The sequence below is a fragment of the Mustela lutreola genome, chromosome 14 (assembly GCF_030435805.1).
Source record: "Mustela lutreola isolate mMusLut2 chromosome 14, mMusLut2.pri, whole genome shotgun sequence".
NCBI classification, from domain to species: Eukaryota; Metazoa; Chordata; class Mammalia; order Carnivora; family Mustelidae; genus Mustela; species Mustela lutreola.
In genome coordinates, this window is record NC_081303.1 from 64,488,056 (window position 1) to 64,715,966 (window position 227,911).

At 44.2% G+C, this 227,911-nt stretch overlaps 3 protein-coding genes and 2 long non-coding RNA genes across 12 annotated transcripts; 4 read left to right on the plus strand and 1 right to left on the minus strand.

Moving 5' to 3' along the window:
* The first annotated feature begins 19,808 nt into the window (after window positions 1-19,808).
* Window positions 19,809-134,255, plus strand: MARK1 (microtubule affinity regulating kinase 1). Of its 5 annotated transcripts, none has more exons than XM_059145836.1 (18): window positions 19,867-20,483; window positions 65,407-65,610; window positions 66,776-66,829; window positions 85,275-85,323; window positions 86,399-86,464; window positions 90,229-90,299; window positions 95,026-95,082; window positions 99,141-99,377; window positions 99,465-99,584; window positions 108,566-108,665; window positions 109,724-109,836; window positions 112,584-112,737; window positions 113,042-113,235; window positions 119,750-119,850; window positions 121,132-121,296; window positions 122,206-122,457; window positions 128,615-128,650; window positions 132,135-134,255. In XM_059145836.1, the coding sequence occupies exons 1-18, from the start codon at window positions 20,433-20,435 to the stop codon at window positions 132,487-132,489; spliced, it is 2,379 nt and encodes a 792-aa protein (XP_059001819.1). In that variant the 5' UTR covers window positions 19,867-20,432; the 3' UTR covers window positions 132,490-134,255. The 5 variants fall into 5 exon arrangements, with proteins under 5 accessions (XP_059001823.1, XP_059001822.1, XP_059001819.1 ...); XM_059145835.1 differs by having other exon boundaries at window positions 19,878-20,483; window positions 128,606-128,650; XM_059145839.1 differs by lacking the exon at window positions 121,132-121,296 and having other exon boundaries at window positions 19,845-20,483; window positions 128,606-128,650.
* A 15,720-nt stretch (window positions 134,256-149,975) lies between these two features.
* LOC131814595 (uncharacterized) lies at window positions 149,976-154,274 on the minus strand. Its single transcript, XR_009347361.1, has 3 exons — window positions 153,803-154,274; window positions 152,896-153,016; window positions 149,976-150,431 (listed from the first exon to the last, which is right to left on the minus strand). It is a non-coding gene; the product is annotated as an uncharacterized LOC131814595 (long non-coding RNA).
* Window positions 154,275-154,332: 58 nt separating this feature from the next.
* C14H1orf115 (chromosome 14 C1orf115 homolog) lies at window positions 154,333-164,446 on the plus strand. Its single transcript, XM_059145638.1, has 2 exons — window positions 154,333-154,698; window positions 161,935-164,446. The coding sequence occupies exons 1-2, from the start codon at window positions 154,411-154,413 to the stop codon at window positions 162,052-162,054; spliced, it is 408 nt and encodes a 135-aa protein (XP_059001621.1). The 5' UTR covers window positions 154,333-154,410; the 3' UTR covers window positions 162,055-164,446.
* A 7,446-nt stretch (window positions 164,447-171,892) lies between these two features.
* On the plus strand, window positions 171,893-187,506 carry LOC131814596 (uncharacterized). 3 transcript variants are annotated; one of them, XR_009347364.1, is made up of 5 exons: window positions 171,893-176,607; window positions 179,921-180,129; window positions 181,222-181,336; window positions 181,962-182,091; window positions 186,430-187,506. It is a non-coding gene; the product is annotated as an uncharacterized LOC131814596 (long non-coding RNA). The 3 variants fall into 3 exon arrangements; XR_009347362.1 differs by having other exon boundaries at window positions 171,893-174,793; window positions 176,348-176,607; window positions 181,222-182,091; XR_009347363.1 differs by having other exon boundaries at window positions 181,222-182,091.
* Window positions 187,507-192,338: 4,832 nt separating this feature from the next.
* Window positions 192,339-225,107, plus strand: MTARC2 (mitochondrial amidoxime reducing component 2). Of its 2 annotated transcripts, XR_009347277.1 has the most exons (9): window positions 192,339-192,920; window positions 198,262-198,435; window positions 201,339-201,501; window positions 202,370-202,510; window positions 213,434-213,495; window positions 213,598-213,669; window positions 215,185-215,315; window positions 215,504-215,604; window positions 224,300-225,107. XR_009347277.1 is itself a non-coding variant. In XM_059145108.1 (8 exons), the coding sequence occupies exons 1-7, from the start codon at window positions 192,634-192,636 to the stop codon at window positions 215,309-215,311; spliced, it is 1,026 nt and encodes a 341-aa protein (XP_059001091.1). In that variant the 5' UTR covers window positions 192,347-192,633; the 3' UTR covers window positions 215,312-215,315; window positions 224,300-225,107. The 2 variants fall into 2 exon arrangements, 1 of the variants encoding a protein (XP_059001091.1); XM_059145108.1 differs by lacking the exon at window positions 215,504-215,604 and having other exon boundaries at window positions 192,347-192,920.
* The last annotated feature ends 2,804 nt before the right edge of the window (window positions 225,108-227,911 follow it).

The window sequence follows — 227,911 nt, forward strand, 5'->3', positions numbered from 1 at the left end:
AGCCTTATGCCAAGGGTATCCAGCATAGCAAGGCCATCTTCCTTTCTCAAACCTTCCTGATGTTGGACCCCTTCAGCAGGCAAAAGACGGGGAGAGCAACCGTTCGCCATGGTGTTTGTCAACAGCACTGGGCCCTAGGAATCTAGTGATGTTTGTTTTTGTATTTGAAGTGACAGGTGAGAACAAGTGCTCTCTGTTGTCTTCTGCCCTGAATATCATGAGGGTTTGCAAACCAGGGATTCCTCTGATTGCACTGGGCTTTTGCACAAGCCGGAAACATGTCAGCCTGCTTCAGCCATGAGCAAGATCAAGGTCCTCGTCTCAGACTTAAAGCCTCTATATTGTTATAGCTTATTTATTAATTTGTTGTTAATGTATCCTGTCAGCACCATACACGGCACTAGAAACATCTGTAGGGAGATGACAGGGTCACAGTCCCTAAGACCCATACATTTCACCAGAAGACTCTAGCAAGAAAACCAATGATGACAAGGACAGTGTCATAAATCCTCTGACAAAAGCATGCATCGAGTGGACATGGATGAGGCTGGCTGGATAGGAGAGGCCAGAAAGGAATTCCTGGGGAAGACCATCCCTGAGCAGAGATTTTGAAGGAGAAAAAAATTACGTGCATGAATACATGTGTTTGGGTGTTATGTGTGGGCAGAAGGGATATTGTTAAGAGTCTTCTGAACATACTGATTTTGCTCTGCCATTTCTTCAAATAATTTGAATATAGTTCTAACTACTTAGTACTTAAAATGTGATCCCAGGAGGATTATATTTATCTCTCTCTCAGTTTTAAAGTTAAATACCAATGAAGATCGGTTTCCTCATGTAGTAATTGTAGGATAATTTTACGGTTGGAGGGGATGCTAGAGAGTGTTGCCCAAGTTTCCTATACAACATCCTTGAGAAAGAACTTTCCAGGTATTCTGAATTATTTTACCAATAATAAAGTAAAAATGTAGAAACTTTGGTAGACTTGAACTTCATCTTTTTAAAAAATATTTTTATTTATTTATTTGACAAAGCGAGAGAGAGAGATCACAAGTAGGCAGAGAGGCAGGCAGAGAGAGAGGGGGAAGCTGGCTCCCTGCTGAGTACAGAGCCCGATGCGGGGCTCCATCCCAGGACCCTGAGATCATGACCGGAGCTGAAGGCAGAGGCTTAACTCACGGAGCCCCCCGGGCGCCCTGAACTTCATCTTGACATCCAAAAGAACATTAAGCATTAAGAGTTAAGAAGATGGACTCTAGAATCAGACTGTCTGGCTTCAAATGCTGACACTATGACTTCCTAGATGTGGACCTTGAGCAAATGGCTTAGCCTCTATTATTCCACTCATCACCTCTAAAACAGAGTAATAGCTTATCCACCACCTGGGGTAATCTCTGAAGTAGGTTTAACACAGTACCTGGTACAGAATAAATGCACAATAAAGTATACATACTTTATTGTATATATACAATATCTATCTATCATCTATCTATCTATCATCTATCTTACATAAACCCCACCCCTCACCCCATCTTAAATAGTAACAGGACCACCTACAGTTCCTCTCCTTATACTTAAATTCACATTTGCTCTCACTGAAGTCATGATGAAACCTCAGGACAGCATAAAAATAAGTTTCATTAAGAAGAAAATATGGCTACTTGCAGGTTTTCTTACCTGTTTGTGCTGTAGGAAGTGAATGCCTTTTGGGAGATACATTGTACAACTGGGAACCTGAACTCTACAAGGAAATTGCAGGATAGATGTCCATGTGGGGCTTTATTCTTCCCTTCTTGTGTCCTAGCCCATGTTCTTTCCAAGGACTAAGTGACCCGGGATATCCATGTCATTGACAAGCTGTAAGGCAGCAGTGAGATGTATGGGCTGGCTAATGAGTTCATAATCATCGTCTCGTCACTCCCTAGTGCCCACATAAAAACTTACTGACATTCTGGCTGACCTTTATCATGTCTGACTTTTCTTCTCTCCACTCCCAACACATATTTAAGGACAGATTAATATTTATGTCAACCAAACTGCAACTTGATTAGCACTGTACTAGGATCTGGAAGGGATACAAAAGTCTCAGATGAAATCATGTAATCCCAACACAAGCAAGTACATGATTCATTCCTATTGTGTTGACTTAACAGGAGCTATGGTCCTGGGGGAAAGAGAAATAGTAATGTGAGTGATAATGGCCAGAGAAGATTTCAGGAAGAAGTTGGGTATTTAAGATTAGCTGTTTGAGAGTCAGGAAAAAGGACTTAAAGTTGAACAGAGACAAAAAGGTAGACTTCCTCATTGAGTACTTGGTTGTACACAGTGTTGGTCACGTTGTTCCTGGTCAAGGTGGATTAAAATCTTTGAAAAATCCTGTCTTTAGATGTTGAGGGTTTCCACATTGACAATGATGTTTGATCTCTTATGACCACAGCGAATGACTGCAAGGGCATGAAGTCAAGGAGGAAATGGGGGGCGGTGGGGGGGACAGAAGTCTGTAAGCTCAGTATGGAGAACACAGCAAGAGAGCCTCTGAATGAAGCTCGATTAGTCTGGAGTGCAGTGTTTTCTACTGGGAGTCTGAGTGGTATTCACACATTGCATTTATAGGCTGGAGTCTCTTCAGAATGGAAAGGGGGTATCCCCCGGGTAAATGAGTTCTCTGGAGAACAATCACCATCCTATTCTCAGAATCTAACACAGGCTGGGGAAAGCTAGGGTGATACGGAGGAAGATGTTGTGAACTTAGTCCTGCTGAAGGGAAAGGTATCTCATAGAAGACCTATACCAGGTGGAGATGATGAATAATGGTCAAGAGAAAAGGCAAGGTGAGAGAGAGAGAAGGGCATGACAAAATGGGAAGGAAGAGGAGAAAGTGGGTGAGGAAGACAGACCGAGGCAAGAGATAGGAGAAAGAAGGAAGAGTGGATTGTTCATCTGCTGGCCTTTGCGCTTTCTGGGTAAATTGATCTAAAGGCTCAGGTCTGCAGATAATCGATTGGTATGTTTGTTCAATGATTCCCTTCATGTTTTCTTATGTTTGGAATATTTCATTTAATGAAAAGGTAAAATATTAGCTCAAGGAAACTGGTCTGTGGGTGTTCCAAACTCCTATATCTCCACTAATACAATTTAACAGATGTTAATATTTCCCAATCTTTGTTCAAGATCTTTTTTCTTTTTAAAGAAAGTATTCATTATACAATGTGTCTTGACTTCTCCCCTGACCTCCAGATTCATCTACAAATTGGATATCTCCAAGTGGACGTCTCATAGGTACCTCAAACTCACTGATTTCAACTGAACTTGTTACCTTTGTCCTAAAATCTGCTTCTCTTCCAGTATTCCCTTTACTCAAGAAGGAGGACATCACCAATTCTAGTGGTCCATCGGTTTGGTCCATATACTTTACCTACCCATGAATGCACAGGTTGGTGCATCCATCCTCCCCTTTGCCCTTTTGCCAGTGAGTCTTTGTAACTATAGAAAGGATTTTGGTATCCAGACTCAAGCAGATAATGGAGATGGGGATGCCAACTGGTGTTAGATAATCAGGGCATGTTGCAAGCACCTTCCTCCACCTTCTATCCCCAAGGAAAGGGAGGAGGGACTTTTTTTGATGCTGGCAGGACTTATGAAAAGAACACATCACGGTTCCTGCCCTCTGGGCACTGGAGTTCATGAGGGTCCATAGAGGAACACCCACACAACGATAATATAAACAATGTGCGTTAGGTGTAACAGGTATATGTAATGATAAACTACAGAAGAGTCCAAGGTCTTGGTGTGGGATACTAACACCAAATGGAAAGTCAGGAGGAAAAGAAGCAATCATGAAGAACAAAGATGCCACTTTGGGTTCTAAGCCCATTTGAAGTTAAGACATTTAAGTAGAAATGGAGAGAGATGAGCTAAGAGTGGCCTTGGTGGGGATGTCATTTGGTGAGTTGGAGGCAAAGAGGCACCAACAACCCAAACACGTGGCAAAGTCACCCCAAGGTTCTGAGTGCCTTTTCCTACATGTCATTATTTCATTGCTAAACCGATGTTAATAATACTTGATTTCCACTTCATATGAAGTTCTGAGAATTATTCTTAGATCTTGAAAGTGCTTTATTTATCTTAGACTGATTGATCAAAGGAATGGGCTTTCATCTGGCTGCTGAACAGTTCTGGGGCGCAGTGATAGAGGGGAGGGGTGCGAGGCGGCTTCCCCCCCCACACACACACTCAGGGGGCTGCGGCGAAAGTCGGGGGGACGAGGGGGGTGGAGGGGCGGGGGAGAGACACATCATGGAAACAGGGCACCGAGGACAGGCCGCGCCTGAAATGCTCCAGCAGCTGTGCTTACACAGTTGTTCTTTCAAATCACCCAACTGTAGAACAACGCACCCTGGAACCCAATTAAGAAAAGTTCGAATCAACTCATATCAGCATCATAACAGTTAGCTTAAGTGTCGCTAATGCCTTGGTCTATTTGGAGCGGAGTGCTTGGTTTAAAATGCTTTTATATAAAATGCCTCACATGAATACCTGCGTACTCTCCAGGTCGCTAACGCTGCCCTTTTGTGAGCGTCTTCTGGATCCTCAGCGCCCTATGAGATGCTGCGCACACACGGGAGGGCTTGGTAGGTGTGCAGCTGCCCAGGACCCCGGCCTCAGAAAGACCCCCCGCTTGCCTCAATGCTCTGAATACTTTCCGACCCAAAGGCCCTGCGTTTTCGGTTTGCTCTGGGCCCTGCATATTACATAATGGGTGAGGTACACCCCCCTCTCCCTGCGATCCTGACAGCTACCCCACGTGATAGGGTATCCGATGTCATTTCACAGATAAGGAAACGGGGGCTCACAGAGTCATTGGCCAGGATCCTCCATGCTCTCGCGCTGGTCTTTCCTCGCTGGGCTCTGTGACTCCCAAGCCTCACCTGAGGGTGCCGGGAGCCGGCCCCCGACGGAGTCAGTCACAGAGAGTGCGCATGTGCAGAACTCTCCTAAGCAGGGTCTGCGGATGGGGCCTGGGAATATGCATTTTAGTTCACTGCTCAGGTGATCCTCGTGTGTGCTCAAGCCTAAGGACAACATCTGTACATCAGTGGCTGTTAACTCCTTTCCACCCTGCCTGTGTAAGAAATACATTTCGTATCAAGACCCAGTGGAGGGGCGCCTGGGTGGCTCAGTGGGTTAAGCCGCTGCCTTTGGCTCAGGTCATGATCTCAGGGTCCTGGGATCGAGCCCCGCATCGGGCGCTCTGCTCAGCCGGGAGCCTGCTTCCTCTTCTCTCTCTGTCTGTCTCTCTGCCTACTTGGGATCTCTCTCTGTCAAATAAATAAATAAAATCTTAAAAAAAAAAAAAAAAGACCCAGTGGAGGTGTACATGGGTGGCTCAGTCGGTTAAGCATCTGCCTTGGGCTCAGGTTATGATCCCAGAGTCCTGGAAGCGAGTCCCACAACAGGATCCCTGGTCAGCAGGGAGTCTGCTGCTCTCTCTGTTTTTTTTCTTCTCTGCTCCTCCGCGACTTGTGTGCTCTCTCTCTCGCTCGCTCTCTCTCAAATAAATAAATAAAATTAAAAAATAAAAATAAAAGCCTCAAAGACCCAGTACACACACATGACAAAGCCATCACAGAATAGTATTTACCTTACTTCAGGTGAGGCCCTGGAGATTATTTCCTTGTTCTAATTTCTTTTTGAATGTCCTTTATGATTCATGGTACAGATCACAGCTTGTACTTTGGAAAACATACTCTCCAGATGAAGAGGAAATATTACCAAAGGCTTGAGTCTAACACTGTAAAAAACCAAAGTAGAGGGGCGCCTGGGTGGCTCAGTAGTTAAAGCCTCTGCCTTCCGCTCAGGTCATGATCCCAGGGTCCTGGGATCGAGCCTCACATTGGGCTCTCTGGCTCAGCAGGGAGCCTGCTTCCCCTTCTCTCTCTCTCTGCCTGCCTCTCTGCCTGCTTGTGATCTGTCTGTCAAATAAATAAAAATCTTTAAAAACAAAAAACAAAAAACAAAACCAAAGTAGAGAAAGATCTACTCTGCCATTTAGGATTGCTTGAATTAGAGGTTCGAAACTTCTTTTTGTACAACTTCTAAAAATCTGATTAAAATGAAGTCCTCATTTACAGAAAAATTCACATATATGCATTGCTTCACATAGCTTTTCCGGGAGTTTCTGGATGTCCCTCTTCCTCAGACTCCGGATAAACAATCCCTAATCTAATTGTAGCTGATGCAGAAGCAAGAGTGAAGGGAGGCCAGCCTCCTATCATTACGTCATTGGGACAGAGCTTGAAGTTCCAGCAATTTATTTCCTTTTAGTCTTAAAGTCATAAAGATTGATACCCATTGGCTGTTCTTTATTCTCTAGTTATCTGATATCATGGGAATGCAGTCATTAGAGAAAAATGTTTGCCAAGGAATAAGGATGGCTGACTGAAAGCAAAAAAAAAAAAAAAAAAATTTTTTTTCTTGAGGAGACAGCAGTCATTATCATGATGGCAGAGGTCACCAAAAGCAAAGGGTGGGAAGAAGAAAGGACTTCTATAGTCCTGACTCAGTCGGGCCCCTCTGGCTCTGGACCAAGAACTGGGACATGGAGGATCTAGCATTTTCCTTGGGTGTGTTAGACTCTGACTAAACACAGCCACGGCAAGTCACAGGACTCCGTGAGATAGCCCAGGAGCTGTGTGAGACTTTGGAACTGTTTGGAACTGTTTGGGCAAGCCTCAATATTCTGCTGTCTTTCCCAAAAGGCTATGCCTCTTCCCAGTGATTGAGGAACTACTCAGATCTCCCTTGGGACTTGAAGTGGAGAAAAAGGCTGGGGAGATGCTGTGTCTGAACCCCAACACTAACTACAGACCCCTCCATGCAGAGTTGTGCTGTCGACATTAATGAGGAAGTGTCTGGGTGGGCACAAGAAGGAATGGGGGAGCGTGAGGAAGGTGCTTTCGAGCAGTCACTCCACGCCCCAGTGCCGAACCCCGAGTTGTTCATCGTCCTTCGGCCATGAGCTAAGCACAGACAGTGTTCAGAAACATACAGAATTTGACAGAATAATTTTATGTGTATTGAATCTAATAATACCTTTAAACTTCTGTTTGTATGTCTGCATTTAAATTTTTTAATTTTTCTATAAACGTGTTTTTACTATATTTTATGAAAATGCCCATTTTGATAGATTCGAAATTTGTGGAAGGAAAAAACCCAGCCCTTCAGAATGATAGTTTGAGAAACACCAGTCTAGAGCCATACATACACATGTTCAGAAGCCTGGGAGAGTAATTCAAAGACCAGAGCTAAGGCCCCTCTCAGAACAGGGCCACATATGAAAGACTACAATTTTCAGTGGCATTTTGGTTGCTATGTGGGAAGGCTGAGGAGCATGCTTAACACTCTATTCTGGGGACTTTTCTTGTGACATCACAGAGGTTTTGTATTTTTATAGGAGGGTGAATTCTCACGTCTATATTTATATAAACATATTTATTTATATTTATATTTCACAAGGAGCTTGAGCACATTTTACAAGCATTTACTGGGAAGTGAAAATGACTATTTCCATTTACTAGGTAAAGAAACGGACGCATCGAGAACAAGGCATGCTGAAACCAGGAACCGGACCCAGATCTCCAACCATGCCCTCCAGCCGGTATGGCCAATGCCCACTTCCTCTGCAGAGGAGATTTTAGGGGGTAGGAGTTGTGTTCATTTGTTGGTTATTGTTTAAAGCGCTTGCTATCGCAAATAAATGGTCTAAAAAATAATGGCAGCAAAGCCAACATATTTCTTCAGTAATGCGTTAAAGTATCTCGCCAAAATGAGTTTCTACACGTTGAACTGCAAAATATTTCTTCAGTACAAATAGTTGTGGTATTATTTTGGGAAAGAATGTCAGAAAATATACAATAATACATCTCAACTATAACGTTGTATTCTGCACTCAGTGAAATAGAAAGTTTGGGAACTTTTCTTTTTTTCGGTCTGCAGACCCAAGGGAGTGAGTGCTGCTAGAATTCAGAGCAGACCAAAGTCAGGGAGAATTGAACAGTCCCATTGGGAGAAAACTATTAAGGAACTGGAAAAAGCAAGCCACGGTTCCCAGCATTACTTTAGAGCTGTCTCAGGAGAGGCTTGCGGTTGTATTCGGGGACAGACGACTTTCACATATAAGCACACAGAGTTGAGTCCTTAAATATTTTTGCACGTGAATGATTCTTTTGGTTTGCTTAAAACGTCGTTGCCATCAAGCAGATCTACTTGTCATCTCCGTCTACTGCATGTTCCTTCTCCTCCATGTGTCTGTCATTACATTCTCTTCAGAGAATGCCTGATTCACTCCACTTCGCTTACATTGGTCCTTTTGTCTTTTAAAATGCTGCTGGAACTCTGCTCTCGGCTCAGGTCATGATCCCAGAGTCCTGGGATCGAGCCCTGCATTGGGCTCTCTGCTCAGCGGGGAACCTGCTTCCCTTCCTCTTTCTGTCTGCCTCTCTGCATACTTGTGATCTCTCTCTGTCAAATAAATAAATAAAATCTTAAAAAAAAAAATGCTGCTGGAAGCTCTGCTCCCCCAGAAAGGCTTTTTTCGAATTAACCCCATGTAACTCTGACCCACTTAGTTGTTTCCTGGTGGTTCCAGGAGATGCATTCGCGACTATATTTCTAGGCAGTTATTTGTCTTTATAGGTGTCTTGGGCTTTGTGGTGTGTGTGTGTGTGTGTGTGTGTGTGTGTGTGTGTGTGTGTGTGTGTTTTCAGATCCTGCTGGGGAAGCGGTGAGACGTGGATGTGGTCGTGGTCTAAGTGATTCGATTGTAAACTCCTTGACGACAGGGACCAATCCCTCTCCTGGCATCAGGGTATGGTGGCCTCTGATGTATTCCATAACTGTGTGATTTGGGGCAACCTCTTTGGGATAGCTGTGGGGATTAAGCAAAATAATGACTAGGAATTGCAGGGTATTCAGTAGGTGTTAAATAATTGGAGCCTTCTGTTTTGCGCATGCGTGCGTGCCCGTGTGTGTATATGTGATTCTAGTACAAGGCTTAGTATGTGAGCTCTCACTTCCTGACTGCTGGTGGTGGTGGTTGTGGTGGCTTGATAGAAGTACCCACATTTACTCTTTAAAACCGGCCCTGGCGGTTAGGACACACCTGGTCTTTCACGAACCACTTACCCTCCCTGGGCAGGGGGTGGTGAGGTGCGAGAAGCTTGTATACACTGAGGTATTGTCTCCTTCCCCGGTATTTCTGGAGCACAGGCTCTAGTAAGAGGAAGGAGGAGGAGGAGGCCAGCGAAGATGAAGATGAAGATGACAAAGAAGGAATAGAAACAATAAATAACATTATCAGGAGACCATTTTGATGCTTAATACTGTTTTATGCATTTTAGGTGTATTAATTTACTTAATCCTCAGAACAACTTTGTGAGAGAGACTAATCAATGGTGGGCTCAGGGCAAGCCCCCTTGTTTAACAGTTATATAGGATTTCAGGATGGTGAAAGCAGAGCATTAAACCAAGCACAGGGCCCTTAGGAGCGTAGGGCTGCTGGGTGACTGCACAGGCCCTGAGCCCCCAAAGCCACCCCTGCTGACAGGAAAGGTACCGGGATTCGCATTTGGGGCAGTTTATTTCTTTTTGTCCATTGACTAAAAGGACTAAGTGTTTCCTAAGTCTTTTTCAGGTTGGCCCACCCTGTCTACCATTTCCTCCGTGTACCAACTCCAGCATTTTCTAAAACTTCCACACACTTGAACTGCTAAGCAACCCTCGGTACACTTCTGTGTGGTGTGGTATCTTTCTTTCAGTGTGCCCTGAATCGATAATGCATCGTTTTTTCTAGCATGATCGTTGCTTAAGCAATCTGACCGCCTCCCACTCAAAGAAAAACCCAGTGCCTCTGACAATATAATTTAGCCTGAAGCTTCTGGGCAGCTTCTCTCCATTTTGGCATACAGTGCCCTCCCGCATCACGGGCTCCCTCACGTACAAACACAGAGCCTCCTGGCTCTAAGTTCTATCTTTTCATTATTTCTTTCCTAATTCTAGTTTGCCCTGGGTTTTCATTCTAAACTGATTTCATCCATATAAAAACATCGAATAAGCTACATAATGTAGCTGGACCCTGCCTCTCGGGTCAGACCTGATTTTATTTCACATTTATTGCAAATCAAATCCCAACAGTGAATAACTGTTTGTCTTTATAGGTGTCTTGGGCTTTTTTCTGTCCTGTACCCTCACCTCCATGTCTCAGGTGGAGTGCTGCTAGAATTCAGAGCAGACCAAAGACATGTTCTCATGTTCTCATACTTGGAAGGCTGACAGTGGTGTTAAGGAAGGGGAAAACGGAACAGAGATGAGAGATGTGGGCATGGGAACGAACGGTCCTTATGCACATGTCCCCGTTGTGCGTGCAAGCAATACGGAGATGAATGACAGGGGGCTGGGGTTCAGGGCTGGAAGACCGGGTTTCCAGATCAGTTTGTCACAAAATATAAGCTACTAGACAATCATTTCACCTTTTGAGGCTTGGTTTCTTCTTTGGGGAATGAACTAAAAATATTTGTCTGCTTACCAGACTTTGTGCGTTACAAGAGAAAATGTAGATAAGAGGCTTTAGAAAATACGCATAAACATAATTTCCTTTTAATTTATCTTTGTTTTATTTTTGTTGAAGTATAATACAACATTCTGTTAGTTTCAGGTATACAGTGTAAATCTTTGTTTTTATATATATGGAGAAATGATCACCACAATAAGACTACTTAACATTCAGCATACATACTTACAATTTTTTCTCTTCTTGTGATGAGAACTTCTAAGATATACTCTCTAGCAACTTTCAAATATGCAACACAGTATTTTTAACTACAGTCACCATGCCGAACATTACAATCCCTCGACTTATTTAGTTTATAATGGGAAATTTGTACCTTTTGACTCTACCGACTTTACTCCCTGCCCCCCACACTCAGCACCTGGCAGCCACCAATCTGTTCTGCGTACTGCAAGCTTAGTTTTGGTAGTTTGGTTTTGGGTTTTAGTTTTGTTTGTTTTGTTGTGTTATGTTTTAGATTCTACATGTAAGGGAGATCATATGGTGTTTGTCTTTCTTGTCTGCTTAGTTCACTTAGCATAATGCCATCAAGTCTTATCCATGTTGTAAAAAAATGGCAGGATTTTTTCCTTTTTTTTTTTTTGTCTGAATAATATTCCTGTGCGTGTGTGTATGTGTGTGTCTGTTTTCCTTTATTCATTCCTCTGTTGGTGCACACTTAGGTTGTTTCAATATCTTGGCTGTTACAATTAGTGCTGCAATGAACAAAAGGGCTCCCTTGCCTCTGCGTCCTTGTGAACACTTGATATTTCTTACCTTGTTGGTAATAGCAATTCTAACAGGTGTGGGGTGATATCTCATTGTGCTTTTGATTTGGATTTCCCTGATGATTAGTGATGTTGAGCACTTTTTCCTGTACCTGTTGGCCATCTGTAAACTTTGGCTTTTAATGAAACTGATGATGACATGTACCAATGCTCTTCTACGAAGCTTCTTCCTCATCTTTGCACACTTAACAATTAACATAGTATTTTGCTCCTTAACTTCTCATGTCATTCTAGCAAGATGCATGTTACTTAACTGCATGAACACCGTAACTATGTGTGGAAGTGATTATAAAACAATGAAAACATCTGTTAAAACACTGACTTTTCAAGGTTATATGATTATTACAGAGAACCTGTCATCTTACAATGTCTTAAATTCTTCTTTAAAGTATGATCCAGCTTGATGAAGGCAAGAAAATATTCTTGCAACTATCACATTCCTAATTTTTGATCAAATGTGAGATTAATTTAATCATTTATACTCCTCATCAAAGTTGATTTAGAGTGAGTCTTTGTTAAAAATAAGTCCTCTCATAGACAAACATTTACTGCAACTGAGAATACACAAAAATTCTGCCACAGTCTCTGGAGACAACTACAACAGAGGAGCTCCAAAGGTATAACGTCACATCACTGTACACTTTCTTAGTGATCACTTGAAATGTACAGCTCAACTTCCGCTATTTAAGTTTTGCTGTATTTATGTAAAAATTAATCGCATCAGGTTAGTGCCAGACCTTGTGCGTAGCTCCTCTTAGAAGAGCACTAAGCACATAGTAGGTGCTCAAAAATATGCAGTTTATTTATTTGTGACTTAGTGTTAAGGTAGGATTAAAGTTTGATCTGACATAGTAGATAGCAAAAGAATATTTAAAAATATTACAAAGGAGGAATACCTGGGTGTCTACCTTGGCTCAGGTCATGATCACGGGGTTCTGGGATCGAGCCCCGTGTTGTGCTTCCTGCCCAATGGGGAGCCTGTTTCTCCTTCTCCTCCCTGCTTGTGCTCTTTCTCACTATCTCTGTCTGTCTCTCTCTCTTAAATAAATAAAATCTTTAAAAAGTATGACAAAAGAATACATTTTTTTTTCACATATAAGTAAACCTGGATTCTAGCCATGGTAATCTGAGATGTATAGTACATGATTTTAATACTTTTTAGAAGAAGCATTTATAACTTTAGGAATTGGGATACCTTAGAATGAGAAAAGGTATGAATGAGAATAAGAAGATAGTGGCAAGTAGTGGAAAAAGTTAATCTGGGAGCCTCGTCAATGGAGCAATACAGCAATGCAGGGCAAACGCCCAAGGGATGGGGATGGAGAGCCAGTTTGGAAAGATTAAGGGACACTTAAACCAGGTCCTTCACTATGAGTGGCAGTATACAAAGGTTGTCTGAAATTGGGGGTCTGAAAGCCTATATTCAAATTCAGAGAAATTATGAAATCTGTGATTCGTTCTTCAATTAATGTTAATTGAGTAATTCCATATTTTAGGCACTGTAGCAGGCTCTGGAGATACAGCACTGTAAAGACCACTCACAGGGCCTCCCTGGTGTTATTATTACGAGAGCTCTGAAGGCAAAGCGAAATACACCACCACAGTGAGTAACGGGGGGCTTACGTTTTATAGGACAGACACGGAAGAACTTTCCAAAATTGTTCTTTAAGCTGAAAAAAAAAAAAAGGTACAGCTAAAGTGGTTATAAATATAGTTTCCTCTTTATTATATAGATCTTGCTGAACTATCAAAATATTGACAGTTGATCTGGGGCTAATGGAAATAGGAAGAAAACTAGCAGTGACTGGACGTAGAGTAGTTCATAATGATATAAAGTCGGAGGTACGTTGGTGTCAGTACAATAAAGCTGGGATAGTATTACAGAACGTAGATCCAGTACAAGTCACCCGGTCAGGAAGGCATCTTTATTATGGTCTTAAAGTGCCCTACCCACTTGTGGAACCAGTTGAAGCTGTTTATATAAAAGCTTATTGGAGAAAAGCCAAAATATTAAGAGAGAAAGCGATTACCTGTGGATTGAAGAACAGATCAAGCTACTGCAATTCATTACTTTATAAAAAAATTAAATCTGGGTGCTTATGTGTGTTAAAAGAGAAAAATAACCAACACAGGACTTAAAATGTTATTTGTGTTATGGGGGCCTCTGGTTTTGAACTGTCTAGACACTGAAAGTGCTTATCAAAATGTAAACTTCATGTGGGTGGGGATTTTTGTCTATTTTGTCTACTGCTCTTTCTGAAGAGCTAAGAATAGTGCGGGTCTCAATATTTTTCAATGGATGAATGAGTGAAAAGCAAAGTAAAAATGGTGTCAGTGTTTCTGTAGGAAAGGAAGAAAATCATCAAAATGTATATCGTAGAGCACTTAACATAGAAAAAACCATTTGACGTGATCACATAAAGCTTGTGAAAAGAAATGATAAAACTGATATTTTTAGGCTACTGAAATAAGTACAAAAATATAAGAGGACAGTTCATTCAGTATGCTGTCCATGAAATCAGATCATCAAATTACAACGTTGTTTAAAAGGGTGTTGAATTACATTACGTTCAATTTGTAGATGCACATGCTAAGGGAAAGAACCCGACTCTTACTTTAGGGTGGTTTCCATAAGACTTTCAAAGGATTGTTTTGCTTCCCATGCGACATTACAAAACTATAGTTTGGAAGGTACCGTGATGTGGGTGTAGCTCCACCCATATGAGTTTATACGTAACCAATGTCCTTTTATTTGAACATGATACTATTAGTGCTGATTTTTATCTGCATTTTTTTCAATGTTGCCAAGGACCAAAGTGTAACTCACCACCGGTAATCACTTGCACGTGTCTTGTCCTTTGTTTGGCTGTCCCAGTTTGCGATGCCAGCTAATGGCGTGACACTCAGCCTGCTGAAAGGCTGTTGCTTAAGAGGAAGAGCCACCTGATTCCTGACGACGCCTCCTGGGGCTGATCCACAAGCATCCTGTTGTCGTATCATTCCACCTTGAATTTCTTCACCTACCTTTGAAGGGCTTTCTCCTGACCAAGTGAGTCCGTGCTATCACTGCACCTTGGCTTACGCAAACACTCATTTAGAAGACTGTTTTGTTGAAATAGCAGTGATCATCAGCTCCTGTGTATGGTTCATAATGAATGATTACAGGAAAATCACAGGGTAATAAAATTAGCAGTACTATGTGAAGCTATTACTCTACAGAAGACCGAACAGAGTCACTTTGCTACCCAGTCAATAACATTTATTGGAAAGATATTTTATATACTATGAGACCTCTTATCTACTCTGATAGCCTCTAGATACAAACTTTAGCGATTCTCCTATAATAAAATTTCAATTCCTATATGATGCTTCTTAGAATTCAAAAGAATGCGGAAATGCAAGAAAATGTCAAGCATGAAACAAGTCAATAAAAGTCATTTAGGAAATCGTGTATCTTCTAATTGCCATGCTCTGTGCTCGGCCCTGGGCAAAGAGAGTTAAGTAAACATATTCCCAAGTCATGGGAATAAAAGGCACAACTTAGGGAATATAGTCAATGATACAGTAAAGGGTTGTAGGTTGACAGATGGGAGCTACACTTGTGGCGAGCACAGCAAAATGTATAGAGAATTTGACTTGCTGTGTTGTATACCTGAAACTAATGTAACATTGTGTGCCAACTAGACTTAAATAAAATTTTTTTTAAAAGACCTATTCCCTTCCTTGACCCAGCTCACATTCAAGTGGGGGACCAGCCAGGTACAGGATGCAGGGGGAGTAACAGCGGGACAATGTTCAGGGTTTGGAGGCAGTGCCAAGTGATTAATTAACTCCGTAGGTGTGGGGAGGGGCAGGGAAGTCATGGAAGGCTTCCAAGAGAAGGTTCTTAAAGGCCAGTTCCGAGTCCATCAGGCAGGAAAGAGGGGAGGACATTCCCAGAAGAGAGAAGAGATGACACAGAGGTGCCGCGGAGTCGGACAGTATGGCGTGTTCTGGGAATTCCAAGCAGTGCGCTGCTGCCCGGCCTCAAATACTTGGGGGAATGGAAAGAGGTTAAATACTGTGTAGACAGAGATGACGTTTGTGACTTGTGGAGTCGCCCAACCTCAAATCCCCATGAGCTGACCCGGGTTGACACAGACAGCTGTGAAGGCAAGCATAGTGTGTTTGATCAGTCCTTCTTCCGACCTTCTATGACCATGGATACAATGCAAAAGTCAGCAGACGTACACAGATTTAAGATAAAATGCATCTTTTTCTCTTGAGGTCCATTTCCATTTCAGTGATTCTACATTTTACGTTTTGACTGTTGACACGCAATAAAAATTTACCTTGTTAACCACAGGAGAACGAGCACAAGCAGGAGCTTTTGTTTACTTATTTATTTATTTATATTTTTTAAAGGAACTGATTGTTCTTTTCCTGATGGACATTAACCATATTTCTCTTTAGCTGGGACAACTCTTTGTTACATTACTGAACTGCCCTTTCTGTAGTACTCTGTGGATTAAAGGAAAGGTCGTAGATAACCTTGTGTCTTACTGAAACGAAATGTGTTCTCAATAGTAAATAGCTGTTGACTGGCCAAGTCTATCAGATACTACGTTTAGGGAACATGATATAAGAAATGTACAGTTTTATGAGTTTATTATGAACTCTGCTAAATCTCTCACATTTGACAAATTCTTTGTTTACAAATGACTGTGATCTCTTAACACTCATTTGTATGAATTTACCATATTTTTCATTTAGCTCTGTAAAAAGAATGAGAACTGCTAGTGACTATTAGGGAGGAGTATTCTCTTTGAACAGTATAGTGCTTGGTATGTGGTAGAGTGGTACTAATTATGTTTGTTGAGTCAAAGAGGGAATTATTAATAGCTTCTAATCAAGGCTTTTGATTCTTCAGCAACTGGAGAAGTGTTGTCCAAAAGAGAGATGGTTTAAGTCACGTATGTAATATGTTTTATATTTTTGAGTCTTGACATTTATGAAAGTAAAAACAAACAGTTGAAATTAATTTTGATATATTTTGTTTAACCCAACATGTCAAAACATTAGCATTTCAACATGTAATCAATATAACACTTATTAAAGAGATCTCTTGCACTCTTTCTTTCCTAAGTCTGTAAAAATCTGGTATACATTTTGTACTTACTGCACATCTCAATTCAGGTGATGAATTTTCATCAGAAATACTTGAGCTACATTTAGATTTCAGAATATTTAGTTGAGGGGTACCTGGGTGGCTCAATCAATTAAATGTCTGCCTCTTGGTTTTCGCTGATGTAGTGAGACTAAGATCGAGCCCTGCATGGGGCTCTGTGCTTAGCACGGCTTTGGCTTGAAGATTTTCTCCTCCTGCCCCTCCCCACTCTCATGCATGCTCGCTCTCCCTCTCTCTGCCTCTTTCTAAAATAAATAAAATATTAAAAAAAAAATGTCCTTGAAAGGTTCGTGTATCCAAGTTTTTTTCTAACAATTTAAAATTCCCCAATCACCGAATCCAGTATCAGCTTTTAAAGTATTTAAAGTTAATTCAAAATAAAATGACATGTCAAGAGCTCAGTAGCCCCACGTGGCTGCTACCTACTGCATAGGGTTGTGCAGTTTTAGAAAACTGCACTCTGTAGCGCCACTGATGGACAATGTTCTTTTAACACATTTCAGGAGAGGTTTAGAATCTTGCGATCTTTATTTTTCTCTTGTTTTCTCAGTACTTTCAATGTTTTTCTGAAGCCTTTGGTACCCTAATACCTGAAGATAGAAACCTCTGAATTAAACATGCCACGTTTGGTTAATAATCCTAAAGAAAATTACTCAGAGCCTTAAAATACTTCTTTAGTCATGTCTTCACTGTCACAGGAACAAGGAGCTATACGGAGAGCACAAGGAAATGTTGCCCATGAGCATCCTCGTTGCTAAGAACTATAGCTAAATAAATTGTAATCCATTCACACCACTGCCTCCTGCCAAGTTAAGGGGAGGAGAATCGGTGCACACCTTCAATGACTCAATGACTTTTTTCTAACCTATGTCAAGTGAATTTTCATTGTATACCAAGCCTCAAGTTGTAGGCGCGAGTGAGGATTATTTGAATGCCGTTTGTGGGGGATGACATTGTTTCTTGACATTTTCGGTAGCCAGCATCTGGACTTGAGTTATCCACCCAATAAGACTCCTTTTGTATGTAGTGCCACTGTTTTAAAACTTTATGGGTTGATCTTGAAAATCAGTATCCCTTCCTATTACTACATGATTTTCAGCAAGTTTCAATATACGAGGCCAGTGGGGCAAACCCAGTGAAGGGATTGCCCATGACTTTTAACAGACACTTGAAAGCCTTGCAAGCCACTGTGCCAGAAATCCTGGGCTCTCCTTTGAGCTCTGTCTCTAATGACGATTACAGCTTACAGGTATAAAGAACCTCATGGATGTGGACCTGTGGGTGCGGTAACTGGTGCATGATTGAACAGTACCACTACCATGCATTCCAGTTATCTTCTTCTGCGCACCATCAATCCAGCGCGACTGTGATCCTGAATAAGTCAGGTGCATGGACTTTAACAGGGAAATATGTATCTGCCTGGGTTAATACAAGGATAAAGATGGGATCCTATGTGAATGGGCACCAAAAAGCAAAATCCAAGGTACTGGCTGAAGGAAAGATTCATACCCCAGTGGAGTTGAGCACTGCTTCAGGGATCCTTGTTTTTTCCGACGTTGACCCAGGATGTTTTAACACTGGATACTCCAGAGGATGCAACAGTCAGTGGTCCCGTTGACACCGCAGCAGCAGCAGCCCCTATAGGCGGCATTGGCTGTCTCTGAGCAAAGAAGGACAGGCTTCTGTCCTGGACACTTCAGTCCACCTTGGTGATTCAGGATCTCCGCAGAGGGACGGTGAGAGCTTGGCATTTCCAGCTGTACACTATAATTCAGGATGCAGTCTTGCAGTTCTAAAGTCTGCATTTTGTTTGAGGAGTGGGGGAAGAAAGCCCAAGGGATCTTGTGATTTTTATTTGCCTAGTGAAATTGAGAAGTGTTTACAAGATAAACTGCCAAAGAAACAAATACCTAGATGGTGTTCAAGAAGTGACTGTTTACGGGATGAGAATTCCCCCACCCCTCCCCAGAGTATCTTTGCATTTGCTCTTTTAGGACTTTCGGAACATGTTTTAAGGGTCAAGTGTTAAATTTTCAGAAACAACCTTTAATGAGTCAGGATAAAAACCATCTGGCACAGGGATTCTTCAAATGGATGATCTTCAGGAGAGAGGAGGACTTTCCCATCATCTTAAGATTCCCACTGGAGGCTTATGAAAGAAGCTCGAAAATTGGATCTACCTCCTTCTATCATTGCTCCTTTTATCTTCCTGCCCACCCGTGAAAGGAAGGGAAAAAGAAATACTGGAAAGAATAGAGAGATGATAAGGTTTTTGTCCTAGAGGCTGAACGTGCAAAACCTAAGCTCCCAGATAAGACAGAAAGAAGTAGCATTGCTTTTAAAAGGGCTATTGGGCCCTGACCGTGCCTTATACCCGGAGGTCTAAAGGATATTTAAGTGGCAGGTGGGCGGGCGGGCGAGGAAGCCACCTGGAGGAGGTAGGACTGGGCCGGAATCAAAGACGGCTCTCCACCCTCCCCGAACCAGCTCTCCTAAGTGACACTTCCTTGTGTCCCAGGAAGTGACGATCAGTCAGTGTAGACGTTGGGACTCCCGGTCTCAGCTGCTCCGGGGGTGCTGCGGTGGGCGCCGGGCGATCTCTTCTGCCGCCCCATTCCCAAGGAGGCGGCGCCTCGCGGGCACCTCGGCGAGCTGCCGCGCCCGAGCCCTCTGCACCCCGGCGGGGCTGCCGGCGCTTCCACGGGCTTTTGTGCCGTTTGCCCAACTATTAGGGCGACCCTGACCCCGCGGCTCCCTGGAGAAGGGGACTGAGAAGGGGCTCTGGGGAGGACAGGAATTGAGCAAGCCTGGGCACGGGGGCGGGGGAGCCGAATTTAAGCCTGGGAAACGTCCCGAGACGGGGACGGGCGGCGGGGGATCGCACCCATTCTTGCCGAGGAGACGGACAAAAGGGGGCCACTTAATTGCACCAGCGCCCTCTCCCCTCGCCCGGCAAAACCCAAACACGAATACAAATAAAAGGCACCCGAGGCTCTCAGACGCCCGTACTCCGCGGGTGGGGCGAGAAACAAAAATAAACAGCGGGGCGGGCGGGCGAGAGCGCGCGCGAGGAGGGGGAGGAGCGGCCCCGCATCCCTAATGAGGGAATGAATGGAGAGGCCCCCTCGGCTGGCGCCCGCCCACCCGGCGGCGGCCGCCAAGTGCCTCTGGGCGCTGCGTGCCGCGCCCGCCGCTCCGCGCGCTGCCGGCTCGGGCCGCTGCTCCGGCTGAGGCGCGGCGGCGGCGGCGGCGGCGAGCGCGCCGAGCAGCCGGGACGGGCGCGCCGGGAGCCGGGGCGCCGCCGCCGCTGGGCCCCGGGCGCGTGGCTGCGGCTCGGCCGGGCGGCACCGCACACCTGAGGCGGGGCGCGGGGCGCGGCGCGGACGGCGCTGTCAGGGCCGCGGCTCCCGGGCCCGAGCCGCGCTCGCCGGGACGAGCCGGGCAGTGATTTGCGGGGCGAGCTCACCTTCAGCCATGGCCCGGGCAGCCTAGCGGGGCCCGGCCGCCGCCGCCCCCCACACCCCGCCCCGGCTCCCCTTCCCCGCCTTCCCCCCCACCCCCACCCCTCCCCTCGGCGCCGCATCCCGCCGGCCTCGCCGCCCGGCCCGCGCCGGGCAACCGCCCTCGCCCGGAGCCCGCCCTCGCTCCTGCCCGCGTGCCCCGCCGGCGCCGCCGCGGGAAGCGGCTCCCCCTCCCCTTCCTCCGCGTCCTCCTCCCCCTCGCCCCGCCGGGGCCGCTTGTTGCACCGCCCCGCGGCCTGCGGGAGCCGCTCGGCCCGGCCCGGCCCCGCGCCCGCACCCCCTTCCGCTCGCCCCCGGGCCCGCACCCCAGCCCGGCCGGCGAGACCCCGGCCCGACCCCGCCGCCCGCACAAAATGTCGGCCCGGACGCCATTGCCGACGGTGAACGAGCGGGACACGGAGAACGTGAGTAACCCGAGCCTCCCGCGGGAGCGGCGGGGGCGAGACCCTGGGCCGACCCCCGCTTCGCCCTCCGCCGGGCCGCCGCCCCCCTCCCCTCGATCCCCCGAGCGGCCGCCGCGGCTCGGTCTCCACCTGGAGCCGGCGAGCCCCTCGCCCGCCGCTCAGCCCCCTTTTTCATTGCAGCCCCATTTCGCCGCTTTCCCCCGCAGGGCGAGGGCGGGGGCTGTACGGGGAGCCCTGTCCTCGGGGTGGTCCCCCCGGGGAGGGTGGGCGCACGGAGGGCAGGGAGGCAGCGGCCAGGGCAGAGTGGGCATCCCCGAGTGCTGTCTCTGGCCCTCGGCATGCCGTGTCCCCACCCGGGCGGCCGCGGGCGAGCCGGCGACTACCTCCGCTTCCCCCCTCGCTCCTCTGGCCCTTTCAGCCCTCTGCACCCCCACCCCCCTGCATGGCCCCATGACTTGGCTTTTTGTGACACCGCGTCCCATTTTGGGTCGTGGGCACCGCAGGGGGAAGGTGGGAATGGAGGGGGCAGTGGTAGTAGAGATGGATGTGTGTGTGTGTGTGTGTGTGTGTGTGTGCGCGTGTGTGTGTGTGTGTGCGCGTGTGTGGGGACGAGTTCCTGCCGCCCAGAGACTCCTCGGGAGGGATGAGCGCGAGAATTCCCCGGACGGCCTCGGTGGCCCTGGGGTTACGGCAAAACGTTGAAAAGCCGGAGGAAGCCGGCGGCTGTTCGTCCTCTGCCTGGAGTCAGTGGTGATCGTGCAGGGCAGGTTTTACTTTAAATCTCTCTCCTCCTTCTTGGAGTGTCACACGGTGCATTTCTTTGAAGGAAGGATTTTCTGTGTCTTTGATCAAATTGCCCTCAGGAGTTTTTATCTGGATGCGGATGTCCCTGGTGTTTAAACTCTTGAAAACCAAAAGGACCTGATCAATTTGTATTCCCACCTTCTGAAAGAGTACAATGTGTGTGTGTGTGTGTGTGTGTGTGTGTGTGTGTGTGAGCTTCTTTGTGGAAATGGGTTTTGTTTTGGGTTTTTTCCCCTCTTTTTGTTTGTTTGTTTGTTTGTTTTGATTTTGTGGGTTTTGTTTGTTTGTTTTTTGTTTTTGTTTTTAACCTTCATGGCTTGTAAATAGGGCCTTGGCTGGTTTTCTGTCTGGCTTTTAAGGGGCTGAGGGTACCAAGTTTAGTGGGCTGCCCAGATCTCTCTGGGCAGTTGTCTAGGTGTTTAGTGAACTCAGATTCCAGTCTTGGAGTCCCAAGCCCTCGGTCATAAGGATGGGAAAATAAAATATGAGCGCTTTGGTGTTCTTACACAAAAGGGATGAGGGAGAAGATAGGAGCTCACCTCTGAAGTGTTGGCGGCTGGAATAAACAGATTCTTTAATCTTGGGAGACCAGGGGAGCACAGAAACTTAATAGAATTACGTGAAAGGAGAAGAAATTCTAGTAAGAGACTATTGTTTGAAAAAGCTGAGAAGGTATTTCAGAGTGTGCTTTTGTCCTCCCTAGTATCGTGCACTGAAAATGGTAAACAGTGTGAGGCTGCTGCTGGCAGAAATGAGAGTAACTTCATTTTGCGTTGTAACCGGCGTTTTAAAAAAACAGAATTGATGCATGATTTAATTGGGAGATTAAAGGAAGTTCAGGGGAAACGATGAAAAATTTGGTTAAAGGCGATCCTAAAGTCAAGTTCTGAAACTGAATGCTTCTAGCAGGAACTCTAAAAAGATTCCTGTCATTCAGTGTGTCATTTCAGTGAATGAAAAGTAAGACAGACGATGACCTCTGTTTTTATTAGCCACACGCTGTGTGTTAACCTAGAGTGGGTGGAAAAATACATTGTTTTTATTTTATTTTGGATTTTGAATAGTATAGCTCTCTCCATACTTGCATGAATAAGGTACTTTTCAAGGATATGAGATCATTATAGGAACATGCATCAAGGAATAGTACAAAATACAGCATCACATATAAGACCCATCCACCCCCACCCCAGTGGATTTTTAAGCTAAGCAATAATCGTGTGATAAATGCTGTTGTACCTTCTGAAAATAATTATGCTGTATAAAGTCATTTGCTCTGGTCCCGAACATGTTATTTCAAAGTGACTTTTATGATCTTGTCCCCTGTCCTTGTGTTGAACTTGACTATTCCTCCATGTAGTCGACTTTATCCAATTCTAATTTTCTCCTAATTGCCTAACATCTCCCAATTTGTGGAAAATGTCTATTACACTGTGGCTGTTCATTTATCAGTAAATGTGCGTGCAGCTTTGGTTTTGAGCTGGTTGGGATACAGATGCATTATTTAAGATAAGGCCTCTCCCCTCAAGGAGCTTACAGGAAAAATGAATATAATCCCAAACAAATAGTGTACAGAAGAAAACTGTGTAAATAAGGCTAAATTGGTTTGTAAGTGCTGTAGGCGTTTATCAAAGGGACCACCAGAGACGGCTGTTAAATCATTGTTGGTGTTTCTCTCTATTCTCTGGTTAGTAGTAAATGTCATAATGCATTCTTATCTCCTATCAGTGAAATAAAGAACAAACCTGCTTGTTAGCTAATATATTGAAGCCAGTATGACAAGCAAAACGTACATTTGTTTGTAGTCGTTTTCAGTTAAAGTGACACATTTTTTTAAATAGCTGGGGAAATTTATATTCATATGACCATAAAGACTTCAAGTCCTTTGGAATATTAAGGAAATAACTAAAAACATTCTACCACTGCTAGAAATGTTTTAATTTAAACACATATGGCAATTTTAAAAACCATCCTTGTATTTTATTGTCATTTGCAGCTAATATGAAATTTTGTTTAGTCATATGTGAATGTATTTGGACTTTGTGTTCTTGGGAGTATGTAATATCTACCCTATATATGTGACTAGTGTGTGTTGAGGATAAATTAAGAAATTCAAAAGAGGAGTGTTAACAGCACTGATCTCCTATTACTATTATAGGTATATAGTAGAAAGAGAAGGAATTGCCTTTTTTTTTTTTTCCAGAACATTCTGTGTGCACTTTTTCAGGAGTTTTCTTAGATGAAGGATTTGTGCATTGATAGGCCTGAATTGGCCAAATACCCAGAACAACCAATGATGAACTTTTAATGCACTAAACACTTCATAGTGAAGTAGAGAGAGTAAAAAGGGGTGCCTGGGTGGCTCAGTCGGTTAAGCATCTGCCTGCAGCTCAGGTCATGACCCCAGGGTCCTGGGATCAAGTTTCACATCTGCTCCCTGCACAGGAGGGAGCCTGCTCCCCCTTCTTCTGCCTTCTCATGCACTCTTTCTCTGTCAAAACTAATAAAATCTTTTTTTTTTAAAGGGAAAGAAAAAGTAGGAAAGATATGTCACTGATCATTGAATTAATTTATGCAAAATGTGTTTGATTTTATGTTGTGTAGAGTCCAGAAAAAAAATGGGCATTTGAAATATTTTTTTTCTTCTCTTAAGTTACACTTGGAGAGTTCCAGCATGAATGTAGATAATATGGAACCATTACTCTTAGGTGCTTTGGAATGAAGCAAGAGAAATTGTTTTCCTGTGTTTTAGGAAAACTCTGATTATACTGATTTTTATGGATCCAAAATGCCCAGACTAGCCTTCTGTCGTGAATTTTAATTAGTATGAAGAAAAATGATTTGACTCCTTCTTGGGATGCTTTGGTTAAATTTATTTTGAATCTTTTAATAATAAAACTCTTGAAGGTGATTGTTTTGATAGATCCGAAACTCACTGTGATGACTATCCCAAGTGTTTAGTGTGTCTGCGATGACCATCAGTAGTCTGTCCTGTCGGAATCATTGTTAATGATGTGAAAAGGCAGGAGAGAAGCATGCCCTTGCTACGAGCTTTGGGTTGCTCACCCCCCAGTGCACGCCTCAGAGGTCACCGTACTTACCACACTGTGCTCTGATTGCTGACTTACTTTGGCCCCTTTATTCTGTATCCCCAGTACCCAGTACAGTGACTGGTAATCAGTCATAGGTAAGACATCATGGCTGGAACATTCCCCTTTTGAGTTTTTTCATTTATCATCAAAATATCTTAGTGATACTGGGAAGGATAAGTATTGCATACTACAACAGAGGCATACGCCTTCGGAAAGTTAAGGGACCTGCCCAAGGTCGTAAGCTCTGACATCTTCCACTGTTGCTGTACTCGTGCTATTGCTTCTTGGAGGTGTTGTTTTGGTTTGTTCTGTTTTTGTCTTAGAAATTTGAAAAGAATATATGAAATGATATAAAATACATTATTAGAGTAAGAACGGGCTATGCTGTGCTCATCTCTATTTTGAACCTTTGCTGTTTTCACTGAGTGCCCTGCTCTTTCCCCCTTATCCCTGACTCATAAATCCTTTATGGTATGGCTCATCTTTCTAAGAAAAATTCTGAATTGGTTATAGCAAGGATTGCTCTCCGCGGTAGCTGAACAGCTGTCAATGTATAGTGCGCACTACTGGTCTCCAAAGTGAGCGTGCAGGACAGTCCATTGTGAGAAAAACATCTCTACCTTCTATTCCTGGCCAAAATGCTATTATGAATTCTTCTGCTGCTGCTGTTTTAAGCCCAGGTTGTTTACAATTAGACACATTGTGGATGGTGGAGGAGTAGGGGGACTCTAAGCTTGCCTCCTCCCTCGAATAAAGCTAGAATCAGCCACATGGTTTTCAGATTATTATTTTTTAACCATTTCTTCTTCCTTCTCAGACTTTCCTTTGGGGGTCACTTTCCATTTACCCAATGAACACCTTTGAAGTTCTTTTAATAAAGGATTGTTAATGATAAACTTTCTTCTTTAAATCTGAAATATATTTTCCCCTTATTATTCAGTGATAGTTTTGCTTAGTCTTCAATTCAGAATCAACAGTTACTTTCATTCATTGCTCTGAAGATAGTATCCCATGATCTGCTGATTTCCATTGTTTCTGTTCAGAAGTCATCTGCCATTAAGTCGGTAATCTTTTCAGGATGCCTGGGTGGCTCAGTTGGTTATGCCTTTGCCTTCAGCTCTAGATCATGATTCCAGGGTCCTGGTATTGAGGCCCGTATTAGGCAAGGAGCTCAGTGAGGAGGCTGCTTCTTCCTCCGCCTGCAGCTCCCCTGGCTTGTGCTCTTTCACTCTCTCTGACAAATAAACCTTTAAATAAAAGTAGGTGATCTTTTCCATCTGTCTCTTCAAGATTGTCTGTTTTTCTTTTAAGTGTTAGACTGTCACTGCAGTGCATTTAGGTATGGATTTCTTTTTTTTTTTTTTCTTTTTCTGTCCCTTTCTTTCTTTCTTTTTTTAAGAGGAAAGGCAGGGGGAGGGAGAGAGAGAATCTTAAGCAGGCTCCAAACCCAGCACAGAGCCCAATGTGGGGCTCCATGCAGGGCTTGATCTCACAACCTTGAGATCATGACCTTAACTGAAATCAAAAGTTAGACTCTTAACCAACTGAGCTACCCAGGTACCCCTGTTGTTTTTTTTTTTTCCTTCCTGCTTCCTATGTTTGTGATTTCCTATCTTTCTTCAGTTCTAGATACTTACCAACTATTATCTTTTTGAAAATTGCCTTGTTTCTGCTTCCTTCAGAGGTTCATTAGGGGATTCTGATTTGATTATGTTAGACCATAGCCCTCCATGTGCTTTACTTTCTCATTCATTGTTTTCACAAGTTCATTTCCTCTCTATACTACAAGCTGCATGATTTGTTTGAATTTATCATCTGTGGATTTATATCTTTCATCAGTTCTACAATCAGTCATTCTCTCTTTAAATATTAATTTACCTCTGTTCTCTCTAGTGTTTCCAGTGCCCTGATTAGATATGTTAAGATTTCTCATTCTATCCTATATATATGTCTTGGACTCTCATTTCTTCCTCTATTTCATTGTTTCTCTGTACTGCAGTATATAGTATAATCTGCACTACAGTTTTGGTATGTAATGTTTAGATTTATCTTTTAGTTGGCTAAATCTCTTCAGCTGTATTTAAATCACTGTTAATCCTTCTGTTAAGTTTATTTATATTGTCATAAAAAACACATAACAGGAAATCTGCTCTCTTAACAAAAAGAATTCTAAGTGCATAGGACATTATTGTTAATTGTCATTGGCACAATGTTGTGTAGCAAATCTATAGAACTTTTTCATCTTGCGTGACTAAAACTTTATACTATTGAATAGCCACTTCCCATTTTCCTATTTCTCCAGTCCCTGGCAACCACAATTCTACTCTTGGCTTTTTTATAAGTTTGACTATGTTACATCTCTCATTTAAGTGGAATCATGCAGTATCAGCCTTTCTATGATGAGCTAATTTCACTTAATGTAATGTCCTCAAGGTTTACCCATAATAAAGCATGACAGAATTTCCCCCTTTTTATGGCAGAAAAATACTCCAATGAATGTATATAATATATTTCTTTATCCATTCACCCGTTGACAGAATTTGAGATGTTTTCTTAACTTGACTGTTGTGAAAAATGCTGCAATGAACATGGGATTGCAAAACTCTCTTTGAAGTTCTGATTTCAGTTCTTTTCAATAAATATCTGGAAGTGGATTGCCAGATTATATGTTCTATTTTCAATTTTTTGAGGGGCCATCATATTGTTTTCCATAATGGCTGCACCATTTTACATTCAAGCCAGCAGTGCACATAGGTTACAATCTCTCCACGTCCTTGTCAGCATTTATTATTGTCTGCTTTGCTTTTTGATAATAGCCATGCTAACTGGTGTGAAGTAATAATCTCATTGTGATTTTTGATTTGCCTTTCTCTGATAATTAGTGATGTTGAGCATCTTTTCATATGCCTGTAGACCATTTATGTGTCTTCTTTGGAGAAATGTCTATTCAAGTCCTTTGTCCATTAAAAATCAGGGTTGTAAGAATATTTTGGATATTAACCCCTTTTCAGATATATAGCGTGTAAGTATTTTCTTCCATTCTAGGGGTTCCCTTTTCACTGTGGGGATTGTTGTCTTTGCTGTGCAGAAGCTTTTTAGTTTCATGTAGTTCCACCTGTCTATTTCTTTTTTGCCTTGATTGCCTGTGTTTTTCATGGTATATTCAGGAAGTCATTGCCAAGATCAGTGTAATGAAGCTGTGCCCTATGTTTTCTTTAAAGAATTTTACAGTTTTAGGTGTTATATTGAAGTCTTCAATACATTTTGAATTCATTTTTGTATATGTTATAAGATAAAAGATCCAATTTCATTCTTCTGCATGTGAAGATCTGGTTTTCCCAACACCATTTATTGAAAAGACTACTCCCACTTGAGTGTTTTGGTACTCTTATCTAAGATCATTTCACCATATATACAAAGATGTATTTCTGGGCTCTCAATTCTATTCCATTAGTCTATATGCCTGTCTTTATAGCAGTGCCATACTGTTTTGATTATTATAACATCGTAATGTGCTTTGAAGTCATAAGTGTGAAGCCTTCATCTTTGTTCTTCTTTCTCAAGATTGTTTTGTTTATTCAGGGTCCTTGTGGTTCCATGTTAATTTTGAGATTTTTTTTTCTGTTTCTATTTTTTAAAAAATGATATTGGGGTGTTGATAGGTATTGTGTTGATCTGAAGATCTTTTTGGGTAGTATGGAGGGAGGGAGAGAAGCAGGCTCTTCACTGAGCAGGGAGCCTGACACAGGGCTCAATCCCAGGACCCTGGGACCATGACCTGAGCCAAAGGCAGATGCTTAATGGACTGAGCCACCCAGGTGCCCCTGTTGAGAGTTTTTTATGATGAAAGGGTATTGATGCATTATCTGCAGCAATGGAGATGATCATGTGATTTTCATCATTTGTTCTGTTAATTTGGTGTATTACATTGATTACCTATGTTGAACCATCCTTGTATCCTAGGGATAGATCCTGCTTGGTCATCATTTATGATCCTTTTAATGTGCTATTAAATTTGGTTTGCTAATACTTCATTTAGGATTTTTGCATATATTCATCAAGGTTATTGGCTGTGGTTTTCTTATAGTGTCTGTTTCTGGTTTTGGTATTTCAGTAATGCTGGCCTAAAATTAGTTTCCTTTCTCCAAGTTTTGGAAAAGTCTTAGAAGGATTGACCTGAAGACACTTAACCGGCTGCACCACCCAGGCACCCCATTCTTTAAATGTTTGGTAGAATATATCCAAAAGACATCTGGTCCTGGGCTTTTCTTTGTTGGAAGGTTTTTGATTACTGATTCAATCTCCTTGCTACATCTGTTCAGATTTCCTTTTTCTTCACTGTTCAGTCTTGGTAGGTAGTATGTTCATGGGAATTTCTCCATTTCTTCTAGGTGCCAATATGCCAGTTTGTTCACATATCATTACATAAGGTAGTCTCTTAACTATCCTTTCTAGTTCTAATGTTTCCTCTTTTATGTCTGATCTTAATTTGGTTCTTCTTTCTTTTTTAGTCTAGCTAGAGATTTTTTTCACTTGTTGATTTTTTTCAAAAACCAACTCTTTGTTGAATTTTTTCTATTTTTCTCTTCTCCATTTTTTACGACTGTAATCATTATTATAATTTCCTTCTGCTAATTTTAGGCTTAGGTTTTTCTTTTTTCTACTTCCTTAAGGAGGATTTTGGGAGAGGGTTTTTTTTTTTTTTTAATGTAAGTTTTTATTACTGTGAACTTCTCACTTAGTACTGCTTTTGCTGCATCCTGTAAGTTTTGATATATTTTCTTTTCTTTCTACCCTCCCCACCACAGTGTGTGTGTGTGTGTGTGCACGTGTGTTACTGATGCTGCTTCTCAGGGCTTAACTGGGTACTACCGCAGAGGGTATAGCCACTCCTTCCACTGCTGCCTCTTGGTCTCCAGGTTTTCATCTTTCTTGTTCAGCCAGAGGTACATGGCACATGTCTTTTTGGGCCACAGATCCAGGGGCTTGTACTTCTTACCCTTGTAAAATTTCCTGAGGTTCTCTTTCTGAGTCTGGTTGATAACAGAACATGGGCAGTGGATTTGTGAATAGCTCAAATCTCAGACAGCTTGGAAGCCATGCTGCCTTTTGCTTTGGTGACGCACAGATGCCATAGCTCCACCTTCAGGTCTTACAGCTGTTTAAGCAGCTCCTCTGTCTTCATGATGGAAAGGTGGCCTTAATTTTGGCCATGTCTGCACAATCTGCTGCCACTGCCGAAGGAAAGAGGACTGTATATTGTTTTCATTTGTCTCAAGATATTTTCTAATTTCTGTTTTGATTTCTTCCTGATGCAGTGGTTATTCGAGAATATGTTCCTTAATTTTCACATGTCTTCCAATTTTCTTCTGTTACTGATTTCTGGTTGCATACCATTAATTTGGATAAGATACTTCTTATGATCTCAGCATTATTAAATTTGTAAGATTTGTTTTATGACCTAACATGCACCCTATCCTGGAGAGTATCTATGTACCTTTGATAAAAATGTGTTCTATTGCTCTTCAGTGAAATGTTCTAAATATGTCTGTTAGGAACATTTAGTCTGTAGTGTTATTCAGGTCTTCAGTTTTCATCTTGCTAACTGTCTGGATGTTCTACCCACTATTGAAAATGGGGTGGTGAAATTTTCTACTGTAACTATGTTGATGTCTATTTCTCCCTTCCATTCTGTCATTGTTTGCTTTATATATTTTAAGTGCTCTGATTTGGGTCTTTAAATATTTTTAAATGTTATATTTTCCTGGTCAGTTGACCTTTTTATCATTATATAATGTTCCCCTTTTTTTCTGTCTTATAGTTCTTTTGTCTTTTTTTTTTTTTTTTGAAGATTTTATTTATTTATTTGACACAGAGAGGGAGAGAGACAGCAAGAGAGGAAACACAAGCAGGGGGAGTGGGAGAGGGAGAAGCAGGCTTCCCGCTGATCAGGGAGCCCGATGTGGGGCTTTATCCCAGGACCCAGAGATCATGACCTGAGCCGAAGGCAGACGCCTAACGACTGAGCCACCCTGGCGCCCCTCTTTTGTCTTTCTTAATATCTCTTGCTGTCTAAGTGTCTTGTTGATTTTTTTTTTTATAGTGACGTACTTTGATTTCTTTTTCATTTTCTTTTGTGTATCTTCTCCAGGTATTTTCTTTGTGGTTACTATGGGACTTATATAGAACATTCCACACTTACAACAACCTGTTTTAAGCTGATAGCATCTTAACTTTGATCTCATACAAAAATTCTGCTTTAACTTTTTCCTTCCCTACACATTATATTGTTGTTGTCACAGATTACATTTGAGTTGTATATCCGTTAACATTTTATAGTTATAGTTTTGTAAATATTTTTGTTTTTTAACTTATATGCCAGAATTAAAATGATTTGCACAGCATTGTTGCATTACTACAGTATCCCGTGTTTGTGCATGTATTTCCCATTACCAGTGAAATTTGTATTTTTGTGTGCTTGCCTGTGACTGTTTAGTGTCTTTTTGTTCAACTTGAATGATCCCTTAAGCATTTCTTATAAGGCAGGTTTAGTGGTGAAGAACTCTCTCAGCTTTTGTCTATCTGTAAAAGCTTTTATTCATTTTTGAAGGACAGTTTTGCTGGGTATAGTGTTCTTGACTGGCAAGTCTGTCCCCCAGCAGTTTGAATATTTGCATTCTTTCCTGGTCTACAGGTTCTCTGCTGAGAAATCTGCTAAAAAGTTTATGAGGGTTCATTTGTACATGACAAATTGTATATTTGCAGCTTTCAAAATTCTCTGTCTTTGACCTTTGACTATTTGAATATGTGTTTGGGTACAGACTTTTTTGAGTTCATCCTGTTTTGGATTCATCCTATTTAACTTCTCTTGGGTTTCTTGAATCTGGAAATCTGGATGTCCATTTCTTTCCTCATATTTGGGAACTTTTCATTTAAAAAACAAACAAACAAACTTTCTGCCCCTTTCTCTTTTTTTTCCCTGAGACTCCCATAATGCATATATTGGTTTTTTAGTGGTAACCTATAATACCCTTAGGCTTTCTTTACTCTTTTTCTTCTTTCTTTCTTTCTTAGGCTTTCTTCATTCTTTTTCTTTCTTTCTTTCTTTCTTTCTTTCTTTCTTTCTTTCTTTCTTTGTTGTTGTTGTTTTTGTTTTTCCTTTGACTGGATAGCTTTAAACAAATGTTAACCTTTGCTCATTCTTTCTTCTGTTTGATCAAGCCTTTCCTTGAAGCTCCCTAATGAATTACTGCCTTCTTAAATTGAACTCCAAACTTTCTGTTTGGTTGTTTTTTGTATTTTTGGTTTCTTTGCTGAAATCCTCATTTTGCTCATGTATCATTTCATGATGTCATTGAGCATCTTTATTTCAGTCATTTTGAATTCTTTGCCAGGTAATACAGATAACCTCTCTTTCTTTAGGGTTGGTTTTAGAGATGTATCGTCTTCCCTATATTGGCCATTTCCCCTGTTCCTTTGTATTCCTTATAACTCTTTGTTGGTATCCACACATTTAAAAAAAAAAAAAGGTTACCTCTCTCAGTCTTTCTAGGCTGTCTTCATACATGGAGAGATTGTGACCACTCAGTCCAGCTGGAGATTCTCAGGTCCTCAAACCTTTTTTGTGGGTGTGTCTTTTCTGGACATGCTCATGTAGATACTTGATTAGAGGGATTTCCTGTTTTGTTTTTCTTTCTTTCTTTCTTTTTCTTTTTTTAGGAGCTGTAATCTCTTGCTCCCTCTGGTGTCTGTCTGGTGTACTGTGGTTCCTCTGAAGGAGCAGCACACTTAGCTGGCTTTGTTCTCAGCATACCCCAGCACCTAGCGAATGCTGGTTCCCATCAAGCACCCTGTGTTGAGATGGACAGAAACTAGCAGTGTACTGGATGCATGCTACACTCTTCTCTTTTAACATTGTTGAATTTTTTCATTTCATTTTTTATTTCTAAAAGTTGTAAGTTCTTTCTCTCAAACCAGTCTGGCCTATTTTATAGTCTCTTGGTTTTTGTTTATTTTTGTGACTTCACCTTCATTTCCTTAAACATTTGACATATAGTTATTTACTTCCTATGTCTGGAAATTTCATTATATGAAGTCCCCGGGGCTTCAGCTTTAGTGTTTGTATCTGTTGATTCTCATCTATTGTGGCTTGTTTCTGTATTTGCTGTTCTTTGGGGATGAACTCATATTTGCCTGATTTTTATCTGTGTGAAACTTGGGGCTCTGAATTGAGGATGACTTCCTCTAGAGAGGCTTTGTTTTTGCTCCTACTGACCTGGGACTTTTTTTTAAAGACTTATTTTTAAGTAATTACTCCCCCTATGGAGCTCAAACTTACAACCCCAAGATCAAGAGTTGCATACTTTACTGACTGAGCTAGCCAGGATCCCCTGACATATGACATTCTAGTATCCTAAAGGAGTTCCAGGTCAATGAAGGAGTTTTACATTCTCCAACCTTGTAGTGAGTCCACAGGTTAATATTTGGACCCCAGGGCAGTGCTGGGTTTTGTAGTTGCTTTCAGCTGGAGTTTTTTTAATGTTTACTTATTTTTCCCTTGTATTTTCTCTTCAAGCCCAATAGTACACTTTAAAGTATGTTTTATCTTGGAAAATCCTTCATATTATCTTGCATACTAGTCAACAGAAAGATTGGAATAAACGCTTTGGAAATGGGTGTTCAGAAGTATCCATACTTATGTGATTTTACTACCCTAAATTACATGTCATTTCTCAGTTTCTCATCTGCACACTTAAAAATATGGACAACTTTCTAACTTGTTTATAAATTTTCTAGATCAAAAATCTTAGTAGATTTTGGAAACCATTTGTTAAAGTTATTAAGATGATGTTTTCAAAAATTGCAGATTGTCCTCAGGAAGGTACTCCCTAACATGATTTTCATAAAAAAACTTTTTGTATACATGGTGGATGGATGGACATATGAATACAGTCCTTGAAGTCAAGTGTCAACATAAGCTGAATTTGTCAGCCCTTCAGATCCCAGTATCACAAATTGTTAAGCTAAGATATTAAAAACCAAGAAATATATTAATATGGCACAATGTTTAATCACTGAAAAGTTTGTACCATTGAAATATATGTTTCCAAAAATTTTATCTTTTTGGTATCATGTGTTTTAATATAATACATGTATAATTTAAGTCAGTATTACTATAGTAACCCATACTTAAAACTTTCAGTGATAGGGTACTTGATCTAAAGTTTGGAGACTATTCTTTTTTTTTTTTTTTTTTTTAGGATTATTTATTTATTTATTTGACAGAGAGAGAGAGAGAGAGATATCACAAGTAGGCAGAGAGGCAGGCAGAGATGTGGGGGGAAGCAATCTTCCTGCTGAGCAGAAAGCCTGATGCGGGGCTTGATCCCAGGACCCTGGGATCATGACCTGAACCGAAGGCAGAGGCTTTAACCCACTGAGCCACCCAGGTGCCCCTGGAGACTATTCTATACAATAGAGTCTAGCATTGTTCTAGAATTCTCTGAGTCAAGTTTTTCTTCCTGACTAAATTGAAAATACTTTGAGGCCAGAGACTACCTCCAATATTATTTCTGTATATCTTGTATTTCCTCCCATAGTTTTTGGCATATTTTTGGCACTCAACAATTTAATAAATCAAGGTCCAGTTTATTCACTTATTCTCAAATGACTTTTTGAGCCAGCTTGAGAGATCACTTCACATTCATGCTCCCTAAGCCCTGCTCTGTTGCACTCTGTTCATACACAGTTTCTCTAGGGTGAGATCCAGAAATCTCTCTTCTTAAACCTCTCCATTATTCTGATGTTGGTATTTACTGACTAGACTTTGTAAAAAAAAAAAAAAAAACAAAACACTGATATGATGATCATGATTGCATTATAATAAATCTCATCTTTTAATTAAAATGAAAAAGGACATTACGGGTTGCCCGTTATGTTCTAGAACGTGGTGTGGGAGAAGTGACGAATCAGTCCTTTCGGTGAATGATGACAGCAGTAGAAAACAACAGGGAATTGTCTGTCTCGGGGGTTATAAGGCACAGTGTGTAGCATTTGTGGGTCTAAGGTTGAGGAACGATGTAGTGAGGAATTTCGCGTTCTTCCTTCTCCCAGCTTTATATGGTGAACCATACTGGGAAAGTGGTGGCAGCGGAGTTCACCATATGGTGCCCATTCTGAGAAAGTATTTTTAATACTGCTTTGACCACTGTATCCATTTAGTTCAGGTTGTCAGCAAATCAGAAGCTGAGCCACAGTCCACAGTTTGAATGAACTGTCTGTAAAGGATATGGTAATAGGTTTATTTGAAATCTTTAAGGCATGCCTACCTTTCCCTGGGGATCAACAGTGCTACGCTCACAGTTTCCAAAGAGGGTTTGCTTTTATTTCCTTTCCTATTTGTTTTCATCTCAACTGGAGACCAAAGGCATGCAAAGGCAAATGAAACCTGTTCCTGCTCTGGAGGGACTCAGAGCCTGACGGGAGATAGACGGAGACAGGCAAGTGCAGTAGAAAGTTACGGTTCTTGTCCTCCGAGTGAGCAGGACACTGGATAGAGAGGGCAGGGGGAGAGGGGAGGGGGCGCACAAGAAAGGTTCACGGCCTTTGAACGAAGGCCTGGAAGGCAAGTACTGCTTTGCCAGGTGGCTCTGTGGAAAGAAGAGACTACTGGGCTGAAGGAGCGTTGTGTGCAGGGGCCCTGAGCGTGGGGCCGGGAGGAGGAGCGGTCAGGGAGAGGGCCGGCCACGGACTGGAGACCGCGCAGGGCTTCGCGAGTCTCAGCAAGACCTGCTCCTGGGGCACCGGTAGCCCTTGGGTGACTTAAGTAAAGAGCCGGCATGATTAGATTTGTATTCTGTGTATGCTGAAGTGGTTTAGAAACATACTGGTTTTTCAATTTAGTGGCCTCGGGCACCTTGCTGGCTCAGTTGGTGGAATATGTGACTCTTGATCTTGAGATTGTGAGTTCAAGCCCTGCATTGGGTATGGAGATCACTTAAAATGAAAATCTTAAAAAAAAAGTTTTTTAAAAATAAATTTTGTGACCTGTATTCTCAAGATCCACACAAGAGCTTTGAATCTGGTGTTTGAAAACTTGTTTTGGTATACTGGAGAAGGGTTTACTGAGGGGGAGATGCCACTGCCAGTGCCAAAGAACTCTCTCCTTGAACCAGACTTCAGGTCAGCCCCTCTGAGCCTTGTTCTCAAGTAGGTTTGACTTTGGCCTTCGTCTCTGCCCTGTCCTTCCAGGGCCTGCACGGCTCCAGCTTAGCAAGGAATTCCGCTAAGTCAGTTAAGTGCGAATCCCCAGCAAGGCACCCTCTTAGGCCAGTTTAGCAGGAGTCCCCTGACCCTCAGGTCTCATCTTAGTAGTTTTCCATCCACTCACCTCAACTCTGAATCCCCAGCTGTCTTTACTGTATTCAGAGCTGATCTCTCTCCCCTATCACAATACCCTGATGCAATAATCTTGAATAAAGCCTTTCTTACCATTTAGAATAATGTCAGAATAATTATTTCTTTTTAGCACTCGTTAAGGAAAGATTCATGTTTCATCACGAAATCCCAAACACATTTTACTGTGAGAGTATGTACTGGGAGTGAGGTGAGAGAAGCCAACAGTAACCGTATTAGTAGACCAGAAAGCAGAACCTCTCAGACCTAGTGCAGAAGGATAGTGTGCCATAAAGTGACTAGGACAGGGATTTCTTAGCAGAGGCTGGGGTTGGTGATTCATCATTCTTTCATGGTGTCCTGTCTGTGATTTTGATAGACGGGAGGACCTGAGGGGGGACGATTATTCAGCTGGTTTATCTTGGTAAGTTGCTTAACCTCTCTGTTTCTTCTGATGCTTACTGGTACATTTCATTTTGGTGTCTATCTATAAACCGGTCATGCTGTTTTCTACAGAGATGATTTATTATCTGAACGCACTACTAAGTCATGCAACAGATTCTTCCGGCCACACTAAATTCTTTCTGATTTCTACTTAAGCAACAAAAACTAGAGGGAATTAAGTTATGTACCAGTGGCCACTTGTATAAACCTGGAGAAATAAGGAAGGATCTGTCCAGTAAATTCTGAAACATGAGCGCCCAAAGAACAGGCTAAGTAGGGAAGTCTTGAGGAGAGAAGGTTGATACCAGGGGGGTGGTTGATCACCTCTGCCTTTCTCTTTTCCTTTCCTCCCCAGCAAGGAGAGAAATCAAGCGGAGGGAAGAGTATGTTGGGAAGGAGACTGTGTTCTCTGTTCTGCCACAAGTGAATTATTTATCGTGTTTCTGGTTCTATCTCACATGTGCTTTGTGACAATACTTTCAAACCGTGCTGTGATTTCATTAAACCTGTCCCACACATCACGCTGCAAACTGCTTGAGACCAGGCACCTGGGTACTGATTCCCAGAGCCATTCAGCTGCAGCATCTGGCATAATTGACTTTCCGAAGTGTTCAGAACCGCTTGCTGGTGTTATGTAAAAAACAGCAAGAATATGTCAGTAAACTACTCCCTCTTAAAGTACTTTAGCATGGTGCTGTGCACATAGTAGCTGCCTGATAGGTGTTTAGTAAATATATACAATTCAGATTCACCCATTATCTGGAAAATTTTGAAGTACTTTAAGAATCTGAGGGGGGTGTTGTGTAGACACCGTATTTGCTTTTTACATTCTGGTCATTGTTGTATGAAGGTCTGAGGTGTTTTGCAAAGATATTTCCTTTCACCTGTGGCATTCATGCTCATAACTTAAAGTCATCAGTTAAATTTTTATTGTACTTTAAAAAAATTGGTGCAGAAGGTGTATTGACATTTAAGTTGATATGATTATTAGCTTATGTTAGGGAAAAATTACTGGATTTTGTTAGATTTACTAAATATATCAGAACCTGAGGGTCTCAGAATAAAGCTTTGACTACTAGAGTGTTAAATTAAATCTAATCTAATGATTTAAAGAACAAACATCCATTGTAATTTCTGGCGTGAGTTTACTGTTAGGTTTTTGTACTCGTGGGAGTGAAAGAACTAGGAAGTTTCTGAAAGAATTTAATACCGTATTTTTAGATATAATTTAAGCAGATGTTTTCTTTTTATCCCCTGGGGACTCAGTTGTGTTAGCTCATAATATCTTCTGGCAAGCAGTAGTGGAAGACCTCCTAGAGGGGGTTTTTTGCCTCGGGAATGGGGGTAGGGGGGTGGGGTAGGGGACTATCTCAGGAGGGAGTGGCTCTAGAAATAAAATAAGGCCTGTGGCTCCCTGTCTGCCTCCTGAAGGGGAGTGATTGTCCTCTGTATCTTCAATTCAGATGTAAAGGCAGGGGAACTTCTAGGTTATGTGTACGCACTCTGAAGTTAGACTATGTGGGTTCAAGTCGTAGCTCTGCCATTTATGAGCCCTGTGATCTTGGGAAGCCACTTATTTTCTTTATTCCTTGGGGTTTTTATCTGTAAAATGTAATAACAACAGTACCTACTTTTTGGGTTGTTGTGAGGTTTAAATGATTGAACACATCTAATGCCCTTAGACCAGTGCCTGGCACCTAGTAGAAGGTGAGGAAGAGCCAGCTGCTCCTGCTTTCATTGTTAGTAGCCATAGTAGTAGTAGTGGTGGTGGTACATTTAGGTAAAGGAAGTAAAACTTCATGCTACTGGAGTATATGTGATTTTAATTTTTTAAAATTTCTGTATTTTAAACCATAGATTTGTATTCCTTTTTATACCAAAAAATTATTAAAATCATAAATTTACAGTGTGTAGTATAACTTCCTAGTTTGCTGGAATGCTTGTATTCATGTAAGAAAGCCAAGTGGGAAGCCAGATTTTCTGCGGGTGACTCGGTGAACAAGGTCTCAGAGCAGGGCACAGAAGAGCATAGGTGTGTGCTGACATCAGTGTTCTCAGTGGGAACAGACAACCTCTAAGGTTGTGTAAGGTTTAAGAGTACCAGCTTGTAGACAGGACATCCCTGGGGTTGATTTTTTTCTCAGATTAGTCATTTATAAGGTATATGACATTAGGCACACCTCCTTACCTGTGAAATGAAAATACTCCATCCCTGGTTGGGTGGATTGTTGGTTTTCAGTTATCAGGTGTATATGACATCCTTTGCAATAGCCGGTGTTCGGTGATGGTACCAAGGAGACAAAGAATCAAAACCAGGGTGCTGAGGAAATTCACATTTGCTTCTGGGACCATGTTCTTTTTCCTACCTCATGATCTTAAAATGCGCAACCAAACTGACGTTCTTGGGGGTTCCCGTTTTCCCATGTTCACCATTTTCTTCATATCAATACATTCATTCTTCAGGCTGAGTACAGATATACTTGGATTGATTACTGCTGTAAACATGCTAGTGGAATCTCTCTCTTGAGACTGCTTTGAATTTACTGAACCCAAATATAAAGGCAAGTCTTAAATCAGGCATTTATGTGTTGGAGATAATTTTGATAATGCCACTGTGTATGCCAGAATATAGTGTCTTCTTTTGTCTTTTCTGAATCATCGTGCTTATATTTTTGCCCCTTAGAAGTTACAGAAAATAGCTTGATGAGCAAGATTTTGGTGGATTTATGAAGTTCTTCTAATTCTGTATTTGTCCTCCTTTTCCTTTAAGGAAATACATTTCTCTTCATCTTTCTGAAAATAATACTTGATAGATTTTTTTTTTTACTCAAGGGACTTAATTTCACCTTAGTCAAGTTTCCGTAACAGTCAAATTAGAAACACAGTCCCATGTTCATGTACTTTTTAAAAGAAAACATTGCAGTGTTACCTCTGTTATCACATCTGAGTTCAACTGGGGAAGCAGAATCGTGTGAGCCGTATAGATTAAGGCTTTAACCATGGGATTCAAGTTATACAGTGGTTTAGTATTCTGTATATGGTTGCTGCTTTGGAGTCTGATATTGAGAGGCTGAAATCCACAGCACCATCAGTCAGAAAGGACGATGAACACGAAGTGGGAGAGAACGGGACTCAGCGGAGCCCCGTGAGGACGAAGGGGAACTCGTTTCTCTCGCTCGCTGCTTTCCAAGCTCTGACATGGTGACCTGCAGGATGAGCGGATGCCCTTCATCACAGAGTTGCCCGAGCACCTGGACTAGGATACCCGGCAGCCCAGGCAGGTGCTCCAGCGGGAGCTGGAGAGCTGTGAAGCCTGACTTCTGCTCCATGCTCACGAGATGTGCCAACAGATCATCTCTACCAGTGGGAGCTGCAGCTGTGCCAGGCTCGGCACTGACCTTCAGAGCATATCAGTGGCCACAGTTTTAGTTCTGCCTTCCAGGTCTCTGGCATGTTTCTCTTGTGTCCAGTATTAACCCAGGACCTTAGAGGGAAGGGACTTTTGAGAAATATAATTCCAGCGTAGCTAAACTTACATATCGGAAGTCATCATAGACCACTCCATGTCACCTTGCCCTAAAAGAAGTCTAGGATTTGTCCACACTTCTTTTTTTTTTTTTTGAGGATTTTATTTATTTATTTGATGGAGAGAGAGATCACAAGTAGGCAGAGAGGCAGGCAGTGGGGTGGGGGAAGCAGGCTCCTTGCTGAGCAGAGTGATATGGGGCTCGATCCCAGGACCCTGAGACCATGACCTGAGCCGAAGGCAGAGGCTTATTAACCCACTGAGCCACCCAGGCACCCCGGCCACACTTCTTTTAACCACAGTTAACTTCCAAATGAAGATAAGAGCAAAACTATGCTTTTGCCTAATATGATGCAACCATCCTAGGTGTACCAAAAATATGCTGACCCTCTCCTCAAAAGAAAACAGGAAGTCCCTTTATCTTCTGAATCACACTCTTCTTTTTATACCTTGTAACCTCAGTATTGAAATACAAAGTTAGCTAATATGAATACTTTAATATTAGGTGACATGGAAGTGGGGAAAGAGCATTAAAAGAAAGAAAGAATTGGCTGATTTATGCACAAATATATTCATACCAAAATAAGAGATACTCCTAAATATTACAGTCCTTGTTTCTGCAACTTGTCATGTGGTTACAGATGGTATTTTTAATTACCTTCTTCTAATTCCATGTTCTCTTTTTTTTTTTTTTAAGATTTTATTTATTTATTTGACAGAGATCACAAGTAGGCAGAGAGGCAGGCAGAGAGAGAGAGGGGGAAGCAGGCTCCCTGCTGGATGTGGGGCTCAATCCTAGGACCCTGGGATCATGACCTGAGCCCAAAGCAGGGGCTTTAACCCACTGAACCATCCAGGTGCCCTAATTCCATGTTCTCTTTGCCCTCAACAGTCACCTGAGTGATTATAATTCCTTGCCTGACGAGATAACCCCAAACTTGATTCCTGAATAGTCTGGGACATCAGAAATCATGCCTCTTTTGGGTTATTGTAATTTTCCATGGACCTGTCTCAGGACAAGGGAGTAAGAAGAGGTGCGCCAGAGGATCTCCTGTGTTTAAACTTACTTCTTCTTAAGCCATTATGTAACAGCAACCCAATTTCCCTTGATCATCAGGATCATTCACCCTAGCCAGTATGATAACCCTCTTCTTTGACTACTGATTCACTGCCGTGAAGCAGCCTCAGCTTGCAATGCAATGGACCATTGCTGTGACACCTGGTGCAAACAGTCCCGTCGTAGGTACTAAGACTTCTATGCTAGCGGAATACAAAGTTGCAGAGACTAGAAAGAAAAAAAATTTTCTGATGGGTCACTAAGGGTGACAGGGAGAGGAGCTACTCCAATTTCTATCTCTTGACTCCTGGACCTGTGAATCCCGGCTGTGGGAGAAGTCGTCCTATGTATTATCACCCATCCAGAGTATGTACTGCATCCCAGAAAATGTTACCCCAGCTCTGCAAGCTTTTGTCACCCAGCTGGCATCACAACAGAATCTTTAAAAGGCCATTCCACTGGTCTCTCAAGCCAGCTGCTTCGGGGTGGCGGGGTTACAATAAGAACTGAATTCTTCGGGCATGAGCGCATTGCGTGCTTCATTTCCTACGAGAGTGGTTCCTTGCTTAGAAGCAGTGCGTGTGGAAGGTCATGATGGCGGAAGCCGATGCTCTAAGTCTACCCAGGGTGGTTTTGCCTTAAGTATTATGAATAGGGAAGGTGTGTTCATATCTGCAGCAAGTGTTTATTCCAGTGAGATCAAAAACGCGGCCCCGTCTGTGATGAAAGTAGTCTCATTTAATCAGCCTGCCACCAGGTAACTGGCTAACTTCGCCCCTCCTCCTGGCAATTGTGGTGTCGTTGGGGGAGTTCAGTGTTATTCTCTGCCGTTGGCAGATTGGCCGTGGTGAGTGTTAGTCCGTGTTGCTAGTCCGTGTTGCTAGGAAGATGGGTGGCTGGAGAAAGAGGCTGATGTCTTCAGCGTGAGTCATATCTGGTGAGGATTCACATGGGGCACAGCTGTCTCCGCATGCCATCCTCATTCGGGGAGACCTAGTCACATTCTTTTTCCTAGTCATTGATTTTCAGATCCTGTTCCTTCTCAGTCCTTGATCATTCAGCCAAGCCATTAGCACAGTCTGTGGATCTCTGTAGATCCCTACTTTACACTCTTTGCAAGACAGAATAAACAACCAGGTGCAGTGCTTCAAGTTCCGCCCCCTGAGCGATTTTCTCTTGGCCACTGTTCCTTCTGTGCTGCCCAGAGTGGGGCTGTGGTGCTGCCACGGTCGGCTCTTGCGCGCCGCCTGCGGATCGTGCGGAACGAGCTGGAAACTAGACTGCAAGTTTTTATGATGTTTACCAGTAGGTCTCCCCGAGAGTCCACAGATGTGGGTGTAGACAACATAAGCAACGTAGCAGGAGTGTGGGTCAAGGGGCAGCTCCGCCACTGGCACGTGCAGCTGGTCTTGTACCTTCAGGACTTGCTCAAGCCTCTCTGATATATGACGTCACTTCTTTTAGGTGGTGGAATGTTGCTGTGCCAGCCCAGGTTTCATTGACTTCATGAATCAGACGACACCCAGGTCTTAATGAGAAGCTCACGTTGAGTAATGTTGGCCTATGACAGTTGACCTGTGGTCAGCTGTTCAGTCTCTCCTGACTCCCCATGGCAAGCCAGAAGGTTCCCCCAGAGAGAATGGTTATCTACGGAGGGTGGCATAGTTTTGCTCCAAAATGTTGAAAGTTTGTCTTGTGATTCACATGGCGGGGGGGGGTCCACCAAAGACTCAGTACGTGATTTCTCTGTACCCCAATCCTCAAGCCACAGTGAGCTTTCTGGGTTCCAGTGGTAGAGTAGCTTGTTGACGGCCCTCGACCTGTTACACAGCCTATTTTTCTGGGCCCTATTAACAAACTGGCAAGCTGTCAGGTTATCCGTACTGGTAATAATTTATATTTTACTTCCAAAATTCATATCCATGGTGCCTCTTTTTCTAAGGGTTAGAGGGTCCAGGTGCCTCAATTTGTTCTTCACTCTGGAAGAGATACCGCAACAGCTCCCAGGCCATTAGATTCCCAGGAACTTCACTGAGGAGGCAGATCCCTGAATTTTTGTGGGGTTTATTGCCTACCCTTTGGCGTACATGTATCTTATCAAGGTGTCTTGAGTGGTTGTTAACTTCCTGGTTAGCTGATCCAGGCAGCATGATATTATCAACATAATGGACCAGTGTGACGTCCTGTGGAAGGAAAGGTGATGAAAGTCTCTGCACACTAGGTCAGTGGTTCTCAACTGGGGTCACTGTTGTGTCCCAGGGGACATTTGGCAAGGTATGGAGACATTTTTTGTATCATCGTTCAGGGGCAGGCATCTGGTGTGTAGAGGCGTGGGGGGCTGTTAAACACCCCATCATGCACAGAATGGCCTCCTGCAGCAAGAGCTTATCTGGCCCCAGATGTCTGTGGTGCTGAGATGAGAAACTCTGGATGATGCCGTGGGCTGCAAGTGTGAAGCACCCTGCCGCGGCGTAGAGTGAGGCCGTGAACTGCTTCAAATATTCTTTACTAACAAGTAGAGAGAAAAGTGGCTGAGTGCATACCAGGTGCCAGGGTTTCACTGATTTGACCCAGCAAAGAACCTGCATCTAGAGTAGCAGTTATAATTGGAATTACCAGCTGATTAAGTTTTGATAATTTACTGTCAGTTGCTGAGATTTGTCTGTCTTCTGCATAGGCCAGAGAGACAGTTGAATGGAAATGTGGAAATCGGCGTCACTGCGTCTTTATGGGGGCACTCATCTCTGCGGGCCCTTCATGATACATCATGACACGGGATTGCTTTTGGTTTACTGTTTTGCTAAGACCGTGTAGTTCTGATCTCTTTCACCCACTTGCCCTTTCCTGGGATTTTAGCCCTTACATTCATGAACAGGCTGGGGAACCAGAGTTTAGGTTCTCACAGGTGCTGAGTATTCCAATTGTGTATTCCAGAACTGAGGCTACAGTAACCGCAGGATGGATTTGGGGGACCCACTGGTTCCACTGTGAAATGGGCCCAGTCCAAAAGTTCATTGATTATCTGATTTCCTTAAGCTCCTTCTCTGACTAGTTTAACACGGTAAAGTTCTGGGTCTAGAATTATTGTTAGTTTGGAGACAGTATGGGTTTTCTTCCCACATCCTCCAATGCGTAGTCACTCTAGTAGATCACCGCAGTTCCCTCTGGGGGAGAGTTAGGAGGAGGATTTACCTATGCATTTTGGGGTAACTAAGATTGTCTTTTTTCAAAGACCTTTCATTCAAGGGTCTCTGGGCCTTTGAACTAACTCAAAGCTGGGAATTGTTTGAGGGACTGTGACTGTATTTTGGTTTAAGTCATAGTGGGAGCTCTAAAAGCACCTGACCTAGACCTGGTGGAGCCTAACATTTCTTCTTTCCAAATCTTGTACAAATTTCTCATGGCTAGTAACTCAGAACCGTATTGGGAAGAGAATTTGAGGAAAACGTTGCAGATCAGCTAAGCTGACAGTACCAAACCACCAGTTATGTGGATGGAGCACAGAGACGTTATTACTCATGTTGACCATGGGTAATTTGACTTTTCAAACTGATCTTTGTTGCTTATGTATACTCATGTCAATTACTGCCTCAGTTTATCACTCATTTGGAATAGCTGAGATCAGGGCCACTAAGTGTGTCTGTGTTCAAGTCCAAGAGCACCGTTCACATGAATTAGGATGCACAAGGTGCACCCCAGAGTTGTACAACACAACAGCTTTGCTAGGGTTAACGTGTGACTCAGTGTGTGACCAACACATGACAAGGATATTCCTGGCTTCTGATGATTTGAGCTCTTTTTGACCAGAATGTTAACTGGTGATGTGCGTTTAGAAGGTTGCAGCTTTTAATAACTACTCTTGCGCGGAAGTAATATTGTACAATTTGTTTGAATAGAACATTGGAGATTTTTTTCTCTACATTTTTGGACAGTGTTCAAAACAGTAACTTTAGCAAATGAAATGTTTCTGAATATAGTCTCCTCCCTCCTAAAAAATGACTAAAAGTCTTTAATTTTATTACATGGATATTTAGAACAATAGGATGTGTATATTCGTACTGATCATTGTGATGTGGTTATCATGTAACAGTCACATGAAAACCAGACTTCTAAGTTACAGTTAAGTAAAAGGTTGGGGGGTAATTGTTTCAGATTGAGGTAACATTTAGCTACAGAGAAACACGCACATTTTTTTAGTACAGTCCAGTGTGTTTTGATAAAAGTATATATCATCCCCAGTAGAGATAGAGTATTTACATTATTATCCCCGAAAATTCACTTCTGCCTTTTTCTTACCAGCACACTCCCGCAAATACTCAGCACTGCGTGTTTCTATTACTACAGATTAGGTTTGCCTGTTCCAGAACTTCCTTTAGATGAATCAAGTAGCACATCGTTCTTACTTCTTTAGTATATCTTGTCTCAAATTCATGCATGTCGTATATATATCAATAAATTCTTACTTTTTGTTGCAGAATAGTATTCTTTTTGTGGATATATCAAAATTTGTTCATCTACTTTCCCATTGACAGACATTTGGGTTGTTTCCAGTTTGGTGTTATTAGGGATAAAGCTATTATGAACATTCTTGTAAAAGTCTTATTAGATTTATATTTTTATTTGTTTGGGGGAAACAAGTAGGGGAGAATTGTTGGGTCATAGCAGAGGCATATTTTTAACTTTTTAGGAAGCTAAAGTATTTTCCAACGCAGCTGTAAAATTTTATACTCCCACCAGCAACGTATGAGAGTTCTGTTTTTCACCAACGTTTGGTGTTGTCAGTCTTTTTTATTTTAGGCATTCCAGTGGGTATATAGTGGTAGCTCATTCCGATTCGTGATTTCCTTTTCCCTACTGACTAATGATGTGCAGTTTTTAGTATGCTTATTTATTTATTATGAGATTTGTATATGATCTTTTGGGATTTGTATGTACATATCTTTGCCTATTTTTAGTTTGGGTTGGCTCTCTTTTTGCTCTCGGTTTGGAGAAGTTTATAAAGATAAATTCTGGATATAAGTTTTTTGTTAGAAAATATGTTTAAAACCCAAGGAAGTGTCCAAAAAAATAAAATCCCAGGAAAAGTGATAGTTGGAGATAAAAGTTCGGGAGTTATGATATAGCTAATATTGAAAGTCAGATGCCTGTTTAAATTCACTTAGGGGAAACGAGTAGCTAGAAATAGAGGGTGTACCAGTACTGCGGTGGACTGAATTGACATGTTTCTTCCCTTCTTGCTACAAACAAATACGGGTTTAAATATAATTTTTTAGAAGTTTATTAACTATGTAACTGAGCTTTAAAGGAGGCAAAAGTGAAGAGAAATCAAATCCACAATGGTGAGTATCCTCTCACAGCATGACTGTCCTCAGGGTTTTGCATCCATTGTGAGCATTGTGAAGTAAGGCTCCAGCATCCTCATGGGGACAAGAGATCTGGCACCAACACCACCCGTACTAGGTGAAATGGGCCTCCTACATGAAGCTCAAAGCCTAGATATCTATACCTCCATGCAAAGGAAACAGAAAAGCCGTTACTCCTGGTTGAGGGAGCTGCCATTTACCTAAGGCCTAAAGTTTTAAGGGGAAAAGATTACTTTAAAGAAATCAAGCAACTCTGCTGTTTGGGGACTGGAAACCCCAAACTGAGAAATTAACTTTAAAATAGTTTCATATCTTCGGTAGACTCTGGTAGAAACAAATGAAAAAGTGCTCAGTAGAATTACTTTCATAATCTGTAGCTCAGGGGTGCCTGGGTGGCTCAGTGGGTTAAGCCTCTGCCTTCTGCTCAGGTCATGATCTCAGCGTCCTGGGATCTAGCCCCACATCGGGCTCTCTGCTCAGCGGGGAGCCTGCTTTCCCCTCTTTCTCTGCTTACTTGTGATTTCTCTCTCTGTCAAATAAATAAATAAGTAAAATCTTTTTTAAAAAATCTGTAGCTCATAGGACTGTCACACACATAAAATTTTATAGACTACATGAGGAAACTAAGCATCTTCGTGGAGCATTAATGAAAGCAAAAAACAAAAAACAAATAAACAAAAAAACCCAGAGCACTAACACTCCAAGAAGTAGAAATAGAAATAATGGGGCAATTTGAATGTAAATTTGTTTAAGATAATTTTGAAAGCAGGAACAAAAATCATAATGAATAAATGCAAAGAAATAAGCTAATTAGGGAGTTATATAGAAACTCTAGAAATGAAATACATAGTCTTCAAAATTGAGAACTCAGTAGAATAGCTAAGCAGCAGGTTATACTTAAAAGCTGAAGATGGGCTCGGTGGAGTGGAATGTGGATCTGAGGCAATTACTTAGAATGAATCATAGGGAGAGAGACATTGAGAATATTAAAGAGCAATCAAAAAACATGGAGAATAGAATGAAAAGCACAACTTAGATTTAACAGGCATTCCAGAAAGAGGTTACAGCAGAAATCTTTCGAGAGGCAATCTTTGAAAAGGTGATAGCTGAGAATTCTGCAGAATTGGAGAGAGATGTATCTTCGGATCAATACGCACTGAATACCTACCAGAATTAATTTAAAAAAAAAAACAAACCCATTGGAACTGCAAATTCAAAATACAAAGATCTGAATAGCAGTCAAAAAGAAAATATGATCCCCAAAGTAACAATGGTTAGATGAACAGTAGAGGTCTCATCAGCAATAAGAACTATATTAAAGTGGCGCCTGGGTGGCTCAGTGGGTTAAGGCTCTGCCTTCAGCTGAGGTCATGGTCTCAGGGGTCCTGGGATCGAGACCCAGCATCAGGCTCTCTGCTTGGCCAGGAGCCTGCTTCCCCTCCTCTTTCTGCCTGCCTTTCTGCCTACTTGTGATTTCTTTCTCTGTGTCAAATAAAAAAAGATATATTAAAAATGGATTACAGTTTTACCCAATGTGACAAAAAATAACTCTCAGCCTCAAATTCTCTCCTTAACCAAGCAAACCTTTAAGAGTAAGGATCCCAAAAAGGTATTTTCAGACAAATAAAGACCAAGGATTTTCTACCTACATAGCCTTGCTTTTTAAACTACTAAAAAGTATAAGTGAGGAAGAAGGACATAGAAGAAAAGAGTTGGATGTAAGTGATTTGAACAAGCAAAGACATTTCAGGTTGTTAAATGTGAACACTGACTTAAGAACTAACAGAGCGATTGCTTGCATTTAGAATGTTGGGAGAAAAATGAACAGAAGTGTTAGATACGAATAATGTGGAAAATGGCAGGAGAAACATTGAAGTGGAAACTTTTGAGGTCTTGATTGCTCGGGAGGAGGATGAGAAATGGATTATATTTTAAATTTAAGGCATATTATACATTTTAAAATTTAAAAGAAATAGAGTGTATCCTAGCTTGGAGTGGGGAGGAAAATTAAAGTAGACTAAATCCAGTAGAAGAAAGAGAAGGGGAACAAAAGTTAGGTAAAATAATCATAAAATAAATAAAAGAGGATTACACTCTCCTGTTTAAAAGAAAGGGTTTCTCAGTTTGTGTAAAAACAAAGAAACACATCAACAACAATACAATAATAGTAGGGGACTTTAACACTCCCCTCACTGAAATGGACAGGTCATCCAAGCAAAAGATCAGCAAGGAAATAAAGGCCTTAAACGACACACTGGACCAGATGGACATCACAGATATATTCAGAATATTTCATCCCAAAGCAACAGAATACACATTCTTCTCTAGTGCACATGGAACATTCTCCAGAATAGATCACATCCTCGGTCCTAAATCAGGACTCAACCGGTATCAAAAGATTGGGATCATTCCCTGCATATTTTCAGACCACAATGCTCTAAAGCTAGAACTCAACCACAAAAGGAAGTTTGGAAAGAACCCAAATACATGGAGACTAAACAGTATCCTTCTAAAGAATGAATGGGTCAACCGGGAAATTAAAGAAGAATTGAAAAAAATCATGGAAACAAATGATAATGAAAATACAACGGTTCAAAATCTGTGGGACACAACAAAGGCAGTCCTGAGAGGAAAATATATAGCGGTACAAGCCTTTCTCAAGAAACAAGAAAGGTCTCAGGTACACAACCTAACCCTACACCTAAAGGAGCTGGAGAAAGAACAAGAAAGAAACTCTAAGCCCAGCAGGAGAAGAGAAATCATAAAGATCAGAGCAGAAATCAATGAAATAGAAACCAAAAAAACAATAGAACAAATCAACGAAACTAGGAGCTGGTTCTTTGAAAGAATTAATAAAATTGATAAACCCCTGGCCCGACTTATCAAAAAGAAAAGAGAAAGGACCCAAATAAATAAAATCATGAATGAAAGAGGAGAGATCACAACTAACACCAAAGAAATACAAACTATTATAAGAACATACTATGAGCAACTCTACGGCAATAAATTTGACAATCTGGAAGAAATGGATGCATTCCTAGAAACATATAAACTACCACAACTGAACCAGGAAGAAATAGAAAGCCTGAACAGACCCATAACCAGTAAGGAGATTGAAACAGTCATTAAAAATCTCCAAGCAAACAAAAGCCCAGGGCCAGACGGCTTCCCGGGGGAATTCTACCAAACATTTAAAGAAGAACTAATTCCTAGTCTCCTGAAACTGTTCCAAAAAATAGAAATGGAAGGAAAACTTCCAAACTCATTTTATGAAGCCAGCATCACCTTGATCCCAAAACCAGACAAGGATCCCACCAAAAAAGAGAGCTATAGACCGATATCCTTGATGAACACAGATGCGAAAATACTCAACAAAATACTAGCCAATAGGATTCAACAGTACATTAAAAAGATTATTCACCACGACCAAGTGGGATTTATTCCAGGGCTGCAAGGTTGGTTCAATATCCGCAAATCAGTCAATGTGATACAACACATCAATAAAAGAAAGAACAAGAACCATATGATACTCTCAATAGATGCTGAAAAAGCATTTGACAAAGTACAACATCCCTTCCTGATCAAAACTCTTCAAAGTGTAGGGATAGAGGGCACATACCTCAATATCATCAAAGCCATCTATGAAAAACCCACCGCAAATATCATTCTCAATGGAGAAAAACTGAAAGCTTTTCCGCTAAGGTCAGGAACACGGCAGGGATGTCCATTATCACCACTGCTATTCAACATCGTACTAGAGGTCCTAGCCTCAGCAATCAGACAACAAAAGGAAATTAAAGGCATCCAAATCGGCAAAGAAGAAGTCAAATTATCACTCTTCGCAGATGATATGATACTATATGTGGAAAACCCAAAAGACTCCACTCCAAAACTGCTAGAACTTATACAGGAATTCAGTAAAGTGTCAGGATATAAAATCAATGCACAGAAATCAGTTGCATTTCTCTACACCAACAGCAAGACAGAAGAAAGAGATATTAAGGAGTCAATCCCATTTACAATTGCATCCAAAACCATAAGATACCTAGGAATAAACCTAACCAAAGAGACACAGAATCTATACTCAGAAAACTATAAAGTACTCATGAAAGAAATTGAGGAAGACACAAAGAAATGGAAAAATGTTCCATGCTCCTGGATTGGAAGAATAAATATTGTGAAAATGTCTATGCTACCTAAAGCAATCTACACATTTAATGCAATTCCTATCAAAGTACCATCCATCTTTTTCAAAGAAATGGAACAAATAATGCTAAAATTTATATGGAACCAGAAAAGACCTCGAATAGCCAAAGGGATATTGAAAAAGAAAGCCAACGTTGGTGGCATCACAATTCCGGACTTCAAGCTCTATTACAAAGCTGTCATCATCAAGACAGCATGGTACTGGCACAAAAACAGACACATAGATCAATGGAACAGAATAGAGAGCCCAGAAATAGACCCTCAACTCTATGGTCAACTAATCTTCGACAAAGCAGGAAAGAATGTCCAATGGAAAAAAGACAGCCTTTTCAATAAATGGTGCTGGGAAAATTGGACAGCCACATGCAGAAAAATGAAATTGGACCATTTCCTTACACCACACACAAAAATAGACTCAAAATGGATGAAGGACCTCAATGTACGAAAGGAATCCATCAAAATCCTTGAGGAGAACACGGGCAGCAACCTCTTCGACCTCTGCCGCAGCAACATCTTCCTAGGAACAACGCAAAAGGCAAGGGAAGCAAGGGAAAAAATGAACTACTGGGATTTCATCAAGATCAAAAGCTTTTGCACAGCAAAGGAAACAGTTAACAAAATCAAAAGACAACTGACAGAATGGGAGAAGATATTTGCAAATGACATATCAGATAAAGGACTAGTGTCCAGAATCTATAAAGAACTTAGCAAACTCAACACCCAAAGAACAAATAATCCAATCAAGAAATGGGCAGAAGACATGAACAGACATTTCTGCAAAGAAGACATCCAGATGGCGAACAGACACATGAAAAAGTGCTCCATATCACTCGGCATCAGGGAAATACAAATCAAAACCACAATGAGATATCACCTCACACCAGTCAGAATGGCTAAAATCAACAAATAAGGAAATGACAGATGCTGGCGAGGATGCGGAGAAAGGGGAACCCTCCTACACTGTTGGTGGGAATGCAAGCTGGTGCAGCCACTCTGGAAAACAGCATGGAGGTTCCTCAAAATGTTGAAAATAGAACTGCCCTATGACCCAGCAATTGCACTATTGGGTATTTACCCTAAAGATACAAATGTAGTGATCCAAAGGGGCACATGCACCCGAATGTTTATAGCAGCAATGTCCACAATAGCCAAACTATGGAAAGAACCTAGATGTCCATCAACAGATGAATGGATCAAGAAGATGTGGTATATATACACAATGGAATACTATGCAGCCATCAAAAGAAATGAAATCTTGCCATTTGCAACAACATGGATGGAACTAGAGCGTATCATGCTTAGCGAAATAAGTCAAGCAGAGAAAGACAACTATCATATGATCTCCCTGATATGAGGAAGTGGTGATACAACATGGAGGCTTAAGTGGGTAGAAGAAGAATAAATGAAACAAGATGGGATTGGGAGGGAGACAAACCATAAGTGACTCTTAATCTCACGAAACAAACTGAGGGTTGCCGGGGGGAGGGGGTTTGGGAGAAGGGGGTGGGATTATGGACATTGGGGAGGGTATGTGATTTGGTGAGTGCTGTGAAGTGTGTAAACCTGGTGATTCACAGACCTGTACCCCTGGGGATAAAAATATATGTTTATAAAAAATAAAAAATAAAAATAAATAAAAATAAATAAAAAAAGTATAACTTTTTATAAAAAGTTAAAAAAAAAAAAACTAATAAAACCTCAGTACAACTATTTAAAAGTAACTAAAGCTTGATTACAATTAAAGGAAGAAAAAGGTGATGAAAACCTGTTACATTAATGTTACTATCAGAGCAATAAGATAAAGAACATTATTAGACATAAAGAAGGTAGGTGCCCTAAATCAGCAAAGATAATATTTATAAGGAGCAGTAGTCAATAATCTGTAAGTATATAATAACACGGCCCTCAAATAGAGAAAGCTTCCAAAAATGATATGTTAAAAAGTTGGTGAATAGATGTTTTTAAAAAACATGTATAATAATTTTAAAAATTAGAACAAACAAAAATGGGACAGAATAAACTTTATTCAGTGGACACGTATTGAATTTTATACTGCAGACAGAGTTAATATACTCCGCTCTCTGAACGTATATAGAATAATTTCAGCTAAAGTACAGTTAAGATGAAATTTATAATCCTGATTGCACATCTTAGAAAATGAAGGAGGTAAGAAGTAATTAGCAAGCTTTGGAAAGAAAACTAAATGGGTTCAGGTCAGTTTTGCAACTTAAAGAACAGCTTAAACAAAAGGAAAATAGAAGGAAAGACATAATGAAAATTAGAGCAGACATTAATGCATTAGAAAAACAGGAGACTGAGAGAAATCAGTAACCGACTCTTTGAAATGAATAAAAGGAAGGGGTGCTGGGGACAGGGCTCTGGTGCATGCCAACGTGGTGCTCTAGGAAAGAGGAGCAAAGGACACTGAAGTAACTTGGGAGGAAACTCTGGAGAGCGTTGTGTTGCAGACACTGCGAGCATAAAGGAAAGGGCCGGCTGTGTCACAGCCCGCGTGGATTTTTTTGACAGGAGGTAACTGGGAGCCTTGACAAGACCGGTCCCGGCAAGATGATGGAGACAAGTCTGGTTGGAATGGGTTGAAGCCAAGATGGACAAGTGGTGCAGCAACTTACAAACAACCTCAAGACCTTCTTGTGATAGCTTGTTCTGTGCAGGGGAGCAGAGAAACAGACTCGTAGCTGGAAGGGGGGGACCCATGGTCCTGAGAGAATCTTGTCTTTTATTTATTTATTTTTAAAGATTTTATTTATTTGACAGAGATCACAAGTAGACAGAGAGACAGGTAGAGAGAGGGGGAAGCAGGCTCCCCGCTGAGCAGAAAGACCCAGGCACCTGAGAATTTTCTCTTTTAAAAATGAGATCCAGGGGCACCTGGGTGGCTCAGTGGGTTAAAGCCTCTGCTTTCAGCTCAGGTCATAATCCCGGGTGCTGGGATTGCCCCCCGAGTTGGGCTCACAGCAGGGAGCCTGCTTCCCCCTCTTTCTCTGTCTGCCTCTCTGCCTACTTGTGATCTCTGTCTGTCAAGTGAATAAATAAAATCTTTAAAAAAAAATAAAATAAAATGAGATCCAAGGATAAAGCATCATATGAAGTTTTAGAGAAGGGTAAGGTGAGTGCACAGTATGGAGGGTTGTCAGAAAATTGAGTCCTCATTTGGGATTTGAGGCCAAAAACGTAAGTGAAGTCAAGTAGCCCCCTTGTGTGTGTGTGTGACAGTGTTGTGCTGTTCAGGGCGGGTGTGCCATGGGAGCACAACGGACTTGGGGAGGGTTGGAGGGTTCACTGAGCACATATGAAAGAGGGAGTGGAAAGCAGGGCAGGAAGGATGTTTGCAAGAAGTAGGGGAGTAGAGGGTCCCTGGATAAGGAACACCAAGGGGGGCTGGGGCCCAAGTGAGTGGTGGTGAGCTTGGGGGAGGCTCTTGGATCAGAGGTTTTAAGGTTATAGAAAGCTCTGAATATTCCAGAGCAAGGTACTTGGAGACTTGGGAACAAGAGTTAACTTCATCAAATAAATGCACTAAATGTTCTGAGCTTCTACTTGGGATATGTGAAAAGTTTAAAAAAAAAGTCACAAAGAACAAAGCTGTAAGCACAATTTGATTATAGTGTTTATTTCAGTGCATGACAAGATTTCAGCGTTTTCTGGAAAGTTCCGTACCATTCTTAAGCATACGGTCAGGAATTTTTTCTTAATATTGTCTGAGTAATAATTAAGATCTGCCAGGATAGTATAGACAAGTGGTTAATGAAAATTGGGCTTGGCTGAAGGAAGAGACAGCATGTTAATGAATAAAAGATCGAGTGCTCTGCATTTGGAGTTCGGCCAGGCAGCTGTTGTGTTCTTTTTACTTCTGGATGTTCTGGATTTCAGAATTTCACTGATAAAATTTGTATAAATAAATCAATCTAAAAACCTTTTGGAAATAGTTTAAGATTGCTAACTTTTTGTTTTTTGAGTAAGTGGGGAAAACTCACCATGAGCTATCAACATAATTATTTAAAGAAAAGGACAGCTGAACACCAAGTGAATACAAGGACATGACCTCAAAATAAAGGCTGGTTCTTTTAAGAGAGAACATGCGACAATCCTACACTAACGTGCATCACATACACACTCATATATGTTTTCCTTAGTTGCTCAGGACCTGTGTAAACCTCCACACATGTGGCTACATTTCAGAAACACCTAACTTGGGAGAAGTTAGGCCTGTGCCGTTTGGTGCTACTGTTTTCAACAGAAACAGTAGCTAAGGTAGAATCTTAGCCATAATGAGTAAAGGAATTTGAAGGACCACATAGAACCATGTGAGGATTTTCATTAAATGGCCAGGATCCAAACTCCCACCTTCCCCAACCCAGTTACATTCTGCACATCTCCATATCCCTCCTTGTAATGCTGTCTTTAAGTAGGTAGCTTGGCTAAGGGTAGGCCCTTGGCTAAGATACAAATCTCTTGGCTAATTTGGACCATCTTTCAAGCTGTATCTGTGGAATGCGGCTCATAGTGCCGTGCTCACTAAATGTCCGAGATGAACTTAAATGAAATAATCTCCGAAAGGCAACTGCTAACAGCTGAAGGAAGGAAGAAAAACTTTTTTCAAGCAGTTATGTACTTTTTTGATTTGGGTGAATAGTAAATAAAACCTGCAGACCCAGTGAGGAAAATTACTTAGAAGAGATAACACAAAAGCCTGAATTATTTACCTGCACTAATCACCTGGATGATAACAGCTCACACTTACGGAATGGTTGCAGAAGCCGTCACTGTTGTGTCTTACTCACCCCTGTACTCCACAAATACGTACTGAGTTCTTCGGTGGTTATTCTGGGCCCTGCTCCTAACTAGGCACAAGGGATGTAGAGGTAAGAAAGTCGGACACACTCCTGCTGTTACAGGGGAAGTCATAGGAAAACAATACTTTAAAAAAAAAAAAATCATCATTTTAGATAGTCAAGCCATATGAAGAAAGTAAAGTAAGGAGAGAACCCGCAGGAAGCTCTTTGAGAAACGGTGCTCAGAGAATGCCCCTCGTGCAACCGGGTGACCGTTGAACTAGCTCTTGGAAGGAGGTGCTATCATCTCTCTCTGTGTATGGTGACCCAGGAACACTTGTCCAAGGTCAACATCTTGTCCAAGGTCCCACAGCTGTGAAGTGGCAGGGCCAGGCTTGAAGCCAGGCAGCCGGACTCTGGAACCATTTCTCTGTATCACCATGCTGAAGGCTGTTGAAATGAATGAGCAAGTCTTGCTCTCAACGGAAATGTCTTATTTGAACCAGCCATGTCTTGCTTTAGAAAACTGGTAATCCGGGGCGTCTGGCAGCCTCCAGTGGAGCATGTGACTCTTGGCCAGAGGGTTGTGAGTTCAAGCCGCACACTGGGTGTAGAGATTACTTAAAAATGAAAGTCTTTAAAAAACAAAACATGGGACACCTACAATCCTGTTTCAGTAGACTGAGTGCTGTCCTTTATTGTGTGGTGTTCCTTTGGGCCATTCCCTGTCGGTCAACGGTTTTTTCAGATCACAGCTGCAGCAAAGAGAAGGGCTACCAAGTAAAATGGATTATGTGGGGTGCCTGGGTGGCTCAGGGGTTAAGCCTCTGCCTTTGGCTCAGGTCATGATCTCAGGGTCCTGGGATCAAGTTCTGCATTGGGCTCTCTGCCCAGTGGGGAGCCTGCTTCCTCCTCTCTCTTCTGCCTGCCACTCTGCCTACTTGTGATCTCTCTCTGTAAAATAAATAAATAAATTCTTAAAATAAATAAATAAAATGGATTATGTGCTTCTTTATTAAAAAACATTAGCTTGGGGAGGGACTGAGCAGAAACCATGGCGTTAAATGGCTTTTAAATAACCTTGGGATTTAATTTCTCTCTGTTCTCTATGATTTTCAGTTAATACAAATACCTTAGAGTTTTTTGTTTCATCATTTGAGTGGAGGGGTGGTGGTGTCCAGAAGTTCTTTTTGTGACTCAGACTGAAACTATATTTAACTAAAGATTGTGTGTAGTTGGAGGACTGTCAGAGACCAGATCGAGGGAGCCCAGATGTAGGCCTGTATATTTGTAGACATTCACTAGTTCGTTCCACACGAGAGCCTGTGGTAGGCCAGGTATTTTAGACAAAGTGCTTTGCTTGGGGTGAGACAAATCAGCACTTTCTCTGCCCTCGAGGGACGTACAATTAATTATTTAGTTATACTGATAATTGCTGGGAAGGTGAAAGTCCAGATGTATATGCAAATTGTTTCCTATATATATTCTCTAAATAGGTCCCATATGGTACAAGGTGGATAAAAGAAGATTTACTAATTACAGATCGGGTAGCCTGAGAATGGCTGTTTACTGTTGGAAGACAGCTCCAGCTGACAGAAAGGTAGCACCTGGTGTAGGATACCTATCTTACTGATCACCGAATCATAGCCAAACTGTGCTAGTTGTCCCACTAACCTTGACTATAGGGCCATTTCTTATAATTATGCTTATTTCTTCAGCAATTAATATTTATCAATTAAAAGGTTATTGGTCAGTATTTGTTAAATTAGGGCACCTGGGTGGATCAGTTGGTTAAGCATCTGCCTTTGGCCCAGATCGTGATCCCAGGGTCCTGGGATCGAGTCTCACAACGGGCTCCCTGCTTCTCCCTCTGCCTGCCGCTCCCCCTGCTTGTGCTCACACACCCCTGCTCTCTCTGTCATATAAGTAAATAAAATTTTTTTTTAAATACATTTGTTAAGTTAAATTTAATAATGTAATGTTGAAGCAAAGGAAACAGTTAACAAAATCAAAAGACAACTGACAGAATGGGAGAAGATATTTGCAAACAACATATCAGATAAAGGACTAGTGTCCAAAATCTATAAAGAACTTAGCAAACTTAACACCCAAAGAACAAATAATCCAATCAAGAAATGAGCAGAGGACATGAACAAACATTTCTGCAAAGAAGACATCCAGATGGCCAACAGACACATGAAAAAGTGCTCCATATCACTCGGCATCAGGGAAATACAAATCAAAACCACAATGAGATACCACCTCACACTAGGCAGAATGGCTAAAATCAACAAGTCAGGAAATGACAGATGCTGGCGAGGATGCAGAGAAAGGGGAACCCTCCTACACTGTTGGTGGGAATGCAAGCTGGTGCAACCACTCTGGAAAACAGCATGGAGGTTCCTCAAAATGTTGAAAATAGAACTGCCCTATGACCCAGCAATTGCACTACTGGGTATTTACCCTAAAGATACAAACATGTGCACCCAAATGTTTATAGCAGCAATGTCCACAATAGCCAAACTATGGAAAGAACCTAAATGTCCATCAACAGATGAATGGATAAAGAAGATGTGGTATATATACACAATGGAATACTATGCAGCCATCAAAAGAAATGAAATCTTGCCATTTGCGACAACATGGATGGAACTAGAGCGTATCATGCTTAGCAAAATAAGTCAAGCAGAGAAAGACAACTGTCATATGATCTCCCTGATATGACGAAGTGGTGATGCAACATGGGGGCTTAAGTGGGTAGGAGGGAATCAATGAAAGAAGATGGGATTGGGAGGGAGACAAACCATAAGTGACTCTTAATCTCACAAAACAAACTGAGGGTTGCTGGGGGGAGGAGGGTTGGGAGAAGGGGGGTGGGGTTATGGACATGGGAGAGGGTATGTGCTTTGGTGAGTGCTGTGAAGTGTGTAAACCTGGCGATTCACAGACCTGTACCCCTGGGGATAAAAATATATGTTTATAAAAAAAAATAATGTAATGTTGAAGTGTAGTGGTTTTGTCTTATTCCTGAGATAATAGTGTTTTTTTGTTTTTTTTTTTTCTCTGTAAGACCATTTACTCAAATACCAAAAGGGAAATTCTTAAAATACTTTCCTCTTTATTCTCATTCTCTTCCTTGTAAGATTGTGGGGTTTGGGGCTTTTTTTTTTTTTTTTTTTGGCTTTTTTATTTTTGTTTGTTTTTGAGGGAGGATAATTCTGCTTATATTATAATTTAGGTCAGTACAAAGCTATCTATTTTAGGCAAAAGGATATAAAATCCCAAGTGTGTACGATGCTGCTTTTACATTTCAGGTAGGTTATTGTTTGCAACAGCTCTTGCATCAAGAATGGAACAGTAGATGTGAAAAATGGTACAATTCAGGGGGCACATTATTACATTTTAATCAATCATAGATCCTTCCATTTCTTGCTCCTTTAAGCCATAGTGTGGATGATCAGTTTTCTTAGCAGTGACCATTACTTAGAACCTGTGAATGTCTTTGATCAGCTAACAACTGATTTCTGTTGATGCCACAACAGTGAGGTCATTTTATCAGCGCTCCGTTGGTAGTGTCTGAAGAATACAACCTTAATACCTGCTGTGGTGAACTGGTCCACAGTCTCTAGCTTATTGGTGTTGTCCTCAGTGTCCTGGAGGAATAGAAGGAAACACTAAAAGAGGAAAGAGTGCCTGTATTTGCTCTGTTCTGTGAGGTTTGGCTACTCGGTGAGCCCCTGGTCTTGGGTCTGAAGAGGGGTATTTGGAACAACAAAAGTATAATTGGGAGTGGCAGGAGGCGACAACCGGAAGTTCTAGTGGTAGACTCTGCCAGAGGAAAATGCCCACATCACAGTGAAAGAGACCAGTGGGGTTTTTCCTTGTGCATGTCCTTAAGATCCGTCATCAGATCTTTTGATCTCTTCCTCTCAGCATCTTGCTTTTGGCTCTCGGCAGAGCTAACCAACCACGTGCCTCTGGCATCAGCAGGGTCTGCCCTGTGAGTGAGCCAGTAAGGACACATGTCCTCTGTAAGCGCTCGGCTCCAAAAGGGTCCTCCCTCGGTGTGCTCCGGGCTCTAAGCAGAGAGTTACAGTGTTGCGACCTTGTGTATAGAGTTCAGCCTTGGAATGGGGAGTTTTATCTAGATTTTCTTTTTGCTCAGGAGTAGCGTGGGTGGATTCTCCTTGATTTACCTCTCCCTGTAGCGGAAACCAAACTTGAACTGACAGTCAGGTGTAAGTGTTCATAGGTTCCCAGTGTCGTCTCGGTTCTTCAGCAGCCCAAGAGAAGTGGTGAGTGGTAAGGGTATGAGATAGTGGTGAGGCTGGGGCAGAAGGGAACAGGTGACTTCAGAGAAGGTATATTTTTCTTAGAACAATTTTACTGAGTATTAAGGGTTTGGGTGTTACATCTAGCCCATTGGGGAATGCTCCTTGGATTTTGGTCTTTTAAGAATGAGGAGATTTACCATCCCTTTTACTATGGAGAATGTTCATGTGATCTTACCATGGGATTCTTTTTTCAGGCACCGAATAGTAGCCTTCTTGCCATTTCTCCTGTGGTCTGCCTGGGCATCTGGTTATCACCCCTCCTACGTAGGGATTATTAATAAGACCCCTCTGAAACTGGTCATTTACCATGTTTTATTTAGTTTGGAGTTTGGAGAATGGGGTGTGACTACATTAAATTATACTGTAACTTGTTTCTTTTCCGTTTTATTAATGGTGGGTTCTACAGATGGAGTTATGCTGTCATCCTATTTATCCTCAAAGCTGTACTTCAAATTTTCATTTTTAAAATACATCTCCATCTATGTTTATAGTAATAAACATCTGAGTTTGAATCCTAGTAATGCAACCAATTATTAGACTGAATTTTCAGTAAGTTATTCAACCAGTCTAACACTATGTATAGCCCATAGTGAACATTCACCAAATGCTGCTTCCCTCTTCCTTTGCCTATTTGCTTAGATAAAATGTTTTGGGACGCCTGGGTGGCTCAGTTGGTTAAGTGTCTGCCTTTGGCACAGGTCATGATCCCAGAGTCCTGGGGTCAGAGTCCTGCATTGGGCTCCTTTCTCAGCAGGGAGCCTGCTTCTCCCTCTCCCTCTGCCTGCCACTCCCCTTGCTTGTATTCTCTCTTTCTCTGACAAATAAATAAAATCTTGTAAAAAAAAAATTTTTTTTTAAGTTTTAAATTTCTTGTGTCATTATACTGAATAGTTAATACTTATGCATATAGATCAATACTCCAAAAACTAAAAAGTTACCTTAGGAAAAGACATGTTCCCGTTTACTCCCGTTTGCACATTCCCCCCAGTCCCCTAGTTCCCCTCCCTCGACAGAACTACTTACACTGTGTCACTTGTGTCCTCCTCTGGACGTAGTCTGTGCTTATGCCGACCGCAGTCCGTGAAGCTCGGATGCGGAAGCACAGGCACATTTCCAAAGAGCGCCCCGTACGCGCGGAACCAGGCCCCTGCGGATGGACATTTGTGCCCATTCTATCTTTGCTATTACAGAAAGTAGCATTTTTTTAAAGTTGTGAAATTGTAAAATTGCATTTCACCTAACCTCTGTTGTTTCTTAGGAAAAGCCAGCTGCCATTTGAACGGTCATTCCTTTGTATGTATTGAGTTGTTTTTCCCTGGATGCTTTTAAGGTTCCCCCTCCCTGCCCCAAAGACATGATTTCTAGCAGTTGTGGCGCATAAAGGTTAAACAGCTTGTCCAAGAATGCATAGCTTAGTGAGTAGAAAAATTCATTTCATTTCAGTTGGTATTGAAGGGAGGGGGAGCTCCATTATTATTCAGGAATTGGAGTGTGAGTCCATGGGATGCAGCTTTGAAGAGCTAATGAAACCATGACCTTTCATTACTTTGAATACGCTGCTGCACTCCGGGCAAGCTTTAAGGTCCTGTTGCCACTGCTGCAGGAAGAATGTCAGAGTTCAAGGTCTGCTGGCTTGAGCGGACAACGTGAAGAAGGAAATGCCAAGATCTTACCTTGTGTTTTCAGCTAAAGATGGGGACAAAAACTTGTAGGTAGTCTATAATTAAGCTAACATAATTTCTTATATCTGTTAGCCTGAGGGTTGAGATAGTTCTTAAATGCACTGTTTAATCCAGGCTGAGCTGAATTCATGTTCTCGCCAGGTTTTCTGTTTGAGAGTTAAGCTGTTGATCAGGAAGGAATGAGATCAGTTATTCCAAATTATTCTTCAGAGAGTTTCTTCAGGGAAAGAGTATGCTCCTGAGTGGTGCTGTGGCAATCCTAAGAAAAGATGGGGTTTGGGGGAAAATATTTTTGGGTGGGTGTTTTATAAACAGAATTATAGGATATAAAATATTTTCTAAATATTTTCTTTTAACTTTTAAGACTCAAATGCAATCTGAATAAGTTGGATGGCTCACAAAATGTTCACAAAATGTCGAAAGTTGAGATCTTAATTTTACAAAGAATTTTGGAGAATATATTACCTTTTGCAACTTAGGTGGTAGGATGAGAACGAACATTTTTAGATGAGCCCTCTGTCCTCTCCTTCGCTCTCCAGGTACCGACACAGCCATACCTGTGCTTCTCCTAGAATCTCCTATTCTGGTGGTGGAATCATCCAGAAACAGTTTAATCCTGATATGTTAAACTAGGGGTCATATGCTATCCAATGGGCCAAATTCAGCCTTTTGGTATTTTTTGTATGGCTCTGAACTAAAAAAGGGTCTTAAATTTTTTTTTTTTAAGATTTTATTTATTTATTTGACAGAGAGATTACAAGTAGGCAGAGAGAGAGAGGAGGAAGCAGGCTCCCTGCTGAGCAGAGAGTCCGATGCGGGACTCGATCCCAGGACCCTGAGATCATGACCTAAGCCAAGGCAGCAGCTTAACCCACTGAGCCACCCAGGCACCCGGGTCTTAAATTTTTAAGAAGCTGAGGGGAAAAATACAGATGTAGCAGAGAAAGTTACAGTCTATAAAGCCTAAAATATTTATTATCCAGCTTTTTACAGATAGTTTGCTGGCCCCTTTTTCACTGTACTTGCTAGGGATACCAAAAAAAATTAAGGATTCTCCCCATTTGTAGCTTATTTGACCAAGAGTTTCTCTTTAGGGAATTGATTATATAGTAACTCCTCATTTTTGTTTGTGGACTACCAGAATTTGAACATGTTTGACAAGAATCTCTTAATTGTTCACTATTCCCTTAAGTTTACCTTTGGATTTAAAAATAGTGATAGCTGTGTTTATCAGCTGACATTGGCTGCATCACAGACCGTCCCAACACCCGGCGGCTTAAACTAACAAGCATATATCATTTCTCATGAGCCAGTGGGTCCTCTGGGCAGCCAGCTGATTTAATATGGGCTCAGGGGGGAGTGGCTGTCCTCTATGGATTTCTCAGCTTCCTTCTTGTGTCAGCCTGAGCAGGTCCTTCTCAGGGTGATGGCATAAGTCTGAGAGCAAGCTGAAACACAGCAGTCTCTTGATGACTAACTTGGGAGCAACTCTATTGTCACTTCCAGCTCATTCTTTTGGCCAAAGCATATCACGTGACTGAACCCCCAAAGAGCGGGAACTAAGTCCTACTGTCAGTGGAAGGACACTGGAGAGTCACATGGCAAAGGACATGAAAATCTGAGGCAGCTTGTGCAGTCTGTCATAGTTTGGCTTAACGTCGGGATGTGCCTTGCCACCGGGATTGGGAGGGGGGCATTCAAAATCTGGACAGTGGGCAGTCATTCCTCAAAAGTCCTTCTTTCCGGGCAATTAAGAGTACAAGGGCCCTGGATTCCTTCAATTTAGCTTTTATTTTGAGTTATGGGGCTTATGGAACTTCAGGTCTAGCAGTGAAAACACACCGTGACCCATGCTTAGGAGATACTGTGATAGCTTCAGTAGTAGAGATTTGTACTGGATATAAAAATAGCAGCAGAAGAGAGAGGGAACCAACTCTGCTCTGTGGAAAGACACAGAAAGCTTTGTTGAGGAGGAGATAAAACTGAGTCTTGAAGCATGGACAGGTCCACATTCCCTGCAGAACAACAGTTTAGGTAGAGAAGTACTATTATTAATGCTTAGAAATTGCTTATATTTAACATCTCTTGTTTGTGCTCAGATAATAGAAAAGTCTCTAAGAGCCAGTGAATAACTTTATATTTAAGTCCTTCTTTCATTATTTATTGCAGTAGTTTTCAGACTTCAGCCTGCATCAGAATCACCCGGAGGACTTGTTAGAACACAGATTGCTGGGCCCACCCCCAGAGCGGCTTACTCAGTAGGTCTGGAACAGGGCCAGAGAATTTGCATTTCTAACAAGTTTCCAAATGATGCTGATGGTGCTAGTTCAGGGACAACACTTTGAGAAGTATTGATTTATTGAGCCTTTCCTCTGTGTCTGGCGCTCTGCAGTGTGGCGAGTACATAAAAATGAAAAGAAAACACCCCTGTCCTCAGATTGCTCATGGTCGGGAGGTAGAGACAGAGAAGTAAGTGTGTGATGATAGTAGAGTGGAGCCGATCATAAGCTATGTGAAAGCGGTTTGCTGTGTGATACACTAAGGGGACACTAGTTCACAACGAGGCCGGAGGCTGCAGGTGTGTGTAAGACCCAGCGACAACTCTTTAATTTGAGCCAAGTTTAAAAAAAAAAAAAATCTGAAAGTAGAGGCCTCAGATTTTATGGAGCCCTTTTACATACATAATTAAATTTGATATTCTCCTGTTTAAAAAAAAAAAAAACCCTCAAGTACTAACAAAGAGAAAAATGATCTTGAGTCATGCTTTACATGAACTTGGTAAATGGAGTCATCTTTAATATTGCCTTTAACAAATTTTCTGATCAAGGGGCACCTGGGTGGCTCAGTTGTTAAGCGTCTGCCTTTGGCTCAGGTCATGATCCTGAGGTCCTGGGATCGAGCCCTGCATCTGCCTCCCCGCTCAGTGGGAAACCTGCTTCTCCCTCTCCCACTCCCCCTGCTTGTGTTCCCTCTCTCGATGTGTCTCTCTCTGTCAAATAAATATATAAAATCTTTAAAAAAAAAAAAAAAAAAAAAAAGAAAGTTTCTGATCAGAATATTTCTGGACAAGTTTGTAGTCGTATAGGCAGGACAACACAGGCTGAATTAGTTACTTTGTCAATAAAAAATACTTTCTTTTGTTAATTTGTGCTGCTCACCTTCACTATTTCAAAGAAGTTAGTTGGAGAAAGAGGTTACATTTATTATGTGTGACTCTGTGTTCTCACAAAAGCTGCTGGAAACCTGCGCACGTCAGAATGCAGGCAAAACCGAACGAGAGCAGGAGCGTTGAGAGCTGGTGGACGGTTCGTCAGGCAGCGGCCCTGAGACTCGGGCGCTGAGCCTGCCCTTGAGTAGGATTCGTTACAGTTGTGGGCTCATGTGAGACGGTCAGATAGACCCACATCTTTGCCTCAAGAGTAGCGCTGGGGAGGAATGCAGTGGGCCTTCGCTCACCCACCCAGCGGGGCTGCGGCTCTTGGGTGAGCACAGTAAGCTGGGTGAGGGGCTTGGGCAGGGGCCATCAGGATAAGGAAGCAGGCAGCCGTGGGTCAACTGACTGAGCTGAATGCCAGCAAATTAGAGAGTGAGCATGACAAGTGGCGGGGCCAGTTTGGAGAAACAGAGCTGTACCCATGAACTTGTTTGCCTTGGCATAGAAGACATCCTGCCCTTTAAATGATACAATCTGGGACTGTGTTGTCATCTCAGCCTAAAGGGATCATACCCTTAGAGGAGTAATGGTCTGTGCGACTTCTATCCATCTATCTCCTTATTATTGTTTTTTAATCCAAAGCATATACCTAGGGGTGCCTGGATGGCTCAGTTGGTTAAGCATCCAACCCTTAAGGGACCTTAGCCCAGGTCATGATCTCAGGGTTGTGAGATCGAGCCCCTCATTGGGCTCCACACCGGGCATGGAGCCTGCTTGGGATCCTCTCTCCCCCTCCTGCTCTCCCTCTGTTTCACGCATCGCCCCTACTCATGCACAGGAGCACTCTCTCTCTGAAAAAATGAAAACATATGACTAAAGTTGTGCAGAACATTTTATTTTAAATAGTTATATTGCCTCTGGCAAAGCAAGCTAAAGTCAAGTAGAAATTATAAGTAGACATAGTGCAATGTATTTTCACTGAACTTGAATTGTGAATGAAAATTGTTTGTAGTTTTTCTGTCCTTCTTAAAATATAATTTCATTAACAATGAAATCTTGTAACCTTTTTCTTAGCATACATCCGTGGATGGATACACTGAACCGCATATCCCGCCTACCAAATCAAGTAGCAGACAGAACATCCCGCGGTGTAGAAACTCCATTACGTCAGCAACAGACGAACAGCCTCACATTGGAAATTATCGTTTACAAAAAACAATAGGGAAGGGAAATTTTGCCAAAGTGAAATTGGCAAGACATGTTCTAACTGGTAGAGAGGTAAGTTTTCATGATGCTTTTTGATATTTACTTGGACCTCTCCAGAGTCTTGTTACAAAGCCTTCCTGTAGCTGATGCTGGGAATAAGTGACATCTGACAGCTGGTAAACACTGAGATATGTGTGACTGGCACATCCAGGGACAGCTGTATTGTGGCACAAAAAGTTGGTGTTTGAAGGTTCAGAAAAGACTTATCCCTGTGTGTAGCGTCTCATAAATCAGGCACACTTCGATTGAGCCTTCCTCAGACTTCTGTCTTCTTCGTATGGTTTCTGGAAGCATTTCTGGCTGCCTTTGTTTCCTGACCCTAGGAACAGGGCCAGGGTTAAGTTCTCATTAATTACTGCTTAAAGTAAGGTAGGTATAAATGTGTATGAAGTCACCCACTAATTTTTATCTCTTTAGAGACCACATTGCACTTGTGGTTAGAAACAGATGTTTTTCTCAGGTAATAAGGGAACTGGATTTCTAAAATCCCATGTGTTTTAAGTTATGTGTGTGTAGCTAGCAAAAATTTATGTATTAAATATTTATTACTAATATTTAATAAATTGTATAGTAAAGACTAAGACAAGTTAATAGTACTTAATGTTTCCGGAATCCGGTAGGACATTATGAAGATCTCAGTCATAATTTGTTCTTAGTAAGTTTTTCTTTTGCTCTATACATAACATTATTATCACTTACGGTTCATTTTAGTCCTCTGCCCATTCTGGCTCCAGGAACTGCTGAGACACGGCCTCTGTTAGGCGGAGACTTAGACTTGATCCAATTGGTCAGTTTGCTGCTATAAGTGAACTTGGGTGTTTGATGTCTCTAATCACCTTGTTCACATGATACTGAACCTACTGAAAGCTTATAAGCCCCTCCCTTCTGATAACTGTAACTTACTAAGATCGTAAGTAAAAGATTAAGATACAAATAATTTTTACTTTAAAGGGGAGACTTGGAAGAAACATGAAAGATGTCATCTTATTGACTCAGAGTCCTATGTCCTAAAGACGTAAGTCGATGGAATGCACCAGAAGCCAGCTAGTGATGTGAGCACCAAATACAACCAGATTACATCTAGTTAGGAATGAGATGAAAGATTTTTGCTTTATAAGTTTTTAATCCATCAAAATACATATTCTCAAATATATAGTTTAATGATTCTCTTTTTCAGGTTGCTGTGAAAATAATAGACAAAACTCAGCTAAATCCTACCAGTCTACAAAAGGTATTTAATTATTTTAATAGTAAATAAGTAGAATATGGGTTTATTAATATATGATATTCTGTAAAGCCAATTATCCTAAATTTCCTATTAGGTAAAATACTACGTGTCATCAATATCTGAAGAAAAGACATGGTATAAAACATAATATTTATATTTAATGATATTTCAATTACATTTATTGGATAGTTGTTTGAGAAATGTCTATAACTCAAATGCATATACCATATGAAAGGAATTTATGTCTTTTAATTCAATAGAATAAAACTTCATAACAAATATTTTGAAACATTCAGGATTCTGTTTTGTTTAAAAATCTATTTATGGTTAATATTGCCCGTAGATGATTTCCTTTTATTGCTTCACTTTCATTTCATTTTATTTTATTTTATTTTATTCATTTATCTTTTTATTCTTTTTATTCACTTACTTTTTATTTTTTTTTCTATTTATTCCTTTTATTGCATCCTTTCTTTTCTTCCTTCTTCCACAGGAACTAGGCACTCTGCTAACTTAGAGTAAAAAATATGAACATTTCGTTAAAGTGCAAATAAAAAACAGCAAGGGGAGGAAAAGAAAGGAGTTAGGGTGGAGATTGCCCTGATGAAACCTAGGAAAGCTCTTTCAGGTTGCTCATTACTTATGTGGGAAAAGTTTCTCAAATACACATTTTAGTACATTAAGAATGAAGCAAATATTTTAACACTTATGCCATATGTGTTAAGTTTGTATATTGTGATTTTTTATTAGACTGTAATAGGATCATGGTCACCTGTGAAAATGTGATAAATAACTTTAAGTTCCTAAAACCAGTTGAATCTTAATGTAAGACCTTTTTAGTATGGTGTGTTTAACTATACCTGCAGTGATTTTAACATTAAATTAAAAAAATTGGCTCTGTAAGATCAAGGCTTTCCCACTTGACACAGTGCCAGATAACTCAGTTTATTTTATATACTTCTATTCAGAGATCTGTCTTTGTACTACTTACCGAGATTTCTTTTAAATTTAACTTTCAAAGCCTTGATAGTTCTGATCAGGGAGAAAGAAATGTTTGCTATACTCGTCTTTTCTCTGTGAGATGGTATACCTTATAGATGTCTTCTGGGAGAAATGTATAGCACCAGTCTATTAGCTAATTATGATGCAGTTGAATGAGTTACAAAAAGGCATCCTCTGTGGGCAGGTGAGTTACCCGAAGATGCTCTTTTCCTGGGCTGGAGTCACAGTGGGGCAGAATTTGCCACCCCTCTGCCAGGAATCTTTTAAAAAGGCAGAAAGTGCTTAAGTGTGCTCAGTGGCCCCGTCCATCCCCCATCTGGCTTCTCCACTCTTCCTGGATTGATCTGTGAGTTACTCTGGTAAACCCAGTGATTTTAAGTGACGTTAAGTGATTGAGGCCTGTTTTGCAAGTTGGATGCCCAGTAATATGACCCCCGCTCAGTCTTTCCCAGAGAGGCCCAGAGAAAACCGTAGAACCACAGTTGCACTAGTTGAAACATGCAAACGTGAAGTAGGATCTTGCTTTATTTATCCGATTAACTAAAAAATGTTCTTGATGACAAGTAATTTCTGTTGTAAATGGTGCTAATCTTGCTGATGAAGTGTCGCTTTTCCGAATAGGTATGTAAAGAATGATGGCAATTTTGTTTTCTTTAATGTGTGAAAATAAAATCCAAGGAAAGACAGACATTCGCTGAATGTAGCCTGTACACTGTGTATTTGTCATTATTTTTGAAATAAATTTCATTTATGCTCATAGATTTGCTGTCAGTTAAGAGTTTTGAAAACAAACAACAGACAAGGCTTGGTTAGTTCCCATGCATTGTAGAACATTCAACATTTGGCTAATAGGATCACCCAGTCTTTTTTATATATAAAAAAGAAATAATGGAATGAGAAGTAATCTGTTTGTTTACATTGACAGTGAAGTCCTATAGGTAAGAAATAGCAAAACATGTTGTCTGTGTCATAGGCCTGCTTATTAAAAGACAGATAATGGTAACACATACATTTGAAAAAAGGATTCATTTTCATCTCATTTCCAAAAGTGTTTAGTTAAATCTTACTCTGGACCCGATCTGAATTTAAGCTGATTCCCATCCTTTATGTTCTCTGCTGTGTGTAACATTTATAGGAAAGAGTACTTTCCTTTGCTAATTGCATCAGTGATAGACAAAGTAACCTAAATTTGATACTGCAACTGTTCAAAACTTCTAAATTGCAAAGCTCCCCAAAACAGTTTGGTCTTTGGAATTGTCAAGCATCTTTGGCTTCAACGTTTCTCACGTAGTGTGCCATATTATTTGTATACCGTACTTCGAGTGAGTAGGATCCGATTTAGTGAGTTTTCATCATTTAAACATTATTTGAGTTCGGTGCTATATTTACCCCTTCCTCTTTGGACCATGAGTCTCACCTGATATTTTAATTAGTGTTTTTTGGGGTAGGGTTTATGAACTATACTAACGATTCCTGGGGATCTTTTAAGTAGCCTAATAACGTTAGAAGAAAAACAAAACAATGAAGCAATTTTGTTGATAGTTCACATGCTCAAAATGTAAGATTAATTATCATTTTCTCGGAAAGTCCACTAAGTTTTTTACACTTGGACACGTTAGTTTATACGTGGCTGACAGAGCCTGTGTTAGCCTTTCTCAGCTCATAGCCACCGGGGTGCACTTTATTGATCTTCCTGTCTTGTTTATTAATTTGCATTTTCTGTTGTTTTACAATGTTGCATTATAGTCCCAACTCACAAAAAGACAGCTCAGTGTTTCTGAAGTGATTTGCTGAGTAGTAAACCCTGAAAGGAGAGTGGAGATACCACTGTCGTGACTCAGAATTATACCCTTAAATAATAAAGAGAGCTGCCGCATTACAAGGACATAGACTGTGGATCTCTGTAGGACAGTGGTTTTGTACAAGCAGGGAGCATACAATCAATTTTCAGTAACTGACATCTGAGAATTAGACGTATTAAGTGAAGAATCCGTTTACTCCTAGTGTCTGGTACATTATCTGTTGTGTAAAGTGTTGTCAAATGGTGACCTAAGCCATTTAAACTTCAGTGAGTTTTCAGGTAAAGCCCAGCAACCTCTCTGGTAAGCTAGTTAATTCTTCCAGAGCATCTGCAAAACAATTTTTACCATGGTCACTATAGTTAGAGAGGAGGACAGGACCATGGAAGCAATTATTCAGAATTAAATTTCTGTTAGCAAATTAAAACCAAACTTATAAAAGCAATCATAAAATTATTGATGCATATTTTTATCAAGGAGAAAGCAGAAGAGGCTCTTAGGCAGTGTTCCTTAGCAGATATCTCTGTTGGACATATGTTGAAATACCAGTTACTGTCACACGTGCATGCTTATAACGTATTTCACTTTATTGTTTTTTTCACATATATGGGCCATTTGAAGGAAAAGTCTTGACCAATTCTTTTGTGGGTTGGTGAAAATCCAAGTGGTAAGAGTTAGCATTTTTTTTTAAGATTTTATTTATTTATTTGACAGAGATCACAAGTAGGCAGAGAGAGAGAGGAAGGGAAGCAGGCTCCCCGGTGAGCAGAGAGCCTGATGCGGGGCTTGATCCTAGGACCCTGAGATCATGACCTGAGCTGAAGGCAGAGGCTTAATGAAGCAATTTTGTTGATAGTTCACATGCTCAAAATGTAAGATTAATTATCATTTTCTCGGAAAGTCCACTAAGTTTTTTACACTTGGACACGTTAGTTGATAGTTCACATGTCACTTGGACATGTTAGTTGATGTTCACTCCAGGTGCCCCAAGAGTTAGCATTTTATGAGCTGGGTTGTAGACTGCAAAAGTTGTCTTCAAATTAGTAATGATGAAACACGAGGAGGACCTTTTTTTTTTTTTTTTTGGAGAGTATATATGGGGGCAGAAATTCTACAAGGAATGATACTGCCCTGTGAATAAATAAGATTATACCTAATGCCCGGTCACTCAGTAATTCATTTGCCATGAAATTAGTGGTTAGCAACACACCTCTGATCTTGATTTGGCTTTGAAGGAAATATTGAAAACAGAATATTATGAAATCATGGCTATTAAAAGATGTCTCTTTAGTGTACGATGTGAAGAATTGGTGGGAAGTGTGTCTTTCAAACAGAAATATGATGGATTTTGAGGGAGAAGGTGTTCAAACAAGTTTCCTTTAAAAGGTGATACCAGTAATGTTAATGTCTAGCTAGAAATATGTTGAATGTAAAATAACCAGATTTTCTGAGAACAACAACAACAGCAACAAAATGGTTTCGAGTAAGTCCACTGACCAGAAATTTGACTTTTCTAACCCTTGTTGGCCCTCTTTAGTTATTGGACAGAGTCTCAATGACCTATCGTTGGGCATGTCTAACACACAAATGCTACATCCAAATATGAAAGATAACCTTCCAGAACAAGCATATCCAAACAGTATATTAAGAATCCTCTTGCTATCATCCTTCCCACACGAAACTTCTGGTCTTCCAACTTTTCAGTGTGATACGATTAGCAGCCTAGACTAGACCCTGTATGAGAGCTGTACGTCATCTTCAGGGAGAAATATCTTTGTAAAGTAATCAATCTGAATTCACTGACACATCGCCTGAAACGGATTCCTTTCTGCAATCTGCAGGATCATGACTTCAGATTTTTTTTAATTCAGTAGAAATAAAAAATTAAAAAAAAAAAAAGTGGAATGGAAACTCTTTTATGGTTCAAGCCAATTGAACCATTGTGCCATTGAGCCAGATACATGTGTTCATTAATTAATTCTTAATCTGAGAAGAATTTATTGAAAGAAAGCTTGTATTTCTCCATATATTTTCTTCTGGTTTTTTTTTTTTTTTTTTTTTTTTTGGTCCCTCCTTTTATGTTTCTTTTATGTAGAGTTGTTGCCTTTTTTGTTGGCCTTGATATTAGAATCCCACCAAGTTTGGTCCTCTTTTCTTTCTGTATTCTCTTCCTGGGCTATCTCAACGGTAGGCAAAGTCACAAATTTATACCTCAAACTAAGACCTCCCCTAAATCTGCTTCAGTTTCTCAAGGGTAGCCCAAACTTACCACGTCCAAAGCTGAGCTCCCGGTCTCTGCCGTGCGGACTCGGTTCCTCGCCCGCGGGAGCTCTTCCAGCATCCTCTGTCAGTGAGTGACAGTCGTCGAGTTGTGCGAGCCAGAAGTCCGGAACAATCCCTGACTCCTCACTCTTCCTTAGTCTTACCCTCTAGTCTGTCCTTGAATTGTGCCAATTTTGTCCTACATGTCTCTTGAGAACATCTGCTTTTATCTTTTCCCGTCGGGACCGCTGTAGACAAGGCTCCTGTCGTCTCTCCTGTGGGCTGCCCCAGTAGCCTTCCAGCTGGTCTTTCTGCATCCACTTTGCGACCCTCTGCACCCATCCATGCACACGCACACACCCACACGCAAAGTTAAAAAGTCATCAAGAATACAAAATACCTTCATTTACACTTCTAGATGGCATTCCATTGTTGGTCGTCTGGAAATCAAATTCATTAACAAGGTATTCAAGGCCCCACCTTCCTCTTCTGCCCCATGATGCACCAGCTCCCCACGGGCTCTGCCCCATGCACTGCTCTTCCAGCCTCAGTACTTTCAGCTGCTCCTAGCCCACTCTGCACCCCACCCTCTGCCTAAGGCACCCCGCACCCCTGGACTTAATTCATCCGTATTCTTTCATTTCTCACATTTCAGCCCTAGCATCATTTCTGCAGGGAAACCTTTGCTGTCTCCACAAGAATGTTAAATCTCTCTGCGCTCCTGAAAATTAAGCACTCATAACCAAGGATCATTCATGAAGAGTTGCTTTCGTTTTTATTTGTTTAACTCTTGGTAGTGATTTTGTTTCTTAACAGTTCTTGGTGTGTGTTTTCTGTCTCTGACTCTTAAGATTTCTATTCTAATTACTTGGCCTTTGTTAGCTATAAAAGCATATGTCTTGGGGTGCCTGGGTGGCTCAGTAGGTTAAAGCCTCTGTCTTCAGCTCAGGTCATGATCCCAGGATCCTGGGATCGAGCCCCGCATCGGGCTTTCTGCTCAGCAGGGAGCCTGCTTCCTCCCCACCCCCCCTCTGCCCACGTCTCTGCCTACTTGTGATCTCTGTCAGAAGAAAATAAAATAAAATCTTTAAAAAAAAAAAAAAAAGCATGTCTCTATATTCTCAAGAAACTACGTAAGATTTACTGACGTGTAAACATGGAAGGATTCTCTCTGGAAGCGGGGTTGCTAGAAATCTAAATCACCTTTGACTTTTAAACTAAACCATCTGGCTGTTTTATTTATTCATTTTTTAAAGATTGATTTATTTATGAGAGAGATTGTGAGCACTGCACGTGGAGCTTGATGTGAGGCTCGATCCCAGGACCCTGTGCACATGACCTGAGCCAAAACCCAAGAGTCAGCCGGTTAACCAGTTACACCATTCAGGCTATTTTAAAAGTTACACCTCTAGCTATTTTAAAAGTCATATTGTCATTTTGTTATTTGGAGAGTCATACTCTTATTTTTTTCTAATTTGGGCCATTTGTTGACATAGTAAACTGGGCTATTTATAATTTTTGGATGGGGACTTCAAAATGTCTTCCTCATTCTAAAAAAAGTTGCTTTCTTATGGTATTTGTTAGATTAAACTGTTTCGTTTCTTTTTCTTTTCTTTCTTTCTTTTTTTTTTTTTTTTTTGAAGAAATAAAATATTACAGATCCACCTGAAGCCTTAGGTGTTATTTTTAGGTTCTATTCATGTATTTTCCTACTTGGAAGTAACTACTATTCTGAATTTGATCTTTTTATTCTCATTCAAACTTAAAGCATTTTTCACATTGTGTGTTTCTATATGTAAAACACTACATATTATTTATTTTTAAACCTCTTATCTTTCTACAACACGCTTTTTTTAAGTAACATTGTCTTAAAGTTTTAGTCATGTTAGTCTGTATAGCCCAGTGCCTTTATATTCGCTACTGTTACCGCATACCACTGAGAGAGGATGCAACAGTTTACCCATTATCTTACTCATAGGCATGCTACAGTTCGGGGTTTTTTTTGGCTGGTGAATGTGTAGAGGGTTCCTGGTGTTCTTGTGTTTCACTTTTTTCTCCTTGTTAGTTAGCTTTCCATTTTCGCTGCAGAAGCAGTGCTGCACTGATCGTTATTGTGTATACCTTTTCTGTGAAGATATGTAAAAGGATGTATGTCTCCAAGCAGATGTGTTAGGGTGTATCTCTCTAAGCGGAATTGCTAGGTTGAAGGTCACACGTATCCTCAACTTTACTAATACTGTTATATTGCTCTTCAGAGTGGTTATAACGGTTTATACTTCTGCCAACACTGTGAGATTTACTGCTGCTCTGCGTTCTTGCCCACACCTTATGTTATCGGATTTCTTAGTTTTTGTCAACCTTGTGGGTGCATTATGGTATCCCATTTTAATTTCCATCCCTTACTAATTCAAACTGTTTTCACATCCGATCTATTTTATGTTTAATATATTTTGTCTGAAATTACTTGATTCGCTATCTCAAACAGTATGTTTATTTAGCACTAGCTTGAGCTCGGAATTGTCCAAGGCCTTGGGAAGGACTCGAGCAATATAAAATTGGTACTAGTTGATAAGAAATAAGAATCTTATAATCTTGTAATCCATCTAGATGAAACTTGGGAAAGTGGCCCAGCCTGTCACTTAAAAAGCATTACCTTCTCTTAATGTTGGAACAAATAGTTGACCTAAAGGTTGTCAAGGTTGGGAAGCAATACTGAACAACACTTTTATTTTTTTTAGTTAGAAATCATCTAATATATATTCATTTACTTGTATTCAGATCTCTTTTTTCAACTACCATTTCATGGAAAGAACTTAAGAAATTTGTCTGAAGTTGTTATGCGACTAGCAATAACTTTATAAAATATGTGGTGTGTCCACAAGATGTCTGAAGGCTGAAAAAAGAGTGAGGTGATGACCCTAGAAACTTAAAAGCCGAAAGTTTAATCTATAGGGTTCTGTTAACATCGGCATATCATATATAAATCATATATATATTAATCATATCAATCGGGAAATCATATATAAAATCTCTCTCTCTGAGAGAGTCTCAATGACGACCTAGCAGTCTCTAGGAGCTGAACATCACTTGCAGGCTGAAGCAGTGCCCACACCTCTCACTGACAGACCAGTAAATGGCTATGAAAGGTACAGATAGGATTTTTATAAAGATTACAGCGAAGGCAAAGGAGGGCTCCTGCCCCTCACCAAACCCAAATCAGGACAAAATATTTAAAAGGCCAAGAAGGCTGTGTCAAAAGGCACAAGAAGATCTGAATGTCACCCTCCTCTCCTATGAGCCCCAGTTCCCGTGACAGCCTGGAAGAGCTCCCCCAATGGGAACAAGCCTGACCACTCTGCCTTTGTCAAGGTCCCCGTGGCCGCAGTGTTCTTCTCCATCTGCCTCAAGACCAAAGGAGCAGTGAAGGGGTCCTGTGACCTTGATGAAGCCAAGGGCAACACGGTGAGCGGGTCTGGTGGAAGGAGGGTGTCCATTCGACTGGCCCCTGACTACGAAGCTTTGGGTGTAAACAGAACGAGGATTGTCTAAGCCATGTCCACGTGGCTGCTTCTAAATATAACAGATTTCCCCATCATCAAAAAAAGAGTAAGAAGCAAAAGGAATAGAAGCAATGGGAAGCAAGAGAACAGCCGAGGGGAGACACAGAAAATGCTCACAAATGAGGCAAATACTGATGAACACTAATGGAGTTTGACCCTGACCTTAAGCCCTAACTAGAAGGACTGAAATGAAAAGTAAATATCTCCCTTGTTGACTCACTTCAGTTCCCTGGAACAACGCCAAGAACCAAGGAGGAAACAGTTCAGGCCGCTGAACGGCCAAGTATTCCTACTTGGTCATGAAGCCCGAACAGGGAGGGCCCCCCCGCCTCGCCGACGGAGCAAGCCCGCCGCGGGCCTCCACGCAGAACTCGCTTCTCGGACTGAACACACGGGGCTCCAGCAGGCTCTGGCCTTGATTTCGGCCCACAGCAGGTCTGGAGAGTATTTGTGAATTCGGAGCATTCCTGCTAAGTTGAAGAATGCTGGAAGCATCATGATGTCACAGTTTGAAAACGAGCAAGAAAAAAATGAACTAAAAATTCGAATCAGAAACAAATAGTCGTGTGGGGCTCTTTAACGTATTCGCAAACCTTTGTTTTCCTGGCTTGTACGTGACGTAGGACGCGTACAGTAATTGATATTTTTAACAATAACTGCCCATCTCGAGCTATGCTTCTTAGCATGGTCTACATTTTCAGCTCTCCTTCTGCCCTCCACCGTCTCCACCTCTCCTGAGGAACAGCAAGCCCTGGGAACACGGGCGCCCTCGCTGAAGATGGTCTGCTCTGGGCTGAGAGATCACATCCATGTATGTGGCTCACCCTCTCTCTGGCTCTCTGCTTCCTTTGACTCGGGCTGCTGAAGTGGAGGCTCTGACAGTAATTAGCCCCGTCCCTTTCCTGTGTGCGGCCAGCTGGAATATTGTGGTTTTGGGAAGGGGTAAGGGGAGTTGTGAAGAGGAGGAGACATCTTAGACCTTTTACTAAGCCATGTGCTACTGTGTGGTTGGCCCCGATTCTCCGGATCTGTGGTGTGAAGGACCCAAATCTAGCTGACAGTTGAAGCGTTTCTTTGGGAAGAAGGGTGATAGGTGGGTCAGGCCACTGGCTTTCATGGTCCGAGGTCAGTGTGCCCCTTAAAACACACTAAAAACTTCTTCCAGCAGCAACCACTCTTCCTCTTTCCACAACTGCCTGTCATTTTTAGCCGACACACACCCAGCCCACACAGACCCATTCATGCTCTTACTGGTTACGGTTTTTTCCTCTCTGTCAGTGATTACTGAAGGAGAGGAAACTAAGGATAGAACAGCATATTGAAGACATCTTGAGATGGCTGTGTGTTATTCTTTTCACTGGAATAAAAAGTTACATTCTGATGAGAACTTGGGCCCTTCCTGTAACTGTTTCCCTGGCTTCATCTCCAGAGGGCAGTAGAGTGGCCTTCTCGCTACATTTTTGTAGGGACATTTTTGTTAGATGCTCCAATTTTCAGAAGATAACTTTTTTAAGGATTTTATTTATTTATTTGAGAGAGAGAGAGAGAACAAGAAAGAGCAGGAGCAGGGAGAAGTGGGAGGGGGAGAAGTAGACTTACTGCTGAGCAAGGAGCTTAGGCTCAGTCCCTAAGGCCCTGAGATCATGACCTGAGCCAAAGGCAGACGATTAACTGACTGAGCCACCCAGATATCCTCAGAAGATAATTTTAATCCTGTCTCCAGCTCATCTCTGTTCTTGGTAGAACAGAGTGGCTAAATTCTAGGTTCCTGTCAGGGACTGCATTCATGAAATCATTGGCACTCAAAACCTAGCTTATGAAGTAAAACAAAAACGAGCATCTCTGGAATGTCAAAGGATATGCATCTAATCCATTCCTTGAGATTACTGATTCTCAACCATGGAGCTGTCAGGAGACATCAGTATGTTTTCATTATACATTGTAAGATTTGTCTCCACAGTTTGCTTCCAAGAATAAACTACCAAATTTGCTAATAATAATTGCATAAAAATTAATGAGAATAAATTCAAGATTACCTATGTGACAATATGTCTCCACTTTTACAATCTGATGTGTTTTCTTGAGGCAGAAGAGGAGGAGGAGAAGCTAGAACTAGAGCTGGTGTGGCCTGTCCATGCTGCACTTCCTGGACCGCCTTCTAGAAGTGGCCGTGCCAGTGGGAAAGTAGGTAGAAGCCCTCTTCCACTGCAGTGAGGAGCTGTTAACTGAAGACATACGCTAATGGGAAGAAGTATGAAAAATGATATGGATATTTAACATTTAAATTGAATAAAATACATCACCATTGACCAGTCTTTTCACATAAGTCAAGGTTCCACCGTACACTCCTAGTTTGGGTCTATTGATTGGCATTCAGCTTCATTTTTCTTGCACAAATCTCACCCATAAACTCACATTTGCTGCTATTTCCAGTTTTGTTTTGTTTCTTTAATTAATAAAGGGAGAATTTAAAGACACCCAGAAATGATCTGAGAGCAGACCACTAGATTTTATTTTCATCCTTGACATTTAGCTTGCCCACACTTAAGTGGACAATAATTTCTGTAGTAGCTTTTATCTAGTATTCACAGATTATTCAGTTTGGCTTGTTTTGGTAAACAATAAACTTTAGTTCATTGGTTTATGTAACATTTAGTTGTATTGGACAGACTTTAAGGCAACCCCCAATGATCCCTGCTTCTGGTATTCACACCTTTATATAATCCCTTTTCCTTAGATGTGAGCAGGACCTCTGACTTGTTTCTAACCAATAGAATATAGAAAAGGTGATGGGCTTTCATTCCCATGATTACATTGTGTTATTTAGGCCTGTCTTGCTAGGCAGCCTGCCCTGGAGATTGTCCTTGCTGGCTCGATAAAGTAAATGGCCATGTTGGAGAAGGCCGCTTGGCAAGGACATGGAAGCGGTCTCCAAGACGTCAGGGTGGCCTCCACTCAGAAGCCAGCAGGAAGCCGGAGTCCTCAGTTCTGTAGTTGCAGCCTGGGTTAGCTTGGACATGGACTCTTCCCCATGGGACCCTGAAATGAGAGCAGCACCTTGATGGAAACGGGAGGACCCAAACAAAGAAGCCCTGCCCAGAAACCATGAGATGATACATGCGTATTGTTCCAAGTTGCCAGGGTGTGATAATTTCTTATTCAGCAATACAACACTCATATATGAATTACATTAGCTGTTTGCAGTAATGTCTATAGCTGACAGATATGTTTGGGGCCTAGATAACCTTTGGTAAACTTGCTGTTCAGCTTCGGGAGCTCAAGGGTACAGGGAGCCCCGCGGACCGTGAGCATGGAGGGCGCTCGAGCGTCGCACGGGCTTTGCCGAGGGCATACAGAGTAACGGTTGACAAAGCAGAACCCACTTACCAGCTTCTGTCCTGCAGTGCTTGTGAGTTGTGATTTTATAGTCAAATACAGCAACCTCACAGAGAAAGTCTTAATAAGAAAGCAAGACCAAATAAAGCAAACAGAGGTCATTTACTTATGTGTAAGTATGAGAGAGCCAGATTGGTTTCAGGGACTTTTCTACTAGAAATACACAATAACTATCATACTCGTGAATGCAAATGACAGTTACAGTAATGCTGCTCCTATTAATAACAGGTCTAGCCACTTTAAAATCTGTATAGTATAGCAAAACCGAAATGGGGACTATTTGTGTTTATTCTGAGTAATACATTCTTCAGCTGTAGGGTTCAGAGGGAAAAAACCAGTATTTAAAAAAAAAAAATCTTCATTATCTAAAAATATATTTATACCTGAGTTACAAATAACCCTTTTTCCTTATAAAATGATTTTTTTTTAATGTTTAGGTGGTTGATTTTATTACTCAGTGCTTGTAAAATGACTTCATGAAAGCCATGAGTTTAAAAGTAAGAGGCTGGCATAGTATTTGACTTGTTTTTCAGGGGAGAAGGGAACTCTGGTTAATAAAACCCAGAATCATCAGATTTGTGAGTTGTGATTTTATAGTTACATGTGAATTGTATAAAAAGGCTGAAAGCAGAAGTATAAGTTTTCTGAAAATCTAACCCACTTGTTGCCTCTGCTGTCAGCCAAAGGAATCCCTGAGCAAAGGTCGTCTGATGCTAGGCTCCCTTACTTCCTCTTTTTCTGGAGGTGCCAGTCTTACTTGGAGGACGGTTCATCCAATAAGCAGAGGAAGCCTAGGTGGGGTCAGAAGCTAAGACAAAAACCCTGTTCGGAGGGAACTGTGCCCCCAGAACACGGGAGATTTCACAGAGCCCCACCCCAGCATCAGCCTCCAAAGTCCTGGCGGGAGGGATAGTTACTTGGATTCCAGGACCCCCTGGGCACACTTCCCTCAGCTGACCTGAGGCCACCCCACCCAGACCAAGGCCTTTTACCTCCCTAAGACCCACAAGGGAAAAGTGAAGGGGATGTGACTTCTGACTTCCTCTGCCAGGGCCTCCAGGGCTACTTGTGTGAATGACCCATTCTCTGATGTTACAGAGTAGAATTGACAAGGTATTTGATGGACAACCCATGTTTGCTACTGTGCACAGGCTTCTGGTATTGTCGGAGATTGGAACGGGCTCAAAAATTGGCTTGAGGGCGCTTGGGTGGCTCTGTTGGTTGGACGACTGCCTTCGGCTCAGGTCATGATCCTGGAGTTCCAGGATCGAGTCCCGCATTGGGCTCCCAGCTTCATGGGGAGTCTGCTTCTCCCTCTGACCTTCTTCCCTCTCATGCTCTCTCTCTTTCTCTCACTCTCTCTTAAAAAAAAAAAAAAAATGGCTTGAAAAGACTGAAGCAAACAACTGATTAAAAACTGGTCAAATGATCTGAACAGACATCTCATCAAAGAAAATCTATACATGGCAAATAAGTCTATGAAAAGATGGTCAGTGCCATCTGTTACTAGGAGTTATGACTGAAACAATGAGATAATACCACTACACACCTATTAGAATGTGAAAATCCAAAACACTGACAGCACCAAACACTGCTAAAGGATTTGGAGCAGCATGGACTCTCATTGCTGGTGGGAATAAAAAATGGTATGCCCGCTTCGGAAGACAGTTTGGTAGTTTCTCAGAAAACCAACATACTTACCATATAATCCAGCAGTCATCCTCCTTGGTATTTACCCAAATGAGTTGAAAACTTAGGTCCACACAAAAACCTACGAAGAGTTCGTAGCATAGCTTTATTCGCAGTTGTCAAAACTTGGAAGTAATCAAGATGTCCTTCAGTAGGTTAGTGGATAAATTAACTGGTAATGTTGATATAATGAAATGTTATTCAGAGCTAAAAAGAAATACTCTATCAAGTCCAGAAAAGACGTCATAGAACCTTAAGTGTATATTACTAAATGAATAAGGTCTATCTGGAAAGGCCACATACTATGATTCCAACTATATGATCTTCTCAAGAGACAAAACTATGGAGAAAGTAAAAAAGACTAGTGGCGGCCAGGGATTTATGGAGAGGGAGGGTTACATAGATGAGACACAGGGGCTATTTGGGGCAGTGAAACTATTCTGTGTGATACTGTAATGGTGGGTACATGTCACTATCATACATTTGTCAAAACCCACAGAATTTATAGCACCAAGAATGAACACTAATGTAAACTATAGACTTGGAGTGATAATGTATCAATATAGAGTCACTGACGGTAAAACAATGTACTGCTGGGTGTGGGACGTTGATGGTTGGGGAGCTTGTGCGTATGGGGATGGGAGGGGCAGGCTAATTCTATACTTACTGCTTAATTTTGCTGTGAACATAAAACTGCCCTAAAAACACCTATATTTTAGGTGTAATGTAGACATGTACACACACACACAACACACACACACAACTTCTGATGCTATATTCCTCACCTCCTTCTAGCCCACGGACCTGAGTAAGGCAGTTTGGTCAACAGACATCTCTCTGAGACAGGTGTTCTGTCTTGGCAACAGTCTGGTGGCAAACTAATAGCTGCTTTTTAAAACCCGTTAGTCATTTTAGGGAGGGAATGAGACCCAAACCCTATGGGGCTCCCTCTAAGTAGAGATTGTTCCCTTTGTCAGAAGCTCCAGTCAGCAAAAACCACCAGTAACAGAGACTTATAGCTCTAAGGGGTCATTTGGGTTATGGGGTCCAAGATAGAAAAGACCAAGCAGCGTAGGCACTCAACATTTCTTGAGTTCTAGCCCGTCATGTACAGAATGGGGGTGGGGGGGGCAAATTAGGTGGAAGGTGTATACGCAACATGATCAAAAAACGAAGTTTCTGGGTATTTAGGGAAACATGTCAAGAATATTCATTATAACACAGATTGCAATAGTGAAAATATATAAATAAGTTAAGCATCCTCAACAGAACAGTATATAAACTGGTTTCTTCTTATAATGGAACACAGCAATTCTGGTAAATGAACCAGATCTATACACAACAGAGATAGAACAAAGAAACATTATGTTGGAGAAAAAATAAGTTTAGAGAAATAATTTCAATATGACTCCATTTATATAACACAAAAAAGTAATATTGCCATTTATGTAAGTAATATTGCTATTTATATATATACGTATAGAAAATTATAAAAGTATGTAGCTTGTTACATACCAGCCTTAGGGCTGTGGTTCTATCTAGGGTGGAAAGGAAGAAAAAGAGGTGGGGATGAGCTTCTAGCTATGACTATAATGATTAATGTCTTATCAATATTTTATTAAATAAAATTATTAATTAAATATTCATGGGCGCCTGGGTGGCTCAGTCAGTTGGTCATCCTACTCAGTATTGGCTCAGGTCATGATCTCAGGGTTGTGAGACTGAGCCCCACACCAGGGTCTACACTCAGTGCAGAGTCTGCCTGAAATTCTCTCCCCCTTCTGCTCCCTCTCCCTCTATTCCTCCCTCTGCTTGTGTGTGTGCGCGCGCGCGCTCTCTCTCTCTCTCTCTCTCTCTCTATATATATATATATATAATAAATAAAATCTTAAACATAAAAAATTATAAATTTGAAATATATAATTTTATTTAAAATAATAAAATATTATGAAAATATGGCAGAATATTAGCATAAGTTGTTTATTCTTAGTTTTAGAGAAGTAGGTGCTATATTTATTTCTGTACTTTTTTTTTAATTTAAATTTTTTCAGTGTTCCAAAATTCATTGTTTATGTACCACACCCAGTGCTCCGTGCAATACATGTCCTCCTTAATACCCACCACTGGGTTTACCCAACCCCCTTCCCCCTCCCCTCCAAAACCCTCAGTTCGTTTCTCAGAGTCCACAGTCTCTCATGGTTTGTCTCCCCCTCTGATTTCCCCCAACTCCCTTCTCCTCTCCATCTCTCAGTGTCCTTCATGTTTTTCTTTACTTTTTAACAAATTTGAAATACTTCATAATTCAAAAAGTGAATGAAGAACATTCATTCCAGGAAGAGGGGGAACAGCTTGTACAAAGGCCCTGAGTGGAGAGGGATCTTAGCAAGCTCACCTGAGAAGGATGCTGGTTGGCTTGAGTGAAATCCGTCTAGGAGACATCCATCTAGTTGTTATCTAGAGTGTCATGAAATAAGCATGGTAAGGTAAGCAAGATCTTGATTTTCAAGGCCTGGTAGCCCATGTTGAAGATTATGGGTTTTGTGCTAATGGCACTGGGAGACTGCCAGTGGATCTGAAATAGTGTAGTGTTGTGTGGATAATGAACTGGAGGATGGGAGTATAGAAAAGGGATGCAGAATGGATGTTTACAGAGACGTGTGGAATCCAGTGTTGCCGGTGTGGATGGATAGAGTTGACAGAGGTGAGATGAATTTTGGAGATCAAGTCAACAGGTCTTGATGATTTATGTGACCATGAATACATTTGCTTTCATATTCTGTTTATTGATATACAGTTTTTAATTGTTAAAGTTACTTGATCATAGATTTCATTACAATTTATTTATAAATATGTATGTATGTGCACACACACATACAGAGAGAGACTTACATACTGCCTGCATTTCGGTATGCCAATTATCAAGGATCGCTGGGACAAGATTTCTGTGGTAGATAAGCCTTAAGTAGGTTTTTCCACTGGTGTAAAATCTTTTGAGGCGTATCAATGCATTATATTTCTGTTTTTAAACTTGTGTTAAAATGCACATAAGATTTATTGTTTTAACCATTTTTAAAAGTACAGTGGTATCAAGTACATTTACATTATTGTGCAGTCATCACCACCGTCCAACTCCAGAACTTTCTTCTTCTTCCCTAACTGAAAGCTCTGTGCTCATTAAACAATAAACCTTTATTCCTCTGTCACTCCAGGCCCTGGCTACCTTCTATGTCTATTAGTTTGACTAACTTATCTAGATACCTAATATGCATGTGGAATCACATGGTTTTCTCCTTCCGTGACTGGTTGATTGCATTTAATATGATGTTCTCAAGGTTTTTTCATGTTATAGTGTATGTCAGAATTTCTTTTATTTTTAAGAGTAAATATTATTCCATTGTATGGATATACCACAATTTGGTCATTCATTCCTCGGTGGACACTTGGGTTGCTTCTACCATGTAGCTGTTGTGAATAATACCATTGTATTATCATAACATGGGTATACAATACCTGTTTGAGTCTCGGCTTTCAGTCTTTTAGATACCTATACTCTAACCACATCCTTGCCAAGATTTGTTATTTATTGTTTTTTTGTTGTTGTTGTTGTTGTTTATATTTTAGTAGAGGCCATCCTGAGTCTGAGGTGTTATCTCACTGTGATTTTGATTTGCATTTACCTAGTAATTAATCATGTTGAGCAACTTTTCATGTTCTTCCTGGCCCTTTGTCTATCTTCCTTAGAGAAATGTTGCCTCTGAAACCATCAACTTTACATGTATTCTGATAAAACATATGTCATAATAAAGACTTTTTGGAATATCATCACTTATTCTATTTTCTTGAATTGATTTTGAACTTAACATGTTCTCAAAGACAACATAGAGGGGAAAAAAATGCCAGGTCAGACTTTAAAAAAATGGGCCCTATATTGTAAAATAAAAGGAATGGAATTTTTAACACTTGTGTTTCAAAAAGTGACTGATTTTCAGTATTCCTTGGTTTTATATAAAGTGGTAAATATAGGGGTGCCTGGGTGGCTCAGTGGGTTAAAGCCTCTGCCTTCAGCTTATGTCATGATCTCAGGGTCCCAGGATTGAACCCTGCATCGGGCTCTTCGCTCAGTGGGGAGCCTGCTTCTCCCTCTCCCTCTGCCTGCCTCTCTGCCTACTTGTGATCTCTCTCTCTGAAATAAATAAATAAAATCTTTTTTAAAAAAATGGTAAATATATTTTTACTGTCCTTTACTGCTATTATATGTTTCCCTAAAAATGCTACTGAAAATAGTTTTGTTTCCTTTTCAAATTTTATTTGGTGTAGGTTTATATCATTTAATCTTTCATAAAGCGTCTGATCAGCCAGTGGAGATAACTAAAGAATCAGGACTCCCCTCCCTGCCCCCAAGGAATATTGGTTTTGGATAAAAATTATGTGTAAGATCGTTTAGTCTCATTTCTACAGTGTTTTTCTTTTATTTGCAGTAATGAAGAGTAGTCAAATAAAAATGTTGAGTTTTATGGTATATGGTGTATTTACACCTACCTGCACATAGAACCATCTGGATTCATCTTGTTAAAATTGTCCTGGAAATCAAGTGTCAGCAAAGTTAGAGTTGAGCCTGAGGAACAAATCTCTTGTTTCCTTCTTAGGTCATTACCAGGATCTCCTAGTGTCTTGTAAGATGATGAATTTCTTCAAGTGAATAATTTTAACAGAAATATGTCTACCTGTTTTCTTTAACAGCTGTTTCGAGAAGTACGAATAATGAAGATATTGAATCATCCTAATATAGGTATGAAATTTACATATACAATTAATGATGAAGTATATTCTTTAATTTGAAGCTATTTGAAAAGATAGAATTTTAAGGGTGTTCTTTATAAAAAGAGTGATAACCTGAGAAAGTGATATTTTTGGTAAAAATAGATTATAAAGAAGTTAATTGAAGGCTGCAGATGGCTATTTTCTACTACCTTGCTGTCTTGTGCTCTCCACTAAAATAATACATGTGACTTGGGGTTAATGCATATGAATATTTTTTGTATCTCCCTACTAAATGGTTCTAAACAGCAATTGGATACCATTGAGGTATTTATAAGAAATGAATTCTAGATAATTTTGATAAAATGCTTTTGGATTTGACCGTAGTTTATAGGGAAAATCACTAAATTGAATTTTTAAGAAAATAGAATTTATTTCAGTTTTAGTTTACTTATTCCCATAAGTTCTTATTTTTCTCTACACTTACAAATAAATATATTGAGTACATAGGAAGTTATTGGATTGTAAGAAGTAAAAAGTAATTTTTCTTTTAATCTGCTCATTTTCTTAACACTTGTTTCTTTTACACTTAAAAATCTTATGTTTATTAGAGTTGTTAATGTGATTATTTGTGATGAATAATTTAAAGTACATAAGTTTGATAACTTGGTAGCTGTTTAACCAGATACTTTTGTAACACCACATAATTAGAGAATTTTTTTGTTTCTCTGTCAAAGATTGTTTAACATTTTATGATAAGGTCATTATAATAAGTCTCCTTATAAGCTTTAATTAAAATTTTGTTATTCTGATTTTAAGCTTTTCCCTTTTTATTATATTATTCTCATTAGAAAAAGTAATGATTTTTTAACCCCAGAAACTTAACTCTTTTGACCCAGCAGTTGGTTCCAAATCACTTTGTGGTAAGTAGTTTTCCTCCATAGTAGTAATAACTCTTGAGAGAATTTTTCAGTTTAAAATTATAATTAATGATTTTTAGTAAATACTCAAATTTTCCCTTGGCTGAGGGAAAATTCATACTTAAATTAAAGCAGATCCAATATGTGCTAATAATTACAAGTTATATCTCTAATTTCTTTTTTCAGTAAAATTGTTTGAAGTTATTGAGACAGAGAAGACCCTCTATTTAGTCATGGAGTACGCGAGCGGGGGTAAGGATGAGAGGGATGGAAAAGTTCTCTTTGATGAGACCTACAGAATTATCCACACCTGAAGGTTCACTGTAACACTTATGTCTTCACTGTGATCACATTAATGAATGTATAGTTTTATTAAAATACCTTTAAGTGATATATCTTAAGTAAAATTCAGTGTTTACTCTCAAGATCCATTGATCCTACATTTAAAAGTCACATTTTGGCTCAGTGAAAAATTGCCTAGGGACATTTTTCTAAACTTTAAATTTGCATTGTTATCAATGAATATTTTGATTCTCTTGTCTAAATATTATTATTGTGTTTAAAAGCACTTGGCTGTAAGGGAATCTCAAATTCACAATATATTTAATAAAGTTTATAGTAAAAGCATGTTCTAGGACAGATGTTTATTTCATTGATTGTTTGTATATGACAGATTCTCAATATACCTGCATTTTCAAGATAATCCATAAAATGTTTCAATTGAAACAAGTATTAATTTATACATGTTATAAGTCAGAAGACTGAGTCGACAGAAATAAGATGTGTTTGCAGAATATAATATATACTTTGACTACATAGTGTCAAAAGTAAGAGTGATTTTTAAACATTGGTATATAATAGAAAATTATTTTCATCTTCTGAACTTTTCTTCAAATGAGAGGTATGTCTGCTCAAAATCACTGTTGTGTTAAGCATTAAGACTTTCTTAGAAACACGTTTAAAATTTTTTGGAGATAAATCATTTAATAACTAAAAAAAGAATGTTTAAGCAGTTGAATAAAGGCTTTAAGCAGTTGAAGAATAAAGAAGTTAAGCAAATAGAAAAGAGGGACGGCAGCTGAAATTAATTAAACCACTTTTACTAATTATCTTCTTTGCTAATCAATAGAGAAACTTACTTAGGGTCGAATTTAGTGTTGAGTCCTTTTAGCTAATAGAAGTGTAGAGAATTTTATGGTAATTCAGATTTTATGTAAGTTGGATAAAGAGAATTTATTCTAGTCTTTTGTATCCAAACTATGTGTTTTTATACTGTTTCTTAGATTTCCAAAAATGTTTACTACAAATATTACATATATTTTAATAGCTTTTTCTGTTTTTAATGCAGATTGAAAGTTTTAGTACGTTCGGGTATTTGCAAAGCCTTTTCTCAACCTAAAAGTATTTTGATGTAGGTTTTTTTTTACTTAACCTGAAAACCTATGTCATTAAGGTTTATTATTACAGGATTTTAAAAATATATTAATACAGCCATGTGAATTTGCATAAAATGTAGTTCTATAATAAAATCAGTGAACCTACAGAGATATCACATAATGAACTGTTTCTTTTTTTCTATCCTTTAGTTAGATTTATATAACATTTTGTCAGCGTGGGAACCCTGGGTGATATTTTTAGTTCAGTTGGACTCTTTTTTTCCCTTTTACTGATCTGAAGTCTAGAGAAAGGGGCTAGACATGCTTTGATAGGAGAAATTACTTACCGCTAAAAATCGGTGGACACTTCTGATTTCATGAAGGTTCACCACAAGGCTGTGTTAATATTAACATGTATGCTGTTTGACAATAGATGGTAAGTACAGTCAACTCTCTATTGGTGCTAATGAAGGGGAGCAATGGCTGGGGTACCAGAGAGCACATGGGGTCATCACTGCTCTCCTTCAGTAGCAGAGTTAGGAGGGGCCCTGGGGTGCAGTCTGCAGAGGTGTATACCTGCCCAAACCAGGTGCTCTCTCATTCCATTCTAACTCCTAGTGATGAGTTTTCTTTGAGTCTGGCTCATCAGTGACCCATTCACAAAACCATCATGGCTCTGCAGTGGCAAATCTAGAATGATTTCCTTACCTTTTTAATCTATAAATGGCAAGGTAACTTTTATAATCAACATTTAGTATTTTTCCTCTGAAATTTCTAGACATTTTAGGATTGACTCTCACATGAATAAAGAGTTGAGTTAAACAGCTGCCTCTTTGTCAGGAGTATTTAGATCATCTGATTCTGGCTCACTAACAGAGCAAGAGATCTTTGGTGATTAGGTAGGCAGGAAACTCATTTATGATTCAGAACCATATTTAATCCAAAAGAGCCTATAAAAAGTAGGTGTCTGGGCTGCTCTGGAATGGTGTGTTGATTCCCTCTTTCATTCATGGAAACAATATTTATTAAATGTTTCTGTGCACCAGATGTTACTCTGGTGCTGGGAAACACATGGATGAGCAAAGACACAGTCCCACCCTCGAGAAGATTACATTCTTTGGGGAAGCAAATCACAAGCAAACAGTATATACAATAAGTGAAGGACTAAGTCTCATAAACACCTGGGGTGCGGACTTTCTAAGCAGGACTCAAGAGCAGTCCATATTTTTGAACTCTTGCATACATCTTTCCCAGCCTAAACTCACATATCCAGAATTAACTACTGTGATGGGTCTACCAGAGCATCCATTCATTTGTTTTCATCATCCCATTCAGTCATTTAAGTATGCTTGATTTCATATGTTGTCTGACATTCTAGATGTATTAGTTTCATCTGACATACATCATTACATATTTGGTTTTTACTTATATATTTATAGGATTGATATTGAATATATATACAATTTTCTGTAAACTTAAATGCAAATATATAATTTATTGAGTGCTTACTATATGCCAGTCACTGTGCTAATAAGCACATGCATTATTTCATTTAATCTTAAAACAGCCATGTGAGATAGGCACTGGTTAGAAATTGGGTCTTAATAAAGTTAAGAAATCTTCCTAATACCTCCCAGTAGCTACTTGGGGCTAAACCAGGATTCATATCAAAACTGGTCTGATTTTAAAGCCTGGGTTTTAACCAATTTGCTGTATTTATAAGAACTCTTTAACCCACTTTGCGAGTTTTTAATATACATGTATATCTATATGGTGTATATTATAAGGACGTAAAAAATAAATTTCTCCCTTACACTGAGATATTTTATTTTTAATATTGTAACTAAATATTAATTTGCTTTTTTATAGTATTGACTAAAGAAAAATGAAAAAAACTTCAGACATGTAAAGTAATGGATCTAATGGGAAATTTCTGTAGTTTCTAGCTTCAGTTATTTCAGCAAGTATGTATTGTCTATCCACTTTGTGTTCTCTCATGGGGATAGGGCAGGTATGACAACTAAAGCTCATTTGGAGTAATGGGAGATGCACGCAGGATGGTTTAATTCTGTGTGCGTACTTAAAAGTACCAAAATAGATGAGATGAGTATTGTGAGAATAGCATAGTCCGAGTATAGGAAGGAAGTGGCTGAAATCAAAGCGAATGGAAGTAGTGAGAAGGAGTTTGACCAAGACTCCATGACGTGTAGAATTTAAAAGAGAGAGAGATCCGGCGTACTATGACTTTCGTTACTTTGTCTGACATGTAGGTTCCAAATACAAAGCCAAATGGAACTTTTTGATTGCTCGAACTGTGGCTTCCCTTTATTAGAATGGATAATAAAGAGTTGACTGTATTTTTGTGTAATACTTGAAATCAGAAAGCAAGTTTTTTCGGTTATGTTTTTATCACTTATTTTTAAAAGAGTTTTGCTAAATCATAAGCTGCTACAGATACTCAATTCTATGTGTAGTTTTTCCCTTTTTTCCTTCGTGTAATAGTTTGTGATTTACATAAAACTAGCAGAAAATTGTGGGCCATAAGCTTCTCTAAAATCAAGGCAAAAACTTGACATTGCTTATATTGTTAACTGAAAAATTTATGTATATTTTACTGCCTGCTTTACCTTTCTGATTCAGGTGAAGTATTTGATTACTTAGTTGCCCATGGAAGAATGAAAGAAAAAGAGGCCCGTGCAAAATTTAGGCAGGTATGGAAAGTAGTTTTTAACTTTGTTTTGCTAATGTTTTTAGTAATATACAATGGACAGTATCACATTATATACTCTGGACTTCAGAGTACATGGTATTTTAAAAAGAAAAATTCTGCTTTCTTATACTTTTTAAGAATGGGAAACTGAAAAAGAAATTTGTTCTTTATGAATTTAAATTTAAGATAGTTGCATATGGTTATTTTTAGAAGATCATAAATAGTGAAATGTTTATAGGTGAGTGTCATTAATTCATTGATAGTTTTGGAAATATAGATGAAGAAAGAAAAGAAATACTTAATCCTTTACCCAATAATTATTATCAAGTATTTTTAGCTTTATGTATTTAGTATATATGCATAGTGCTTAAAGACATTACTGTATTTTCCTTTGTCATTAAAGACATCTTGGTATTAGAACTCATACCTTTTAGATTTAAAGACTGTGGTCAGTTTTATTTAGTCAAGTGGGCAAAAAACCTTATAGATGTAGTAGAAGACTATGGCAAGATGTGTATATTTCCAGTTCAAATGGAACATGGCTTGTTATAGAAATTAAAAAAAAGGAAAAATAAGTTCATCTAGGATTTTACTTCTAATTTTTAGGAATGAAGTAATTAACATACATTATAAGTTACCATAGAAAAGACAAATAATGAATTGTAAATTATTCATAAAATTTATTGAAGTAAAATTTCAGCAGGCAACTTGCTGTACCCAAATTTTACCTTAGAGAATTTAAAATATTTCATTTAAAAATAGCTCAATACTGGGGCATCTGGGTAGCTTAGTCATTAAGTATCTGCCTTTGGCTGAGGTCAGGATCCCAGGGTCCTAGGATTGAGCCCCACATCGGGCTCCCTGCTCAGCGGGAAGCCTGCTCCGCCCTCTCCCACTCCTCCTACTTGTGTTCCCTCTCTCGCTGTGTCTCTCTCTGTCAAATAAATAAATACAGTCTTAAAAAAAAAATAGCTCAGTACTTCTGTAAACGTGGGTCCTGATTCTCTAGTTAAAGGGGTCCTGTGACCAATCAGTTGGGGAAACACTGAATATGGTTATAGGGTCTTCCTCTAAGAGATGTTACATCTATGTTAATATATAAAGAATTAGAAAAAGTTGAAAGTTCTGGAGGAGAGGGAAGGAAAAACCTGTTTCACCTTTTTTTGACATAGTATTCTCCAAACTGGTCCCAAAGTGAGTTTGTTTGATAAAATGCTATTGTTGATATCTCACAGAGTTATTACTTTTTGGAACAATAATTTGTGAGATGCTCTGTACCAAAGATAGGCATACCCCTTTGATTCAGGATAGATTCCTAGAAACTTCATCCTAAAATACCTGAAATCTAAAGACAACCAGTAAGGAGGATGGAATGTTGAAGACCTGCGTGGGGTTCAGTCACTTCCTGTTCAGTCCTCTCCGGTCCCGGGATGGAGGCTCACCTGGACTGAAGCCCTGGTCATCACCTTCAATGTCATCGTTCTCCCGGTATCAGTCACGCAGTCGTAGTTAGGAGCCGACCAGCATAAAAATTACACTTGACGTTGAATATTTCCCCTGGAATCCGCTACTACCCTAGTTCTTTTTAGTCACCCGGCTGTATTTATTTACTGAAATCATACTGTGTGGAGAAAACTGTGTTGGGTGCTCTGGAATTAGAGAAGGTGACAATATGCCCTGCTCTTAGAGTGAACTTGCCCATCTTTCCCGGTGGCTGGAACACAAGACGTTTTCGTAAAGATCCAAATAATTACAAATGGGCTCTTTTTAAAAATGAATTTTGAATTATTCTTAGAAATACTCTTCATTTTGCAGAGGTTGAGTGTCAAATGCTATTTAAAATGTCATATAGTAGGAAATATTTTCCTTATTTATTAAATATTAAATGTATTTACTATCTGTATGCCTTCCTTTGGAATTAAAAAGGTAACTCACTCATCTTTTTAAAAACCAGGGATGCAGACATACACAATTTAGTAGTCATTTGACAAAGGGTTATATTTACTCTTAAATTTGCTTTTGAGATGCCTGGTTTTCTTTATAATGTAATGAAGAAGATAAATGTACACTTTTGTTTTTTTTGCTCTGTATCATGAAATTATTTTTTAAAATATAAACAGTTTAGGAATGTACTGTGTTATCAAGTGTATACACATGTATGTCCTTGCCTCTACTGTTGGATACAGCCAGAGACAATTCAAGAGCACTTCAGTACCCATGGACCGTGCAGTGCCACTGCATTCCTGATGTTCGAAGGACTTGAAAGAAAATTACAATATTGATTCAACTCTTCCAATATCAAAGCTACTACTTAAGGCTTGGGAATTCCTGACTCAATTATAAATTAATTGCAAAGCAATCCAACATTTGCACCTCATGGCAGAACACTGACAGGTCTGAATTTAGGGTCAGTGCAGGGTTGATTGTAAATCATGTTTTCAAGACCCATAAGGGAACAGTCATAAGGAAGTTTCTACATCCTACTTAATGAGGTACAGAATGTTTGGAATGAGAGGGTCTGGCCATAGAACAATACAATAAGGTTTAGGCTTGTGCATTGGGACTCTAGCAGTGAATCAGATAGAAGGCAGAAATTGTACCCTGTGGGATAAGTTTAGCAACATTATAAGCCACCACATTTAATTGATAGAAGTCAGAGGTCATAGAGTTTGGGGAGAATGAAGTGCTTGATACAGAGCATTCTCTTAATTATCTTTCTGTTCTTAAGGTTTTAACACTCCGGAGATTTTTATCCCAGAATTGCCTGTAGAACAGCTTTCATGGAGACCATTCTGTCTAATGTTGAAATGCGTGTCTGTTAACCAAGTCATGTATCTATAACATGCTTCACTCTAACCAAGACAAAGTGACTTGAAAACCAGTATTACTAAAATTAGCCTTGTAGGACATTCATTAAGATGCATTATATTTACATGTAAGTGTGTATATCTCTTGGCAAATCAATGTGTTTTAATGGAAATTGGATATTAGATTTTAAAGCGTATTGCTTAAGGAGACTAAAACAAATATTTGTTATACGATTCTGCTGTTTGGGGGGATTTACACTTCAAATTGATTATAATCATTCACAATTGCTCTGCTTAAAAACATCTAGTGGTTCTGTAGTACCTGCTTGGTTTGGAATTCAGAGACTTTTACCAACCTGTCAACGCTTATTCCCACGACTACCATTTTCCCACCTACTTTTCAAATACGTCGTGTAGCCTCAACCTCAGTGCATTTCACCACCTTCCCCCTGCCTCGCCGTCACCAGATGGCCACATCTTCAAATGCTACCGTCGTACAGGATGGCTTAGATCAAATATCCCGTACTCCAGGCATTTCTAACAGAAATTGTTCTTTATTTGATGTGGTTCCCTCACTTCTTTGTGCCTCTGCTTCTATGGTTCTGCCTTGTACGGTGGTTGCTCATATACATGTTCTGTACATGTTTTCTCCTGATCAGACTTTCAGCTTCTAAGGGCAGGGTCCGTGTAGTGTTCATTTTGTGTTCCCCTGGCAACCAGCACATTTTCTTGCACATAGCAGGTACTCAATAAACTGACTTTTGAATCAAAATGAACTCAACTGAATTACATATTACTCATTGTGTGTAGATTTTGTTTCGAATTCATGTTTCTGTCTGAACCATTTAATATATGTTAGAATAGTGTACTGAGCGATCAGCCTCACTTCTACTTTGAAAGTTTTTTTAAACCCATATTTTTATCAGCATGGTCATACTTCACATCATCTTTAGACTTTAAGAAATATCACTTCTATCTCCATTTGTAAATGCCTAACCAATATTCAGCATTCATATTGTGTTTCCATTTAACCGAATCCACAAGATCGAATGTTCTGCTGTGCATTAAAATGGCCGTCCTCCTGTAGATCAGCTGTAACGACGTGTACAAAATAGTTCTTACCTTGATTGCTATCTGATTCTTTCCATTTCTCTATTTTATGTAGTAAACAGCTATTGAAGAAGTCTTTATAAGCTATTTCTCACTTGTATCTTTGGCTCCTACTCTTGGTTTCCATCTTGTTCAGTCGTTGTCCACGAAGAGCTCTATGTAACAATTAAAAATTCTAGTTGCATATGAAATCTAGTTAAGGGTAAAATACTTTGCTTGACTGACCTAATAAGAGGCTTAAGATTAAATTTCATTTCCCTCCCATTTCTTTTTTTTTTTTTTTTTTGGATAATTGGGTTTCATCTTAAGGCTGAACAATTTTCCCATTTCTTTATATATGAACAAATACAGGACAATGCCACATACCCCACTGATAAGGTCTTAGTAAATTGGCCTCGCTTAAAAAAATGGGCCTTGGACACATTTCATTATAATTCCTAAAAGAGATGGGTTCATGTGTTCCAAAGCTCTTATCCCAATATTGGGATAAACCATTGATCAGAACTGCAAACTGTATACACTTGATTATGTCTGTCAGTAGAAAAATGTAACAGCCCACAGAAATCTTCATAGACTCTGACAAAGAAATATTTTAACAAGAGAATGCTGCTTATCTACACTGTCCACATTTAAAAGTGAACTTTTCCTCATTTTAACTTTATTCAGAACTGAAGGAACAGGGAGATTATTTAATACTACTTTGAAATCTGAGTTGGTAGTTTATCTCATTTGGAGGTTGTCATAGGGGGAAAATTGCAGTGTTTTTACCATAAAATAATTATGCATCTTTTATCCAAATATTTATTTTAGATTGTGTCTGCTGTACAGTATTGCCATCAAAAGTGCATTGTTCACCGTGATCTTAAGGTAAGCCACTAATTTTATAACAAGAAGTCTTAATCACGAACAGATGTTTTGTTAATACCGGAGCCATCTCTGGTTGCTGAGTTGTGCCAGGCGCTCCAAGGAAGGAGTTTTTACTTAATCCTCATAGCAACATCATGAAAAGCGATATTTTCACTGAGAAAATGAAGAAAATAGGATGAGAAGTTATCTAACATTAAGGCTAGATAATTTGATTCCCTATCAACAAGCTTGTTTTAATAGGTAAATGCGCAGCTTTGTCTCCAACTAAAAATGCCCAAGATCCATTCAGTCAGAAGCAAGGTGGGGACGCAGGACAGGTGTGTCTGTGGCAGGTCTGCCAGTGTCCATTCTCCACGCGAGAGCTCAGAGAAATGGGAAGTCTCTCACATGTTTTGATGAACGTCAAATGCATGTGATGAGTATAAACTAGCTTACTTTGGAATAAGACATTGAGACAGTCAAGAAAAGTTTGTGGCAGTGAGCATGGGGGCACAGCTATCTCTTTAAGGTCCTCGTTCATTTCCTCAGGATAAACACCCAGAAGAAGGGTTGCTGGATTGGGTAGCAGTTCTCCTTTTCGTTTTTTGAGGAACCTCCATCGTTTTTCCCGTAATGGCTCTGCCCGTTTACATTCCCACCAGCTCTACCGGGTGCCCATTAATTTTGCCCACTTGTTCTCTTTTATAGTTTTGATGGTAGCTGTCCTTGTCGGTGGAAAGCGTTACCTGATTTTGGTTGTGATGTACGGTTCCCTGGTGGTCAGTGATGCTGAACGTGCCTGTCTGTCATGTACCTATTGAGTCATGTACCACGTTTATGTCTTCTTTGGAAAAATGTTCAGGAACTTCTACTCATTTTTTAATTGTGGTGTCTGGGGGGTTTTTTTGGCTACTGAGTTGTATGAGTTCCTTATATATTTTGGACATTAATCCTTTATTAGTTGTAAAGTTTGCAAATATTTCTCCCAACCCATAGGTTACCTTTCTGTGGATGCTTTCCTTTACTATGCAGAAGCTTTTTACTTTAAATGAAGTCTCATTTATTTTTGCTTTGGTTGCCTGAGCCTTTAGTGTCATATTCAAAAATTAATAATACTGCATTGAATACTGGGAAATTTGCATAAGAAAATAGATTTATCTATGGATGTGGTCTCATCACACACACAAAAATAACTCAGTGAGGAGGTGATAAGTTAATTAGCTTGGCTGTTGTAATCATTTCACTACTTATATAAAATCATTGTATTATTGTACACCTTAAGTATATATACCATTTTCATTTCAAAATATTAAATAGGAGCACCTGGGTAGCTCATTTGGTTAAGCATCCGACTCTTGATTTTGGCTCAGGTCATGGTCTTGGGGATGTGAGATCCAACCCCATGTGGGGCTTCCTGTTCAGTGGGGAGTCTGCTTGATGATTCTCTGTCTTCCTCTCCCTTTCCCCCTTCCCCTGCTTGCACATTCTCTCTCACTATCTCTCCCTCAATAAATAAATTTTAAAAAGAGATGGTATGGCTTTTTTAGGTATGCTTTTTTTTTTCCTTTTATGAAAGTAGAAAGTCCTGGAACTAAAATATTTGTCTTTTTTTTTTCCTTTTTCTCTCTTCCTCCAAAGTTCACTTTCATTGTTCCTTACATAGGAACCTATTTTTCTTTTTTTACTTTTCTCCCCATGACCTCTATCAGTTACTCTAGCACTGGTCTGCATTATACTTAAAAATACTGTCTTAAGGCGTGCCTGGGTGGCTCAGTTGGCTAAGGGTCTGACTCTTGATCTCAAGGTCATGAGTTCAATCTCCACACTGGCCATGGAGCCTACTTTAAAAAAAAAAAAAAAAAAAAAAAAAAAAATTTTCTTAAGTGCCTGTCAGAAGTCTAGATCCTGTACTTTGGCTCCATTTTCTGAGCTTGCAGATTTTCTACTGCTCCAAGATTTCGTTTCTTAGTTTCCTCTAACTATTTTAAGGAGAAATCACTTCCACAGATAAAGAGAAAGTAGAGGACTGCTCCCCTGGCTGTGTGTTTGACACCCAGCCTATCATCTAATTTCTCATGAACAGAAATCTGGGGAAAAAAAAAAAATCATGTTCAGCACCCTGAGGTTACCTCCAGTCTGGGGCATGGGGTTTCCCCTGCACTCCTGGAGTGGACCTCAGCATCCCTTGAGCTCTGCCCTGGTGAGGCAGCCAGCCAGACCTCTTCCCAGAGACTAGGAAAGTCCAGCTTGCTCACACATGGTCTCAGAAATTCACAGTGACCAGACCCTTACATCAGAACATCAAAATAACCTGGTTTTGTCACCCAGCCCATAAATGTTAGGATTTAAGATAAATCTTCCAAATGTATGTGCTGTGACAATATGTTAATATCATAAACATCACCTCGTTATTATCACATATTTTGGGGTGTTAGATGTACGTCCGTTTTTGTTTTTTTTTAAATTAAATTTAATTTTGTGTATGTGTGTGTGTGTGTATTCCAGAATTCATTGTTTTTGCGCCACACCTACTGCTCCATGCAATATGAGCCCTCCATAATACCCACCTCCAGACTCATGCAACCCCCCACCCTCCTGTCCTCCAAAACCCTCAGTTTGTTTCTCAGAGTCCACAGACTCTCATGGTTTGTCTTCCCTCCGATTTCCCCCAATTCACTTTTTTCCTTTCCTTCTAATGTCCTCCATGTTATTCCTTATGCTCCACAAGTAAGTGCAACCATATGATAACTGACTCTCTCTGCTTGACTTATTTCACTCAGCATCATCTCCTCTGGTCCCATCCATGTTGATACAAAACTTTATGGTCAAATAATCTTCGACAAAGCAGGAAAAAATATACAGTGGAAAAAAGACCGTCTGTACCGCCGTTTTTCAAAACAGAGATCCCAAGCTAGCATGCCCTAAAGGAAAAGATGGGCAAGGGAGGGAAGAGCTGTGTGGTGGGCGGAGTGCCTGGCTCTCTAGCGATACGCGGAGCTCTCGTTTTACTCCTTTCTGTAACCCCATAAAACACATCGACAAAATATATATATAATTTTCTTAATCTGTCCGTTATAAAAGAGTTTCAAGCAAAACATGACAAAAAAGAAAGCCTTTATTGAATTGCTTATATTTACAAAAGGCTTATTTAAAACTTTTTTTTTTATTTTAATGATTCTGATTTAGGATTTTGGAAAACCAGCATCTGAAAATATATGGGTGGAAATCACTGCTTTCTACCAAAATATACCTGCAGAAGAGCATCTAGTTTTAGAACAACAAAAGGAAATCTAAAACAAGCAAGGTCTAGTGAAGGCACTACTGTATTGTTTGGTTTTACTGAAAGAGCAGAGCTTTGTTGAGGGGGCATTCTGGAAGAGAGGACAAAGGATTGAATTCAGTAGTCACAGGACCCCTGGCTGGCAGTAATTTTAGGTATACTCTTGAGCCCAGCACTAACCTACAATGCTCTACTAAAATAGAAAACTTTTGAGTAAACTTGTTCATTTAAGTCCGAGAAGGGTTTCATGATATGTCAACTTATATTTTTTAAAAGAGGTCATATTAAGGTACAGTCTCAGGATGTTTCTTACCATGAAGAAAAAAAAAAAATGCATTTAAAATAATAGTGGAAGAAAAACTGTTTTCAGTAACTTTTCCCAAATAGTTGCAGATGCACCTGTAAATGGGAGCTTTTCTTTTATAGTGCTAAAACTTCGTCTTCTATAAACATGATTCTGAACAGTTATGCATCAAGCACCATGCTGGGCTTCTAAATTTGATATTACGCTTAAAAATGAGAAGGCAGAGGGGCCCCTGGGTGGCTCAGTCTGGTGAGCTTCGAACTCTTGATTTCGGCTTAGGTCATGATCTCGGGGTCCTGAGATTGAACCTCCATGGGGTTCCATGCTGGGCTCCCCTACACCCCGGGTCGCACATGCATGCTTGCTCTCTCTCAGAAAAAAAAAAAAAAGAGAGAGAGAGAAGCAAGAAATATATGTTGAGATCTGAAATAGTTGTAATAAATTTTTTGTTTTATGTAGACATTTACATTATCCTTTTTATTATTTTCCTCCTAGGCTGAAAACCTTCTCCTTGATGCTGATATGAATATTAAAATTGCTGACTTTGGTTTTAGTAATGAATTTACAGTCGGGAACAAATTGGACACATTTTGTGGAAGCCCGCCCTACGCTGCCCCTGAGCTTTTCCAAGGAAAGAAGTACGATGGCCCTGAGGTGGACGTGTGGAGCCTCGGTGTCATTCTCTATACACTCGTCAGTGGCTCCTTGCCCTTTGATGGCCAGAATCTGAAGGTATCCATGAAGTCCGCTACTGGTGTTTTACATCCCGGCACGATCATTTCAGTAGTCGGTTCTGAGTGCGTCCTTTGCCTTTTCAAGGAACTGCGGGAGCGCGTCCTGCGAGGGAAGTACCGCATTCCCTTCTACATGTCCACTGACTGTGAAAATCTTCTGAAGAAATTACTGGTGCTGAATCCAATAAAGAGAGGCAGCTTAGAAGTAAGTAATTTTTTGTACTCCAGATTTAAAACTCAACAATTAAAATATTCTAAGAACCGAAGAGCATTTTAAATCAAATTTTTCCCCTGGTTGTTTTTTGGGTTTGGTTTGGGAAGTTGACAAGTCGTGTAATTTGTTTAGAGCTAGGGAAGGTGATATGATTCGTTCACTGCTCGAAAGTTGTTACAGTTAATTTCTTTAAAGACGGTTATTCCTTCTTTGCCCTGGAATGAAGTATTAAATTAAAACAACATAAAGATAGGAATAAGATTGACTTTTCGTTAGAGGAGGAGGAAAACCTGGCCTTTGTCAGAAATTGCATGCTCCGATACAGGAACCTTGTGTGTAGGTATATAGGTATTTCGAAGATTTAAAAAAAAAAAAAAAAAAAAGATAACGGAAGTTCTAATCCAGTGAATATTTCATGACCATATCTGAAATTAGAAGCTGATTAAAAATTTTAAAGAGGGGCGCCTGGGGGGCTCAGTGGGTTAAAGCTTCTGCTTTCGGCTCAAGTCATGATCGCAGGGTCATGGGATCGAGCCCCACTCAGGCTCTCTGCTCAGCGGGGAGCCTGCTTCCCCCTCTCTCTCTGCCTGCCTCTCTGCCTGCTTGTCATCTCTGTCTGTCAAATAAATAAATAAAATCTTTAAAAAAAATTTTTTTTTAAAGAAACCTCTCAATACCAGTACAGTTTAAGTAGAACATACTGGAAACGGGAATTTCCTTTCTTAATGCACTGTTCCGTTGCCTACCTACATTCCACATGTGAGGCTATTTATAATGGATGCTATTATGCTATTCTAAATGTACCAAGTACGTTATAGCCAAATAACACCAAAGTGTTTAACCTTTTTTCCTTCCGACACTACAATTAAACAACTTATTTTCTACATATTTCATCCAGCTTTTTCTAAGGCTGCTTTAACCAATACTAAGGTTTAACTTCAGAGATCCAGCATATACGGTTCACTAGCATTTTGGTGTTGTTGTTGTTGTTGTTGTTGTTGTTGTCTTCATTTATTTGCCTTAATAGATGGGGTAGAAAATTCAGAGAACTAACCCCATTTAAACTGTACTTTTTAGAAAATTCAGAGAATTAACCCCATTTAAACTGTACTTTTTAGTGTAGCGATGGGGCTTTCTGGCACAGACTCCGTGCTGGGTAGAAGGCAGCCTTATAGTGAGCCATCCCTGTGGACAGAGCTCTTGGCTTCATTTGGGTTTGTAATGTTATTTCCACAAATATATTCCACTAAAAGATAGAATATGTTTTGGTGGAAGTTAACGGATGGTGACTTCTGTTGGGAAATTATTTTAAATGCTTTATGTTAGTGAATTACATATCAGATACCTTTTACTCACTTATTTGTTTAAATGCAGTTAGTTCGTTCCCATAATTTTTGTGGGTTTTTTTTTCCTTTGGGGGTAAAAGGATATGTTAGTCATGTTTTCATAGTGAGGCCTGTGAAATAGAGAAGGCTTCTTTTGTGTTACAGCTTCTCTAAACTTGTTTTTGACCTTTATTCGTAGGAAGTTATGTGAAACAGTGAAAAAGTTAAAGTCGTTGACTCTCGTATCAATTCTAAAATTTTATGGCAATAGGGTCACCTGACTGGCTCAGTTGGAGGAGTGTGCGACTCTTGATCTTGGGGTCATGAGTTTAAGCCCCACGTTGGGTGTAGAGCTCACTTAATTTAAATTTTTAAAAAAGACTATTTAAAAAATAAAATTTTATGGCAACATAAGTCTTTCTTAATCCTGCTTTATGGCGCACTTTTATCATAGGAACCTAGTTCCCCTGAATATCATTTAATAAAATGTCCATAGTTGAGGCATCAGCACAGCTGAGAAGAACAAAAAGAATATATAAAAATTATTATTATAGATGTTACAAATCTCTTAGTATGTGTAGGTATGTAGTCACTTAAAGATGATTAATTTACAGTAGCCACATATTTAAGTCTTTCATCCTTAGCATTAAAATGCAGAGGATTAAAGTATCAGAATTCTGGGCTGTTTAAAAGCCATATTATTATATTAAAACATTTGATCATCAGAATCTCAGCTTGATGTATTTGAGTATACTCTAGAACCTTCTGTTCCAGCTTATCAAAAATAAGTTTTCCAGCCACAGAATCGTGAGTCTACAGTGGAAATATTATCATAATATTGCAGATACCACTGTACAAAGGCCGGTCTGCTTCACAGTTCCCAGAAATAACTTTCCAGAGAAACCTGACACTGTTTTTAAAAAAAAGGGAAGAAAGATTTCTTACACCAAACCTTGAGAAACTCCCCTTGAAATAGCAATGATGTCAAAAATTATTTTAGTCTCCTTTTATTTTTCATACCAACTTTAGTAGCAGCTGTACAGGAAGAAAAATCCCTAAGCTCTAAAAAATAGCTATTTTCAAAACACCAGTCGTGAGCGTGTAAACGTAAATTTTTGTACAGTAGTAATGTTTCATGTCAAGTTGCATTCTTTTTTTCTTTTAACTTCAAAGTTTTGGGTTATGTGCTTTCTACTTTATCGTAAACATGATCTGCTTCCGTGCCAGTAGCAGTGTTGTTCCCTTTGGCTTATGTACCCCTGCTTGTTGGACCTTCAAGTTGTTTCCATTGTTTTTTACTAAAGATCATGTGATACACTTTTTTCCCCTTTGGGACATATGCTTAGATATATTCTCCAGAGTGTCATTAGTGCGCCAAGGAATATAAACAGTCTGATGGGTCTTCTGCGTTCATTGCTAAAAATTGTGTGACCTAAGACATTTGAAGGTATCTGTTCTCCACACTTGATTCACTATTCGATATAATAATTTCTGGTATTTGATGCCTGTATGGTAGTTATGTAGTTTGTCATAATTGCTTTAATTTGTATATATTTCACCAGAGATAATGCCTAGTATTTTTAATGAGCAGGTTAACTTTGCTTCTTTACATATAAGCTCTGTGTCTCTGAACTGCTTGTCTAATGGAGTCTGATTAATCAGCCTTCGAGATCTGTATCAGTTTTGTACATTTTAACAGGAAATATCTCCTCTGTTAATTCTTCTATTTTTTTAAAATGGAACTTTATGTATTTTGGGGGTCAAGAGTCACTGATGAGAGCAAACACTAGTCTTTCTTCATTATATAATTTGTTAATATTGAAATTCAACTTAAGGAATCTTATGCGGCTATTTATTATCTTACTTTATTATCTTATTTATCTTACTAAACTTCTCATTTAACTCAAATATCTTCCTGTCACTTCTCAAATATGACTACATCCTTTATTAAGGTCTTTCTTGAAGACTTCTATGTTAAGTAACTTATTTATGCCCCATGAAAATAAAATGAATGAAATTAGTTTCTTACTCTACTTGATTGACCTATTGCCATCTCTAGAACTAAGCAGTTGCGTACATTTTTTCATTTTGTACACGTGAACGCTGGCAGAGCTTGTTCATTGCACTAATAATGGGAGGGATGCAATCACATATGATTTTTAAAATATTTGTGTTTTATGTTATAAACTAATTTTTTCCTATTATCTGGAATATTGGTGTGTTTTTTATTAGAAAAAAACTGATAATTTTTTTTCTGCTATCCCTTCTATGTACATCTTCTTTAATTTTTCCAGTCCTTAACCAGAATCGACTATGTTACCTTTCAAAATAATGCAAAATTTGAGTCTAAAGCAAAGCTCCTCCTTATCGCCCTTTCTCTGTATCTGTATCCTCCTCAGAAAAGTATTTATTTGTGCTTTAACACCTTTTCAGCTGCCGCTAAGATGATCTTAAAAATCTTGCTTGTGTCTGCCCAATACAAGAGGCAATAAAGCAAATAATAATCTTTTTTTAATGCAAGATTTCTAAGTACAGATTAAGAAGCTTATGATGAATACAGAGGTTGAAACCGTTTAAGAAAAATTATTTCCATCTGGCTGTCCTAAAGTCCACACATTTTTAATGTGCACCTACACTTTAGGTAGGGTGTTTATTTCCATTGTTATTTTATTTCTTCATAATTCATCTAAATCAGTTATTTTGATAGAAATTCTCAGCAAGTAGTCCTCTATGTTCATTGGCAGGGGTGGCTAGAGTAAACTCTCTCTTGTTCAGTTTGGAATCTTGTTTGACCTCTTGTTTCTCATTTTGATATTTCTCAGGGGCGCCTGGCTGGCTCAGTCAGTGGAGCATATGACTCTTGATCTCGGGGTTGTGAGTTCAAGCCCCATATTGGGCATAGGGATTACTTAAAAAAAGAAGAGAGCGATCTCAAATGAAATCTAAAATGGGTTAGTTTATTCAGCTGGTTTAGTGCACTTTGCTGGCCTGGTGATTGGTACTCTGCCTGAAACCACACAGCAAGGTTTTCACGAATACCCTCCCCCCGCCCCTCGCCACCCTGTCACGCAGCACCTCCGTTTCTGGGGGCGTTTTTGCCTTGGCATCAGTGCAAACTCTGGTTCCCACGGAAGAATTTTGTATGGGTGTGAGGTTCACACAACTAAGGCTTCTTCTCCGTGGGTCTCCTCTCGCATACATCTGTATTTTGTCGCTCTCTGTACCTTACCCCTGGAAAAGACCTTCATATTTGGAATTAATAGACTGAATGTCCTTGCATGTTCTTTTAAGCAGATTTCCTTCCCCACCTTTTTCTTGCTTTGAAACCCAACTATTTCTGTGAGACGGACTCTTCTAAATGGACTCCTGGCCGTCCCCAGTGACGAAGGCAAGAAGCGAGAACAGCAGAACCGTGTCCCTTCTGTCCTCGCTGCCCTGTTGTCTTTCCTTATTGCTGCTGGGATTTTCCCGCTTTCCCTGGATCTGCCTTGCCTCGGATCTAACTTTGCATGAGGGTGAGCGGGGTCAGGGCTCCTGCAGTTTCTCCTCAGATTGTTCTTCTCATGGTGCAATTTCTAAAATGCTGCATATCATCTTTATTAATAAAAAAGAACATTTCTCTATTGCCCTATTGCCTTGTCAGATCACACTTGAATGCATCACCTGCAGAGACCGTGTCTCCCACTCTTCCATTGCTTTGGTTCTGAGTCCGAGCTGCTTCGCTGGGTCCTCCTTACATGCCTCTGCCTCGACTCTCACACCGGTCCAGATACGGCTGGTATCCCCAGAGTCTCTTCAGATTCTCCCTCCTGACGATTCCTTTCCAGGAAATCCCAGCCCACACTGCAGGTTGCCCTTTTGTTCTTTAGTAAGATCTCCTGCAAACAGCATAGTTTTGAATAGTTAATGCTACTGTGTGTTCAGATTATGTCCGCTCTCATGAGCAAATCTTTTTTCCCCAAATAAAAGACAAGTTGTGTAAGGGTTTGGTCCACATACATATTTTTCCTTGACGTGGACAGATACATAATGGTCATGAAATGAACACCAAATAGCCAGTTTAATTGTGAAACACCAGAAAATTTGGATTATCTTCATTTCGCTTTTAATTGCTTATTGTCCAGCTATCAAATCTCTTATTGCTCTTATATTTCTTAACTTAAATTATGGATCCCGTATTTCTTCTATCAGGCACCTAAGGTAAAATCCTAAGAACCTTCTTGGATTCCAGCCTTTCTTTCCCTCATTCCCAGAACAGATTCTGTCCTCAGGTGCTTCGGATTATACCTCTAGGTTTTCCGTCTTCCATTTCCTAATGCCTAGTGCAGCCCATAGTTGTCTGTCTCCTGGACATTCTAGGGGCTTCCTTAGCCATCTTCATTGCCAAGCCCCTCTCAATATTTCCCTGTACCCAGGGCGTCTGTAGCAGCCTTATTTTAAAATACTGCCCAGTTCAAAAGCAACAACAAGCATGTGTGCTGGGAAAGATAGCACAAGGCACAGTCTTTATCCTCAAGGACTCCGACTTCAGTGTGGGGGATACACATGTGCCGTCTCAGTGTCTCCTTCACGAAGAGCTCCCTCTTCTGTACCGTCCCCTCCTCTCTGTGGACACCTTTATCCCCCAGCCTTTGTCCAGGTATCTTCCATTTTAGACAAAGGCACCCTTCAACCCCCAGTCCTCGTCTCGGGTCCCTTCTTATTCCTCCCTTACTGTCCTTTTTTTAAGATTTTTAAAATTTGGGGCACCTGGGTGGCTCAGTGGGTTAAAGCCTCTGCCTTCGGCTCAGGTCATGATCTCAGGGTCCTGGGATCGAGTCCCACATCGGGCTCTCTGCTCAGCGGGGAGCCTGCTTCCCCCCCTCTCTCACTGCCTGCCTCTCTGCCTACTTGTGATCTCTATCAAATAAATAAATAAAATCTTAAAAAAAAAAGATTTTTTAAATTTATTTATCTGAGAGAAAGAGTATAAACAAGGGGAGGGGCAGAGGGAGAAGCAGGCTCCCCGCCAAGCAGGGAACCCAATGCGGGGTTCAATCCCAGGACCCCAAAGTCCTGACCTGAGCCAAAGGCAGGCGCCTAACCGACTAAGCCACCCTGGCGCCCCACTGGCCGGACTGTTAACGAAGCATCTCAGCTCCAAGTCTGTGAATCATCAGTCTTACACAATACACAGCCCTCACCATAGCACAGACCCTCCCAATGTCCATCATCCCTCCCATGCCCATCCCCTCCAGCAACCCTCAGTTTGTTTCCTGAGATTAAGAGTCCCTTACAGTTTGTCTCCCTCTCTGGTTTCTGGTTTCGTCTTGTTTCATTTTTCCCTCTCTTCCCCTTAGGATCCTCTGCCTAGTTTCTCAAATTCCACGTAACAGTGAGATCATATGAAAACTATCTTTCTCTGATTGACTTATTGAAGAGATTAGATCTCGAAAGTTCTCATCATGAGGAAAAAAATTGCAACTGAAGTGATGGATGTTAACTGTGGTGATCATTTCATAATATTTGTATATATATGTTTATATATCAAATTATTATGTCATATACCTTAGACTAATACAAAGTTTATGTCATTCAGATCTCTAAAAAGTTAGTGGTGATCTGTTAAGAGTTACACGTCTGCATAATTTTAAGTATATATGAATTATGTACAAATTTGCATTGAAATGTGTATCATGTAACCCAAACCTTTGGAAAATTCCTCCCATCCAGAACAGCAGCATTCTTACAGATTCCAGTTCTTAGAGGCCTGCCTGCTCTGGAGTTCTGTCTTCTAGTGAATGATTTTAGCTAAATACTATTAAATGAGGGGAAGGTATCCGAGCGGACAACCTCAGACAGATCTCTATATGGAATTTTATTTTTCTGATTAGTAGAATATTGACAGGTAAAATTTAAAGATGGAGAATATACTTTGCAGGACCCGAACAATGAATATGAATATATCAACCCCTAAAACATTCCTGAATGAAAACCTAGAATTCAATAGTCATAACATGTTAAAAAATTTTCCAAATTAATACAGAATTATTTCCCCAGAATTACTCTCCACTAGTTGCCTTTTTGTGTGTAGTAAAAAAAAAAAAAAAAAGAATGTATACTCTTTAGAGTTTTAAGAGTGCATTACAGTATTGTCACCTCTGTGTCCATGGTTGGGCAGCAGATCTGTGAATCCTGTTCCCCTCGCAAGAGTGAGACTCTGGACCCCGGAACAGCTAGCTCCCTGTTGCTCCCTGTTGCTCCCTCTCCCAGCCCCTGGCAAACACCATTCTATTGCCTGTTTCTAGGAGTTTGATTACTTTAGACACCCTCATATAATGATTGTCTGTCTTTTTGTGGCCAGCTTGTTTCACCGAGAAGTGGCCACAAGTTTCATCCATGATATAGCATGTGGATTGCATTCTTTTTAAGGCTGACTAATATTCCATCACGTGTGGCTGCATTTTCTTTGTGCATTCACCCATCGAGCATTTAGGTTGTCCCACATCTTGGCTGTTGCGCGTAATGGTGCAGTGAACGCGGCTGTTCAAATACCCTTCAGGATCCTGTGTTGGTTCTTTTAGATATATACACAGAGACGGAATTACTTGCTCATGTCTATAGTTCTGTTCAATGTTTTGAGGGACCCCCATACTGTTTACAGAAGCAGAGACATCATTCGAGCCACCCCAGCAGTGCACAGGGGGTCCGGGTTCTTCACGTGCTCACCCATGCCGATTATTTTCATCTTTTTCGATAGTAGCCATCCTAACAGACAGGACGTGTGATACCTCATCGTGGTTTTTATTTCCCTGATGATTAGTGATGTTAGCATCTTTTCATGTGCTTTTTGGCCCTTGGTATGTATTCTTTTGGAGAAATATCTATTTAAGTCCTTTGCCCCTTTTTTTAATTTTTATTTTTATTTTTATTTTTGCCCTTTTTTTTTAATCAGGCAGTTTTATTGTTCCTGAGTTGTAGGATTTTCCGTACATATATATTATTAACCCCTTATCAGATATATGGTTGTGAATGTTTCCATTCCATCGGATGCCTCCACTAGGTTGCTTTTTAACAACCTGGGACTGACTCTCGTTTCACAACCTCACTTAAATGTGACTCTTGTAATTCACATCCGTCCCGGTCTTCATCCTGATTCCTGCTCATCCCCGACTCTAGGCTTCCATTTTGACCATTCTCCCCTTCCGTCTTCTCTGAGCTGTCTTTACTGACTAACCCTCACTTCTTCCACACCCCATGATCTCTGCTTTCCTAATGTCTTAACAAATGGTGATTTTAAAATACAGGTATTTGTATATTTGGCAAAAAGGAACTGTCCCATCTGAATGTAATACTATGAATGAGAGGTTGAAATCACTAGGTCCTTAGGTTAAATGAGAAGATACTCCTTTTCAAGGAACATGGGCAGCAAGTTATTTGAATGGATACATTCGGTGAGGGTGCAGGATGATAGTTGTACTTGTTGTAAGATATGTAAGTGTGTCCCAAAGTCCTACGCCTGCTAATCAATTAGGAAAATAACTTTAGACAGAAGATATCATGGTTCTCGTTGAGCAAAGCAATTAATTGCACATTTACTAAAATAGAGCTAAAGTCAATGGTGGAATGTTCTGATTGGCCAAACATAATGTAAAGTTTATTTCCTAGCAAATAATGAAAGATCGGTGGATGAATGTTGGTCATGAGGAAGAAGAGCTAAAGCCATATACTGAGCCTGAACCAGATTTCAATGACACGAAAAGAATAGGTAAGTATTTAAACAGTGTGAGATGTGCTGGCCCTATGCTAGAAGAGACCAGTCGTCTACCAAAATAGGTTTTTAAAATATAAATAGGAAACAATTTTTATTTGAAAAATACTTGCATTGTCATCTTTTCTTTCCATCAACAGACACCAAACATTACAGATTTCAAGTTTATCTGCTTTTATGTTATAATCCAATTCAGTTGTTGACACCAGTGATATAAAAATTAAAATAATGTGGATGAACCTGGTTGTTTTCTTTCAGCCATTCCTAACAGGAGGAATGACTGTTTAAGTATCAGCACGGATCAGACTGTTAAGTAGCTGCAAAACAGAGCATGTATCTTAGCCAGAAATGTGGAGGCCCTGGAGCTGAAAGGGTGAACACTGTGGCTCTCCCTCTCGATTTTCCAGTGTCTCGGCAGGGTGCTTCCTCCCACACCTCACAGGCCGCTCTGCTTCCAGCCTGTTCCCTGCATTTCTCTCTCCATTACCAAAGCTGTCAGAGACGCTCACCTGAGTCATCTCTGCTTTTCCCCTCCGACTGGAGAGCAGAGGTCCCAGGGAAGGCTTGCGATTCTAGAGTGTTTGGAATCCAGTCAGACCAACCGTGGAATTCAAGCCTTCCAAAGAAGAGTCAACCTGCATTCATATCAGAAAGCAGAAATTGTTAAGAGTTGAGAGAAAACACACTATGCGTGGCTGAGAGTGTGTTAAGAGATAGACAGAAAGAGAAGGGATTTTGTGTCACAGGTGATGTGTCTCTGGCTGGACTAAGGCAGTCAACTCAGGAATGCATTAGGTGCTGAGACACAGACCTGCCGTGAGCATGGATCCCATGATACAGATAATTCCTGCATGAAAAATTATCAATATACAAGATCTAAATATGCAGTATCTGTATATTAATGATCCAGAAGTTTTTACAGTTACATTATACTTTAACATTTCAAAATTTAGTTTTCATATTTTATGTTGGCAAGCTTGCTTATGTGTTAATTTGTTTACAAAAATAAACCCATTTTCAGAAAAATTGCTTTTTTTTTTTTTTTTTATTTCTAGACATCATGGTCACCATGGGTTTCGCTCGAGATGAGATAAATGACGCCTTAATAAATCAGAAATATGATGAAATTATGGCTACTTATATTCTTCTAGGTAGAAAACCACCTGAAGTAAGTTCTTTACCTTTTTAGATTAATGTTAATTATTTCTTGCGACAAGTGACAGCTAAGATAAAACACCTTTATTCTATGTGGTATCAGAAATAATATAAAGAGCCTAACAGTCTTACTTTCAGAATTCAAACTCAAGATGCTAAGTTACAAACTGGTCTCATTTCCAAGTACCCGGGGAGATTCTGCTCTGAAAGAGCAGACCACATGCTCTGCTTAGCTCTGAGAGGCTCACACCGTCCCGTCTTTGAGAATGAGCTCCCCTGGAGTTGTGTCCCCAAGCCGCAGTCCTGCCACAGCTAACGTGGTCATTCTGGGTGTGCAGAAAACACAGTGACCAAAACAGAGGGAAGGATGGCGTTTAAGACAAAATAGACGTCTGAGATGATTTTAAAAACATGGGACTAGGAAAAGGCCGTTTGGGGATATTTTGCCTTGTAGAACGTCAAGTGGCTTTGGTACTGGCAGTTGGGAATTCTCAAGGCCAGGAGAGATCTCTAATAAGGAGATAGATTCAGGAAGTAACTGTGTGCAGATGGTGGTTGAACCATAAAAGTAAGTGATCCTTTGGGACAGCAAATATAAAGGTATAAATTGAGAGTCAAGAACAGAGCCGAGCACATGGACAGTTTGTTAACGATTAGACAGCTGTGGGAGGCATTTTATAGAAATAGGCTGAAATTATTTTTAATTAGATAGTAACTGTTAGTGAGACAGTACATTCAGCTGACATTTATTGGGTCTGTTCTGTCCTGGAAACCACGCTGTGTACTGCACCCAGGAAGAGAAGAAAGTCCGTGCTCTCAGGGAGCCCTGGGTCTGGAGGGGAGCTGCGCAGTCAGCGGTGTGGTACCGGTGCCGCGGCCCTGGTCCAGGGCAGGCACGGGATCTCTGCGGTGTAGAGCAGGACAGGCACCCACCGCAGCGAGATTTAACAGGACGTGTAACCTTTGGAAGTGAGGGTGTGAGAGACCTTCAGGTTTCCAGCACGGGTGACTGGTTTTGTAAGATGTATTTGCCAGGATATGAATAGAGTGGATTTCCAGGGGAAGATGGGAAGTTCATTCTGTTTGGGATGATTGAACTTGAGATTTCCTGTTGGGTGGAGCTGTTCAGGAGACGTTTGGATACATTGGATACACAGAGCGGGCTTGGAGGGAGTGACCCGAGCAGCATTAATAGGTTTGGGAGCTGTGGTCACTGGAGCACACCATTCGCGCCCGCAGCTGCTCTGAGGACTCCGCTCGAGTTAATGCCTGTCACCCTCTCAGGCCCTACCCGGTGGGCACTGTGGTTCCAGAGGAGGAGGGGGGCTCAGTGGAGGCCCTGATGGTTGGAGAAGTGGTATCATAAGAAGCCAAATCAAGAGAATTTTAAGAAGTGGGAAGTAGTACAAACCATTATTTCTGAAGTCTTTGACCTGTTTCTACTTAGCCTTTAGATTTCACTCCTTAGATCTTTAATTTTCCTATTAATTTAAATATAAAAGAAGCCATAGCATTACAAGTGTACAACCCACCCAGGTGTGAATTAAAATGAACTTTGAATCGTGTGAGTATAAACTAATGAGGCTACTCCAAGTAGTAAGAGCCTGAACTTCGGAGCCGGGTTCCCTGGGTCTGAGTCGCCCCGCCCCCAGCCCAGCACAGCCGCTGACTGCGCAGCTTGGGCGCGGTCCTTAATTTCTCTGTGCTTCAGCTCCCTGGTCCCCGAAATGAGGATAGTGAATAGTACTTAGCTCTGGGGGTCATCGAGAGGCTTAAATGAATTAATATTTCCACCGTGCTTAGAACAAACAGTTCCTGGCACATTACTGTGTGTTATCTATTACCAGTTTCATCATCAAGATTACTTTGCTATTTGCCATGAGTATCTTTACATACGAATTTAGATTTTTCCATTGGGATGCCGGTGATTCTGTGAGAAGTTGCCAGCAACAAACATCTTTAATGTTAAGAGGAGAGGGTAGTGTGTCAAAGCCCAATTTACTGTGCTTATCTGAATAGATGTAGTTTTTAATCAGAGCCAACAAACCAAGTTTTGCTCCGTAAATATGGTAGAAAACATGTGTCTGTGGAGTTAAAATTGTAGATTTTATCCTAAGTTTGAATCCCAGTTATGCCTGAGTTGGAATCCCAAAGATGTCCCTTCATTCTCTGAACTGCAGTTTTTCCGTCTGTGAAGTTGAGGTTAATAGACACCAGCACCCTTGCCCTGACATACTTAGCAGGGTGCCTGTTACATAATAGCCATTCAGTAATTGGTAGCTCTTATTTGGTGTTTTGACTAAACTAAGGCTCCAAAGCCATCAGTGTGAGATCACAGACGCGCCCAGGCACTCACAGACGCACACAGCCAGTTCGCTCCCCCACCGGTCACCAGCTTGCAGTTTTGTATCCAGACTTTTTTTTTTCCCCCCAGGTCTGATTATTCTTTATGTGGCTTGGAATAGATTCAAACATCAAGCAAGAGTGCATATTATTTGCATAAACATTTTTATTTTTAAATTTTTGTGCAGGGGCACCTGGGTGGCTCAGTCAGTTAAGCGTCTGCCTTCAGCTCAGGTCCTGACCCCAGGGTCCTGGGATCGAGTCCCGTGTAGGGCTCCCTGCTCGGCAGGGAGACTGCTTCTCCCTCTGCCTCTGCCACTCCCCACTCCTGTTTGTACTCTGTCTCACTCACCCTCTCTCTTTCTCTCTCTCTCTCTCAAATAAATAAAATCTTTATGCGCTGTCTTCTTCTTGTAGTTTGAAGGTGGTGAATCATTGTCCAGCGGAAGCTTGTGTCCGAGGTCACGGCCCAGCAGTGACCTGAACAACAGCAGCCTTCAGTCCCCAGCTCACCTGAAGGTCCAGCGGAGCATCTCCGCAAACCAGAAGCAGCGGCGTTTCAGCGATCACGGTGGGGGAAAGTCCAATAGGCGAGAAGCCAGACCAGTCCTCCCCAAACTTGTGCTCACCGAGCATTGTGCAGTCACGTCTCTATGTGCTTGCGTCATCCATTATCACAGATCTATATTACTTACTGCACCATTAATACAATCCCCTTTTCAGGGACTGACCTAATTTTTGTAATCAAACAGTTTAATGTTAGTACCAAGTAGAAAATATGCAAATAAAGGTATTTTTAATTTAGAGTTTTTGTTCGTGAGGAGAAACTGTGTCAGTTGATTTTCAGCTAATTATGCTCTTTAATTCTGTTGTAGCTGGTCCAGCCATTCCCCCTGCCGTATCATATACCAAAAGGCCTCAGGCTAACAGCGTGGAGAGTGACCAGAAGGAGGAGTGGGATAAAGACCTAGCTCGCAAACTCGGCAGCACCACGGTGGGGTCAAAGAGCGAGATGACTGCGAGCCCTCTGGCGGGGCCGGAAAGGAAAAAGTCTTCAACTGTTCCAAGTGTGAGTAATTCTCCGGGCATCTCGCAGTTTGCTGGAGTTATTTGTCGGATTTTTTTTTTTTTTTTTTGGTACAATCGTTGAAACACGTTTTATCTTTTTCTAAAAACACGTTTCAAAATTTTAAAGTGAGTCATACATTTAAATAACATGCAAAGGAGGCCAAGCTTCTTTAAAATGCACATATTGCATTTTAAGAACAAAAATATAAAATATGAATTCTTAAAATAACACTTACCTCAAAGTAATATTTAAAAACCTCACTGTGAAATGGTACATTGAACTTTCCTGCCTCATTTTTCCTGTTTGTCACATTTACTTAAAACTACATTGGTGCATTTAATTTTATATTTACAAATAAGCAGCTCAATGAAGACAGACTCCATGAATGATTAATTTATGAAGTTAGCTCTTAGTATTCACTCAAAACAGCAAATTTGTAGGGGCGCCCAGATGGTTCAGTCGGCTGAGCATCCGACTCTGGATTTCGGCTCAGGTCATGATCTCGGAGTCCTGGGATGGAGCCCCACCCACGTTGGGGTCCCTGCTGAACGGAGAGTCTGCTTACTCTCTCTCCCTGCCTCTGCCCCTTCTCCCACTTGTGTGCATACACTCTATCTCAAAAATAATAAATAAATCTTAAACACAAAAAAAACGGCAAACGGTAGAAATTATATAATGGGAGCTAGAAGATAGATTGGAGCCTTCTCTTGTAAAACAGCAGGAAAGAATAAAAAGAAAATACAAAAGAAAAAACTAAGATATACTAAGGATAGAAGTAGAATTGGAAACATCTGGATAATAGGAGTTTAGAAGGGAAAGAGCACACAGTGAAGGGGAAGAAATACTTGAACAAGTAATAACAAGGAAAGATGAAAAAACTTAGAAAGATTCAGAGGGCTGTGGGTAGCTCAGTCAGTTAAGCTTCAAGTCTTGGTTTCAGGTCATTATCATAGGGTCATGAGCTTGAGCACCCTGCATCAGGCTCTGTGAGAGAGATTTTTTTTCTCTCTCTCTCCCTCTGCCCCACCCACCCCTTGCTCACTCACTCTTTCAAATAAATAAATAAGACTCAGAAAGCCAGAAGAAAAACCTACTCCTGCACCCATTAAAGTGGAACATATACACGCCAAAAACAAATCTTCTAGAAGGTTTCCAGGATGAGACAGCAGATGACCTTTAACAGGAACAAAATTAAGACTGACCTCAAATTACTCAACAGTAACATGGATTCAGGGAGATACATGGAACAGTATTCTTTAAGCACTCAAAGAAAATCACATTGAACCCAGAATTTTATATCTAGCCTAACTGTCATTTAAATGTGAAGGTATGATAAGCACACTCTTTGGCGTAAAATACGTCCAGTCTTACTACATAGGGACTCATTTGTTAGCACTGTATGGTTTGAGGAGCGCTGCGCTCTTACAAGAAGAGAAGTGGATCTGGAGAGGTGCCATAAAATATATGGAGTTGAAAACGATCAGATAAGTTATTCAGGTATGTATGTGGTAGCATACGCAAAAAAAAAGGAAAAAATAATGAAAATTTAGGACCAGTGTTCTGGACACTACCTAGGAAGTAGGGGTGGGGCGGGTGTTAAAGGAGGAAGAGCGTACGCCTTGTTCACAGAAGATGGGGAGAGTGCGGTAAGTTTAAAAACTCACTAGCGCTAAGCACACATGAGTTCAGGGACGTAAGGGCAAACAACATAAGAATAAAAATAGAATCTATAACTTTTAAACTAACAGAAGAAAAAAATATGATTGAGCCTATGGAAAGTAGGAAAAGAAAAGGAAAAAAAAAAACCAGAAAGCCTAACACAACCTTAGTTGCAACTGAATTCAACTCCCAAGCACCCACTGTTTTATGTAGTTCATTGAAACCATATCTTTTTTAAAAAATGGGATTTGATTATCGCCTCCTAGACTCTGAAATGGGTGTGCATACCCATTTTCAGAACTGGTAAAGACAACCCCCTCTACCTGCCAACTTCACAGAGTCTGAGACCTCACTTAGAAAAGTAATTTTCCTAGGCAGGCCATCATTTTCCTTTATCTAAACATTAGCCAGAGGACAGTTTCTGGGGCATCATTACCCCACCATGCAGAAAGAAAGAATTTGGTCCCCTGTTTGGTGCCACTTGCTATAGCAAGCTGTCCTTCATCTCAGGCTGGTCTTAGTTTCCCAGGGACGTACTCAGCTGCCTCTTTCTACCCCTCTTTTTATGTGCTGCTCTTGTCTGAAGGTCTCCCCCCATTATGAAAATGCCATTTTTGCAGATCGTTTCAAGCCCCATCTCCTGGGTCGAGCCTTCTGTGACTGAAAGCTCCAGATCTCATCAGTCTTTCTGATTGTTGTAGCACATCTCTTAGCCCTTCGTTGTACGCAGTCTTGTATCATTCCCTGTTGCTTCCCCATGTAAACCTTATCTCCCCTTACTTATAATCTCGCGTTGTATGTGGACATGGTAGCTTCCTCAGAACCAGTAGTGCTGAGGCACTTAGTGGCTGTTCCCAGCATATTTATGAACTTAAAGAAGTATGAAAACCAAGACCTTGGTTTAAATTCCAGTTAATTATGCCACTCGTAGTTATCATCTTTAAGAAATAAAAATATAAGCCTGGAGATTCTGGTAGAGAAATTTTGTTCTGAGCCACTTAGTACGAAATTTATCTTAATTTGCTGTGTTAATTTTGACAATATGAGAAACCAAAATAATATATCTTGTTTAATTTTAACAGTTTAGAAGCATCTCAGGTAAAAATTAATAGTTGACCCTTTCCCATCCCTTACCTTCTAGTCTCACCTTCCTATATAACTAGTGTTGTCGTTTGGGATGAATTCCTTCATAGAATCTCCTTTTTAAAGAAAACATAAATGAATATATATGTACATACAGGATTTATTTTTTCGTAAAATGAGATCATACCCTGTTACATTTTAATTTTTCTCACAAATAATATTATCAGGTCCTTTTACATCAGAATACTTAGATCTCCTCTTAAGACCAGCGCCTTATTTCCTCTGTATTAATAGACGTACTATCATAATTTTTCAGCTATTTGTGGAATATTCAGAGTTTTCAGTTTTTCAGGAAGTTTGTTCTCGTACACTTAGGTTATTATTGCATTTCTGTTATATACATTCTCAGAATCTGGTTTCTGGGTGACACGTTTACCTCAGGTGGCTCACCCCCCTCCTCAGTCCGTGTGGCCCGTGGTCCCCTGGAGTGTGTAAGCCTCCACCCTCGCTCCCATGCCCTCTCCAGAGCCACGGCACTAACTTGTGCTAATGGACACTCCTGGCTCTGTGTGTATCCTTGGAATAGGCTCATTTAAATTTTTAATAAATACTGCCAAGGTAATTTTAATGGTTGGAATAATCAGAGAGTCATTATATCTCCACAAGCTTTATCAACAACTGGATATTATTGATCTTTAAAAGTCTTTGCCTGAGGGGCAAAAAAACAAAAAAGTATACCCTTTTGTTTTTAATTTGCATTTCCCAGATTACGGGTGACATTGATGGCGCGGCCTGCGGAGTGTAAAATGTTTGTCATCTGACTCCTCACAGAAAAAGTTTGCTGACCCCAAAGTACAAAAGCCAAATACACAGCTTTAATCTCTTTTCTTTGAGGTAATGTCTAAAAGAAAGGAACTTGAGCATTTATAATCCAGGCTCTGTCGTATTATAAAATATTAATTAAAAAAAAACATTTTACCAGTGACTCTATTATTTGTCTATAAATGGAGTATAATAGAAAATATGTAATCCACTCTAATGGGATGATGTGGGTTTTCACTTTTTTTTCCACGCAACACGTGGTACTCATCACAGGTGCCCCCCTTAATCCCCATCACCTATCTAACCCATCCCCTAGCCACCTCCCGTCTGATGGCTTTTTACTTTCTGATGGAAAAGAGGGATAGAGAAGTTAGTAGATGATATAGTTCAACAGTGCATTTAATGTTTATAAAATCAGGAACCTTTTTCAATCAATGGTAAAAGCTCTTATTTCTAAGTATGATTCTGTTGACAGTATGACTTAACAGTAGTCTACTGTGTGACTTAAGGGTGATGACGACAGTTGGGGGGGAGTTCTGAGGTAAGTAGTTACTAGATGTAGTCGTTGCTTGGTGAAATTTGTTGGTGATCATCTCTTCTATTGTTCTCACCCACTACATTACAGACTCTAAATGATGGGAGTGTTTCTATTTGTGCGAGACCTTAGGGGTCTTTCCACAGTAATATGCAGGAAGAACAAACTTAGTATTTTTGCCTTCGAGAAATTCCCATCCAGAAATCTTGCATGTAGGAGTCGATGGTAAGCTCTTGGCTAACCTAGAAACTCGGAGGCCAGATGTTGAGTTTTGAAGTTGCAAATATATTACGTTATTCCTTCATCAAAAAGACAATAAAACTTGTAAATTTGTTTTTCAATATTATTTATCACATATGTAAATAAGAAAAACTACAAGATTTTGCATCCTGTAAAAAATACTATCAATCCCCTTCTTTAAAAAAAAAAAACAAAGGGAAGGAGATACTTCTTTCTGGGAGACTTAGGCTGAGAGTGCCATAATTATAGTATAAAACATTTTCCTAATAATCATAGTATAATTATATAAAATCACGTTAGTATGAAATGGGCCCAGAGAAGTTGTCTACACAGGCCTGGTTTCTTGGGAAAATCAGAAAAATGTGTATATCCACTTTAGGACAGTTTCCAAGCCAAGAGTTTAGGGGTCTGCGAGGATGGTTTTAGATCTAGTCCCTAGATCCTAAACAGAGCCTCACTGAAGGCCACTTCTAAAAGTTAATTTTATAGATGCACGTCTGTCACATGGGGTCAGCGAGACTGTGCTCTGCAACTTTTACATGATCCTAGGCCCTGTTTCCCGGGGGCGGGGGTGCTCCATCTGAGTGTCGCTGGCAGCCAAGGGACAATGGAAGGGAGGTGGTGCGGGAGAACGGCGAACCCGGAAGGCAGTCTTGAAAGAGAAACTGGTCACCCATCGCACTTTGAGAAGCAAAGTAGTGTTACTGCAAGTGACCAGAAGGAATTGACCAGGAATTTGTTCATGGTTAGGTTACTCAGATGGCAGTTTAGCCAAAACAATGAAATTATCTAAAATAAGTTTAAGAACTTGCCACAAGCTAGTTTCATAATGGATCTCTCCAGAATAAACTGGCTTCTTTGCCTTCATTTAACGTGGACAGTGTCTAAAAAAATGTTCTTAATGATCTTACTCTCTTCTGCTACCACACTTTTAAAGCTTTTGTGGTTTTTTTTTTAAGATTTTATTTATTTATTTGACAGAGATCACAAGTAGACAGAGAGGCAGGCAGAGAGAGAGAAGGGAAGCAGGCTCCCCACCAAGCAGAAAGCCCAACGAGGGGCTCAATCCCAGGACACTGGGATCACTACCCAAGCCGAAGGCAGAGGCTTTAACCCACTGAGCCACCCAGGTGCCCCGCTTTTGTGTTTTTTATGTAAATGGTGACAAATTTCCTTCCATCCAGGAACCTAGGCTGTTGAAAAGTTTGAAATCTGCACTTAAACAATTTTGTTTATAGGAGGCTTTTTTTCTCCTCCAAACTTAGTCGAGACATCCTAGCTCTTATGATTCAACAAATTTTAAGTTCGTTATTTGTTTCAGAGAACAGTGAAAGCCAAATTAGCCAGGAATAGGGAATTTTTTTTTTTTCTGTTGGAGTAAGGATTAAACAAAAGAACATGCGTCCCATTTGGAGATCATACCCATATGGTTTAGTACTGGTAACTAGTACTGGTAACTAGTCAAGACTTTGGCAGGCACAGCAGCGGAGGTTCCAGATCAGTGGTTGTGTGCGTGGTAAGGAGATGCTTTCTGTCTTCGCTTATTCTCTTTGCTCCGGAGCTGCTCACACTTGGCTTGCCTCCTGGCCTAAACCTGCAATGAGGGAGTATTCCGAGGCCCGGCATGCCATTGGTGCTGGTGGCCGCAGCCGGGCACGCCTCTGACCCGGGAGACCGCGTCTCCTTAACGTTACCGTGGGCTGTGGGGGCTCCGTGAGCAAGTGAAGAGTGGCAACCTGCAAGCTGTGGGGGCCACCGCTGTCACTGCCGCAGGTTTCCGGTCTGTGATTGTATTTCTTGTGGCGTCGTCTCTTGCTCCTGGCCCCACAGAGCTGCCTGTACCACTCCCCTGCCCTTCTCCCTACCGCCAGCTTATAGGGGAGAAAATAAAAATCGCTTTCTCATTGCTTCCAAACAGCTGCTCACTGCTGCTGCAGGACGACAAGCTAAAAAACCATCATGAGCTTGTCGTGCTTTGCCTGTCACTCCTGCCGTGTAACTGAGAGAGAGACTGGTGTGAGATTAGCTTGGTCATGTAAGGTCTGACAAATGAACATTCTACGACGGGGTTTTTTTCTTTTTTTTCCAAAGTCCTTTGCCTCCTAAATTCATTTCTTTGACTTTCCACAGCTACAGTTAGAATATTAAGATGGATTTTTTTTTTCCTTCTTAAAGAGCAATGTATATCCGGGAGGTAGCATGGCAAGAAGGAACACGTATGTCTGCGAGAGGACCACAGATCGGTACGCGGCACTGCAGAATGGAAAGGACAGCAGGTAACTGTCACTGCGTCACGTGCGGCCCGCGTCGCTGTCGTCGTGCATTACTGCTCTTGCTGGAACACCTGTAGCTCATGGGTCAAGAGCAAGGGGACTGCTAGAGGCTACAGCTGCAGCCAGCCGTTCTCGCTAAGGCGTCTCCCCTTCTGTACCAGGATGGGAGCGTGCTGAGGGAAAACGGACGGTAAATCTCTTAACCTGTGCTCTGACTGCTGCGTGAAGCCTGGTAGTAAATATTTCGGTGTGCTAAAACAGATTATCCCCTCCTGACCTGATCGTCTTAATTTGTCTTATTATATACCTGCTGCTTCCTTTTTATCTTTTACTTTACTTTTTTTTTTTAGCCTTCCCTCCTCGCCCCTCCCCCTCCCGTCACGCCATTGTCGTGTCCAAACCATGGAGGTCTCCTTTTCCTTCCTTTAAAGAAATGTGGCCGTTTTAGCCGATCATTGAGAACCATGGAAACCTCAATATGTTTTATTTTAAATAAGGACAAATCATAGTATGTTTATTATTTTTAAAATTTAGCTGCTTTTCCTTGTGAGTTTTAAGGACTCTTCATCTATATATAGTACAAAAGGGCAGGGAGCCTTTCTCATAAAATTCTGGTCTTAGCTCCATCCGTCGTCATGTCAGTGGATGGGACAGACTATGCTTAACACTTGCTCCCTCCCAAATAATAGACATGTGAAGTAAGTGTGATTATGGAGCGTACAGAGGTAAATGTATCTCCCTCGCACCTAAGATCCTTTAAGCTAGAAAAGGACTTGGGGACTGATTTCTGACTTCACTTCTTCTCCCTTCCTCAGTCCTGATCTGCAGCTCCTTTAACGTACCACAGTTAATTGATGAGTAGAACGAGCTGAAAGTGTTCTCATGATGTTTCCAGAGACAGTATTTGTCGTAATTATGAATTCTTACTGTGTAAGGGACAACAAACCACAGCAACACGTTCCGCCAAACGATGGCTCTTGGAAAGTGAAAAAGGTCTCAGATCATGAGAGTAATTTCATTGTCCTTCTCAGATCCACAGTCACAGAGCAAGCGTGTACAGGATCTTTTCCATGGAAGGTAGTGGTAAATTCACTCTGTACGTTTTTTGGCAAGAATATTGGTTAGTCACTAATAATGCCACTAATTTAATTTCTTTTAAGTGTCTCAGTCATGAAAGGTGTAGTCAATTTAGATTTTAAAAATCTATCTCTTAAATTTAAGTAAACTGCCATTTCTCTTCTCTTTTACATTTCTATGGTCTTCTCAACTGTTTTCTGTCGAAAGCCTTACGGAGATGTCCGCCAGTAGCATATCCTCTGCAGGCTCTGCTGTGGCTCCCACCATCCCCTCAGCACGACCCCGCCACCAGAAGTCCATGTCCACTTCTGGCCATCCTATTAAAGTCACACTGCCAACCATTAAAGACGGCTCTGAAGCTTACCGGCCCGGGTAACGTGCTGGGTGCATTGCGTATCCGAACATAGCGGCTTACAAAAATATACGATAAGCACCATCACATCGAGAGCGTTCCAGGAAGATTCAGTGTCTGTAGCAGGGGGAAAAGTTGAATTAGAACATAAACACACCACACCCTACCTGTTTTCAAAAATGTTGCATATGATTTAAATCATTTCCTAAAGGAATTTTCTTTAAAGATTTTGTTTTAAATCCACCTATAAAGGATTGCTGCCCCATTTATCATTCAGGTAAATTGAATTTTTATGGTGTAAAAACAGAGCTACAAGAGACTGGGAATGGAGACCTCTGGGTAACCCTAGATGCTGCCAGTTACTTTTTTTTTTTAATGAAATTGACTTTTTTTTTCTCTATCAGGGAAACAGATGATCTCAAAGAACCCTTTTAGGTTTAAAATGATATGTCCATTTTTCCAGTATTTGTCTATGTTAGGATTTCTGAAGTTCAGAAGCATTGTTAGTTAAAGGGTTACTTACATCAGTGGGGTCACGGAGCCTCACATTGTCCCCCAGGCCTGCACTGTGAATACGAAATGGTTCTATTCAGATGCCTTTTGATGAAGAACATTCGTGTTCCACAGTCCCGAGTGGTTTAAATTCTGAAGTGTTTGGATCCCTGTTTCAATAACTTCATCATCTTTAATAACCATATTTCTCTAAAAGGCGTTTCGTTTTGAACTGAAATGTCGTCCCTCTCCCCTCAGTGCGGTGACCCCCGTGCATCTCTAATGGGAGCAGGTGAAGCAGGGCCTAGGGAAGGTAGCCGTGGCAAGTTCTTGGTAGTTCTTGGTTTTGCTTTGTTGTTTTGTTTTGGTAGATTTAGAATGAGTGAAAGCTTTCTCAGTCACCATTCCGAATAACCTAACCTAATTTGTCCCGACAGCGCGACACAGAGAGTGCCTGCTGCCTCCCCCTCTGCTCACAGTATTAGCGCCAGCACCCCGGACCGCACCCGCTTCCCCCGGGGCAGCTCAAGCCGCAGCACTTTCCACGGGGAGCAGCTGCGGGAGCGTCGCAGCGCCGCCTACAACGGGCCACCCGCCTCCCCCTCGCACGAGCCCGGAGCCTTCGCACACGCCAGGAGGGGGACATCCACGGGTATAATAAGCAAAATCACATCCAAATTCGTTCGCAGGTCAGTACCGATGTGCGGTGGTGGTTGTTTCCTCGAGGAATTGCAAAGGTGACTCGGTTTTTTCTTTCACCTTTCCTGTGATCTTCCAAAATGGTTTCATGGCATTTGACCGAAGTTTGAAGAAGAAAATCAAGGAGGACATGATGTATTTTTCCCTGAGACAGAGAAAAAAATGGGCAACATAGGAATTGTTAAATTCTGTAAAAGAGAGTGGAGAGAGTGGAAACATCAAAAATACGTTTAACAGATTATCTCCTACTCAAATGCCTTGATTTAAAAAAAAAAAAAAAGGAAATAATGAGTTTCCATTTGTCCTTCAAGTAATATTTTTTCAGATTACTTTTCAATCGCTCACTAATAATGTGTAGTTTACCCCTTTTTTCCTTCCTTGTGAAACAAGCCTCTGTTTGGGAGTCCCATGGATCACTTATGGAATTTAACATCATAGAAGCTTAACACCAAAACCCAGCAGAAACAGAATGAGTCCGAGTATAGTCAACTTCTAATCCAACAGAGTTGTGCTCTTCTCAAAAGTTCCCTGACGCATTGATGACGGAAGTCGCTGAACGCGATGCAGGTGGATGTCTGTTTGATCTATGATCAGGTCCCCCTGAAAGCCTGCAAAATTCTGCACGTACAAAGCCCTGTGCTAGGTGCCAAGCAGGACACAAAGATGAGTAAGACCACATCTGTGTGCTCCAGACACCTGCAGTCCTGGAAGAGGCAGACGTGTGAGCGGATAGCGTGATAGCGAGCAGAACGCATGCCACAGAATGCGAGGCCAGAGGAAGGCACCACTGTCCATGGGGGTGGGGGACAGCTAAAGCTCCATACCACAGAGTGGTTTGAGGAGGTAGAAATTCCAGGGAGGAAATTATTATACATGCTTTAAAAAAACATTAATTAAATACTTAATTATCCAGGTTATTAGTGGTTTAGGATTTCAGAGAGCGTTTGCTGCAAAGAGAAGCAGCAGCTTTAGTCTCTCGCCTTTTCTTGGAGCTATTCATGGACAGTTTACCCAAGCTACCCAGCTGCATTTAAAACTTTAAATGCTCAAGTGCAAGATTGATTTCTAACCGTATCAATGGTGATGTTGTACCCTGTGGGCAGCGACCACGCAGCATGACACCTGGAGAGAGAAAGAGCCGGAACGAAGCTCACCACAGAGTCAGCAGGGCAGTCAGTGCTGTCTGACCGTCTTCAAGGTCCTGGTCGGATCCGCAGTAGTTTCTGGTGGGTGGAATTTGGCTGACCACTCAAAGCCAGGATTAATTAGTCATGGCTAAGGCAGGATTAATTTTGAAGTGAAGGAGGATGGTTTTGAGTCAAGAAGCTCAATTATTAGTTGTACATTAAAGCAACGTGTAACATATTTCTCTTTACTTTGCGATGAAAGCATAGATTCTAGAGGAAGCATAGTCAAGAGCCCTGGAGAAGAGGTTAGGACAGAGTGTCGGAGCAAGAACGTGGCAGGGAGAAAGTCTGTTGGGAGCCTGGGATGGAGGATGGCCGTGGAGCCACGTGACGGACCTGGGACGACCTGCTGGTGCCGCTGCCCAGCCGCGAGGGAGACGGAGGGAGCCCCTTCCCAGGAGCACTTCCCACACCGCGTGGCGCCCTGCACACGTTTTGTCGCTTGGCCCTTGGTCTTCCTCCCACCTTGCCAGCTGTCCGTCTCCAGCCATTTTGCTGGTTCTTTGCAGGTTCCCTTGTCTTTCCCCTTCACCTCGAAGGACCAGACTGGCCCAGGGCTTGGGCTCCGGACAGGCTCTCCTCTCTGGCCGTCCTCACTCTCTTGTGGATCTCATTCAGGCCGACGACCTTACATTCGTCTTACGCGAACAGCTCCCAAACCTGTGTCTTTAGCCCAGGTCGCACCTCTGAACTAGAGACTCCCGTAGCCGGTTGTCTATGCAGCCTCTCCACATGGCTGCATAGACTCCCAGACAGACTGTGTCCAAAATCCAGCTCCCCACCACCCCCCCAACACCGGTCCTCCCTCCTTCTTCACCACATTAGGTAATGGGGACACCTTCCTTCTAGTTCTCAGACCACGCGCCAGGCTGCTGGCCGCTGGTGTTGGCTCTGCCTTCCCAGCTTCTCCCAGATGTAGCTTCTTCAGTCACTCCTACGGCAGCCTCTGTCACCGAACCCACTGCCCGCCTCCTGCCTGCTAACAGCCCTCCTCACTTCTGCCCTGTCCTCGTCTGTGCTCAGCAGGGCCTGTCCGCACTTGAAAGCCCGCAGCTTGCTTTTATCCCACTCAGAACACAGTTCGAAGCCCTCACAGTGGCCTTGGAGGCCTCCAGTGGCCTGGTCATTTCTGCTCTGACCTCATCTTCTCCCCACGCCCGTCGCTGGTCACACGCCGGCCACATGGGGCGGCTGAGTGTCCTCGCACACACCGGGGCTCACTGTGCAAGGTTTTGTGTTTGCGGCTCCTTCTCCCTGGAACCTCTCCTCCCGCCCTCCCCCTCCCCCATCCCCTCAGCCGCCCAGCTGGCTGCTTCTGCACTCATCTGGGTCTCTGCTGGAGTGTCCCTTCCCCGGCGAGCCCTTCCTCCATTCCCTCTTTGCAATCACTGCCTCTTCTAGCAGCGGCCCTCTCTCTGCTTTGTTTTTCTCCGTAGCATCTAACACTACCTGAAACCATTGCGTGCGCGCGCGCACACACACACACACACACACACACCCCACTTTACCTGTTTGTTCTCCGTTGAATCTGCTGCTGCGTGTTGAGGGCCTGCAGCGACACGTGACGTGACATTCACACATGTATGGAATGAGTGGTTGAATAGTGTGGGAGACCGATTTTAGAAGTAAACAGATAAGGTCACAGTAAGTCCCGGTAAGTGTTCTGAAGGAAGCAGGCCCTGAAATAGAAAGTCCTCTGAGGGTTCAGGGTGGCTGAGCTGGCCTCTGAGAGGAGCCAACAGGAACATTTCCAAAGTTCCACGATGCCTTTCTTAACTTCTGAACAGTGTCGTTTCATTAGAGCCTTTTGAGGGGCAGCTCGGGGAGAAGAGGCCAGGGTAGAAGTTGTTTGCTATCCTTTGTTGGCAGTTTGGTAGGATTTTTTTGTCTTTTAATTTTTGACATATTTTTAATTAATTCAGGGTTTGGTTAGAGAAAAGAAAAAATTGCCAGTTCTCCTCGGAGGTCACTTGTCACCACGTGAACAGCATTGGCTTTACGAGTGCGTGTGTGCTCGCTGCCGGGCACGGTCTTCCCTCGTGTCGCCTGCGCAGCTGCAGAGGGTGTGTGGGCCGCACGCACGGCCCCGTGCAGGAGCACACGCGGAGCGCTGGTTTCTGTACCAGGACCGAACTGTGGCGTTCTCAGCCGCCAGCAAACCGAAGTGCAGTGGATCTAACTGTGTGCTCAGTATATTGAACTTTGCGGGAGGTTGGAGGCCTGGAGGGAACTGGGAGAATTTCCCGATGTTCAGGAGCTATTCTAGCCTTATTATTTATCATTCTCACCCCAGTTCCCAGATTGTCCGTCCTTCCCACTTGTCTCTTCTTAAGACCATCCTGAGTTCAAGCCCTCCCTTTCTGTCTGTCCCCTTTGCCTTCCTCACTTCCCTGTGACCCACACTGGCCCCTGAGTGACCAGCGGCCCCCTGGTGATGTCACAGGGTTGTCTGGCTACAAGCTGCCCCCACCCCCACCAGACCTCATCTGATGGGGCGATGTCAACAGCGACAGCCCCAACACCTCGCCAGCTTTAGCGCCGACTGAGTTGATGTGCCACTAGATGCTTAAAAAGAGGAAAAGATAAGATGTTATAGGGAAAAACATAAGAAATTTGGGTTGTTAAACTTTAGGAAGGGAAGGGTAAACAGTAATCTGGAGTTAATCATTTGTGTACTCGAAAACCACTGTTACAAAGAGGAAACCCGTTAAGTTCTCCTTGGCCGGTAAAAAGGCTGTATGCTGAGATGCCACGTGAGAGAGTTGTTTTCTGGTCTTAGGAAAGAACTTTCCAATTAGGAAAGTGACTTACACTAGAGTACTCTATCAGGGAGGGTGTAGAAATACTATTTCAAAAGCCTAAAAAAAAAAAAAAAAACCCTTTTAAATAGCATTGAGAACCGTTTGTTTGGATAGTTCCATTGAACTACTATACAAACTGGAGATTGTAGCAAACCGTATGATTTTTTAAAAAGATTTTATTTATTTGACAGATCACAGGTAGGCAGGCGGGGGCGGGGGGAAGCAGGCTCCTCGCTGAGCAAGGAGTCTGATGCAGGGCTCCATCCCAGGACCCTGAGATCATGACCTGAGCCGAAGGCAGAGGCTTAACCCACTGAGCCATCAAGGCACCCCAACCTTAATGATTTTTTAACCACAGCGCTCTCTTATTAGGGAATAACCAAATTAGGTCAGTTGAGTATATATTGCTGTGCATAAGATAGTTGGCCACTTTTGTCTGTTTTATAAGTGTTCAGTGTCGGGGAGCCCTGCTGCCCTGCATGTGCTCCGACAGCCCACGGGCTCTGTGTCTCCCCAGCTGCCTCCCTCGGGGCAGCTGAACTAGGTGAAGCCACTGCCACGCGGCAGACGCCCTTCAAGTGGGTGTTTCTGTCGGCTTCCAGGACGGCAGGAATGAGGGGATGGGAAGACATGCTGAGTCTGTGGCTATTTCAACAGTGAGAACAGGAGAAGTAGAGCCTCATTCCTAATGCTTCAAGTTCGGCAGCTGCGGAATAGGTGTCTACTAACAGCCACTTAGCCGGTGAAATAGAAGTCGGACACAAGCCCGGGGAGACACACGCCCCTTTCTGTTAGAGCAGCCGCCTCACTGCCCTTCGTTCCCGCCGATGGGCCGCCCTCCAGGACATCCGCACGGCTGCACGTTCCCGATGATATGCATTTCCAGCTCTTGTTCTTTTTAATTTTTTTAAAGATACGTCCATGTGCTATCATAAAGATAGGTTTGTGTAGTTAACACTGAATTATTACATTTGCCAATGAAAATGCCAGTTATTGGAAATTTAAGAAATCCCCATTTGACTGTAAGAATCTGTCTTGTCTGTCCTTTTTGATTCAGAGAGGAAAAAGGGTTTTGCACAACATGTTTGTCAAGAAAGGCCTGGTGTTAAAGACCCTGAGATGCATAAGGCATTCGTATCTCTAACCTCCAGCTCAAGCCGTAGAGGTCGGTGTGTGGGTATGATTCGCTCATTGGGGGATGAGGAAAGTGGCCCTGATTTTATTCCCACTGCAGTCACTTTACAGAAATAACATGAATGTTCCTGGAATAGTGAAAACATTAAGAAAACATTAACTTCTGAGTTTGAGTTGGTTATTTCTTCCCAGCAATTTAATAGTATTTTGCTCTCCCATGCCATCTCTTAATGCATCTAAACTGGTGTTTAACTTGATACTCCTCTGTCAAGATTTAATTACATTTGAAAATGACAAAGTAGTTAAAATTTTAGTAGACTTCAAAAATATAAATGACGTTCAACAGAAGGACGATTAGTAGAGTTTTCCTGGTTTTATTTCACAGGTCGATATCCAGGTAAGATGAATGTTTCTGCCTAATTGATCTCATGTTTTTAGACTCACCTGCTTGGATAGGCTGTCGGTTTGCTGTAACGTTTGATCGTGTGCATGAATCACTAGTGTAACATGTGAAGTTAAGTTCATTGCTGATTTGAACTTGGTTCTTATTTGTAGAAACAGAGATATGTTGAACTTTATTTTTAACAACAAGGTTATATATTTTCTAAATTGAGCGACTACTAGAATTACATTTATAACAAATACAAAGTTGGATCTCACTGCTGAAAATTATTAAATAGTTTTAACTATAAATTGAACTAAACTCAACCCAAAGAGAAATTCTGACTTTAAAATTGTGACTGGGAATTGGAAGATCCTCTTAAAAACAGAAACAAAAGCAAAAGTGCTAAACCATCAATCTAGCATCTCCTCTGACAAGACGCAGTAGACGCTCAATAAAATGGCAGCTGCGCTGCTTACAGCGCAAACGTGCAGAGCCGTGTGAGGCTGACTAGTAACAGAAAAGTGTGCTGAAGTTTGCTTAACACGTTAACTTTAACATCATTTTAGATGTGGGTTTTCTTGGTCTATTTTTCACTCTTATCATTAAATCTCAACCTCCACTTTGTTTTGAGGGATCCCAGTGAAGGCGAAGCCAGTGGCCGCACAGACACCTCAAGGTGAGGAGCCACTACCAATACTTCGCTGCTAGGCCCCCGTCTATGCAGACATGCTTTCGAAAGACGTGCAGGACCTAATAAATCTTAAGAGCTAATAACTAGAGAGTATGTGCATTTTACGCTTTTATATCGGGATGGGTTTGCTTAATGTTGCCTAGCATTTAACGAAGTGTGAGTTCACTTGAAGTTTGCTTTTCTCAGCATTGTTTTGACTTGTATGCTCTGTAGAGAAGTAGCCTTCCTGTCCTATAAAATGTATCCTAGCAGAAGAATTAATGGATTAAAATGTACTGATCCTTTTCTCACTAAAATGATGTAACTGGAATTAGATAACACGGAATACAGAGGTGGCCAAATTATGTAGGAAGGTTTGAGATTAGGAACATTTTAGGTGAGTGTGCAGTGGTGGACCACGTTTGCAGACGCTCGCCCTGCCTCCCTCAGTGGTTTTTGGCATCCAGCGGTGGCTGTGTGTTCCTTCTGACGGCGGGGGGGGGGGGGGGGGGGGGTCTCCAGCGCAAGCCCAGTCGGAATCAGGTGGGGGGCCCCGCCCCCAGGGTTTGAGGTTGGGTTGGGGGTCACTGCGTGTGATGCTGGTACTGCGGGTCCAAGACCCACGCCAATGGCGTGTTAGTACTTGTGTTCATATTGACAAACGGGAAGTCAAAGAAAGGAAGGCATTAAATTATTTGACATGTACGCCAGCTTGAAAGGACCCGTACAGATCACAGAACCTGGACGAGCACCTCCACAGTAGGACAGATGCCCCAGCTTCATTCAAGAACAAGTTTTGACCGGCTGAGCACAACCCCCAGTTTAATTGCTACCTCTTAAAATTAATTAAAATATAAAATATAATGAGCTTGGGAAGACTTTACCAAGCATTCCTAGGTGATTTATTTATTTATTTATTTGCAAGCTGCTATATTTAGTCACAGTAGTTGAAATGTCTCTCTGTTGAGTTAGGTACCCGAGTCCCCATGGTAGGCAGCCGGAGGAAGGGGAGGCAGGACGAGTAGTCGAACTTTCCTTCTGCCTGTGAAATAAACAGGAAGGACGTTTGGGGTAGCCTCTCCCCTCCCTGAGTCGCGGCTTCAGAGACTCTTGTGTCTCATCCCGCCTTTCCACGAAATTTCCCTCTGAGACACGTGATAGTACAGTGGGTGCCACGGGTGGCCGCTGCAGCTTTCCTGTCTGTCCTCTGTCCTTTTCATGGGGCTGCGGTCCCTTTCTTTCCTTATTACTGGGGTTAGTTTTCTTTTTTTTTTTTCTTTTCTTTTTGCTTTTCAACAACCTTAGTGAGTGCCTACTGCCTATCGGTAGCCGGTCATTCAATTCTCACAAGAGCCTGGTGAAAAGTATCCATTCTACAATTGAGGAAACTGCATGGAGCAGGAGGTCCTGTCCTGTCAGGGACGTGGCGGGGCACACTGGTGAAAAGCCGGGGCTCTCGAGCCAGACCCTGGGGGTTTGAGCCGTGCCCCACCACTTGCCTAGCTGTGTGACCTTGGGCAGTTGCTCTAACTCAGGAGTCGTTAGGGTAAGTGAGTAAATAGTGCATGTTGGGCACTTGCAACAGTTCCTGGCACCTAGTAAGTGCCCAGTAAATGTTCGCTGTCGTAAGTAGCCTTAGCATTTTCAGGAGCCTTCTACGTTTCCCACTCCCAGTGAAAACACCTTTGAGATACATGTAGAAAAATGATCTTGGTGGAATGGAAGAAAAACGGCTTCCTGGTCTTTGTTTTTTCGGCTCATTAGCTCTATGACCTTAGAAAAGTACTGAGTTTCCTAGCCACCGGTTCTGTTTTTAAAACGCGGGTTCAATCACGTGGTCTCCTGGGTCCCTTCCAGCCCTGGCATGCTGATTCCATAACCGGAGCTGGGCATGTGGTTCTGATAAACGACTCTCAGGAAATCTGCAGGCCCAGGGAGGCCTGCGATGCAGTGGCTTAGTATCCGTGAGCCAAGAGAGAATGAGAGAGAAGATAGTGAAACCAACACTGCCCGTATTTGTCTAATAGTCTTGAGAAGTTCATTTTCTCTACTTCTTTCTTTCTTGATTTTCTCAAACTTGCATCGTTTGCAGAGATTTGGGCTAAGGTACATAGGAATAAGGAAGAAAATGTGTATAGCAGTGTACACATAGAAATGCACATACACGACTATATGTGCGAGTATATCCTAATTCTGACATAAAGCATATGCATGAACACAAAATGTTCATATCGTAGGTTATAGACTCCTTTCAAAGGTTATCATTTTTTCTTTAAATCACATATAAATGAGCTAAATTAACAAGTTAAAATTGCAACATCTGTATCTGGAAAATTGCTCCGCAAACTTAATTACAGGGTCTTCTGAATCATAAATAATCTATTTTACCTTTCTGGGATGATTTGAAATAGGTTTTCTGGTTCTATATTATTTACGGGAGCCCTACAATACTGACAGTTCGGTAAGGTTGATTCCCTTAACAAACGTGTCCGTCAGCTCCCGTGTGCCCAGCGCAGCCCTAGAGGCCCGAGAGAGACCAGGGAGCAAAACAGATGAGATTCTGGGCTCTCCCAGAAGTCACAGCCCAGCGGCAGAGTCGGACAGGAAACAATGACCGTCATAGCTAAACTAATCAGCTGGTGTATTAGGGGGGAAATACAGTAGATGAGAATGTAGCAAGGCCCCTAGAGGAAGCACTAGAGCAGGGCCGGGGCGGTGGGTGGCCGAGCCGGGAGGAGCTGGGGGTGCCCCAGGCTGGTCGAGCCGAGCGCTGACAGGAGGAAGGGAGGAACAGCCTGAGGAACAGCCCTTGTGCCCTGAGCACGGCACGGAGGCCAGTGCGTCTCGAGAGGAGGGAGCAGCGAGGAAGCTGGGAGGAGATGGGGGGTCGGAGGCAGGAGTGGGGGTGTGGGCCGCGTGGAGCCTCGCAGGCGCCGCTAAGGACGTCTTTAGCAAAGCGCCGAAACCCCGAGCGGGCCCGCCGTCTCGTTGCCCGTGCGGTGCGAACCGCCTTCCGCTCCTCGCAACGCAACACCGTTGGTCCGCACAATGCGGTGCGAACAGGCCCTCTGTCGCCATGACTGCTAGCTTTGTCCCCAGTCCTTTTCCTCCCCAAAAAAGGTAGAGAAAAAGGGGAATCTATGTTTTTACAAATATGTATTTGTAAAGAGAATGGTAGTGGTTTCTGTGTGTGTAAAGGTACAGGAAATGGAGCATCTGTAAACAGAGAAATTATGGAGGAGCTGACAAAGCGCTAAGTTCTTCACTTTCAGCTGTAAACTCGTTTGCCACAAACAAGGCCGAGGCAGATGGCGTCCTGGGGTCTGTTTGGGGACAGCGAGATGACGCAAACATTTGTATCTACCTGAAGGCAGTCTGTGAATTGGGTAGTTTAGACTGAGCGGTGACCGCTGAGGCTTCGTGTGTGCTTTGATTTCTCTGCTGAACGCGGTTTTTGTTTCCATTCTCTCCCTCTGCCCTCTCCCTCTAGAAGTACGTCAGGGGAACCAAAAGAAAGAGACAAGGAAGAGGGAAAAGATTCTAAGCCACGTTCTCTGCGTTTCACGTGGAGTATGAAGACCACCAGTTCAATGGACCCCAATGACATGATGAGAGAAATCCGGAAAGTGTTAGATGCAAATAACTGTGATTATGAACAAAAAGAGAGGTTTTTGCTTTTCTGCGTCCACGGAGATGCCAGACAGGACAGCCTCGTGCAGTGGGAGATGGAGGTCTGCAAGTTGCCGCGCCTGTCCCTGAACGGGGTCCGCTTCAAGCGAATATCGGGGACATCTATTGCCTTTAAGAACATCGCATCTAAAATAGCAAATGAGCTTAAGCTGTAAAGAAACTCAAATTTACAGGATCAGGGAAGATACATTCACGTATGAGGTACAGTTTTGAATGTATTGGTAATGCCTAGCGCGATGGGCCTGTGAGTCTCCCACGCTCCCCCACCATGTAGAAATCGCCCTTCATGCAATAAGGACCTCCATAGTTAGGGACTGGACGGCTAGAGTCCGCGTGAAGTATACGAAATATCTGTAGCTAAAAAAGTAGGTTCACATGTACAGGTAAGTATATTGTGTATTTCTGTTCATTTTTCTGTTCATAGAGTTGTATAATAAAACATGATTGCTTAAAGAACTTGTATAGTTGTCTAGATTTCTGCACATAAGTGTATGACGCTTTCAGTTGGAGATGTTCTTCCCTGTTATTTACATTCTGGTGGGTTTTTTAAATTCTTACCTCCATCATGCAATTTTGAAAATTGTGTCCAGAATTAAAAGTGCACAGAAATAGTCTTTAAAATTGTAGCATGGACTTTTAAAAGTTATTTTTAAATCCTATTTAAATTTAAACCAGAAGCTGATAAATAGAGATCAGCTTTACTATACACAGAATTATTCCTGCTTATCTTTGCTCTCAGACCAGGTGTAGCTGAGAAAATACAAAATGTTTACAGTGTTGGCACTTAGAGTTTTTAAAATAAACTACATGGAAGTAATCATTGCTTTGCCTTGAGCTATCTAAGAAGTGCTGGGGAAAAAGTTAAACCTGTATCAAATTTCTTTGAAACTTCTAAGTGGTTTTTGGCCCACTGCTAAATGTAGCAGCAAAATTAAAAAGAATCAATACTCCATCTGGCTATTATAAATGTGAACTTTCACTTAGGTTTGCTGCCTCCTGAATACCGCAGTGTCATTGCGGAAATAGAGTAATATCGGGACCGTCTCATAGCACAAACTCATCCTACAGGGTTGATCAATGCGTTAGCTAAAGAATCATGCCACTCAGGAACTAACTGGCGTTGGGAACATTGACCTTGTCTCCTCCGAGCCTCTTCATCCACCCCCGACACAGTAAGATCTGTAAGTACTTAGGAGACTTTGGAGCAAAACCTACTATTTATAACAGTGCATTATTGATTTATGCTTACGTCGTTGTTGAGTTTGTTCCCAGGTAACCTGTTTGTTTTTACTATTTTGCCAGATTTCTTGTATTTATTCCACATCGTTATGCCTTTAATGTGCAGCTTTGTAATTGGGCATTTGCCTCCTTTTCTTTGATAATTAGTGATATATGTGATGTAAAACCACTAGGAAAGGTACCTTTTCATACTTGTTATTTTTTACGGAATAAGCCTTGGAGGTTGACTGTGCAATGTTATTTAATGTTGTAATTACTGTAATATCAACATATGGGCCCCATCTGCACACACCTGAGAAATGGAAAAGTGTATTCAAATTTTATCAGTTCAAAGGAGAATAAAGCTGTGATAAATACTGTAATTCTAACCTACATCAGAAAGCTCCCTGTGTAGGTGACGTGGCATTCCGTAATGGCGTCCGGACTAGGGTGAATTTTACATTCTGTACTGTACTGTGACGTAGCTTTCTTCTGTAACAGTTCTGTTCTAAAATGAAGTGTATTTTTGCCTTAGCAAAGGATGGTGTTTGGAAAAAAAAAAAACAACGACCCTGTGTAGCCCCCTTTTTAACCTAGTGTTCATTCAGAAAAATTGATGCAAATCTTTATTCACTTTCACTGGTGCACACTGAAATTTTACTTGAACAGTTCTCATAATAAAGCACTTGTCTTCTGCTCTTTATCAGAATGTGAATTACCTGTTTCCTTGCACAAAAATATTCTGTATGGGGAGTTTATTTCATGTGTTCTAAATTTAGTGGGCAGGGGGTGGAACTATGTAGGTTTTCAAAATGTCATTATGACAAGAAAAATTGACTCTTTTTATAGGAATTCCTAGCATCAAAATACTTAAAAAAAAAAAAAAAGCCATCATAGAAACTGATGGGGGCGGTGGGAGGGTAGGGGTTGGTTTCCTTTTTTTGTTACATTTTCTCACCCTGGTTAACTCTTATATGTTTGTGGCAAGGAACTTGACTTCAGTATTTTTTATGAACTAAAAATGAAATCTTGATATTCATTTCAGATTTTCCCATTTTATATGACAACATAACTATTTTTTTGAAGAATTAGAGGAATTTTACAATATGTTTACATAAATAAATACCACTTATATTCACTGGCTATGTGATATCAGGGTTTCCTTGGTTTCTGTCTAAATATTATTTGACTTAACATCCCTAATATTAGATTAATTATTTTGTAGAGACTAGGTTACAATATTGAATTTGATAAATAAAAATTTGACAAATAATAACATGAAATAATACTCAAGAATCTTGACCAAGTAATATTGTCTAAGGTAGGATTTGATTTAAAACCTGATGGGCGTCTGGTGACTCAGTCATTAAGCATCTGTCTTCGGCTGAGATCATGATCCCAGAGTCCTGGGATCAAGCCCCACATAGGGCTCGCTGCCCAGCGGGGAGCCTGCTTCTCCCTCTCCCTCTGCCGCTCCGCCTACTTGTGTTCCCCCTCTCACTGTCTCTCTCTGGATGAAATAAATATCTTTTTTTTTTTTGAATTAAAAATTAAAAATAAAATAAAATAAAGGGCACCTGGGTGGCTCAGTGGGTTAAGCCTCTGCCTTCAGCTCAGGTCATGATCTCAGGGTCCTGGGATCAAGCCCCGCATCGGGCTCTCTGCTCAGCAGGGAGCCTGCTTCCTCCTCTCCCCAACACTGCCTGCCTCTCTGCCTACTTGTGAGCTCTCTCCATCAAATAAACAAGTAAAATCTTTTAAAAATACTACTACTAATAAAATGAAACCTGAAAGACCTTGGGGCACCTGGCTGGCTCGTTCGGGGGAGCACATGCAGCTCCTGATCACAATGTCATGAGTCTGAGCCCCACATTGGGAGTAGAATTTACTTTAAAAAAAAAAAAAATCTTTTGGGAAGTGATTTTCAAGATCATTTCACAATGTAGGCAACAAAAACAACGTGAGACACCAATTTACTGTAAGTAAGTGAGCCTGTAAGAAAGTACTTACAGTGGTCCCTGCCTTCATTTTTAAGTCTTCATTTTGCAGCACCCACTGTGTCTTAAGACCTATGAAAGAATCGTAAAAGGTGGTTCCTACTTCTGAGATTTTGGTCCATTTCGGAAAGACAAAATGTAAGGCACACAAAACTGTAAAAAGCACACCCACATGGGAACAATGAAAAGTTAAGCGAGCACAGACAGGAGCTGCCATAGGAATTTAAGGAAAGGTGAGTTTTTGCATAAATAGGAGAAAGAGAGAGCTTTTAAGGATTTTGAGGATGAATAAAATTTAAGAGTCAGAATGGAAATGATCATTTAGGAATGAATATGTGAGAAAAGACCTGTAGCCAGTAGGGGCTATAAGACATGTTAAAAATATACCACTTGGGGGCGGGGGGTGCTGCCTGGCTCAGTCCGTCGAGCATGTGACTCTTGATATCCGGGTAATGAGTTTAAGCCCCGCATTGGGGGTAGAGTTTACCTACATAAATAAATATATATTTTTAAAAACCACCTATACTAGGAAGTAGTGGGAGTCACATAGGTTGACGAATAGCAGGTTATATAAAGCACAGATCGGCAGCCCTAGCTTGGACTTGACCTTTGGTTAGAGGGAAGCAATTAAGACCATTACAAGCCAAAGAAATACTAGTAAGTTGTGTCTGAAAGAGGACCAATTTATTAATTTTAGCAACTTTGTTGAGGGCTAGCATACATCAGATTCTCGGTCCTGGGGAAACAGTAGTAAAGTAAAAAAAGAAAAGAAAAGAAAAATTTGTGAGCTGGTCAAATGCTAGCGCCAGGAAGATCTTGTCAGAGATCTTTCCAGGATCAAAAAGGGTGAAAAGAGTGTATTTGAGAGACATTTCAAAGGACAGATCAGCAAGACATCAGGAGTGGGACGTTCGCTATAAAAGGATGAGGGGGTGGCAGGGAGAGCTTCCTGGCATGTGATCCAGGCTTCAGCTCGCATATCAAGGCTTCCACTTTGAACTAACGTGGTACCCAGTACCAGAGTTACCCTTCCACCTCAAACAAACAAAAATAGACAAAATGTATGAAACAACAGATGCATGCAGGGGTTTTCATTCTGATGAAATGTTCTCAGGAGACTGGCAATGACAGTGAACCCTGAGAGGAAACAAAGGAAATAAACCTTCTGGTCAACCCGGCTATTTCCCTGGAGAGAGTTTCCAGGTTGTGGCATGGGGAGGGGGAACCCAAGTAGAACCTAGTATTCGCCCTCATTAAGGAGCCAGAGCTGAGAGCCCAGGGAGATCAAGACAGCTAGAGTCTGGAGGGGAGAGAGCTTTACAAAAACCTCAAAGATCTGCAGAGATCAAGCATCTGAGAAAACTGCATCGGCTGGCGAAAGCCACCTGGAATTGTTAGAATGATCAACCCTCATACGGAAGTCGTGCCCTTTCCAGCCGGCCCTAGTGAAAACTCAGGATTCCTGGTTCAGAGGGTAGAATATTCAGAAGTTTTGTGGAATCTTATTTGGGTCCTGCATAACAAAACTTAATTATTCAGAAGGATAACTTAGTAACTCAACTATGTCCCAGAACAGAGTTTATTAGTAGGAATACAAAATGTGCTTTCACCAACATGGGAATATTCACAATATCTAGTAGCATCCGTTCAAAAGTTTCCCTGCATGCAAATATGAGGGAAAATACCACCCTAACGAGGAGGAAAAAGTCGGTTGACACCAAAAATGGCAAAGGTGATAGAATTAGTAGAAGAGGACATTGAAACGGTTATAATAACACTATTTTGTATGTTCAGAAAACTGGAGAAAAGATTAAATATGTTGAGAGATACTAGTGGTCTAAAATAGCACAACTCTGACATCTTGAAATGAAAACTATAATTTTTGAGAAGAAAAATGCACCGGATGGTACTAGATGAGACATTGCAGAAGAAAAGATCGTGAACTTGAAAACAGTGACGAAAACTACCCCAAACGAAACAACAACAACAAAATAAAAGCTAAGAAAAGATGGACTGTGCATCAAAATGAGCCAAAGAACAATGTCAATTGGCCCAGTGTTTGCCCAGATTGCCTGAGGGAAACGCAGGTGTGGAAGGACACAAAGATATGATGGCTAGAATATTTCTAAATTTGCTAGATACCATAAATCAACAGACCTATAATATTTAACAGATTCCTGGGTCAGGAAACATGAAGAAAATGATATCAAGGTATATAAAATATAATTGCTTTTAAATCAATGATTAAAAAAATAAAATCATTGATAAAACAGCAGTTTAAAATCAGCTAAAAAAAAAAAAAAAGACCTATTATGGAAAGAGGAACAAAGAAGGGATGAGGGATGACAGCAGACTTCTTGTCAGACACAATGTGAAACAAAAAACCAGTACTAAAAAAATAAAACTGTCAAACTAGAGAACTCAGATACAATATTTTTCAAAAACAAACATGAAATAAAGGCTTTCAGACACACAAAAGCTGAAAGAATTCATCACCAGCCGACCTGGTACTATAAGAACTGCAGAAGAAAGTCCTTCAGGCAGATGGAAAAGTATGCCAGATGGGGACCTGCATCTACACAGAGAAACAAAGAGAGCCAAATTAGCAACTGTGTTTAGAGCAAAAATAGTAACATGTTGTTAGAAGATTTGGAACATGTAGAAGTAAAACTTACATGAAAATGGAGCACAAAGATATGAAGATTTTTGCAAGCTTCTTTCTGCCTTATGTATAGTGGTAAAATAGCACTTTAGCATAGATTTTAATAAGTTAAAGATGTATACTATAAACATTTTTAAAAAAACACTGAAAATACACAGCAGAGTTACAGCTAATGGAGAACAAAGGAGATAAGTTAGAATTAAAAACAAAAGAAAAACAAATGGAACAAAAGCACAGATGGGAAAATAGAAAACAAACAGCAATTGGAAGCTTTAAACCCAACCATATCAATAATTACATTAAATATAAATGGCCTAGGGGCAACTAGGTGGCACAGTCAATTGATCCTGATTTTGGGTCAGGTCATAATCTCAGGGTTGTGTGGATCGAGCCCCATGGTGGGCTCCATGCTGGGTGTGCAGTCTGCTTGGGATTCTCTCCCTCTGCCCCCGCTAAAAAAAAATTACACACATATATATTGCCTAAAAGCCCCAACTAAGAGGTTGCATTGTTAAACTTCATTTTTTGTAAGATTGTTTCTGTTTGAGAGCCAAAGAGTGAGAGAGAACCAGCAGGGGGAGAGGGAGAAGGAGGCCCCCCGCTGAGCTGGCTCCATCCCAGGATCCTGAGATCATGACTGAGCTGAAGGTGGCCGCTGAACCAACTGACCACCCACGTGCCCCTGTCAAATTCTATTTTTTTTTTAAGTTATATGCTTATGAAAAACCCACTTTATTTTTTTAAAGAAAAAAACACTTTAAATATAAAGACACAAATAAGTTTAAAGGATCAAAGAATGGTGAGCTACCTGGTTTAGAGGTGAAATAATGTTCTCTTTCAGGCTTAAAAATCCTGAAGTCATAGAATAAAGATCATCAAGCTTAACCACTCTATTTCACAGATCAAGAGTTTGCAACTCAGCACAATAATTTAGATGCCGGCTGAGGTGGCCGACTCGGAATGGAGATGTCCTGTAGACAGACGATATGAGTTGTAACCTGGGTAAGAAGCTGGCAAAGGCTTATTCGGGTGTTACCAGCAAAGATGTGATCAGTAAATGAAATAAAGAATATGTAATCATGGTCTAATGATGGGTGTTGGGGAAATAATAAAATTAGTAGATATTTTCAAATGTGAAAATCATAAACTCTGTGTCCATGGGTTAGGAAAAATGAAAAACGAATTCCTTGTAGGAGTAGATAATTCAATATTTTTCTTGCTCTAAATTAATGTTCTCAATTATTCTCAAAACTTAGATTTTATATTTTATAGACACTTGTCTACATGACATAATTTTTTGTAAAGTCAGCATGGATAAAAGTTAAATTTTTTAAAGATTCATCTCATGGATCTCTAACATCATTTGGATTTTCTGTGTATGTAACTGAAGACCACAGTAATTTTTTTTTAAAATTTATTTATGAGGGTAACAGGGTGATGGGAATTAAGGAGGGCACGTGTTCTGATGAGCACTGGGTATTGTATGCAACTAATGAATTGCTGAACACTACCAAAAACTAATGATACACTGTATGTTGGCTAACTGAAAATAATAAAAAATTTTTAGAAAAGATAAGAGGAGAGAGCACACAAGCAGGGGGAGGGGCAGAGGGAGAAATAGACTCCCTGCTGAGCATGGAGCCTGATGTGCGGCTTGATCCCAGGGCACTGAGAGCATGACCAGAGCTAAAATCAAGAGTTGGACACTCAGCTGACTGAGCCACCCAGGCTCCCCACCACAGTACATTTTCATGAGTATAAAGCAAGAGGTATGTGAAGGAGGAAGATAACATGGTGAGGGCAAATTATCTGGAGAAAAAAAAGTACATTAAAAAAAAATTACAGCTAGTACATCAACATTTTCCAAGGCTCTTGGAAATTTTGTGTATATATATATATATATATATATAATCATATTTAATAATTTTGAGTCTCAAATATTCAGAGTCTCAAATATATTATCATATATATAATTACATGATAATAAGCCCCGAACCCATTTGTAGATATGGAATCCTATGTAAGAAATACTATCTTGTGTCTTTAAGAAAAATGTCTACCTAGGTAGCAATAGCTCTACCATATGATCAATGCAAATAGACACGTTCTAGAAAATCTCCCAAATAAGTGCCCCTCATTCGGCTTACACTCAGTGGGTTGGTGGTAACATGTTGGAAACATAGACTAAACCTGGAGAAGCATCATTTCAATCTTGATTGTTCTTTTTCTAAGGGAAAGTAATTTTAAAAGAAAGTTTGGGGCACCTGAGTGGCTCGGTCTTTAGCTCAGATCATGATCCCAGGGTCTCCGGGGGATCAAGCCCTGCCTCAGGCTGCCTGCAGGGCAAGAAGCCTGCTTCTCCCTCTCCCACTCCCCCTGCTTGTGTTCCCTCTCTCACTGTGTCTCTCCCTGTCAAATAAATAAATAAATAAAATCTTTAAAAAAGAAAGTTTAGTGATACTTTAAACAGTGGAATATAGAGGCATCTGAGTGGCTCAGTCAGTTAAGCATCTGCCTTATGGCTCTGGTCATGATGGCAGGGTCCTGGGATCGAGTCCCACATCAGGCTCCCTGCTCAGCAGGGAGCAGGCTTCTCCCTCTCCCTCTCCCCCTGCTTGTGCACTCTCACTCGTTCTCTTACTCTCTCTCTCTCTCTCTCAAATAAATAAAATCTTTAAAAGAAAAGAAAATTGGAATATAAAGTTTAAAAAAAGTGGCTTTTGAGAAACTAATTTCAGATCACTTTTCTGTAAGTCATTTTTTAATTTAGAAGGTGCCATGGAAATAGTAAAGCAAGTAAAACCATAGAAAACCCCACCTCTTTAATGTTTGTGAGAAATCAAATTTCCTGAAACACTTTATATAATGCCCAACTCATGTCTTTTCATATAGAAGCAAAGCCGGGTTCATTATAGATTCTCAAAATGCTGATATTATCAAAGTGGAACCTGAGTTATGTTGAGTTGATTGTTTTTTCTTTATGCCATCAGTACTTAAATTATTCTACATGAGGTATTCTGAAGTGTGATATCATCGAACCCACGTGAGACAAGTTTTTCAACTCTAACTGTAATTTCTACAATTATCCTTATCCAGGCCTAGAGTAACTGATAATAGACTTAGAACAAAACCCAAACCCCATGGATTGCAAGGGCTCTTATGATGCTGGCTCTATATTCGGGCTCCAAACCTGGTGATCTTGCTTCTACTTCAGCAGCAACGGGGGCAAGGCCAGCCTGCCCTAAATATCCACAGCGCCAGACACAAGAGCACAAAGAAGACCATTGTCCCAAAGCACACCCCTCTCCCGCCCTCGCCCCCCGCCCCCCACAGCTCCATCCTGCGGCAGGAGAAGGCCAAGTATGTCTTTGTGTCCTTTAACCAGTTATGAGTCTCATAAGCCTATTGTCGTGGAGCTCACTCTTCCATGTTTTGATTTTGCCAAATATTTAGCTTAAATCAAGTATACTTTCCACGCTACTCATTAATAATAACATTGAAAAGGGAAGGAGGAGGGGGAAGGCTTATCTACTAGAACGTTTCTCTTAGTGAACCCATGCATATTGTTTGTAACAATCTTTCATTGTCCTTCCTAAGTCACTCAAAAATTTTTTCCAGAAATCAGTGTTGACCTGTTTTGTCTGTCTCTTGGAGCCTCTCCTGTTTGGCTCCGTTTTGCAAAGGACCCTTAGAGAAATTCAGAAAGTTTATTCTCTGAGCTGTTCCCATGCCCTTGACTGTTATTTTTCCATCTGGGAGTCCTAAAATAATTCAGAGGGACAATAAAAACAATCCTATACTTCTCCCATTTAAAGGAATAATAAAATGTTGTCATTCTTTTCTTACAAAAGTGACCTGTTCAGTGAAAATTTAGAAAATAAGGCTGGGTCTGGTTCAAGACGGCGGGTGGAAGAATGCTGAACTCACGTGCTCCCTGTGACACACTGAGTCTAGACCTACACACTTAACAATTCCCGCTGAAAGAAAACCAAAAACCAACTGAGCGGTTCCTACACATTGGGCAAAAAGCCCCATTTACCAAAAGGGATAGGAGACATTGAGACAGAGTCTCACCATGAACCCCACCCCCTGTCCCACAATCAGAAAGAAATTCCACTCGCAGTTTCTCCCTAAAAGGCAAAGAGTTGGAAAACCACATCTGGCACCCCAACTTTTAAGACCTGAAGTCATAAAACTCATAGAAGAAAACAAGCAGTAAGCTCCTTGACATCGGTCTTGGTGATGACTTTTTGGATTTGATGACAAAAGCAAAGCCAACAGAAGCAAAAATAAACAAGTGGGACCCCATGTCCTCAGCAATGGAGCCCATCAACAAAATGAAAAGGCACCAGCAGAAGGGCAGAAAACATCTGCAAATCATATCGAATAAGGGGCTAATATCCAAAATATATAAAGAAGTACGGCTCAATAGAAAAAAAAAATCCAATTAAAAAGTGGGCAAAAGATCTGGATAGACATTTCTCCAAAGAAGACATACAAATGGGCACCAGGTACATGAAAAGGTGCTTAACGTCACTAATCGCCAGGGAAATGCAAACCCACAGGAGATTTCAGCTCACACCTGTGTTTCAGGAAGGCAACAAATGCAAGGCTGCGGAGGGAAAGGAACCCTTGCCCGTTGATGGTGGGAATGCAAACTGGTGCGGCCACTATGGAAAACAGTGCAGAGCTTCCTCAAAAAATTAAAAGTAGAACTAGCTCATGATCCAAGAATTCCACTTCTGGGTATTTATCCAAAGGAAACAAAAACACTAACCCGAAAAGACACCTGCACCCGCATGTTCATTGTAGCTTTATTCACAGTAGCTGAGACAAGGTGACGGCCTCAGTAGCCATCGGTGGATTAATGGGTAAAGAAAACGTAGCGTATACACTGAGAAATAGAAAGATAAGTACTATATGATCTCACATGTGGAATCAAAAGAAAGAAAAGAAAATTTAAAAATGAAGCTCATAGATACAGAGAACAGTTTGGTAGTTACCAGATTTGTGGGGGGGGGGGCACAAAATGGGTACAGGTACTCATGGGTACAAAGTTCTAGTTACAAAATATCGAAATCAGAAAAAATACATCGTGGAGATACAATGAGCAGCGTGGTGACTATAGTTAACAATACTGTCTTCTACACTTGAAAGTTTCTAAGGGAGTAGATCTTAAAGTTCTCATCACAAGAAAAAAGGGTGACTCTGTGTGGTGATCGATGCTATCAAGACTTACGGTGGTGATCATTTTACAATATACGTAAATATTGAACCCCCGGGGCGCCTGGGGGTCTCGTTGGTTCAGCATCTGCCTTTGGCTCAGCTCATGACCCCCTGCTCAGCGGGGAATCTGTTTCTTCCCTCTGCCTCTGCTGCTCCCCCTGCTCCTTCTCTCCCTCTCAATAAATAAAATCTTTAAAAAAAAAAAAAAGATTTTTTATTTGAGAGAGAGAGAAATGAGAGAGAGAGAGTATGAGAGGAGAGAAGTCAGAGGGAGAAGCAGACTCCCCGCTGAGCAGGGAGCCCAATGTGGGACTCGATCCTGGGACGCCAGCATCCTGACCTGAGCCGAAGGCAGGTGCCCAACCAACTGAGCCACCCAAGCACCCCCATAAATAAAATCTTTAAAAAAAAAATAGTGAATCATTATGTTGTATATAATTCTATGTCTATTATATCTCAATTTTTAAAAAAGAAACGATGGATAAGCCAAGAACAGGAAACAAACCTTTCATCATCCAGAAACCACTGTTAAGGTGTATCCTCCAGTCTCCGTCGGTGGGAAATTCTGTCTGAGCTCGAGGACTGGGGAAGCGGGAGGGAAAGGCACGGCCGCCAGAGGGCAGTAGCCCACCCCAGCTTGCCCCGGATTGTGCGGGGACCTGCGGCAGGAGAGGAGAAAGACCTCAGCCTGGAGCCTCCGCCCAGAAGGAGAAGAAGACAAGAATTCTTAACTCCCAGGGGAAGGAGGAATCCGGAGGCAGGGCTTCCCGTGCAGGTGCAGGTGCCGTCTGTCGGCAGCGTGGGGCGGGGCGGGGGGCAGGGGGGTCCCGGAGTCAGAGAGCTGGGAAGGAAGGACAGCCGCAGCCTGGAGCCTTTCATCGCAGGCATCGCTTTCAAGGGAAACCTAAAAAGAAAGTCGAAGTCAACAGCGAGCATACATACATCAGGTCATCATACTGCACACTTGAAACACGTTATAACGGGGGGGCGCTTGGGTGGCTCAGTCAGGCGTCCAGCCCTTGGCTTCAGCGCACGTCATGATGGGGGGGAGGACGTCCTGCGATCAAGCCCCCTCCCCAAGTCGTGTGGGCTCCCCCACTCAGCTGGGCATCTGTGGTCCCTCTCCCTCTGCTCCTCCCCACTCTCTCTCTCTCTTTCAAACAAATAAAATATTTTTAAAAATAAGTATTATGTTATAATTAAGTTTATCAATTATACCTTAATAAAGTTAGTGGGGAAGAAAAAGAAGAAACATAGAATTCCCGTGGGATCTAGCAATCCCACTCCTATGTGTATACTTAGTCAAAAGAACCGTGGGGTCCCAAACAGGTACTGGCACAGCCGTGCTTGGGCAGCGGTCCTCCCGTAGTCACAGTAGCCCAAAGGCAGGCGTGTCCATTGGCCACAGAACGCAAAAACAGAATTTGGTAGAAACCTTAAAACCTTCCTTAAAGAGGAAGACACTTGAATGGAGCTTGAAGGACATCAGGCACACTGAAATAAGCCAGTCACAAATAGAAAGATACTGGAAGATTCCATGTCAGTGATGTAGCTAGTAGTCGATTTTGTAGAGACAAAAAGTAGAAGGAGTGGTGGCCAGGGTCTGGGGGCGTGAGTGAGAGCCAGTGTTGAAATCGGTGCAGAGTGTGAGTTTTGTTAAAGGGAAAGCGTCTGGAGATGGGTTGTATGACAACATAAACAGACATAGATTCTTAAGAATTACCGTTGTTTTCTTACAGTCAGAAGATGTAATTCGGCGCCTGTAGTTTCATGAAGTGGGTCTCTTCCGATGTTCTTTCAAGATAGGTGACCCCAAATTTGCATACTTTTGGGTAGCATCTTAATGTCTCTTTTTGTCCTCTCTTAAAGGTATGATTTTTAAAAGGGGTTTTATTTAACTATGGAAAGAAATGAATCCATGAAACCGTGTCTGGTACTCAGTCAGACCCTACTAAATGTTAGCGCTCTAAACACAATAAAAACTTCCTGGGACTGTTTTTCTTCTTTGTTGCCAGTATTTCTCACTTGTGGGATGCCTGGGTGGCTCAGCTGGTTGGGTGTCTGCCTTCAGCTTAGGGCATGATCTTGGGGTCCTGGGGTCGAGCCCAGCGACCTTGCTGTTGTCAGGCTCCCTGCTCAGCGGGGAGTCTGCTTCTTCTTTTCCCTCTGCCCCCCATACCCCTGCTTGTGTACACTCTCTCAAGTAAATAAATTCTTTTAAAAAAATATATTTCGGGGTGCCTGAGTAGCTCAGTGGGCTAAGCCTCTGCCTTCAGCTCAGGTCATGATCTCAGGGTCCTGAGATCGAATCCCGCATTGGGCTCTCTGCTCAGCAGGGAGCCTGCTCCCCCCCCCCTCCTCTGCCTGCCTCTCTGCCTACTTGTGATCTCTGTCAAATAAATAAATAAAATCTTTTAAAAAAATATTTCTCACTTTCTGTCTTTTACTCTCTTAATGGTGGCTTCTGACTTATTAGTCTTTCCTTTATAATTTCTTCATCACTCTCAACCATAAAAAGTCTTCTTCAATTTTGAAATTTAATACATATTTTCTTGGGGCACCTTGGTGGTTCAGTGGGTTAAGCCTCTGCCTTCGGCTCAGATCATGATCTCAGGGTCCTGGGATCGAACCCCGTGTCAGGCTCTCTCCTCAAGTGGAGAACCTGCTTCCCCCCACCCTCTCTCTGCCTGCCTCTCTCCCTACTTGTGATTTCTCCCTGTGTGTCAAATAAATAAAATCTTTAAAAAAAATACATATTTTCCTGCAGTTAAAAAAAGAGAGAGAGAAATGAATCCAGACTGAAAGACTGATTCGGATTTTTAAAAATCGTGTCCACTTAGTATTCTCAATACATCAGGGACAGATGTGGCCTGAGAAATCATACCATTTATCCCCTTATTTCTCTGACGAGGAACTTGGCTTCGAAGATGTTGTAAGTGATTTGGTTCAAAGTCTGACCCTGCAAGGTTTCACACTTGGGGTTCTGGAATAATCCTAGCTTGCCAACATTCATCAGCAACCCCTTTCACACGTCTCCTCGTGGGCCCCATTTTAGAAAAGTGTGGTCTATCAAACTGCACTTAAGTCATAGGGCACTTATCAGTCAAGTGCATCGAGTGCGAATTAATCCTGAATAGGTATAATCTCAACCTGAGGCACAAAAATGCCATCCTGTTTCTCTTAAAATTGTCGGCACCTTGAAATTGTTGTTATTTGCAGAACCACTAGAGGGCGGAGAAAACTCTGTCCTCCCACCGACCGCGGGGTGGGGGGTGGGGGCATGGGCCAGTCTCTAGGGCACACACCCCCTTGCCCCCCAAAAAGTGCTTTGCCTCCTGGCTCACATTATCTAGATTTAACCAAGAGCAAGTCTTATTTCCTCTGCCTACTCACGGATTTGGACTAATGTTCTTTGCTCCTTCAGTTGGATTTTACACTTTTTAAAATTCTTAGATTATTTAAATCTTTCCATCTGGCTACAGAGACACCTTAATTTCATGCCATTGGATCCCTCATATCCAAATGCAATGCTTTCATAAATTTTCTGGAACTTTATGGAATCCTGCCTTTTTAAAATATTGTCTGACTCTACCAGGGCCAAAACACCATAAAGATATTGAAATGACATCCAAAAATAACATAGTCCCTTTATAACCAACTTTTTATACCATGTACTTTTTTTTTAAAGATTTTATTTATTTATTTTACAGACAGAGATCACAAGTAGGCAGAAAGGCAGGCAGAGAGAGAGAGGGGGGAAAGCAGGCTCTCTGCTGAGCAGAGAGCCTAATGCGGGGCTCCATCCCAGGACCCTGTGATCATGACCTGAGCCGAAGGCAGAGGCTTTAACCCACTGAGCCACCCAGGTGCCCCTACACCATGTACTTTTTAAATTAGAATACTGTGATGAACCAGTGGCTTTTCACGGACTTCATTTGTTTCAATTACTGGTAATCATTTTTGTAGTTATGTTTCAGCAGTTGAAATGTCATCGGTTGCCTGGGTGGCTCAGTCGGTTGGGCATCTGCCTTCGGCTCAGGTTATGATCCCCGGGTCCTGGGCTCCAGCCCCACATCAGGCTCCCTGCACAGTGGGGAATCTGCTTCTCCCTCTCCCTCTGCTTGCCGCTCTGCCTGCTTCTGCTCTCTCTCTCCCTCTGCCTGCCTCGTGCTCTGTCTCTTCTCAAATAAATAAATAAAATCTTAAAAAAAAAAAAAGTCATAGTTTAGCCAAAGCAATCCTTAAGCTGCCCAAGTAGCCTTTGGACAAAACTGTGCAAATTTTTTTAAGCACCTTGGCTTTCTTTAATAAGACAAGCTCATCTTACACCTGCCCAGTCTTAGAAATTCAATCAGCTAGTTTCCTAAGCCCAATTGGTATTAGAGACCAAACATGAAGACTAGGGATTGTTTACCTGATGTTGTGCTACTGGAATGGGGTGATTTATTGGGCGGTTTGGGGACAGAGATGGAAATTAGCACACACACATAGACGTAAGTTCATAGTCGTTTTGGGGGGCACCTGGCAGGCTCAGTTGGTGGAGCATGCCACTTTTGATTTGGGGTTGTGAGTTCAAGCCCCATATTGGGTAGGTGTAGAGATTATTTTAAAAATAAAATCTTTAGGGGTGCCTGGGTGGCTCAGTCACTGGGCATCTGTCTTCAGCTCAGGTCAGGATCCCAGGATCCTGGGTTCAAGCCCCACATCTGGCTTCTTGCTCAGTGGGGAGTCTGCTTCTCCCCTCCCTCTGCCCCTCCTCTGTGCTCATACTCTTTCTCTCTTTCTCAAATAAATAAAGAAAATCTTAAAAAATTAATAAGTTCATAGCCATTTTCAATTTAGTCCTGATAGTACTTCCCAAACATGATATGTAAATTCTTTTTTATACCCCATCTCCAACTCCCAGTAATATTTGAATCCTTAATCCTATAGTCAAACTATAATTATGCCTTTTTCTTTGATCATAGGTGACTCATGTAATGGTTCACTCTGAAGCTCTTGATTTATAACAAAGCTAACAGAATGACTGAATTATTGGCTTGCCAGTAAAAGAAACATATCCAAAATAGTGATGCTACTATTAACACTTAATATCAAACTGCTAAATAAAATCCAAATTTGTATTTGTACTTGCCTTTGTTCTAAGAGTGTACCGTGGGATATAGAGTGAAAGTACTTTGGTCCAGAGGACTCTGAAATAATTGCTCCGTCTGCAGGCTAGGGAAGATCTGTTTCAATGTTTCAGTTCATTTTTAGTTTGAAAGGGTCAGAGTTGGACAGTTCTGAGCTCCTACTATTTTAGCTTCTACTTTTACTTGAGGCCATATTCAGCCACTGTCAGAAGGGTTCATGTTATTAGCCTGCATCATGAAGATAAATAGAAATACTTCAACAGTTCCATCTCCAAAGTACTAAATGAGAATTTCCCACTGTCTGGCTCCCCTGCCGTGACTCATGACGGCTCGATGTGCGAGCTTCATTCCCTGGGCGTTCTGCAGAGGCTGGACAAACCTAGTCAGACTTCTGCTATTTGGTTTCCCCTAATATATTTAGAATCTACAGTTTCATGTCTCCAAATAGATTTTCATTGTATTAAATTCTATCCTAATATGAAAACTTTCTGTTATCTGCCTCCTCCCAAACCCCACCCCAGCTAGCTTTTCTTCCTTTTTTCTTTCTTCCTTTCTTTCTTTTTCTTTTCTTTTTTTTTTTTTTTAAGATTTTATATATTTATTTGACAAGGAGAGAGAGACAATGAGAGAGGGAAACAGCAGGGGGAGTGCGAGAGGCAGAAGCAGGCTTCCCACTGAGCAGGGAGCCTGATTCAGAGCTTGATCCCAGGACTCTGGGATCATGACCCAAAATGAACGTAGACACCTAACAACTGAACGGCCCAGGCACCCGCACCCCCCCCCCCAACCCCAATGAGCCTTTCTTTTCTCAATCATACAGGATCGCATTCCCTTCTAATCAGTACATCATGTATACGAAGCATTGTCGTAGCAAACCACAGCCCTAAATAATGATTTAGTTTTACAACATATATAAGCCAAGATGGTTTTCCATGTTGCTGTTTTCTAAATACAGTATCAGTTATTTATTTATTTATTTATTTTAACGATTTTTATTTATTTATTTGAAAGACAGAGATCACAAGTAGGCAGAGAGAGAGAGAGAGAAAGAGAGAGAGAGAGGGAAACAGGCTCCCTGCTGAGCAGAGAGCCAGATGTGGGGCTCGATCCCAGGACCCTGAGATCATGACCTGAGCTGAAGGCAGAGGCTTTAACCCACTGAGCCACCCAGGAGCCCCCAGTATCAGTTATTTAGATATCTTAATCTACCTCCAGGAAAAATACATACACCCAAACTCACACTGGGTAGCTCATTGGGTTAAACGTCCATGTCTTGATTTCTGCTCAGATCAGGACCTCAGGGTGGTGGGATCGAGCTCTGCACTGGGCTCTGTGCCCAGCGGGGAGCCTGCTGTCTCCCTCTCCGTCTGCTCCTCCCACCGCTCATTCTCTCTCAAAAGTTATTTCTCTACACACACATTTTTCTTTTTTTCTTTTAATTTTAATTCTAGTTATATACAGTATACATACCTTTTTCTAGTATCAGTATCATAAAATGCAAATAGCTTAGTAATCCTCCAAATCTTCAGTGGCTTTGGAGAAAAACAACCAAGTTGGATATGATTCTATTAGAGCAGCGAAGAATTATTTCACACATTATATATGCCGCTTTAAAGCTTTTTCTGCAAGGAGACTTCTGACTCTGCTCCTATTGTAGAACGAGTCAGTAGACTTTCAGTCTGGTGATCATACAATATAAATCTGCGCACACACAAATAAAAATCCTTCTCTGGTGGCATCGGGAGTGGCGGGTGCCGTGCAGCCTTGATGAATGGCATTCGGAGAGGGACAAGCCTCTCACAGGTGGGCAGCCATCGAATCTTCCATTCCCGGAGCAGTCGCCGAGCTGAGCATGTGTTTGCCTGGCATGGATGGAACAGCGACTCGTGAGGGGCAAGGAGAGAAGAACCAAGCTCTTTAAGGCTGTAAGGTCTCTAAGCATTTTTTTTTTAACTCAATAACTGATGATGTATTTTCATGAACCTTAACTTTCCAGTGTTCTTGCTTCTCTGGAGGGCAGTTTCCTAATTGCATCGGTAAAGAAAGATGCCTGTGGATCGGCACTCAGCATCTTTTCCACCCCCTTTCCTGTGCAGAGGCCAGGAGACAAGAACATGTTCCAGGGGGTTTGGAGTACAAGAGAGAACTTGGCAAGTTATAATCAGGGGCACGCTGGGAAGCTCTGGAAGGCAGTGGGGGGTGGGGTGGGGTGAAAGCTGTTTCCACTCTTTTTGCTGTTCTGAGAGTAAGAACAGTCCTGCAGGTGTCAGATTTTTCTGGGCCAGATACTGGTGTCTGGTAAAGAGATGGGGGCTGGGGGCTGGGGGGGCAGCGTAGGGTGCCCAGGCTCTGTTGGCGCAAACCCGGCAGGCAGGCGTGGTGGGACCTGGGGCTGACCATGGGGGCTGGGGAGCCCTCCTGGGGCCGCAGCTTCTTGCTGTGCAACAGTGGCAGCTCTGTTGTTCTCCTGCTTACACTGGAGGTGGCCTTTTGGGCATCTGGGAGCGCTGAATTCCCTACGCTCAACCCTGTCCCATGTGGCCAGCCAGAAGGGCGCATGGGCACAGGATAAAAAAGGCAGAGATAAACCACAGGACTCTGGGGATGCTGAGGAGGGATTAGGCAGTGGGGAACGAAAGGGCATTCACTGGGCCATGACAAGTAGAATAGAATGTTCCCAGCAGGGACTCCCGAAGAACTCAAGGAGGAGCTTCAAATACCTGCTGGGTCCAGAGGTCAGAGACAACACCTCGGGCAGTACCCAGGAAGGAATTACTCTGCGCTCTTCTCTGTTTTGACCTAGGAAGGGTCAGGAAGTAGTCTGCAAGTTTGGGGTGCTCAGAAACAGCAGGTGGAGGAAACAGAAGGGAAACGGTGTTGCTGGGGCGCCTGGGTGGCTCAGTAGGTTAAGCATCTCACTTTTGATTTTGGCTAGGGTCCTGCTCTCAGGGTCCTGAGATGGAGCTCTGTGCTCAGTGGGGAGCCCGCTTGAGGTCTCTCTCTCCCCACCTCCCTCTGCCCCTCCCTCTCTAAATACATGGATAAAATCTTAAAAATCAAGTTCAAGGCTCTGAGTATTACATGGAGTTGAAATCATATAAATAGATTTGAAATCATATAAATCAAGGGGCACCTGGCTGGCTCTATCTGAGAAGCATGCAATTCTTGATCACAGGGTCATGAGTTCAAGCCCCTGCAGGGCAAGGACTTCGCTTAATAAATGAATAGAATTATACAAATCAAGACCATGTTTGCAACTCTGGAACTTTTTGTTATTGCACTGTAAGTTAACTAACTAGAATTTAAATAAAAATTTGAAGAAAAAAATGTTGTTGTGATATTTGAATAGTATTTTGGATGGACAAAAACCACATTTTTGGTCTCCTGCACATTTTACCTTTGTTTCTATTTGATATGCAGTCTACGGGGGAGGGGTGGTACTTTCTGAAGTCAGGGTTGCTTTTTTTTTTTTTTTTTTTTAAGTAATCTCTAAACACCCAGTGTGGGGCTAGAACTCACCACCCCAAGATCAAGAGTTGTATGCTGGGATGCCTGGGTGGCTCAGTGGGTTAAAGCCTCTGCCTTTAGCTAAGGTCATGATCTCAGGGTCCTGGGATGGAGCCCCAAATTGAATCGGCTCTCTGCTCAGCAGGGAGCCTGCTTCCCCCGCCTCTCTCTCTGCCTGCCTCTCTGCCTACTTGTGATCTTTCTCTCTCTGTGTCAAATAAATAAATAAAATTAAAAAAAAGAAAAAAAGGACTGTTAAGACCTCTTTCATATATACATATAGATATATAGATATTTACTGTAGTTACTGTGGTTACAAATCCACAAATCTAGTTTCTCTTAAACTTTGTTTTACTTTATTTACAAACCTAATTACTTTTAGTTACAAATCTAATAAAATTTAACTATTACTATAAGGGGGAGTTTCACCACTCACTTCCTTTAATTATCTTAAACATTTTAAATGACGTTTACAAATTTAATATATTTAATTTTCTTTTCCAGTATTTCAACTATGTACAAGGCTATGTAATTCTTACAAATATAGTAAATCAAGTTTATTTTTTATATTACTTTCAATTTAAACTTATAACTGTAAATCAATTACTTGATTATAAACTTCAAGTTGGAACCATAAAACTAATATTTGTATATTTTAATAAGCCAAACTGTAAATATTTTATGTACTTAGAGCAATACAGCCAAATCATTCTTAAATGTATCATGTACCTTAATAGTATTAAAATATTAATGAAATTAATAATCCATATTATTTTACTCTTAACTCTTAGCTTCCAAGAATAAAAAAAAGATATTTACTGATTTGGGAACTCCTGGGTGGCTTAGTGGGTTAAGCCTGGGATTCTTGATCTCAGCTCATATCTTGATTTCAGGGTGGAGAGTTCAATGCCTGCCTTGGGCTCCACGCTGTGCACGGAACCTATTTAAAAAAGAGAGAGGGGCGCCTGGGTGGCTCAGTGGGTTAAGCCTCTGCCTTCAGCTCAGGTCATGATCTCAGAGTCCTGGGATGGAGCCCTGCATCTGGCTCTCTGCTCTGCTCTGCAGGGAGTCTGCTTCCCCCTCTCTAGGCCTGCCTCTCAGCCTACTTGTGGTCTCTCTCTCTCTGTGTCAAATGAATAAATAAAATCTTTAAAAAGAGAGAGAGAGAGAGAGGCTTACCTGCTTAAAACAATAAGGCATTCCCTAGAGGGTTAAGATTCACCGTGAACCCAGAGATGCATATCTATCAGCGCTGTTGCTGAAAGCCCAAGTGTGATGATCACATCACATACCCTGTGCTTGGACCCAAACTTAGCTCTCGCAGCCCGGCTGGTTTGCCCCCATTTTCCCCCTGTGAATGAAACTGATATTAACTCCAGGGGGGCTAAGTAAGGTTTGTGTTTCTTGCTCTTTAAGATTTTTTTTTTTTTAATTTATTTATTTGACAGACAGAGATCACAAGTAGGCAGAGAGACAGGCAGAGAAAGAGGGGGAAGCAGGCTCCCTGCGGAGCAGAGAGCCCGATGCGGGCCTCGATCCCAGGACCGTGGGATCATGACCCGAGCCGAAGGCAGAGGCTTTAACCCACTGAGCCACCCAGGCGCCCCAAGATTTTATTTACTTATTTTTCTAGAGAAAGAGAGCAGGGCAAGCCTCTAGAGGGAGGAGCAGGGGGAGGAGCCCAGACAGAGGAACCCGCGACTCCGACTCCGCGCGGAGCTCTGACCTGCGGCGGGATTTGACCTCAGCCAAAACCTGGAGTTCCTCCCGCAGCCGGCGGGGCCACCCGTGCGCTCCTGGGCTGTGTCTCTGACGCTGTGTTTAGGGGCAGGTGTCTAGAAAGTTACGGCCCTTTTTCAGGGGTGTTGATGAGCATTTTCTGATTGCCTTCCCCAAAGCTGGTCACTGGTGCGCATCCCGTAACAGCGCGTTATCACCCCCGTCTCACCCAGGCAGGGCGCGGAGTATGATCTTCACTGTCCCCCGTCGCCTCCGCCGATCTGAGCGTGGCCAGGGACGCCTCGTTGTTTGCGGTTCATGTATTTCGTCGCAAGGGTGGCTGAACGCGTTTCGTGTGTTCACTGCGCACCAGCTTTCCGGGTGTGCTCCGCCGCGGCCGCAGGTAGGCCCGGGGCAGGTGCGGCCGAGCGCGCGATTCCGGGCCCCGCGGCCAGGGGGCGCTGCCGCCCGAGCCCCCACCCGGACCCGCTCTACCCACGCCCCGTCCGGGCTGGGGCGGGCGGGCGGCCGGCGGCGGGGGCGGGGGCGCAGGCGCAGGCGGGGCGCCGAGGTTGGCGTCTGCTCTCGAGCGGTAGCCGGAGGGGCCGCAGCATCATGACGGTGGGCGCCAGGCTGCGCAGCAAGGCGGCGAGTGGTTTCCTGCGCCGCGGGCCCCGGGGCCGAGCGCGGGCGGACGGGGACGAGGAGGCGGCCGCCCTCCTGGAGCAGCCGGAGCGCGGAGACGAGGCGGCGAGCGGGGCGAGCGCGGGGCGCCCGGGGGCCCGGAGCGCGCGCAAGGTGCACCTGGCCGTGCTCCCCGAGCGCTACGAGCCGCTGGAGGAGCCGGCGCCGGCCGAGAAGCCCAGGAGGAGGTACCGGCAGAAGCTGAAGAAGTACGGCAAGGTAGGGCCCCACGCCCGCCCGCCGCCCGCGGGCTCAGGGTGCGGGCGGCCCGACCCCCGGCTTCCTGACCGATCGCCTTGAGGGTGGGCGTCGGGTCCCCACCGCCCGGCCGAGGGTTCTGTCCACTGGGAGGTGAAGGAAAACTCGATCGCGAGTAACCGCAGAACCCAAACCGGAGCTGGGGTATGGGGGGGGGGGGGGCGGCGCGGACCAATCCAACCCCTAACCCCCGGGGCTGCGCCTGGTAACGTTCCCAGCACGTCCCAGCATCCCCGTGGTTCTGATCCTGGTGTGCCTTACACCCGCCTTGTACAGCCGGCAGGACAGAAATCCGTGTCCCTATTTTACAGATGGGAATACGGAGGCATTAGCGTGGTGGGGTGACTTGTAGAGGGTGACCCAGTTGGAAAGTAGGGAGTTGCAGGCCGGTTCATCTGTTCCTGGCAACATCCTCTCCAGGATATCCCACCAGCTGAGAATTGTTTGGGTTTTTCTCCTTAAGTTCCAGAGGTTATTTCCAGGGCCTGGGAGCACGACAGTACATAAATAGGCACTTGTTGAATCTACTTTTCTCTTCCCCCAGCTGGCCACTCTTACACTGTGGGACCTGCAAACATACCGCTGCCTTTTGCCTTGGGGGCTGGGGGGCAGAGGAAGGAGGGGAGACAGAGACGAGGGGTAGAGAGAGAGAGAGAGAGAATATGAAGATGGGATCAAATGACAGTGTCCTTCTCAGAGATCGAAGCCCAAGGCAGTGCCTAGGCGAGTCACTTGAAGCTACTTCTGCCCCCACCTCCTGGGACTGGGCAAGGCCACCCAGAAGAAGATCATAAAACTCAACTGTGTTCTGGCCAAAGGCCGGATCTGATTCAGTCTCTTTGTCTGTGCCTCTTAGCCTGTCTAAAACCATCTGGTTTCTGCTCCTAGAAACTTGGGTGTATCATCCCCTGTAAAAGCCAGTCAGCGGGTTTGGCACAGTATATGGGCAGGCAGTGAGGTCAGGACTCTCAGGCTGGGTCCTGCTGGAACTGACCCATCTGGTCTCAGTTCAGCACCACAAAACCACCGCTGGCCTCCCAGCTGGCGAACCTGGTAGTGGGGACATCTCGGGTCAGGGGCTGGCATGTGGAGATGCTTTTTGGGTGCTCATTTCGTGCAGGGATCATGTGAACCACCAGAGATAACGAAACAGATACAGTGCAGTCCTGCCCTAGTGAAGTGCACACCTCCTGGGGAGATCCCGGCAGAGTCCGGCCACCACCATGGAGCCACATGGTACAGAGTCCTTGAGATGAGGGTGTTAAAGTCAGGTGACATGAGAACTGGGCAGGGAAGATTGAGGTTTCAGAGGTTAAGGATGAGGTACTATATCACACTTAACCAGGATGGCAGCTACTTAAAAAAATAAAAATAAACAAAAAAACCAGAAACAAAAAATAACAAATGTTGGCAAGGTTGTGGAGAAATTAGAATTCTGCAGATTGCTAATAGAAATGTAAAATGGTGCAGTTGCTATGGTAAACAGTTTGTGGAGTTTCCTCCAAAAATTAAGCATAGAACTACTGTTTGATTTAGCAGTTCAGCTCCTAGTTATATACCCAAAATAACTGAAAATAAGTACTGAAGTCTACATACATGTATTTGAGGGAGACAACATAGAGAACATATTCACATGTTCATAGCAGCATTATTCAAAATAGCCAAAAGGTGACAACAACTCCTGTGTCTGTCAGCTGATAAATGATAAAATGTGGTATATATACATTGTGAAATATTACTCAGTCATAAAAAGGAATGAAATCCCATTACGTTCCACAGCGTGGATGTGATGGAGGCTGGCTGGGTCCAAGGAGGGCCCTTGGCTCTGTGCAAGACGGCACTCAAAACTCGAGCTTCTAGAGGAAGTGAGAGCAGAGTTCATTGAAGACAGAGAGAGAGAATATAAATACAGAGTGTGTTGGAGACTTGGAAAGAAAAGGGAGTCTGGTCTGGGCTTGGGGTTTTCACTGGGACTTAGTGTTTTTACTGAGGATGACGGGCTGGTGCAAGTGTCGTCTTAGGCATCTAGGAACAAAGACGAGGGTTGAGGTGTCTGTCCTTCAGAAGTCCCTTGGCGCCGGGGATCTTGATGAGTCACTGGTCTTGGAACCACCCTGCCTGGTCACTCCTTAGATGCTACCTGTTGTGCCGGAAGACTCGAAAGCAATTGTTAAAACCTTGACCTTTACAAGGAGAACATACATTATCTGTTCTATGAGGTGTGTGTAGGGCACCGGCTGCAGGTCCTGGCAGAAAAAAGAATGAACAAAACAGTTTGTCTTGGGGTCCCTTTAATTTCCCTCTCTCAGATGAACCTCGGAAACTGTGCTAAGTGAAAGAAACCAGACACATGGGGTCACGTGCCATGAGCTTGGATGGTTCTGTTTCTATAGAATGTCCAAAATCGGTAAATGCAGAGAGAGGGAAGCAGATGGGTGGTTGCCGGGGACTGGGGAGACGGAAAAATGGGGGCGGGGGCAAGTGTGTAACAGGTGCAGCTCTTCCTTTTGGGGCTGGTGAAGATGGATTGGAAGTCGGTTGATGTATTGGAAGTTGGTACAGCCCAGGCAGGGATGTGCGCGGCTGGAAGCTGTTCTGTCTTACCCTCGGTGGGTAGACCCCGGAAGCCAGAGGAGAGGACGCTGTCCCATTCGAGTTGGACGCGCCCTCCCTGCCTTCAACTTCCCACTTTCTTGGAGGCATCTGGGAAGGTAACCAGTTCGGTTCCACCGCGGGAGAAGGAAAGAGCCCACCCCGCTGTGCCGAAAATCCACGGCCACAGGCAGGCCCCCGCCGGAGGTGTGGGGAGGTGAGTCTCCAGGCTTCAGCTACCCACGTAAATCTTCCCCTTTCCGGGCCTGTTGGAATAAGGAGGGACTCGTGAAGGCGCCGCATTGTTAATGGACGCTTTTCCTCCAGGAAGGGGGCGTGGCACTTCCTATTCATCCGTTCACTGTCCAGCCCTGCACCCACGTCAGGGGTGGGGGCTCCTGGGAGGCATTTGTGGGGGCTCCTGGGAGGCTCAGTGGGTTAAAGCCTCTGCCTTGGCCTCAGGTCATGATCCCAGGGTCCTGGGATCCAGCCTCGAGTTGGGCTCTCTGCTCAGCAGGGGGCCTGCTTCCTCTTCTCTCTCTGCCTGCCTCTCTGCCTACATGTGATCTCTGTCAATAAATAAATAAATAAATAATCTTAAAAAAAAAATAAAGAGGCATTTGTGAAATGCGAAAGGATTTCTCCTCTCCTGCTGCCCTGTGGTCCCCAGGGCCCAGCTGGTCCCACCTCCCAGAGGCTCGGGCTGGGGGGCGGGTGTGCGGGGACTCCTGCCTGGTGCTGTGTAAGGGTGTGAATGTTCACACAGTGCTTTAATGGTTCAAGGGCTGTGTTCTGGGGACACGGAAGGGGCAGGGACAGACGTTGGCAGTTCTGCCGCAGCATGGCAGCAGCTCGGCTACCCATTTCCTGAGGGACACCCCTCAATTAGCCCCAGAACCTTGGAAAGTGGAGGGGAACCCCCCATTTTGCAGCAATAGAAACCAGTTTAAGGAAGTTGTGCTCTTCAGGGCTGCACAGCTAGAGAGTAGCCAGCCAAGCTGGGAGGCAGGAGTCTCACCTGGCAGTTGGGTTGAGGGGACTGACCCCCAAAACTTAGCTTAAGATGAGAGGCCACCTTTCCTAGGCACCCCTGAGAGCCGCGGGAGACGTGTGGATGATGACAGTAAGTACGTTTTGTCCACTAGGCAGCTAGGAGAGGTTGGGAGGGGGAAATTCAGTGTGTGGAGGAGCCTTTATCTCAAGGGGGAGAAAAATTGTCTTTATGCTCTCGGGGCATCTGGTAAGGACAGGGGCACTGGAGCCCTGCCCCCTGTTGGTTTGGGGACTTTGAGGCTGGGCCTACCACTTGGCTTAAGTTTCCTTCTCTGTGACCTGGAGTAAAAAGAGGGTTTTAAAACCTGGCAGGTTGGCAAGTCTTCTGTGATGGTTGGCTGCTGTCTTAGGGCGGGGGTTGGGGGGGATGAAGGAGAGACCTCGTAGGACTGTTGACTTTGATTCTTTTTTTTTTTTTTTTTAAGATTTTATTTATTTATTTGACAGAGAGAGATCACAAGTAGGCAGAGAGGCAGGCAGAGAGAGAGAGAGAGGAGGAAGCAGGCTCCCCGCTGAGCAGAGAGCCCGATGCGGGACTCGATCCCAGGACCCTGAGATCATGACCTGAGCCGAAGGCAGCAGCTTAACCCACTGAGCCACCCAGGCGCCCCTTTTTTTTTTTTTTTAAAGATTTTATTTATTTATTTGACAGAGAGATCACAAGTTGGCAGAGAGGCAGGCAGAGAGAGAGAGAGAAGGAAGCAGGCTCCCCGCTGAGCAGAGAGCCCGACGTGGCACTCGATCCCAGGACCTTGAGATCATGACCTGAGCCGAAGGCAGTGGCTTAACCCACTGAGCCACCCAGGCGCCCCTCTGATTCTTTTTAAATCAGAACTCAGTAACTCAGAATAAACCTCCGTCTCAGCTTTGTACCAGGTCCTGACCGCATTTCAGACTGGAGACTTGATCTTCATATTCAGGGAAAAGTGATCTTTGTGGGCAGCTGGGGTTTTGTTTTATTTGTTTTGTGTTTTGTTTTGTTGGAAACTGGAAGGGAATGGTGAGTCCCTGACTTCACCGGGGGCTTAGTTGAATATACGAAGAACCCCCAGAAAGTATGATGTCTTAGGACAGCTATAATAGATCACCACCAGCATGCCGGTTTAGGACCCACACCAGCTGGTCAGGGCTGGAGGCCAGAAGTCCAAAATCAGGGTCACTGTGCTGAAGTCCCCAGGCCGGTTCCCTTGTGGGCATCAGGGAAAAACCAGTTTCTTTCCAGCTTCCAGAGGTCCCCATCCTCCCGCACCCAGGCCAGCAGTGCAAGTCCGTGGACCTCAGCCTCGGCTTCTGTCAGGACGACACTGCGTGCTGTGTGACTTGTGTCCCTCTTAGAAGGACGACTGTCCTCCTTTGGGTCTTTATGAATATATAGGGGCCCTTAGAATGATTGGCCCCACGTGAATAACCCAGGACCATCTCCCCCATCTTAAGACCCTTAATCACATCTGCAGAATCCCTTTGACCCCATAAAGCCATATATTTATAGGATCTTGGGATTCGGGGGCCGCATTCTCCAGCCTACGATGCTCCCCTGGGTCCTCCATGCCCCACAGCTTCTCCAAGAGATGATTTGGTTTGAAAAGTTCACTCACATCAAGAATTCCAAACCTCCCTCAAGTGACACTGAAATGGTCGTTGATAGATACTTTATGTTTCTTTGTATCGCTTTTCTGGAACCTGTGTTTTGACAACGTTCCAGCTAATGAGCTATTTTAGCAGCTTCTTTCTAAATGGCGAAGGTGAAGTGAGGAGCAGTTTTTGCAAATACCTGGCTGGGGAAAGGGGATGCACAGAGGCCAGAGACGTCCGGCTCAATGCAGGCGCCCGCGATTCCCGATCCCCGTGGCACTGCGTATAAAGGACGGTTCACACTTGCTCCCAGGGAACAGTCTTTCTGTTACTGTTATTTCAGGGAGGAAAGTAAAATTCTCCTGCCGAATCTCATTATGCATTTATAGAACAGTCTCTCTCAGCAGCCTCACGCCACCCCCCACGGGCACCCTGGTGTCTCACTGAGGAGTCCATGGGCGCTATGCCAGGAGTCAGTGTCTAGAGAAGCCATCTAAGTCTCCCGGCTTTCCCTCCCGGGCTCCTTATGGAGCCTGCGAGGTTCCACAGGAAAGACCCGGGCCCTTTCTGGGCGCTGGGGGTACGGCCGTGAGCAGGAGCCCCGTCATCCCGGAGAGAGGGCAGGTCAGCCTGCCGGACAGAGGAGGTTTGCTGGGTAGCGTTGGCTCTGAGCTTCGTGACTGTGATCAGGCATTTTAAGCAAAACCAGGAATTTTAAGTATTTACTGGGAGTTGGAAAGGTCAGGGGGCTGAGAGACGAGGTGTGTGGTAGAGCCCAAGTCACCCACATGGATGTTTGACTGCATTGAAGGGTGAGGATGAAAGCTGGGGGCGGGAAGAGGAGGGGTGCGGTGGGCGACAGCACCATTAATATTGGGGGCGTCTCTGCTTCCTGTTGGCCATCCCGTTTGAATCCTGGGATGTCGCCTGTCCAGCACCAGGCCTTGCAGAAAAGGAGTGAAAGGCAAGAAAGTGCAGCGTAGTCCTTAGCCTGGCGGAGTGTACAATCGTACTGCAGGGTGCGGCGGGAGAGAACAGCGGGAGACACTAGAGACAGTGTGCGGGCTGCAGGCGTCGGCCCCGGAGCTCGAGAGGGAGGGCAGGGTGGGCTTTCAGACAGGTGAGGGCAGGGACACCGGACCCCGCCTGGCGATGATGCAGGGACTGGGCTGGAACAGAGCAAAGAGTAGACTTTGGTTCAAAAATAAAACCAGGGCGGGACGCCTGGGTGGCTCAGTCAGTTAAGCGTCGGCCTTCAGCTCAGGTCATGTTCCCAGGGTCCTGGGATCGAGCCCCCTCCGCCTGCCGCACTCCCTGCTTGTGCGTTCTCTTACTCTCCTGTACTCTGTCTCTGACAAATAAATAAGTAATAAATAAACGGGCACCTGGGTGGCTCAGTGGGTTAAAGCCTCTGCCTTCGGCTCAGGTCATGATCTCAGGGTCCTGGGATCAAGCCCCATATCGGGCTCTCTGCTCAGCAGGGGAGCCTGCTTCCTCCTCTCTCTCTCTGCCTGCCTCTCTGCCCACTTGTGATCTCTCTGTCAAATAAGTAAAATCTTAAAAAGTAAATAAATAAGTAAGTAAATAAAACAACAGACCAACAAACCAGGGGCGCCTGCTGGTTCAGTCAGTAGAGCCTGTGACTCTGGATCTCAGGGTTGTGAGTTCCAGCCCCGTGTTGGGTGTGGAGCCTGGTTGGAAAACAAAAGGGGTTTGGTTTTGGATCTGGCATCCTCAGTGCTGTTCCCGAGATGTCCGAGTGGTCTGGAAATGTGCAGGGCTTGAAGATCCGTTGCCAGATGATGACATCTGTGCTGAGCCCCCGCATGTGCGTGGTGGGGGGTGGGGGGGACAGATGTGGAAACACGGGATGTGGCCCGTTTGTCCTGACGGTCCTTTCCTGGGTCACCGTTGCGTGGGAGCGACTGCAGAGCTGCCTAACCCGCCCCTTTGCTTTTCTCTTCTCTTCCTGAAAAACAGAACGTGGGGAAGGTCGTCACCAAGGGATGCCGCTACGTGGTCATCGGCCTGCAAGGCTTCGCCGCGGCCTACTCTGCCCCGTTCGGAGTAGCCACCAGCGTGGTCTCGTTCGTGCGCTAGCGGGAGCTGCGGGGCCGAGCTCTGGTGCGGACGGCCGCTCCGCTCTGGGACCACCCTTGACCTGAACCCACAGAACCCTTGGAGGAGATCAGTGTCTTTCCTGGCTGCATCGGATCAATGTTATGAATGGAACATCCCTGCGCATCGCTGAGCTTTTCGTGACTTAGGACCCAGGCGGCTCCCGACGGACAATCCCGCAGAGAATCAGGCCTGCCTTAGGTTTGGGGTCACCGTGTGCAAACACCGAAGGCTTCCCGGGGTGGCAGCCGCGGCGGCGGGACTGGGCCGGCAGCAGACACTTGGCAGACGGGGCACCCCGGGTGGGTAGCCGGGGCGGTGATGACAAGGGGGCAGAAGGCTGTTGACCTGGACCAAGATGATTTGTTCTATTCTGGAAAGGTCGCAGGCTGACATGGTGCTCACGGCCCTCGGCTGCCTCGCTTCTGGGGGCAGCCCGGGAGCTGTTTGTCTGTCCTGCGCCCCATCTCCCCTCTCCAGCCCTTTGTCACCAGGAGTATAATCACGGGCTTGAGGAGAAGAAGAAACAGGGAAGGAAAATCTCTTGCAAGGTGGGGATGCGTTGAAAACTGTCGATGATGTGTGTGACTGTGTAAAGCTGATAAATTTGTGTCTCTCCCCGCCCCCCCAGCCCACGAATGTGCAGCTGGAGGGGAGGGAACGGGGCGGGGGGGGGGGGGGGCTCAGGGCCGGCTGGGTGGGCTGGAGCGGCGGCTGGAGGGAGCACCCCTGCCGCCTGGGCCGGGGCGCTGCGGCTGCGAGTTCTGAGCTGCTCCCCTGTCCAGGCAGTCGGCGGCCTCCTGACTCCCTGCAGCTGCTCGCCACCTCTGTGCCCTTGGGAGAGAGGGAGACACTGCGCCTAGCAAGAAAAATATGTGATTTTGGAGATGGAACCAGTACGTAGGAGACGGGTGTGCCGGAAGTAGAAACAAGAAAGATGGTGGACGGGAGGCGTGGGAGTCCAGGAGCCAGGTCTGGTTCCTCAGCCCTGGGAAACCTCAGGCGAGCTGGGCTTGCAGCTCCGGGGAGGGACCAGGGATGCCGGGTGGCCAGGGGTGCCGTGGCTGGTGCTGAAAATCCCCCTGAAGCCCGAGCTCTCACTGGCTGCCTCTGTAGCATCCTTTCCTCTCGTGCTGCCAAGCTGGTCCACATCTCACCTGGATTCAGAGCTCAGCGCCGCATGGGTCCTGGGTGCTCCCCCGGGACGGCCCAAGGACTGCCATCGGACCCTTGGCCAGTGAAGTAAAAGAAAGAGGAGGCCCCTTTTACCATACCCCTCCGCCAACCCCCCGCATAGTCCACTGCTGCGACTCTTGACAGAAGACCCAGAAGGCCAAGGGGTTGTTGCCGACCCATCTGTAGGGCGTGGCCACACCCCCATGTTGCCCTGAGCAGGTCCCCGGGCCTTGCAGAGGCAGCCTCAGGGCTCAGGCCTCACCAGCCAGAAGAACCAGGTGGCACCAGGATGTGGAGAAGGTGGGTGGAGAAGACAGACAGAGGGACAGAAACAGGAACCGGTGTAGGAGAGCGTTGTAGCTAGACGCTCCGGAGGCCGTGTTGAGGAAGAACTTGGGTCCCACTCTGCATCATTCATACTTGGGAGGAAAAGACACAACAAGCGGTCTCATTTCCATCAAATGATGAAGTGGATGACGAGAGCACATTTTCAGCCACGGAAGATCACGACGGCTTGCCTGGGCACACTGGGACTCGGGGGAGAGAGACCCAAGTGGAAGAAACAGCCAAGCAGAGTTCAGTGGGAGAGCCAGGCCTCTGGGGCCTGTGACGGGCCTGGCGGGCGTCTGTCCGTGGTGGCCCAGGGGTGCTGACCTGCCCCAGAGGAGTCTACTGAGTCCCCTACTGAGGGGGGCGGAAGTGGGACTCTGGAAGGACCCAGAGCTGCCGAGGCCTGTCCCCTGAAGACCTTCCCCGCCCCATCCCCAAATTAGAGACACTCTCAGGCCAAGCACATTTGGCCCTTGAAATTTGAATTGTCTGATGAATAATCAGCCTAGGAATGTCATCCGTCAGAATCTCGCAGGGATTGTCCTGGGAGCCAGATTCCTGTGTACAGAAGATGACCTTGTCCAGACTCCTGAGTGCTCATTTCCCTGGCCAGGGCATCCATGTTGCAGATTAGCTTTTTCCCTATTTCTCTGTCTTCAGTTGGTGGTGGTGGTGGTGGTGGGGTGTGTGTGTGTGTGTGTGTGTGTGTGTGTGTGTGTGTGTGTGTGTGTGTGTTTATGTTTCATGTCAGGGTCCACACCTTACTGAGAACTGAGCTGTAGAGCTTTGCCTTTCCGCGCTTGACCAAGAGGCTTCTTTTGTATCCTTTTCTTACCCTGTGATGTAAATAAAACCCTCCATTGTGTAACGTGTCTGTGTGTGACATTTTTTTCCTTGCTTTCCAGCCTTGCCAGTGATTCCCGCAGCGTCCAGCCAAAGCTGACTTCACAGGGCAGGTGAGGGCCGGTCGAGGACCTCCCTGGGGCCACCCACGCCACCACGGGGAGCCCAAGGCCGCCCCAAGGGGAAGAGGAGGGCCCCCGATTCATCTGGAACTCTGCTTAGGTGTTAAGGAGGGGTTAAGGAGTTGTCTAGAAACAGCAGAATAGGCTTTAGTGTACAGAAGAAGCCTCAGCTCACGCATTTGTGGGAAGTGAAAATTTCCAGAACCTCCAATAGTTGAAAACTCCAGAGCCAGAATGTGTAGCTTGAAGACAGAGTCTGGGTATAAAGAAGGAGATAGTTTTTATCACTTCACCAGGCCAAGGAGGCAGGGTGCCTCCAGGATGCCACCCAGGGTCAAAAGGCTGAGTGAGGGTCTTAGAGGAAAACACGGGATCTGGGAGCATTTGATAGGAATCGGGTCTGAGCCGTGTTCACCATGTCTTCAAGCCGGCGCTGGCCATCGGCGTCTTGTTACTAAGTCTCAACTTTGATATGGAGCTCCGGAGCTCCTGGAACGTAGGATTTTACAGAAAAGCCAAGAGGGGAGGGAGAGAAGCTTCAAGAACTGAGAAACTTGTTCAGTTGAAAGATAGGCCTTGCTGAAGCAGGAGTATGTCCATAATTTCCATCCATCTTTACATTTCCATTGAGGTTTCACAATTTTGATGGAGGAGCTCCTGTGGGGCCAGGAAGCTGCGTTTTGCACTAGTGAGTCAGAAGATTGGGCAATGCTGGCCCCTGGGGGTTACAGCTGCCAGTGGACTGCCCAGGTGGGAGCCTGGGGTCTGTCCAACCTGAGCCGGGGAGCGAGGGGGTACCTGGCAGGTGCCAGCCCTAGGCGGGCATATGTAACAAGCCCTTTGTTGAGAGTCCCCGCCGGAGCTGTGGGAAAAGGCATAGTGGGAGTTCTGCACCCACAGGGGATGGGTGAGTTTTCCAATACCACCAAGGCGCTCTCTGACCCCAGCTGGGTGTTCTACAGTTTGATTCCGTTCTAGCACTGTTCCCTGGAGAGAGCAGCGGATCCCTCGGATGAAAGGGCTTAGTCCTCTGGCAAGACAGGTCCAAGCTGCCCGCCACCTGTGCTTTTTCACTGACCAGCTAAAGATAGAGGTTCCTACAACACCCTTGGGTTCTCTTCCTTTGCTAGAGCGGCGCACAGAACTCAGAGAAACATTTTACTCCACTACCTATTTATTACAAAAGGCTCTAACTCAGGAGCAGCTGGATGAAGAGATGTATAGGGCAAGATCTGAGGAGAGGGTCCAGAGCTTCCGTGCCTCTCTAAACACACCCGTCTCCCCAAATCTCCAGCGTGTTCCCCAACCTGGAAGGGCTCTCGAAGCCTGATCTTATGGAGACCAGTCGTGGGACGATTGATTACATCAGTGGCAACTGGCCATAGAATTCAATCTCTGTCCCTGCTCGCTCCTCTCCCGGGAGGTCTGGAGGAGGCAGAAAGTTCCAAACCTCTAATCACAGGGTTGATTCTTCTGGCAACCTGGAGGCTTGCCTCATTAGCATAACAAAAGACACCTTGCCTGCTCTCAGGACTTAGAAATTCCAAAAGGGTTTTAGGAGCTTGTACAGGAACAGGGACCAAGACCAACTGTATTTTCTTTTTTCTTTTCTCTCCTTTTCTTTTTTTCTTTTAAAGATTGCATTTTTTTGAGACAGAGCACAAGCGGGGGGGAAGGGGCAAAGGGAGAGAGAAGCAGGTTCCCCGCCGAGCAGGGAGCCTGATGTGAGGCTCAATCCCAGGACCCTGCGATCATGACCAGAGCCAAGGGCAGCCGCTTAATTGACTTGAACCACCCAGGCACCCCACCAACTACATATTATTATAAATCACAATAGCACAGCAGGTCAAGAGAAGCAGAGTGGTTCTAGGGAGCCTCGGATTATACTCCTTGGCGGTGGCGGGTTCATGTGTGTCCACCTGCTGTTGGGTGTAGAGCAAAGCGGGAAGTGGGGAACCTTCGTGTCTTCAGCCAGTTTAATCGCGCCTGCTGTCCTCTGCTCCACACCTGCACATTGTGAGAGAACCCCGGACTGGCGTCTGTGACCAAGAATTAAGACCTGAGCTCAGGCCTTTTGCACCTTCCCATAGTCCTTGGGGCATGGCGGCACCCTGGGCAGACAGTGGTCACGGGGCTGGGAAACCTGCCCTGCAGGTTCAGATTCAGGGAGCTGCTGCTGTGGGCTTTGCCCCCACAATGTCTCCCCACCCCGTGCCCCCATAAACTGAATTTAACTTTGTGATGCCATCATCCCCAAACTTTTGAAAACTTTGTAGATCTCTCTGTAAATGTATTTTAGAGTACAATTTATATACAGAGTTAAAGGGGGAGAAATGCCCAGAGCATCCTTGTAAAGGCTGTATTTGAGAGTCTGTGGTTTGGCCAAAAACCTGAGAAAAAAAAGAATCTCATACTCCCTTGACCATTCATGGGGCAATGTGGGAAAAAATAATACGAGGGATCTTTTTTTTTTTTTTTTTTTTTTTAAGAGGCAAGGCTTTGGAGCCAAACCCCTCCACCGAACTTCACAGGGAAAGGAGGTGTCCAGATTGAGGCTCCATGCCAGAGCCCGGTCGGTGTGAAAGCCACAGAGGGGCAGGCCTGGAAGGGGAAGGGCAGGTCGGAACAAAGGTTTGGCTGCTGGATGGCCAGGCCTAATCTCCCCCACGGGGGTGCGGCGTGTACCTTCCAGCCTCGGATGCAAGTTAGGATCAGAATTCAACACCTCGGGGACTGGCTCTGCAGTTTGTTTTTGTTTTACAGGTGTTTTCTCAGGTGATTCGCTTGCATAACCTGTAGACCAGGCTCTAGACAAGTGTGTCTGGTTCGGAGGTGATACAGAAATGAGGACAAAAGTACTGAGCCGGCGAAGAGCGAACCCTTCCTTTGCCTTGCTCTTTAATTCCAGAGCATACCCTTCCCCCAGACCCACTTTCTTCCTTCCAAGTGGGGGGAGTGGGGGCGGAATGGGCCACCTCGGAGGCTCCATGATGGTTAAGCATCTGCCTTCCGATCCTGGTCCTGGGGTCCTGAGGTCCTCCGATCTGCCGCTCCCTGCTCAGCAGGGAGTCTGCTTTTTCCTCCTCCCTCTGCTGTTTCCCCTGCTTGGGCTCTCTGGCTCTGTGTGTGTGTGTATATATATGTATTAAATAAATAAATAAAATCTTTTTAAAAAATTCAACATAGGGGTAAATAATCATGTCTGTTTCCCTTCCTAGGAGAGACGTTTAGAATCGCTGCAGAAGTAGAACATGGTGACGACACCTTTTTGGTGCATTTGCGCGGGACTTATCTGCTGGGAAGAAACACTTGACGTGTTTATCTTCTTTCATCGTGGAAAGAACCCGAGTTAGCTGTTATTCGGAAGCCCCCTCTCGGAGCCCGGGAGCAGAGGCTTTCTGTGATGGAGGACGGTCTGTGTATTTTGCGATCTGTAGCGTCGGGGAGAGAAAGGCACTGACTTTATTTAGATTTTCCTTCATTGCCTTTACTTTTCGAGGCAAAACCAAGATTGAATGCGCCTCTTGGTGCTGTCATTTCCGTAAGTCAGTGGGCGATGCTCGAGGTCCCGCAGGCCCGAGATCCCGTCTGCTCCCTGAGATTCCCCTTGCTTCCCCCGCACCGCTGCCCCCCCCACCCGACTCCGGAGCCCCCAGGGTCTCGAGGGGCATCACAGGCAGTGTCTTGGCTGTGACTGTGCTGTGCTGACCAGCTTCACCACCTCCTTAGATTTGGTTCTGTGGCCAGGAAAGTCTGAAACCCGGGCTCCGGCTGCCCCCCAACTCACGGTTCCTCTCAGGCTCTGCTCCCTGCCCCCCCACCCCGGGATTACCTGGGGGGTGATCTGTTAACCTCCCCCCAAGGGAGACGGCGCTTTCGGCCTAATCACATCCAATTTGCATTCCAGGGCCCAGTGCTGGGATCCAGCCTAGGGAGCTAGAGACCCTGCCACGAAGGCTCCCGCGCCCACAGCCCCTCCGACCACGAATCCTGAGGTGCTGAGACAGCTGGTGAGATAGTTGCTTCCCTGCCTCCTTACACCACATCCAGCTGCTCTGAGGGACAGGCTTGAGCAAGGCAGAAAGGGCCCCGGCGACCAGAGAGCCGAGACCAGCCAACTCGGGTAAGCGGCCCACCTCGAAATAGCCATGGGCCCCAACTGACCAGTTCCAGCAGGCCGGGTCCCGAGACTGCCAGAACAGGGCAACGGCCCCACGTCCGCACCCTTCTTCCCTCTACTGACACCCGTGACCCTCGCCACCCGCTTAGCGGACAGTCGGACAGTCGCTCCTTCACTCTTCTGCCTGAGGAGCCCCTGTGCAGGACTCAGTAAACTTCTCTTTTATTCTTCGTTGGGGAAGTAACTTCCACCTGTGCCATCAGCCCCCACCCAATTGGGGTGCCGCACATTTGGTGGCCCCTATCCGACCGCTGCACCCCACACAGAGGGTGGTAATGTGGTTTTGGAATATAGGAGAGGTTCGGTGGGGTGGAGTCCAGAGCCGGCAACCAAGAAGGAATTCTTGAGATGTCTTTGGTGCGGAATGGTGGTTTACTAAAGCACGGGGACAGGCCCGGTGGGGGGAGAGAGCTGCTGCCCCCTGCTCCTGAGGGGTGGCTGGTTAAACACTGTGGGGTTGGGGGAGGTGAGGAAAAAGGGAGTTTTCAAAGGGATTTTCATATGTTAAGAAGACTCTTAAGATGCCTGAGGCCTTGCCACTGTCTAGCTTGTTTTCCCCTCTAGCAAGGCATTAAAAGTAAGAGGGTTGGGAGATTTCTGGAAGAATGTCACTCCTTCCCGCACCCCCTCCCCGAGAGTGTGGGGTCAGGGTCAGGGGCAGGGTGTCTGCTAGTGCTTGGTCCTCAGCCAGGCTTCTACTCCCTCATGAGCAGGTCAAGGGGGCTGGGGAAGGGATTTGTGCCCCCCCAGGTTGGGGGGGTTTGAATTTACTGTATTTTGCTCCCCCCCATCCTTGGTGTGATTTCTGCAGCAACAGTTACTATTCCCACCGCCTGAGTACTGTGTCCCCCTGGGGCCAGACCTCCTGTTTCCCCACAGCGCCCAGAGGCCCCGTGCTCAAGCCCCCAGGCTAGCAGGAACCTCCCCCCCTGCACCCCAGGAACACCCCAGGCATCGCTCCACCTGGCTTCCCAGTCCTCTAGCCACGGGACCCTGGACGAGTTCCATGACCCCTTTGAATTTCAGGGCTCGGTTTCTTTTGTAAAGTCGAGGAAGCAGTGTCTGCTGGGCAGATCAGATGTGGAGTCATTCGGCATGGAGGGAGGGGCTAGTGCTGGTTCTCCTGGCCGACTGGCTCTGCTGCGGTGCAGCTCCTTGTCTCGGACACACGCCAGGAGGGAAAGAAAACCCAGGGAGCCAGAGTGGGGATAAGAGAGGAACTTGGGCTGCCTCCATTCTGATCTCAGCTGGTTTAGTGGGGTCTTGTTTCCAGCTTGTCCCTGGGCTCAGGTGGAAGACTCTAGGGGCAAAGCATCCCTAGATGGGACCCAAAACTCTGTCCTCCCGCAGCCAGGAGCGCCCTGAGCCAGCAAGCCCCCGCCTGCCCATGGCTGACTCCCTCCCGGACGGTGGTGGATTGAACCTTCCTTGCTCCCTGCACGTCTGCACTGCATTTATTTATTTATTTATTTGACAAAGAGAGAGACAGCGAAAGAGGAAATACAAGCAGGGGGAGTGGGAGAGGGAGCTGAGCAGGGAACCCGATCCTGGGACCCCGGGATCATGACCCGAGCCAAAGGCAGACGCTTAACGACTGAGCCACCCAGGCGCCCCACACCTACAACTATTTTCGGTATTTTGGAGGCCGACTTTGAAATGCCAGGCCACTGTCCTCGCGGCGGTGGCCTCACAGAAATAAATTCCTTTCTTGTGTCACCACCTCTGGATTTTGTCAGCAGCGAGTGGCCAGACCTGGCCTGTTTGGATGCTCACCTGCCCCATCCCGGTGCCGCTGGACCCCAGCCTGCTGCAGGAGAGAGGGCTGGAGGGCGAGGGAGGGACCTGGGGGCAAGGAGACACACAGTCCGCTCCCCCTCCATTGTTAATGTTTTTCTCTTTTCCCCCTAAACTTATCCTTTATCTACACAGGGGATGGTTTCCAGGTTCCTGTTGGGGGCAGAGCCCCACCTTTCCGTTCGCTTAAAACAAATCCACCTAGAGCTGCCCTAGAGCTGATGTGGGGGAGAGGGGCTGGAGGTTCCAGGAAAAGGTTTATTTGTAGCTTTCTATCTTTTCCAGCCGCTCCAGATGAGGAAGGACTCTGCACTTTCACCCGACCTGGGTTAGGTTTGCTGCTGGCCTTGTTTCCCAACACCGAGACTGGTCCTGTTTGTGACATGAGGGTGCAGAAGTCCTTTACCTCCTTTGGGCACCGTGTTCAAAGGACAAACAGGCTGTCTACGGATCACCGGGAAAGCTCGGGGCTCTCAGAGGATCAGGGGGCAAGAGGTCATGGTCATGGCTCATGGCAGACACCCAAGGGTCCTACAAACTCAGTAATCACAACTATGAGGACCCAGAGAAGAAATACACACTTTCATTAATCACCCAAAGGAGCCTCCTCATATGTGTTGCTCATGTGTTCAGGAAAGAAGCCTTGTGCACCTGCCATGTGCCCGCACCAGACTGGATGGTCGGGCGGCTCTGTGGGGAGGCGATAGGATGGGGGTGTGGCTGTGTCTCCCGCTGTGACACGGCCCCGGGTCGCAGGGTCACATGTGGGAGGTTCGGAGGGCCTAGAGAGCAAGATGGAGTCACTCACGTCAAGCAATGACACAAGGAGTAAAGGGCACTGTAGCTATGAGACATCGCCGAGAGCAGCGCCAGCGGACGACGTCCCAGAACCGGCACGGAGCAGGAGCGGAGGGCGTCTGTGGGGCCCGAGCCTGGTTCCGTCCCTCCAAACAGGGAGGACTCTTGCAGCAAACCGTCTGCCTCTTCAGACAGGCCCTCTGTCCGACCACTTCGAAAAGGCTGCTGCCGCCGAGGGCTCTGCCGGACGGGACGGAACAGAGGCCTTGTCCCAGTGGTGACCACAGACGGCTGGCGGCCGGGGTTCGTGCACTTCCCATAAGGGCAGTGCTAGCTTGCTGGGTGACTTCCTGTCTGTTCTGCTTGGTGTACCATCTCCGAAGCCAAGCTAATCGTGGGGTGAAACATCATGGAGTTTGGAATCCCGAACCCGCTTTGGAATTCTGTTAACCTCGCTTTGTGACCGAATACAGCAGACGTTGTGGAAAGCCCCAGCTCGGGTGTGGCCTTCAGAGCTCGCTCCCCACAGAGGCGCCGTGGGCTCAACCCCGGGAGGAGACGAGACTGGGCAGAGGAGGCGAGACTGGGCAGAGGAGGCCCAGCCGTGGCCTCAGGCCACCCCTGGGAACCCTGAAGTCAGCAGGGCCTTACAGGCTTGTCCTGACTCGCTCCAGGATGGCCCAGCCCTTGTCCCCATGCTGATCTGTCTGTGGCCATTGGCTGCCCTCTGGGCAGAGTGGCTCGCTCTCCAGAGCTGGGGCCTTCTCAAAAAATGCTTTTTGCTGCAAAGCTGTCTGCAGATATTCCCAGGAGCAGGGGTGAGTCGTTTCTGGAAGGCCAATCTGGGGAGCACCTCTGGGTGTCCACTGCTCTGGCTCTGAAATCTGATTCCCTGTGTGACCTTGGGCAAGAGGCTCAACCTCTCTGAATCACAGTTCGTCCATCTGATGAGAGCGTAGAATAACTGTCCACTCTGTAGTGTTACCAGGAGGATTTTCATTCTCGAGGTAGTGAAAGCCATAGAAAGAGCTCAGTGAGTTTTTGTTTCTGGAAATAAGAAAGTCAGGTCTGGCCTTGAGGGGACATTTATGCAATCATATAGGTCCAGACAGTTAAGATCCAGTGTGAGAGGAGCATGAGTGAGGAGATCCAGGGGCCCCTCAGGAGTGGCCCCGACCCTATCTTGGGGACGCTGCCCACACGGCAAGGGACATCAAAGCTGGGACCTGTGTGATGAGCCGCAGGAGCCGTCCAGGCAGCGGGGCAGAAGCGTGGGGAGAGGAAAGGAGGTTTCAGGCAACGGGACTAACATGTGCGAAGGTCCAAAGGAGGGAGCAAAGTGAGCGATGGTGTCTGGAGCGGGATGTCCAGGGAGTGGTGGGGACAATGCAGCAGCCTCAGCCCGAGTCATAAACACTGACCTTGGCAAAGGCAGAACTTTTCCAGAGGAGGTGCCTTACGTAGGCATGGCCCACCCTGTTCTCCTGGTTGGCTGGGGCTGGAGCCAGGCAGCAGGGGTGCCCTGGGCCTTAGAGGTCATGGGTGCTGGACAGAATAGTGCCTTGACCTCCAAGGCCAGGAGGCCCTGGGCCCTGAGGTCTTCCTGCACACGTGGGCAGGGGATGACCTGCCTGGTTGGGAACAGGGGACCCTCCTCTGCTAACCCTGAGCTTGGGAGGGAGAAGGGACCTAGGTCTTCCTTGGCACTTACTCTCAGCGCAGAAGTCATTGGAGCACTAACCAGGGAGTCAGGAAAGCAGTGGGCTGTGTGGCTTTGAACCAGTCCCTCTGCTTCTCTGGACCCGGGTATGGTTGAAGCAGATGGTGCCTTCTTAGGATCCCGCGGCTCTGGTTCCCCGAGTCTGAGGGATTTTCTCTTTTCTCGTAGCTTCCCTCTGACAAAATCCCGTCTCTTTGTCCTTTGATCTTGCTTATCTTTACTTTCTTCAAGGAGACCATTTCCTATTTTTCCTCCCTCTTGACCTCTTAAGGAGCTCTCAAGGCCGCTCTCACAGTCGGCAGGCCTGACGCCTCCTCTCCGCAGCCCCCTGAGAAGGAAACAGAAACAATAGGAATCACTTCCCCAGCAGCCCCGCTCCCCTGTCCGGAGGAGGCATCGAGTTGTTTTTTGGCCGCTGCTGTTTTCCCCGATCCCACCACACCCTCGGGCCTGCTCTCCCTCGTGACCAGGGCTCTCCACGGAAGGCCCCCAGAGGCCAAGCCCTGCCCTTTGCTCCAGCCCTGGCCGCCTTTGCCCCAGCCCTTGAGTCAGCTGCCTCCCAACCTTGTACTTGGACCTCTGCTTCTCTCAGAAGGCTCACCTTTGAGGCCGCCTCCTCCATGCAACCTTCCCTGATCTCAGCTGCTGGAACGAATCGGTTCTCCTGGACACGCAGCCTCCCGCCTGTCCTGAGTCTTGGCCTCCATTTTAATCTGCTCTGGATCACTGGGAACAAACTTGGGGCTCTGCCCCGCTGCTCCTTGTCCTGAATGCGTAGACAGTGTGTGCGGGGACAAGGGGATGGGAGGCTGACCAGGCAGCTCAGCGGTCTGGCCCTGGGGCTCCCCTAGGTCTGATCTCGAAGTGAGTGGAGTTTGGCCATGTGCTGCCTGGCCTGATGCGGAGCGGCCAGACGGCCAGGGGGAGTTGTGGGTACAGTGGGGTGGAATGAGTTCGGGGAGCTGGCTGGAGGCATGGACGCGGGGGCAGGCCATGATGCCGGCCTTGGGGCCCACGGGGGTGATGCGGCTGTCCTTCAGAGTGAGGTGAGGGCCCGCTGCGGGCTTTGAGCAGACAAGGGCAAGACCTGACTTCTGTGTTAATAGGGCCCTACGGGGAGGAACTGTCACGAGCCCATCCCGCGGAAGAGAAGGCTGAGGCAGAGAAGGTGAGGAGCCTGTCCTCATTCATACCACCTGAGGATGTGACTGTCCGTCCTCGCATCCCGCTCCCGCCATCCCACTGTGCAGTTACGTGTCCAGCTCGCTTGTGTGGGGCAACACTCCCCCCAACCCCGGAACGCAGGCTCCACCGCAGCAGGGACGGTCAAGTTCACTGCTGCATCCTCAGTGCCCCGTACGACACCTGTGACCCAGCAGCAGTTCCGTGAACCTTTACAAAGACAGACATCCCAGAGGGCGGCAGCGGGCGTGCTGGGTGGTGGTTTCTGGAAGGCTCAGCATGTGAGGTTTCCTGGGGAATTCCTCGGACACCAAGCCGACCTGAGGTCACATACGTGGGTTTCTGCTGGGGGCTTCTCCTGACCCCACCATGGCACGTGTCTTGGAGAGTCAGAGAAGGATGCTTGGCCGTGTGGTGTCCTTCACTTATCAACGTCTCCCTTCTTTCACACGCTCAGCCTCTCACAGCTGTCCATCGGGTGTTCCCCGAGCACCGCGCTGTGCCCAACACCAGGCCGGGATGGCACACTAGCGACCGACCGTGCGGCGCCTGTCCTCGTGGACCTTGGCAGTGAGGGTGAGGGAAGGGGAAACTTTCGATGGGTTCTTTGCACAGGGGGAGGGAGTGGTGTTGGGGTCTGTTCCACGGTGAAGAGTCTCCCTGAGCTGCAGTGGGGGCAGGGTGGGCCTGGAGTGGGGAGCAGGAGGCAGAGCCTGTCTCCAGGGCCAGGAGAGGGAGAGGGCTCCCGGCTGAGAAAGCGGAAGGACTGGACCTGCCAACGTGGGTGTAGGGGTGAGGGAAAGAGAGGAATCAAAGAATTCTCTCCGATTCTGGCCTGAGCAACAGGGAAGGCTTTAGGGGTGGGGGTGCGCCGTGCGAGGGGAAAAGCATAAGAATGCCAAAAGTCTTTGGAGTTCAAGGCCAAGACCCTGTTTATTTGTTTAATTGTCACAATGCCTCTTTGCTGGGCCAGAAAATACAATGTACAAGGCCAGGCCCCAGGGTTTTCTGCTGCAGCAGGGGCATTTCCTGCAATGTTGTTGTCATTTCTACACTGGAACCCAGAGAGTCATGTGAGCAGACCTTCCCCTGACCTTGGCCTCCTGGGGTGGGCAGGAACTCACTGTACACAGTCTCCCTGCTGGTGTCTCCTGGCACTGGGGTCTGCTGAAGGGCATGTCCCAGGCCCTCCAGGTGGGTGGGCCGGGCGTGCCTCACATGTGTGCATGTGAAGTAGGGCTGTGCAGAGAAAAGTTATGTGCATGTCAATAAAATGCATGCCCAGCTAGGTATTTCTTTTTTTTTAATTATTTTTTAGAATTTTTATTTGTTTATTACACAGAGAGAGACAGAGAGAGAGACAGAGAGAGAGAGCGTGAGCAGGGGAAGGGGCAGAGGGAGAAGCAGACTCCCCACTGAGCAGGGAGCCTGATGTGGGGCTCGGTCCCAGGACCCTGGAATCATGACCTGAGCCAAAGGCAGGTGCTTAATGACTGAGCCACCCATGTGCCCCTCTGCTAGAGGTGTTTAACATCACGTGGGATTTAGTCCTCATAACAGCCCAATGACATCGGTATTAACCCCACTATTTAAACAGGAAAATGGAGCCAGAGAGGCCTCACAGAGTGCATAAAGCCTTAGGGGATACTGCTCAGGTCAGGTCGGTTCCAAGTCCTGCCTCCTTGGTCATGCTTTTCTTTCCAGGGGAAACGGAAACACTTTTTCTGTTCTTCCCCAACTCCGCATATCATATTCTGATTATCCAAGTGGACTTTATAGCAGACAGCCCTAAACCAGTTCCTGTCTTCCCCTTGGAGGGTCTGAGTCCCCCGTTTTTTCCCAAACTCAAGACAGAAGCTTCTAGCGTGACAATGGGCCTTTTTACCTGAGCAAGGAGCTAACATCCCCTGCTGGGTCTGGATTAGCACGCTGGGGAGGCTGGAACTCATTTATGTCTGTGTTAGATCACTGAGCAAGCCACTGCCTTAAAAGAGTGTGACTCTTTCAAGGGGGTGTTTGATTGGTTTGGCTCTTAGGGACCATGGCTCTGAAGTTCACCCCAAGTGTTGGGACCGATCCGGCTCCTAGTCCCCGTAATAATCTCCCTGCTGCATTGTATCCTCTCAAAAGCTTTCAGAGCCTGTTCGAAGCCACTTAGTACCAAGCAGATGATCTCCCTAGACCAGAATGTCAGAGGAGACAGAAAGGGAACCACTGACATAAGGCTTGTGAGCCTGAAGTTGTGGCCTGTGGATATCCCAGAGTCAACAAAAAACATACCTCCCCTCCCCCGTGAATATCACGCAGAGGACCCACGAAAGCTGTGAGAACTGCAGTGTCTCCGAGAGGGGCTGCAGGGGCTTCAATTTGGATCACATCTCTCAGTCAAGGTGAGAATCTGATCAAAGGGGGAAATCGTTAAATAGAATACCAAGGGTCCCAAAGGGCGTCATTGGGCCAAGTCACCAAACCAGGATTTACTACCCTGTCTAATTGCAGTTTCAACTTTCCCTAGAAATTTAAGTCTTTTTTTTTTTTTTAAAGATTTTATTTATTTATTTGACAGACAGAGATCACAAGTAGGCAGAGAAAGAGAGAGAGAGAGAGGAGGAAGCAGGCTCCCCACGGAGCAGAGAGCCCCAGGATCCTGGGATCATGACCTGAGCTGAAGGCAGAGGCTTTAACCCACAGAGCCACCCAGTGCCCCCAGAAATTTAAGTCTTAACACTCGGGCATTTTCTGATCAGAATCTGTCACATGGGTCTTCTCCATCCCCCAACGGAAGGTGAAGTCGTGTCAGCATGGTAAGACCCCCTTGCACTTTCCCCATGGGAAGGTGGTCTTGATCTTGCCTGGGGTAGACCTTTGTTAAAATAACTCCTTGCCCCACGCTCTGAGATTTCTATAAAAACCTTCCATTTTGGATGTAGTGCCTATATACAATGGAATACTTCTCAGCCATCAAAAAGAATGAAGTCTTGTCATTTGCAATGACGTGGATGGAACTAGAGGGTATTATGCGAAGCGAAATAAGTCAGTCAGAGGAAGACAAATACCATATGATCTCAGTCATATGGGGAATTTAGGAAACAAAACAGATGAATGTATGGGAAAGGGAAAAAGAGAGGAGAAAGGGAGAGACAAACCATAAGAGACTTCAAAATTTTTTTAAAAGATTTGTTTATTTATTTTAGAGAGAGAGAGAGCCAAGCGAGGAGCAGAGGGAGAGGGAGAATCTCAAGTGACTTCCTGGGGAGTGCAGAGCCCGGTGTGGGGCTTGATCCCGGATCCTGAGATCGTGACCTAAGCTGAAACCAAAGGTTGGATGCTCACCCAGGTGCCCCAGAGACTCTTAACTGCAGGGAACAAATGGAGGGTTGGTGGGGGTTGGGCTAGATGGGTGATGGGCAGGAGGAGGGCACTTGAAGGGATGAGCGCTGGGTGTTGTATGTAAGTGACGAATCACTCAATTCTGCTCCTAAGACCAATAGTACACATATGTACACTAACTAGAATTTAAATAAAAATTTGGAGGGAAAAACCCCCGAACAAAAACCTTCCATTTTGTACACCTCCTCAGAGCTCCCCCATCTCCCAGCTTGCTAGCTGGGATGCTGCCCAATTCATGACTTGCTTAATAGAGCCAATTTGATGTTACAGTTTACTCAGTTGAGGGGCACCTGGGTGGCTCAGTCGGTTGAGTGTCTGCCTTCGGCTCAGGTCATGATCTCGGGGTCTTGGAATTGAGTCCTGCATCGGGCTCCTTGCTGAATGGGGAGCCTTCTTCTCCCTCTGCTTGCCTCTCCCCCTGCTTGTGCTCTCTGTCTCTATTTCTCTGAGAAATAAATAAAATCTTTTAAAAAAATAATAAAATAAAAATAAAATTTACTTGGCTGAATTTTGGTTTTTTACAAAGGACAGTAGAGGAATTTCTATGTGTTTAACTCTTAGAATCTTGGTTGTAAATTAAGGTTTCTAAAATCTACTACGGGTTTCATGAGAACACAAAGAGATAATGGTCAGAACAGCATCTCACTTGTGGAAGTCACTTAATGTTTGCTCCAATACATTTTAACATTTCTGCTCTGTGGTCTAATCATGGAGTATGTGCATACGTTTGATGATTGATGAAAATATTCTTGTTAACCTTAATCCTTTAGTAACTAATGTTGGAAAACGGATAAAGTGGAAGAGAAAAGGGGAGGGGTCGATTTCGACACATCTCCTTGGCATCCTTACGGGTTTTTATAATTTTCTCATTTAAAAAAAATAGTATTTATTTATTTGACACAGAGAGAGAGCCAGAGCGTGCACGTTTGGACAAGATTGGGGAGTGGGGGAGGCGCCTGGGTGACCCAGTGTTTAAGCCTCTGCCTTTGGCTCAGGGTCCTGGGATCGAGCCCCCAGTCGGGCTCTCTGCACAGCGGGGGGCCTGCTTCCTCCTCTCTCCCTCTGCCTGCCTCTCTGCCTACTTGTGATCCCTCTCTGTCAAATAAATAAATAAAATCTTAAAAAAAAAAAAAGATTGGGGGGCGGGATGTGGGGAGATGGCAGAGGGAGAGGGAGCAGCAGACTCCCCGCAGGGAGCAGGGAGCCCAATACCAGGCTCGCTCCTCTATCCCAGGTCCCTGAGATCATGACCTGAGCCAAAGGCAGATGCTTAGCCAACTGAGCCACCCAGGCGCCCCTAGAATTTTCTCATGAATGGTCCTAATAATGCAGGGTTGTTGAGCCCAAAGGTCAAGAAAGGATTCTTGAAATGTTTTATGGTACAAAAAAGTGTTTTTATTGTAGCTGGACCCTTGGGCAGAAAAGGGAAATCTCTAAAAGGATTTCTGTATGTCAGAGAAGATTACAGCATCCTGGAGGTCTGGCTATTGTCAAGCTAAGGTTGTTTTTTAGTTTCTAGCAAAGCATTAACATTAAGGCAGAGGGAGGAACGTCACACTACACGTCTCCGGTATTTATCCACAGGCTTCACCTTGTAAGGAAATTTAATTTTATCTACATTTCTCTTGCCTCTGTTCTCCTTATCACTAGTAATTAGCTAGCGAAGTCCCTGTCTCCTAGGAGGACACTTGAAATCCACAAGGCTTTCCCCACAGAATATTAACATCCTGAGGTACATACATCACTGGACATATGAATGGGGAAAGAGAGTCCTTTTCTCATTGTTCTTAAACATTAAAGCAAATTGCAAGATCTTTGAGCTGGAAGGATATACCCAGAAGCTGCGTATTTAGAATAGGAGAAGCCGGACGTGAGACAGTGTTGGTCATCGGGATGACTTTTAATTAGGGGAACTAACTGGACAGAAGATAGCCTTTCAGGCCTTAAAAAATCATTATGCATCCACCAAAGGAAGGAAACAAGATCTACATGTGGCATAGGTTAAAACAACAACAACAACAACAAAACATACTCTCTCTTCCTCTAACCCGGTATCTCTCACTGGCTATCTAACAGATCACCCCAAATCTGATCAGGCATTTCCTGCTTACACAGCTCTTGAAGGCTATCCTGGCCCCATGGTGAGCTCCCCATTCAGAAGTATGCTTTTGGGGGGCCTTTCTCAGCAAGGAAGGAATCTTTCTCTTGAGGTGAAAGTTGTGTCTCCTCTCTTTGAATCTCCATTATCCCTAGAGGACTCCAACTTCCCACAGGGCCTCATTCACTTTCCCCCTTCTATTGACTGACTTGTAGATTTTTTTATACTGTACCAACAACGCCCCCAGAGGCCCAAGCTGCAGTCACTCACGCCAGCCCACGTCACCAAACGGAATCTCCGCACCTCACCTAACTGCCGTTTCAACGTCTTCCAGAAATGGAGTCTGAGTCAGGAATTCTCTGCTTAGCCCCCATCTGCAACCTGTCACGTGGGTTCTCTCCATCCCCACCCCCACCCCAGGAAGGTAAAGTAATCACCCAAAAGCCCCAGCTCTTACCCTGAGGGGAAGTGACTTTGCCTGAAACTATCCTTTCTTTTGCTAATTGTTCTACCCCAGTTCTGTGTATAAAGTCCTTCTGTGTTTTTTTTTTTTTTTCTTTTTAAGATTTTATTTATTTATTTATTTATTTGATAGAGAGACACCGTGAGAGAGGGAACACAAACAGGGGGAATGGGAAAGGGAGAAACAGGCTTCCTGCTGAGCAAGGAGACCCATCCCCAGAGCCTGGGATCATGACCTGAGCTGAAGGGCACATGCTTAACGACTGAGCCACGCGGGTACCCCAAGGGCTTCCCTTTTACACAGCCGCTGGATTGAGATGCTACCCCATTCATGGATCGCCTGATAAAGCCAATTACATCTTCAAATTTATTAGGTTAAGTTTTGGGTTTTAACTCTGTGTACGTTCAGTGAACCGGACTGTAAATTTCTAGGGGGGAGGAAGGCCTCAGGTTTCTTGTGTCAACCTAGGGAGTGTGCACGTAATAAATGCTTGGTCTGAATTCATACATATGAGGACTTCGGTTTGTGTGGGGTCAACAGCACTAGAAGAACTGAGTGTAGGGAAGATAGTTGGGGGTAGGTGGGGCCCGGCGTTACTAAGTCTGCTTGGTCCCCATTCTGGTGATTGAAGGACCGACAGAGAAAGGAAAACGTTTTTCACACCATCAAAGGCTCCAGTGGTTTATCCAAAGCAAGAGGGTCATGATCCCAGGGTCCTGGGATAGAGTCCCACATTGGGCTCCCTGCTCAACAGGGACCCTGCTTCTCCCTCTGCCTGCCACTCCTGGCTTCTGCTCTGTCTTTCTCTCAAATAAGTAGATAAACAACAAAACAAAGCAGGAGAGTTTATTTCGTCTTCCATTTGTCCTGAAAAGCTTCAGATAGTAGCTGTTGTGCAGTTTGGTTTCAGTGTTCTCCACCCAAAAGCATTCCTCCCCCAAAGCCGCTTTGTTAGAAGTTTTCATCTGAAGTCAGCCAGGATTCCTTCTGGTTATGTCAACAGCTCTGTGAGCACGTGATCCAGATGAATTGGCTTCCTGTTGTGTTTCACAGGAGGATCCAGGAGGGCCCTGGTATTCCTGCTCTGTGTGTGTAAAGTTTTGAGTCCAGTGTTCCTCCGTGGGTCCGTGAAGACAGCTCTGGCTGGGTTTCAACAGGCTGTGCTGGTGTGAGTTCTCTGCTACGTTGATGGGATTTCTAGAGCAGGATGGGGTGAACCCAGTTTTTAAAATAAATTAGCTGATGCTGTCAGTGTTGTGCTTCATTATCTACTTTGATAGGAACATGAAATAAGGAAAGTTCTGGAGAAAGATCCCCCCACATTTCCTCATTCTCTCTGAGCAAGCTGTCCCCAGGTTCCTTGGACTGGACTAGCCTCAACCTTGGCCCACAGAGACTTGAATAAGCACCAGCTTGGTTTGTAGCAACTCAAAGCTACATCTCTAGGATGACCCTTGCTCGCTTTAAAGTGCCTGCCTGAGGAAACTCAAGGCTGCCAAAAGAATTTGCTCTTTGTTCCAGCCAACACCCAAAGACAAGGCCCCTGGCACGCTGCCATATTTGTGGGTCCACGGGAGCCGAATCTGATACGCTCCAGCTAGTGAACTCAGTCGGTTTCCTAAGGATAAAGCCCCTTTCCCACTCTGTTGTGATTTTTCACTTCCCTGACCAGCACTCTAGCTTCTCCCCTTAAAATGCCCACTCACGTCTGTTCAAATTGAAGTTATAGTCAGTTATGCTGGACTCTTTCTTTATTGCAATAGTCGTTACTGATTAAAATCTGTCCTTAGCAGTATCCTTCAGTGTCTGATTTTGTCCAACATCTTTAACAACGTAAGTTCAGCTAAGGCCATCCGAAGAATCCCTTGGTTGCTTGAGTAAAGAATGGAAGGGAGCCAACGGGTAGAAACCTCCAGTTTGAAGGTAAATATGGTGTGGGATGTGTACAGTGTGGCGACTATAGTTAATAATGCGTATTGTATATTTGAAAGTTGCTCAGAGTAGATCCTAAAGGTGTTCATCACAAGAGAGAAAAATATGTAACTTTGTGAGGTGGTTTTTTAAAAAAAAAGATTTTATTTATTTATTTGACAGACAGAGATCACAAGTAGACAGAGAGGCAGGCGGGGGGGGGGGGGTGGGCGGTTGGGGAAGCAGATTCCCTGCTGAGCAGAGAGCCTGATGCAGAGCCAATCCCAGGACCCTGAGGCCATGTCTTGAGCGGATGGCAGAGGCTTAACCCACTGAGCTACCCAGGAGCCCCGAGTGAGGTGATTTTTAAAAAAATCTGAGGTGACTGATATTAACTCAACTTATTGTGATCTTTTCACAATAAATACGTAAATCATTATGTTGTATACCTTAAATGAGTATAATCTTGTATGTCATTTATGTCTTAATAGAACTGGGGGCAAATGGGAGGGAACGTACACATTGCTGGTGCGAAATGTAAGATGAGGCAGCCACTGTGGGAAACAGAGTGGCAGTTCCTCAGAACAGTTAAATGTAGAGTGGCTATAGGACCCACCAAATTCTACTCCAGCACATACACAAGAGAATCGAAAATACATGTTCTCGGGGGCACCTGGGTAGCTCAGTCGTTAAGTGTCTGCTTTTGGCTCAAGTCATGATCCCAGGGTCCTGGGATTGAGTCTTGTATTGGGTTCCCTGCTCACCCAGAAGCCTGCTCTCCCACTCCCCTCTCCATTCCCCCTGCTTGTGTTCCCTTTCTTGCTGTCTCTCTCTGTCAAATACATAAATAAAATCTTAAAAAAAAAAAAAAGAAGTACGTTCTCAGACAGCTTATACACCAATGTTTACAGCAAATGATATATAGCAGCACGATTTATAATACCACAAAGTGAAGACTGATGAATGGACAGACAAAATGTGGTCCGTGTGTACAATGGAACATTTTTCCGCACAGGAAGGAATGAAGGACTAACACATACAACAGTAGGAGAGGGACCCCGAAAACCTTCTGCTAAATGAAGAAACCCAAACACAGAGGCCACACGTTGTATGATTCCACTGTGCAGGAGTTCAAAGCAAACAAACCACCATCAACAGCCAAAAAACAAAATGTCCGGAATAGCCAAATGCATGAGGACAGGAAGCAGACTAGCGGTTGCCAGGGACTGGGCAGGGCGGGGGGGGGGGGGGGGGACGGAGGGGAGAGGTATCAGGGTTCTTTTTGTGGGGATGGAAATGTTCTGGAAGGAGGTAGAGGTAATGATTGCACAATAGAGTGAAGATACTAAAACCCACTGGATTGCACACTTCAAAATGGCGGACTTTATGCTACATGAATTGCATCTTAATTAAAAAGAGAACATGACTGTGCTTGCAACCCCAGTGTTGTGGAGTAGATCGCACTTGTGCCATCATTTTCTGGTCATATTTACCAAAGATGTTCAAGACTTCTGGAGCCCTGCAATAGTAAATACATACAAGAAAGGCAGCCTGGGAAAGAGAGGTTATTCTGAGGCAGGTGATGGGTGAGGAGGTTCTTTGCCTAATCTTTTCTGGGGGCAGGGAGTGGAATGGGGAGGCTGGATGGCAGTGGCTTTTTAGGGGCTGGGATTGCATTTGGAGAGGAAGACCAAGGAAGGAGATTCTCTTCGCTTCCCAGATGGCTGTATCCTGTTGGAGGCTTCATCCTTCACTTTGACCAGGGAACACGCTGCTCAGATGAAAAGCCCATCTTCCCACAGCAGCCAAAGAAAACAAACGCAGAGAAAAAGCCACTGAAAACTGAGAGGAAGTAGCATTCTGCATCCTGGCTGATAACATCCACAAAATCTAAGCCGTGAAGACACACGGCCCTGGCCTGGCCACTGGGGGATCTGGGGAACTTGGGGGACACTCAGGATCTGACTGGCCAGACACGAGGAAGGCCCTGGTCCTCAGCGTCACTGGCCCAACTCCACAGCTTTGCTCTTGACCTCAAAGAGACCAGTGTCCTTGACCTCAAAAGGATCAGTGTCCTTCCTGTATACAGGTAGAGGACAGCAAACTGTTTGGGTCATCTCTGCGTATGTGCCCCTGAGATACACAAGCAAACGGACAGTCCCAGCTGGGGGATGGCCACCTGACTAGAAGCGATGTGGGAGACATTAGAGGTCTTTAACCTGCGGCACGTTGACAAATACTGGAGACAGACAGAGTGTAATGTTCCTCCAGGAAGCTCCTAACTATCTGAGCATTAATACCTTGCTAGAGGGAGAAGCAACCTTCGTTTGACAACAGCAAGGCCTCCCGCATCCAGTGAGTCTTCTTTAAAAGAGGAAAATCCTTTTGGAACTTCCCTTGTCTTTACTCCCCGCTCCACACACCCCAAAGTACAGAATCAGTTGCCCCCACAATCCCGGGGCAGCGGGGAGCCTCAGGGAGAGGAAGGCAGCAGCTCTTTTCTGTCCTCAGGTCTTGTCCCCGTGGATTAATGAAACCACCGCCATTTTGCACCGAAGACGTCTCAAGAATTCCTTCTTGGCCGTGGCTCTGGACGCCCCCCCCCAAACCTCACTTATGTTCCAGAACTACATCAGGAGGACTTCTGCTGAGACAGGCACATCTCAGCTCCTTTCCTGAGGCCCCACCTTTCTTGTGGCCAGGAATGGTGGGGCCACATGTTCGTGGCACCCTATCTTCCTGCGGACTGGAAGTCTGTCCTCCTCTTCCACCAAGGAAAGTGTGTGGAAACCACCACCATGGGGACCTGCTTCTTTCTTGCTGGGTGGGTGCTCTTAGGGGAGGGAGACAAGAAACCTTGGCTAATGCAGGAATGGACCTCTTTTCCTACTTTCGACCAGGAATGCAATAAGAACCCAATAGCATTCTGTCTCTGACAAAGGTTTATGGACTGCAAAGCATTATTCAAATGTCTGGGGTAGTATAGAGTGTGGGTCTGTTTCTCCTCTTCTATTTCGAAATACTTGGCCTGCAACTGGCTCTTAGTCCTGACCCTTCCCTGTGTTGGGCCAAGGGAAGCTGAGCCTTAGGACTTACTCCCCAGGAAGGAAAGGAGGGCCTCCTTCCAGGGCCTGTAGAACCTGCTCCAGGCACTTCCTCCCCGCCCTGCTCTCCGAAACGCTGATCACAGCGCTCCCTGGTGGAACCTCTGGCAGACCCAGGGCAACCCCAAAGACCCAGAGGGCTCAGGTTGGACTGGGGAGGGCAGGGACCAGGGTGTTGATGCCTACAGAGACAGGCTCCAGTCAGGTGTTCCCGGCTGCTGTCATGCAGAACACAGACTTCTCATTACCAGATATTTTGATGTTTCAGGACAAGCCAGAAACTGCCCTATTTGAAAAACCAAAACCAAAACTGAAAACCAATTCTACAAGCCAAAGAAAACAAGCATTGGGAGGTTTGGGCTGCAAACCAACAGGAAAGCTTGATTTTTGTAGAAGAGACCAAACACTGATAACAGTGAATTCCAACACATAAACAAAGAACACTCTTGGTAATGGAAATATTTTCCATAAAATATAAAAGTCACCACTATGAACATATTTCACAAGGAGAAAAAAAGAAACAAGCTTATTCACTTGCTTCTGAATTTTCCCATACATTTGCTTGTTACGCCATTTTTTAAAACTTCTTATATTAACCAACAGAAACTAAGAAGTTTCAATAAAAATTATGGGAGGAAAAATACAAAATAGAAAACAAAATTTATAAGTTATTTTTTTCCTGCTATTTGGGAAGAAAAAAACAATTCATCCCAAAGGTACATATTCACCAGCTTCCAGAATACCAAGGTCCATGTGGTTTTGTTCGAACTTTTTTAGGAAAGAAATTCATACAACGTGCAATTTTTGCACAATTTGGCCTCATCCTGCCTGATGGCTTCACCTGTTACTATTTCCTGTGCTGCTCTGATCATCATGCAAAACTTTTTCTCCAAAGCCATTTCAGGGTTTTTTGAGAAGCTCTCTTTCTCTTTGAGGTCTTCTCTTTTCTCTTTTTATATTTTTTTCTAATTTTTCTTTTTTAAGATTTTACTTATTTATTTGAGAGAGAGAGAAAATGAGAGGGGAGAGATCAGAGGGAGAAGCCGACTCCAAGCCAAGCAGGAAGCCTGATGTGGGACTCTGATCCCGGGACTCCAGGATCCTGACCTGAGCAGAAGGCAGTTGCTTAACCAACTGAGCCAACCAGATGCCATCTTTTCTGTTTTTTAAAGCTCCTATGCATTCTTCAAAACCCAGTTTACATGTTGCCACCCACCAACACCCAGATTACACGATGTCTCCGCAGGCCTTCGGATGCAGAAATGGATGAACACATCATCGATCTTCTGACATTGGGAGTCTACCCAAAGGTGGGCTGTGTCTCTGATGAGGCATAAAGCATTGAAAACACCTCATAGAAGCTGGTAGGATAGGTTTTTGGTTTGTTTTGCTCCCCCAGAGTTTGGTACACAGCCAGACTCATATAAGTAGGATAATTTAAAAATATACTGTAAAAATACTTTTATTTTTGAATTTTTGGAGTTTTTTAAAAATAAGTATTGATTTTCATGGTTCAGAATGCGAAAGATGTTTCCGTCTCTTCCTTGTTTCCAACCACTCAGTTTCTCTTATCAGTAAATACTAATTTTTAGATATCCTCTGGATGAAGTTCACGTTCTTTTACACAGTGAACTCCTTCTACGACCTGGACTTGTTCATCTCCCCAGACCTCTCCCCACACTTAGCCTTTGCCCTTTATTCTCCAGCCTGTACCAAACGTAGCGGCTCAGAATGCTGTGTTCTCTGTGACCCGCTCCTGCTACCCTTTCATCAGTTAGCGGAAGGTTTCTGGCCAGCCCGGCCCCAGCTTCTCTGTCGCAGTGGGGACCCGCTGTCCAGAGGCTCCGAGAGCCCTCCATCGCACTCCGCCCCCCGTTCTCCTGATCGCCCCGTTCCTGAGGTACAATCCTAGTAGGCTCCTGCTTCCCGGAGATCTGAGGCTCCTTAATCATCATTAAAGGCTCAAGACCAGAGGCCAACACACAGTAGGGCTGGATGAAAGCTGCTGTCTCCTGGACAACACTTGGCCATTCTCCTTGTTCTCGAAACTGTAGCCTTTGGAAGTCCTGGGACTGGTGATTGGAAACTGAGGCTTCACCTCCGTGGTGTGCGTCCCCAACCCCACGTCTAACAAAGGGGACGTGTCTCCTCCTGGAAGCCTGAAGGAGGTGCCCGGCTCACACACAAATTACCCCTGGAGCTGGTGGTTCCCCTTCTTCCACTCTCCCTGGGCACGGCTGGTCACACTGGTGTGACCAGCCTGTGGGTGTGAGGTGGTATTTTTTACTGTGAATGAGTAAAACAGCATTTTTGTTTCATTTCATTATCAGTCTCCTGTGACTCTTATTAGCAGAGGTTAGTGTCCCTGAGTGCAGTCAACACGCAGACACCGAAAAGCTAGATTTTCTCCTCTAAACCCTAAAAGGCTGATTCTGAACCATGATGAATTTGCCTTGATCCGTCCTCTCAGGGGGGCTTTATAGACCACTGGTCCCTACCTACGCCTCGACTCTTCACCACGACCCCCTGCCCTCCCAGGGCCATGTGCCTCTGTCTCTCAGACTTCAGCCCCTACCTCACTGGATGCCAAATCATTCTGTAAATCGTGATATCCTGTAAAATGCAAAGTGTTGTGAACATTAGCATTTTTGTGATTATTACTCAGATTCTTACTGACACAAAATTCACATATAGTGACTCCAGGGGGTCACAAAAGCCCACTATGTATGTATCTTGAACAAGAACCCAAAGACCCTAAATGAGGCTACTTTTTTTTTTTTTTTAAAGATTTTATTTATTTGATAGAGCACAAGCCAGGGGAATGGCAGAGAGAGGGAGAAGCAGGCTCCCCACTGAGCGGGGAGCCCAATGAGGGGGGCTCCATCCCAGGACCCCGGGATCATGACCTGAGCTGAGGCAGATGCTGAACCGACTGAGCCACCCACTTTTTAAAAAATCATTTTATTTACTTAAGTTTCAAGTTCAAAAATCTCCTTAAACTTTTTAAAAGATTTAACTTTTTTTTTTTTTTTAAGATTTTATTCATCTATTTTGAGATAGAGCAAGATAGACAGAAGTAGAGGGAGCAAGATAGAGAGATAGAGCATGAGCAGTGGGGAGCAACACAGGCAGAGAGAGAAGCAAGCTCTCCACTGAGTGGGGAGCCTGATACAGAGCCTGATCCCAGGACCCCGGGATGAGGACCTGAGCCAAAGGCAGACGCTCAACCAAGCCCCCAGGTGCCCCAAGATTTTTTACTTTTAAGTAATCCCTATAGCCAGTGTGGCGCTTGAACTCACAACTCGGAGATCAAGAGTCGCAGGGGTGCCTGGCTGGCTCAGTGGGTTGAGTGTCAGAGACTCTTGGTTTAGGCTCAGATTGTGATCTCAGGCTAAACCACCCTGCCCTTAAGCTCCGTGCTCAGTGGGGAGTCTACAGGAGTTTTTCTCTCTCTCCCTCTCCCTCTGCAGCTCCCCTGCCTCCCCTCACACTTGTGCTCTTTCTCTCTCTCAAAATAAATAAATAAAACTTAAAAAAAAAAAAAGTCACATATTTCCTCCTCTGAGCCAGCTAGGCACCCTTAAAAAATTTCCTTTTATACTCATTTTACATAGTTTCTTCTTCTTCTTTTATTTTTTTATTTTTAAGATTTTATTTATTTATTTGACAGACAGAGATCACAATTGGGCAGAGGCAGGCAGAGAGAGAGGGGGGAGAAGGCTCCCCGCGGAGCAGAGAGCCTCATGTGGGCTCTATCCCAGGACCCTGGGATCACGACCTGAGCCGAAGGCAGAGGCTTTAACCCACTGAGCCACCCAGGCACTCCTTCTTTTATTTTTTTAAGATTTTATTTATTTATTTGATAGAGGGAGAGAGAGACACACAGTACAAGCAGGGGCAGCAGCAGGCAGAGGGAGAGGGAGAGAGGGAGAAGCAGTCAGGAAGCTCCATCCCAGGACCCTGGGATCATGACCAGACCTGAAGGCAGTTAACTGAGACATTTTAAGTTTTTTTAAGAACTTAAAAAAAAAAAGCAATATTTTGCTTGAGATCGGCGCTCTGGAGCTATGGACACTCCAAAGACTTTTCTTACCCCTGGACTAGCAGGTGAAGGGAGATTTTTATACCAGCTCTTATGCCAATAAAAAACTTCAAGTCCACATCTTATTACTGGGGTAGCCTCTCCCTTATTCACAGGGTTCAAGGTCTGTAATAGCTCATTCTTACTACTGATGATTTTGCAGTTTCAGCCAGGTTGTCACAGGGCTTGGCTGAGCTCAAGCCGTCAGTATATTGCTTCATTCCATTATTCTATTTTTTTAAAAGATTTTATTTATTTATTTGACAGAGAGAGTGATCACAAGTAGGCAGAGAGGCAGGCAGAGAGAGAGGGGAAAGCTGGCTCCCCGCTGAGCAGGGAGCCCGATGTGGGACTCTATCCCAGGACCCTGAGATCATGACCTGAGCCGAAAACAGAGGCTTAACCCACTGAGCCACCCAGGCGCCACGCCCCCCCCCATTATTCTATTCTTTTAGGGGATCCTCGCTCGCTCAGTCAGTAGAGTATGTGACTCTTACTCTTGGATTGTAAGTTGTTTTTTTTTTTTTTTTTAAGTTTTATTTATTCATTTGACAGAGAGAGAGAGATCACAAGTAGGAAGAGCAGCAGGTAGAAAGAGTGGGGGAAGCAGGCTTCCCACCGAGCAGAGAGCCTAATGCAGGGCTCGATCCCAGGACCCTGAGACCATGACCCGAGCTGAAGGCAGAGGCCCAACCTACTGAGGCACTCAGGTGCCCCTCAGCTTTTAAGTCTGAGCCTCACATTAGGCGTAGTGAATACTTAAAAATAAGTAAAATCTTAGGGGCACCTGAGTGTGTCCCTAAAAGCGTCTGACTCTTGATCTTGGCTCAAGGTCAGTGTGCACAACAGACCTCATCTTTTTTCTCCCCGGATCATCTCCTTCCCTTGAGTATTTTTTTTTTATCTCAGAGAATGGCACACCCTACCTGTCCCCAGCCGAGCGGGAGAGCTGGGATTCTGACTCCTTCCCTCCCTCTCTCCCTCCGACTGTCACCACCTCTTGCTAAGTGTTTCCCCGCCGTCTCTCGTGTCTGCACCTCTATCTCATCTCCACATCTCCCCCATCTCATTTCCCCCGATTCGGGATCATTTTGGCCCAAACTACAGCCTTTGCTTCTCATCAACCCACCTTTGGGGTTACCCCTTCTCGAAGTGGTCAGTGTCGCCTTCCAGCACCCAAGTCTGACCATGTCTCCTGCTCTTCAGAATTCCGATGTGTCTCCACATGAACGTGAGACACGGAGCATCTCGATTTGGCCCCTGCCCAGCTGTCCTGCCTCAACTCCCAGCCCCAGCTGCGTGGGAGGTACCTGCTCAAGTTGCTGAACAGCTGCTCATCGCCACATCCTCACGACCCTTGCATTTCTCCGAGCGCGGTGCGAGCTTCTGCTCTGGCCCAGAATCCCCTATTCTGTCCCCTCTCAACCCTTCATGTGTTCCAGACTCAGCTCAAAAGCTCCCTCCTCTGAAGACACCACTGTCGGGAGATAGAACTGCTTTTCTGTCTCCACTGCATCTTGTCCATGCCTCCTCTTCCGAGCAGTCTGCCAGGGGCTCCCTAAGCTCCTGGATGGGCAGCTTCTTTGAAACTTTACATGGCCAGTGCCAGTCTAGGGCAAAGCCTGGCGAATGACCTATAAATGTGTGTTAAGGAACAGATGTTTTAATAAGGAACCTTTTCCCTGTCGGGGAGCTCCCATCTAGCGAGAAGGATGGATTCACAGACAATCTCCACCTGACAGCAGGCTCCGGTTGGGGAAGGGCTCTGGCTGTCTTCTAGAGTCTGGGGAGGAAAAGGAATCAGGGGTACTCCTCATTCACAACAGCGTGCTCGACACAGATATCCAAGACTTGCTGCTGAGCGTGATGAGACTGTGTGGTTCCTGAAGAGGCTAATTCCGTTGTCTGGAGTTGACAGCAGGGGCTGTTTGTGGTGGTGGTGGTGGGGCGGGGGGGGGGGGGTTGGAATTCAGGTGGGTTTTGACTTTCACTTTTCACAAGGAGCCCTGGAAGGGAGCTTGCCTCTCTGGCTCTTTCCTCCAGGCCCTTCCAGCCCTGGAAGATGACCCTCCTCTCCAGGGGGTGATTGATTCATATTTGGTAGGTGGCCCAATGGTTGCCTAAACGTTCCCAGAACAGTGCCCCAATTTAAAGAACTTTTTTTTTAAATCTTTCTTTCTTTCTTTTTTTTTTTTTTTTTTTGCAAAATAAACCTGAACTTGTCTAAGAAAATCCCCTGTTCACCAAAAAGCCTATGTGTACAGAGCTGGTCCAGATGAACAAAGCGGCACATTAGTAAAACCAGTGAAAACAAATTTTATTCAGTAACTAGTGACAGGAAGGGAAAGAGCTGAGCTCCAGTCCCATTTGTGCAGAGGTGACTGGACCCGTTAAAGGGACAATGGTGTGCCGGTGGGGAGCTCAAGTGAAAAATGACCAAGGTTGGCCGGTGGAAACGTGGTCAGGCCCTTGACCCTGCTAGGGGTAATTATGGAAGGCAGGATCCCAGCCTCCCGCAGAGACGGGGACGCAAGCCCTGTCCCTCCTTGAAGGAACGGCTCTCAGGTCCTTGAGCTACAACTGTCCTGGAACTAGAAGATCCATGAAACATATCTCAGAGGGCCAGAGGAAGGCTGGTAATCGTGAGCCCTGCTGACAGCATGCTCTAGGAGGAGGTCGGGGCTCAAGCCCCACATGATGACGGGAACAAGCCCTGAAGTGTCCCGGCAGCAGCGAGCTCGCCCAGGCAGGTGTTTCACTGGAGATGCGGCGGGGGTGGGAGGGGGCTGGGGTCATCCCGGGGACCCGGCCAGAAGCGACGCTGGCCTTGGGTCTTCTCTTAGTGCAGATGTTTCCATCGCGCGGCTTAGGCGCCCCCAGGGCTACAGGTCTCCGCGGCATCTGCCCGAGCGAGGAGTTCGCGAACACTGAACACCTCCCACCCCGCCGCCCACGATCCGCTTCCCGGTTCGGTTCGGAACGCGCGATCCCGCAGCCGGGGAGGGGGGGCTGCGTCAGAATCGGGGCGTAGGGGGAGCGGCGGGGGGCATGTGGGGAGCAGCGGGTGGTCCCGCGAGGGGGGACCCTGGCGGTGCAGGCAGGGGGCGCCGGCGCGGGGCCCGTGAGCAGCCCGGAGAAGGCGGGCGGTGCGGGGGCGGTGGGCGCGGGCGCGGGCGCTCTCCGCCCCACATCCGGTGACGGCGCGGCCTCAGGCCGCAGGGAGGGCAGGGCCGCAGGGACGACCGGGCCAGCCCCGAGCCGCCGCGCCTCTTCCCGCCCGCCGCCAGCCTCGAGCGCCCCCGCGCCCCCCGCCGCCCGGGCCGCTACGCGGGAGCTGCCGCCGCCGCCTTCGTCTCCGCCCGCTCGGCCATGGGCGCCGCCGGCTCGTCCGCTCTGGGCCGCCTCGGCCTCCCCGCGCCGCGCCTCCCGGCGCCGTCCCGGCCCGCCTGGCTCGGGGCGGCCGCGCTGGGACTGGCCGCCGTGGCGCTGGGGACGGTCGCCTGGCGCCGCGCGCGCTGCAGGCGGCGCCGGCGGCTGCGGCAGGTGGGCACCGTGGCGCAGCTCTGGATCTACCCGGTCAAGTCGTGCAAGGGGGTGCCGGTGAGCGCGGCCGAGTGCACGGCCTTGGGGCTGCGCTGCGGCCACCTGCGGGACAGGTAGGCCCGGGCCCGGGCTGCGCGGGACCTGCCCGGGACGGGGTGGAGGGCGGGCGGGGGGCTCGCGGGGAGGAGTCGGTTTGCACGTTGCGTTTCCTGGGTTGTTGGTTGGACGCTTTGCTTTTGATCCTTGAGCGGGGAAGGTCAGTTCGTGTCTGGTTGCGATTCGGAAAGGTAGGTAGCGTGAAGGACCGGGGCTGACCGGGTTATCGCCAAGTCTCCGGCGAGTTCTACGCTTTCTGATTCTTGGTCTACGGCACAATAGTAGAAAATAAAATGCTGTGGAGGAGCACACGTGGGCAGAAGGCGGCAGCGCTGAAACCAAGTCTCCTTCAAGGACACTGACTTTGGTCTCCTGAAGTTTGCTCCTCCCACGTCTGTCTGTCGCCAGTCCTGGAGCAAGTGCCTGGGAGACCCGGGAAGGGGGCGGGGGAGACTTGATCCACTTTCATAAGTAATGAGCCGGTGAAGGTTTGTGTTGGGAAGAGGGGGTATCTAGGGCATCACAAATGTAGTATTCGCCCTGAAGAGAATACTGTGCCCCTCTCCCTAGAGGCAGAGTGGTCCTTGATGAAGAACTCTGGGTAAATAAAATCTGTACTCACAGAAGGGCCGGCATATGGAAGTTCCATTCACTTCCCTTAGAGAAGAATGGGTGTCCTGTCATTGAACTCATCCCTGCCTGAGGCGCAGACACTTACTCTCAGAATGGTGCAGCTGGGGGTCTGGAAGGCTCACTTGGTGGTGCAGCAGGCAACACTCCAGGAAGGGTGAACAAAGAAGAACAGAATCCCCTTCGTCGGTTCATTAGGGTTAAGATGCCTTCCTGTCCGGCTAGGGTGCTTCTGCTGTGGTCCTCTGTATCCAGAGGGTGGGGATGTTTGCAAGTTGGTCATTCAAAGAATCTTCTAGGAGGCTATCTGCTGCCCTGAGTTCACTCTGGGACACACGCATTCGCTCTTCTCAGCTGTCTTCTTTAAAAAAATGTGGACCCTCACAGCTTTGAAAAACTTCAGCTTGTTTTAGAGAAGTGTTGTGTCTGCAGACCATGTGACTGTTGGGGGATTTTCCATCCTCCTGCACTCCGATTTCTAATCCTGGAGAGACTTTCATGTTTTGTGTTTGTTTTTAGTAATCTCTACCCCCCGCCCCCAACATGGGGCTAGAACTCAGGACCCTGACATCAAGAGTCCCATGCTCAACCAATGAAGCCAGCCAGGCACCCCAATCCTAGAGAGGATGGATGGATGGATGGATGGATACCTATACTTTATTCAGATTTTCCTGGTTTTCCCATAACATCCTTCTTTTTCTATCCTAAGATCCCCACCAGGATATATTTATAATTCCATTTGGATGTTGTGACTTCTTGGGCTTCTCTAGACTGTAATAGTTTCTCAAGCTCCTACTGTTTTTTGATGATCTTGAGAGTTTTGAGGACTCCTGAGTGGGCATTTTGTAGAGTATCTTTTAGTTTGGGTTTGTGTGGTATTTTCCTTATGGTTGACAGAGATTATGGATTTTTAGGAGGATGAGCACAGAAGTAAAGTTCCATTCTCCTTGTATACAACTTACCAACAGAACTTTTAAGTTTTTATTTAAATTCCAGTTAGTTAACATACAGTGGAATATTAGTTTCAGGTGTACAATATAGTGATTGAACACTTCCATGGGGACATCCCGTGGTCATCACAACAAGTGTCCTCCTTAATCCTCATCACCTATATAACCCATCCAACCTCCCCCCACCCCTCTGGTGACCATCAGTTCTCTATATATAAGAGTCTGTTTCTTGGGGTGCCTTGGTGGTTCAGTCCGTTAAGCGTCTGCCTTTGGCTAGGGTCATGATCCAGGGGTCCTGGGATCAAGCCCCACATCATGCTTCTCCCTCTCTGCCTGCCGCACCCCTGCCCCGTCTGTGCACGTTCTCTCTCTGTCTGTGTCAAATGCATAAACAAAATAAATAAAATCTTAAAAAAAAAAAAATCTGTTTCCTGGTTTGCCTGTCTCTTTTTCTCTTTGCCCGTTTGTTTTGTTTCTTCAGTCCCACCTGTGAGTAAATCATGTGGAATTTGTCTTTCTTGGACTGACTTGTTTTAGGAGAGGAGTGAGTGACCAGAGGAACTGTAACATTTCATGAGCCACTAGAGAGATTTTTTTTAAAAACTTTAATTTCCTGGGATGCCTGGGTGGCTCAGTGGGTTAAGCCGCTGCCTTCGGCTCAGGTCATGATCCCAGCGTCCTGGGATCGAGTCCCACATCGGGCTCCTTGCTTGGCAGGGAGCCTGCTTCTCCCTCTGCCTCTGTCTGCCATTCTGTCCGCCTGTGCTCGCTCTCTCTCCCTCTCTCTCTGACAAATAAATTAAAAAAAAAAAAACAAAACAAAACAAAAAAACTTTAATTTCCTGAGAGTCCTATCCCAGACCTGTGGAATGGGAGACACCCAGAGGGAAGCCACCTCGTGTAGTGTTAAGATCTCCCCGGGTGAACCTGATGCTATCATTAGAGGGTGGAATCTGTGGCATTTCGAAGGAGAAGAGCACGTTTAGAGCTTATTCAAGTATGAAGGATTAGAAAAGCCTTCCTACTGCTGGGAAAACTTTAGGTGTAGGAGTTCTAGGCACCCTCCCCAAACTGGGAGAAGCACCATCTAGAGAAAGTCTCCTTGTGCTACTTCCTTCCCCACTTGAAGGACTGAAGTCATTTCTCAGAGAGATTTCCAGTTCTTGCCTGTCTCTCTTCGGATCATCTGAAGGACTATTTTCCTGCTTCTCATTGTCACTACTTTGCTGGGATTGTTGCTTTTGTGGGAAGAAAGGATGTGTCCTTTGCTCTTCTGCTTCAGTGGGTGTCACAACAGAAATGGAACCGTGTCCGCTTCCCCTTGTGTTGAACAACACATGCTTGGGGGTGGGGGTGTGGCTAGGAGACTGGGAAGAGGTAGGGCGAGGCAGTGGGATGCCCATGGGTTCGGTGCCACGTGTGCCTCACACACAGACATCTTGTTCCATGGGTGACCTTACACAAGCCTCAGCACCGTCCTGTGCCCTAGACGCTATCTCCACTCTGCAAATAAAACCCAGCAGGATCAGAAAGGGTGAGTGTCTCACCCAAAGTAGCTGGGTGCTGGGGTGTGAATGCGGATCCCTGTGGGTCCAGCAGTCATGCACTTTCTGTGAAGCCAGTGTGATTCGCAAGGGCGAGGATTGCACGGATGGGGAGACCTGCGCACGGTCATCGAAACTTCCTGAGCCTCATTTTTTGTTCTCATTTACAGAAGGAAGGGCTTGGACTTGATGAGATCAAAGACACTATTTAGTCTAGGTTTTATTTATTAAAGGATAATTGAAACTCAGAAACAAGCTAGAAAGAACTCTGCTGAGTGACTGCTAGTCTCTCAATGATAAGGAAACTGAAAGCAGCCTGGAATGCAGGAAAAGCCCTTTCGGATTTATTTATTTATTTATTTTAAAGGTTTTATTCTTTTGACAGAGAGACAAAGAGAGTACACAGGCAGGGGGAAAGGCAGAGAGAGAGGGAGAAGCAGGCTTTCTGCTGAGCCAGCCAGGAGCCCGATGTGGGGCTCGATCGCATGACGTGGAGATCCTGACGTGAACTGCAGGCAGACACCCAACCACCCGAGCCACCCGGACGCTCCTAGGCCTCTTGGAGTTAATTCCATTTTGAACCATTCTTAGAAGCTGGGCTCTTCCTCCATAAGGGCTCTGTCCTCAGATTTCTAGAACTATTTTGTTCAAAGCTCTTGACAAATTTGTGTATGTTTGGTTTGGGCACCCTGGACTTTGAGCTGGTTCAGAGTCCGTCCAGCAGAACGGACTGATTGCCTGATTGGCACAGAAGGTGGGAGGGTTGGCTGCCCTCCTCGACTTGGTAAATCCTGCTCTCCGTCGTGGGTGTGTATGACTCCATCCGTCCTAAATCTGCCCTGCCCTTCTGAAGCCAGCCCTTGATGCTCTCTGCACAGACTGTGATCTCCTGGAGAAACGAGTTCTCTGAGTTTATCATCCTGAGCGTCACTGCCCTGTGACTGTCTATGGCTGGGGCCTTGCTCCCCCTCTCCCACCCCCCTTCAGGCTCAGGCACTTCTGCTCGCCAGACCAATTTCTAAGTTTAGACATGAGGTTTTCCAGCTGCCTCGGGCTCTGCTCTGCCACCCCTGTGATCACCCTGGTCACTGTTGTTCTTTTGGAGAATCTGAGCTCTGGCTTCTGCACCCGACCTCACACCGCACACTCCTGCTTTAGAAGTAAAAGAAGGTGTTAGTTTGGGGACCCCTTGGTTGTGAATAACTTTCTTTCAGATCTGGCGGGACAGAGATAATTATTCATTCACTGGGCGTAGTTTGTATGCAAGAGAGGACAAAGGCTGTGACCCCGTTGGGCAGGATAATGAGAGTGGTTGGGCTCTGCTACAGGCAGCAAGTCTTTATCTTTTATTGGTGTCTCTGTCCTTTCCTGGTGTTAGACAGCCTGCAAGTCGCCCCTTGACTTTCCACTGGCAGCAGGTGGCACAAAACATCCAGCTCCGCCCCCTTTTCTCACTGTGAGCCCCAGGGAAGGGCTGAGGCGGAGGTCGATGGGGGACAAGGAGACTCAGCTCAGGGAGGGACTCACGGTCAGAACTCAACATGCAGACTCCTGCTGGCACATGGGTCTGGCCGGGTGCAGATCTCCGAGGGAGTCCTGTCGGGTGCTGGGGCATGTCGGAAGTTGAGGGTGCAGGCTTTGGCAGGATTAGCCAGAGCAGGGTCGTCCAGAACTCTGCACGCGGGATGAGACTGGAAATAGGAACAGGGCCCAGCCCCAAGGGAATGGAGCAAAGTAGCAAGAATGCCCTTGGTCGCAAAACCCCATAGCGAACAGGCCAGACCACCCCGGGAGCCCAAGACCCTGGGAAGGAAAAAGATGGCTTCTCAGGGGGATGGAGGTTTGGAAAGCTTTTGCTTTCAGCAGCTGCTTGGAAACCAGTGCCTTCCTCATGCACTGCCCTGTGCTCTGTGTCGATGGCGTTGAAACTTACTTTTTCCAGGGGGAGCAACGCTTTTAAAATATCTTTTAGTCATCAAATCCTTTGTGTAGTGTAACTCCGGAATGTAGATAAAAGCGTAGCAGACCTCCCCAGGCCAGGCTCCCTTCCCCTTCCCAGGAAGGCTTAGTTCTCCCCCTAGATGTGATGTGGTGTGAAGACAGAGCCTAGAACAGCGGAGGTAAGTGGCTTCTGACCCAGCCCCTGGTTTGTGGGGGCTTCCTACTCTGCATCAGAATATGGGCATGGAGAGGGGCAGAGGTTTTCTGACTCGTTCCTGTGTGTTCCTCGGCAGGTTTTGGCTGGTGATTAAGGAAGATGGGCACATGGTCACTGCCCGGCAGGAGCCTCGCCTGGTGCTGGTGTCCATCACCTATGAGGGCAACCGCCTGATCCTCAAGGCCCCGGGCATGGACCAGCTGGCTTTGCCGAGCGAGCTGCCTTCCTCAAACAAGCTCTGGGACTGCAGGTGCTCTTTCTGGGGCCGCTGGGGACGTGCGGCGGACGCGGTTTCCCGTAGGCTCCTCCGTGCACCTGTCCCGCCGCAGTGTGTATAGTAGGTGATGAGTTTGGTGAAGGAAATACTGAAGAGAAGTCTGGCCAGGGCTGGGATCGATCCAGTGGTCAGGGCTAGTGGGCGAGGCAGAGGACGGTTTTCAGGGTTCCTGGGATTTCTTTTCTCGGGTGTGGTGAGGCAGGCAGAGGTGCAAATGATGGGGATGAAGAAAGACCTTTCCTGTGGTCACGGGTCCCGGGGAACAGGAGGCTTGGCCTGTCGCGCGGGGCTGCACACAGGAGCGGCGGTGTTGGTCAGAAGGGGGGCTGTGCTGGGGGGAGGTGGAGGGATAGGAGCGAGAGATTTCTATTTTTAAAGATTTAATTTATTTATTTGAGAGAGAGCAGGGAGAGAGAGCGCGTGCACATGGGCAGTGGGGGGGGGCAGAGGGAGAGGGAGAAGCGGGGGCGGGCCGATGGGAGACTCGATCCCAGGACCCCAATATCATGACCTGAGCTGAAGGCAAATACTTAACGGACTGAGCCACCCAGGCGTCCCTACGAGAGCCCGGACTGTGGTTTCCACAGGAAGTACCAGGCGAGGCGGGGTAAAGAGCCTCGGGGTTGGCTATTTGAGTCATTTCAGTGGGCTCTGGGGCCTAGAGGCTGTCTTTGGGTGGCTGGTACCTGGCCCTGGGTGGCTAGCGCCAGGGGACAGTGGCCTGGGCTGAAAGAGCCCAGAGTGGAGGTGGTTGGACTGGTTGGCACCACGGGAAAGGTAAGTTTCCTACCTGTAGGCATCAACTAGCCCTGGTGGGGGTGGGGGCCGGGGGGCGCTTTCTTCCACATCAGCAAGACCCCAAGATGCAAAGCATTAAGAATGTGGGAAGCAGGGGTGCCTGGGTGGCTCAGTGGGTTAAAGCTTCTGCCTTTGGCTCAGGTCATGATCTCAGGGTCCTGGGATCGGGCCGTGTGGGGCTCCTTGCTCAGCAGGGCGTCTGCTTCTCTCTGTCTCCCTGCTGTTCCCCTGCTCATGCGCATGCACTCTCTCTGTCAAATAAATGAGATAAAATCTTTTTTTAAATGTGGGTTTTGCATAACGTTCTGAGAGAGTGGAAGAAGCTGGGGTGGTGGAGGGGAAGGTGGCCCCTGCTGTGGGGATGAGGGAGTAAGGACTGGTCGGGGGGCGGTGTCCAGGAGTGGGAAGGGCGCTGCAGACTTAGCGTTCCCTTGCCCGCTGGCTGCTTTCTGGTTTTCAAAGTGCCAACAGGAGGCTCACCTGGTGGACGGAACTGGGACAGAAGTGTGTGCCCTAGCACGGGTGTTGTTGTGAGGGGTTGAAGAACGTTCTGGACCCGGGAGCGGGTGCTTCAGGAACTCGTGAACGGTGGGGTCGAGTCTGCCCCAAGTAGTCGGTTGTGTGACGAGACTCCTAGAGGAAAGGCTGAAGGCCAGGAGGGACCATGGGGAGGCTTTGGGACTGAGCCGGGAATAAGTCCGGGGTCAAGAGGGGCTCTACTAAGAGGGTTTAGAGAGAAGAAAGAGGCCCACGACACCTGAGGGCAGAGTTGAGATTTGACAGGAGATGGGAGAGGCCGTCCCCAAAGGAGGCGAGTCTAAGGGTCAGAGTGGGCCTGGGGGCGTCGGGGAGCCCAGGGCTTCATCTGGTCCGGAGTACCTCGTAAGCGCACATCGATTCCGTCCGGTATGTCGCCCTGGGAGGCCTCAAACCAGGGCAGCGCTAGAGGAGGTGCAGACCCTCTCATGGTATGTGAGGGTCTCTGCGGGCAGGGATGCTTGGAGAGAATCAGATCCTCCAATCCCATAAATGCTTGTCTCTCGCTGCAGTCTGAGTCGCACCCACAGTGCGAGCCTCCTCCTCTCCCTCCTCCCCTCTGTACGCAGGAAAGGCTCGTCCCCCCGCGTCTTAATGGGGAGCATTGCTCTGTGGCGGGGGGGGGGGGACCTGTGGGCCCGAATAATGGGGAGCGTTGGTGCTGATGAAGAGAAACTCTAATGACAGGGACCATCATTCTACGGGTCGGGGGTTCCACACGCTACAGCGAAGGGGCCACTGATCAGATTGTCGCTCACAAGGAATAAAATTGATGCCGAACGTTATCTTATTCCGGCAATCAGTAAGAGTCATGCACAGACATATGGATATACTATAGGATTTGTTAAGAAATTAATTTTAAATGAAATTTTACTTTCTATGCTAATCAAATTCTTGTTCATAATTACTTTTTTTTTTTTTCAAAGTAGGCTCCATGCCTAACATGGAGCCCAGTGTGGGGCCTGAACTCATGACCCTGAGAACAAGACCAGAGTTGAGACCAAGAGTTGGTCTCTTAACTGGCTGAGCCACCCAGGTGCCGCCAAAATACTTTTTTTTTTTTTTAAGATTTTATTTATTTATTTGACAGAGATCACAAGTAGGCAGAGAGGCAGACAGAGAGAGGGGGAAGCAGCAGGCTTCCTGCTGAGCAGAAAGCCCCATGCGGGGCTCAATCCCAGGACCCTGAGATCATGACCAGAGCCAAAGGCAGAGGCTCAACCCACTGAGCCACCCAGGCGCCCCGCCAAAATACTTTTTGATGAATGGTTACTGTGTAGCAAATACTGCTTCTGAAGCAGAGTCTGCATTTTACCCCAATCTCAGTCTTCCGTAGGCATGTTAGGGTTTGCAAGACTTTTCCCTGGGGCACGTTCCGCTGCCTCCCCTTCTGTTTCTGTCGGCCTCACGCTCTTGGCCTGAGGACCACGTCCTGGCGCTCCAGGATGGGGAGGTCCCAGCGGTCCGGCGGTCCCATCATTGAGGCCATCTCAGCGTGCTGCGGCAGGACGGTGACCTTGGCTCTCTGGTGACCCTTCCAGGCTCTTTGGTATGGACATCAAGGGCAGGGACTGTGGTGACCAGGCAGCTCAGTGGTTCACCAACTTCTTGAAAACAGAGGCTTTCCGGCTGGTCCAGTTTGAGAAGCACATGAAGGGAAGACCGTCCAAGGACATTTTCTCTGCTTCGGTGCCGGATTACCAGGTGAGCTTCCAGGGAACGGCCCTTTGCTTCCACCAGTCCCCCGCACTGTGTCCGGCGTACTTCTTACCCCCCAGGACCGCCTTTCTCGGGGCCCCGGTTAGGAGAGTGTAGGGATGCCCAGGTGAGGGGGTCTGAGGGTGCGTCCTGGGCAGGTATAAGGGTTGAGGGGAAGCGGCTCTGAGCTGAGCCAGCTCTCCAGCACGCATGGTGGACAGATTGTGTCCCGTACTGTGGAGGCAGAAGCCGGGGTGACCCCCGGTGAGATGGGGACTCAGGAGGCACGTTGGGAAGGGGAAGTGAGAAGTTCGTGTGGGACCGAACCAAGGTTCCTAAAATTACCGAGGCCGACTTTCTCCTGGGGCTCCCCTGGCCGTCTGTCTGGTGTGGTTATTTCAGGCACCAAAAAGCCACCTTTGGAGCGAGCCGGCTGCAGCCCAAAGCCCAGAGCCTTGGATTCTGCAGCGAGCTAGGGTTTAAGATGCAGGCTCCTGGGGCCCCTGGGTGGCCCGGTTGTTAAGTGACTGCCTGCGGCTCAGGTCATGATCCCAGGGTCCTGGGATCAAGCCCCACGTAGGGCTCCCTGCTCCGCGGGAAGCCTGCTTCTCCCTCCCCCATTCCCCCTGCTGGTGTACCCTCTTGCTAGGTCTCTGTCAAATAAAAAACTAATTGAAAAAAAAAAAAAAAAAACAACCAAAGTGCAAGCTCCTCGGGCAGTTCTCACTTTCCTCCCCGAGCCACAAGCTGTTTGAATGCGGGGATGACACCCCTGGCCCTCCCCGCACAGCCCTTCTGGCTGTGCTTCCCTTGCAGCTGGGCCAGGGCGTCTCACGGGGCAGGGAGCACTGAGGGTGCCACGTTCCTGGCGCAGGTGGCCTACCCGGACTGCTGCCCGCTCATGATCCTGTCGGAAGCCTCGCTCGCGGACCTGAATACCAGGCTGGAGAAGAAAGTGAAGATGGACCAGTTCAGACCCAATATCGTGGTGACAGGCTGCGATGCTTTCGAGGAGGTAAGAGGCTCCCCGCTTTTGTGCTCGAAGCTCAGATGTGCTGTTCAGGGGGCTCACTGACGGCTGCCCCCTTATCCAGCCCCAGCTCAGACAACCCACTGTCAGCTGTGAGGGACACTGTCCTCCCCGAGTCCCCTTAACCTGGCGGAGCAGGCTGCTTGGGGCGGCCGCTGTCCCCTCGCTGGCCCCAGGAGGGCGCCGCTCACCCTTTCCATCAAGTCGGGAACTAGGCCAGACTGTGTCCTTCTGGCTCAGAGATAACTGAAGGGAAATGGAGAGAACAGTCACGTGTGCATAAGGATTTGAGACTCCCGGAAGGTCCAGACCCTAAAGCGGTGGCCTAGAGGTGCAGGAGCTCTGCCTGTGAACAGAGCCCCGGAGACAGTCCCTGCTGTGGCCGAGTTCTGTCCTGGAGGACCCACGTGCTCTCCTGTGTGACTTGTGGCTGGGATTTCCACCCTCTCCAGCCACAGCCCCCTGTAGCCCTAACAGGACACCCACATTAAACCCCAGTTGTCCTGCGATCTGTATAGAAAGACATAACTGGGCGTTGCTTTGCACTAAGAACCATTGAGAGCTCTAGTGAACGTTGCGGGTGGGTTAAACTTTGTGAGCCCTGGAAGCAACCACAGCAAATCCATTGACGGCATGTTTGCTGGGCATCAGACATGGAACTAATGTATTACTTCATACAGATTGTTCTATTTGATCCCGATGACAACCCCGTGAATTCTTGTACGACTGTCTCCTTTTTGTAAGGAAATTGAAGCTGGAGCGGGGGAGGCTTACCCACCTGTTGGACATGTGATTGGCCGTTGTGGGATTAGAATCTCCAGCTTCTGAGGGGGTGAGGACATGCCTCCAATTTAGAAATTCCAAGTAGCGAAGGCCGAGGGGAGAATCTCCCCATTCTTTGCTCCCTCGTGTGGCCACATTTCCTTTGGTGTGAGTAAAATGTGCCCCTATTTGCAGAGAAGTGTCATCCTTTAGAAGAAACCTTTGCGGGGGCCACCTGTGTGGCTCAATCAGTTAAGCATCAGCTCAGGTTGTGACCTTGGGGTTGTGGAATTGAGCCCCGCCTGCTGGTGCTGGCCCTGCCTGAAGGAGCACTGGTTGGGGAGGGGGCAGCACAGGAAGGGGCCCAGACATTCTCGGGCAGTCAGCACCTTGAGGGAAGAGACTCGATTTTTCTCCCCAGGAATAAATCCAGATGTGGTGGGACTTAGCGTTTATACAAGGTTGCTAGGGCTCCTTCAGAAAAGACAATAACACAACAACACAGGGCCTAGAAGGGCTCGGGTGCAAGAGAGGGGACTAGCCTGTCCCCCACCCTGTGGTCTACTAGTGTGCATAAGTGTGCAGTTCTCAGACACTCGCTAAACACAGAGGAAATCCATACTTGGTGTTACTGATGCAAGTGGTTGAGATTCGGATTAGAAATTAGTCCATGAAGCAAAAACGCTTCACAGGAATCCTGTAACTGCTCCCTTATTTTCTGAATAATTTTCTTTGAGGAAATACAATTTTTCTTGATTTGTCTCCATGGAAGGGCCTAATTTTAAAAAGATATTGAGCCAAGAGGGGTAAGAAGAAAAGCTACTCCTTAACCAGATTCCTGGCGAAAGAATTTTTGCTTTCCCGGAATTTGCCTAGTACAAGTTTTTGCTCCCCTGTAACTTGCCAAAGTAACCCTGAGGATAAGGTGAGCTGAATTGTGTTCTCTTAGGCAATTTGAGTGGGTGGAGTCTTTTTTTTTTTTTAATTGAAAAATGTTCAGTCACCTTGAGCTCTCTGTTTTAATTCCTGCATCACGACGGGCTTACTGAAATAGTAATGTAAGTAAGGCAGAATGCTCTGATTTTTCTAGAAAAGTCCTCTGTTTGTATACATTAAAAAAAAAAAAATCCTTCATGTAAAATAGTGCTAATGTTGCTGATTTATCCTCCTTGAACTTGGGAAGGCCAGTCGTTAAGGGCCTGATACATGAACCTGTCTGCCTGGCATTGTTACACAACTATGACCTTTTCAATTAGTGGGACTCTATTAAATATTGATGTAAAATGCTAATGTGTGTAAATATTTAATAGACCCACTAATAATAAAAAAAAATAGCAAATCTAAGCATGGTGCAGAGAGGCATCTGTTTATTGCAAAAATGTGGAGCGATAGTAGAACGCCTTGTGTAACATTTGCTCTTTGTGACCCAGAGTACTCGGTCCTTTTTCCAGCTAACTCAGAATGTTAGGCAAGTTTTAAAAGCTGGCTTCCCTTGGGCCGGTGTGGTGTGTGTGAGTTCGGGGAATGCAGAGCAGTGGAGTTAAAAAATAATCCAGTTGACAATGCTTCTTGTCAGTGTGCTTGGCCGTTGCAGGAGTCAGGGATCAGGTGTTTCCCGAATTTTGCTCATTTTCCTGGTACGCAGGACTTGACTTCTTTTTCTTTTTTTCTGGGTGGGCATATCTTGTTTGCATCGTTTCTCACTCCACAGTATGAAAGAACTGTGGAGAAGCTTGCAGAAAACCTTGGGTGTGTTATCTGTCACTCACTCAGGAAGTGATTCTTCAGGAAGCTTCTAGAAAGATGGTGGGTCTTGAAGCCAGGCAGCTGTGGTTGGACTCCCAGGCCCATCACTCACTGAGGTGAACTGGGTCCTCTCAGTCCTATCCTTTGCAGCTTTCGAGAAGCAAAGTTTCTGTAAACCATGATCACCAAGTTCTCAGTCCCCCAAATGGGAGACGAGTTCGGATTTTACTTGGGTGCATACATGAGTAGAAGTCTCTGTCCTAGAATAAGAACATCATCTGCCTGGCTGCAGGGACTTCTGAAGAAACAGCATATAAAACAATAACAAAGTAACAGTAACAGCCGGGGCTCCCGGTTGATGATTGACGAATGCACATTATGTCCCAGGCACTGTGCCAGGCATTTCTTGTGCAGGATCTGATTTTATCCTCCTACTTACCCTTTCCAAGCTGCAGCTTATAACCCATTATGGGATTAGAATTTCAGTTCTGTGGGTCCTGACAAGCATTAAAAAAAAAAAAAAAAAAAAAGACTGGAATAAAAAGTACCAGAAGAGACTATAGGTAATACGGTGACGGCTTGCTCTGTGGGCTTGTGGCTTCAGCAGTTCTGGGCATCCTCTGTGCTCACCGTGAGAAGCGGGATCACCATTGGTCACTATATAGCACTATGACTATGCTGTTTCTTTTCTTTCTTTCTTTCTTTTTTTTAAGATTTTATTTATTTGAGAGAGAGAGAGAGAGTATGAGCAGGGGGGAGGCAGAGGGAGAGGCAGAGGGAGAAGCAGACTCCTCGCTGAGCAGGGAGCCCGATGTGGGGCTCGATCCCAGGACCCTGAGATCATGACCTGAGCTGAAAGGCAGAAGCTTATCCAACTGAGCCCCCAGGCGCCCGCATTATGACCATCTTCTTGACTGTATTGCCTGTGTCTTACTGTAATCACTTCATAACTGGAGTTTGTACCTCTTAACTGCCTTCACCTGTTTCCTCCATCCCCCGCGCCCCCTACCTCCCTTCTGCCAACTACCAGTTTGTTCTCTGTATTTAAGAGTTTTTGTATTTAAGAGTTTTTTTTTGTTTGTTTGACAACACACTTATTTTGTTTTTTAGATTCCACATGTAAGTAAAATCATATATATTTGTCTTTCTCTGTTTGACTTACCTTCCATAACTTGGCTATCGTAAATCATGCTGCAACAAACACGGGATACTTAGGTCTTCTTGAATTAGTGTTTTCGTATTCTTTGGGTCGATACACAGGAGTGCGATTAGGGGATCGTATGGTAATTCTACTTGAATTTTTAAAGGGCTCTCCATATGGCTTTCCACGGGGGCTGCACCCGTTTGCCTTCCCACCAGTGGTGCAGGTGCGTTCCTTTTTCTCACGCCCTGGAAGAGTGGCCTTTTGCTTTCCAAAGCTGCCCTAGAGATTAGCACATCAGATAAAGATGTTGAAATATTGATGGAAGAGTAGCAGAGATAGGAGTCGTGGGGGGGGAACCCCCCCCCCCCCATCCCCATCTCTCTCATTGCCTTCTGGAGGACTGTGATTCTCAGCCAAGGGTACCAGAGAGCAGCCCAGAGCAGCCCAGACTGCTGCCTTTGGGAACTGGCTTGGTGGCTGCTTTTCCCAGACGCTGGCTTTGGTGGGTGTGGGACCCATTCGCATCTCAGTCAGGAGCTGATGCCCAGGGGAGCCTGAAATCTCTGTTCACGAGGCTCCAGATTCCTCGTGGCTCCAACTTCCCTGTGAGTAGCCGGGGAGAAATTCAGCCACCTCAGCCCCACAAAGAACCCAGCTCCGTGAATACACATCAACGATGGAGAAATAGGAGAAATAGTTCAAAGTCTCTTTTTACCCTTTTTGTAGCCTGATCCTGGAGTTCTTTACCGCAGGTAGCTTCCAGGGACCGGAAGCAGCTTTGCAGAAAGCCTAAGGTTTCTGTTCTTCCCTTCTGCCTGATTTTCCCCAAACACGCAATTCCTCCTGGCACATTTATTATGCACTTAGGTTTACAGAAACAAGTCTCCTGTGATTCTGTAGGAACATACACCAGCCATTGTGTAATGGGAGGAGGCTTAGGCTTTACAGAGGAAGTATACTGCATCTCCACACAGTGCTGTTAGCACAGAAGCAAGAGAGAGAATCTGGGACCAGGCAGGGCTCAAGGATATGGCAAGCTTTTTAATGATCCAATTCAAGAATCTTTCAGATAGTTAATTTTTTATTATAAAAGTAATTTTTAAGGAAAGATTTTATTTATTTAAGAGAGAGAGAGAGGGAGAGAGCAAGAGAGAGAGAGAGCGAGAGAGAGAGAGAGAGAGAGCGCACAAGCCGGCAGTGGCTGGGGCTCGGGGGAGAGGCAGAGGGAAAAGTAGATTCCCTGTTGATCTGTTGATCAGGGAACCCGATGGGAGACTCCACTCCAGGAGGCTGAGATCCTGACCTGAGCCAAAGGCAGATGCTTAACCAACTGAGCCACTCAGGCACCACTAAAAGTAATTTTGTTTTAAAGATTTTATTTATTTACTTGACAGACAGAGATCACAAGTAGGCAGAGAGAGAGAGGAAGCAGGCTCCCTGCTGAGCAGAGAGCCCGATGGGGGAGGGGGATTCGATCCCAGGATCCTGGGATCATGACCCGAGCTGAAGGCGGAGGCTTTAACCCACTGAGCCACCCAGGTGCCCCAAAAGTAATTTTTTTAGAGTACTTCTTCTGTGTGAAGAAAAACTTGAAGGAATAAAAATCCTTCCCCATCCTACCATCAAAAAATAGCCTGTGGTAACATTTTATTGTGTTTCCAGTATTATTTATGTGAGGTTGTACAGGTAGTATTGAATTCCTCCATTTTCACTTAATGGTAGATGGCACCCAGCTCTGTCTGCACAAATTCTTCATTAGCATAGTTTTTATGGTCCGTATTCGTCCATCTTTGAGCTGTGCCTTTACTTACTTATCCATTCCCTTATAATTGAGAGTGTAGGCTGTTTTCCGTTTTCCCTTACATAAATAATGAACAGCTTTGTAAAATAGTCTTTATCTACATTTCTCAACTTATTCTTAAGAAATGCAAAGTCAGAATTTTAAGGGCTTTTCATATTGTCAAATGGATTTGCAGAAACCTTGTACCAATTTGTGTTGCCACGAGTTGAGCAGAAGCGCGCCCTTCCTCTCCGACCCCGGACAGCATTGATGTGCATAATCTTTCCTCAGTCTGATAAGTGCAAAGTCCTGTCTCCTGTAAATTGGTAATTCTTAATGTAAGGAATCTTGTGTTAGTCGGTCCGTGAGGGAAGTATGGCCTCAAGTAGAGTTTTACTTCGGTTAAGGAAACTTAATTGCAATGTATCAACAAGGTTCTAGAACACTCACTCTTGCAACAGACGTTTATGGAGAGTTTTCTGGGTGCTGAACTTATGGAAATGAATTCCCTGTGTCTGCCTGCAAGCGTCCCAGGATGAAGCAGGACTAAGTGCTCAGTAACCAGAGGGTTGAGGGACGTAACCTCACTGGTGGGAACCCGGAGAAAGGAACACTTAGCACAGGGTATGTGTGTGTCTTTGGGAAGAATGTCATGGGTTTCTAGAAAGGGAGTGCATTTACATTTTGGAATAGGACATTATTATTTTGCATGTTTATCTTAAAAACAGAAAAAGGTTTTGGTTTTTAGATAGTTGAACTGTGTGGGGTGATGGGAAATACATATTTGGTGTTTGTCCCTTAAAACAGCTCCAAAAACCCTTGGAGTTTCCTGAGTGAGGGGAGTAATAGGGGCACCTTTTATTATTAAAAACAGGCTTTATTATTAATAGCAGGCTCCTTTCATAGCCTGAGTTATGCTGATGAGGCCAGTGGTTGGGGATGGGGTGGGGTAAGTAGTTTCAGGTTGGAGGTAGGTCACCAGCAAGACCAAGCCTTGACTGGAAATTTGAACTTTTAGCCCCACTCCCAGGCCTCCAGCAAGGGGAGAGGGGCTGGAGGTTAAGTTCAGTTGCAAGTAGACAGTGATGTGATCTTCCAGTAATAAAACCTCCACTAAAAGCCCTTAAACAGGGGCGCCTGGGTGGCTCAGTGGGTTAAAACCTCTGCCTTCAGCTCAGGTCATGATTCCAGGGTCCTGGGATCGAGCCCCGCATGGGGCTCTCTGCTCAGTGGGGAGCCTGCTTCCCTTCCTCTCTCTGCTTGCCTCTATGTCTGCTTGTGATCTCTGTCAAATAAATAAATAAAATCTTTTAAAAAAACAAACAAACAAAAACCCCCCCAAGAAACCCCTCTTAAACGTCTGGTTTTGGAGCATTCCCAGGTTGGTGAAGCCACGGAGGAGGGGGAGCTGGGACCGTGGTTTAGCAGCTCTGTGCTGCTTCCCCGTACCTTTCCCCCTGCATCTCTTCCACCGGACTGCCCCTGAGTTGTATCCTTTATAATGAACTGGTAATAGTAATTTCCCGAGTTCTGTGAGCTCTCCTGGTAAAATACCCAGCCTGCGGAGGGGGCCTGGGAATCCTTGATTTATAGCTGGTCGACCAGAAGTGTGGGAGGGCTGTTCCCTTGGCATCTGAAGTGAGGAGCAAGGGGAAGTCTGTGGGGCCGAGCCCTTAACCCAAAGGGGTCTGTGCTCACGAACTCCGGCTGGTTAGCGTCAGAACCGGGTTAAATCACAGGGCCTCTCCTGGTGATGAAGTCCCAGAACCTAAGTCAGGTTCGGTGGGGTGAGGAGGTTCGGAGCTGATGACTAAAGAAAGAATTCTTAAGACGTCGTTGGTGCAAAAGGTGACTTATTAGAGCACGGGGACAGGGCCCGTGGGCAGGCGGAGATGCGGCTGCCCCAGGTTGTTAGGAGTGGTTGGTTATATACACAGGAGTTGGGTAGGTGAGGACAAAGGGGTGTTCAGAAGGGCTGTTGGGGCAAAGAATACTATCAGGATATTGAAGGCTTAGTTGCTATCAAGTAAAGACAATTGGAAGTCTGGTGGAATGTTACATTCCTGCTATCAAGCATCCTTGTTAATGAGATTTAGGTTTAGAAGAAATTTAACTTTATTTACTTTTCCTTCTACCTCCACCTCCTTCGGTATTTTATGGAGGGGAGGGTGACATTAGGCTTGAGGAACTGAGTTCTGTGTCTTTGGAAATTGGGCTATTGATAAGGTTACTTCTTTGTTGTAATCTCAGGGACATTTGCAAACCAAGGGAGACTCCTGTCTTGCAGGATTGTGATCTCAGCAAGTTAACTATTTATCATTTTATGGCAGTCAGGGGTGCCTGAGGAATGCTACACCTATGGAGGGGAGCGGATGAAAGAGGGGGGGGTGCAAGGCGCCAGCTCTTGCTTTGTCCTCAGCCAGCCTCCTGCTCCCTCATCACTGGTGTCAGGGAATTGCAGAACTGGTATTGGAAACACACCATGTGTTTGCTGTTGGAAAGCATCTGAGAAATTTCCTAGACCAAGATGACCTTAAAAATGTGTTGTTGACATGATATGCTTCTTCTTCTTCTTCTTCATTTTTGAAAGATTTTATTTATTTATTTATTTGAGAGAGAGAGAACATGAGAGGGGAGAAGGTCAGAGGGAGAAGCAGATTCCCCACGGAGCTGGGAGCCCGATGCTGGACTCCATCCTGAGACTCCGGGACCATAACCCGAGCCGAAGGTAGCTGCCCAACCAACTAAGCTACCCAGGTGCCCCGAGATGATATGCTTCTGATTTAAAAAAAGATACACAAAAAAGGAAAACAACAAAAATAAAATTATTATAAAAATACTGTTTAAACTTGAGGAGCCTTCCAAATATATTGCTCTAAATATATACACAGAGCTATATGTACAGGTCGTTGGTTTTTAAATTTTTTTTTACACGAACAGCCTTATCCTACATATCGTGTATATATAGATGTACTTTCTTCACTTAGCAACATCTTGAACCTTATTCAGTCGATAAATAAAGACTCACATCCTTCTTTCTGCTGCCCGAACAGTGATGCCTCTCTGTATGGGCCACATGTAGTTACCAGCCCTAGTTCATGGCTTCTCACGCTCACTGAAATCTTATGGCATCATTGATACCAAACCAGAAAAATAGCAAAGGATTTCTAAACAACAAACTTGTTTATTTACCTGTTCATTCCCTCAGTTTATCCCAGCATGGCTTGGGGTGTGTGTGTGTGTGTGTGTGTGTGTACAGAGAGAGAGAAAAGGGGACGGGGGTGGGGGGGGGGTGGGGGGTGGGGCTGGGGTTGGGGGGAATCTCTTGTCATGCATTTAATTTGTTGCCTCCTGGACTCTAGTGGCGGTCTCAAAGAAGCAGACACCCTCGTCTGCACTGTGCTGTGGCTCCACAATAATTGCCCCAGACTCTTAATTTATGTCTGTCTTTGGATGCACCTTGTCACGTGAAACAACATAATCTTACTGTAATGTTTGCCAATATAAATGGTAAATTCATCGTAATTTCTCAGGCTGATTCCGTAGAGTTGAGCCCATAGTGTACAATGCTCTCTCCTTTCTTGTTGCTTTGCTTTCTTCCTGTCCTTTCTTCTTCCCCTCAAAAACTGCATGGTTTTATCCCATCACCGTAAAAGTAGGTCTTAGGGGCCTGGATTTTGCCCGACTGCAGAGCGGCTGCTGGCCGGGAAGGCACTGGAACTTGACGTGTGTCTGTCTAATAGAACCTAATGGAAAATTTAATTTCGTGATTTCTTAATTCAAATGAACTTTTAATAACTTAAGGTATGTTATTATTTCCTCTAATAACTGAATCAATAATTACATTTAAACAGAAAAAAATAAACGTAATTCATGTAGTTTTTTTTTTTTTTTTGCTGCCAATAACACTCTGCACCAAAATGCCAACTGTGATCAGATTAGGGTAAGTGACATTATTATATAAAGTGATTAATATTTTCGGAGGTCATTAGAGCTGCCATTTGGGGAGCTTGAGACGATTTCTATGTAGGCAGACAATTTGTTTCTCTAAACTGGGTGCTGCCCAGAGAAAGGCAGTACCCAGTTTAGAGAAACAAACTTGTCTACAGGATAAATCTGTGTTATTAAGCTAGGACACCTAATTGAACTTTTCAGACTTTCCTGCTTCCTGCCACAGTCACAAGGCAGCATTTTCACAGATCTGTGGCTTTCAAGTATGAAATTCATCATCATTTGTGCAAAGACCATGAAAGGGAGGGAGTTGGAGAGCTGCGGGGGGCGCTGATGGGCTCACATTCCTGTGGTGGCGGCGCCCTCGTGTGGCAAAATGCATCAGCCTTTTCTGCCGCCCCCAGACCAGGGCTGCATGCAGGTGGCCGATGGGTCACTTCCCCATGCGGGATCCCTGTTACATTCCGCCAGCTGAGCCACCTGCTCTGGTTATCTTGCATGTTTTTCCCGTTTGCACAAAGCTTGTAATAAGTTCTGGCTGGGATATAGAAATCCCACTTGTTACATGGGGGTCCTTGCCTTTTGCAAGGACAACGTGGTTTGTCAACTGGCTGTTTGGAACAGAGCAGTGTTTTCCTAAGGGGTGGCTGGGAACCCCGGGCATCCGCAGGGACCTTTACCGCGGCTGTGCGCCTGTTCTGGAGCAGATTTGTGAGCTGGGAAGACCCAGTTAGGAACGGGAGTACCTTTCCTGTGTTTGTTAAGTCACTGCTGTGGGCCCTGGGGGTTCGGGCACCACTGGAAGAGAAATGGGGCTGGTTATTGGAGGTGCAAGGGGAAACATGATGTGTTAGGTATCCCCCCCCCCCAATGCTGCCTCCCTCTCCTGTCCCCAAAGTGGTGGTGGGAGGGGAGAGTCCATACCACGTGAGAGGAGTAGATGTTTCATTTCCTCTCTTGGGGACTGACTACTCCTCAAATCCCTTAGACCCTAGGCCTCCAAACCTCAGTTGAATTGAGATCAGGTTCAGTGGCTCTGGCACTCAAGGTCACTCCCCCGCCCCCTGCCCCAGGCTGCCTCTTTGTGGAGCTGGGAGTGATTGTTGAATGTGTCTATCTCATACCTGACTTCCCATGGGTGAAGACATTCGACAAAGAACTATCAGATTTGAACTTGGCTTCCACTGTAACTTAGCTCTAAGGATAAAGTGGGCTTGTCTTGCAAGCCGTATGTTTCCCATTATATGTCAGGAAATTGGCCTCGTAGTTAATGTGTGATTCCCACGACAAACGGCCCCGCAGAGGAAGTCTGTTCTTGATGTGCTGACGGGGCTTGGGTTTTGGAGACACTGAGTCAAGAGGTGGCTGGATCCCAGTGCCGTCTCCCTTTGGTCCCTTTGGGAGATGCTTCTCGGTGTCTGTCTCTGCGTTCCTCTGCTAGCTTCATAGTTAGGACTAGCTGAACAGTAAACTGCCTTAGAGATGAATGAAGCTTTGATTCAGAAGGTAACTTCTTTCCTCCTAGGATACTTGGGATGAACTCCTGATTGGCAACGTAGAAATGAAAAAGGTTTTGTCTTGCCCCAGGTAAGGAAGGATTCTGTGAGAGTCAGCCTTTGGGCGGGCGGGGGGAGGTGGCTCATTCGATGGTTCCTAACCACCGCCTTATCGTTGGTTCTTGAATAACAGGTGCATTTTGACCACTGTAGACCCAGATACCGGAGTGATAGACCGGAAGGAGCCACTGGAAACCCTGAAGAGGTAAATAGCCATGTGTCCGCTGTGTTTTTAATATTATCCCCATCCCAGAGCTGCCGGTGGGGGTAGGTGCCCCGCCCGAGCACCTTTCCCTCTGCCTTCTAGTTGGCATGTGTGTGGGTTAATCGCTTCCTCCTTTTTTGTGGATGGATCTTCGAGTGCTTTTGACAGATTTTTCATTGTCTAATGCTGTGTTTGGAAATTTTCAGATCTCTCATGTCAATTTTCAATACATCACGTGGGCATGTCCAAATGAAGACCCCAAATGCTGTAGTTATTTTTATTGTACCTCGGATCTCTTCATTAGACGCAACATCAAGGATTATGAGGCTAATTGAAGTTGCATACTGAAATATGAGAAAAGCAGAAATGGAACAAGTTGTCAGAGTTTATCTGGGACCACCTTTTGGGCCCGGGTGTTGTGTTTTCTTATTAGCTGACTTTAGTTATCAATAGAGAATGTGTTTTTAACACGAAGTCAACATTTTTGGGAGATAATATTCTATTTTATTTTCTTTTTCTCTGTCTTGTTGTTGGTCTCCAGGGCTTTTGAGTTAGAGAAGAGGTTATTTCTTGAAGCCTTCGGATATGCAGTTGTGTTTTGTTTTTTGACTTTTGAGATGAGGTGAAGTTAATTTTTTTCTGTTTAGACAGGGCTTTTGAAAGACATTAACTTTGTCAGTCGTCCTGCTTCATGCCTGTTGCATCTGTATCTTTATTTTTGTTCACCAAAGAGCCTCAGTTTTGGGCTGGTAAACCTGGGGTGGGGGGGAAGCGTATTATTTACAAGCATTGAACAGAAGGTTTGGATGGCGCCTGAGTGGCTCAGTGAGTTAAGCATCTGACTCTATTTCAGCCCAGGTCACCATCTCAGAGTCCTGGGATCAAGTCCCGCATTGGGCTCTGCACTCAGCAGGGAGCCTGCTTCTCTCCTGCCCCCAAATAAATCAATTAACTGATTAAAGAAAAAAGAACTTGGCGAGTGCAGGCAGTTCCATTTTGAGACTGTGTGGGCATTTGTTTCCGGGAGTTGTGAAGTCCGAGCTGCACATGCGAACAAACCACTTACTATTTTTTTTTTTTTTAAACATACCACTTATTTTGAGTAACACTTAAAGTTTTTTCAAACTAAAACCATGGAAAAATTGTATAGACCCTCAGGATGCTTCTAGGAAAACAGGCTCCTGGCCCACAGACTTCTCTGTCCACGTTGTGGAAGAGGCTTGCTACTTATGTATAGGTCATCTGGGAATGGAATCTTGAATTCCCTTTTTTTGAAAAATTTTAAAGATTTTATTCATTTATTTATTTGACACAGAGACGGGGGAGTGGGGAGCAGACTTCCCACTGAGCAGAGAGCCTGATGCGGGGCTTGATCCCAGGACCCTGAGATCATGACCTGAGCCGAAGGCAGAGGCTTAACCCACTGAGCCACCCAGGCGCCCCTTGAATTCTCTCGAGAGCACTTAGATTCTGACTTCCTTTTTGTACCTGATGGTGAATTTTTGCTTCTTTCAGCTACCGCCTGTGTGATCCTTCCGAGAAGGCAATATACAAGTCGTCCCCACTTTTTGGGGTCTATTATTCAGTGGAGAAAATTGGCGGCCTGAAAGTCGGTGACCCCGTGTACCAGCTGGTTCAGTGACATGGTAGGTGCAGGGCCAGCTTTGCCGCTGGAACGCATTGCCTCGCGGCCACAGCCACATTTTCTTGTGTTGAGGTGTTTTTACATTTTGCTGCTTTAACTCTTGGGAGAGAGTGGTTTGTGTTCTGCTCTTTGAAGTTGGAAAATGGCTTTTATTTTTCTTCCCTCCACAACCTGATTTATTTCGCCCAGGCGGCTCTCCCGCTTCCCGTTCGGTCATAAGATACTGATGCAGGGGCCCCAGCCAAAGACAGGGCGATGTTCTCAGATCGTGAGGGGATAAGGAAATGAAGGTGAGCAGGTCTTGAGTTCGAGGTTGATTTCTTTCTGTCTCTGATAGAAAAGTGAGGGGAAATGTGTAAGTTATGCAAAATCCACTTGAGAAAAACATGAAATACTTTCTCTGACCTGATTTCATCAGCCAAATGCAACCTGACGCCTGGAGCATAATGTCCACCCCCCAAATTATAGAAATAAAATCATTTGGAAGACTTCAAACTGAGGTTTTTAAGCAACTCTTTTCTTTTTCTTTTCTTTTCTTTTTTTAAATATTTTATTTATTTATTTGACGAGAGAGGCGCAGCGAGAGAGGGAACGCAAGCAGGGGGAGTGGGAGAGGGAGAAGCAGGCTTCCCGCGGAGCAGGGAGCCCGATGCGGGGCTCCATCCCAGGACCTTGGGATCATGACCTAAGCTGAAGGCGGATGCTTAACCACTGAGCCACCCAGGCGTCCCTTAAGCCACTCTTTTCATAAAAATCTATAACCCAGGTCCGAAAGTCACCTCACGTCAAATTCTTGACTGTCCTTTCTAATCCTGGCCTGACTTTCTTTCTTCACCTTCTCGCTCGAGCAGCCTTGGGGACAACATGGGATGCCAGTCCAGACTGCCTAGATCCAGCGCCCGGGACACAGGTCCCAATCCTGGCAGATCCTTTTCCTAACTTGGTTGAGTTATTTAACCTCTCAGCCTCGTACCCTTATCGACAAGGTAGAAATACGGCAGTACTCATCAGAACAGTCATCGTAGTTACTTTGAGGCTTCATTTATATAAAGGTGCCTCATTGCCACAGAAATGTGAGGTGTCCCAGGGCAGAGCAAAGGAGGCAGTTGACTGACTACACTGCCAGGGAGCAGGGGGCAGCACAGAGAAGAGAGAGTGTCTGCTCGGACATTCTAGTGAGGGGCTAGAGTTGTAGGGCAGAGTGAGGGGCTTATGGAGACTTGGGCAATTTTCCCATTGTTGGTAATATTAGAACTCTCCCTGGTTGTAAGTAGCCCACTGATTAGGTACGGCCTGTGGATTAATGAGCCTGTTTGCATTCAGCTCTCTGGTCACTGTGGCCATTTTGTCTTGCCCAAGCTCTAGCCTGTTGCCTAAGAACAGCCTCGACAACCAACACAGAAAATGCTCAGTAAATATTAGCCACGATTTTTGTTGTCACCATTGCAGAGTGGCTCCTAGGAAAACGGGTGGAAACCAGCAGAAGGTAAACATTCTTACCAGAATCAACTCTTGCAAATCTCTGGCTGTAGGACTTAGTTGAGAGAGAAAAACAGAAGTCCATCCACATTGTCCCTTCCTTTCCCAACCCAAATGCATTCCTTACGGATCCTTTCTTCCCCAGAGGGAGCTGTTGCTTTTGCTGGTCTCATTTTGCATAACTGGGCTTGGCTTTCTGCCTGCCTGGAACTTGCAGGTTATTGGTTCGTTCTTCTGGCTCGTTCTTCTGGCTATCCTCGGGAGTGACCCCAGCCTTCAGGACGTTAATATCCTTTGCACCCTCGTTGAGGACCTGTCTTATCGCAAGGGGAGGTTATTCGGTATTGCCAAAAATATTTCAGATCTGGGGTGCCTGGGTGACTCAGTTGGTTGAGTGTCTGACTGTTAATTTTGGCTCAGGTCATGATCTCAGGGTCCTGGAGTGAAGGCCCTCTACGGGCTCTGTGCTGAGTACGGAGTCGACTTGAGATTCTCTCTCCCTCTGTGTGTCCACAATGGCCCGCCTCCCTGCCCCTGCTCATGCTTTTTCTTTCTAAAATAAAATAAATAAATAAATAAATAAATAAAAGAGAGAAGCATTTAAAATTTGAACCGTATATCAGGAGGGAAAGAAGCAAATCGAGGACAATACCTTCGGATGGGTGGATCAACCCAGAATCTAAATTTTTTAAAGAAGGTAGAACTACGGTCCTTATCTGACAGATCTTTTGCAAACCAAAAGTCAGCTCTAGGGGCAGTTCCAAACTCACCTGTTTCTTTACCAACCCCCAAACTTCCCTTATCTGTCTCCAAAGGCTTGATTGGCCCTCGGAAACAAAAGTCCTTCTCGGAGGAGCTTCCATTCTTTCTGTGTCCCTTAGTTGTGCATCGTATCATGTCTTCGAAGTTTAAACACAGCTCCCGATCCGGTATCTGCGACTAAGGGAAGAAAAGAAAAAGGAAAAGAGGCGTTTTTGAAAATGCGAACTACTGTAAGGGCATGTGTGCCCAGCCGCCCGCAAGCCTCCTTCATTCCAGAGACAAATAAAAGTCTTCGAAATCTTCTCCAGCAATACGAGTAACTATAAGGTTTTCACATCTGTGGGTTTATGTGTCTGTTAGAAGTGTGAGGCATTTTTCTTCCTCTGGATGGTATTGCTAAAAGTAATTTGTGAAAGAGCTCTGTTTAGTTGGTTGGAAGACAAGCATTTGTGTTTTTTTTTAAATTTTTTTTTTCTCATTTCTTTTTTAAGTTTTTATTTATTTATAGGCAGAGAGACAGGCAGAGAGAGTGGGGGAAGCAGGCTTTCTGCTGAGCAGAGAGCCCGCTGTGGGGCTCGGTCCCAGGACCCTGAGATCATGACCTGAGCCGAAGGCAGCGGCTTAACCCACTGAGCCACCCAGGTGCCTGGGAAGGCAAGCATTTGTAAGGCGTGGACATTCTAGAACTCTGGAAAAGACAGAAATTAACCCAAATGTTTTCCAGCTTCATGAGATCTGAGGAAATGTTTTGTGTTAAAGCTAATTTAAGTTCGTTGATTTAGGGCGTCTGGGTGGCTCAGTCAGTTAGGCATCTGCCTTCTCAGGTCTTGATCCCAGAGTCCTGGATTGAATCGGGCGCGCAGCAGGGAGTGGGCTTCTCCCTTCCGCAGCTTGTGCGCGTGCTCTCTCCCCTTCACTCTCTTTCAAGTAATATACAAAATCTTAGAAAAAAGTTGTTTGGCTTCATTAAAATAGACACATTGTTGGGTCCCCCAATAATGGGTCCATGGTCAAAGGAGCGAGACTGATACAAAGCGAAGGTCAAGCAAGGCTTTATTTCGCGCCAAGCATCAAGAATCAAACCGACCGTCAAACAGACCAGTCAGGGCTGCTCCTTACAGAGAGGGTGACCCCTCCCTGCCTCACAGACCAGCCTTTAAAGGCAAAGGCCATGTGGCTGGGCCTGGCCACACACAAGTGGCCAAGGACATTGTAACACAGAAAGCTGCACAGTCATGCTAGGTCACACACGGGTGGCCAAAAGAATTACAATTCACCCTGGTAGATATTTGAATTAGCCTATGACCTTGGCCAGAATTGGGGCTCAAAAGGCGCCCCAAGGGTGGGGCACACACTCCTTGGTAGCTAGGGAGACAGTATGCGCCCCCCCACTGATTGGATGTCTCCACCTGGCCTGACCCACCCTTGTATTTGGGCTTTGTTACCTGGGACTGGTTTCCTGGACTTGGTTTTAAGCAAGTTCCCCTGGCGGGGGCGGGGTAGGGTCACTTTAAGTTCTACTGCATAAACAACAAAATGGCTGTTCAACCGAGGTGAGGCTGCTCTGGCTAAATAGGCCCTTACAACATCTTTAGAGTTATCAATATTAAATGTAAAACTTTTATTTTACTTGAATTTACTAGCAAATAAGTATTGCTGTCTCTTACAATTTATATATATGCTACACACACACACACACACACACACACACACGTATATGTAGACTACACACCCTGTGTGGAGCCCCGTGTCGGGTTTGAGCTCACTGAGATCAAGACGGGAGCCAGGATCAGGAGCTGGATGCCCAACTAGCTGAGCCATCCAGGCGCCCTCATCTAAGAAAAAAATAGTAGCTCGGGAGAATGACTGACTCTGCCTAAGTTCTCACAGTTTTCTTGGTTAATCTATACATCATTGTCAGGAGCTGTTAAAACACAAAATTCAACCAAATAAATTTGAAGATGAAACTGGCTCTAGTTAGCAGTTCCTGAATCTGGCAGCAGACCAGCCAGCCAGCAGCAGGGAGCTTTGAGGAGTTGTATGAGGTTTTTCTAGAAATAAGGGTGGGCAAGAAGGTTGTCAGCAAAAGAAAAGGATTGTTCCAGAGGATCACCTTTGCAGATTACGCCATCGTCCTTTGGGGGATGGAGAGGGCCCCGGTGGCCATCTCGTTGGTGCCCATTGGAAAATTCCTGACTTGGGGCACCTGCGTGGTTCAGTCAGTTAAGCATCTGCCTTCGGCTCAGGTCATGATCCCAGGGTCCTGGCATCGAGCCTCACCTTGGGCTCCCTGCTCAGTGGGGTGTCTGCTTCTCCCTCTCCCACTGCCTCCCCCCTGCTCATACTCTTTCTCTCTCTGTCTCTCAAGTAAATAAATCAAATCTTTAAAAAGAATAATAAAGTTGTAGAAGGTTTGTGGAAAAGAATCCTTGAAAAGGAATTTCAATGTGTGGTCGAGCTGGCTAGGATTCAAATGAATAGAATTAAAAATAAGTTTTATTATCAAAAGTAAGCTGGTGAAAATTATAATTTGGGTTTCTCTATTAAAAAGACAAAGTGGATTTTTTTTGTTTGTTTGTTTTTCCTGCACTTTTGGTCTGTTAACTCTTTTTGACCTCGAACATTCCAAAAGATTTGTTCAACTCATTAGGCTTATTCAGTATATGAGAAGCATTGTCAGATAAGGGGTAATACCAAGCCTTCTTTTTGTGGCATTGTAAAATTGTGGCAGATGCCCCCGTAGTAGCAAAGAAACTGTTAAGAAGTGTGTTTCCCACTTGGGTCTACCTTCATGATTTCCAGTGATCAAGCACCAACTTACTTAACAATAACCTTGCAAAATTTTTAGAATTCTAGCGGCAGAGAATGAAACAACCTTCTTCTTCTTCTTCTTCTTTTTTTTAAAATAAAGATTTTATTTATTTCTTTGACAGACAGAGATCACAAGTAGGCAGAAGGGCAGGCAGAGAGGTGGGGGGGGAGCAGACTTCCCCGCTGAGCAGAGAGCCCGATGCTGGGCTCGGTCCCAGGACCCTGAGATCATGACCTGAGCCAAAGGTAGAGGATTAACCCATTGAGCCACCCGGGCGCCCCGAAACAACCTTCTTCTGATCGTCATAAGGTTGAAGACGCTTCCCAGATCCCAGTTCGAAGGATCCTGTCAGTCACAGCATAGAGCCTGGTGACTAGGTATCCTGGAAGTGTCATCAGAGGAAGACAGCCATTCTAGCCCCATCAAAGGAGACGTTCCCTGGTGCTCCTGACCATGGACACTGATGCAAATCTAGAAGGTGTTAAGTCTGGGTACACATCACAAAGCAGGAGAAAGGCTCTCCATGACATCTGGTCCTATGCAGACCGTGAAGACCTAGAAATTAAATTAAGGAGGAAGAGAAATCATGGACTTGCTGTTGACTGCTTCCACCCAAGACCAAGATCAAGACTTTATACTATGTACATGAAATCCTTCTCCTTCTTTTCCTTTCCTTTACTCTGGTCTTAGCTTGGAAAGACAACACACTCGTTCTATGTTGCAGGCCATTGCGAAGGCTAAATTTACCTTGTTGAGTTAAAAGGGACCTACCAGTGTGGGGATTCACTCCTTTTGACGGATCCCTATTTCCCTAGTTAGGAATAAATGTCGATGAGGCTAATTTTCGGGGCGCCTGGGCGGCTCGGTCAGTTAAGCATCCAATTCTTGATTTCAGCTCAGGTCATGATCTCTGCGTTGTGAGATTGAGCCCTGTGTCTGGCTCTGTGCTGAGCGTGGAGCCTGCTTGGGATTCTCTCCCTCTGCCCCACCCCCCCACACCCTGGGTTCATGCACGCAGACAACCACACTTTCTGTCTCTAAAGAAACAATGGGGCTAATTTCTGAATTCTTATAATGATTACAGAGCTGCTGTTGGAGCAGTAGCTGCTCAGGGCAGATCTGCAGAGTCTCTGCCAGAGTAGTTCTTGATAATAGGACCCCTCTTGATTACCTTTGACCTGAGCAAGGAGGTATTTGTGCTGTGGCCAACACCACCTGCTGTACCTGGATTGACACTTCTGGGGAAACTAAAACTCACTTACCTAAGATCACTGAGCAAGCCACTTGGCCTAAAGGATGACCCCTTCTGTGGAGAAGTTTGTCTTTGATCGATTTGACTTGATTGGTTTGGGTCTCAGGCACCAAGGTTTCAAAGTGAACTCCAGACACCGGGGATTATCTTGCTATTTATAGTGATTATAACAATCTTCCTACTGCTTTGTATCCTCTCAAAACCTTTTTCTATTTCTTTCTTTCTTTTTTTTTTTTTTTTTAGATTTTTATTTGAGAGAGAGTGAGAGAGGGAAAGTGGGGGAGGAGCAGAGGGAGAGGGAGAAGCAGAGTCCCTGCTGAGCAGGGCGCCTAATGCGGGGCTCGATCCTGGGACCCCAGGATCATGACTTGAGCTGAACGCAGACGCTTAACTGACTGAGCCACCCAGGTGCCCCCGTAACCTTTTAAAACTTTAAATGTCTGATCCCAGCCACAGGCCACCAAGCCCATGATCTCCCTAAGACTAAAATGGCAGAAGAGGAACAGAGGACAGACGTAGGGAATGCAGACCTTGAGTTGTAATGTGGGAATTTCACAGACACCGGGGAATGCCGTACAGAGGGACCAGCAGAAGCTGCGAGCCCCACACAGCAGGGCTGAGACGGACGCCGGTGCCTTCGATTTTGAACACAACTCTCGGTTCAGCTGAGAGTCTGGTTCAAAGGGAGGAATTGTTAACAAGAAGACCACAGCCCTAAAGCGGTTTCACTCAGTTAAGGCTTCAAAGCAGTAAACCAAGACTTCCTACCTGACTCGACTGCAGTTCCCGTTCCCCTAGAATATACCCTTTGACGGGGCAACATGGAGCTTTCTGGTCAGAAAGTAGGAGGGCAGCCTTGCCTCAACAGTGCGTTCCTTGCTAATGAAGTCTGTTCATCTTTTTTTTTTTTTTTTTTTTAAGATTTATTTATTTATTTGACAGAGAGAGAGCACAAGTAGGCAGAGAGGCGGGCAGAGAGAGAGGAGGAAGCAGGCTCCCCAACAAGGAGAGAGGCCGATGTGGGGCTCGGTCCCAGGACCCTGGGATCATGACCTGAGCCGAAGGCAGAAGCTTTAACCCTCTGAGCCACCCAGGCGCCCCTCGGTTCATCTTTTTATGTCTTTTCTCTGCCTTGAAAAACTTTTGCTTAGCTCAGTGGAGCTCCCCTGTCCTTGCTAGATGGGATGCTATGTGACTCATGAACCAGTTAATAAAGTCAATTAGGTCACACCTGCATGGGATACTGGAGCTTGAAGGGGCCATGAGAGGCCAGGCGCAAGGCAACACGGGTCTTAAGCGAGGTGGAAGCTGTGGGCACGGTGAGGAATGCCTGAGTGCCCAGACAGTGCACGTGGCCGAGATGATGTTGGCCACTGGGCCCGGAGCAACTCTTAGCCTTATCATCCAGCAGTCTCCCATCCAAACCCAGGACACTTGCCCCGCGGCCCACCCCCTTAGAAGCACGGAGAACTTTCCTTTCTGGTGGGCATTGCTGCTGGGCTTTAAAAATCACGGTCATGTTACTCATCTCCATTGCGAGCCTAGTCTGGTTTCCACGTTCTGGATTCTCTATATCAGGTTGGTTAAAGCCGTACAAAGGTAGCAGTTAATATTTGCACGGGGTCACTTATTCATTTACACATTCATTCTGTAAGAGTTCATCTGTTCCACTGTAGATGCAGTACACGTTCCTCACGGTGAGTTCAGAAAATACCAGCGAAGTTGGGGAAAGAAATCACCCACTGTCACTGTTAAAGATTGTATTCTGGTTGCTTTTTTGTTTGCTTAAAGTAGCCATGATCTGTGTGACATATGTAATATGTACATGTGTATATCATACGTACCATATCCAGATAGATGTTGTGTATCATGTGATATATATGGGATCTGTGTCATCTGTATATCAGATACATATATGCAGAAGTATGTATCATACACACTTTTGTAGACCTCCCGGCTTCTCAAACATCATTTCTGATGGGACGGCTTCATAACATGAATTGTAGAAATATACACCGTGTTCTAAACACCATTTTATTAGTATTTGACACTTGGAATATATCCAATTTTGTGGCACATAATAGTATAGCATATATCTTTGTATGCAAAATCATATTTTATTATTTTTTAAAGATTTTATTTATTCATTTGAGAGAGAGAGAGCACACACACGCACAGGCCGGGGGGGGGGGCACAGGGAAAGGAACAGGCAGCCTTCCTGCTGAGCCGGGAGCCTGTGGTGGGGCTCGATCCCGGGACTCTGAGATCATAACCCCAGCTGAAGTCAGACCTTTAACAGATGGAGCCACCCAGGTAGGTGCTCCAGGGCCGTTTTACAATAAAGTGTTTTCTGTAAGTTAGATCGCTAAAGTGGAATTATTGAGGTGCGGGATAAAGGCGTGTATTTCGGCATCTTGACCAACGGCTTTCAAAGCGTTCTTCCCTTGGGCACCCCTCATGTCCCGTGGGAGAGATCCTGGCTCGGCTCTTGCCAGACCTGGGTGGGCCTCTCAGTCTTAACGGGCTGCTTTTTCCCATGGAGGTAATTTGGCACAGGATGTAGTTTATGTGTCTTGCATTTTATCCTCACCGAGGGACCGTTTTGTGAGTGTTGGAGGTATTTACGACCAGTAGGAGAAATAACCAAATAACTAGAGGTCCTTCCTTCTCATTGATTCAGGTTTCCGGGTCCGGGAGGCCTTCGTAGGATTTCACCCACAGCAGCGACAGCACCGTCCCGGGCCATCCTCGGGAACCAGCCTGCGGCCATCCTCAGCTGGAAATGAATCCCCATTTTCAGCTTTTTGAAGTTATGCGTGCTCCGAGTGAATGCAGGAAAAGTATTCGAGGCCGAATCAGAAATAAGAAGATAAGTAGATTTTAGGTAATGAGGACTTTTGAAATAAATCACACTGTGAAATTGTTTTGAATGTTACTATGGTGATTACGCTTCTGGATCCCTGACGTTAATATTGAGCGTTTAAGAAAGCTCCAAGAATCGCGTTTTAGGGAATGAGATCACCGTTTTCTGAGGTGCCTTTTACAGGTTAACACAAATTCCTGTTGTCGGTCTTGATGTGGCTGTTGAACCTGTCAACCTTTTGCTCACAGGTTTTGGAATCGGGTTGTGCGTGTGTATGGAAGTTATTTTATAGATCTTGTTTTTATTTTCGATTAAGCCTCTGTGGAGCCATCTGGAAGCAATGTGTGTGTAACTGCCAGATACACTGCCTGGAATTCCAAGTATGATGAAGAAAAGATGGGATTTTAAAAAGAATGGAATTTTGAGAGCAGGAGGGAGAGGAGGAAAACATGAGCATTTTTTTTTTTTTTTTTTTTTAGGTGCAAATGATTTTTTTTTGTAACAGAGAAATGAACTATTTTGGTATGGCTAACCAAAAATCCTCACCGAAGAAATATGTGAACAAATTAACTGACTTATAATTTTGTGGTTTCTTTAATATTAATAAATGTGAATCTTAGTTGTACTTTTTTCTCTGGTATTTATGAGTCTGCTTTAGGGCTTCTCTCATTTGATATTAGAACGTCTACTGGCATTTATTTTTCTTTACTCTTTTTTAGTAGCCTAGCAAGAGGGCGTCCTTCCAGAGTTAGGAGTGGGCTCCGTAAACATTACCTCCCCTGGTGGGTGGGTGGCGGGGTGGGCATCATGCACGACACAGAGGGTCCACTGAGACAGGATGGCCAGTGACCTTGAGGAGACTGTCAAAGGACACTTTGAAGTCAGCCATTGAAATAGAGAAGCAGATTCTTTCCTTTTAAGTTTCTGAAGAGAGCAGCTCCTGGCCGGCTTAGAAGAGCATGCGACTCTTGATATCGGGGTTGCGAGTTCAAGTCCCACTCTGGGTGTCGAGATGACATAAATGAATAAATAAAAACTAAATTTCTGAAGAGAAATTACAGAAGGAGATAAACACAAAGACTGAGTGCCCAGGAGCTATCTTTCTGTGGAGAACGTGGAGAATACGGAGCTCAAGTCCTCTGTCTTGCTGAGGTGTATCGCTCTCTGCTCTGTTCCCGGGGCACACATCACCATCTATCAACGTTTGTCTGTGAGAAGCTAGATTTCTCCTGTTTCACCTGTGAGAAGCTAGATTTACCCAAGCCCCTTCTCTCTCCAGCTTATTCCTGGAAGAGGGGGTCACCGATGTACTAGGACAGTGGAAGTAACCTTGACCCCTGTGCTCAGAACACAGTTCTTGGCTTTCACAGGACAGGGGCAGGGAAAGGGGGACCTGGGGTCGGATGAGAGAATAGAAGAGATTTTATTTATCATTCTTATGTATTATATATATATATATATATATATATATATATATATATATACATGTAATATATATATATTCTATACATTCACAACACAGCACATAGTTAACACATGTTAACTATAGTCAACATGCTGTTCATTATGTCCCTAGAAACTTTTTCTCTTACAACTGGAAGTTTGGGTCTTCTCACCACCTTTATTGATTTTGCTCCCCCCCAACTTGCTGCCCCTGGTCAACTCGTCTCTTCTCTGTATCTATGGGTTGTTTGTACTCTTGTTTTTGTTCTAGATTCCGCTTATAAATGAGATCATTCGGTATTTATCTTTCTCTGACTTATGTCGCTTAGCATAATGCTGTCAAGATCTATCCATTTTATCTTGAATGGCAGGATTTTTTTCTTAAATAAAGCTGAATAATATTCCATTGTAGGTAGACACCACATTTTCTTCATCTGTTCATCTGTCCAGTGGACGCTGAGGTTGTCTCCATGTCTTGGCTGTTGGATATAATGCTTCAGTGAACAAGGGGTGCATAAATCTTTTTAAGTGAGTGTTTTTCTGGATAAATATCCAGAAGTGGAATTGCTGAATCCTATGGCAGTTCTGTTTTTAATTTTTTTATTTTAAAGATTTTATTTATTTATTTGACAGAGAGATAGTACAAGCAGGCAGAGCAACAGAGGGAGAGGGAGAAGCAGGCTCTCTGCTGAGCAGGGAGCCCAATGCGGGGCTCGATGCTAGGACCCTCGGATTATGACCTGAGCCGAAGGCAGATGCTTACCTGACTGAGCCACCCAGGTGGCTGTTTTTAAATTTTTGAGGAACCTCCATACTGTTTTCCATAGTGGCTGCAGCAATTTACATTCCCACCAACAGTGTACAAGGGATCCCTTTTCTCCACATCCTTCCCAACACTATGCACAGTCTTTTGTGGTTCCAAACAAATTTTGGGAGTCTTTTTCTTACCTTTTTAAATTTTTTTTTTTATTTTTAAAGATTTTATTTTTAAGTGATCTCCACACCCAACATGGGCTTGAACTCACAGCTCCAAGATCAAGAGTCACACGCTCCACCAACTAAGCCAGCCGGATAACCTAAGATTGTTTTTTTTCCTATTTCTTTGAAAAATGCCATTGGAGTTTTGATAGAAATTGCATTGACTCTGTAGCTTTCTTTGTGTTCTGTGGCTATTTTAACAATATTAATTCTTCCAATCCATGAGCATGGAACAATTTTGCATTTATTTCTGTGTTCTTTAATTCCTTTGATTAGGGGCGCCTGGGTGGCTCAGTGGGTTAAGCCTCTGCCTTGGGCTCAGGTCATGGTCCTGGGGTCCTGGGATCGAGCCCCTTGTGGGGCTCTCTGCTCAGCAGGGATCCTGCTTCTCCCTCTCCCTCTGCCTGCCTCTCTGCCTTCTCTATCAAATAAATAAATAAAATGTTTAAAAAAAATTAATATCTTCTAATTTTCAGTGTACAGATCCATCATCTCCTTGGTTGAATTTATTCCCAGATACTTTATTCTTTTATATATATATGGGATTATTTTTCTTAATATCTCCTTCTGATGGTTTGTTGTTCTGTATAGAAATGCAACTCATTTTTGTATATTTTTTTTACTGACTTCAGTTATTCTAATAGTTTTTGGTGGTATCTTTTGGGTTTTCCAAATATATGATCATGTTATCTGCAACACAGAGATTTCCTTCTTCCTTTCTGATTTGGATGCCTTTTATTTTTTTCTTTCCTAATTGCTCTGCTAGGGCTTCCAGCACCCTGTCGAGTAAAGTGAGAGGGTGGACATCCTCATCTTGCTCCTGATCTTAGATGAGCAGTAGTCTCAAAAGAAGTCTTCCTTACATTTTAACAAGTGTCAGAGTAATTTTTAAAGTCTGGCCCATGAAACCGGAGCCCAAGACTCTTAAACCACCCTGATCCTGATGGTTGACCCTGTTGTTTAAAACATGACCCGATTGAAAGAGACACGTGACTGAGGTCAGTGCCT

Coding starts and splice junctions, on each gene's coding strand:
- C14H1orf115 (XM_059145638.1), top strand. CDS start 154,411: ATGACGGTGGGCGCCAGGCTGCGCAGCAAGGCGGCGAGTGGTTTCCTG. Junction 154,699..161,934: donor AGCTGAAGAAGTACGGCAAG/GTAGGGCCCCAC, acceptor CCTGAAAAACAG/AACGTGGGGAAGGTCGTCAC.
- MTARC2 (XM_059145108.1), top strand. CDS start 192,634: ATGGGCGCCGCCGGCTCGTCCGCTCTGGGCCGCCTCGGCCTCCCCGCG. Junction 192,921..198,261: donor TGCGGCCACCTGCGGGACAG/GTAGGCCCGGGC, acceptor GTTCCTCGGCAG/GTTTTGGCTGGTGATTAAGG. Junction 201,502..202,369: donor CTTCGGTGCCGGATTACCAG/GTGAGCTTCCAG, acceptor TTCCTGGCGCAG/GTGGCCTACCCGGACTGCTG.
- MARK1 (XM_059145835.1), top strand. CDS start 20,433: ATGTCGGCCCGGACGCCATTGCCGACGGTGAACGAGCGGGACACGGAG. Junction 95,083..99,140: donor TTGTTCACCGTGATCTTAAG/GTAAGCCACTAA, acceptor TTTTCCTCCTAG/GCTGAAAACCTTCTCCTTGA. Junction 99,378..99,464: donor TTGATGGCCAGAATCTGAAG/GTATCCATGAAG, acceptor TGCCTTTTCAAG/GAACTGCGGGAGCGCGTCCT.